This window comes from Botrytis cinerea, chromosome 9 (assembly GCF_000143535.2).
Source record: "Botrytis cinerea B05.10 chromosome 9, complete sequence".
Taxonomy (NCBI): Eukaryota; Fungi; Ascomycota; class Leotiomycetes; order Helotiales; family Sclerotiniaceae; genus Botrytis; species Botrytis cinerea.
The window spans coordinates 2,013,390-2,278,525 of record NC_037318.1 but is presented as its reverse complement, the minus strand read 5'-3'; the positions used below and the strand labels follow the sequence as shown (position 1 = coordinate 2,278,525).

At 39.0% G+C, this 265,136-nt stretch overlaps 69 protein-coding genes across 79 annotated transcripts; 29 read left to right on the top strand and 40 right to left on the bottom strand.

The window, feature by feature from the left end:
- Positions 1–1,522: 1,522 nt before the first annotated feature.
- On the bottom strand, positions 1,523–6,168 carry Bckap95. The gene is made up of 7 exons (XM_001553239.2): positions 5,713–6,168; positions 5,574–5,632; positions 4,684–5,487; positions 3,459–4,631; positions 3,122–3,365; positions 2,964–3,072; positions 1,523–2,907 (listed from the first exon to the last, which is right to left on the bottom strand). The coding sequence occupies exons 1-7, from the start codon at positions 5,750–5,752 to the stop codon at positions 2,721–2,723; spliced, it is 2,616 nt and encodes an 871-aa protein (XP_001553289.1). The 5' UTR covers positions 5,753–6,168; the 3' UTR covers positions 1,523–2,720.
- A 63-nt stretch (positions 6,169–6,231) lies between these two features.
- On the bottom strand, positions 6,232–9,008 carry BCIN_09g06410 (hypothetical protein). The gene is made up of 3 exons (XM_001553240.2): positions 8,621–9,008; positions 6,820–8,542; positions 6,232–6,766 (listed from the first exon to the last, which is right to left on the bottom strand). Exons 1-3 carry the CDS (start codon positions 8,626–8,628, stop codon positions 6,578–6,580), a joined length of 1,920 nt encoding a protein of 639 aa, XP_001553290.1. The 5' UTR covers positions 8,629–9,008; the 3' UTR covers positions 6,232–6,577.
- A 110-nt stretch (positions 9,009–9,118) lies between these two features.
- On the bottom strand, positions 9,119–12,746 carry BcfreB. The gene is made up of 2 exons (XM_024695296.1): positions 11,605–12,746; positions 9,119–11,498 (listed from the first exon to the last, which is right to left on the bottom strand). The coding sequence occupies exon 2, from the start codon at positions 11,382–11,384 to the stop codon at positions 9,543–9,545; it is 1,842 nt and encodes a 613-aa protein (XP_024551090.1). The 5' UTR covers positions 11,385–11,498; positions 11,605–12,746; the 3' UTR covers positions 9,119–9,542.
- A 2,154-nt stretch (positions 12,747–14,900) lies between these two features.
- BCIN_09g06390 (hypothetical protein) lies at positions 14,901–15,773 on the top strand. The gene is made up of 3 exons (XM_001553245.2): positions 14,901–15,064; positions 15,125–15,182; positions 15,241–15,773. Exons 1-3 carry the CDS (start codon positions 15,009–15,011, stop codon positions 15,643–15,645), a joined length of 519 nt encoding a protein of 172 aa, XP_001553295.1. The 5' UTR covers positions 14,901–15,008; the 3' UTR covers positions 15,646–15,773.
- A 38-nt stretch (positions 15,774–15,811) lies between these two features.
- Positions 15,812–16,962, bottom strand: Bctyw3. Its single transcript, XM_024695295.1, has 2 exons — positions 16,412–16,962; positions 15,812–16,357 (listed from the first exon to the last, which is right to left on the bottom strand). The coding sequence occupies exons 1-2, from the start codon at positions 16,919–16,921 to the stop codon at positions 15,836–15,838; spliced, it is 1,032 nt and encodes a 343-aa protein (XP_024551089.1). The 5' UTR covers positions 16,922–16,962; the 3' UTR covers positions 15,812–15,835.
- Positions 16,963–17,104: 142 nt separating this feature from the next.
- On the bottom strand, positions 17,105–21,817 carry BCIN_09g06370 (hypothetical protein). 4 transcript variants are annotated; one of them, XM_001553247.2, is made up of 4 exons: positions 19,111–21,817; positions 18,639–19,061; positions 18,198–18,584; positions 17,105–18,143 (listed from the first exon to the last, which is right to left on the bottom strand). In XM_001553247.2, the coding sequence occupies exons 1-4, from the start codon at positions 21,268–21,270 to the stop codon at positions 17,895–17,897; spliced, it is 3,219 nt and encodes a 1,072-aa protein (XP_001553297.2). In that variant the 5' UTR covers positions 21,271–21,817; the 3' UTR covers positions 17,105–17,894. The 4 variants fall into 4 exon arrangements, with proteins under 4 accessions (XP_001553297.2, XP_024551087.1, XP_024551086.1 ...); XM_024695293.1 differs by having other exon boundaries at positions 18,198–19,061; XM_024695292.1 differs by having other exon boundaries at positions 17,105–18,584.
- Positions 21,818–21,867: 50 nt separating this feature from the next.
- BCIN_09g06360 (hypothetical protein) lies at positions 21,868–22,778 on the bottom strand. The gene has a single exon (XM_024695291.1). It carries the CDS (start codon positions 22,753–22,755, stop codon positions 21,895–21,897), a length of 861 nt encoding a protein of 286 aa, XP_024551085.1. The 5' UTR covers positions 22,756–22,778; the 3' UTR covers positions 21,868–21,894.
- A 1,265-nt stretch (positions 22,779–24,043) lies between these two features.
- Positions 24,044–24,594, bottom strand: BCIN_09g06350 (hypothetical protein). The gene has a single exon (XM_024695290.1). It carries the CDS (start codon positions 24,585–24,587, stop codon positions 24,273–24,275), a length of 315 nt encoding a protein of 104 aa, XP_024551084.1. The 5' UTR covers positions 24,588–24,594; the 3' UTR covers positions 24,044–24,272.
- A 1,952-nt stretch (positions 24,595–26,546) lies between these two features.
- Positions 26,547–27,702, top strand: BCIN_09g06340 (hypothetical protein). Its single transcript, XM_024695289.1, has 2 exons — positions 26,547–27,095; positions 27,182–27,702. The coding sequence occupies exons 1-2, from the start codon at positions 26,800–26,802 to the stop codon at positions 27,675–27,677; spliced, it is 792 nt and encodes a 263-aa protein (XP_024551083.1). The 5' UTR covers positions 26,547–26,799; the 3' UTR covers positions 27,678–27,702.
- Positions 27,703–72,786: 45,084 nt separating this feature from the next.
- Positions 72,787–75,530, bottom strand: BCIN_09g06330 (hypothetical protein). Its single transcript, XM_024695288.1, has 2 exons — positions 74,602–75,530; positions 72,787–74,473 (listed from the first exon to the last, which is right to left on the bottom strand). Exons 1-2 carry the CDS (start codon positions 75,163–75,165, stop codon positions 73,589–73,591), a joined length of 1,449 nt encoding a protein of 482 aa, XP_024551082.1. The 5' UTR covers positions 75,166–75,530; the 3' UTR covers positions 72,787–73,588.
- Positions 75,531–75,788: 258 nt separating this feature from the next.
- Positions 75,789–77,598, top strand: BCIN_09g06320 (hypothetical protein). The gene is made up of 4 exons (XM_024695287.1): positions 75,789–76,931; positions 77,007–77,167; positions 77,226–77,271; positions 77,331–77,598. The coding sequence occupies exons 1-3, from the start codon at positions 76,423–76,425 to the stop codon at positions 77,231–77,233; spliced, it is 678 nt and encodes a 225-aa protein (XP_024551081.1). The 5' UTR covers positions 75,789–76,422; the 3' UTR covers positions 77,234–77,271; positions 77,331–77,598.
- A 1,361-nt stretch (positions 77,599–78,959) lies between these two features.
- On the bottom strand, positions 78,960–81,013 carry BCIN_09g06310 (hypothetical protein). Its single transcript, XM_024695286.1, has 4 exons — positions 80,888–81,013; positions 80,553–80,808; positions 80,257–80,389; positions 78,960–80,182 (listed from the first exon to the last, which is right to left on the bottom strand). The coding sequence occupies exons 1-3, from the start codon at positions 80,911–80,913 to the stop codon at positions 80,360–80,362; spliced, it is 312 nt and encodes a 103-aa protein (XP_024551080.1). The 5' UTR covers positions 80,914–81,013; the 3' UTR covers positions 78,960–80,182; positions 80,257–80,359.
- A 2,183-nt stretch (positions 81,014–83,196) lies between these two features.
- Positions 83,197–87,581, top strand: BCIN_09g06300 (hypothetical protein). The gene is made up of 4 exons (XM_024695285.1): positions 83,197–84,737; positions 84,791–84,811; positions 84,861–84,915; positions 84,960–87,581. Exons 1-4 carry the CDS (start codon positions 84,425–84,427, stop codon positions 87,259–87,261), a joined length of 2,691 nt encoding a protein of 896 aa, XP_024551079.1. The 5' UTR covers positions 83,197–84,424; the 3' UTR covers positions 87,262–87,581.
- A 364-nt stretch (positions 87,582–87,945) lies between these two features.
- Positions 87,946–90,661, top strand: BCIN_09g06290 (hypothetical protein). Its single transcript, XM_024695284.1, has 3 exons — positions 87,946–88,095; positions 88,205–88,514; positions 88,578–90,661. The coding sequence occupies exons 1-3, from the start codon at positions 88,077–88,079 to the stop codon at positions 90,433–90,435; spliced, it is 2,187 nt and encodes a 728-aa protein (XP_024551078.1). The 5' UTR covers positions 87,946–88,076; the 3' UTR covers positions 90,436–90,661.
- Positions 90,662–90,704: 43 nt separating this feature from the next.
- BCIN_09g06280 (hypothetical protein) lies at positions 90,705–92,043 on the bottom strand. Its single transcript, XM_001546322.2, has 2 exons — positions 91,669–92,043; positions 90,705–91,550 (listed from the first exon to the last, which is right to left on the bottom strand). Exons 1-2 carry the CDS (start codon positions 91,856–91,858, stop codon positions 90,949–90,951), a joined length of 792 nt encoding a protein of 263 aa, XP_001546372.1. The 5' UTR covers positions 91,859–92,043; the 3' UTR covers positions 90,705–90,948.
- Positions 92,044–92,149: 106 nt separating this feature from the next.
- On the bottom strand, positions 92,150–93,898 carry Bcchs5. The gene is made up of 2 exons (XM_001546323.2): positions 93,691–93,898; positions 92,150–93,575 (listed from the first exon to the last, which is right to left on the bottom strand). The coding sequence occupies exons 1-2, from the start codon at positions 93,760–93,762 to the stop codon at positions 92,451–92,453; spliced, it is 1,197 nt and encodes a 398-aa protein (XP_001546373.1). The 5' UTR covers positions 93,763–93,898; the 3' UTR covers positions 92,150–92,450.
- Positions 93,899–94,038: 140 nt separating this feature from the next.
- Positions 94,039–94,995, bottom strand: BCIN_09g06260 (hypothetical protein). The gene has a single exon (XM_001546324.2). It carries the CDS (start codon positions 94,828–94,830, stop codon positions 94,093–94,095), a length of 738 nt encoding a protein of 245 aa, XP_001546374.1. The 5' UTR covers positions 94,831–94,995; the 3' UTR covers positions 94,039–94,092.
- A 140-nt stretch (positions 94,996–95,135) lies between these two features.
- Positions 95,136–96,220, top strand: Bctif11. The gene is made up of 3 exons (XM_024695283.1): positions 95,136–95,287; positions 95,367–95,445; positions 95,570–96,220. Exons 1-3 carry the CDS (start codon positions 95,267–95,269, stop codon positions 95,950–95,952), a joined length of 483 nt encoding a protein of 160 aa, XP_024551077.1. The 5' UTR covers positions 95,136–95,266; the 3' UTR covers positions 95,953–96,220.
- A 101-nt stretch (positions 96,221–96,321) lies between these two features.
- Bclas17 lies at positions 96,322–98,990 on the bottom strand. Its single transcript, XM_001546326.2, has 3 exons — positions 98,445–98,990; positions 96,643–98,374; positions 96,322–96,587 (listed from the first exon to the last, which is right to left on the bottom strand). The coding sequence occupies exons 1-3, from the start codon at positions 98,652–98,654 to the stop codon at positions 96,559–96,561; spliced, it is 1,971 nt and encodes a 656-aa protein (XP_001546376.1). The 5' UTR covers positions 98,655–98,990; the 3' UTR covers positions 96,322–96,558.
- A 445-nt stretch (positions 98,991–99,435) lies between these two features.
- Bcpio11 lies at positions 99,436–100,026 on the bottom strand. Its single transcript, XM_024695282.1, has 2 exons — positions 99,668–100,026; positions 99,436–99,613 (listed from the first exon to the last, which is right to left on the bottom strand). Exon 1 carries the CDS (start codon positions 99,928–99,930, stop codon positions 99,676–99,678), a length of 255 nt encoding a protein of 84 aa, XP_024551076.1. The 5' UTR covers positions 99,931–100,026; the 3' UTR covers positions 99,436–99,613; positions 99,668–99,675.
- A 162-nt stretch (positions 100,027–100,188) lies between these two features.
- Bcrad1 lies at positions 100,189–103,367 on the top strand. The gene is made up of 2 exons (XM_001546329.2): positions 100,189–100,418; positions 100,468–103,367. The coding sequence occupies exons 1-2, from the start codon at positions 100,368–100,370 to the stop codon at positions 103,204–103,206; spliced, it is 2,790 nt and encodes a 929-aa protein (XP_001546379.2). The 5' UTR covers positions 100,189–100,367; the 3' UTR covers positions 103,207–103,367.
- A 1,808-nt stretch (positions 103,368–105,175) lies between these two features.
- BCIN_09g06210 (hypothetical protein) lies at positions 105,176–106,230 on the top strand. The gene is made up of 2 exons (XM_001546333.2): positions 105,176–105,557; positions 105,680–106,230. Exons 1-2 carry the CDS (start codon positions 105,537–105,539, stop codon positions 105,857–105,859), a joined length of 201 nt encoding a protein of 66 aa, XP_001546383.1. The 5' UTR covers positions 105,176–105,536; the 3' UTR covers positions 105,860–106,230.
- A 1,634-nt stretch (positions 106,231–107,864) lies between these two features.
- BCIN_09g06200 (hypothetical protein) lies at positions 107,865–110,883 on the bottom strand. The gene is made up of 3 exons (XM_024695281.1): positions 110,628–110,883; positions 110,463–110,515; positions 107,865–110,389 (listed from the first exon to the last, which is right to left on the bottom strand). Exon 3 carries the CDS (start codon positions 110,375–110,377, stop codon positions 107,966–107,968), a length of 2,412 nt encoding a protein of 803 aa, XP_024551075.1. The 5' UTR covers positions 110,378–110,389; positions 110,463–110,515; positions 110,628–110,883; the 3' UTR covers positions 107,865–107,965.
- A 388-nt stretch (positions 110,884–111,271) lies between these two features.
- Positions 111,272–118,502, bottom strand: BCIN_09g06190 (hypothetical protein). Its single transcript, XM_001546336.2, has 5 exons — positions 118,093–118,502; positions 117,723–118,037; positions 114,010–117,675; positions 112,149–113,955; positions 111,272–112,073 (listed from the first exon to the last, which is right to left on the bottom strand). Exons 1-5 carry the CDS (start codon positions 118,137–118,139, stop codon positions 111,849–111,851), a joined length of 6,060 nt encoding a protein of 2,019 aa, XP_001546386.1. The 5' UTR covers positions 118,140–118,502; the 3' UTR covers positions 111,272–111,848.
- A 329-nt stretch (positions 118,503–118,831) lies between these two features.
- On the bottom strand, positions 118,832–124,941 carry BCIN_09g06180 (hypothetical protein). 2 transcript variants are annotated; one of them, XM_024695280.1, is made up of 4 exons: positions 123,318–124,941; positions 120,161–123,267; positions 119,579–120,111; positions 118,832–119,518 (listed from the first exon to the last, which is right to left on the bottom strand). In XM_024695280.1, exons 1-4 carry the CDS (start codon positions 123,789–123,791, stop codon positions 119,241–119,243), a joined length of 4,392 nt encoding a protein of 1,463 aa, XP_024551073.1. In that variant the 5' UTR covers positions 123,792–124,941; the 3' UTR covers positions 118,832–119,240. The 2 variants fall into 2 exon arrangements, with proteins under 2 accessions (XP_024551073.1, XP_024551074.1); XM_024695279.1 differs by having other exon boundaries at positions 118,832–120,111.
- Positions 124,942–126,776: 1,835 nt separating this feature from the next.
- Positions 126,777–129,002, top strand: BCIN_09g06170 (hypothetical protein). Its single transcript, XM_024695278.1, has 2 exons — positions 126,777–128,298; positions 128,374–129,002. The coding sequence occupies exons 1-2, from the start codon at positions 126,949–126,951 to the stop codon at positions 128,968–128,970; spliced, it is 1,947 nt and encodes a 648-aa protein (XP_024551072.1). The 5' UTR covers positions 126,777–126,948; the 3' UTR covers positions 128,971–129,002.
- A 50-nt stretch (positions 129,003–129,052) lies between these two features.
- Bcvma4 lies at positions 129,053–130,270 on the bottom strand. Its single transcript, XM_024695277.1, has 5 exons — positions 130,099–130,270; positions 130,027–130,035; positions 129,882–129,957; positions 129,402–129,825; positions 129,053–129,348 (listed from the first exon to the last, which is right to left on the bottom strand). Exons 1-5 carry the CDS (start codon positions 130,123–130,125, stop codon positions 129,198–129,200), a joined length of 687 nt encoding a protein of 228 aa, XP_024551071.1. The 5' UTR covers positions 130,126–130,270; the 3' UTR covers positions 129,053–129,197.
- A 116-nt stretch (positions 130,271–130,386) lies between these two features.
- On the top strand, positions 130,387–132,933 carry BCIN_09g06150 (hypothetical protein). The gene is made up of 2 exons (XM_024695276.1): positions 130,387–130,751; positions 130,833–132,933. Exons 1-2 carry the CDS (start codon positions 130,710–130,712, stop codon positions 132,405–132,407), a joined length of 1,617 nt encoding a protein of 538 aa, XP_024551070.1. The 5' UTR covers positions 130,387–130,709; the 3' UTR covers positions 132,408–132,933.
- A 796-nt stretch (positions 132,934–133,729) lies between these two features.
- Positions 133,730–137,281, bottom strand: Bcmcm1. Of its 3 annotated transcripts, none has more exons than XM_024695273.1 (5): positions 136,166–137,281; positions 135,729–135,888; positions 135,070–135,445; positions 134,830–134,964; positions 133,730–134,768 (listed from the first exon to the last, which is right to left on the bottom strand). In XM_024695273.1, exons 3-5 carry the CDS (start codon positions 135,322–135,324, stop codon positions 134,475–134,477), a joined length of 684 nt encoding a protein of 227 aa, XP_024551067.1. In that variant the 5' UTR covers positions 135,325–135,445; positions 135,729–135,888; positions 136,166–137,281; the 3' UTR covers positions 133,730–134,474. The 3 variants fall into 3 exon arrangements, with proteins under 3 accessions (XP_024551067.1, XP_024551068.1, XP_024551069.1); XM_024695275.1 differs by having other exon boundaries at positions 135,070–135,888; positions 136,166–136,405; positions 136,666–137,281; XM_024695274.1 differs by having other exon boundaries at positions 135,729–136,405; positions 136,666–137,280.
- A 2,759-nt stretch (positions 137,282–140,040) lies between these two features.
- Positions 140,041–143,033, top strand: Bcpls1. The gene is made up of 2 exons (XM_001551683.2): positions 140,041–141,339; positions 141,421–143,033. The coding sequence occupies exons 1-2, from the start codon at positions 141,174–141,176 to the stop codon at positions 141,930–141,932; spliced, it is 678 nt and encodes a 225-aa protein (XP_001551733.2). The 5' UTR covers positions 140,041–141,173; the 3' UTR covers positions 141,933–143,033.
- A 4,833-nt stretch (positions 143,034–147,866) lies between these two features.
- Positions 147,867–150,798, bottom strand: Bczrt1. The gene is made up of 3 exons (XM_024695272.1): positions 149,468–150,798; positions 149,204–149,362; positions 147,867–149,147 (listed from the first exon to the last, which is right to left on the bottom strand). Exons 1-3 carry the CDS (start codon positions 149,572–149,574, stop codon positions 148,259–148,261), a joined length of 1,155 nt encoding a protein of 384 aa, XP_024551066.1. The 5' UTR covers positions 149,575–150,798; the 3' UTR covers positions 147,867–148,258.
- A 1,710-nt stretch (positions 150,799–152,508) lies between these two features.
- On the bottom strand, positions 152,509–154,830 carry BCIN_09g06110 (hypothetical protein). The gene is made up of 3 exons (XM_001551687.2): positions 154,050–154,830; positions 152,778–153,987; positions 152,509–152,688 (listed from the first exon to the last, which is right to left on the bottom strand). The coding sequence occupies exons 1-3, from the start codon at positions 154,408–154,410 to the stop codon at positions 152,631–152,633; spliced, it is 1,629 nt and encodes a 542-aa protein (XP_001551737.1). The 5' UTR covers positions 154,411–154,830; the 3' UTR covers positions 152,509–152,630.
- Positions 154,831–155,515: 685 nt separating this feature from the next.
- BCIN_09g06100 (hypothetical protein) lies at positions 155,516–157,137 on the bottom strand. The gene is made up of 2 exons (XM_001551689.2): positions 156,195–157,137; positions 155,516–156,115 (listed from the first exon to the last, which is right to left on the bottom strand). The coding sequence occupies exons 1-2, from the start codon at positions 156,615–156,617 to the stop codon at positions 155,903–155,905; spliced, it is 636 nt and encodes a 211-aa protein (XP_001551739.2). The 5' UTR covers positions 156,618–157,137; the 3' UTR covers positions 155,516–155,902.
- Positions 157,138–158,313: 1,176 nt separating this feature from the next.
- BCIN_09g06090 (hypothetical protein) lies at positions 158,314–160,143 on the bottom strand. The gene is made up of 2 exons (XM_001551690.2): positions 158,958–160,143; positions 158,314–158,896 (listed from the first exon to the last, which is right to left on the bottom strand). The coding sequence occupies exons 1-2, from the start codon at positions 159,428–159,430 to the stop codon at positions 158,788–158,790; spliced, it is 582 nt and encodes a 193-aa protein (XP_001551740.1). The 5' UTR covers positions 159,431–160,143; the 3' UTR covers positions 158,314–158,787.
- Positions 160,144–160,419: 276 nt separating this feature from the next.
- On the bottom strand, positions 160,420–163,073 carry BCIN_09g06080 (hypothetical protein). Its single transcript, XM_001551692.2, has one exon. The coding sequence runs from the start codon at positions 162,362–162,364 to the stop codon at positions 161,129–161,131; it is 1,236 nt and encodes a 411-aa protein (XP_001551742.2). The 5' UTR covers positions 162,365–163,073; the 3' UTR covers positions 160,420–161,128.
- Positions 163,074–163,129: 56 nt separating this feature from the next.
- On the top strand, positions 163,130–164,739 carry BCIN_09g06070 (hypothetical protein). Its single transcript, XM_024695271.1, has 4 exons — positions 163,130–163,553; positions 163,609–163,650; positions 163,723–163,856; positions 163,921–164,739. Exons 1-4 carry the CDS (start codon positions 163,319–163,321, stop codon positions 164,479–164,481), a joined length of 972 nt encoding a protein of 323 aa, XP_024551065.1. The 5' UTR covers positions 163,130–163,318; the 3' UTR covers positions 164,482–164,739.
- An 871-nt stretch (positions 164,740–165,610) lies between these two features.
- On the bottom strand, positions 165,611–166,968 carry BCIN_09g06060 (hypothetical protein). Its single transcript, XM_024695270.1, has 3 exons — positions 166,597–166,968; positions 166,284–166,537; positions 165,611–166,172 (listed from the first exon to the last, which is right to left on the bottom strand). The coding sequence occupies exons 1-3, from the start codon at positions 166,886–166,888 to the stop codon at positions 165,771–165,773; spliced, it is 948 nt and encodes a 315-aa protein (XP_024551064.1). The 5' UTR covers positions 166,889–166,968; the 3' UTR covers positions 165,611–165,770.
- A 783-nt stretch (positions 166,969–167,751) lies between these two features.
- On the top strand, positions 167,752–168,909 carry BCIN_09g06050 (hypothetical protein). Its single transcript, XM_001551695.2, has 3 exons — positions 167,752–168,397; positions 168,447–168,547; positions 168,629–168,909. Exons 1-3 carry the CDS (start codon positions 167,920–167,922, stop codon positions 168,776–168,778), a joined length of 729 nt encoding a protein of 242 aa, XP_001551745.2. The 5' UTR covers positions 167,752–167,919; the 3' UTR covers positions 168,779–168,909.
- A 1,539-nt stretch (positions 168,910–170,448) lies between these two features.
- Positions 170,449–171,937, bottom strand: BCIN_09g06040 (hypothetical protein). Its single transcript, XM_024695269.1, has 3 exons — positions 171,523–171,937; positions 170,711–171,459; positions 170,449–170,639 (listed from the first exon to the last, which is right to left on the bottom strand). The coding sequence occupies exons 1-3, from the start codon at positions 171,865–171,867 to the stop codon at positions 170,528–170,530; spliced, it is 1,206 nt and encodes a 401-aa protein (XP_024551063.1). The 5' UTR covers positions 171,868–171,937; the 3' UTR covers positions 170,449–170,527.
- Positions 171,938–171,964: 27 nt separating this feature from the next.
- Positions 171,965–174,414, bottom strand: BCIN_09g06030 (hypothetical protein). The gene has a single exon (XM_001551699.2). It carries the CDS (start codon positions 174,054–174,056, stop codon positions 172,317–172,319), a length of 1,740 nt encoding a protein of 579 aa, XP_001551749.1. The 5' UTR covers positions 174,057–174,414; the 3' UTR covers positions 171,965–172,316.
- Positions 174,415–176,062: 1,648 nt separating this feature from the next.
- Positions 176,063–177,188, bottom strand: BCIN_09g06020 (hypothetical protein). Its single transcript, XM_024695268.1, has 3 exons — positions 177,069–177,188; positions 176,467–176,997; positions 176,063–176,414 (listed from the first exon to the last, which is right to left on the bottom strand). Exon 2 carries the CDS (start codon positions 176,976–176,978, stop codon positions 176,469–176,471), a length of 510 nt encoding a protein of 169 aa, XP_024551062.1. The 5' UTR covers positions 176,979–176,997; positions 177,069–177,188; the 3' UTR covers positions 176,063–176,414; positions 176,467–176,468.
- Positions 177,189–180,213: 3,025 nt separating this feature from the next.
- BCIN_09g06010 (hypothetical protein) lies at positions 180,214–182,575 on the bottom strand. The gene is made up of 6 exons (XM_024695267.1): positions 182,059–182,575; positions 181,954–182,011; positions 181,186–181,903; positions 181,051–181,117; positions 180,621–181,002; positions 180,214–180,575 (listed from the first exon to the last, which is right to left on the bottom strand). Exons 1-6 carry the CDS (start codon positions 182,428–182,430, stop codon positions 180,316–180,318), a joined length of 1,857 nt encoding a protein of 618 aa, XP_024551061.1. The 5' UTR covers positions 182,431–182,575; the 3' UTR covers positions 180,214–180,315.
- Positions 182,576–182,730: 155 nt separating this feature from the next.
- On the top strand, positions 182,731–184,625 carry BCIN_09g06000 (hypothetical protein). The gene is made up of 2 exons (XM_024695266.1): positions 182,731–183,572; positions 183,624–184,625. The coding sequence occupies exons 1-2, from the start codon at positions 182,848–182,850 to the stop codon at positions 184,483–184,485; spliced, it is 1,587 nt and encodes a 528-aa protein (XP_024551060.1). The 5' UTR covers positions 182,731–182,847; the 3' UTR covers positions 184,486–184,625.
- A 621-nt stretch (positions 184,626–185,246) lies between these two features.
- BCIN_09g05990 (hypothetical protein) lies at positions 185,247–185,667 on the top strand. The gene is made up of 2 exons (XM_024695265.1): positions 185,247–185,493; positions 185,543–185,667. The coding sequence occupies exons 1-2, from the start codon at positions 185,290–185,292 to the stop codon at positions 185,609–185,611; spliced, it is 273 nt and encodes a 90-aa protein (XP_024551059.1). The 5' UTR covers positions 185,247–185,289; the 3' UTR covers positions 185,612–185,667.
- Positions 185,668–187,278: 1,611 nt separating this feature from the next.
- Positions 187,279–187,937, bottom strand: BCIN_09g05980 (hypothetical protein). The gene is made up of 2 exons (XM_024695264.1): positions 187,464–187,937; positions 187,279–187,415 (listed from the first exon to the last, which is right to left on the bottom strand). The coding sequence occupies exons 1-2, from the start codon at positions 187,876–187,878 to the stop codon at positions 187,333–187,335; spliced, it is 498 nt and encodes a 165-aa protein (XP_024551058.1). The 5' UTR covers positions 187,879–187,937; the 3' UTR covers positions 187,279–187,332.
- A 2,424-nt stretch (positions 187,938–190,361) lies between these two features.
- On the bottom strand, positions 190,362–191,915 carry BCIN_09g05970 (hypothetical protein). The gene has a single exon (XM_001551708.2). It carries the CDS (start codon positions 191,845–191,847, stop codon positions 190,507–190,509), a length of 1,341 nt encoding a protein of 446 aa, XP_001551758.2. The 5' UTR covers positions 191,848–191,915; the 3' UTR covers positions 190,362–190,506.
- A 198-nt stretch (positions 191,916–192,113) lies between these two features.
- Positions 192,114–194,248, bottom strand: BCIN_09g05960 (hypothetical protein). The gene has a single exon (XM_024695263.1). It carries the CDS (start codon positions 193,893–193,895, stop codon positions 192,306–192,308), a length of 1,590 nt encoding a protein of 529 aa, XP_024551057.1. The 5' UTR covers positions 193,896–194,248; the 3' UTR covers positions 192,114–192,305.
- A 179-nt stretch (positions 194,249–194,427) lies between these two features.
- BCIN_09g05950 (hypothetical protein) lies at positions 194,428–197,037 on the top strand. The gene has a single exon (XM_024695262.1). The coding sequence runs from the start codon at positions 195,037–195,039 to the stop codon at positions 196,630–196,632; it is 1,596 nt and encodes a 531-aa protein (XP_024551056.1). The 5' UTR covers positions 194,428–195,036; the 3' UTR covers positions 196,633–197,037.
- A 1,319-nt stretch (positions 197,038–198,356) lies between these two features.
- BCIN_09g05940 (hypothetical protein) lies at positions 198,357–201,662 on the top strand. Its single transcript, XM_001551711.2, has 3 exons — positions 198,357–199,812; positions 199,878–200,441; positions 200,492–201,662. Exons 1-3 carry the CDS (start codon positions 199,486–199,488, stop codon positions 201,455–201,457), a joined length of 1,857 nt encoding a protein of 618 aa, XP_001551761.1. The 5' UTR covers positions 198,357–199,485; the 3' UTR covers positions 201,458–201,662.
- Positions 201,663–202,588: 926 nt separating this feature from the next.
- On the bottom strand, positions 202,589–208,764 carry BCIN_09g05930 (hypothetical protein). Its single transcript, XM_001551713.2, has 6 exons — positions 208,020–208,764; positions 206,847–207,964; positions 206,325–206,670; positions 204,594–206,182; positions 203,882–204,543; positions 202,589–203,831 (listed from the first exon to the last, which is right to left on the bottom strand). Exons 1-6 carry the CDS (start codon positions 208,338–208,340, stop codon positions 203,089–203,091), a joined length of 4,779 nt encoding a protein of 1,592 aa, XP_001551763.1. The 5' UTR covers positions 208,341–208,764; the 3' UTR covers positions 202,589–203,088.
- Positions 208,765–208,851: 87 nt separating this feature from the next.
- Bcgst10 lies at positions 208,852–210,675 on the top strand. Of its 2 annotated transcripts, XM_024695261.1 has the most exons (4): positions 208,852–209,286; positions 209,344–210,095; positions 210,144–210,306; positions 210,582–210,675. In XM_024695261.1, exons 1-3 carry the CDS (start codon positions 209,175–209,177, stop codon positions 210,267–210,269), a joined length of 990 nt encoding a protein of 329 aa, XP_024551055.1. In that variant the 5' UTR covers positions 208,852–209,174; the 3' UTR covers positions 210,270–210,306; positions 210,582–210,675. The 2 variants fall into 2 exon arrangements, with proteins under 2 accessions (XP_024551055.1, XP_024551054.1); XM_024695260.1 differs by having other exon boundaries at positions 210,144–210,675.
- Positions 210,676–212,560: 1,885 nt separating this feature from the next.
- BCIN_09g05910 (hypothetical protein) lies at positions 212,561–213,589 on the top strand. Its single transcript, XM_001551715.2, has one exon. The coding sequence runs from the start codon at positions 212,823–212,825 to the stop codon at positions 213,348–213,350; it is 528 nt and encodes a 175-aa protein (XP_001551765.1). The 5' UTR covers positions 212,561–212,822; the 3' UTR covers positions 213,351–213,589.
- A 401-nt stretch (positions 213,590–213,990) lies between these two features.
- Positions 213,991–214,988, bottom strand: BCIN_09g05900 (hypothetical protein). Its single transcript, XM_001551716.2, has one exon. The coding sequence runs from the start codon at positions 214,641–214,643 to the stop codon at positions 214,104–214,106; it is 540 nt and encodes a 179-aa protein (XP_001551766.1). The 5' UTR covers positions 214,644–214,988; the 3' UTR covers positions 213,991–214,103.
- A 452-nt stretch (positions 214,989–215,440) lies between these two features.
- BCIN_09g05890 (hypothetical protein) lies at positions 215,441–216,800 on the top strand. The gene has a single exon (XM_024695259.1). It carries the CDS (start codon positions 215,713–215,715, stop codon positions 216,442–216,444), a length of 732 nt encoding a protein of 243 aa, XP_024551053.1. The 5' UTR covers positions 215,441–215,712; the 3' UTR covers positions 216,445–216,800.
- Positions 216,801–217,918: 1,118 nt separating this feature from the next.
- On the bottom strand, positions 217,919–218,595 carry BCIN_09g05880 (hypothetical protein). Its single transcript, XM_001551718.2, has one exon. The coding sequence runs from the start codon at positions 218,559–218,561 to the stop codon at positions 217,938–217,940; it is 624 nt and encodes a 207-aa protein (XP_001551768.2). The 5' UTR covers positions 218,562–218,595; the 3' UTR covers positions 217,919–217,937.
- Positions 218,596–219,476: 881 nt separating this feature from the next.
- BCIN_09g05870 (hypothetical protein) lies at positions 219,477–220,133 on the top strand. The gene is made up of 2 exons (XM_024695258.1): positions 219,477–219,500; positions 219,576–220,133. Exon 2 carries the CDS (start codon positions 219,581–219,583, stop codon positions 220,118–220,120), a length of 540 nt encoding a protein of 179 aa, XP_024551052.1. The 5' UTR covers positions 219,477–219,500; positions 219,576–219,580; the 3' UTR covers positions 220,121–220,133.
- A 777-nt stretch (positions 220,134–220,910) lies between these two features.
- BCIN_09g05860 (hypothetical protein) lies at positions 220,911–221,445 on the top strand. The gene has a single exon (XM_001551720.2). It carries the CDS (start codon positions 220,935–220,937, stop codon positions 221,406–221,408), a length of 474 nt encoding a protein of 157 aa, XP_001551770.1. The 5' UTR covers positions 220,911–220,934; the 3' UTR covers positions 221,409–221,445.
- Positions 221,446–222,190: 745 nt separating this feature from the next.
- BCIN_09g05850 (hypothetical protein) lies at positions 222,191–223,361 on the top strand. The gene is made up of 2 exons (XM_001551721.2): positions 222,191–222,839; positions 222,890–223,361. The coding sequence occupies exons 1-2, from the start codon at positions 222,206–222,208 to the stop codon at positions 223,018–223,020; spliced, it is 765 nt and encodes a 254-aa protein (XP_001551771.2). The 5' UTR covers positions 222,191–222,205; the 3' UTR covers positions 223,021–223,361.
- Positions 223,362–226,689: 3,328 nt separating this feature from the next.
- Positions 226,690–231,158, top strand: BCIN_09g05840 (hypothetical protein). The gene is made up of 3 exons (XM_001551723.2): positions 226,690–227,018; positions 227,141–229,712; positions 229,761–231,158. The coding sequence occupies exons 1-3, from the start codon at positions 226,996–226,998 to the stop codon at positions 230,949–230,951; spliced, it is 3,786 nt and encodes a 1,261-aa protein (XP_001551773.2). The 5' UTR covers positions 226,690–226,995; the 3' UTR covers positions 230,952–231,158.
- Positions 231,159–231,189: 31 nt separating this feature from the next.
- BCIN_09g05830 (hypothetical protein) lies at positions 231,190–232,845 on the bottom strand. Its single transcript, XM_024695257.1, has 8 exons — positions 232,314–232,845; positions 232,089–232,249; positions 231,821–232,037; positions 231,693–231,735; positions 231,566–231,601; positions 231,439–231,484; positions 231,306–231,350; positions 231,190–231,244 (listed from the first exon to the last, which is right to left on the bottom strand). Exons 1-7 carry the CDS (start codon positions 232,640–232,642, stop codon positions 231,340–231,342), a joined length of 843 nt encoding a protein of 280 aa, XP_024551051.1. The 5' UTR covers positions 232,643–232,845; the 3' UTR covers positions 231,190–231,244; positions 231,306–231,339.
- An 887-nt stretch (positions 232,846–233,732) lies between these two features.
- On the bottom strand, positions 233,733–235,192 carry Bcatp12. Its single transcript, XM_001551726.2, has 2 exons — positions 234,783–235,192; positions 233,733–234,716 (listed from the first exon to the last, which is right to left on the bottom strand). The coding sequence occupies exons 1-2, from the start codon at positions 235,114–235,116 to the stop codon at positions 233,923–233,925; spliced, it is 1,128 nt and encodes a 375-aa protein (XP_001551776.2). The 5' UTR covers positions 235,117–235,192; the 3' UTR covers positions 233,733–233,922.
- A 4,699-nt stretch (positions 235,193–239,891) lies between these two features.
- BCIN_09g05810 (hypothetical protein) lies at positions 239,892–241,396 on the top strand. Of its 2 annotated transcripts, XM_024695256.1 has the most exons (5): positions 239,892–240,412; positions 240,632–240,839; positions 240,887–241,194; positions 241,250–241,274; positions 241,352–241,396. In XM_024695256.1, exons 1-4 carry the CDS (start codon positions 240,060–240,062, stop codon positions 241,266–241,268), a joined length of 888 nt encoding a protein of 295 aa, XP_024551049.1. In that variant the 5' UTR covers positions 239,892–240,059; the 3' UTR covers positions 241,269–241,274; positions 241,352–241,396. The 2 variants fall into 2 exon arrangements, with proteins under 2 accessions (XP_024551049.1, XP_024551050.1); XM_024695255.1 differs by having other exon boundaries at positions 240,887–241,274.
- Positions 241,397–241,582: 186 nt separating this feature from the next.
- On the bottom strand, positions 241,583–242,680 carry Bcbna6. Its single transcript, XM_024695254.1, has 2 exons — positions 241,753–242,680; positions 241,583–241,699 (listed from the first exon to the last, which is right to left on the bottom strand). The coding sequence occupies exons 1-2, from the start codon at positions 242,561–242,563 to the stop codon at positions 241,623–241,625; spliced, it is 888 nt and encodes a 295-aa protein (XP_024551048.1). The 5' UTR covers positions 242,564–242,680; the 3' UTR covers positions 241,583–241,622.
- Positions 242,681–242,789: 109 nt separating this feature from the next.
- Positions 242,790–244,901, top strand: BCIN_09g05790 (hypothetical protein). The gene is made up of 4 exons (XM_024695253.1): positions 242,790–243,477; positions 243,524–243,841; positions 243,894–243,992; positions 244,042–244,901. The coding sequence occupies exons 1-4, from the start codon at positions 243,208–243,210 to the stop codon at positions 244,792–244,794; spliced, it is 1,440 nt and encodes a 479-aa protein (XP_024551047.1). The 5' UTR covers positions 242,790–243,207; the 3' UTR covers positions 244,795–244,901.
- An 88-nt stretch (positions 244,902–244,989) lies between these two features.
- BCIN_09g05780 (hypothetical protein) lies at positions 244,990–246,225 on the top strand. Its single transcript, XM_024695252.1, has 4 exons — positions 244,990–245,465; positions 245,523–245,645; positions 245,704–245,807; positions 245,878–246,225. Exons 1-4 carry the CDS (start codon positions 245,316–245,318, stop codon positions 245,936–245,938), a joined length of 438 nt encoding a protein of 145 aa, XP_024551046.1. The 5' UTR covers positions 244,990–245,315; the 3' UTR covers positions 245,939–246,225.
- Positions 246,226–247,264: 1,039 nt separating this feature from the next.
- Positions 247,265–248,451, bottom strand: BCIN_09g05770 (hypothetical protein). Its single transcript, XM_001551731.2, has one exon. It carries the CDS (start codon positions 248,163–248,165, stop codon positions 247,542–247,544), a length of 624 nt encoding a protein of 207 aa, XP_001551781.1. The 5' UTR covers positions 248,166–248,451; the 3' UTR covers positions 247,265–247,541.
- Positions 248,452–256,450: 7,999 nt separating this feature from the next.
- Bcef1a lies at positions 256,451–259,150 on the top strand. 2 transcript variants are annotated; one of them, XM_024695251.1, is made up of 6 exons: positions 256,451–256,646; positions 256,759–256,814; positions 256,911–256,978; positions 257,053–257,111; positions 257,385–257,523; positions 257,577–259,150. In XM_024695251.1, the coding sequence occupies exons 2-6, from the start codon at positions 256,810–256,812 to the stop codon at positions 258,686–258,688; spliced, it is 1,383 nt and encodes a 460-aa protein (XP_024551045.1). In that variant the 5' UTR covers positions 256,451–256,646; positions 256,759–256,809; the 3' UTR covers positions 258,689–259,150. The 2 variants fall into 2 exon arrangements, with proteins under 2 accessions (XP_024551045.1, XP_001551786.1); XM_001551736.2 differs by having other exon boundaries at positions 256,451–256,814.
- Positions 259,151–259,755: 605 nt separating this feature from the next.
- Positions 259,756–261,942, bottom strand: BCIN_09g05750 (hypothetical protein). 2 transcript variants are annotated; one of them, XM_024695249.1, is made up of 4 exons: positions 261,908–261,942; positions 261,684–261,796; positions 260,670–261,587; positions 259,756–260,611 (listed from the first exon to the last, which is right to left on the bottom strand). In XM_024695249.1, exons 3-4 carry the CDS (start codon positions 261,031–261,033, stop codon positions 259,842–259,844), a joined length of 1,134 nt encoding a protein of 377 aa, XP_024551043.1. In that variant the 5' UTR covers positions 261,034–261,587; positions 261,684–261,796; positions 261,908–261,942; the 3' UTR covers positions 259,756–259,841. The 2 variants fall into 2 exon arrangements, with proteins under 2 accessions (XP_024551043.1, XP_024551044.1); XM_024695250.1 differs by having other exon boundaries at positions 260,670–261,542; positions 261,753–261,796.
- Positions 261,943–262,393: 451 nt separating this feature from the next.
- On the top strand, positions 262,394–264,615 carry BCIN_09g05740 (hypothetical protein). The gene has a single exon (XM_024695248.1). It carries the CDS (start codon positions 262,824–262,826, stop codon positions 264,444–264,446), a length of 1,623 nt encoding a protein of 540 aa, XP_024551042.1. The 5' UTR covers positions 262,394–262,823; the 3' UTR covers positions 264,447–264,615.
- Positions 264,616–265,136: the final 521 nt, after the last annotated feature.

Sequence of the window (265,136 nt, the reverse complement as noted above, 5' to 3'; positions counted from 1 at the left end):
TTGCCTCCTATTTTTTCCCTCGCAACTTAACGCTCGCATTGTTTCCAGTCAATTTTCAGCGCAGGATTCACCAGTTTAATAAACAAATAAGCTCTATAGACTCAGTGAAGCCTTTCACTATACTTTAAAACAATGGCAAGAACTTCCTGAACCTTCCGCAAAGAGTTAGTGGCAGAGATACTAGTAGATATCTTCAGGTCTTACCACGACCAAGTAGTCCAGTCTCTCGTCTATCTCAAGTCCCAAATTTTAATGTGGCCCAGTTCGCTCGTTGAAGTAATTGACTCCCTTGTCCTTGAACGAATATGTCGTCCTATGCATCACGTCTACTTGATTCGTATCCGCAGCTCGCCATTACTCTGCTAGTAACTGACCCATGAGCCACCTCCCATATTCTGAGCTAAGAGCAAGCTGGTCGTAGGTAGGAGACTGAGAAGCCAGACCGAGCGCGAAAAAAGCTGGATAGAACAGAAATAGCATAGGCGAATCAGAGGGCAGCTGAGGGGAAGTAGGTTTCTATAGTTTTTTCCCCATGTACTTCATTCAATTGGACACATATAGACGTGTCGCATGGTCAGTGTAGCACTAGCTATATATAGACTGAATCGATCAGGAATTGACTACTACTGCTATTCTGAGCTACCGACCGCAAAGAAAAATACACATTATCGATTCTCTTTTCCAGTCCAGAAAAGTCCAAGAAGAGCCAACTCTATCCTGATGATCCATCTTGATGACATACCTCCCTCAAAAGAGTCAAAGCCAATGATATCACCTTCGTCAGCAAATATATCTCTAATCAGCAACAATGACACACAGCAATTATTAACGAGCTTCATCACCTTCAAACCCAAGATTCCAAGCAAGATAAGAGATAACCGGACTGCAAACTCCAGTATCGTAAGACCTTTTGCCTTAAAGAGGTTATCACGTTTTCGCTATTTCTGCTCGGAAGGTCAAATGTATCGAGACTAGTCCTCTACACTAACATAACATTCTTGCTGAACTAGCCCTTCCGAAGCCACATTTCCAGACCATGGATGCACACACCGAGACCCCAATCACAGCGCGGTTATATCCAGATTTATCAACTCCAACACCATTTCACTACCAATAAGACTTTCCCGTCTGACAGCGTCGAATTCTACAGCCGAGTTCTGAACCTCGCAAGATTCCTGCAGACACATAATTTGACTGCAAATTCTCATTTCTTGCATTTTAAACTCTCGATGTCGCTGTCAAACCTTCAGATTCTTGGGAGTAGGTCCCATATTCTCAGCCATAGCACAATGATCTTACTCCCGTCATATTGAAGTTTTCCTGAACACCCTAGCACCCTCTTGTCACTGATGTTGGGTAAACTCTAGGACGGAAGTCTAGTTATCTAACTCCTATAGGTGATGTTTATATGACCAGAACGACCCTGGTGCACCTCCGTGCTCGAGAGTTTTTCAACCCTTTTACCACAGGTCTCACAAGTATTCCTTGGAGATCATCTTCCTCATTCCAACACTAGCACAACTGTTCTTGTTCACAATTTAACTTCCAAACCAACGGTGATCACTATAACCTTTTATGCTAAACTGCTTCTCATGTACAGCTCATGTTAAACGACATCACGTAATACAATAAACCATCCCTATCACAATCCAATTCACTATAAAATTATGGCAGACAAATCCATTCATGTCAAGTCGGCGACTTCGCCTTTCTGACCTAGGTATCTATCTATCTATTTCTTTCAGTAACGAGTTGTCAATCAATCAAACCAACTTAACTCACTGACGATATAGCCATTGTTCGAATCACTTGATTCCCATCTCTTCCTCCACCATCTCATGTACCCAACCCCGGGCATGCCTTCTGCATTTCCTCTTATGATGATGGTCAAAAGTTCACCGCCAAGACAAAGGACCCAAATCGGTCGATCATTGTCAAAGCTTTACATGTTTATAAAACTCCTCCGTCCTTCCACTCCCCATCCAGCCGTCACATTCGTTACTTGTGTCCGGCATCCACCCATTTCCATTACCCAACAATCCAACCGCCCACCTTCCTACCCGCTGCAATACAAGATTTTTCGGTGAAAGCAATTGATCCATCCCGTGCACATCATATTTCTTCTTATCATCCATTCCATCGTCAATATCGTCATCCATCAGAAACCTTAGAAATAAAGCAAAAACCCGGCATGCATTCTTCGCTCAAAACCAGCAGAAAAGGTGCGACAGAAACGTGATGATGTAAAGGGTATTGGCGCGAGATAAGGGGAAAAAGTTATTCTGTTAGGAATAAGTGGATCTATTTGTACAGAGTAATGTGCTGATAGTGCTGTGGTGGTGATGTTAGTGCTGAACAAATGGGGGTGCAAAAATCAAAAGTTCCTCTTTTATCATATCGAGCGACATAGGATCCCGTTGTCGCTAGGGGTAAATGTGACTATGGCAGAGGAACCATTCGATAATTGATGGATGAGCGAATTGACAGACAGATTCTGTGGATTCCACGCGATGTAAAAAAATATGATGGAACAAACAGATCAACGTAGGCCGAGGACAATACCCCTCTGTAATGACCACACGTCACAAAAAAAAAAAGAGAAATCATAAAAAAAAGAATGGGGAACACATTCGTTGAGCTCTATCAAAAATTCATGCGCCGGCCCTAGGAACGGACATTAAAAGTTGTAAAAGGACGCTTTTGACCGTTCAGAGATTCGATCAAGTTTGAATGGTCCCTGAGCTACCACCTGTTTGGCGCTTGACTTGCTCACGAGCCCAACGTGCGGTATCGATGGTTCTAGTTTGGAATTCTCTGTTTGACTTGGTCTCCTTGATCATTGACATGACCCAGTCAGCACGGTAGTACGAAGCATATTCTCCATTAGGGAAAGCATCGGCAAGATCACTAAGTCCGTTAGTACATGCGAGTTAACCAAAAGGAATGTAGTTTTGGGCACATACCCAATGACACCCATGGCTGATCTCATAAGAGCATCACTTCGGTGTTGATCGACCCAAATAGTGTTGAGAAGGCCAAAGATTGATTCAACATAAGGGCGTAGCTGGTCATCTACATTGTATTAGTCAAGTGATTCCATAGTGTAGACTCTATGGCTTACTCTTGTTATCCATCTTCATGGCACCAATGATGCCACCCCAAGCATCCATGATACCCTCTCTCAAAGAGATGACATAATCGAACATCTCATATGTTCCGTCAGGGCTAGCTTGAACGTTGGCAGCTTGCTGAAGAACTTGAGCAACAACAGACAAGTATGTCTCAAAGTGACCACCAATAGCACCTGCGATATCTCCAAAACATTGAAGGATGGCAGGCTTGAATTGGTTGGCGAGTGCTGTGCTCTGTTTATTTGTTAGATTTGCTATTACAATAAGATGATTGGGGGGTGGACGCCAGTCTACGAAAGGTGAGACTAATGAATTTTCAAAACATACCCTTAAATTGCTCAATAAATAGTTCATAAATGCGTCACAATATGGTTGGCATGGTGGGCCCATTGAGCGAGTAATATCACTAACGAGACCAATAGCCATGGAGCACAAACTTGGTTCTTCCTGGTTACCAAGAGCATTGTAAAGGAAGGGAGCAAAGTGTTCCATGTAATTGGCAAAACCTTCTTCGAGTGCATTGGCCAAACTGCTGACAGTGGCGAAAACTGCATCAGGCACAATCGATTTAGGTGTGGCTGCAGTGAGGATTTGAAGCAAGACAGTCATGATTCTGTCAGCTTGAGGACTGACCTCCTTCTCGAGACGTTGAATGATGGCCAACAAGACAGTGCACAAGCTGACTTGCATCTCCTCAAGAGTGATTCTATCTTCAACACTGACCACTTGAGATTGAAGAGGAAGAGTGTTTTCCAATCTCTTGATGATGACCTCGGAGAGTTGGCCAACAGATGGAAGACTGTCATTTGCAGCATTCATAACGAAGGTGTTGAGAACTTCATATGCAGCGGTTCTCAAACCGTTGTCGGCGTCAGATCTCTCGGTAACTTGAAGAAGTCTGGAAATGCTCTCGTTGAAGTGAGGAGAGATAGGGTTCTCCTGGCATCCAATATCCCCGGAGAAGCGCTCAGCAAGGTTCATCAATGCCCAACAGCACGAACCTGCCATCTTAGGACTGCTGATAAGACCTTCGAACAAGGATGCAATCAATTTTGGTAAGTGGTTGGTTGGATCAATAGCCTCTGAGCAAGCTTCAGTGATACGACCGAGAGCATAAGCTGCTGAGTCTTTGACGTGAATAGATTTATCCTCCATCATGCTGATAATGACTGGAAGTGCTTGCTTGACGATTGGCTCCAGTGTCTTCTCATCCGGTCCTTCCATAATGGCACCAAAGGCAGAGACAGCAGCATCACGATCATGCCAATCCTCTCCACGAAGCTTTTGTTCAACGAAGCTCAGCACGGGTTGAATGATCAACCCACCAACGGCTTGTGCATAAAGTTGTAAACATTGGTATGCGGCACGGGAGATGTTGTATTCATCATCAGCGGCATCCTCGTCTTGCTTAGTCAAAAGCATCAAGAGAACAGGTACAACCTCATTAGTTGCAACTTTACTGAAATTGTAGAATGGACGCATCATAGAAACCTCTTCGACCTGTTTGTTTGTCAGTAACGCTCTTTACTAAATTTTAGGGTTGAAGTCTTACCTGAGCATTGTCGTCCTCAATGGCGATTTCCTCCTCGCACACTGTGCTCCAGAATTCAACGGCAAGCTTAGCTACATCTTCCTCTTCGCTCTTCATTCCCATGATTGTAAGTCCGAAGAGTGCCTTCTCCATGTAGAAGCGCATCAAGTCATAATACAATGACATAATTCTGTTCAGACATCCAAAAGCTCCTTGTTGTATCCTGGAGTCGGTTGCTTGTGTGGCCTCGCAGATAACCTGCATAATGTAATTTCGCTCGCCTTCATTCTTGAAGTTGCTATCCACAAACTCCAATGAATTGCCAAGAGCATCGATAGCTGCTAGTCGTACTTCCAAATTTGGTTCTTCCTTTCGGGCACCTTGGACGACTGCTGTTAAGATAGCATTGGAGTGTTGTACAAGACTCTGTCTCAATTCTGCATCTTGAGTTTCGCAAATGAATCCGAGAGTAGTCAAAGAAGCTTGCTTAAGATGATCGGTACCCTCTCCCACATTTCGCACTAAGGCGGGCATAAGCTCTGGCCATTGATCTCTAGGCAGTTCGATGGTTGCTATCGAGGATATAACTTGCGCAGCTGTTTGACCGGCTTGGTTGTTGTTTGAGGATAAAGCTTGAAGGGTCAAGTCCTTCACACGCTTCCTAGTATCTGGATCAACCTGAAGCCATTTATCTTGTAGTTCTCGCTGCAGAGCATATTCGCGGGCTGTGAAGGCGTTCTTGAGGGCGATACCAGCAGCAGCTCGAATGGAACCCTGCGATTCTTCATTTGCCAGCTGTTCTACGAGTGTGACAAGATATCCTGACTACATTGACGGAAGAAAAAGTCAGTAAAAAAGAATGTCATGGAAGCTCGTCGACAGTGCGGTCAAGGCTGTGTGGGGGAACTCACAAAGTTGGCTTCAGAAGCTTGGGTAAGCTGTTGTTCCGCAGCAATACGGGTAGCATTGTCTATTGATAGTTAATACCACAGGAGTAAAGGGTCTGTTCGCCTTTGAGACAAATCTGGTGAATAGAGGGGAAGTACTGACCTGCTGCCAAGGAATTGAGCAAGACAGAACCGACGTCCATCTTTGCGATATTCCCGAGTTTTAAAGGGGATTTGTAGATGTTCGTATTATTGTAGAAGAAGTGTCTCTATCTCTCTACAATACACCTGGTTATTTGATGTGCGACAAGGCGTTTGAAGAAATTCAACTGGGGGGGTTGTTGATCGCCGGTGGAATTTGCGGTTGCTGAAGAAAGTGATGTTTGACTTGGGTGTAATATTGGCAAGGCCGATTCTTTGCTAGATACCTAGACTCCAGAACTGTAGTCGCTGGAGCTCTCTAAAGAAGAAAGATTATAAATTTTGAAAGAGCTTAATAGCCTCTCGTTGGTCTTGTTTGTATTATTGAGTAAATGAATGTAAAGAATCAATAGTTCTTGTCAATAGAGAGAATTTTTTAAATGGTCTCTGGATTGTTTAGAAATTGATGTCCAAAGTCAACAAAGTCAAATTTCGTACTTGATCATTAATGGAGCGGTGTCCCCGCCATGAGAAGTATCATTGGCTCGTTTAGGTCTTTACTCAGCAACTCACGTGATTTGGTCAATCTCACATGGAAATCTCCGTGCGTGGATGAGAAACTCGCTGTTCAGTACAAATGCCACTGTACAAAACGTGGAACTCGCTCTACGCATTGAGATGGACATCTTTGATGTTAATCATCATTTTATCTATCAATTTCTTATCATTTCAAATTTCAAATGCACTTTTGGATCGCTTTTCCACATGATATATCCCCTCCATGAACCCCATCCAAAAGAAGGCGCGCTAAAAGCTACCCCTCATTTTTTACTACGAAAGCAGCTTTTAAGAGACCAAGAACAACGAAAAAGAATGCAATACCCAATTTATGCTTCGTTAACCTTGGCCTCCAAGACGCTCACTGCATCCGGTCCGCTCTTGGCTGCGGTGGTAGGTTTGGGAATTGCAAGGCCGCCGTTCTCTTGTTGTGAGTCATCAAAATCAACGTCACGGCTGGTGCTGACACCATTCTTACCCTTGAGGAGTAATGGTGTTGCGGGTCTGCTTGCCATGAACTGTAATGATGTTAGATATGTTGGAATCAAGTAAATAATGCTAGGTGACTCACGTTTGAAGCTGCACTCAAAAGAGCGATCAAAGACGATTGAACAACATCCTCATGAACTCCAACACCCCACACTTTCTGCCTAGAACCTGTAGCTGTACATTCAATATAAGACGCAGCCTTGACATTTGTACCAGCACCAACTGCATGCTCCTTGTAATCTGCTACCTCGAGATCAATACCCAAGCTCTTTAAAGCATTGGCCAAACTAGAAATGGGCCCATTTCCCAATCCTTTCAATTCGTGTTCCTTTCCGTCAATCGAAATGACACCTTCGAATCGACGCTTCAAATTCGTCGTGTCTTGTGTCTTACCTGGAGCGGGTGGCGCGGGTGAGGCACTTCTGTCGGTACTGATAGAGTAATCGACAAGGCTGAATTTTGGGTTGTGCTTGAGGTAGTAAGTTTGCTCGAACAAGTCTTGGATTTCGCGTGAAAGAAGCTCGCGACTAAGTTCGTCCGCGCGCTTTTGAACTACTTTGCTGAAAGCAACTTGTAATCCTCTTGGAAGATCAAGTTCAAGATTTCTTAAGATAATCCAAGCCGCTCCACCCTTACCACTCTGCGAATTGACACGAATGACAGCTTCGTAAGTACGTCCAATATCCTGAGGGTCGAGAGGAAGATATGGTACTTCCCAGCGGTTCTCGTCTCCGTGGTTTCCCTGCTTTCGGAGTTGGAAACCCTTCTTGATTGCGTCCTGGTGGGAGCCACTGAACGCACATACAACCAAGGAACCACCGTAAGGTGCTCTTGGGTGAACTGGAATCTTGTTGCTAATTTCCACGACATCAATGACCCGTTCAAGATCCGAGAAATCAATGCCAGGGTTAATGCCTTGAGTGTAGAGGTTCAAAGCCAAAGTAACCAAATCCACATTTCCTGTTCTCTCTCCGTTTCCGAATAAACATCCCTCAACTCTGTCAGCACCAGCCATTTGTGCCAACTCTGCAGCTGCAACAGCACATCCTCGGTCATTGTGTGGATGTAAGCTGACGCAAATCTTTTCTCTCTCTGTAATATTTCTGCAGAAGTATTCGATCTGGTCCGCGTAGACATTTGGAGTTGACATTTCAACTGTGGCGGGGAGATTGAAAATGATTGGATTTTCTACTGTAGGACCCCATGCCTCCTTGACCGCCTCACACACCCGGATCGCATAGTCTGGGTTGGTATCCGAAAAGGTTTCCGGACTGAATTCGAAAGCCCACTCAGTACCGGCGTGTTCGGGATCATCCTTTGTAATGGATCGAGCATATTTTGCGCACTTGACTGCCAATGCCAAACCTTCTTCCTCGTTCAAGCCAAACACAATTCTCTGGAAGCATTCGCTGGTAGCAAGGTAAATATGTAAAATAGCTTTCTTGGCGCCCTTGAGGGAGTCCACGGTTCGCTTCATAAATTCTTCACGACATGGTGAGAGAACTTGGAGCCAGACGTCATCTGGTACGACACCGGGGGTTTCAACAAGGCGTCTGGTGAAATCGAAATCTGTTTGCGACGCCGATGGGAATGAAACTTCAATCTCCTTGTAACCAAGCTCTATCAACATCTTGAAGTATTTCCATTTTTGTTCACCATCCATAGGGTCGACTAAACTTTGGTTGCCATCTCGTAAATCTGTGCTGAGCCATCTTGGAGGTTTATCGATGGTTTTGGAAGGCCATTGTCTGTCCGCCAATTGAATGGGAGGAAATCTCTTGTATTTCGTTGAGGGATCTTGAAGCCTGTGAAGAATCCAAAAATCAGAATTGCATTCCGGACATTGAAGAGTTCACTGTAACTTGTCGGAAAGAATAACTTACATGGGCATTTTGACGAAATCGCGGGGCTATACTGATGGAGTAACCTTTACTTTCAAGAAGTTTCCGCTTTGCGATTGAAATTTGGTTTAATCCTGCAGATTTGAGAAGACAATGAGAGAGGCAATGTTGTGGAGATGGTTTGATACAGCGAATAAATTCAAAAAAGATAAATGGGTTTTTATAGAATTGTCAAAGTTAATGATTGAGTCACCAATCATAGAAATTATCAAGGCCAATTGAAAGTGACGCTATTTCGAATCAATTTTGTTAAGCCGATTGCGGGGAGGGGAACTTCTGAGAGTCAGCCAATCAATTCTAGGCCCAAAATTATACCTAGATTTAGCCGTTGCTCTTTGTTATTTTCAGACCCAGTGTTGCACGGAAAGTCGCGGTTCTTGATTCGGCATCTTCATTATATTGTAACGTAATTTATAATTTATTATGTTATACTATAGTAGTCAGCACGCAGCAGGTAAATACCGCTCTAGATGTAAATATTAAACAGTTTAAATAATTCAATTAATTCAAAAAGACAACTATCTCTAACCGACTACCTTTCTTATCCTATGGACGAGTAGTCCATTCCCTTAATATCAATTCTGGATATCCCAATGCAACGAACTCCCCGCTAATAGCGAATCCAGTCTTCCGTCTACCATCTCTCTCCTTTCTCTCATGCAATCATGATGTGATCTATATACAAAGTGCAGTCGTGGCCTGGTCCGGTAGTATAATACAAAGCTCTCTCCCATAAAAGTATTAATTATGTCCGAGAATCGAAGAAGAAAATAATTTTGACCATCCACTCATTCTGCACCACTCGATTTGCCATCTCTTGGGTTCTGTAATCCCTTCCTGGATTGCTCTTATTGGCATCTTTGAAACGTATGTGGGAATGCGACCCTAAGTATCATTCTCCGAATTACCAAGTGAAACTTTCCTCGATAAAATCCACAACCCCATGCTCTTGAACTTCTCTCACTGCTTCTCTGATGCTGTCTTGCAATGCTCCTGGTCCACAAACGGTGACGCACATGGCACCCACTTGTTCCCTAACCTCAGTCTGTAACAACAGATTGATATTAGGTCTACCAGGCAACATTTGGACGGTCGCACTCGGAGAATGAATCTCCTTTGGGTTCTTAGGTTTCGTGACAAACAACTTGATGGTGAGGATGTCGCGACGACCCTGCATGCGTAGGATTTCGTCCATCCAAGGTCGTACCCATTCAAGATGTTCGACATCACGGATGATCCAAACGAGTAGGACCTTTTTGGTGGCGATGGTACCATCGTTGTATCCTTGGATAAGGTGTTGAACGTAAGGAATCTGATGGGTGATTCCGGATGATCCGGCGAAGAGGACCGCGTGGCCATAAGAATCGAGAGAGTGGTGTCCGGCATAGGGTCCTTCGAATGCAGCTTTGAGTCTCAGAACACGTGGACTGGCGACTTTAGCAGCATCGAAGAGACGACGGGTCAAACCAGTTTGCGCGTGGATGACAAAACTGATATCGGTTGTTTGTTCTTCGGAAACCATTCTCTTTTCGTTGAGTGGGAGTTCGGGAGAGAACTTCGGGCGGTGGGCAACCCAAGCGATCGAGAAGGGATGCGACTCCCAGAAGTTGAGTTTGGCGAAACGAAGATAGGCGTGAGATCCAGGCTTGACATCGAGCTTCTTAGGTAGGTGCATGGTGACACGGCAAGCATCTCCGGGCATGGCTTCGATGGAGGCGGTAGTCCAGCCTTTGGTGCTGTAGTTGCACCAGATAAGACGAGCCATTCTGAATACGCGATCAGCAACCCAGAGGAAGGCGACGGCGCGGATGTAAGGTTTCTGGGGAAGACCCGGGATGTCGCAATGAATCCAAACACCGGCGATGGCTACGGCAGCGAAGATGATGTGAAGATTGAGGAAGGTTTCGTAAAAGGCGTGACGAATTGGAGATGGGGATGTGAGGAGAATGAGGACAAAGGAAGCAGTCCCCATCATTCCATAAGAACAGAATGGATCGTGCATAAGCTTATCCCAAACACCAGAGAACCCGCTGTCTGCGTGTTGCACATATGCCCAACATGACGTATGTACAAGAGCCTCCAAGACAACTATCCTTCCCATCCATCGATGCAATAAGTTGTAGGTATCAAAACTGATTTGAAGCCATCCGATGAGGGGGTTGTTGCGTCCGGCAAGAATGATGAGCGCGATCATGTTACACACAGCGAGAACACCAGATCTTCCTCGTAGCTCAGCTACGATAGAGAACTGGTTCTCTCTGCTGTAATCGAGAACAAGGGTATAAGCGACGTTCATTGAAAGGTACAGGATCAAAAGTAGTGCATGCCATCTTGATGGGAGGGTTCCCATGTTGACAGCCGACGACAACTTGAATTCTCTGTTGTGACGCTTATTCCATAGCGGCGCATACAACAAATGCTTCTTGACCTTCCACCAACTCGATCGATTTTCCTGGAAATATCGTTGCTGATTCGCGTTGCTATTCATCCCTGTCATGTGTCGCAAATGTGACGTTGCTCGATGCATCATTCTAAAGACAAGGATGATCAAAGCCATTATTCCCAGACACCACCACAAAACGTCTCGTAACAGGTTATTGACGTCTTGGTTTACTCCATTCAGATCGGTGGCGTACATTCCTATAGTGTTACTTGGTGTTGCAGCTGCTTCTGTTGTGGTTGCATGTTGTAAACTCGTGGTGGTCGCTTCAGCTGCGGCTCTGCGCAAAAGATCGAGGGACTCCATCTCGATATACTTTATTTTTTTTTTGTTTTGGTGTATGTGAAACGAATGTAAAAGATGTCTTTATTGCTGGATTGAAACAATGCAGAAGCCCTTCTATGTAAGTCTATATGGAGGCTGTTGGTTGGTAAGTAAATCGGGTTGGTATATGGTCGTTGGGTCTATGGGATTCGAGATTTCGATGTTTGAAGACCACATCGAGGTGGGAGAGGTCCTTACTTACGATAAAATTCGAGGTTTATTGTCCGACTGTTCTTCTGTTGTTGTATCGCTAATCTTGATTCTATTGTTCTTGGTCTGGGAACAAAGCAATGCGATTTTCAATAAGGGACATGCTGCGAGGGTCAAAATGTCGCTTTGTTCTCGCATATAAAAAAAGAGTGATTCAGGATCCAAAATAGATATGACAGAAAGAATGAATGGCGGGATCTGGTCAATTGACTGATGGTGTGGAAGAATGAATGTGGATGGAGAATGATTGGCAAATCGAAGAATTAGTCTCCAGGACTTATGAAAGCAATGTCTCGAGATCAAAGCGAGCGTGAAAGAGTGAATAAAAATACGAATAAGAATAAAAGAGAACTTTGTTCAGGAAACGAAGATCTCTCTCGAGAAGGTAATAAGAATAAGACCAAGACGATCAAGACAAACAAAAGACTGCGGCGACACAGAGCTGATGTACGAACATTACTATTATGTATGTCAGAATGCGTGTGTGTATGTAGGTGCCAGGTATATTTTGGGCTTGGAGTCTTGGTATGCGCTGCGGGGATCCCTTTTTTCGAATGCGCTGGGTGGGTCGACCATAACCAGTCTAGGTCGAGACAGGAGGCCAATTTGAGATGTTGGTACCGATGGTGGAATTTCTACCGTGGAAGGGTGGATGGGAGGGTGGAGACTGTCTGTCTATTGAGCGCGAAAGTTATGAAGAATGAATCAGATAAATTGCAGCCAATATAAACTTCCGTCCAAATAGGAAACGAAGCCTCGCCGTAAGTCATATGGAGTCAGTGTCGCGGCAGGGTTCATCAGCATGTGTGTGTGAATAGCTTCGAGTTTCGAAACGAGCAGCCCTGCTGTCGTCGTGTGGAGCGGAACGATAAGGAAGAGCAGAGATGGAATTCAACCCTCTCCGTCAACGAAGACGGGGGGAGTGGCGAGTGGTGAGTGGTGAGTGGTGAGTGGTGAGTGTCTGAAGAGGAGTGTGAATGAAGAATGTGCTGGTACGTGAAAGGGAGGGAAGGGATCACGACGAGAGACCGAGAATAAAAAAGTAACATAAACGGTGGATACGGATGCGGATGCGGATGCGGCTATACGAATATGCGAATGCACAACACCAATACCAATACCAATGCCAATGCCAATATCAATCTCAATCTCAATCTCAATCTCAATATTACCATTACTATTACCAAGATCTTCCTTCTCCTGGCATCGTGTCGTATCGATCTTCCTATATTACTCTGTGTAAAAATTCTACCGATTAATCTCGTTCCTCAGTCCTTGACACGCCAAAACTGCCAAAGGAATGGGAAAAGAGTGGTCCATTCACAGCCAATCCCTGGCCCACCATCCACCTGCCATCGTCGCTTTCAGCCATCGCACAGCATTTGCGATACGAAATGAGATAGCCGCAGCGTGTCATGCCAGTGGAATCCATCATGGCGTTGAAAATAGTCTTGGGCAGTTCGGAATGGGACCGAATCTGGGCCTGTCATTTAATGAATATAAGCATTATCTCTCTCGTGGTTTGAGAGTGGAGACTGATAAAGTTGCTCGGATATGCAGATGGACAAGGAGGAGGAAGAAAACGAGAAAAAGAAGAACGTTTGGATGCTTGGATCTCCGGTTGATTGTGGCTGATGACAAAGTCCAGGAACCATTGGATAACAGAACAGCACGGCGCGAGGATGCGAAGTGACTAAGGTAGAGAACGGTGCCATAACCGACAGCACAGCCAGTTACGACGGTCCAATGTTTTGAAACCAAGATGCACCATTGTCCGTGATCCACTCAGGGGTTTCTGTCAGGGGTAAAGCAGGAGAAAGGATGCATGGAGATGGGATGGTCTGGTCAGATTTACATCGTTTATATCATTTGTATCATCCATATCACGATAGCCCAGTCGCTGAGAGAGCCCCCCACGGAGATTTCGCCGTTGTCAGAGAACACCAGGAAGAGACGAAATATAAGATGAAAGTCCAAGACGAAACACTTCCAGGGGGGCAGATTGAAAGACGTCAAAGCTTGAAGTAGATGTATACCACCGATAGGATGGCCGCTGGTTATCATCGATGCATGCTTGAACGCCCTCTCCCTTGTTCCGTGGGACCAACCAGTCTCTACGTCTGTGAGTCCTTTCGTCCGTGGCGAGCTATTAGCAGCCGTTGGACAAAGTGTTCGAAGCTTCCATGATGAAATTCGCAATTCGGTTCGTAGTCGAGGCAGGATGCTTTGAATACGCCATCCACTTTAGTTAACGCTCGCTCGGGTGTTCGTCAAATGTCGTTCTGCATAGCATAGAGCGTTCAGGTCGTCATGGCTGTCATCAACTGGAAACTAGTTCATGCACCATCGAATCATCACAGTCAAAACGATCATGTCAGTCAGATCAAGCCTTCCGAGAACAGTGAAGTGGCCGAGCCTGCATTGAATCACTCCTTGCTGGCGACGGAGCACGGCAAGAATCCTTGACTACATATATTCTATTGGATCTTCCTTTTGAATTGAAGCTCGGTGCATGTAAGGGTAGAGTAGTATCGCAGTAAGATCCTTAACTTTTATTTTTTTCCGATGGATCCCCCAAGGAGATGCTTGATGGAACCCTCGCGCAAACGACCGTGAGAACTGTAAAAGAAACCCTTTGTATCTATCATTCAACATGCAATATGATATAAAACCACCACTTCCCAATTCCGCAGCCGCCGACCGAAACCCGAGCACCCGAGTATCTCCAAGTATCTCAAAGTAGACACCAGGATGCGCCAAGCCTATCAACCAGAAACGTCCGTTAGTTTCGAAACCGCCCAAAGGAGCAAAGTGGAAATACAAGAATCAACGACCCATGAAATCTCACGGAATCTGGGTACTGCTTGATTAGAAGAGATGAAAAGGCGACCTGGGTACGAAACGCCGGGATTGATATCTCATGATTTTGGTGTTGAAAAATGTGAAAAAATCAGTACAGTTGCTTTTTGGTCAGATCATGATTCACCACATCATATACATAGACCTGAATCTTAACCTTTTCTGTTCCATTCATCAAGAAACGATGATGTACATGTAGGTGAAGCTTAATTTGGCTGATCGTTGAGTTTATTGGAATTGATCGTCCTCGTCTCGTGTGAACAATGAACATCCATCCTGTCGTGCCTGTCCCAAATCCATTTTTATTTTTTAAAGTTGAGATCTCACGTGTGCTTGCCTCTTGCTTAACTTCAGCCACTGATGACTGCACCTCCGCCTCATTTGTGGCTCGGGCTCATGGATAAACTCAGCTCCGATGTAAGGCCACAAGGCTCAAAACATTCCGATTTTCAGCGAGCCTTGAGAAATTCCAAGCTCGTGAGGTCACAATTGTAACTTATACCTTTCAAGCAATTGATTCTTCCTATACCAGTCAACATGGGATCTGGAGCTTCGAAACCTGAGGAACCTCCCAAGGCACAAGTATGGTCTAGGTAATTCTTCCCCATAATGTGCACATCTTCCATCCAGCAAGCTCTAATAGGACCCGACAGTGAAACACCGGTAAGGTTCTCGGAACAACTCATAGATTCTTTGCAATCAAGTTCTGAGGTAAGGCTCTCCCCCAGATCGGTAGATTGTAGAACGCCAATCTGACACACTTCAAAAGTCCGACTCTACTCGTGCCAAAACTCTCGAACTCCACATCCAAGCCCGCGTCGCCAGCGAGCTCAAGAAACTCCAAGAGCGCGCCAGCAAAGACTTCGAAGAATTAACCGCCAAACTCTCCACCGAGGAATCTGCGCCCCCATCTGAGGAGAAATCTGCAGGTGATAGCTTAAGAAAATTGGGCAGAGATGCGGTTCAGAAAGATGTGGAGGGCTTGAGGAAGAAGTTGGAACAGAGGAAGAAGGTACAGGAGTTAGATGAGGGGGTTGAGAATGCAAAGAGTGCAGTGGTAAATTGTTTGAGAGATAACGATAGGAGGCCGTTGGATTGCTACAAAGAGGTAGAGACTTTCAGACAAGAGGTTAGGAGGTTAGAGGGTAAATGGGTCGAGGGTATTGTTAGATAAGGGAAGTATGATCATATGGGGGGAGATGGGAAGGATGACGGATGGCAAATGTCGAATGAAGGGCGAGATGACGAAAAGATGTCAACGAAGGTGTCCAAGGGCCCACCGTGTATAGAATATGTGTAACAGAAATAATGCATGGCGTGGAAGTTTGGGTACACTATTATAGACGATGTGAAGTATTAATGCATCAGATTCTAGTTTCAATATAATCTACAGGTGCTGAGTCTATCGAAAGCTCATCCGAGTCCTGGTTCTCAGATATCTCACTCCTCGCTTTTGCTTCTTTCAGTTCCTGGGCTCTCCTCAACCCTTCCGCACGCTTCCGCTCCTTTCTAGCTTGAGGATCTTCCCAATTCTCGCCATTCTCTCCTACCCTTTTCTTCTCCACAGGATTCATTGCCTCATTCAATAATACTCTAAATCTCTCAATCCTTTTCGTATTCTCTTCAAATCTCTCATTGGAAATTCTCATCAACGTACTTAACTGCCCATTATCGACAAGGCAAACTCCTTGATCGAAAGCCTCGTGATATACACCAACTAATGACTCGAGCGTCAGACCCATACATCTTATTCCTACCATTGGAGTTGCCGGCTCAGACGTAGTGGATATTAGGTTCAATGCACCACTTTCTCGAAAACCCGCCTGTAACGCAGCTGATAGCACTTTTTGTGCTTGTTCCAAAGATGCGGTAAGGACATGGAGGATCTAATTAAATCTCAGCAATTAGAACTGAAGATCAGAGAAGTCAAAGTAACATACCATGGGCTCAAATTTAAAATGAATATGCCGTAAATCTCTGTTCTTCGGGGGAGAGATCTTAGAGTCACCATCATCGGCCCGCATTCCCAGCAATTCACAAAGAGTTCCATCATTCTCTCGTCTGGTCAGTGCCTCGTCTTGAATTGCGTCGTGAGAAACATATAACCATTTTCCGCCCCCTCCTTTTCCACCAAATCCGGCAGTCTTCTCAGCTCTCACATCCGGAATGCCATCCATACTGACCTCATCTTGAACAAGGTTTTTAACTCCATCATCAGAATTCTTCTTCCCTTCCAAAAATACACTCACTCGCCCAGCACAACTACTAGTCGTGACACAGCCTTCAAGAGAATTTATTTCATCTATTAATTCTCGGATGCCTTCATCCACAGACCCTTTAGGAGATAGGTCATCATATTCGTCTGTGGGAACGGCAAGCTTGCTTAATATTAGCTTCTTCTTGCTGATAAAAGATTGAGGTAGAGACATTTTATTATTCTTGTCTCTCATGTGATGGAGGGGTGAAGAATTGGTGGGGGAATGTATGGATCATGAAATCATTGGGTAGTGAAGCGAAGGGCTTGGATGATTAATGGCCGAAGATATTCCGAGACATCTCAATGAACTTGCACATATTCCTTTTCCTTCCCTTTCTCTCATTTCATGAAGATGATGATACTCATCCAATGTCTTTCAACCACCAGATATCTGGATTTATTTCCTACTTGCATTTACTATCATCCAACAAGCTCTTCATTCACATTTTCTTCACATAGAGACATGATATTCACGATTGGTAATTGCACAGTATTGAAAACTTATGGTATTGGATTTGTACTATCTGAGTGGACAACTACAAAGCTGCAAATATCAAGATGTCATTAAAGTGACCTCAAGAATCGAAGCAACCAAAGAAGAAACTTGACCCAAATCATCATAATCTCAAATCGAGTATCCCAATCAATCAAATAACTTTAATAACTCAAATCCCTTCAATTGATTTCGCAAATCACCAGAGCATCGAAAGCTGTCGTGAGGAAAGTATGCAAGAACAGGTCATGCAAAATTTGACGACTTAGGTGAGACCAAACATGCCGGACTTCTCTCGATAGTAAGACCCTTCAGGGTGTGAATAGAAGGATACCAACAATGCTGTTCCTTCAGTGACATGACGGTATTTCGATGGTTTGGAGAATGGCTTCACGGATCACCATACGGGTGGTGGACAGATGTAATATGAGGAAAGTAGAAAATAAGAGCAATCGAGGACAATTGAGAATTCCAAGATAATTCGAATCCAGCTGCTATAATTTTTGGAAAGATTCGAAGAACGAGCCTATCCAAATATCAAAGTTGCTTAACGAGAATGCCGTGGAATGCCTGAAAGGGTCGACAAATTTTGTCCGAGAAATAAAAACAAATGAAAAGTGGTATCGAAAATTAGAGACTAGGACGTATCCACTGCTTGGTAGGTATGGTTCTATCAGTTAGATGAACCGGCCTCCAAAGCTGGAGTAAGTGCTCGTCGAATCGCTGTCTCGAATGCAGCCCACTCCTTCACGGCAAGTTCAGCAAGAGTCAAGTCAAGGCAATTGGTGTAATCAACGAGCGTGTCAAGATTTCCAAATAGGCTTGGAAGGCGAGGAACCTCTTCAGCTCTGGCTGCAGCCTTCTCGGCCAAGGTGAGTTGCTTCTTCTCAGTAGTTGCGTCATGAATAAGCGTGACATAGTACTATTGTTGATTAGCCTCTGCTCTCGATCAATCAAGATTTCTCGTGGGACTTACCTGAACGAGATCATACGCAACATCCTTTCTTGGTCCAATGGTCCAGACATTGCTCCAGAGATCTGCTTGTGGTGGAACGCCACACTCGAAGGCGGTTGTGGAATCAATCTTCAACTTATAAACAATGTTGTCTTTCATACAAGGACTAAAACCTTCGCATTTAAGAGCAGTACGCCAAACTCGCTTCAACAATTGGGCATTGAGATTGACTGGATCATCATTGTTGTCGACACGTTCAACGAGCAACCCAAGCAATTGCATTGTGGCTTTGTACAATAACTCGCGATCTTGGCAAGTAATGTGGTTGACCATTGCCCAAGGAAACTTGATCAAGGTGCTGACAAGGCATTCGAATGGTCGCTGGGGACAATCCTTAGAGAATGGGGACTGAAAAATATCAGTATGATTTCGAATCACTCGGACAGACTTATAATTACTTACACGTTGTGGAGACTCAACATGCTTAACCAGCATAACCAACTCTTCACGGCTGACGAAACCCTGGAAACCAGAGTTATACTTGTCATTCTCATCACGATCAATAATCGTGGGTTTATTGCCGTGCCACTCAACGTTCTTGGCCTTCGGGAAAAGCTGCTTCATCAACTCTTCCTGGGAAGACAACTCGACTTCAACATGGCGCTGCCCAAGACGGCCACCTCTGCCACCCATGCGATTCATATCGAATCGTGTGATTGCATTTGAAGCCTCAGTGAAGCTGACAAACTCAACATAAGCGTCGAGTGTCTTGCTAGTTACACGCTCCATAATGATATGAATGGGCTCGTGATCATTCGAGGCGGCGATTTTTGCATTGCGGCCGAGGAATGCAAGAATCTCTTGTCTTGTTACACCATATGGAATCTATAAATGAATTAGTAATTGGTTGTTAACATCTGCGACAAGAGCTTACGTTTTTGATTCGCATAACACCATATTGCGCAGGCTTAGCTTGGCGGCAGTACTCCTCGAAGGGCATGAATCGCATGTCAAGAGCTTCTTCTGCAGTTGGCCTGACGGTTCCATTTCTGGTCAACTCGCGAAGCAAGGGGCTCATACCACCAGCATCTCCATAACGAGAATTTGGGCTGAAAGGAGCAAGCGTGGTGACAGGATTGAACGGATTAACGCTAAGGGCGCGTGGGGTAAAACCGCCTGGGATGCCGTCATGGGAGCTATTGATTGGGCGAGGATCTCTACCAGCTTCACAGTTCGGCATTGTAGGAGTATTGTCAACTTCAGCAAAACTCTCAATTGTGACAGAGTTTTGGCGTGAAACACTGCCACGAGTCGGTGTATTTTGAACCCAATCGTTAACGTGCTGAGCACGATCTACAGATGCGGTGATAGATGTGCCGCGATTAGATCGAAGCAAGGGTGTGAAGTTAGGTCTCGGCTCGGAAGCAGGAATGGCAGCAGATAGCGAGCGACCGTTGGATGATACAGGTGATTGAATGCCGTTGCTGCTCTTTTGACTTTGCTCAGTTTCCTCACTTTGAAGGCTTCGCTTTTGCTGTTGAGGAGTATGAACAACAGATCGAGGATTGCTGTTAGTGGTTGTGTAAGGATGGCTGCCAGTATTTTGTTTGGAAATATGGGCGTTTTGCGCTTGAAATTGTGGCTTTGGAGGAAGTGGATGATGAATATTACCGACAGATGTAAGCGAGGAATACTGTGCGTTGCGAGCATTGGCAGCCATATTGTTATTGTTGCCTACAGCCGAGAAGCTTCCATTAGAACGACTCTGCTCTAAACCATTGTGGCCAATACCACTGATGTTGCTGATATTACCAACGCCGCTGCCATGGCCATAACCATTGTTCTGACTGCCGTTCAGGCCAGCACCATTTGGACTCATGCCGCCAAGGCTGAGATTGCTGAATTTCAAGTTGGACACCATACGCGAGGCTGAACTTGGTGTAGAATTTGGACCACGATAATTGCTATCGCCACCATTGTTGTAAAATTGTGCTGGATTCATTCCGATTGGTGGAGCAGAGTAGGTCTGGTTGTATTGAGCACCGTAGGGATTTGTAGGAAATTGAGTAGCGATTTGTGGCAATTGTGGTCGCATGCCCATGTTCTGCTGTTGGAAGTTGGGTTGCGTTGGAGGTCCACCATGCCCATTGAAGCTGAATTGATTTTGGTGCTGATGCTGAAAATTTCCAGTGTGACCGGCGCCCATCTGAGGGTTTGTAGGTCCTCCAATTTGCCCATTGTAAGGTGGCGATTGATATGCGTTGTTAGCACCATTGAATGAATTCATGCCATGCATGCCGTTCATACCATTCATACCCATACCATGGTTTTCTTGCTGATAAGCTTGCTGTTGTTGCATATGGTATCCATTTTCATGATCATAAGCTTCAGCAGGAGCACCATTTATCGTGGAATTCTGATTAGCAAATGGTTGAAACTGAGCGCGTCCATTGCTGAAGTCAGATGTGACAAAGGGTGGAGGCTCAGCAAAAGGACTTGGATCGCACATCTCAACTCCATTATTATCCTCATAATCGGATGGCAGGTTCCATGGGAGTGGTACTTGTGTTCGGAAGGAATCGTTTGAATTTGCTGAATCCTGACTTGTATTTTGGAGGTTTGCTAGAGGTGGTGGGAAGCCATGTGGGTTGTTATTGTATTGGAATGCATTTGGAGCTGGCTGACCAGTGGGCAAACTAAAGGATGCCATGGTCTCAGTGAAAGGCGCGTTCCAATTGTTTATTGAAATAAGGATTTGCTGCTGTCGATCTATGATCTGTTGTTGATAAAGAAAAGGTGATATATCAACAAAGGCAGGTGGAGAAGGAAGTAAGCAAGAAGAAGGTAGACGAGGCGGGTGGAAAAATGATGGAGTTTCTGCAAATTCAAAGGATGTTGCAAGAGGATTTAAAGAGAGCAAGTTACTTTGTTTGATTGTTGGATACAAAGGATTGACTGTGGGAAAAGAGGATGATGGTGGTGAATAAGTATTTGAATCATTGTACCGTTCACTTTTTGCACAGCTCAAGCGTAAGTCGTCGCTAGGGAGATCAATTTCGCCATGAGGGTCGCCGCTTTGAGAGCTTGATGACATGTTTAGAATTCTCGAGTTCAGACGGTAGTAACAAGTGCAGCGTTAGGAACATGTACTGGTCGAAAGTGAAGGTTGGGAGAGAACAGTTAAAGTATCGATGTCAGATCTAACTTTGACAATGGTTGATGGTGGAATCCAATATCTGCGCTTCAAATATTTTGGTGATATGAAGAGCAATAGGAAAATCAAGAGAAAATGTATGACAGTCAGTGGTAAAAAGTACGTATATATGAATACACACAAATCATATGATTGGCTTAAGAGCCATTTCTATGAATAGGACTGTACATATGGTGCAGCAAGATCATCAATAGTGGGTGATGGATTCTTTCACCAGAAGCATCTAGGCTACACATGAAAGGGGTTTCTCGTGTACAGAATTCTAGAAGATACTGAATATCTTGAGGATTGTGAAAGACTAATATCTCACTTATTGCAAGTGGTCTATCGATACATTGTATATAGCAATGGAATTTTACTGAGGGTAACATCAAACACGGATGTACACCTCCTCCCTCGAGCCTCAAACTCGTGGGGGCTTGCACACATTTTTTAAAAGATATGAACCAGCAGATCAAGACCATGCAGGTGCAGTAATGTTCTCTTAGCTTCCCATATCATCAATCAATCTTCTTTTCCATAGCCCCAAACTGTCCACCTATCATGTTTAATCGAAGTCCTTCCAGTCACCAACCTACTCAATGTTTCTAATGTTGATACACCATGTGTCTCAAATACAGCTATTCCAGCCATAAATTCTTTAACAATCCAATTCCTCAGTTCCATAGCTAGTAATGAGTCTACACCATACACTTGTAATGGCTTGTTCCTATCGATTGAAGTATTGTCTTGCATGATTGAAAAAGATTTGGCCAATTTATTGTCTACTGCTTGGGCAGCAATCCCACCGGCTTCGTCAAGTGATGCTGAAGTCATTATCATGTCGCGGTAATTAGCCTGATCTGTACCACCCATTGGCTCTGCTTGTCTGTTGTTCTGTAAAATAAGAGGGTATAGCACAGGAGACCGAGAATAGTCGATAGTCTCCGGTCCGCTGCCACCTCCAGCTCGAATGCCTATAGCAGCTTGACTTTGCGTTAGTGAGAGAAGTGGCAACGATAGGTTACAGTAGTAGTCAAGAATAGCAAGATATGTCTCGCAGTTTATGGGCTCCAAAGAGCCATATGTAAGGACACGATCCAGAAGCCAAGTATTCTCAGATAGAACACCATCGTCGACCATTGCACCAAGGTCGAGAGGTACAGCTTTCTCGCCTTTAGATAGGCGGTATTTGGCTAAAGTATCTTCATAAGTATTTCCAGCATTGTAGTTAGCCTGTCCTCGTAGTCCTACCAAGCTAGATGCAGATGCGAGCATGATAAAAAAATCCATTTGGGAAGGTAGAGCAGAATGTAAGTTCCAAAAACCAATGGCTTTACAATCCACAGAGTCTTTCCAATTATCGTAGTCCATATCCCCAAACATATCGTCCTATAATAATAAAAATCGGTCAGCACATGTCTTAACAATCGGAGTCTCGTTGGAGCCACCCTTTGTATTAAGCGAGGTCTAAAGATATCCTTGATAAATAACATAATTAACAACAAAGATTCGATTTTTTTACACATCCACTCGATTTTTTTATATAACAAATTAAAATTTCGATTCTAATACTTTAACTTCAAAATTCTTTAAATAATTTATAAACTATATCTATTTATAAACCAAATCTTAAAAATATAATTAAACTTTGAATATCTCAAATACTCATATATCTCACAATCTTACAACTAATTTATTTACTAACTTTACCTACAAACTTAAATTATAATCTAAAATAATACAAATAATCATTTTATTTAATATATAAAAACCTTTCTTAATTAAACAATTCATTTAAATAACTATAATCTCCTTCAATACAAATAATCTCAATTATATATATATATATTTTATATCTATTAATAAATTAAAAATCTTATTATTTATAAAAATTTCATTATTTATATTAACTTTATATAACTTATAATATATTATTCAATTTATTAATTTAAACATTTTCCTTACTTATTTAAAAAAAGATTTATTTAAAAACAACTTCAATAAAACTATAATAACATTATAATATCCCAATTCTAATTCCTATCAAAATAAAAACTCTTCATTCAAATAATTGAAAATCAAATATACAAAACTTTTGAAATCCTTTTTAACCTTATCCAAAACAAACTAAAAAATTAATACAAAATAATAAAAACCATATCTAATATATACTTATTATTCTTTATTATTCTTTATTATTAAATATTTAAAAAACTTCCAAAATTTCATAATTTGATCTTACTATTTTGATATCTATTTAAAATATTCAAATTCAAATTCTTATATTCCAATATATCAATATAATAATTAAAAGATATTTGAATAACAATATTATCAAATATCCATATCATTCAAAAATTTCAATTATAATAAAAACTCAAAATTATAAAATTCCTATTAAAATTTAAAATTATTAAATCTCTTAAAAAAAATTTAATATTTATTAATTTAAAAAGTTTTTAAAATATTTTAGAATTTTATTCCTTAATAAATTAAAAATAGATTTATTAAAAAGAATTACAAAATTTTGCTTTTTGATTTAATATATACATTATTGTATATTGCTATCCTTGAAGAATTAGAGTCCCTGTTTTGAGACTTGTAAACTTTGAAAAAAAAGTTGGAACCATAGTGAGTATGCCTCTTGTACCACCTTCACAATGGCCCGCTATCGCTAGATGGAAGATTGCATCCAAGCAGGTGGAGTGAATGACACGAGCATGAGGATTTTCTTTCTTGGGCTATTTAAATAACCTAGTAGCCTCTTGGGCTTGCTTTTGGTTCCCGCAAAGCCCACCAGTTACACGATTAAATGAAGGGCCAAATCCAAACCTGCTCTGGCCTAACATCCCATAAAAAATGGGGTCCAATGGGGTCTCGCAGCCCTGCTCTATTGAGTTTTACAATTCAACGTGATCTGTGAGCTCATCAGCAGCTTCTCGTACCATACCGACTTGATTTATGTCCGATTCACACTCAACTAAGATAAAACTATGGCAACATTCTTGCCACAAATCTTGACCATAAGTGAATAACCTGAACTCTGTCCATGAAGATAGCGGCTTCGATGCGCCTTGTATCATCAGAAATGAAAATTGAGTCTCAACGCCAGCAGAACCATCGGAGATATTGAGAGGCTTGATGAATGAAATCTCTTTAAGCTGGAATTCTGCGACGTTACCGTCAGATAATTGATCTGCTGCTTCAATCGCCATGACAACCATACCTACTTCTGGATAAATTGGAGTTTTATTGATGGAAGATCATTCCATCAAAAGCATTTCGAGATTACGCAATACATTGTGCCGTTTTGGTTTCACGGGGTTCCAATCCGGCACTGGCTTGCCCAGAAGGTCTACGTTTCCTTGGTGATGGAGACGATATCTGGCACTGAGTCTGGACTCAAATCAGTAGTTCTTAGAGCAGTCAAACACATATTCGGGCAAGTTTTGCAATAAAATTGGCTGCCTTCATTGTTTGGGATCCGAGTGATCGATTTGTCACATAATCAACAGACCAACCCAGACATTTTATTTGGCCTGTTGCATTCAGCAACAAGGTTGTTGCTGAGTTCTTCCTTGTTGAAACTAAGGTATAACCCATTTCGTCGTTTCTTGTGCATCATTGAAGATATCGTTGATCGGTCCGTGGAGTGCAGAGTGAAATTCGATCTCTACTAACATACTGACATAGAAGTAGTTGCGGTGGCTTAGATCAAGGCTTCTGTCGACTTTTTTCCTGATCTAGATAGAAGATTTTTCAATGCAACAACAAATCTAAGTAAGAATATCGGATTTAAATTCCAATAACCAGGAGTCGACAAAGTCTTGTTAGACACGATTCCCCCTGTCACGGACGTTATCATAGTCACCTGCCTCAAGGGTACATACCAATGTTCGACTTCCTTGATGTAGTCGTGCTCCTTCTGGGGGCTTCTTTCCAGATCATCAACATTCCTATTCAATCAATTATACCATTACATACTGGCACTAGAGAATACTGCTTTGGGGTCTTGACGAATATTGGTCTCTTTACTAGTATGAAGGTTCTAGTCCAGATTACACGACAACCCATTCGAGGAAAAGATCAAGGCGTGTGAAAAGTTTGCGAGTTAATGACAGGGCACTGATATGATTACAGCAGGATAATGGGATCCATCACTCAATTTCGTGCCCTCTGTAGCGTTGTTGGGCTAGCAATTGCCACGAACGTATATTCAACGACTATGTTCGATTTCACCTGTTTAAACAAATTACTCTATAGGAATTGACAAATCTTTTTCAGTCTGTGACGTTAGACATAAAGGTGCTTCCACCAGATGTGAAGGCTATTGTGAGGTCTACATTTGGCGCTGCACATGAATTACAAGCAAAGGTGATGATTGTCTTTGCCGTTGCACAGGTGCTTGCAGTTTGCATCATGTGGGAGAGGAAGCTCGGAAGGTTGATCTAAGGATTCAAACTGGTGAGACCACAACCGGAATAGTGCCATAATAGGATTGACAGGGCTGGTGGGTACAGGCAATATTTTGGTGCATCTACACATATGCGTTGTAAATATGTGCCTCTCACCAAAATATGGAGATTCGCGTGGCAATGAATCACTTTCGCTTGCAACAGAACGTTAGTTCTCTGACAATACCGACACTTCGGGTATTATTGGTATATCTATATTGCCATTGACTGGGGCATTTTACTGCCCAACCCACCTTCCATTTTCTCCTGGGATCAAAGCCTAATCTCATTAGCGTGTGAGCAGCGTTAGATCTCAACCTCTTGGATTTCAATACTAATTCCCATTAGAGCGATAATGGGCGTATTCAAAAGTGTCGCAGAACATACCGTGCACATTTCTGTAGGCGCCCAAGTGACACTGCTTTCGCGAACAGGTCGTGAGTCCCCGCCACGTGCCCGCGCAACTTCACACAGAGCACCATATTAGTCGGGTTAATGGTGGGTAAGGCGTCATAGCCGAACCTTGTAGAAAATGCATTCAAGTTAGATGCATAGTTATAGCACGGTCAATATATAAAGGCAGTGAGGCACAATCGAGTGATGTATTGAAAGAATTGGACGCAACAGTTTGTCTTCAGCTGATAGGTGATGCCAGACACAACTCCATACATAATACAGCCTCTCATGCAGATTCATCCAAATTGTATCATTTTGATTGGGGACGCTTGCCCATAGGAGGCAATACGTCCAGATCATTGAAGACAGTGGCCATTAAATTTCTGGTCATTTAGGAAGGGATCTGGGGATATGCTTAATGCCCACTAAATTCTCTTGGGCCTTGTCTCTTCACTATTGCTTTCTCCTGTTCACATTTGTCCTCTCATCTCTCTCGTCTCTTCTGCTCTACTTTTCCTTCCCACTCAATATAACATCATCTCAGAAATCACCCTTGAATCTGTTCCAGTAATCAACAATGCCTACTTCGAAATACTTCAAAGAATGCCCCGAGTTTCCTTCCGATATATCCATCGCTGGCATACCTACAATATCATACCTTGATCTCTTGGGTAATTCTGCTGGGGAGTCTAAGAATCTCTACGAAGCATGTAGGGAACAATGGTTCTTTTTCCTTGATTTTCACAACTCAAAGGAAGGCAAAAGAATTTTGAAAGATGCAGAGATAATGTATGACGTTAGTGTTGATATAATCAACCTTGGTCCCGAGGTCTTGATGGATTACAAATTGAATATGCCAAAAGATCTGAACGGGTGTGTTTCATCTTAAAGTTTCAATGTCTCACTCGTGCCAAGATCTTAACAGCAAAATTTCAAGCCAATTTGTTCGAATTATGTAGGCTAACTTGCGATCGCTATTCTCGTCATTCCTGTTACAAGCCCGCTGGCGTACTCAAGATAGACGACGGCAAGATGGATTCCATGGAGCTATATACAATCAGTCGTGATGAGGTACTTGGGGCAAATTCAACACGCCGAGACCCAAAGGAATGTCAAAGGCATCGCGAAGACTGCAAGCAGTTTTTCCTCTGCTCGCACGCAGTACTTTCCGAAGTAATGACACACCTTGATAAACAATTGGGCTTGGCCCCTGGTACATTGTCTGCTCTTTCTTCTCTAGAAAAGCCATCGGCCACATCTCTATGCCTTCTTATGGCACGTTCACAATCCATAGATGACAAAATCATCAGTCTAGGCGGCCACACAGATATTGGTACTATTACAATTTTGTTTCATGTAGTTGGAGATTTCCAAGTCCACCCAGCCGGCTGTGAGAATATAAATTCCAACTGCTTTGTGTACATGTTAGTACAGTACCTGGATGTGCACTTATAAAGATTGGTGACTCGCTCGTAGAATAGACTGGCGGCTTGTTGCCTAGCAACCTTCATCGTCCCTGTAATGGCAGAATTCGCGATTGACGAAATGGCCGCTTTATCAATGCAAGAAAATATTCAATAATTTTATAATGTATTGAAAAAAGCGTTTTTAAAATATTAATTAAACGAATAATTTCTTTATAAATAATTAGAAAATTTTATTCTAAAAGAATTTAATGAAATTCTCGAACTCTAGTTTAAAATAATCAATACTTTATTTCTATTAAATTCAATTAATAATTAAATTTAATACAAATATATAAATTAAAATTAAATAAATAATATATATAAATAATACAATCTGTATAGTATAATATAATAATAAAGCTTTTAATTGAAAAATAAATTGAAAATGAAATAAATAAATAATCTATCCTTCACTTCCTTTTCCTTTAAATTTTCGATTAATACTTTTCATTTATATTCTAGCTTTTACACTCGTTCCCCTCCTCCTCCTAGTTTTTATACTCACTCCTTCTCTCCTTTTAGCTTTTACACTTACTCCCCTTTCATTTACCTTTTCTATAATTCTAATATCAATCCTGAAATCTCTAAAACCTTTCAAACCCCTCATTTTCTTTTTTTTCTATTAAAAATCGATATTAAATAAATCTCAAACTATATCGATTTTATTTATTATTAATAAATTGATTATATCACTAATAACGAATTGAATATATTATAAATATAATATATATATATAAATTTGTATAGGGATTTATATTAAATTTCTTTTCGTTGAAAGTATTAACTTTATTACCACAGGGATTTTACATGTGTTATAAAGCATACTATAATACAAACAATCCGCGATAAGCTAAGCTTATTATATAATAATTTTAGCTTATTGCGGAATATTTATATTATAGTATTCCTCATAACATATATTAGATATATATATATAAATAGATATACATACATACGATTAAGTGGAATGAAGAATGACGTGCTGATTACTTGTCGGCTAATCGAAGTCTATTATAAAAATATGATTCTAAAAGGAAATCACTTTAAGACACTAGTTAACATATAAATTTATTGGAAATCACGTGATATAACACGTGCACACCAATATAAAACTCTTTCTTTCAATTATCTCATCCTCAGACTACACAGTGATTACATAATTTTCGGCCTTGATTTCGAAACAGAAACCTCCCGAAGGTTTATCATTGTAGAATCTGAAACTATTTGATTCCAGCTTTAATATAAAAACCAATAATTCATTATTTTTCGATTTTTCAATTAATAATATCAAATTATACAATTATTATAGAATTCTATTATAGATTTATATTATACAAATAGCTTTTCTTATTATTTTAATATATTTTTTATCATAATAATTTTATTCAATTATATATATTTTTGAAAACCAACATTTTACAACAATAATTATCTACCCCCTTCAATCTATTATTTCTATCTATTGAATTATACAATTATATATATTCTAATAATCTCTTTGATTTTAATAACCCTATTATATCATTTATATTTCTATTAATATTGTTTTTATTGAGAAGTAAAAGGTTGGATATTTTTAAGCCTAAAAATCTAAAGCTATATATTTTAAACTTAAGGTATATAATTTCAAAATTTGAAAGACAATTGAATCTTTATTGATAATATAGTTTTAATATTATTAGAATTATTGAAAGAATTAATAATATATTTAACTCAATAAAACAATTCGAATAATATTATTTTTAATATTAATATTGATAAAATAAAATTATCAAAAATAACTTATTTAATTTCCAAAAAATTCTTTCAAATCATTTTATATTATTATTACAATTTCAATCAAGTTGAAGCTGATTTATTTAATAATATCAACTAAGCTTTTTCAAATATTCTAATTAATTTTTCAATAAATAATAATCGAAAAAATGAAATATATTATTGAAATACTATAAAAGAGTAGAAGGTGGTAATGGTTACATAAGAAAAGCCTTCGCATATATTAAGCATAGAGTAAGTGGTTATATATAGTAAAAATAAAGTGAATTGCTATATTGTAATAATAAGGTAAGGGAGATAATAAGAGTTGGATATTCAATTCTTTAGGAAATAACTTTTGAAAATGGAAAATTCGATAATATTTTTAGATTTATAAAAGTGAGATTATAAATACTAAATATTGATAATATATAATTTTAAAGTTATATATTTTTATTTTTACATTCCTTTTTATTTTGATTAATTAATTTCTTAATTAATTAAAGTCAATAATATATATAACTTTTTAAAAATATAAATAAGGAAAATTAAAAAGAATAAAGGAAATTATAATGTATCAATTGCTTTTTTTAAAAAGAAATAATATTTTTAAATGAATATTCTTTTTATTGTAATTATAATTTTGTAAAAAGTTTGTAAAGTTATAAAATATATTTATTATTATTTTTTATAATTTTAATTGAGAATTTTAATTAGTGAGTTTTTTATTATATCTTTTTTTAAAAATAATTTTATATATTTTTTTTAAACCTTTTAATTATTTAAGGAAATCTCAATTATTAAAAAAGCTATTTTTTATTATATTTATAACTCCTTTATTTTTATTTCTTTTATTATTTAATATTCTATTTTGTTTTGTGAATTCGTATTTCCTTTATTTTATATATTTGATTTCTAAAAGAAAAGGGATACGACTTAGGGACTAAAGTAATTAAAAAGGAATAGCATCTTTATTATTAATATCTATAAAGAATTCCAATATTCCTTTTTCTTTATTAATTAAAGTATATTTCCATTTCTATTTAATTATTGATTTTTTAAAGATTATATAATAATATGATTTTTTATTATAAATTGATTCTTTAAAAATAATATTAATAAAAGTATATTGATATTAATATCAAATTTCTTTTTGATATTATCAATATCAATTATAAAATTCATTATCAATTATTTCAAATAAATATAAAGCTTTAATAAAAACAAAATAATTATTTTATAACAATCTTTTAATAAAAACTTATTTAATAAGATTTTTAATAATCAAATAATATTTAATAATAAATTCTGGAATTTCATATTATTCATTTTATATAATTATTTTATTAAAGATTAACTTCAAATTATTATAAATATTCTTTAAATCTTAATATTTTATATCATTTTTAAAAATTGGATTTAAAATTCCATTATTTCTTTTCTTTACAATCATATATAAAACAATTATAATTACAAACGATTTATTCCTATATATATCTATATATAATCAAATAAAAATAGAATTTCCTTTAATTACAAATATTTACAAATTATTTTGTTTATTTATATATTAATTAGATTTTATTAAATTAATATAACTTTAATATTATTTTTTAATTGTAATATTATAAAAGAATTCATAATCAAAAATCATCTTACTTTTATTAAATATATTTTCAATTAAGATTCTTCAATCTATATTATTCAAAACAAAAGATTTAATCCTTTTATATATAATTTCGATTTGTAATATATTCTTATCATTTTTGTTATAGGAATATATAATATATACTATAATATAATCCGCTATTTTATAATCGAATATAATATACAAATCCCTAATATTTCTATATACAAAGATATAATCAAAATCTTCTTTTATTTGAATAATAAATATAAGAAATAATATCATTATTAAATAATATTTCTAATTTATATATTATTTAATTATTTCTTTCCAAAATATTAGATCTTATTTATAATTTTATTATTAAAAAGTATAATAATAATAATAAGCAAAATCAAATCTTTGCTTTTTATATCAATTATGATAACAATATATTTTTATTAATATAAATATAAAATTCGAATATCGATTTATTAATATAATAAAGATTAGATTAATAATTAACAATTTTTATTTATTTATTTTATAAACTTTTATAAAAATAATAAATAATTCTAATTCGAATATTGATTTATTAATTGAAGAATTTAAAAATCGAAATTTCAAAACTTTAAGAATTCTCTTTTTTCTTTTTTTATTTATATCTTTATTAAATTTAAATTAAATAAAATATTTATTATATATTTATATATTATTAATATGATTTCTATATTTATATATAATTTTGAAATAGTGAATAAAATACTCACTTTTTATTTGAATAGTTTTAAAATCTAATATATTTATTAGATAATGGAAATGGAAATTGTAAAGTCTTTTAGGTTTATATAAAATTAATTTGGTTATAGTTATTTAATTGATTTATTTAATTATGAATTTTTCTTTTAAAATTAAATATCAATTTTTTAATATTAAAACCTTTAATAAATATTTATATAATTCAAACTATTCCACATTTTCTATTTCCTTTTTATTTTTCAATAATACAATTTGTTTTACAATCTATTTATTCATTAAATAATTTTATTATAATTCTTTATCTTTTTTAGTTATTATAATTTTCAATTTTAATTATTTCTTTAGATTTATAATTATTTTCTTATTAGAAAATGAAAATAGTATGGTATTGAATTCAATATATAAATCTTTTATTAATAGAATATTTTTTGAATAATTAAAACTTTCCTTTTTAAATATTTCAATTATATTATATTTAAAATCAAATTGTTTTCGATTCTTATTATTTTATTCAAAAACTTTAAATTCTTATTTAGAATTGAGAATTTTGAAAGCTATTTTAAATTCAAAAGGTATTAAATATCTATTAACTTGTATTTCAGATTTGAAGGGATTTATTAATCAATATATAAACTTTTCATTAATTATTTTTAATAATATATTGGGATTAATCAATTTAATTATTTTAATTAATTCATATTGAAATCTAGTTTTATATATTATAATAAAAATTATAATAAAGATAATACTTTTATAAGAATAATATTATAACAAATTGAGTTTATTAATAATCTTTTATTATATATATTGAATCTTTTCTATTCTTATAAGAATTTTTTTATTATTAATTTTTATTTGCTTTATTAATATATTAACTTTAATATAAAGATTATTTCGAATAATAATAATTATAAACATTTCTTTTAAATTATTTCTATAATCTTTTTAAATATTAATTTAATTATTGAATTCTAAGTATTTAATATATTATTCTTTTTTCGAAAATATTTGAATAACTTTATAAATCCTTATTATTATTAATATAATTTTATTCTTTATAATTATTATTATATTATATTATATATATTGAAATTATATATCTAATATATTAATTATTATAATCTAATCTTATTTTTTTTTATTATTATTAGAAATTGAAAATTAATTATTTAATAAATAATAATCTAAATCTATATTATTATTTTTATTTAATATTATAAAAAGTTTATAAAATTATATTTTATAGAAAAAATGAAAATATTTTTAAGAAAAAATATAAAAAAAAGGAATTAATAAAAAATAGAATTTAAAAAAGGTAAAAAAGATATTTTTGAAATAAGAAATTGCTAAATAAAAGATTATAATATTTTGAATTTTAAATAAAAAAAGAAAATAAAAACTTTGTTTATTTTTATAAAACTTTTCTAACTTTTTTGAATTTAAATATAATTTTTTAAATAATTTAATTATAAAGATAATAAAAGAGTATAATATAAAAAGATATATTTTTAATTCGAATAAAGAAATTCTTGATTTTTAATAAAAATAAATAAAGTTTATTATTTTATTTTATTTTAATATATAATTAATACTTTATTAATTATTTTAATATTATTGAAAAAGTATATTATATTGATAAGTTAATAATTGGGATTTTCATTATAATACAAATATTAATATTTATTAATAATATAATATTTTGATTTTTTTATATATAATCTATTATATCCTTTATTATTATAAAGCATTAAGTAATTCGCTTATTCCTTTTTAAATTTAATAATACTTTCAAAGAATTTTCAAATTTATTTTCAATAATATCTTCTATATCTTCTTCTTCTTTTCCAATTGAAATATATTCTTCTTCTTTTTTAATAAACTTTTTAAAATGAATTCCTAAATAAATTCTATCAATTAAAATTCTATTTATTTCTTTTAGAATATATATATTCTTATTTAATAAAACTTTATTTATATAATATAAATCAAATCATTAATATACAAATTTCCTTTTTTTAAATATATCGATTTTTAATTACAAATCAAATTAAAGAATTATATCCTTTATAATGATTTTCTTATTAATTATATTATTATCTTTATTAAAATATACCTTTCTATTTAAACAATATCATTTTTTATATATTATCATTTTTTTTATATCTAAATTATATATTTCTAATTAACAAAAATATAACACCAAAAAATCTTTATAAAAAGTAATCTTTTTTTAATTTAAAATTCTTTATATATTATATTATATTTCTATAAATAATATTAAATAATATTTATAAATTATATAAAATGAAATCAGATTAATTAATCAATATATAATTATTCTATTAATAAATAATATTATATTCAAATAATATAATTATTCGTTTTTATTATTTATTATCTTTACCAATCTATTAGTTATAAATCTATATCCTTATTTAATTTAATTATTTATTTTCAAATTGTAAATGAAAATCTATATCCATTTGATTCTATATTTTCTTAAGAAATATTCAATATATACTTTATTTTCAAATCCTTTGTTTATAAAAACCTTATTAAAAATTGAATATTTATAAATAATATTTCAAATAAAAACAATAATAGTTTGTAATATTATATTTCTTAATAGTTTGGTTTCGATTTAATCTAATAAATCATTTTATAAAGAAATAAGATATTTATAATTATTATTTGAAAATATATATATAATATTTAAATTGTATTTTTATTAATAAATATTTATTTATATAAAATATAGAAATTCTTTTTAAATATTAAATTATTATTTCTAATAATTAAAATAGGATTTAATAAATCGTTTAATATCTTTATATATTTTATTTCAATAATAGAATTTATATATTTTATTAAATATATTTTTAATTTCTTTATAATTATATACTTTATATAAATTATTAATTAATAATATCCTTTATTATTATTTATTAATAATCTTATAATATAATATATTACAAATTCTATTTTTATATAAATATTTCTTATATATAAAAAATCCTAAAATATACTTTTTGAATTTCGAAAATTCTTAATTTATTATATCTTCAAAATATTATAGGCTAATTAGATATTGAATAATCTTTCAACTTTTAATATTATAATTCTTATTTAATTTGTAATTTTGTAAAAAGTTTACAAAATTATATATAATAGAAATATCTTTTATATTATTAAATTGATTTATAATCTATTTATTAATATCTTTTTTTTTATTTTTTTTAAATATATTAAAGAATATAATTAATCTTTTTGAAAATCTATTAGCAATAATATAAATTATATTTTTAATATATTATATTTTAAAATTGAATAATTTAATTTATATAATTTATTGAATAATTAAAATTCCAGAAAAGTTTATTATTATTTAATTCAATTAAACAATTAAGATTTTAATATTTGTTTTTAAAACAAAATATATTTTATATAAATCGAATCTATATTTTCAAAAAGCTTTTAATATTTTTTTATATTTCTTTTTTATTATATTATAATTTTTTTCAATATTATTTTATAATTTATTTTCAAAGTGTATAATAATACATTTTTCTTTAGATTCTTATTTTAAATATATTTTTTATTTATTAAAATTTGTATTTATTTTAAAAGCAATTTATTCTATAATTATTATATTTTTATAATTTAAAAATATTAGAATTAAAAATTTAATTAAATTCTCCTTTAATAATTTCATTATTTATTTTTATTCAATTATTTATAAGAATTTAATATCCTTTTTAAATAAATAATATAATAGTTTTACTTTTTATATAAACTTTTCAATCTATATTTAATAATATATATAAATACTTAGGAATATTCGAATTTCTATTATTGATTTGAATTCTAATTAATTAAAAATCTTTTTGATTTTGGCTTTTACAAACTTTTATCTTTTTAATTCAATTATATAACTTATTATTTTCATTTCATTATAATATTATTTAAACTTTATATTAATAATATAATCTATATATTCAAAATATTTAAGAGTTTTATTAATTATTTAAATATATTCTAAAATGAATTTTTATATATTTAATATTATTTCTTTATTATTATATATCATTTTCAATTTTTTAATATTAATATTATTTAAAAAGGATATTACTATTAATAAAATCAAATCATTAAGAATTTTTATAATAATATAATAGAATTGAATTATTGAATTAATTATTCCTTAAAAAAGTATAATATATTGAAAAAGATTAAATGGAATTTGAAATATTATTAAATTTTTATTTTTAAAAATTAAAAATATTTAATTATAATTAGAAAAGAAATTGATTAATAAAACTATTATATAGTTTATAAAATTTTCTGTAAAAGTATTTATATTAGAAGGTAGATTTGTATCTCAAATTGTATATCGATTTAATTCTATTATAGTATTAATAATTTAATAAATGCCTAAGGTTTTCTTTTTTATTAAAAACTATAGATTATAATAAAACCCATTATATAATTCGAAAACTCCTTATTTTATTTTATTTTTAAATATAATAGAAACCATTTTTATTAAGGCTTTTGAAATTGGGAAATTAGAAATTTATTAAACCTTATAGAAAATAGTTCGAATTCTTTATAATAGGGCTATATTCTTTTATATTTATTTAATATATATTTAATTAAATACTAAAGCTTTTTTTCGATTGAGAAAATAGATTATTAATATATCTCTTTTTAAATTTATTAAAAGATCTCTATAATCAATTATCTTTATTCTTTTTAACATAAATCGATATTTTTTAAATTCTTTATTGAAATAGAATATAAGAAATTCTTTTTATTTTCTGGATAGCTTTTAATATAGATTTCTTAATTAATTATATTTAAATTAATTATTTTTTTTATTAAAAGGTTTTTCAATAATATTATTTAATTAATTTGAGGGGTGGATTTTTATAACTTTATTTTTATATATTATATTTATTTATTTTATATTATTATTTATAATATAAATATTGAATAATTCTTTAAAAATTTAAAAGAATATAATATGTTTTTTTTTATTTAATCTTTTTAATATATTGAAATAGAATTTTTGAAATTCAATATTAAAAAAAGTATATATTTTTATAAAATACTTTGTTTTATTATTATTATAATTTTATAAAAAGTTTATAAAATTATAAGAATTAAAAAAATTAAGAAAATTATTGATATATTATTCCTTTAATATATTAATATTTAATTTTTCGATTGTATTATTATTTAAAACTTCTACCTAGTATTTTAAATATTAGTTTGAGTTTTTCTATTATTATTTATAATTATAAAGTATTGTATATTATTCTTATATATAAAACTAATCTTTTCTATAATAAACTATAATATATTTAGTAATAGTTTATTACAAATGTTTTCTATAATATAAATATTAATTATATTTAAGATTTCTTTTAATATAATATAAATATTTTTATAAATTCCTTTTAGATTTAAAAAGTTTATATTAATGTTTATAATGATTATTTGGATTGGGTTGATGGGTAGATTAAGTTTTTTAGTTAAAATAGAATCGATTAGATTGATTATAGATTCTAAATTTGGGATTATATTGATTAAACCTAAACCGTTAATATTAATTTTAATCTTCGAAAGACTTTTTCTATTTTCATTTATAATATATATTAAATTGATATGGTTTATTTGTTTTGAAGCTTCAAATCGAAGATTAATAAGAAGTTGATTGATGGTATTAATTAAATGATTATTCAATTTTGAAGGTATAATAGAATTGCCTATTTTGATTATCTATTTTTTCTAAATTGTTAAATATTCTTTGAATATCAATTCTAAAGATATATTAATAATTAATAAGAGAATATTCTTATCAAGCTTTTTTATATTATTGAAGGTATTTGTTATAAATTTAAATATTATTTTCTTTCTTAATTTTTTTATTTTATTAATAATTCTTTTATAAATAATCTTTAGTTTATTAAGGTTTTGGATATCTATAAGTTCAATATCTAATTCAACTTTATTATAATTAAAAATATTTTTTTTAAAAGATATTAAATAAATATATTTAAGAATTTTTAAAATAAAAATAGAATTCTAATTCTTTATATTTTTGATAAATGATTTATAAACCTTATTAGAATTATATAAAAGTTAATTATATTTTCTAAATTCAAAGCTAACTATATTAATATATTCTTTTATAATAAAATTTTCTAAACTATCGATATTGAGAACTTTTATAATATATATATTTTCAATTAATTATATTTGTTTTATTTCTTTTTATAATTAATTCTATTTATTTAATTTAGTTTTCAAATTTACTATTTTAGTAAAGGAATTTTAAGTTTTATAATTATAAATAATAAATAAGGGATTCTCCTTTATATTCTTTAATTCTCAAAATAGCTTGTTATATTGATTATAATATATATATTTATAATCAATATATTTTTTGAAAATAGAATAGTTCTTTTTGAAATTGTAATTTTCTTTTCTAAAATATTAATTTTAACAAAAGTAATAATATCTCTTCTAAATAATATTAATATATTCTATATTATTATTTATATTATTTTATATATTGTTTAAGTTTAGAAAGGAATAGTATATTGATATTTGGGATTATATAATAAAAGGGATTTTATAATTCAAATAGGAATTAAATATTTATACTTTTTCTTTTATTCTTTTAAAAGCTTTCTTTTATTAAATTATTATAAAAAAGCTTTCAAATATTTTTGTGATTTATTTAATATTGTTTATTCTTGAGATGATAGAATTCTTAATTTATATTTTGATTTTCTTAAATGAAATAATAATATTGATTAAGTCTTTCAAATCTGAATCTTTTTTAAAATTGCTCACTTTAAGGATTCTAAATTAGAATTTATTATTTATATATTATATTATTTATTAAAAGACTTTATTTTATTTTATTATATCAGATTTTTTAGATTTATTTTGAATTTAGTAATATATTTATAAATAGCTTTTTTAGGGATATTTTTTAAAAAGGTTTCAAAAACCTTGTTTTTAATTAAAGCTTTATTTCTAATTAAATATTAAATAATTTAATTATATTAATATATAAAGTATATAAGTATATTAGTATTATCTTCTCTTTCCTATTTATATTTCTTAATAAAATAATAAATATAATCTTTTGAATATATTTTTTAATAAATATCATTTGTTAAGTACTTTTTGAAAAATATAGATTTGAATTTATATTTTCAATTCTAATCTTTTTATTATTATTCTTTTATAATCTTAATATTCTTTTAAAGAATTCTTTTTATTTGTAATGGAATTCGAAAACGAAAGTCTTTTTTGTTTATTTTATAATTATATTAAAATTGTTTTATATCTTTATATCATTCTATAATATTGAAATCTTAGAATTACAGCATTCCTTTTTGTCCAAGGAAAAACAATAATGAAACATTTGCTTTATTCAATTATTCCAAAATAATAATAAGTTGTATAATACTAATATATCCATTTTATAGAAACATATTAGCACTTTGCTTTTATTTAATAAACTCAGTTTTTTATTACTTCTTTATTTATTAAAAGAATAATCCTTCTTCTAAAGCTTTAAAGATATCTTTTTATTTCCAAAAATTGAATATAATAATTGGAATTGATATATTGGAAATTAAATCAAAAATTGAATTTCTTTCTTTTATTTAATTAATCTTTTTTTTTGAATTTAATGGATTCCATTTTATTTGAAATAATTTTTTTTTTCTTTTTCTAATATTTTATTTTTAATCAATTATTATAGGTTGTAATTTTAAAAAGATAATAAGATTTTATATTATTGTTTTTATATAACTTTGGAGTTTTTTATTCTTCTTTATAATTTTATAAAAAGTTTATAAAATTATAAAGAGATTTATTATATTTATAATAATCAATATTTCATTACTTTTTCAATATATTGATATTAGATTTTCTCTAATTTGTAATTTCCTACTTTTCTAAATTTTTGGAATAGTTTTTAATTAAGGAAGTATCTTTGCTTTTTATTTTCCTTTTATTATTGAATAAGAGAGAATTCATTTTTATATTATTAGTAAATATTTATTAAATAATTACTAATCCATTTTTATTCTAATTATATATAATCAAAATTCTATAAGAATTTTTTAGCTTTATAGATTTTTGAATTTTTATCTTGTTTATTCTAGTATTTTTTTATCTATATAATTTATAAATTGAAAAAGCAAAAATTCTCCTTTGATTTTCAAATAATATTAATATTTTCATAGGAGATTATTTCGTTTAAGATAATTATAATATATTCTTTTAATATTATGATAAATATGAATATAATAATAAAGTTTTTCTATTTCTTTTTATTTTTATATTAAAAAGTTATATATCGATTTTGAGTTTTTAAGAAAATAATATTTCCTTTATTATAATAATTACAAATTATAATACTATATTATTTATAAATATTCCAATACTTTTATTATCTCAATTTATTTATTGCATTTAATAATCACTTGCTTTTTAAAAACAATTCAAAAGTTTAAATTTATATATAGCTATTTGACTTTTCAACATTTTCTTTTCTATATAAATTACTAATATAAAAAAATAAAAGATAATAATAATTATATAAGAAAAGCTTTTGTATATATTAAATATAAAGCAAATAATTATATATAATAAAAATAAAATGAATTGCTATATTGTAATAGTGAAATAAGAAAGACAATAAGAGTTAAGTATTCAATTCTTTAGGAGATAATTTTTGAAAATGGAAAATTCGATAATATTTTTAGATTTATAGAAGTGAGGTTATAAATATTAAATGTTGGTAATACGTGATCCTAAAGTCACGTGTTTTCACTCTCACAATACTTCCATTTAACAAATTCAATTTCTTATCAAAAACATAATGAAAAAATTTTAGATTTTCGAAAAAATAAACATCCCCCCAATCCTTAATTAACTAAAAAAAATTCGATCATTAATAAACAACCAACAATATCAAAAAGATCAAAATAAAGAACTTGATATAAATCTAATTAAAAATATTTTATCAATAAAGAGAGTTTGAAAGTGAGATAACCTTTCAAGCTCTCTTATTATATAAAACTAATCACTTATATATATATATAACAACTTGATACTTTAATACATATTATATTATATTATGTATCTAAAAAAAATCATTTATTAAATTTTTAATAAAAGAACTAGAATATTCTTAGTAAAATTCAAAGAAAATTTTATAATATAGATGAAATTGTTTTGAAAAAAAAAAGTATTAATTTTAAATAGAAAGTACTAAAAAACAATGTATATAAAAGTATTAAAAATGTATTATTTATTTATACAATAACAATAAGTATTTCCATAATTATTATAGAACATAGTACAATATTATAAAAATACTTAAAATCCTAATAATCTAATTAATCACAAGAATTCCTGTTAAACAATGAAACCTTTTTTGGCTGTCCAGGTGATAGAATCTATTATAGAAATTTAAAAAAACAAAGAAACTAATTACTTTACAATTTTATAATACAAAAATAATTCAATGAAATTTGAGAGATATGAGAGTAATTTAGTGTTTAATTTAATAGTTATTACTTTATAATTTTAAATAAGTAGGAAAAAAATTGGTTTCTTTAATCACTTTTTTTGTAATTCAAAATCTACTTCCTATACACAACTGGCTAGCTTTTGAAATAGAATACCATTAAATATATAGAATCTATTATTATAAACAGATTCAATAATAAACAGTACCTAGCAAAAGGTAAATTTTATAATGAGTGGTGAGAGGATAGATTTAGATCTCATGATAAGTGATGGAAAAGTAGAATCTAACTTTAAAAAAATGGAATTTATTTACTTAAATATTGATCCTATTAGGCATAGAATTTATAATCATAAATCTTATTCTAAAAACTAAAAAATACAAGAGCAAATTCTTTTTCACTTTTAGAGTATACCTAAATAAGAATGATTTACTGAAAATAATAATAAGATATTAATAATATATTAACGTAGTTTGTCATCGAATAAACCATACCTATCATCAAGTATACCATTTTAAATATATGCAAAATTTGTTTATACATATATAAATATGCACTTTCTTTATTTTTTGATATGAGATAATTTTGAATAATAAATATTTAATTTTTTATGATAAATTTGATTTAATATAATAGTTATTATCAAAATAGTTTTTTTCATAACAAAAATGGTAACAATTTCGACTTTTTTTGAATATCATAGAAATATTTATGTAGAAACTAGATTCAAAAGAAGTGTTATTGTTATTATTATTTAATATTCTTTTTATTTGAAGAAATAATGATTAATTGTCAAAATGTAAATACTAGAAAAGACTAATTTTAATATATTTTGAAGTGCTCCGCTCAATGATAAGGTCCACTCGATGTTAAATCACGTTATAACTACCTAGGTAATAGTAAATTACTCTCATGCCCCCCGGATTACTAGAATATTTTTTACTCCAAAATCGAAAAATAGTGTGTTTTTATGTCTTATAGATTCTATACCAAATTTTGTTTTTAAAAACTGAATTCCGTTCTTTCATCACAAAATCTATTCTCCTATTATTATGAATTCTATCTTTGAACTATCATTCATTATAGAACTTATCTTTTCGTTGTTTACCATGAAATTTGTCTTTTTATTGTTGTTTAATGTAAATTCTGTCTATTCTATCATTGAAATAATTTACAGTGATAGATTTTAAAAATTGAGTTCTGATCTATTTAAAGAGCTAGCTAATTATACACAAAATGTAGTAAATATTCAATAAGAATTGTGAAAAGGGGAAATCTTTTTTACTATTTGCTTAGAATTACCATACCTATAATAGTTAGTGAATTGAATTTATATATTATAGTCACTCACTTTCCTATTATCGAATTTACACATTCTATCATGAATTCTGACATAAAATCTATACAGAATCTGTTATAAAACCTAAAGAACCTTGGAACATAAAAGCAAATCAAGCATCAGTTATTAGGGCATAAAAGCAATTAAATTGTATTTGAGAAGCACAAGAGTAATTTGTCGTATAATCAAATAACGGTTACATAGTTAAATAGTTGAATTTATTCTGTTTTTCTGATTGTGATTTTTGTTTGGATTCTTTTTCCAATTTAACTTCAATTTAACTTCCCAACTCAGAAAACGCTTGAATCAGATATGCCTCATATTCTAATATGGCCAACTTCAATTATCTTTTGGAATATATCTTAGGGTTACCTAGGTAACTTCTTTCATGCATTGATCAAAATATTATACTTATAGAAATAAATGATTATATAACGTCATGATTCAGTTCAACTTCGCTTAATCGAATAAATTTATGAGAATTTAGTAGTTTGAATTTCAAAATCTACCACGTTATTTTTTAAAGATTTTTATATTATAAACAATTTTTTCATATTTACTATAATATAATACAATAATGACTTCGTATGCCATTATTCCATGTGTTAATATCCTAATTAGTATATAATAAGACCGAATAGTATTATTTCATTATATCACTACTAAATTCGTAAACTGGCAGATTTTTAATTTAACATACAGTTCTAAAACAATCCTTGAAATTAACAAAAACGAATATAATAATTATTTATTAAAATTTGAGAAATTGAATTATATAGATTTTGAGATGAATTTTAAAATATGTTTTAATTTCATATTGAATTTATTCAGGCTTTGATTATGGAAAATAAATAGAAAAGATCCATTGTAATTAAGTTACACAAATTTCTATTTCAATAAATAAAATCTCAATTTTTATTTTAAATTTTTGAAACTTATATTGATTGATCTCTTAACTTTCAATTATTGTTTATTTAATTTTTTTCTAGTTAAATTTATTAAAATTACATATCAGGTTGAGAGACTTCTCATTATTATAATTACTATTTCAATCTAAAAATATTGATTCATATAATAGGTTGAGTAGTAATATATAGAATAATAATGTCTGAGGTTATTATTGAAAATAACATTGATTCTATTGTTTATTAAATCAAATCTGAATATTAATCTTTTATTTAAATTGATATCTATGGTTCCTAACCCTAAGTATTTAATAAACATATTTTACTTATATAATCAGAAAATTTTCTGAGACTTAAAAATCTACATTAAAAGATTTAGAAGCAGATGAAGTAGTAGTAGGTAGTAGTAGTAGTAGTAGTAGTAGTATTAATTTTTGTCTAGCAGATATAGGTTTGAAACCTATATCCCAAAATATTTTGAGAGATACCTAGGTATGGAGAAACACTACCTAGGTAAATTATAGGATTTAAATTAAAATAACTAAATGATTGCAAAAATCTTTTTTAATATAGAGTAAATTCTAAAAAGTATTTTGAACACAACTCTTCTATTCTTTTCGAGGTAGATATATATAAAATCAAAGTAATATTTGCTTTTATCATGAAAAAAAAATCAAGTAATATATTCTAGTATTACTAAAAAACCAAAAATGTAAAGGAATAACTATTCTCGACCAGAAAATATAAAAAGTAAATGGAAAATGAAAACTACCTAGGTATTTAATTTAATTATTACCAATACAAAGATCAAAAAAAAATGAAATAATAGGAAACATGAAAACAAATATAGTATCTAAATAATCAATATATCAACATAATATAGTGCCTTATCAAAAACAAATACTGATATGAAAGTCAATAAGAATAAGCAATTTTATCAACTCAAATAGTTTCTATAATAATAATAAAATACCTTTGACTTTTTTTTTTAAAATTGTAATTAAAGGAACAAATAATTAAAGAAACATTTTATTTTGAACACAATTAGTTCGATATAGTATATAATAAAAAAACAATTTTATCCCATTTATAAAAGTGTTTGAAATTGATACTTATATAATGAAACTTCTTATAACACCTAGGTAGATCTTTACAACAAGGTCTGATAATTAATAAACTATGTGATCAATATTATGAAAAATTTGAATTTAAAAAGAACCCAGATTTTACACACAAGATTTTATTTATAATAATTACCTAGGTATTAAAAGTTTCAAATTATGTTTGAGCTATCAGGTTTATTAAACATTATAATAAAGCTTTTTTAGCTTATTATCAATATCACTAATTATAAATTATAGATTAAATTCAAAATCAAGAGCTTCACATAATACACCGATATCAACAAATACATCAATAACCTTATTACTCTTAATATTTAAATAGTTTGATGATTATTTGATATAGATATTATATATCTATATAAAAATTGTGAAAAGAATTCCATTACATCATTCACGATATATCAAATCATTAATATACCATTTATATATAATCAAATTTAGTATAATTTAATAATTACTAATGTTCTAATTATATACTGAAAGCCTTACTATACACGAACAGCTTTATTATTGAATATACAAGAAATTTTATTAATAAACTTTAGATTACAAATTATGTATCATTTATTTTAATACATAATTTAATTATATCTGATATATTAGTTTCTATTTGAAAAAATTACAATTTTTCTATTTAAAAAAATCACCTATTACTTTTTAAATTCCTCTATGACAATTTCTTAATTAAGTCTTAGAGTAAAATCGATATAATATTTATTGATAAAACATATTAATCGGAGTTCCGACTTAAGAATCATAAGAAGCCAAAGCAACCAAATTATTAGATTTCAAGTTGAAGAATCCATTTCCCTTCTTATTATACTGTTCAATCATTATTAAGAAGAAATAGTTTAATTAATGAATAAAATATGAATCACAATTTAATTTCTCTCAAAATAACCCCCCCGGAAGAGTAAATGTATATTTCCAAAAAAATTCAACGAAATTAAAATAGTTGTTTAGATTAATAGCACTCCTTATATTATAATAATAAACCTAACATATCTTTCAATACTGATATTTATTACTATATCTACCTAGGTACCTAGCCTACCTGTCTTATACAATTCAATCTGAAAATCTTAGGTTTTATATATACTATATTTCAATATTGTTAAAAAAATAGAGAGAAATATATAACCAGATAATAACAATCTTATACGATAAAAAAACTAGTGAATCATTAAAGATTTTTAATTAAGCTTCAAATATAAAATATAATATTTTAAACATTTAAGATTTATAACTCTTTCTGTAATGTTTTTATAAACTATTGGCTTCCTATTGAATTATCTCTACCTAGACAATTGTTATACAATTAATTATGAATCAATCTCATTTACTATAGTGATAGAAATAATAATAAGATTATGAATCAATCTCATTTACTATAGTGATAGAAATAATAATAAGATCCTTATTAATAAATAATACATTCGAAATTAAAATTACTTTCTTTCTTGAACAAATGATCTACTTCTACCTAGGTAATTTCTCTAATACAAAAAAGATTTGATTTTTGTATTTTCATTTATAACACTTTTGACTTCTACAATGAAGGTGGTGATATTATTTATAGATAAATCGAAAGCTCTTTATATGTAAATATTATTAACATAATTGAATATTCTATATATTTTTTTTAATTGGATATCATATACCAAAAACCATTAAAAGGAAAACCGTTAAAATATATCATACCTATATTATTTTGTACTTAAATTTTGTATAGTTTTCGAGGTGCATTTTAATTAATCTATTAATGAAAAATGAACTTTTAAATTTGAACAAAAATAAAGCCTATTTTTATTATAATTGTAAGTATTTATAATAACGAAACCTACAATCATTTTGCAAGAGAAAGCATCATTGTATTGAAAGCTACCTAGGTAAGAATATTCCAACTAAATATTATTGATTATACTCTTCAAATAATAATATATTCCAATCCTTTAGATGTAATAAAAAAATATAATAGATCTTTAGGAACAAACAAAGAATCTATCTTTCTTATTTTTTTTATAGAAATACCTATAATCATTCTTAAAAACTTGTAACTTTTTTAAAAATAAAGAAGAATAGTGATTATTATATTGCTTCTACGGAATTTTTATTATTGATTTTTAAGATATTTTAAAAAGTTATATAATATAATTTATCATTGAGCGGACTATATTATCAAACGGATAACTTTCACTTCAATTTATATTTTCGATTTTAATATACAGTTTATTGATTATTTAATATAAAACTTATTAAAAACAATAAAACTAAATCTTCAAAAGGCTTTTCAAGTATATAATATTTTTTATATGACTTTTGTTTATAAAACAAATAATTCGATTTTATATTCTGAAATTCAAACAAATTAATATAAATTTATAAAATTAAAAGAAAAGATTATTGTTGAATGTATTTTAATGTAAATTTGAAAATCTTTTTATTTAAATATAAAAGAATATACAATACTTCAGTAACTATTTACAGTATTATAATCAATTCCTTCATTTTTATTACCTAGGTACAGCAATAATTAAGAGAAAAGTTTATTCGGAAAAAGAGGATTTTGAAACTTGTTATATTGAATGTGAATGTTAATCTTCTATTAAAATAAGATTTGTTTCAATTTGATAAACATCTTTTAAATATAATCAAGTTACTATAATTGCCCATGTGAAATATTTTTCTATTCACATAATTACATACGTAGGTACGTAGTAAGTTCTATTAATATCTCTTTTATTATATTTATCTTTAATCAATATAAACATCAGATATATCTTGTTATTGATATCTTCATTCAAATTCAACCTTCATTATTATTTATAGTCTTGAATAAAAGATTTCGAATATATTATACTATATCTGTAGTTTTATACGTGATACGTAATACATAATATAAATATAAATATTTATTCCTGAAACGTTCTTGAAATGTTTGAGAATTATTCAATTTTGTTTTTAATTGGAAATCATCATATATCTTATACATCTTATTCCAAATTCTTATATAAACCTTACTTGTCAAACTTTCTACTATTAAATATAATGTTTGAATTATACAAAATCTACTAAAAGTTTTTACAGCCTAGATTGAACTTGAGTAACTCTTATGCATCAAGGGACGTATTAGTTTAATAAAAATTAATTCAACATGTTTTCAATATCACATTTAATGTTAATCTTAAATTTTAAGAAAAGATATTAGCGATAGAAATGATACGTGAATTACGGTACCTAGGTGATTGGTTAGATGTTTTTTAAACGGGCGGCAAATGAAGATTGGAGCTCTTAACTACCTAGATACCTAGGTAGGTATGTTATAATACTGTGGATTCGTAGAAACAAACAAAAGTAAGTTGAAATATTTTACATAATTATATAGATATCTATAAAAGCAGGCTATTTCTATAATCAACTATTCATAAAATTTCTTCTGATTGATTATAAATAACTTATTAATGCTAGACCAGGATTGTTTTAACCAAGAAAGAGGGTAGTTGAAAGAAAACCCTACAAAAATCTTTCAGTTTAATATCTAGGTATTTATACAAAAAAAAATGATTCGGTTAATTTGAAGCCTGATTCAAATAATATAGTTACCTACCTAGGTAGTCTAAATCTTTATATAATATCCTTGATGTTATAATATACTACATATATTTTTCAATAAAAGTATTTGAACTACCCTATCAAGTTAGTTTGAATTAAAAGGAATTTTTTATTTATTTATATAATAAACTAAACACTTTCTAACAATATAACTTTGCAATATAAATTTCAAAATTAGAAGTTATATAGAGAATTGAAATTCTATTTTATTATTAATTCTAAGATTTATATGATTAGATTAACAAAGTATGTATCAAATATAGTGGGACTTTTATCAATAGAATTGTTTTAGTATTCAAAGCTTTCATGATAAAATAATATAATTGATGATTTAAAACATGAGTATAACTCACTTGATTATATTATGCTACATGAATTAAAAAACATAAAATAATGAAAATCACAAATTATAACTTTACTATTAATTCATATAACATATTATGAAAAATCTAAAAATCAGATAATGAGAAGAACGAATGAATCGACTTTGTCTATGAGCTTCTATTGAACTTCTTCTTAAATCTCTATAATAATAATCATATTATACTCTCGCAAAAGGCAAGGGATCTAAAGTCTGGTAAGTTCCCGGTATATAAAAGCTAGATCAAAATCTGAATTGAAATCTGAATTAGAATCAAAATGTATATATAAAGCTTTATTGATAGAAAGTTAAATAAGAATATAAAGAAGGTATTACTGTATTAGCTTTAATGAATTTAGTGAATCTATCAAACTCAATAAATCTATTAAATACATTAGGAAAGAAAAAGATACTAAGAATAACAAGAATTTACCTACTTACACAAAAATTTTGGAGGGTAAAGATTCAATATTTGTATATAATGAATGCCCTTTATGAATCTACACTCCCTTTATTAGAATCTATTAATCGAGAATTAAATTATCGATATTCCTAAAAGTCTGAAAGTTATATCAATTCTTCTTGTCGAATTTTTATTTTTCGAAGGTTTGATTACCTTTTTGTTAATCTCTTCAGAATTTTCATATATTATAAGATTGATCTTAGTAGTTGAGAAATGAGTAATATATAATAAAAACAAAGAAGTAATAAAAAAGAGACAAAAAGAAATCTCTAAATACAAAAGAAGAATTTTTACAATTTTTAGAATTTAGAATTTATCTTAAAACAAGATTTATACTACCTATTGAAATCCCTTTGTTACTCTAGCCATCGTGTATTTACACTAAATAAAATGAAAGGATTATATACATAAGAGCGGTGATTATGAATGAATAATGTTTTTAAAACATATAATAAAACTACCTATCTAGGTATCTAGGTGTATCATTGTAAGATCAAGGATTTAGAATTATTGATAAAAGAAATCCTTTTTTTCTTTATATTTTTTTGAGTTCTTTGATGAACAATGTAATATTGCAATTTCTTAACTCAGCACATTTTTATATTCTTTCGGAGATTTCCCCAAACTTAAAGTAACATTACGACTGTTACTACTACTTGGGTACTATATAAAAACTTAATTTATTTACTATTTTAAACACAAATATAAGTAAGAATACTACCAAGTAAAACAATCATTTTTCAATTTTTATTTCTTTTCAATTTTTCAATACTTCTAATTTAATAGATCTAATGGGTCTGAGAAATATGTATAAAACTAAAATTTAAATTCAAGCATAACGAGGATCGGGGGCTTGGGGGCTGACCTTCATGAATTAAAATTGGATTTGGATTTAGAATCACAATATACATATGTTATTCGTACTACTCGTCAGGAAAAAAAGAATTTGAAGTCTACGTATTCTTAGGATCTCAAAATCATTATAATCATCTATAAGAAAAGTTTTTCTCGAATTCACACTCTGAAAATTCTTTTTCCACAGTAGCTAATATTATAAACAAATTACTTTGCTGTATTTGTTCATCTAAATAATATTAAAGAGAAATATCTCGGAAAATTCTCTATGTCGTATAACTTATACAAATATCATGTTTATCAAGTACAACAACTAATCTAGTAGATGTATTTATCCTTACTTGATTCTGGAGTAATAGAGCTCTATTTAATTAATAAATTATATCCTCTAGATTACAATCTCATAATACTATCATTTCATTAATTAATATTAGCTTAACGAAAGTCTTAAGAATTAATCTAAAAATTAGTAGAATCTTAAGAAACCATATTATTTCAACATTTTTTATAGTCGTTATTTAACATTTATTATTTTGAGAAAAATGAATGTCTAGGTAAAACATTTTTAATTCTCTGTATAGTTTTTCACACGTTCTTCTCCTCCTTGATAAATATTCAGTTTTTGATCTAATATATGTTCTTTAAATACAAACTATATAGAATTTGTTATAAATAACTTTCGTTTTTAAGTATGAAATATAGTAATATTCACAAAAAATCATTCAAACATTATTTTATAATTGAAAAGTTGTAAATTTATATATTTGATATATTCACTATCATCTTCTGTATAAATATCAATCCCGAGGTGTTTACAAAATAATTTGATAATTTTGATACATAATATTAATAGTAAAGTTTTTAATATTCTTATACAACGCATAGACTGCTCTGATGCTATGAGTCAATAAACTAGGGGACAGTTTATAAGAACATCATTGTTATTTCATTGAGTCACTTTATTTTATTATCTAGTTATATAAGAACTGACTATTTTAATTAACTTATAAGTTACCTAGGTAATATAACATGTTGCCATCAATTCGTATTATTCCACAATCAAAGTAATCAAACAATGTAGCTATTCTCCGTAACAGGAGATAAGTTAAGATCCTTTCAAGAAATAAGTGTATCTAGATAGATATAATTAGTTCTTAAAAGTAAATGAAAGATTCGTTTTTCTTATTGGTCTTCGATAGTATAGTAAGTAGTCTTAGCAAACTTCTAGATTTATAGGCAAAGACTAAGAACAAGGCATCTATTATATAGATTATGAGAGTGTATTTTATTATTGTTCGACACATTTCGATATAATGCGCTATAAATGAAGTATTAAAATCTTCAAAACCATTTGATTTAAAAATCTCAAGTGACTACCTATGTAATTAAACTTCATCTTTAATTGAATTTTGTATAGTATTGTTAGATTAATACTCTCAAAATTATAACTATTAAAATAAAATAGATCGAAAAATATGTATGATAGCTATAGATGATAGATAAAATGAAATTAAAATACATTTATTTATTAAATTATTTAATAATTTGATTTTTTTTGATTTTTTTTATATAATTTCTATCATGAATGATTTCGACAATTGTAATAATATTTGAAAAACTTTGAATCAAATAATCAACATTTCTGAAATTTTGAACGGATTCATGACTTTATGATGTTATTCAAATTGAAAACAAAAGTAAAAAAGAAGTTTTATTATTGTGCTATACCTATAAACTCTAAATCAGGTTTTGATACAGACTCAAAATTTTGTCATAGCTTTCAAATTCAATATAAAGAATGATTTTTTAACTCAAAATATACATACCTAGATATACAGTGTTTTATTTCATTTTGAAGTGAGTATTTAAGTGAGCCGTATAAAGTTTTATTTAGATTTTTATTTGCGGTCTGTATTAGATTCTCGATTGAAGTTTCTCTCTATTTTCGTTCTAAGTATGATTTAGCTTTTTACTTCGTTTTTGATTTAGATTCTGATTTTATTTTTATTTTTAAATAGCTTTGAATTTTCTAGTATTCAGGATTTATAATGTTTCCAATATTCTTATTCAAGTCTAAAACAAAATATAAGCAACTCCCTAGGTAATAAAGATTTGTAGCAATTTAAATTTAGAGTTCAAAATGTTATAAAACTTACCATATTTGAATAGACATATAGATTAATTTATTAAGGAATCTTGGATTTTTAGATAACTTTATAAACAATTCTTCTTTCAAATTTTAATACAAATACAAATACATTTATGAAACTGAAGGAATAGTAGAAATAACTACAAAAGTCATTAAAGAACATATGATATGTATTGAAAAACAAATCTTTGAGATTTTCTTGTATAAAAATTTGAATTAAAATTCTAAATAATAGAAGCTATTCCACATAATTTTGATACAGAGAGATAAATTTGTTGAATAAAATAAACAATTTTTATTTCAAATTTAAATTTGCGAAGAATTCATCTAAATTTTTTGACATAGATTTTCTGAAATTGAAATGCAATATTAATTGTTTCATTCAGAAATATTCATACTAAAAAAGAATTGCTTAACATGAATGACGTTTTCTGTTTAATGGAATAACATTTTTAATGCATTTTCCATGACATTTTAACAAAGATAGCATTTTATCAACAAAAAGATTACCTAGATACGATTTATATTGGACTTCACAATAAACTCATATTGAATTTCGTAATTAATTTCGATTTTCACGGCTATAACCCTATATATCACTATTTAATATATTGATATGCTGATTAATCCCTAGCATGTAGGATTTAAAACACGATTCACAACTAAAAGCTGATTGACCGAGAAAAATTATGGATGCTCTATATGGGAACCTTGGAATACAAAAAAAGAAATAAGGAATTTTTTATTTTTAGACTTAATAGAAGAGAATAAGAGAAGAAATTTGAAAGATAATCAGAAACGAGATTTAGGAAAAAGAATTAGAGAAATATTTGTAAGAAGATTTACAAAATTTATTAGATTTATTAGATTTGATCGCGCCTTCGGCGCCTTTATACGAGGCGAGAGGCTAGCGAAGCTTATAGAATATTATTATTATCATCATTATTAAAAGTTCAGGGTTGGATATACCTCACTTACCTAGGTAAGCTTGTATACAGACTATTACTTCAAAAAGCTTATACTAGGTAATCTCCGAATAGTTTCAAAAATCATATTCTAATAAAACATAAAAATACCTATAAATCTTATTTATTTATAGAATATTAAAAGTTATACAACATAAATGTAAATGTAGATTATAAACGATGTTAAAAGCGATGCAAAGACTGCTAAGAAAGCTGTTATTATTTTTAACTACGAAGAGCTGAGAAAAAGCTTGTATATAATGAAATAAAATAGTATTGTTTCGTAATATTGTTACTAGGCTTAAAGGTTAGTAGTTTTTTAACCTAACATATAACTTGAACTAAAATTGGAAAAATAAAAGAAGAGTAATATAATCATCAACTAGAGGTTAAGAAATTGAATACCTAGGTAATTTTTGTTTTTAGAATTTCAAATGAATATTAAAATTCATATCAATTTAATTTAAATCCCAATTGCACGAAATTAATCTTAAAAAGAAAATCTTGTAATTAAATCAATTAGGTTTCTAATCTACCTAGGTAATATATGAAAGTTTCAATCTGAAATTGAAAATTTTCAGTGGCATATTAACAAATTTTTTGGGTTTTAATCGATAATTATATAACTTTCGTTTTTGACTTCCAAGGTTTTTAGTTTTCTTGAAGTTGAACTTTAGATCAAAAACTTGCTTAGCAATACGATCTTTAATTCAGATTGAGAAAATTGATTCAAGTGATAGATTAGATAATGTAGTTTATCAGTGGGTCGGCCATATCAGTGGATCGGCCACTTTTACCTCGAATTATTATTCTATATTCAATATGCGTTTTCTTTATAATTAATTGTAGAAAATCATTTTAAAGAAGTATATATAATTTTAATTATTCAAGTTATTAAATTAAATAAAAAATTATTAATTTAAAAAGTAGTTCAGCTTTATTATATATTTTGAATTATATTGAATAATAGAATTCAAAGTAAATCTAATATAATTGAAATTCGATCAAAAAGTTATAATTTGATTGAATTAGAAGAGAAGGTATTTATTCAATATATTTTTGATATAAACTTGAAAGGTTTTTTATTTAAATTTAAAAATATAAAAGATATAGTAAATTATATTTTTAAATTAAAGAATATAAAATGTATTGGAAAGTTTTGAATATATTGATTTATAAAATATTGAATTGAATTAAAGATATATTTTAATTATATTTATGATTTTCAAAAAGCTTTTTGTAAGGATTTTAAGTTTATTGAAAAATGATTTCGATTAATTATAAATATGTAAATGAAATATAATATTTTAAATAAAGATTTTTATAATTTTAATAAAATAGATTTTATAATAGAAATTATATATATAATAATAATTATTATTAATATTAAAAAATATAATAGAAATAAATTTATTTAATTAGATAATTGAGAATAAATTATAGTAATAATATATAAGAATAGAAAGAATGAAATTATTTTTTTATTTCTAATAATTTAAAAATAAATTTATTTTTTTAATTAATATATTGAAATCAATCTTTTTATAGAATAGATTATTAAATTTATATTTAATAAATAAATAAATAATGAAATAGATTTAGAATAATTGAAATATTTTAATAAATATATTAAAAATTGAAGAAAGAATAAATATTAAATATTAATATTGAACAAATATAAAAATTATAAATCAATAGCTTTTTAAATATATTGTAAAAAAAATGATATTATATATTTATATTTATTATTATATTGAAATTATTTAATTTAATTATTTGATATTGATTATTTTAATAATTTAAAATATTTATATAATAATTAAATTAATAAATTTATTAAGATATATATCAATTATATTTTGAAAATTAAATTTTTTATGATTTTTAAAATTATATATAAAAAATCAATTACTTTTTAAAATATAAAATTAGAATTTTGAAAAATAAATTTAATTTTATTTAATTTTAAAATTATACTTTCGAAATTAGATATTCGAATTTGTATATTTATCTCCCCCTTTTTCAATTTAAATTAATAAATCTCTCAAACTTTTTGTAATTCAATTAAAGTTTTTTTTTAATTAATATTAATTAAATCTTGAATAATTTATTATTAATTAAATTTTTTTATATTTATATTTAAAATTATATTAATTTTAATTAAAAATATAAAAAGATTAATTTATAAAAATATATTTTTAAATATAGAGAATTATATATTTTGAATAATAAATAAAATATTAAATAAATATTAATATATAAAAAAAATTTAATTATATTAAGGAGAAATATTTATTAAATAAAAGACTTTTGATATATTATTTTAATAAAAGATTGATATTTAGATTTAATATAATAAATATTAAAAAAGAAGAAATTTTAATAAGAAAGTATTTTTTAATTGATATTATAATAAATATAGAAAAACAAATTATAATATAAGAATCTATTAAAATAATATAATAGATTTTAAATTATTAAATTCTTAATAGTTTTAATCAATTGATTTAATTATTATTAAATAATATAATTTTAAAATAATAATTCGAAATAAAAGTAATTGATTTATTGATATAACTGATTTATTAATAAACTATATTATTAATATATTATAATATAATATATTAAATAATTATTATTAATATTAATATTAGATTTATTTAATTGAATATAAATTAAATAGTTTTTGATATTGCTTTTTTAATTATAAAAAAATATAAATATAAATAAAAAATGTAAAGCTTTAGAATTCTAAGTTTTTATTTATTAATTCAATATCGAAATAGCTTATTTTATTCAATTTAATTTTAGTTATGATAAAATTATTTCTGTTGATTCATAATAGATCAGCAAATATCTCAAATTCCAAATAAATACATTTCTCATGAAAATAAATGTTCTTTCTGTGATTATTTTAATAAATAATAATTTGTTTTTATATTATTAGAAGCTATTCTTTTAATTTTTTTATTAAAAAAAATTGATGTAAATTTGCTGTCATATCATTTGAATTTGGATTATATTAGACTCTATGATGGATTTTGAATTTTCTACTTTTTAAATGCTTGATTGGAGTTCTCAATTGCTAATTTCATTTAGAAAACCTAAAAACATTTTTTACAGGATTTAAATAATATTTTCTCGAAGAAAGTCTAAATTGTAATTTTATACTTACAATCCTATATGTTAATCTCAAGTAATAGACTTGAAGTATACTAGATTTTAAATAGTACGAAAGTAAATTCAAGTCTGTTCTGGCACTTTAAGAATAATTCAATTTACTTTTAGTGACGCGAGAGTAATTTATCGTATAATTCCTGATAATCTGTTATGTAGAGTGAAGAGCAATCTATAAGCGACTTGACTGAAAAAATTTACTTGCAATATGAAGAAATTATTTTAATTGTTAGATAAAACTGAATATTTGGCATACAACAGATTAGTAAATTCTACGAACACAAGTTACTATATGAGACAGATATAAACACAAATACAAAAATACATAGATTAATATAATACTCATTATATCGATTCATTTTTACACTATAACTAAATTAGTTGAATTACTCTGACATTACGAAAATCAATTTGTAATTATTTTCATATTATTAAGGTTCTGAAAGAGCTTGAATATACAGTTTTTTAACTATAATATATAACATTCAATTAAGTGTATTTGATTTTGAAATTCAAAGTGTATGATTTAAAATCAGAATTATAGGTTAAGTATATAGAATTTGTAATTGAGCGCTGGAACTTATACCTAGGTAATGAGAAACTAGAATATAGAATTGAATTTAGCCTATTGAACTTAATGTCTATTTATAAGAACTAAAATATATATAAACCTCAGTAATTCACGAGTAATATTTGGATTTTCAGTGGTATATGGTGAATTCCTGTTTATTTTAATATCAATAATATTTTTCAATGATATCATTGCTTATAGTTAATACTTATAAATGAGTTCTCAAAAAAGGATTTGATAATTGAAAAATAAAATTTTATAAAAAACAAAGAAAGAAAGCTATTTAATCAAATGATCACATTTTTTCATTATATTTAAATAAAACAAAATAAAAATTCCTGGAATATTTATTAAATGTAATAATGTATGATTTCCTTTCAAATAATATTGCTTAATTGATTTATACTTTCTCATTTAAATTATCTATTATGTTATATTTATTAATAAGATCTCTAAAATATAGATTAATAGGCTTTGTGGAAGATTTTTTCTTATAAGAAATCTGATACACTTTAAATATTACCAAGAATGGTCCATTTTGATAATTAATAATAAGAAGTTGGAATGATAATAATCGACTCTTGAAGAGGTTAATTAGTTCCTGATAGAGGAAAGCAAATATTAATGGGAAACAAATTGTCACAATGAGAGTTTCACAGCATTTTTCTCTAAAATCAATAGAATAAACAATTTGTTTTTAAAACTTCAATTCTTAATTAACAATCATAAGATTTTAGATTATTATAAGAATAAAGTATAAATCGTAGTATCAAGACTCTTATCATTCAAGTATACGAATTTTAATAATATTCAGTATATTTTTCGTTTCAATAGATATAAGAATGTTAAGAAATGAGCTGGTTTCTGAAAACATTTACTTTCTCTAACAAGGAAATAATCATCGGCCACTTGATGACCCGGTTATGAATTTATGATTTTTTTGTTTAAAAAAATACAAAAACATGCATACGTAATTATAATCTATCGGATATTTGAACATATACGTTCTGCTTTTGATGGTATATTCAAAATATGTTAATGTTGATATTTTACCGTTACTAATTTGAGGGAACTTATTATCAAAAGGTATGAAAAACTTAGAAGCTTTGAAATAATCAAGGAATATAGAACGTTACGTACACAAGAGAATACTGCTCTATATAATGAATAGATTTTATAAAAACTACTTGAAATATCATTCTAATATTATATGCGAGTTTATGGACGGATTTCTAGAATATTAATGGATTACAAATAAAGAGGAGAAAAACATTTTAAAACGAAGGGAATATTACCTATAATTTAATGAAATTGTATAATTTAAATACTTTTTAGCTACCTATCTATGTACAGATACATTATAGATACTTAAAGTTGAACTACTATTCGATGTGAAGAGTCTAAAAATAAGAATAAAATTTTATGTCATCTTTCAAATGTTTTCATTACCTAGGTGCCTAGACACAGCAACTTCAGGAAAATTCGCGCAAAATTGATTCTTCAAATAAACTCAATAACTTTCATAAATGATTTTAAATGTTTATTTCAATATATCTCTTTCAAAGCTTATTATTCTTATAAACAATTAATTATATTAGATAACAAAAAAGGATTTATAATATGAAAAGAATTATTACTAATTGAATTATCAAATAAAGGAATCAATCTTTATATATTGAATATTATTAGTAAGTTTTATATTTATGAAATCAAAATCAATCGAATTTAATTATAAAATTATCTTATAGTTTTATTTTTTTAAATTAATATTATATATAGAATTGAAATTGAATATTTTTTTAAATCAATTTCTATATCAAATTAAACGAATATTGTAACTTTTAATTTTTTGATTTCAAAATCTCTTTCTATTGAATTAAAAATAAATAAAAATAATATATATATATATTTTTTTTGATATTTTAATCAATTTTTCTTAATTTTGAAGTCCTCTAGTTATATTTTAAATAAGATGAGTTTTGATGTAAAAAGGCCATTCGCGTAAACTTAATGTATAGTATTGTATGTAGGGTTCGTTCGAACCGATTTTTATATTTTGAGAAATATTTCAAAGGGCAAGTGTATTGATATCTACTCTTATAAATAAAGCTAAAACATTCGAAATAATATTGGAATATCTTTAGAAAAATATGAAACATATTAATTTAGCTGTAATTCAGGATAAAGGGTTTACAAATATATTCATTGGCTTATTAGTATGAAATAGTTACTATTGCTAATCATATAGTAATATCCCAAGTATGCGCCGTTTTAATATATTAGACTTAATGCACCACACCCAACACACCTATCAAAATATGTTAGATTCAACACTGCATTCGTTAAGTACAATATTAAATCTATCATGTCTAGTATATTGGCTCTAATATGAAAAGAGATCTACACAGGTAGTCTATCTAGCATAAGTATGTGACCCTTGACGCTCATGTAATAGAAATATACTATGTTCATTGGGTGTAGATAGTTTTTTTTCCAAACATAATATCAGGTACTTACTTTTAAAAAAATTTAAAAGATCAAACACAAATAAACCATTCTATTATATAACACGTATACATTTAAAATGACACATTAAATAGATTTATTAATACTTCATGTATCAATATTTGAAAAAGAATTTGAATACCCGGATTGCTAAATTTTAATGAGATTTAGTTAATAACATTGATATAACACTATCACAACATCAAACCTGGTGGGCGAAGATTCTATATCTATATATGATACCATTTACGAATCTATAATTCTTTTATTGGTATCTATAAAGCTAGTATTAGTTTATTAATTTTTCTAATAACTCATACCTAGATAGTTTATATAATCTTTTTTTGAACTATTATTTTGTAAAGGTTTGCTAGGTATTTTTTTGAATCTCTTTCATATTCTTATATAATATAAGATTTATTTTATCAGCTGAGAATGAATAATGTATAATAGAAAGAAAGATTAAGAAGAGGATAGAAAGGAATCTTTTGAATATGTAAGAATGAATTTTTTGAATATTCAGAATCTATCATTTATAGAAATACTGGGCTAGAGATTTAGGATTTATTGAAGAAAGGTTCAGATTATTTAAAACCTTTTGTTATCCAAATTATTATATTTATTGTGAATAGGGAAAAATAATTATATAGATAATAATTGTGGTTATGTATGTAAAATAATGATAAATTTATATATAATAAAGCTTAAAATACTTTCTAAAATGTATAATAGAATCATAATATTAACTAGATATAAAATTAGGTATTTAGGCTTACCTCTTAAAGAATCCTTTATTCCTATTTAAATTTTAAATTCTTTAATAAATCGTATATTATTAGATATAATTCTTTAGCTTAATATATCTTTATACCTGCCTTTTAAAAGGTCTCCCACAAATGTAAATTAATACTATTACTACTACTACTATTATTATTACAAAATCAAATCTTTAATTTAAAATAAATCCAAAAGCGTCCGCTTTTATATCATTATATAATTCGTAATGAATTATATTTCAGATATAATTTATTGATTCTATTATTAAATAAACTATAGAAAATAATAAAAGTTACAAAAATGTATATAAATTTGGAAAATCTATAGAACAAGATATTAAATCTTTATTGGATTTTTAAAAGCATGCAAATAGATTTGTAAAAGCTTTTCAATCTTTTCCTTTTAAATCAACTAATAAATCTTTAATGTTCTAGGATATAAGAAAGTTAATACATATATTAAATTTTGAGTAGATATATTATTGATTATTTAAAGATTCGCTGTTTAAATCTTTCAATAAGCTCTCGAGCATTTACTTGGTCAAAAAAGGTTGAGAGGTGGGTCTAAGTAAATACTAAATTAAAAAAAATTTATTCGATTGTATTTTAATTAGGAATTGAGTTTTGAGATAACAATCAATCAAATTTAATTAAAAAAATATAAGTATTGTAATAATAATGACATATATGATAATAATTAGCATAATCAAATAATCAAAGTTGAATTTGTTAGTTTGAAGAATTAAACTTTAATTCATTATTATATAAACAATCTAAATCCTATTTTGAAGACCTTTCAAGAAAAAAAACTAATAATCTATTTTTTAGAGTTTAATAATGATAATTTAAGTGTTAGAATTAATCTATGTTTGTAACGCTTAAATAAAAATGAAATACGATATTACAATTAATTGATTTCTTCAAATTCATGGAATTAAAGGATTTATATTCAAGTTAATCTATTGATTATTTTATAATTATAATATTGTTAATAATTCAAATCATTTAGTTAAAAAAATTTCTATGGTATTTATGCAGTAGTTGTTTATTCATTGACAGGAAGATATTAATGAATAGAAATGATTCTTTTCTTTCGAAAAAAAGTCGCTGATATTTTTAAATCAATTTGTGAAGAAAAGTTGTACTAGTATAAAGCTGAAATAATATCTGTTGAACCAGAAATTTTTGAACAATAATAACAATTAAAAAATAGGTTTTCTGGCTTTGTTATAGAAACTATGAATACCTAGGTGTGAATTCAATAGTTGTAACTATATCGTATTTTCTTTATAACTACCTACCTAGGTAACTTTGACTCTAAGTTCAATTAGGTCATTATTCAAACAATCGAAATGATCCACTTTTAAAAAGTGGACACATTTCTTGTTAAAATATTTTAAAATGATACATTTTAAAAGAGTTATTATCTGTCAAAACAATATAAATGTAGAAATATCATTGAACTCATGAATTGATTGTTTAAAAGTATTTGAAAAACACATCAGCGCTACTGAATCATTGCGATTTAAATTTGATATTGAAAATATTATAAATTTCAAAATCGTGAATTGAAATGAGACATACGTAACGAATTAAAATGTAAGATTGTTAGTGATAATAATAACAGTTTATCAAAAAAATGCTGGTTAATGAGATGAAACTCTTATATGACTTATTTATGTCATTTATATGTTAATATAGATATGAATAATTCTTGTATAGTAAATATAAATAAGTAATTGATTTATGTTGTTGTTGATTTTTAAAATTAAAATATGAGTAATCAATTGGTCTTTTTCTGAAAATATGTAGAGTTTGTAATTGATAATAGGTACCCAGGTAGCTATAATGATAATAACATCTTATGATATTCTATAAATCTTCATTAATAATATATCTAAAAATTATATTACAAAACCTTTCTCAAAGTTGATATAAAGTAATGGATTAATAAAAGAGATTTATATTTCAATGCTTTCTTGATGTTGTATTAAAAAAGAAACTAAATAAAAAACTAGTTATGAAACTAAATAAGAAACTAAATAGGAAATTACTATTCTATTGTTCTACTATAAATCTAATAAGTCTAATAGTAATGATAAAATTAAAACTCGAGCATAGCGAGGACCGGGGGTTTGGAGGCTGGCTCTTAAACATATATTATATTAGTTAGATACTAGAATTAAAAATAGAATTAAAATTAAAATTGAAATTAAAAGTAAATATTATATATAAGATCTCATATTAGAATAAAACTAGCCATTGGAGAAAAAGAATTTGAAGTCTACGAATTCGTAAGGTTTCAAAACTATTATCATGATTAAAAAGAAAAAAGAAAAAAAAAACTTCTACGGATACGTAGTCTGAAAATTCTTTTTTCCCGGCGGCTAGTATACATAATCTGCTATCTATATCTAATAATTATAATATCTTCAAGATTGATTATGTTATTCTCAAAAATGTTTATATTATATAGATTTTAATCTTTTACAAAGATATTGGGTTTCAAATTAGTATTACAAATAACATAGTATTTGAAAGCTTTTAATTTATTTTATATAGTATCACTTTTTTTTTCAATTTAATCAATATAGTTTCGTTAGAAAAATGACTAATATTTCTTCAATATTATGTTATATTATAATATTAACAGAGTCAAAATTCATTGTGATTAAGAAATTCATTTGGATTAGATTTCATTAGATGACAATGTTATTTATATATATATTCTACGGTCCTTGTGAATAACAAAATCATTAAGAGGATAAATCTCTAATAAGAAAATCATTGTTATCTAAGTAATTTCGTAATCCATTTTAGATACATATATAAAAACTACTTTTTCTGATTAACTCTTAAGCTGATCTGATATATTACTATTTACTCTTATTATTTATTATTAAAATAATTTTGAATGACTTAGTTATTGTTGTAACTAACAAAGTCAAAATTCATCATATTGAACTTGAAATTCTGAATATGTTAATAATATTATTTTAAGATAAAAAATTACAAATTAGGTTTACATTTTTTTTCATTAATATATTAATATATTTATTTATATAGAAAGTTTAAACTTTCAAACTTTGTTATATATGTATTATTATAATAATTTCGAAGTTTAGAAAAGAGCTTTTTTCTGGTTTTTCTAATTCGAAGAAAATTAACTGAGAAATCTTAAATTGAATAAAACAATTCTCAATATTTTAATACATGAATTGGTATTTATTTTAATTACTTTTGAAATATATATAATCATTTAATATAAAATTTCTTATTCTTTTATTGTTTTAGTAATTACAATAAACTATAATACTAATTCTGTATTCTATAATAGATTTTTATATACAGATTTTTATTTCGAATAATAATTTTATAACTAGGTAAAAAAGTCTTCGTTTAATTATTATTAAGTATTGTTTTTCTTGATTTATTATATTTTGTTTCTTTTTGTTTATAATTAAATCAAGTAATTATGATTTGAAATTAAAATTGGAGTTATATTACAATTTTTTTAACAGATATAAATAAGCTGAGAATATTTCAAATTAGTTTGAAAATTGTGATTTAATTTGTTATCATTATCACTTTTTAGACTAATCTATATACATCTATTAAATTTTATAGGAAAAAGATTTTAATTAGTAAATTGAATATTTTTTAAAATTTTTAGATATGAATAATATTCATTCTATACTTTAGTTTTACACTTCAAAATCCTTTCTTTTTATCAATAAAATATAAAAGATAATAAAGAATTTTGTTAATGATAAATTTAATATGTAAATAATATAAAAGTCTTATAAAAGAGAATAAATTGAAATAAATAAATTCAATAAAATCAGGAAAAAAAAGAAAAAAAAGGAACTTAAGACAATCAATTTGAGAAAGATTTTATAATAAAATCAATATTATTTACAAGAATGTTAAAAATATTCTTATTAATTTACTAGTCATTATCAATTAGTTGAATTTAATAAAATTAAATGAAATACTCACAGACTTTAATACCTATATAAGAAGACAAAGAGAAATTATACACATAAATTCAGTTTTACTTAGGAACTAATATATGAATAAAATAATTTCCTTCAGATTTATAATTTTTAATTTTTAATTATATATAAGTATATAAATTCCTAAATATAAGTTTAAGTTAAAGATATTATTAAAGAAAACCAATCAAAAATGCTAGAAAAACTAATCATAAGTTTTATCTTTGTGATTTTTTAAATCAACAATAAATCGAAAGTCTTATTTTTAAATAAAAAGTACTTAATATCATATAATAAAAGCGTTAAATATAAAGAATTCTCCTTTTTTTAAAAAAAATTCTGTTATTACAAATTTGTTACTTTTTTTTCTTTTAATTTTTCACTTTTTTATAGAATTTTGTAATCACCTGTGTATATTTATACAGGAATCATGAAATATACTTATTATGCGCCTATAACCCATGTAACAGAATCTCTACAAAAACTAGATGTTCTGATATGAATCTTAATATTAGATATTTGATTCAATTAAGTTAATAAATTTCTTTTACATAAATAATAATATTATTCTTCTAGTCTTCTATAATAAAAAGTAATCTTAATTATTTTAAATCATTTTTATTGAGTAATTATATAATATTAAAATTGAAATTTCTCAAAAATTCTAACTTATAAAATTTTTCCTATACAAAATAAACAATTCTTTATAAGACAAACTAAATTTCAATTTTAACTTCTTACATGAGAAATTATTTGATTTTTCATATTATATTATGATATAACAGGGTTATGAAAAATTGAATAAATGGCGATTTTAGTTGAAAAAGTGTTTTATGTATGATAAGTAAGGATCAGAACTCTTTTAATCAAGTTATAAATTGTAATAGTTGTGGCCATAGCTCGTGGCACCCTTAGCAAAAACATGTTACGAAACATCTATGTCGGACCGACATCAGGCCGACTATTTATTCGATACAGAGTTTTCATATCATATATAACTTCACTTTCGAAAGGATTGAAAGGGTTTAATGAAAAGTCTTATACTATCCTATACCCTATTATACGCTAGTTATTATTTTACATTGATTCTAACAATTCTTTTCATTCAACCCTTTTAGAGTAAACCGTCGATTAGTTTTCGAGAATAACTTCAAAAGCTTTAAAAACTTCAAATCTTATTTAAATTGTGATATGTTTATAATATATCTATGATATATTATCAATACATAATTGATCTTATTTAGATTATCGAACTAATCTCTATTTTCATAAAATTGAATTAAAAAAATGTTAAGACAAGAAACTTTTTATATATTGAACTTTTTAGAGTATTTACACAGTATTTTTGTAATATATTATCAATATCCTTTCGAAAATTGAATAAAAGTTAAAAAAGGATTAAAAAGGATACTGAGAAAAAGAATTTCTTTTTTTTTTGAAAAGCGAATCCTATTTTAGACAATGTTTGTAAAATATTAGTAATGTTTTTTCTTATAAATTCTATTAAGAAAATAGAAATAATACTTTGGGCTTTTTATATACAGAAAAGCTTAATTAGTTATTATATAGTTGATCAAATCTACTAATTGAGATTGATTACAAATAATCGATACTGTATCGAATAACTTATGTTTAGTGAAAAACAAAAATAGTGTTCATATTGAAATTGTTTATCTATAAATATAAATAAACTATTTTTAAAAATTTTAAGTTTCTTTAGACTTTTTCTAATCTTTCGGATTTCAGATTTCTTTTCAGATTTCAAGGATTCAATGGAAAGCTAATGAAGCTTTATATTTTATAGGATTTTATAGGATTTTACGGGATTTTTAGAATTTCGTATCTAGCTAGTTCAATGCTAGTGGAGTGCTATCGATTTCTAATTTTTTATCATTTACAGAATTTCAAGCTTTCAGGATTTCCAAACTTTTTTATAGCTTTTACAACTTTCGAAAACGAAAGCCCAAAAAAGGGAAAGCAATCTTATCGATTTATTTTTCAATTTTCGAATCTTCGAATTAAGTATTTTCAATTATGTCAAATACAATTCATTGTTTTATCAATATTTGAATAATATTAATGAAATAAGAGAAAGGGATTGATTTTATTAAATTTTAGAAATTGAGAATAGAATTTTAACTTTTAATATTCTTATACTATAATATAACTCCTTTAAAGCTATAAAAGAATTGAGCATTATAAAATGAAAATGTAGATATTATAATAGATTTATTGTCATAAGATTTAATAAAACTTCAAACGTATATCGATATAATAAAGAGAATCTATCAAACAAGTTTTGAAGCTTTCGATTTTTTAAAATTTTCAAATTCTTTTGCAATTCTTATAATTTTCGAAAACGAAAACTTTAAAAAAAGGGTTCTATCATAGGATACCAATATAGAATCGATATAAAATCGATTATTTATTCGATACAAAGTCTTCGTATTATATATAACTTTATTTTCAAAAGTATTGAAAGGATTTAATAAAAAGTCTTATACTTTCCTATACTCTATTATATTCTAATCATTACCTTGCATTGATTCTAACAAAATATATTAAAAACCATCATTTATTCAACTTTTCAACCACTTGCAAATTTGATATAATATCAATCAATTTTTAGAAATTTTAGTGAAAATGAATCAAAGTTATCTAAAAATTAAAATCACTTTAAAAAATGAATGAAATATTTTTTTAAAAATTTTCGATTGAGATATAAAGATTTTAAATTGAAAATTTCAAAACTTTTAGAAATATTGATTATTCTGTATGGTAAAAGTATTATATATCAAAATTTTCTGAAATTTTCAGTTTTGAGGTTTTGTATAATTTATTTTTTCTAAATTATTATTTAGTAAATTAAATTATATCAAATTTTGAAATTTATGATATAATAGTTCAAAAAATCATCTAATATTTAATTTTGTACAATAAAACATCATTTTTGTAGGGATTTAATTACGAATTAATAAAGGGTGCTACGAGTTATGGCTACAACTCTTATTAATATTTTTTATTTATTGATAGTAAGTTTATTATAAAACACTGTAAATTCAATATTAAAATTGAATACACAAAAAATATAAGAAAAATATTTTATAGAATCTTTATAATTAGTTATTAATATATAAAAAGTTTAACAATGTTACAATAAAAGAAAAAGAAAAACATTTTGAAAAAAAAAGAATATTAAAGATATATAATATATGATTGTTGAATCGTCATTAGTGGCTTTTAAAAAAATCTTTATTTTATATTTGAAGAGATTATATAGTAATAAAACTATTCATCAATGTAAATAAAATTAATTCTTTTTAATAACTAAAATATGTTTTAATATGAAAAACAAAAGGCATAAATATAAATAAGAAAAAAGAAAAAGAAAATCAACGAAAAAATATGTATTATTCAACATTCAATGAATAATATATATTTCAAGAGCTTAATTATAATGTTAATAAATATAAATTAGGTATTGTTCTATTTTTATAATAAAGTAACGTGTAAAAGAAATTCAAAAATTCAATTTCTAATATTAAAATCTTAAAAATAATGAGAACACTGTAAAATAATACTTGAAATTGAGTATCATATTAAAAGAAACATAATAATCGAATTAGAAATAATAATTGAATAATATAAGTATCAATAAAGAGATACTAGAATTAAATGAAACATATTTTGATATTATTAATATTAAAGTTATAATACTTCTACTATCAAATAAAACTTATATCACAATTCTATAATGCATGTATTATTTGTATTCCCCATTTGGAATATCAACATGGTAAATATACTTTAATTCATTTTCATTGTCGTATATTGATTAATAATTAATATAAATCTTATATCAAAATTAATGAGACACCTAGGTAGGTATCATGAATATTCAAATGGTTTTTTCTATTCGAATAAAAAAGACAGTAAATTAATTGATTAGATTTTTCTCGAATAGATTTAAATAATGATATTATAATTAGGCCTATTTCTCGAAGCCTTATTCATAATCAATTTCCATAGAGACAATTTTAAAACCAACGAGAAAACCCAAATGCTCTTCAATTCAAAATCACAATCTAAATTTGTATATTATAATAATAATTAATATAACAATTAATATAACAATTAATATGACAGTCAAACTTATGAATATTACATATGATATTTAACCTTATTCAAAAAATTATAAACTTGAACTTTGAAACTTTTTATTTCATTACACATGTTATAGTTATTGTAATATTCTTCACTGCCTTAAATAGTAAGTGATTGTTTATTATATATCTCATATTTAGAACATATTTTACAAGAAAGTTCAGAATAGATATGAACACTATTAATATTAATATCTGCTAAGGTGTCAACATTGGAATTCTCTGCTTAATGAGCAGTTGTTGATGAAGTAGATCATTTGGATTTCTTAAATTTTATTTTACATTCACATTTATTCTTTAATATAAAATCCAATTAATCTCATTTCTATGTCATAATTCACACTGATTTTATGTCTTCGCCCTTTTTTTAGATTGTAAAAAATCGAAGTTTGAAACTACAATTTCTTGATAGGTGAAAAACAACTTTAATTGGGTAATATATGTACACATGTATTGATACGATACTAATCAAATAATAACATCTATTTTCAACCAATGAAATAAGAATATAACTTTCTCAATAAATGTTATAATTGGGAATATAACGATTGAGCGATTTAACGAAATTTACTATATAACATAATAAAAATTATGAATTCAATCATCAGAAGTTTGATATATTTATATTTGTATTTATATGAATTTCTTTGATTGTAATATATTTCATCTGGAAATATACCTAGGTACAAATGTTATAACTGTAAACAAATTCATTAACTCGTCTGTAAACTTTTTGATTTTTGTGAAATTTTCTTTTTAAATTAGTTCAGGATGAATATTCGATTTCAAGATTACATTTTCCAGAAAAAAACTTAGATTTGTTTATCAAAACTAAAAGTTGAATGATACTGACAAAACATTTCAAATTCCGACATTATAAGAATATTTTTATTGGATTTAGGTATATAACATTCTTAAATATGCTAATAATCAAAATATTATAAGAAAGCTCTTCTCAATATCTTATAGCTCAAAAGAACTACAAATTCACTAATACTTTCTACAATGACTTTTATATCTCTTAGGATCTATAATTATATTCATACTATATACCTTTTGAGATTCTAGAAATTTGAAGGACTTAGTATGATATTATTTTTTAATTCAAAAGTTGAAATCTTTTAGAAATCTTATAGATTATCTATGACATATTGAAATGAGTTTAAGATTTTTGAAAAATAATTTATATATAAAAGCTGTCAACAACTTAATAATAGATAGACTATTTGAAATGTTTTTGAAATTGAAATCAATATTTCTTAATAAGATCAAAATAACACTCTTTTAAAAAGAAATTCATTACTTAGGTATACATAAAACTAAATTATTTTTTATTTATAAACATTGATAAGTTGAAAGTTTATTACACATATTATTGTCTATAATTCAAAGCAACTTATTATACCAAATTAATACTAATATATAACCTTTCTTGTTTTATTATCTTAATATATTATAATAAGTTATTTTCATACTACGAGAAGTTCAAACCATTATTCTTATAGTATTGAAACTGATATATCTTTATATTTAGAATACATAGATTCTAGCTTTAACAAATCAAATTCTATTGTAGGTAGTCATTTTACTAAACTATATTTTATTTTAGATCCTAATTTCATAATATAGATTTCGACTTTTAATTATATCTAATCTTAGATTCTATTGATATCTAAAATTGACAAGTTGTATTAAAAACTAAATTTGGTTATTATTCATTTTCGAAAAGATTTATATGATACTTTGAATCCCAACTCTCAATTATAAGATTCATAATTATAATTCTAGATTCAAATTTTTATTTCAAATCCTCATTTAGAATTTATAGAATCTATGTTAGTGTTTGAATAACGTAAAACAAGCTCAGATCAGTTGTACTAGTATAAAAGTAATTAAATTTATTTATAATGTATATTAAGAAATCTTCGATTTATTGTATGAAAATAGGTATTCATGATATCATAAGAAGTCTTATATTAAAAAGATATCATTCTTCAAATAAGATTTCTTATATAGTAAAAGCCCCGAATATCATTATTTCATATATTGAAATCTCAAATATCAGATTTATAACTAGAATGATTTCAATTAGTATTTTGTAATGTTCAGTAATCTTTTAATATAATATTAAATCTTTTAGGAATTACTGAAACCAAAAAAAAGAGATATGATCATTAATTAGAAATCAAATAATTCAATAACCTCATTTGTTTTCGAATATTTCAGAAATTAAAATTAAAATTTAATATAATAATGTTCTGTTTTACTGTATACTAATTGGGATATCAATATATAGAATGATAATATTCAGAGGTTTTATCGTCGTTTATATTATTACAATAATTATTAGATATTTATAATGAAAACTCAAATCTTGAAGGTTATATTTTGATTCAAATCAAATTCAGACATTATATTTTTTATTTCACTATAATCTAACTAAATCACTACTTTTTATTTTTATTCTGCTCTTTAATTCTATTCAAATTTACTAGTCAGATTCTGATTTACAAAAATATCTAAATCAGATATATCTCAAACATTAATATTCGTACCTCCAATTATATTTTTCTAAATTTATCTCAAACATTAATATTCGTACCTCCAATTATATTTTTCTAAATTTATCTCAATTGATCTTTTCGAATTTCAATCGATTTATTCTATCATTGTTCTAGGATTCAATCTAAATTTAAATATAGATCTTGAAATTCCTCAATTAATTTAATTTAATTATAAAATCTTTAACTATTTCATTAATTCATTTAACGTTGTGCACTCCATTTAATTATAATGTTAATTATGCTAATCTATCTGAAGTAGAAAAATTTTGTTTTAATATTGATATATTATTTATAATTAATTGGAAGGAGTTATATACATGTATACATATATTTGACAAAAAATGACCTGATTACAGAGAGTTTTGATTATGTAAAACTATGTTCTAATTTACTTTCTTTCGCTCGCTTCTGCGAATTCATTAATATATTAAAAACAAATTATAAGATATCACAAAGATTTCTCGTATATTCTATCCAAAAACACATTAGAAATTTAAATGAATCCTTAAATAACATAAGTATCTAAAAAGACACTTTATTATATATAATTTTGTAATGTAATATAATATTATTATATGTACAATTAAAACATTTTTGTAAAATAAAGCAAGTTCTAATGTATATTGTATAAATCCTAGTACTAAAATTCAATAAGTATTTAAGGTTATAATTGACAAATTTTAAAACATGAGGCAAAATAATATAATAAATATCTTTTTATATAAGATATTTGAATATAAAAATACCTAAATAGGAATATATAAAAATAATAAGATTCAGATATTATTTTAGTTTTGATTAGTGTTTAAGTTTCAAAAATAATTAATAAAAGCGGAAGAGCAATTTTGAAAAGACAGGAGATTTTTTCTCGACAAGAAATAAATAATTGTGAAGATATAAAATAAGAGATTATTGTTGACTTACAGGCTCAAGGTTATTAGAGCTTCAGTATAAGATTCTTAAAACCTTCGCTCACCGTTTCATATTCAGCTTAAATCCAGCTGAGATTTACGTTCTTTTCTATAGCTCATTGGTCAGCTCAGTAGTTTTAGGAATCAATCAATTTATGCTTTTTGAACACCACAGAACCTAATGACAACTTATCTAAACGCTCTGTCAGCAAATCCAACAAGTAATAATTAGACGATTGCCAACTGGCTTCACAACGAACCTCTTTTGAACAACTCGTAGCCTTTTATTAATTCCGGGTACCGGCTGTATTATTACTTGCAGGACAATTATTCAAACCTTGGAAAAGGCTTTGAAGCGATTAGTTGTCTTTTAGCGATTACATAGATTTCCTTCGACATTAATTTTGGGCCAAAAAATATTCCGGCAAGAAGGAATATTTTTGGAGATGGCGAATTAAGAATCCCTTCATAAAACTGGGGATTATATTACATATTATGCGAACAAACCTCGAATCAAAAAGTTTTTCTGGAAATTAATGCATTTGACGGAGCGCTGAGAGGACTTCTGTTAATGGTAATCATATTTATATGGTGACTTTTTTCCTTTTGTTAGGTTTTGCTTGCGGTAAAATTTTGGTGAAATCTTTTTGTCGAGATTTCGATGAGCAACCCACTTACCGGTACTGTATTGCGAATCAAGCACAATTGACGAATTGGATACATGTAAATATCATTCCTGGCGCTGGAGTATGCCCATTCTTTTGTGGGGGATACTCATTGGGTGGGGTGTTGCATTAAGAAACATTAGATGGAGTGGATGGGCGGGAGAGGGATGGAAAGATTATTATGGGGCTCATGTTTTTTCGTGTTTTTAGAAGGGGATGTGGGTCAAAACGTTCGGAATTGGTGTTTGAAAAGGAGGAAATGGAGGGGATAAAAGGAGAGGAAGAAAGAGGTTTTCTTGAGTTATGCAACATGCCATGCCATGACATCCCTGCCATTCACGAATTTTCTCCTTTTGCTTTTTTATCGCTTACTTGTTTCTTTTGACCTTCTCCATAAACGTCTCTTTTGGGTTACACACATATATATTGTTATTATTATGAAAGAGAAAAGAAGGTTTCGGCGTTTTGCATAGTACTTGGCTGTTCCTCAGAAAATCTAGCTACCTACCCCTGACGTTCTCGCTGAGTTCAGATTCGTCTTTCATGACTTATTCAGACTTACATATATATACAGTCTTCTTCTCGGTCATCGATTGAATTTGCTCACTGAAAACAGCAAAATGAAATAGAAAGTGTAGGCAGAGTTGCTTGGAGGATCGAGGCGTGTAAAAAGGCCCTGGAGGGCTGGAGAATCCGGAAAGGAATATAGGATTCTACAGTTTCTTATATATACCTCTTTTATGATGGAATTCAGTATTCTCATGTCTATACTGTTTGTCTAAGTAGATGAGGAGTGGGGAGGGGAGAGTCACTAGAGTGAGAGGAGTTTTATTCGGCGGCTTAATCTCCCAAGGTGGTCTATATAAAGAGTGGCGGCGACGATGATACTCCTATGGCTATTTGGCATGTTTGGATACAGAGGTTTCCGCATTCCGAAGTTTTCTTGTCGCTGCGCTCCTGCCTTCTATGAGCGGTGATTAGATTAAGAATGAGGTTTCCGGGCTTTCTGGTAGCTAAATTTGTATATACTTAGTTTCGAAGAGCTCCCACAATCTTCAACTACCCCACGTCGTTGAATAATAGTTAAACAAATTTTCGGCCGAAAGAGGACAAGCAGATGATATTACCTACTATCCCTTGGATCACTCCACCTATCCGACTTACGCTCCTCCCACAGCCGTGCTAATATTTCTTTGCCACCTGTCTCCCCGAGTCGCACCGCATCCCACATAATATATCCCCAGTGGCGGATCCCGTCTTCCAGATAACCTCCATATCTATTGCTATATGTTCCTTGCCATAATATTGTCCAGGCCAGCGGCGGACATAGCTCCTTATCTCCTTCGAAGGGGAGCGGGTCACGCCGAAGCTCTTTTTGGTCCCGATATGAAGGATGCTTTCGGCGCCGGTCCTGTTGTGTCCACTCATCAAGGACATCAGTGCCTTCACTCTCCAGAAATTCACCGAGTGGCAAACATATGTGCTCTTGCATCGCCCACACGCGTTGATCGTGATCTCGGGTTATCAACACACGATGTAATATCTTGAGACCAAGAGAGATGGTACCCATCAGATAAGCATCGTCGTCTAAATCGAATGCCCCAGTGGGAGTTGGCGGCCTCCCTTGATCATCAAACTTTGGGTTATTGGCATCCAGATCCCAATGAATTTCCTTGAATATTTGTGTATACATCTCCTTGCTGAAGGTGTAAAGACAGAGTATCTCCTCGATCTCCCAAGGCTCAAACAAACAGAGGAACATTGTCAGGATATCAACAGATTTGAAATTTAATCCTTGGAAGAACCACTGCGAGCTATCTGCATTTTTGCCAAAGAGATTACAGCAGAGCTGGAAGCGATACAGGGCGCGCTGGAGTCGCATTTCTTCTGTCTTGCTCAGCGGCGTGATGCTTCGTGTGTTTTTGGTCTCATCAGCGAGGTTGGTCAGCGCCCAGTCAGTATATTGCCGTGCGAGTGGCTTGATAATAGTAGAGTGGAACGCAGCAATCTGTGAAATATTGGAAAGTCAGTAGTTATCTAAATGAGCGTATCTCAGAACACCAAAAGAGTAACTAAGAGTGAGAATACGCCAGCCGACACGTGAGAGTAACGGTTAAATGGCTGAAAGTTACTTACCTCCACGATCTCGCTCTCAATAAGGCCTTCACTGAAGATTGAATACTCGGTTGAAGAGCGTCGATCCTGGTAGAATTGGAGGAAGTGAATGACTTTATCATGTGTTCGCGCGTCAGAAAAGTCAATTAAGCCAGTGCGATAAACTGCGCAAGCGTCAATGATGCTGCTGCTGCTGCTGTGCAACGATATCTCCACACATGTACAAAGCAGAAACCTGCGATCAAGTAGGTACTGCTGGTGGAAGACGGGAGATGCGTGAACCAAAGCGCTTAGGTCTTCAAGTTGTAATCTAGATAGAAGATTACGCCGGACTTCACTTGGGAGCTTTTCTAGAGGCGCATTGACCTGAGTATTGCTGACTGGTTCTGGTTCTGGTAGCACTGGTGATAGTAATGGTGATGAAAATGAGGTTGTAGGCGTTGTCTTTGTATTCTTGGGAAGCAGTATATCGCTAGCCGTCATTGCTTTTGATGCTTCCGCTGCTGATTTGGGTGTGGGCTTGGATGTGGATGTATCGGCTTGTAGTGAAAGAGTTGGGTTTGTAATTTGTTTCATTTTAGACATTCTACGTTACTTTTCCTCCCAGAAATTGGCCCTGTATAAGAAAATTAAAAATAAAGAAAGAACTGTGTGTAAGTTTTGGCAGGAAGGTAAGAAGACATCGAATGGTAAATGGTGAATGTGGGTGAAGTTAGCCGGCCGTTGGTCGTGGATTGTTGGCTTTGATTGTTGGATGATATGTGGGGCTACTCTAGCAAACCCACGTGATTAGTTTGATATCATGTGATAACCTTATTGTGATCTACCAGAAGAGTTCGCTTAAATATACGACATACTACCAAAAAGCAGCCAGAAGGAGAAAAAGAGAGCGTGTAATTGATGCAAGCGCATCGGCCGATGTTGCTTTGAGTTTGTATTGCTTCTACTCCTTGTATTGTACGAAGTTGTACTTATCACGTAAAGACTGACACGTAAAGATTATCACGCAAATACTAGCGCGTAAAGCCTATCACGTGCAGACTAACACGTAAAGACCTAGGACTAACACGTAAAGACCTAGGACTATCACGTAAAGACCTAGGACTATCACGTAAAGACCTAGGACTATCACGTAAAGACCTAGGACTATCACGTACGGAGTTTCCAAACTCCCATCCTAATTCTTTCTCGTCATCATTCTATTCTTCGAATATATGCATTTATTCTATTCCATTTCTCTTGGATTTTGACTAGGGGGCGACGGTGAGGTCAAATTTGTAGTAGGAATAGTTCCAAAGTTTAATAAATTTATAGCTTTGCCCTATCCTCCCCCTTTTATCCTATCCTCTCCTATTTTCCCAGTTAAAGAATTCCGTCCTATTCTCAAGTCGAATTGAAGATAGGATTGGAGTTTTGAAGCGCTGAGATTCACGTAACTTTAGAGACCAAACGAGGCTATTCGAGGCCGCGGTCTCAATCCTGAAGTGTCAAATAACCTCACTTCTTCTCTAACAGGTGTAAATCATGCCATTGACTTGGAGGCTTTCTCGGCCTCGTCCTTTTGAAGGAGCCATCAGGAGTTGTCGTCTGAAAATGGAAGTGTCTATGAGCCTGCTATTGACCTGAAGGCTCTATTGGGTTGACTTTGTTGGATCGAATTTTTGGTATAAATGATTCAGATTTACCAAGATGTCTTTCTATCTTCAGTCTCTCATCAACCTCAATAACAACTACTACACAATTGTATTTTATCACAAATCTTGCTTATCCTCTTTCTGATTACCAAATACCTCTTCTGCTCATTTTATACCCCCTCAGTTTTTTACCTCAATTCTTTTCAGTATGTGCAAAAAGTGTGGACATACTAATTGCCGACTTGTCTCAAGCAGCAAGGCCTCCTCATCCAAGAGAAGTAGCTCCGGAAATAGATCGGATGGATCAGAAAAATCAGACAAATCAAAAAGTTCGGAAAAGTCAGGAACTTCGGGAAAGTCAGCAAATTCGAAATCTTCAGTCAAGACAGCTAGCTCTGGACTATCGCAATTAACGACTTTAGCCCAAACAATCAGTGAGGACCTTAGACAAGCATCCGAAGCCTTAGAAACTCTTGTTAATAACTGGAAGATTGATAACGAGAACTTAACGAAATACACACCGGACTATGACTCTTCCAAATGGACCAAACAAATGCGTCAAAAGCACAATGATTACCACAAATATGATGATAACCGAAAGAAAAGTATGGGGGATTTCAAGAATCATTACAAAAACCATTGCAAAAATGATCCTACTTCCGATGACTTTAAAACGCTCCGAGCGCTGGCTATCAAATGGGCCGACGATGCGTTAACGTATGCTATCCACATGCTCTCGTGCAACTAACAATCAATTACGTGGAAAATATGCTGATAAGTTTTCTTCTTTAGTGTGGCCGAGGCACGATTGCAATTCTCAATGGAAAATAAAGCCGCATACAAAGATCACAAAGCAATGAAAGGACATCTTGATCAAATAGAAAATATGATCAATAGTGCTAAGAACGCTCTGTCACGTCAAAAGCAAACCAAGGCTACTATTTTAAAAATGAGTATGAATATGCTGGCATCTTAAAACTGTATAAGTATCGCTAACTAATTCAAATGTAGCTGCATAAGCGAGTGATAGCCGTCAAGTTAAAGATAGCGGTAAATGGTATGAGTATTCTCTCTTCTTGAGGCTGCATGAGCATAGCTAATGAAATTCAAACATAGAGTTTTCCAGGAACAAGAGAGAAAACGATCACATTTTCGCAACAACAATCACCAGAGTGTAGCTGAAGAGGATCTAACTCCTCATTGTTATTGGGATAGTATGCTTTGATAGTATGGTGTTTTGGTTATCAGGGTTTGTTTGTTATATTTGATTTTATCGGGTTTTGATTTATTGGATTTGTTTAGACTGCATTGGATTTATCGGGGCTTGCATTATATATAAATGAAGAAATGAATCATATACATTCTTTACTTAAACGTTTGCTTATCAACCAGATTCTTTTTATCTTGAAATATCTAGAATAAATGCATTGAGAATCACTAATCTATAAATATTATCTCAGTGATGAGGCTATAAGATATAGATGCCTATCTAGGCAGATGTATTTGTAACCTATATACCTGGGGATAGTATAACAGCAGATTCTCTTCTCAATTCCTATTTGTTCTACAATTTTTTCGTTTTCCACCTCTATTACCTCATTACTAGTAATTCACATACCTACAGCAATCAACATCGACTTTTTAACTCCGTAACAACCAATCGGCTTACAATAAAAGCAATTGCCCCTCATCCCACTGTCAGCTACCCAAGTACCGTATTAATTGGATTAGAGTGAAATATTTGATTATTAGTCATACTTAATTAGTGGATCATATTCTAGGTTATCAAAAGTTGTTTTTCTTATGTTATAAGAGAATATTTATACAAAATTTATAATCTATTAATATAGGTAATAAAATCTAATTATGTACTTTATAAAGTTTATATTATTAATATAAGATTTAATTATTAATCTGAACCGTAAGATATTATCTGGTTTATAAGATCATGTTCGACCTTAGTATAAGATAGATTTCTTGACTATAAGATATTATCACCTAATTCAGTTAATACGGTAAATCAGATCTATCTAAAGCATTAATATTCCTACTTTCAAATACATCTTCAGATACATTTTCAAATACACCTTTCGAAATTTAATCAATTAATTTCACTACTATATAAATTTGATTATAAATTCTAAAAGCCCTTAATCAATTTGATCTAATTATTATTTTTTAGATTATTTTATTAGTTCATTTAAAACTATGTACTAAATTAAAAACTTTTCTTAATGTATTTAGTATAATTAAAACAGAATGAACCTATTCTAATACTAATATATCATTTTTAAATAATCAAAAAATATTATATATATATATTTAATAAAAATAACCTAATTGTAAAGATGTTTGATTATATAATACTATGATTCAATTCATACTCATTAGATTCTATAAATCTATAATTGTATTATACTATAATTTAGTTTATTTTCTCTTAATTCTATGAACCTATTAATTAAATTTATTCAAATCAAGAAACCTAATATTTATCAAAAAACTATTAATTGAAAATTATAAAATTGATCTAAATGAATAATGTCTCGAATTAATCTTTAAAAATATCAAGATATAGGGCTTTTTATAGATCATTAATATAAATATAATTACAAATGGTTTTTCTCTTCATAATAAAGAAAGCTTGTTCGAAAAACAAATACTTTAAAAGATATTCTGCATAAGGCATTATAGATTGGAAGAGCTTGATTAGTATTTTTTTATTAATTTTCTTTTTAGTAAAGTTGCGCTGCCTACGGTATAAAATTGACTGAGATAAGTAGATTGACAGGAAGAAGCATAGGTTTATACCTAGCTAAAAGACTGGGAGGTGTTACGGTGCAGACTGTTATACTCTGAGGCCACTAAGGAACACGAAAAATGATCGAAAAGCATGTAGTGACTTTACTTGCCAGCAGCAATGAATTATCCTGTTGAGGTGAACTGGATCCTTAGAATTGTCCCTGCGCGAAGAGTACACCCAGAGGATATTGCTGATCTCGAGATTAAAAATGATATGCTCATGCCTAACAGAATCAATATAGCTGTTAAAATAATAAAGTACTAAAGGTACTGTAATTTGAATTTGGCAATATAAGACAAGACGCAGGACTTATTCACCCCCCAAATACCGCGTGACCTTTGAATATCATGTCGAATCTCAAGTAGTTGTTTGTGATGCTGACCCAGAGGGAAGGGATTTTATCCAATCTCAACATTGTGGATTTTGGGGTTAAAGAATCATTCGGAATGCCATTGAAACAAACAGTACTAAAGTCTCTCCAACAAGCCCATTAGTTTACATATCCCGAAATTCATTGTATCGCTTCATCAGTACTGCCGTATTTCTTCAGCATGAGGAACATAGCAAGAGAGTCCGATACCATTTAGTACGACAGGTGAATCATTGTAAGGTAACTCCTTTCGGGACACCATAAAATGTAACCTGTTCAGTCATCTACCCAAAATGCCACAATAGATCCAACAAAACACAACGTTCATTAAGATCCCGCAAACTTTGAGGCTACCATTTCAGAAAACCTTGAAGATATTATACGGAAAATTCAAGAAGGCAACAGGAATGGAAGAAAAGCCATCCGAATTGAAACCCGACGAGTCTCCGCTGGCAGCCCTGATTGTCCTATACAAACGATGGGATGAAATCAAAGCCCGAGATGGTATACCTCCCATCGACGTTGATAGAAGCAACTCATACCACGGTCAATATATCAAGACGACAACAGATCTCGACATAGTCTGGAAGGAAATAGTTGCACTAAGAAAGACTATGGGATTGGAATCAGATAAAGGCAAAGGAAGGGAGAGAAGATGCAGATGGTGTGCTGAGGGTGAAGGGAAGGAATTCGAGCACTGGTGTTAAACAAGGATTGGTTGGATGCGAATAATCCTGAACTTCTTTGGGTTACTTTACAATAATTTTGGGAAGCAGGCTGGTAGAATGTATCGATCTGGGATAATTGTAAATATCAGAATGATTGATAAGGGCTTTCATAACTTGGGATCTCGGAACAATCATAAATACCATTGGTTATTAAATTTGCAAAGAACATGTGATTGCAATACACAGGTACAGGTAAAGTGGTTTGAATCTTCTGAATCACAGATGTAATTTTCTTCTCATCGTTCTATAGTAGGTTCGAGTCCAGCCCCCTTTCCTATTCTTCATTCAGCGGCCGAACAATAAAACTATTGAGTGCTCCCAATACCACATCGAACAAGACTAAAGACTCAACTGAATATCGAATACAGCTTAATAACCAGCAGATACCAGGTACAGACAAAAGAAGCAATGGACAACTTAAAGAAGTTACAGCTTACCGAATTGGAAAACTTGGTCGAGGAGGCAGCAAGGATATTTGCTAGGGATGGAAACTGCGCACAGTGGCGATATCTGATGAAGGAAGTAGAGAAGATGAAAGATGCCATGGGCTGGAACAGATAGAGGAGCACCGCGTTGTCAATACGCATGGAAGGCTTGGACAGAGGGCATCGTTTGGAGGAAAATGAAGCTTCATCATTTGAAGTTGCAAGGAAATGATGCTTGATCGATTGAAGGATGGGAGGAAAGAAGAGCCTAGTAGCAATATAAACCAAGGTTACATCAAACTACTTATATGCTGAACACAATTTGATGTTACATTACTTTCCCTTACATCATGCCTGGCTTGCTCTCAAGCATAACCGTTATTGTAAGATGTCGACAGTATCGATAGTCTAAATTGCGACGCTGTGAATAGTCACTAGACCTGCGAACGAAGAAAAAGATAAGAGTCGTGACCTGCAGTATAGTAGTATAGTGACAGGATACTATTTCAATATAACCACCCACAGGGTGAAGTCTAAGCTTCTGCTTTGACCCAATTCTTGATTAACAGTATTGATTTTAGAGCAATATGATGCACTCACTCCACCTGCCTGCACGAACCGAATCCTGATGTGTATTTTTTCTTAATTTCAGCTATGACGATCTCCCGCATTAATTGCCATGGAACTTGGAAGTATTATGCATGTCCCAAAATTCTTTTCAGTAGTATAATTGGGAGTTTTTCTATTTGATATTCGGTTGGTCGCGTGATATGTAGCCTGTCGCCAACTCACAGTTCATCCATCCTACAAGAAGCCGAGTTTAGACAAATCTGAGCACGCGTGTTACGTTAGGCAGGCCAGAATTATAATGTTAGTAGGTTGTGGGGGAGAGAAGGAGGTCTGTCACGAACGACATAAATGTAAACAGCTAATGTTTGAAGCGTGGGGAGTCGTTTGGAGGTATGACAGCTCGTGCTTGAAAACCTCTGTACTTAGAGAAGGGCCCTCTCTCTCTCTCTCTCTCTCTCTCTGATTGTGCTCTTGCCTTTGGACCGATCACTGGTGAAAGGTCTGAAAATTGTAGATGCCGTCGATAGATGTCTGGTAAGCTTACACGTAGCATTTGCAAGATTTTGTGGAATCGAGGCCAAGTTACTCAAATCACATATTATGTGGATCGCGATCTCCATACTGTATCGAGCGAAGATCAAGATGTGGAAAGAAATCGTATTTCGTAGCGCGCGGGCCATGTCGTGACCTTTCTCTGAAGGTCTGTTGGAGGCGTGCAATCGTTCGTCATTGTGGCTTTGTAGTTGACAATCGGGGCGACGACAATGCACGAATTGCCGGACCCCTCGAAGTTTGGCTGTTGATTGCTAGCTGGGAATGATATGTCGTGTCGCGTCGTGTCATGTTGTGTGGTGTAGTATTTGTGGTGTTGTGTAGTATTTGTGGTGTTGTGGCTGGTGTTGGGATCGTTGTGGGCTGGTCGAACACGAACACTTCTAGGCCAAGAAGAAGAGGCTGGAAATATTGGTTCACTGGGGATGGCTGTGCAAACTAGACTGGACCTGCATGCACCATCACACGTGCACCAGGACCGTCAAGGGACACTAAATCCTTCCCCAGGTTATTGCGAAAACTCAATCAAATTACAATTGCCTTCAACGCAGCCCCGTTGAACGGCGACAAGATTGAGGTGAGGGTACATCTCCATCGCGTCGTCGTAATCAACATGCTTGAATTCCTTCCGCCAAGTTGTGAAGATGGATTCTCAGACCCATCATTGTGCACCATTCACGAGCCTAGTGCTCGGACGTGCATGCCTAGCAACGAGGTGTATTGGTAGCTCGATTTCAGCATTCGTATTCAGAATCATTTGCGATGGAGATGTCGATGTAAGATTGCAAGAGTCAAGATTCACAATCCAGACGCAGGAACACATGTGGAATTTTCGAAAATCCAGGAATGGACCAAGGGATGATAGACAATGCAAATCAGTCAGATTAACATTCTTCCCGACGCATCTTATTGGATGTACTGAAATTCAACGTCGTATTGTGTTTCCCGAAGAAGCCGGATTTCCATGGCATCACACCACCAAGAATGCAGATAAATTTAATTGCCGCTGCGGATGGCAGATGGTGCAACTATCCGAAATGTGTGCTATTGACTGAATTCCTTCCTTGGTGAGGTTTTGTTTTGGCATGCATGCACTGAAATTCGCGGATGAATCTGTCGGGAGAATGTAATTGACGGATATCTCAGGCGAACGGTGATTTGTCTCTCTCGTGCAGCCAATCACCACGGAGAAGGGAAAGCAGAAGGGGGCATCTCCCAAGACTGAATGGTTGGTAGATAGCTGATAGTTGATAGTTGATAGTTGATAGTTCACCCATGTCCGGCGCAAGCATTATCAAATCGTTGGACAAGATGGGCCAGTGATAGCACCTTAGCACCTAGCCCGAAGCATCGAATTCCCATGCACGCCCGGAAATCGTATCGTTGACACTGCCGCCCGATGGTGCAAGCTTGAAAGTTGGCGCTGGAGCGTCTCAGAGTCCCATCATAGTCTCAGATATGTTTTTTGCGCGGGTGGGAATTCCTTGGTAACATGAACACAGACAGTATGATGTAAACAATAAATATATCAACAGCAATTCAATTCAATTCAATTCAATTCAATTCAATTCTTCTTCCATTTCTCGACTATCGGCTCCCCAAAGTTAAAGTAGAGATACGAGCTCGCGGTCGTACCCCTGGCTCTGCTTTACGGCATCACCATCACCCTTGCCATTCTTTCCACAGACAGACCCAAGTTGAACCCAGAGAGTCCTCATCGCCCGAAACCCCCCCAAGCACTTGCGTTGCGTGCTCTGCTACCTAGGTACTTGTCAGTTTGCCGCTCTGTGTATTGCCTCAAATATCGACCGACTGCCACCTGCCACCTGCCACTGCCACCTACTACCTCGTGCCTCATACCTACTACTAACCTTCATCGTGCCCATCTCAATCTCAACATCGCTGCGCAATTGATTGATTGGCAGGAAAGCGACGCAAAACTCAACATTCAGAGGTGTAAACGTCAAGAGAACAAGACAAGGAACAAGCAGAAGTACCCAAGTCAACCCTAATCCACTGCTTCCGACTTTCCGATCCAAGACTATCGAAAAAAAGACCAATACCCAGAACCATCCAAATCCAAGGATTCTCCATTATTCCAGTTATACCCACTTTGTTACAGTTTCTGAGCTTGTCTCCACCAAGATTGCCTTCCTCTCTGTTTCCACCAACCTAAATTCTAACACCTTTAACACCGCCGTATCTCTACCTCTCTAGAGAAATACCACCCCCTCTGTCGTTCTTATCCACGGATAGAAGCCGTGTGTGTATCCTACTCGATTTGCCACTGTCGCTCGCTGCTTAACGCTATGATGAACAACTGTTAGGGAATCATTGAACATGATACCTGGTTATCTTGACTCCAATCCTCTGAGTCGTGGTTGATTTATAAATTGACATTGCTGGCGACACCGCGCGGATTCACATCTCTGGGCGAAATACCTCTCACCACAAATTCATTATCTTTTCGCAACATCTTTACGATATCCTCTACTGCTACGAGCGCGGCCATTGATCTACGTCATAAAGCGCATATTCGAGAGCGTTGATCTCTCGATCCATTGGGTTGGAGGCTAGGTGAGCTACGTCTTTACATTGAGGGGTTCCCAGAGACAGTCGATCACAGTACCTCCCTCAACCACAAATACCAAACGTACTCGTTCTCGACCAATATTCGAAAACACCCTTTGATACGGGAGTTTCTCATACGCCTGTTTACCTGCGAAAGTTTCCATATATCAATTAATCCAGCCGTCTTGACGATGGCGCGAAAACCTTCCCTCATGGCCTCATGGTCCACCGCGCTACTATCTTCCCTCGCCATTCTTAATACCATTTCTCCAGTCTCTGCGGATTCAGGTGACACATATGTTATAGGGAAAGACTCTTCAGGAGCGAAAGTTGAATTACTTAGCAGTCGAACACCGGCGTTGTTCACAGGGAATTTTGGAGATTGCATGGGTGGACAGAGTTTAATTAATGTTACGACATTCGACGCGGCTTACTACGCCGATAATATGACCGTTTTATTTCATCTCGCTGGTAACACGAATTTACAAAATGAGTCGGTAATGAGTAGGTTGCCCTCGGTGGTTGAATGATTGGAACCTGGCTAATCTGGAGTTTAGTACATATTGGTGTGCAAGCTTGTAGGTAGAATGACCTTTCATGAAGATGTGATGCTAATGTTTGACTCAGATGGAGAGGACAGGTTCGATTTGACCTTCAATCCATGTAGCGCAAATTTTGCTAGGTGAGTACGGGTTTCTTGTACCCTGACTTGACTAACCAGTACAGTCTATGTCCCATGAATAGCAGCAAGCCAATCAGCGGCGAGGCCATTATTCCAGTATCTGCATCTGAAGTATCCGGAATTCCTGCTATTGCGCTGGTAATCCCAGATTTTGAAGGATCTGCTACTTTGCGGGTATTTTCGAATAGTACACAAACTGAGATTGCTTGTTTCCAAGCTGTCATGAGGAATGGAGCATCGTTTTCCCACCCAGCTGCTGTCAGCTCAGTCCTGGGCATCTTCACGGCAATCGCTGTGTTTTCTTCGTTTGCCACGGCCATATATGGAGTCAGCATACCGCATATTCGAACTCACTATGCCCATTCCCTGTCAGTACTGGTGGTATTTGAAGTTTTCCAATCGATCTTCCTATCTGGGGCTTTGTCAGTGGCTTGGCCAAGTGTTTTACCGGCATTTTGGAGTAATTTTGCTTGGTCGGCAGGTTTGATTTACACCCCATCCATCATCAAGTCAGTTAATAGCTTCACTGGAATATCTGGAAATTCAAGTCAGGTCGGTGGTGCCGGGTCTTCTACTATCAACAACAACGGCGGATTGCAACAGCAAATCTATGGACGTTCTTTGACAAAGCTGCAAGAGTATAGTCATTCGTCCAAGATGGCCAGGGGAAATGAGATGGTGAAGAGAATGGGAACGCTGGCCAAACGTGCTACTAGCGACAATGCTACTAAAGGGTATGATTGGAATGGAGTCCCCGTTGGAGTAGGGCTGCCACCCCCTGGAACCTGGTCCAATTTTACCGGAACACTCGCCAACGTTGATATTCCGGCACAGGATGCTTTCTTAGTTAGTTTCCTATGGTACCTAATCTTGATTGTTATTCTTGTTGCCTCTGCAGTTGCCTTCAAGTTTATCTTGGAAGCATTTAGCAAGATGAAATGGATAAAGGAAGATCGGCTTGCATTGTTTAGGAACAACTGGATCAAAATTAGTGGATTAATTGTTCTGCGATCAATGCTTATTGCATTCTTCATGATAATGACTTTGTCGCTCTACCAATTTTCTTATGGGGGCACAACAGGCATAATCGCAATTGCGGCCATCATCTTCATAATATTCTTCTTCGGAATTTTGGCACTTGCCTTTTACGCTTGCTACTTCAGGCTTAGATTCGGCAATTATGCCTCGGCTCCTGACCGAATACATTTTCAACGAAAGAAAGTGATGAAGTTTCTCCCATGGTATGGAGCTGTAAGAGAGAGTAGCATGGGGGAGAGCGAGACAGCAAAAACCTCTGGCTCTATATCTTTCTTCCGCTTGCACTACGTTGACCTAGACAAGGAGAGACAGAGTGTACACCAGGACGAGGAATACACGAAGCGATTTGGTTGGCTCTCAGCTCGATATAGAAGAACCCGTTGGTGGTTCTTCGCATTCTGGGTTGTATATCAATTCGTCAGAGCCTGTTTCGTTGGAGGTGCTCGTTCTAATCCCGCAGCCCAAGTATTTGGAAATCTCGTGGTCGAGGTCATTGCCTTCATTGCTATTATTTGCCTCAACCCCTTCGAGGGTGCCCGCAATACAGCCTTGGCGGTTTACATGCTTGGTATCAGTAAGGTTGCTACTGCAGGTCTATCGGTCGCATTCCTCCCACGATACAATGTTGCACGCATTCCAACCACAGTCATTGGGGTCATTATAATTGTTATTCAAGGTTTCTTAACCATTGGCTTGCTAATACTCATCGTTCTCGGAGCCATCTCAAGCTACATGTCGATCATGCGTAATCGTGAGGAGTTCAGGCCACGCAATCTACAAAATATTCGCACAAAGTATTTCGATCACCTGGAACTGAAAGCTGTCGATCTTCCACCTCCACCCCCACCGGTCCCCGAGGAGCCCAAGGAACCATACTTCAGCGTTACCCAAGTTCGTCGAGCCCCTAAGATCGAAGATGAGGATACTGTGCCAGAGATGCCGGAGATGAGAGGAAATAGAGATCCAAATCCATCACAACCCTCATTACCTACAGCTTCTCGAAGCAGAGCCACTAGTATGCGCAGTCAGCATTCAGGATATGGTAGTGTGCCATATGGAGCGCGTGTCCATAGAGCAAGCTGGAGTTCCAGAGAATTTCAAAACTGGCAGCAGGATGAGATTGCTAGAGGTGACTCCCCCTTCAATGCGCCATCGAGACAAGCGAGTATGCATCACACTATTAACAACTCAACTTCTACGGCCCCACTTGTACACCCTAAGGTGTCGCAAACGAGCTTAAGGTCAAATACACCGAAAAGGGAGAAAACGGCTCAATACGCCGATCAGAGAGTGGGCAATGCCAGTTAGACACAGGGTTGATCTGCAACGAATTTATGACGGGTGGATAGGGAAAATAAACAACTACACCGGGTGTAGTTTGGGCGTTAGGCGTGTAGCCTTCATCGAAATATGCAAAGATGAAGGCATACTATTGAAATTAATGGGTTTTGCATTTTAGCTAGCATCACCGAAGGATCATAGATCTTATATTTGTTGAAACATAAAGGCATAGTTATAGCATGGTATGAAGGGAGTTATAAGGACCATAGCGCATACATACCAATCCTTGTGAGTTACTGCTCCGAGCGAGTAAATTCATTAACAAAAATAACAAGCAACTTTCTACAATTCGTGATTACTTTTGTTGATGCGCGTGCTTCTCTGATGGATGATGTGCTGGTGGATATATCTATGCTACCACGCATTGCCCCAAAAGTCTTACGAAGATTTTAATATTTTCACCTTTTGCGAAGGGTTTGTATCTTCACTTTTCAGGCGGGTGATCAGGCCGCACGCGAGCCCTTCCTTTGCTGGAAAACCACTTCAAGTTCGGAAAATCTCAAAATACTGCTGTCACATCACAAACTTTGGTTTCTCCTCTCCATTTCTTTACTTACTTCTTTACTTAATACAACTTCAGTCACTTTGTCTTCTGTTTTATTCAACCCGTCTTGTAGTTGTACTTTCTTCATACTTCTCCACACCACTTCAGACGAGTCCTCAATTCGACCGAAACAATCGAGATATCGAAGGCCACTGAAGTTCTTGGTGCGCGTGCGCATTCACAATCAGTAGTGAACCCACGCATTGTGAAGTGATTGAATTGAATTAAATTAGGAAAAATGTTCTACAGCCATGAAAGTATGTATCTCCTCTGCGCTTAACTCTTCACTGCATATCTCACCATTCTTCTACGTATTTGCTTCTCTCTCATCTCAACTGCCTTTTCATAATCTAACACCACTACTAGTTCTCACCTCTCGAAAACATGGTATCGCAACGGTATGGCTTGTTGCAACCCTAGGCAGTAAATCGTCGACTAAGAAAATCACCCGAAAAGCCATCCTCGATGTTGACGTCAAGAAAGCCTGTAATACAATACTCGAGCCTGAAGCTCCTATGGCATTGCGTCTACAGAGCAATCTATTGTATGGCGTTTCTAGAGTCTATGGTCAACAGGTTGGGTATGTCTTAAGTGATACTATTCATGTTGAGCAGAATTTGAGGGGACTTGGAAAAATGTTAATAGGAAGCTTGGATTTGGAAATTGTTAAGGTCGAGTGAGTGTTGTGCACTGTGATCCCAATTTATGACGGGCCAAGCTAACTTTTTATGAAATTAAGACCAGCCCAATTGATGCTGATGGATGATCCTGCATTTGATCCAAATCTTCCACTTCCAGAATTAATTTTAGATCACAATTTTGATATTGATGCCCATCAATCGCAAAATCGGGATTCGCAAGTTTCATTATCGATTCACTCACAACACGGACGAAGTAGCTCTATCTCCTCTTCTCAAGGTGCTTCTATTATGGGCTTGAATATTTCTTCGAGTCTCAGTGCGGACGGCTACCAGCTTCCTTTCCATGATCCATTTATGAAGTCTTCCGCGCTGAAATCGGGCACTCAGAGAGATGGATTTGATGACGAAGCTATCTTGTTCGAAGACAATGATCTGTTTGAGATTGATCAGAACGGAGAAATCAGAGACTTGACAGCTCAAGATATTGCCGCTCGAAGGGCAGCGAATACAAGTGTAGCTCCGAGATTTGGTAGTGACTCGGCGGCTAGTGCAAGAGTTCGCAAAGAAAATGACGATGCTAGGCTTCAAGCTGGAGACAACGGTCGTATATACGATGAAGATGGAGATTTGAACATTGTGTTTGGGGACGATGATGGCAGAAGTATGTTACCTGATGCGGAGCCCTTCGAAGCCTTTATGAGTGGTGCTTTACCTGTTCCTTTGCCGGGCCGCGAACAATCGCTCTCGCAGCCTGAAGATTCGGCATCTGAAAGCGCAACCGCACCTTCGCGTCCCAGGAAATCTAAGACCAAGAAACAACTTCCTATCGACCAAACCCAAGAACTGATGAATTCAGTTCTCTCAATCTGGCAAAGAGAGTATGTCGATACTCAAGACAGTCTTCGTGCAGCAAAGTTGGCAGCGAAGGGCAACACCTTAGCCAAGCAAAATGCTCTCATGTTCGTCATTGGAAATGGTCTCAATGGTGCTGGAATTGGAATTGGTTCAACAAAGCTTCCGGGCCCTTTGAGCATGTTTTCGGGTGATGTACTTCTTGCAAAGATTACAGGGCGAGTGTCGAGTTCTGCTAAACGTCAAGCAGAATTCGAAGGTGAAGACAATATTCCTAATAAGAGACTTCGCCATTTTTCCGACGAAGAAATTCCTCGCGATTTCAGAGGTGACGATGATTTTGTCATTCAAGTTGATGACGAGCCATTCGGCACTCCGATTGAGGTGGAAATGGGTAGAGATGCAGCGGAGGGGTTAGCCGAATATCCAAGCAGTGCGATGATGCCATGGAACTTGTCTGCCAGTCAGAGAGCTCGCTCTTCAAGTTTGCGCCACGCTTCTTCGCTTAGACTTGGTAGTAGGGGCGTTTCCGCCAGTCCATTGGTGGGAAGAGGTAGCATTTTGCCTGGCGGAGGCGAGTTGGAAAAGTTCTCTTCACAGCAAGATGTAATTATGTATGGAAGAAGTGACGATGTCAGCACCAATCTTGATGGGGAAAGCATCGATGGAACACATTTGGAAGCTTTTGAACGAGCAGTCAGAGAGTCAACTAGGGAGTCAACTAGGGAGTCAACTAGGGAGTTTGAAATGTTCGGGCCCGCTGCGAATGTGGATACACAGACAGCAGGACAAAGCCAGTGGGCTAGAGACGTCATGGATACAGGAAGTGAGAATTTCCTCGAATTTGTCCGACTATCCATTGCAGAGAAATATGATGACGAGGAAGATCTCTTTTATGAGAATGGACAATTGAGAGATAAGAAAGTGGGATTCGAGGATTTGTTCAACCCGGCAACGAATAGTGAGGTTGTAGCAGCTCAGGCATTCCTACACATATTATCTTTGGCTACCAAGGGAAAAATCTGGGTTGATCAAGATGATGGTGAGAGTGTGGATGTAGGTGGAAATGGATTGGGCGGGGAGATTTGGTTGACGTGCTTGTAGTACTGTTTTGAAGGGATTCAAAGTCGTGGCGACCGCTAGCTCGAGACCTGAGCATATATGTCATGATCAGGTAAATGAGAGAGTTATTAATGACATTTGCTATGTTCTAGAAAGGGTTTATAGAGGGGTTGAAAGGTTATCGAAGGCCTTGACAGGGAACCGGAATCTTTTTATGGTTGCTACATTTTGCTATATTGATGGAGATTTTAAATGTACTTGGGGTGGATGATTTTACGATTCTCGAATCATATGAGAATAAAGAGAGAATGTGTAACGTTAGCTTATATTAATATTTGCTCGAAAAATCCACGAAACGTAGATATAAATACATCAATGAAAAACAAAGGTGCTTGCGCTTCAAAGTGACAATCAATGCTAAAGTGACGTAAGTCATACAATGGAGGAAGTATTAATAGTACAAGTGTGAGAAAATATCATATACCGGCATCAAGAAATGGGACTAGCTTCACAATAACAGTTAGACAACCTCCTATACTGCCACTCACGCTCTTCTCAAGGTGAAATCTCCACTCCTCTCCAATCCCAACATCGCCCTCTACTCTCAATCCCCTTCGCCATCGCAACATCCCACAGCTTCTCCACCGCAAACTCGGGACTGAACAATTTCCCCTCCTTAACACCTCCCCAAAACTCCTTTGACAAACCCGTCTTCACCGTCCCCGGATGATACGAAATAGCGAGCGCGTTATCCCCATGTCTCGTTTTCAAAAAAAGATCAAAAGTCTTCGTTAGAGAATTAACCGCTGCTTTCGAAGCGCGATAACTATACCACCCCCCGAGTGCATTATCCGAGGTGGAACCCACACGAGCTGACATGTTGAGCCAGAGGGCGTGAGGCGGTAAATTCTTTGTGTGGGGAGAGGAAGAGAGATCTAGACGTTTTGGGGGGAGGAAGGGGGAAAAGTGTTTGGTGAGAAGGAGGGGGCCGATGGTGTTGACGGCGAAGGTGTGTTGGATCTGGGATTGGTCTAATTGGGCGGGTGATTTTTCAGGGTAGAGAATCCCGGGGATGGAAAAGGCGAGACGCAGATGGTGGGTTGAGGAGGGGAAGAGAGATGAACATTTTTCCGCGGCCGAGGAGATGGTGGATTCATCTGGACTGTGTTAGAATTTTGAGATTTTATATTTGGGTGATATTAATATTAGAATTTATAAATTTCCAATACATGAAAATCAGTTTTGAGTGATTGAGTGAGACAATGAATCACTTACTCGTAACATCGACTTCCAATACAGTCAATCTCTTGGGATCAACATCTAAGTCTGCCAGAATAGATTTCTTTGCTCCTTCAATATCTTTCCTTGAAGTTGCCACGACGGGAAGTTGTGTGTTTTGAAGGAGATGTCGAGTCAGGTAGAAACCAATTCCTCGGTTTGCGGGACAAACTAGTGACCATGCCATTTCTTTTTTCTCAATTTGTTATACTGCGGTGTAGTATTTTGGGGATTTGCATGAGTATGAAGAAAGATCATGTAGAGGGGAGGAGCATGGCCTTTTGCTTGACATCAATGGCAATGACAATGACAGCATCATTGATATATTTTAGAAGAGCAATCCTTACAAGTGGCGGGTGTGGCTTGACGATCCATTGACATCGGGCGGTCGATCTTTCCATGCATCTATGTTGCATTTTAGATCGGGTGTGTGGGGTGTAGCTAGGCTAACCAGAGATTAACTCTAAGTTTGAAAGTTTGAAAGTTTGAATAGGAATTAGTCATTGGATGAGTTCACGATGTCAAAAAAGGGGGATCTTGATGTTCTAGCGAGATCAAATGAACACTGCGAATCTATACTCACAAGGATGGCGAGAGCTCATTACATATTCATATCTTCAAGCTATTGTAGAAAACATTTTTAAGAAACGCTGAAGCAATGCAATAAATCTCTCTTCCCATCCCAACACCATGCCTGCCAACAATTGTTGTTGCTAGCCATTCCAAAACATTGATTATAATATAATAGTAACAAAGATGAAATATCCCTCGATCGTCGATCACAAAGCGACATCTTGAAAGCTAGCATTTCCTGGTGTCTGATTCCCGGATGCGTTTTCCTCCCCCGGTTTGGTCAAGTCATCTGCCGATACTCCAAATGGTGCTGCAGGTCGGAGTGCAAGTTTCTGTTGTTCTACATCTGAAGCTCGGGACTTTTGCTCTTCGGATACTGCTGTCTTTTCTGTCTCTCGCTTTTCTTGTCCTTCTCCCGAGTCGCTACTAGCATCTCCATCTTCTTGTTCCTTCTCCCTCTCCTCCTTCTCTGGTTTAGGTGTATCTTTTGCGGGTGGAGTAGGAGGAACAGTTTGACCATTCGTACCATTTGTGTTCGTGGGTGGTGGTGAAGTAGTTGGAGTTGTAACTTGTTCTCTGGGTGGCTCAGCCTGTGCTGGCTGAGCTGGAGGTGCGTTTGAAACTATTTGTCTCTGTTTTGGATCCGCATCAAGATAATATTGCCTAACGCCTACGATTCTTCCACCTCTCTCACAGCCCTCAACCCATTCCGGCCTTACAACTGGAATATTCATCTCGACGGCCTTTTCCCAAGCTATACCTCTTCCTTCTGTTGTGACAAAGTGTGTTGTGTCGATTCTCACACTATCTGCCATCTTCGCCCCAATCCTCTCAACTGCTTTGACAAGACTATCCCTCAATGAAGCGGGCAGAATACCAGGCGTAACAGTAATACCACTTAGATCCGTCATTTTGTGTGTCTTTACGACCACCTTCTCACTACTAAAAGTTCCAGCACTTGTTCTTAATACCAGGTGGAACGTGTATTCCGTATCAACAGCTAAACCGCTGATCTTTGTGCTCAGCATTTGACTCGGCCTTGGTATGTTTCCAGCCTTTTGTCCATTGCGGAAGAGGGAGAGTGAGATAACATCTGCGGTTGCTAACTCAATGTGATCCCATTCTAAAACGACAGAAGTCTGAGTTGCATTGCGACAGCGAAGGACTGGTGCAGACGGTTCTGATGCACCAAATGAATTGAAGATAGAATCTTGGAGAGCGACGAATGACTTTTGGGATTTTTCTTCCGAGACGAGGTTTCGTGCAACGGTGATATCGACGATGCTACCGGAGGTGATATTGGGTGGAAGGAGAATAGATGGGAATTCAATCTGTGAGGGGTATTGTCAGCTCTGGAGGTCGGGGGAAGTAACATGTGCAATGACCAAGTTGTACATATGTAGTCAATGTACAATTGATTGAAGCATTGTTGAGAGCATAACTTACGAGTCGTTTATCTTGAGTTAATAAGACTGCCACTCCGGCATCGACTTTACCCACGGTGAGTGAAATCAACATGGCGAATACTCTCTTTAATGTGACAAAAGGGAATGAAATTCTTCAAGATACGTTGCGACAGCTTCGCGATTGCGATCGTCCCAGATTAGCTTGGAGAGCTCCAGCGTGTGTTCAGGCGGCGCTAATTGGTTGGATCTGACACAGCCGCAAATTGATGAAACATTTTTGATGTGAACTTTCTCATGATACTGTGGTATGTGTGATGGCAAATGCAATATATATATATTATATCTTTTGAATAATTTGTGAAGGTTACATAGTCTGGTTATCAAAACGTGGTAGCTTCTAACTTGAGATTTTTGTCTATTTATTATTTTGCATTATTTTCCATCACTTTTGATAGACTGTTCCACCAAATACCTTATTCTTGGTGTTTTTCTTCTTCTTTGGAGAGTTCACTGTTGTATCGCCCCCCTTTTCCCTCGCCCTATTTTTCATTTGGACCCTTTTCACTTCCACGGGCGTGCCCTTGTTTTGTTTGCTGGCATTCTGATTTGAACTGTTATGTCGAGCTTCACGCTCCAGCTTGAACTTTCGTATCAATGCGGTCACAGCCATCTCCGCTTGATCTTGTAAAACATCCATCTTTGCAGTCAAGGCCTTGTCTTTGGCAGATATTATCATCGTACCAACTAGGTCCTCGCCCTTGCTACCCCTCCCTATACTGTTGGATATCCTTTTCCCAGACAAGTCATAATCATGGTTCTTCAAGGCTTCTCTAATTGCAGTTCTGATCCTTCGTACCATGTGGGTTCGTATAACTTTCTTGTTTCCTCCATTAACTTTCGCACAAAAAACAGAGAGCCATAAAGGCGAGGATTTGTTGACTAAAAGGTGCTGAATGTTATAGTGGTCTGGGTTGTAGGTTTTTGATACCGCTGGTGCTTGATGAGAGCCATAGGCGTGGAAGGCGGAAAGCTTATAAGAAAAACACTGATCGTCCCCTGTGATACCTTTGAATGATCCATAAGCTAGAGCATCTATTGACTTCAGTTGACCGGAACGTATCAGCTGCGAGAACTTCGATTCCACAGCAACTGCAGCTGTTCCAGTCGCTCTAGCAGCCATCTCCAGTGGAGGAGGATTGGAAGAGTCTTGAGGTGGGAATAGTGTGCGTCAGAATCATTGGCTACTAATTCCTATTGTTCTTTGTTCTTGTAGCAGTAGACAATGACTTTGAAGACGGGCGGATGTGTTGGACATTGTTGTTTTTTGGGTATAAAGGTCTCGATCAATAGCAATGGAGCCGTAACAAAGCGAATTCATCAATTTGGTCGGACCGGATATCTTTAGCGTGCGCCAAGACCCCACCACTAGTGAACCACAATTTATGACACTACTCCAGCCCAGAAATAAATTATTGTCTGCTACTTGGTCGCCTTCTTCTTCCTTCTTCCTCTTCATTAATCTTACTCCTACACCACAACCAAAACAATAATCCAAACCACAAACACCCTCCAAACCGAAATCCAAAAAATCGACAGTAGAGTAAACAACAGCAAATATGCCTAAGAATAAGGGAAAGGTAAGACATTGTCGCATTTTTTATTGGAAATATTCCACCCCACTGTCTTGATCCAGGCTGACACAGTTGCGAAAAATAGGGAGGAAAGAACAGGCGTCGTGGAAAGAACGAGAACGATAATGAGAAGCGTGAATTAACCTTCAAGGAAGAAGGTCAAGGTACATACTCCCTATTTCCTGTAGCTACCATTTGCAGCTGCCGTCTACCTTCGCCTCTTCTTTACCGCTCCTTGTCTTTCAAGTCATCTTGCTCCGCAGACGACAAACTAACGACTTCCTGCAGAATATGCCCAAGTTATCAAGATGCTCGGAAACGGTCGTTTAGAAGCTCTCTGCTTTGATGGTACCAGACGTCTTGCACATATCCGTGGAAAGCTCAGAAAGAAGGTCTGGATCAACCAAGGAGATATCATTCTCCTTTCTCTCCGTGATTACCAAGATGAGAAGGGAGACGTCATCCTCAAGTACAGCGCCGACGAGGCCAGAAGTTTGAAGGCCTATGGAGAACTCCCCGAGAGCGCAAAGATCAACGAAACCGATACTTACGGACAAGGCGAAGACGGAGACTGCAACTTCGAGTTCGATGACGACAGAGATAGTGGTAGTGATTCTGAAGATGCTGCTGAAGGAGGAAAGGGCAAGGAGATTGATATTGATGATATCTAAAATGTTCTGGGGATCAGTGGCTCCCCTCCACGATTGACAGTGGTGGTTAGGGGGATGGAAAGAAAGACTGTCTTCTCTCTCAATCTCGTTGGATCTGGTCATTGTTTCACTCGCTGGATCTCGAGAACCTCGACAGGCATTTTTCCTTCTAGTGCTTCATTCGACTGGCGATACTTGTATAGTGGGAGAGACGTTATGCATGTATTGACCAGGACTCTTAATTCCAATCTACGTAGCATAGACTGAAGGCTATTCGAATAATGAAACAGTCCTTTTATTTTGAATGTATCACCTGTGATTTGCGCTGGATTGAATGCAATAACTTCAAAGTTTGACCATGTTGCACACACAATCTTTACATGCACGTCTTGAAATTTCCAATTTTTAATGTTCTCGATTGATTTAACTACTAAAACTCCTCGCACTTGAGTTACCCGTATCTCTTAAGCCAATCACGTAACTTTACAGCAGCCAATTCTGATTAACAAGGCTTTGACTGAACGTCTCCTTTCTGCTTGACTTCATAATCGCTCAATATACTACAAACTTCGCCCCCCTTTGACTTCATTCCTCTACCAGACTAAACAACTAATCACATCATCGCATCTACCAATCATCATCTTCCGCTTCGTCATCTGATCAAAATGTTAGCCAAGGACACAAACTCGAAGATTATAAAATGAAACTTACCACTAGCACTAACTTTCTGCTTTCTCTTATTCAAAGCAGCTGCTAATGCATCCGCCAATCCACCTCCGCCCCCTGAAGATGCACCAGCTGGAGGAAGTCCACTACCCGCAGGTCCAGTATCTGCACCGGGAACGGCAGCACCACTTCTGTCTCTAATTTGTGATCGGTCAACTTTCTTGAGAGCCCCAATACCACCGGCTTTTTGAATGTTTGCCATTAGATCTGCACGATCACCAGTAGGTTTAGGTGGCGGCGGAGCACCCGAAGCATGACCAGAATCGCGATTTGGAGGTGGTGGAGGTGGAGGAGGAGCTGGAGGTCCATTTCCTGGAGGAGGCGGAGGAGGTGGAGGACCGCCAAATGATGGCATAGGTGGAGGGGGAGGGGGAGGTGGTCCTCCAAATGCTGGGGGAGGTCCAGGTGGTGGGGGAGGTGGAGGAGCAGCAGATGATGGGATAGGTGGAGCTGCGGATTGCGGTAAAGGTGGTGGAGGTGGGGCACTCATTTGAGGCAAAGGAGGTGGAGGCGGTGCACTCATTTGAGGCAAAGGAGGTGGAGGTGGTGCAGTATCTCTCGGGGGTAAAGGTACAGGACGAGTAGAAGCAGGTGGTAAGGGGGGAGCACTTGGAGATGCTGGAGTTTTGGGCGGTAAAGGCGGAGGAGGAATGTGCGCAGGCGGTATAGCATGACTACTGTGTGATTGATGAATATCTCTAGGAGGCGGAGGTGGAACAGGACCTCGTTGTGGAGTGGGTGGTGCCGTAATTCTTGTCCCCGCGAAAGGAGGAGGAACTCCAAATCTCGAACCTGATTCTCCTGGTTCGTAATCTTCGATAGGCGTTTTCGCAGGCCTAGGTGGTGGGGGTGGCCCTGGATTAGAAGAAGCATGTGCTCGAGAAGGTGCTCTATCATTGGTATGCGCAAATTTTCCAGCATCTGGGAATGGCGGTGGGGCTGCAAACCTGGGGGGAGGGGGGCCCCTGGGTGGTGAAGGCTCTCTTGGTGGTGTTGGCTCTCGAGCAATATCTGCTTTGGATCGCCGTGGCGCAGGAGGTGGAGGTGGTGCACCTCGTCCATGACCAGCAGCAGAACTTTGAGGACTATCAGAACGCGTTCGAGGTGCTGCTGGAGGTGGAGGTGGAGGAGGGGCTTTGTTTCTTTGATTTTCGATACCACTAGGCGTAGGTGTTATGACTTGTTGAGCTTGCTTTTCTCGAATATAGTCTGCAATGAAATCCTGATTATCCCTGATTATGTCGTCTGTAATACCCATTTCTCTCAAGTCCTCGCCCCATGTCTCTCGCCAGTGAGGATCGATCGCTTCCAAAGCTGCATATTCGGCCTGCCCTGTCCTGAAGCTTCCACCCGAGTTCCTGTGGTTCTGTGCTGGATGCGCCGGTTGTGAAGGTGGGAGTACGTAGCTAGGAGAATCGGGGGGAGTAGGTTGTATCGATGGAGCAGAAGAATGTCTGTGTCCACCAAAAAATCCACCAAGAAGACTATGTTTATGAGCCGGAGCAGCGCCTCCAAAAGGATTGGCCTTTGTAGCTTTACTAGCATTCTTTTCTCGATCATTCATCTTTTTCATGAAGGTTTTGGCCTCCTTCTCGTCCACAAAAGACAATCCAGCCAGACATTCTTCTGTTTCGAAGGTATGAAAAAATGTTCTATCTTGGTTATATGACCAAGTATCGTATACCTCTTGGTCCCATATGACGCCTTTGTTCGTAGACTATAACATAAAAGTTAGCTGTGATGATTGATGAAGTACTGCCGGGCTAGTATAGAGGTGAACCACTGACTGAGATATCGACAAGTTTTATCCAGTAGGTATTTCCGACGAGATCATTCGCAAGAACTGCCGCACCTTGTAGACCAGTGTATGTCCATTTATGACGATCGGGATAAGCAATGTATAGACGGGCGACTGCTACTGCCTGGATTTTGTTCGAGGCCTTTGGTACCATGCGTTTGACCGTCTCTTTATCATCATCTGACAGTATGGACGGCATTTTGTAGGCTTGTTGAATATCTATCGGCCCCAATAGACTATTCGACTTTATATCGTATCGGACTTTCTCCTGTAATATGAATCCTCGTGGGGTTTTTGGAAATAGGGTTCGGTCGTGTGGGAGATTGCTCTCGTGTTGGTCGCACTTCTCACACTTCTTAGAAGCATTGGAAAGTAGCGATAATTGTGCGATGAATTCTTTCCTATCGCAATGATTCGAAGTAGAGACTTGGACCAAAAAGTAAAGCGAATGATACTAGTCCTTTAGGAAGCCAAATTCCGCAACGAATATGTGCTTATTCACAATGATTGAAACGGTCAATGTCAAGTTGGGCACAGATGTAGATTGTCGTACTCCGTATGTTTGTATGGGTAATGCTGCTACGACAAAAACGCCAAGTAATTCAGCCACTGGTCGGGGCAAAGCCACAGAATGTTCCGAATCTCAAAGAAACGAATGGGCATCTCACAATTCCACATCTTGATACCTCTTACGAAAGTCCGAATGCGAACATCTTTCACATTACTGTTGCAACGCGCGTACCGATGGCAGGCATCTCTATTCTTTCAAGCATTTCACGAAACGAGGGTAACTGGATGCTAGATTGATATTTTGACCGGCCACATCTTAGTCTCATACAAATACCGACCACTCATCGGTACATCTGTACTACGCAGGTACTGCAGGATAGACTTGCAATGAACGGGGGCTTGATCACTCTTGTATGAGTATATGGAGATATCAGCATGCACAACACGCCACCAACATCAACACGTATGTTTGGGAAAGACGGAAGTTTTATTTCGTACTCGACGTCTTTGCTAATCAGATATGTACCACATTATGCCCGCTATCATCCGTTTCCTTGACCATTCCACCCTTCCCAACGCCAGCCATCCATGAGTTCTTGCTTCATTAACGTTTCGTTCGGAATGATCGTGCGATTCCGGTAAGGTTTCCTTAAAATCGATCGAATCAGTTTAGGCTATCGGTTAGGTGAATGGTATGCATACCGAAGAGCTTAGTTGTTTAAAGAAGCGGTCTTTGCTTCACGGTCCGCCTTTGATCCCTCCTGCTCCGGCATACTTTGAGGGACAACAGGTCCTGGGTTTGCCTCGTGATGACGGAATTGGACTTTCTCTCCCTTTACTTCGCCTTGGTTATGGAGGGGATGGTCGCTAGCATTGTTGTCGGTCTTAGAGGACGAGTTCTTCATAACGTGCTCAGTTGCTTCACCAGCTTTGTGGTGGTGGGTTTCGTCTGGACCGGCAGGCATGATGTAGGATTGTTGTTTGATTAAATTATTTGACTTTGAGAAGATTCGTGTATTTGTAATTTGTAGAGTTAGATGGTATGGAGATGAGAGCTTTTCATCCACAGGAGTCTTTCATTCTCTCCTCTATATAAGCCATATTTCCCCTCATGACGTAGATGGGTGTAACTCGAAGACCACGGGATGAAGCTCTCTAGCTTTGTCGCTAGCTGCAGCTACCAATAACTATCATTCCTCGAACAATGTTCGTGATAAGATCAAGATTTTGAGTATACGAATGAGCCATTAAGATCAGATCAACCAAGTCTTGGCCTAAAATAGGCCATCTGAGACATTTGACGTGGGTAGATGCGAATATACTGCGTACTGAAAGCTACTTCTGACATCGTGTGTGGTTCGCGTTAATCTTCAAATGGTCAACGCGTCATGATACCTCCAAGATGTCTTCATCAAACGGCGAACAACAACCCGTGAAGCTGTCACTGCCATTGGTAAATTCAATATTCCTTTTTGTGAATGATATCTTAATGAGGACTGCAGAAATATCAACAAGAGATATTCCAAGAGCTTCGACAAAAAGATGAGCTTGTCGTTCTTGCTCGCGGCCTTGGCCTCTTGAGACTTGTCACGAACCTCCTCCATTCATATGATGCAGCTGGAAATAACCTAATAATACTGGTTGGTGCAGATGATCGAGAGAATGGATGGATCGGAGAAGCACTGGCAGAGCACGCTGCTATCAGCATGGCCCCCAGAGCGCGAGGTCTTTCTGTTGTCAATACAGATCTCATGAGTGTTGGCACAAGAGAAAAGATGTATGCACAAGGAGGGATATTTAGCATTACATCTAGGATTCTTGTTGTCGATCTTTTGACCAGTCTATTAAACACAGAGACAATCACTGGCGTGGTAGTACTACATGCAGATAAGGTTGTAGCTACATCACTGGAGGCCTTTATACTTCGGATATACAGACAAAAAAATAAGGTTGGATTTCTCAAAGCCTTTTCGGACAATCCAGAACCATTTGCGACTGGATTTTCGCCATTGTCCACTATGATGCGAAATCTGTTCCTACGCAACGTCTCAATATGGCCAAGATTCCATATCAACGTTGCTCAAGCTTTGGAAGGCAAAAAAAAAGCTGAGGTTATTGAACTTGAGGTTTCGATGTCTGACTCCATGCGAGATATCCAAAATGCCATAATGGAATGTGTAGAGGTTAGTATTGGTGAATTGAAGAAGTCGAACTCTGGGTTAGAGATGGACGACTGGAATGTTGATAGCGCTCTGCACAAGCAATTTGATATGGTCATTCGCAGGCAGCTTGATCCAGTATGGCATCGAGTCAGCTGGAAGACGAAACAGATTGTCAACGACCTGACTGTCCTAAGAGGGATGCTACATTCTCTACTGACATATGATGCGGTCTCATTCAATCGTCATTTAGATATGATTCTTGCGGCGCATCAGCCTCCTGCTGGATCTACAAGGCAAAATCAATCTCCTTGGCTATTTCTTGATGCTGCACATACCGTGTTTGATACAGCTAAGAGACGGGTATACACAGGCAAGGCTACAAGACCGGATGATGTCGATTCTTTGAAGCCTGTGCTAGAAGAACAGCCAAAATGGTCAGTGCTTGCTGAAGTGCTAGATGAAATTGATAGAGATCTTTACTTTAATCCCGTGCCAATGGACGACTCGAATGGCACGATTTTAATAATGTGTACAGATTCGGCTCAATGCTGGCAGTTGCGAGAGTATCTTCAAAGCATGCATGCTCGTCCAGAAACAACCGAGAATGATGAGGACGAAGAACAAGAGCCATCGGCGGAGATCATGATGAGGCGAAAACTGCGCAGCTACTTAGAGTGGAAGAAGAAGTTTGCGAAAATTAGCGCGGCTCTTTTCAATGAGAACCAAAACGCTCTAAACGGCATTAGCAACGCCAACAGTGTTACGAATAGCTCCCGAGGCAAAGCTCCAGCAAATAAAAGGAGGAGAGTGAGAGGAGGCGCCTCGAGCTCGGGATCCACGCGTGCCACCAATGGTAGTCTACAGGCTGCTGAAGATAAACCCCTCGAGGTTGCTGAATTAATGTCAGAGATAAAACCTACGGAAGTGGAGGCATTGCAAAAAGAAGAAGTCATTGCAGATCCTTTGGATGACATGGAAGATTACTATCAGCTTTATGAGATGAAGGATCTTGTGGTAGTTCACGCGTATGACGGAGATATGGATGAGCATATCCTCGAAGAAGTCAAACCGCGGTATATCATCATGTATGAACCCGACACCTCTTTTGTTCGTAGAGTAGAGGTTTATCGATCTTCGCATAACGATCGCAATGTCCGAGTATACTTCCTTTATTATGGTGGTTCAGTGGAAGAACAACGCTACCTGTCATCCACTCGCCGAGAAAAGGATGCCTTCACCAAACTTATAAAGGAAAAGGCTAATATGTCTGTTGTACTGACTCTTGACGCACATGGCATCGAAGATCCCCAAGAAGTTTTCCTCCGTACCATAAATACACGTATCGCTGGTGGAGGACGCTTAGCGGCTACAGCCCAACCCCCACGGGTGGTAGTCGATGTTCGAGAATTTCGCTCCTCACTTCCATCTTTACTTCACGGTCGAAGCATGGTCGTGGTACCCTGTATGCTTACTGTCGGAGACTATGTCCTTTCTCCCAACATATGTGTGGAGCGTAAATCAATCAAAGATTTGATCTCATCATTCAAAGATGGACGCTTATACAATCAAGCCGAAACTATGCTCGAACACTACAAGTCACCAATGTTACTCATTGAGTTCGACCAAGGCAAATCTTTCACCCTTGAACCGTTTGCTGATCTCTCAGGCTCTTTATCATCCGTATCAGCCGCAAATGCATCATCCGATCTCCAATCCAAACTGGTGCTCCTCACTCTCGCGTTCCCTAGACTCCGGATAATCTGGAGTTCTAGTCCATATCAAACTGCCGAGATATTCGAAAGTCTTAAAACACAAGAACCCGAACCAGACCCTATCCAAGCTGTGAAGATTGGACTTGAAGGTGGTGCGAGTGCCGAGGATCAAGTGTTTAATCGGGAACCCCAGGATATGTTAAGAGTGGTGCCTGGGGTTACAGGGAAGAATCTGGGCAATCTGATTATGGAGTTGGGAAGTATTAAGGAGGTTGCTAATGCTGATTTGGAGGAATTAGAGCCGGTGGTTGGGAAGGAGGCTGGAAGACAAATCCATCGATTTTTCAATAAAAGTGTACTTGAATGATGTGGCATTGGGTATATTCAGTTAAACCATCTCTTCAATGTATTTAAAAAATAACATAGTTTTGCGCGCGATCATCTCGCCCGTTGCACGAGTGGCTATGAGGTTTGGAGTAACATAAAGACGCTAGCCAATTAGATACCATCATCAACGAACGTTTCCCATACCACAGTTTAGATTTTAAATATATATCCTTGAACAGTATCCAAGCCATCATAAATATCAGGCCACCGCCGCTTCGAAAACCAAGCTTTGTACAAGTGGGTTCCAAACATTAGACCACACCGACCATGTCTCAATTCGAATCGAAGCACCAACACGATGAACTAGACGTTATCTTTTGATCCAAGCCCACGTTCGTTCGGTTCTCCACCTGTCATAACGTTTTTCTCCATTAAAAAGATTGTGGACTGTCACTGTTACAAGTATGTGCAAATGAATGTATGTAGTATGACATTTATATCCCAAAACATCGTACATGCATGGGTTTTGGCGTCAAGGATCGGGAGTTGGGTTATGCTATCGTGGGTTTGAGCGGGTGAGACGAGGGAAAATGGATGGATTTGGATTCATGTACATATAGCATGCATGCATTCGTGATAGAAGAAGTCTGCGCACAATAGATGTGTGTAGTTTTGGGCAGGAATGGATATGTGCAGACAGTACTGTATGTGTTTGCCAAAGAGTTGGATATCATGGAGCTGGTGATGGAATGTATTCTGCCCCGGTCTATTTGTTTCTTCCAACGGTATGAGGAAATCTAGGTTGCAAAAACGAGATTGCTCACCCGGAAGAATGCAATGCCTTGGATCTGTATAGATGACCACATACATGTAAGATGACATTTCCTTCTCGCCTACTGGGAACAGCATATACATATGAAGTACGAATTACAATGGAATCAAATCACCGGAGAAATGTGCCGCTTCCTAAGCTGCCAGCCATGCGATGAGATAACCTCGCACATCACGCGTGGGGTGGATCAGTGAAATTTTCAATCTCCATCTTTGACGATATCTTTTTCTTGACCTTTTTCTCATTGGATCAGAGGATGTAATTGCTGCACCGATCACGAAGGAGTCGGGGATGGCCTTGGTGGCCATGATGGGTTCCTCTGGTCAATTCTCTCAATTTGCAGGGAGAAGGATGTGCGAGAGCCAGTGAGTGATACAAGTAATGTGTCTGGTCTGGTCTGGTCTGGTCGGGTCGGGTCTGGGGAACTACGTCATCACAGGCCAGTGAATCAACAAACAAACAGTCAGAGAGAGCCAGGACCATCAACGATTAATCTCGACAATGTTCATCCATCCATGATTCATCCCATCCTTCCTTTGTTCGAATTTCAATGCAGCATCACCGCATGAGTCCGAGTCAGATAAGAAAAATGCCATCTCAAAGCTCCATATCAGATCTACAATCTCCTCTTATTCCCCTCCAGTAACATCACCCTCAAACGTCAAAGTGCATCCGCCCATGTGGCTAGTGACATCGAGAAAGCAAATGCCACAGTGGCTGACATCACTAGTGTCATCATACGCGCCACACCTACCGCTCTAGGCCCTATCACGGGAACTAATCCCCGTAATCAGCGCCATGGCATGCCTAAAACGGACGCTTGTCCAAACGCCATGCCTTGTTTTTGATTTAAGTCTAAAAAGGAGCAAAAATGCGAGACGTTGGTGTATGATTCCTTCCGACCCATCGTGTCCAATGAGCGCGAGAGGAGGAAATGGGTTATTCTTCTTATGGCAAGACGAAGGGAATCCAGGAAGCAAGGGATGGGAAAGAGAACCAGGTGGGTATCGGTACTTGTGAGCGAAAGGGCGAAGAAAGAAAATCTGATGCAACAAAATTTATGGTGGTGACGTCACTCCGATCTCATTTTTTTTGGCCAATTTTAATTCCCGGGCAGGGCAAGGCAGGGCAAGGCAGGGCAAGGCAGGGCATAGGGCAAAAGGGCAAAAGGGCAAAAGGGCAAAAGGGTACAACCTATTGTTGACAAGTGCTGGACCGGATCATCGCTATGACCAGGTAGGGCAAGTCCTGCTATTAAGGTATGACGCTACTATGGGATCATTTGATTGGAAAGGATGGGACAGCAGGTTTTGAGGATGTGGTGAGGGAATCGAATATATAGAGTGGCATGTTTCTCGTTCACTTGGACTTTTTCCTCTTCTCTCTATATCATACAAACACACAATACCATCCAATCCATCGATTCTACTCTATCAACAAACAAACAACCAACCAACCAACCAACCAATTCAAACATCAATCTCGAGATACTCTTTGAGTTTTAATCAACAACAACACACACACACAAATCATTCAAAATGGGAGCCGTTGTTTCTTGTGTATGTCTCTCTCTCCACGGTCTTGCATTTCGTTGAGTTTAGATCTATCCGATCTCACTCCCAACAAATCAATGCCAACCCTCCTTCCAACACAAAAGAATACAAACTAACGTCCTCTCCAGATCACAGGCATGTTCCGCGCCATCGGTGCTGGTCTCATGGCCGTCGTCAACGGAATCGGAGCCATCCTCACCGGTATCATCAACGCCATCGTCGCCTTCTTCGATGTCCTCATCTCCTGCTTGACTTGCGGAAGCTGCGGCGGTAGGAGAAGAGGTAGACATACGAGAAGTGCTGTTTAGAAGGGTCCCTTGCCTTGGCGCGAGGGGTGCTTGTTCTAATATTCACAATCTCTCAACATGACCTATGTACTGTTGGAGAGATGAGATGGAGGAAGGAGTAGCGCATGCGAGTTTGCTTTATGATACCTGAAATGCTGGAAGGACGGTGGGCGGATGGGTGGGAGAGAGAGAGAGGAGAGCTATTTTTGTTTTTTTCCGATTCGACTCGATACCCGGTTTCTTTTCTCTTAATTATGGATGGTGGATGGTGGATGAGGGGAAGGTGGAGATGAGTTCATGCATGGTTTTTGCTTGCGTACGCGCTTGCATATACTGGAGATGAGAGGAAGAAGTGTGGAGGTTTAATGATTATGATACACTATTTTACTACACTATGTCTTACTTTTTGATTGCGATCTGTGAAATTGTGAGTTTCAATATGAATGCGAATATCTGTCACGATCTTGATATGGCACTTCTGGACGTGAGCATTTTATTTACTACTATTCACTTATGGCTTCCTTCGTGGAGAACCATCTTTACCATCTCACAGCCAGACATGGAAGTATACGGGGAAGGAATGGATTTACTTCAATCATACACCACGCGTACCGCAAACACACACCTTGTTAATAAACATTCTTCTCGCCTCCATTACCTTTTGCAAAACATCATACAGTCCATACACTTAATATAATCGTCTCAGCATTTACCTCTTCACTTAACTTCACTCCTCAATCCCCTCTCAAGACAAAGCTCTATACAGAAACATAATAATAATAATAATAATAATAAACCCTCTACTCTGTATTTTCCATCCTTCATTTTCTATTTTGTACGCCAAGTTCTACCTTGTGTCCCCCTTTTTTTTTTCTTTTCTTCCTTCCTGAATATCTTTCTTAATCATATCATATCATATCATATCATGTAATTTTCAATATTCACAACTAAGAAAACGCGTGCAAGCAGGAAAATAAACCCTACAATGAATAAAAAAATCTGTAGGTAGGTAGGTAGGTAGTACAACAAAGACACCCAAACTTCCGAGGAACGGTTTCGCTTCTGTGAGATTTTGGTTTTTTGGTAGAAGTGAGAGAGAGAGAGAGAGAGATTGTGTATGTGTGGGTGTATGCTGTAGATATTAGATCTATCTTTATGCTTCGATTTGTATATTTCAAAAAGGAGAAGAAAAGAGAAGAGAAGAGAAGAGAAGAGAAGAGACATGATGAACAAAACGGGAAATCAACATCAAACAAAGGAGGAAATCAGAAAAACACGCACGCACACAGAGAGAGAGAGAGAGAGAGAGAGAGAGAGAGAGAGAGAGAGAGAGAGAGAGAGAGAGAGAGAGAGAGATAGCGAGAAGACAATTTAACGGAACGGTGGGGGCGGTTTATTGTGATTTCGATTTCGATTTTGAGGGAGAATGATGACGTGATGTGTTTATCGGGATTATATGATTCGGGAATCGTAAGTGTCGGAGTAGGAGTTGAGTCATATTTTGTATATTGTATATTGTATATTGTATATTGTATATTGTATATTGTATATTGTATATTGTATATTGTATATTGTATATTGTATATTGTATATTGTATATTGTATATTGTATATTGTATATTGTATATTGTATATTGTATATTGTATGCTATATAGACATGATAAACAAATATGGCATGCATGGTATGCGAGAAATATGCTCATTTGTTCAGAGTAGGTATATAGTTAGTTGTGCAGGGTAGGTACACGTATTGAGTGAGGATGATGCGCGTGTAGAGAGCACGATGTTGGGATGTTTGTGGATGTTACTATCTATGACTTTTCTCGCGGTGTTTGTAAGTTCTCGATTTTGTCAAGGATGGGGATGGGGATGGGGATGAGGAAAGGGAGAGAAAGTATAGAAGTGAAGAATTGACAAGTTGGTTGTAAGAGGGAAGAGATTGGGTCCAGGTCCAGGTATCTGTCAAATTAATTTCAAAGGGTTTGTTGTGCAAAGGTAAAAGGGATGAGTGAAGCAATTGGTTCATGCAATGTCTCTATTATCTATCAAGCGTAATGTAATTCGATTAATACTATAACATCTTCCCCTTCCATTTTCCTCTCAAAGAAATACTCCAACCCTATCACTCACTCACTCAACTTGTCCCTCGAGCTCTCCTCGCTAACCCTCGGAGCCGCCATCCGAATCTCCCTCATCACTGAATCTATATTCATATCCCCTCGTCTATCCGCCATCCCCATTCCCGTCGTATTAGCTCTCCTCCTAGTTCCCTTCACCTCACCTCCCATCCTAATGCCTCTCTCCCCATCACACCCCGCCATCCCAATAACACTCGACCTCGACCCCACCCCCATATTACTCGCACCCACCCCACCCCTCCCACGAACCTCCTCCCACCTCAATCTCCCCACCGCTCCCAACCCATCAAAACTCTTCGCAATCCCTTCCAACGTCCGTAATAGCACATCCGTATGCCTCTCCACAATCCTCATTCGCACATCTAATTCTTTTTCCTTCAAGCTTCTCGATCGTAGACTTGTTCCGATGTCCCCCGTGCTTCGTCTATCCATGTTCATACTCATATCGCTATCAATTTTCCCGTGTCCATCTCCATTCAAACAATTTGAATCTTCATCGGAAAAGAGATCCATGCGTTCATAGCCAAACCCATCACTACTCTGTCTCCCATCCCTTTCCTTCCCTAACCGCATCGTTGACGCCAAAGGTGTAGTGTGACTTAAGATAGTCTGAGTAGACTGATGTGCAGAAGCCGATTCCACACCGTCAACTCGATGAAAAGAGTTCGTCGAGTCAAACGTAGGTCTTGGAAGTCTCGAAGGCGACTTCATCGTCAGAGCAGGCGAGATGGGACGTGCTCCAAAATCAGACTGTCTCAACTCTTCAACGTAAGGCGGGAAGTTAGCCACGAGCATGATACGAGTTGTAGACAGTTCACTCGCGTTTTGAGTGAGGCGTTTTAGGGAGCGGGTTGGTGGTTCGAAGGTTGAATTTGGAGATAGGGGAGATAAAAGTTCGACTTTGGTGAGAGAAGGTCCTGGAATAGGTTGAGCAGATGCTTTATTTGTGTCCGTATTTGTATTTATATTTGTTTGGTTCACACTCGAGTTTCTTGGGCGAACAGAGGCCAAGTCTTTTTCCTTCTTTGCTCGTACTTTCTCGCGACGGCTCTGCTGTGTTGGCTGATCTATTTGTTTCTCATTACTACCAAATCGTGGACTTATTGGTGATGAAACTTCGGCGAAAGTAGTCGCTTGGTTCCTAGATAGATCTTCTGTCTCCACTGCACTAGCTGTAGGAAACTGGACAATATTCTCACTTCCCGGTGAAGCAATCGAAGGCCTTGGGGTCCCTCTGAAACTCTGTAAATCAACCGTCTCAGCTGTCCCAAGCACTGCTTGCGCCGAGGAGTTCGTATTAAGGCTATCTGGTGTAGACTTCAGCGAGTGTCTGATATTGGTTCCTGTAGTTGCGATGCTATGAATGGTTGATATTGATTTGATTACTTTGTGAGATCGATAACTCGGGTTGATATCGGGAGATGGTGTTCTGTTTATCACTCGCAAGGGGCCGTCGGATCTATTGCTCCAGAATACTGGACGGTACGCAGAATTGAGGGAATTTGCTCGAGGATTATCTGTTGGGGCTATTGTGAATGAGCCACCGGGCGAGGAAATTGCTTTTGATGAATGCGGTCGAGTTCGGGTTTCTGGAGCGTCGTAATAAATACTTCCGGTGGGGGCATACACTTGACTAGTTCGATGGATGTATCCATTTTGCAGCATTACCTCTTCTGACCCTGGTTTTGTAACTACTTTCGTTAAAGTACCTGGTCCCCAAGTATTTCTATTGGCTGTTGGAGTGGTCCTATTAAGCACAGGAAGTTCCGGTGAAGGTGTGATAGAATTTCCAACATTGTGGCCTGGCTTGGGGATAATAACAGGGCTTCGATCCGGTGTTGGAACCCGTGCTAATTTTGAAGTCGTCTCGGGAGGTGTTGGATATTTCCCCAGATAATCATGTTCTAGCGGTATTGAAATTGCGATATACTGCACGCCCTGACGGGTTTTGGCAGCAATAGCCGTATCGGGGAGTTTCAAGAACTGATTAGACTGCAATTCTTTCTTTTGTTTCCTACGGAGAAGGCCAAACTTTTTTCTCGGAGTGTTTTGTGGGAGAGCAACTAGATTATGCCCCGGGGGATCATAAGACATGAGGAATTCGGATAAATCTTTCATGGTTTCTCTTTCACGTCGAGGTGATGTTGTATCCAAGGATCCATAGCTTTGACTAGTCGTTTGACGAGGTCTCGTTCTTACACTTGACTTGGTACCTGAACTGTTAAATCTTCTCAATTCTGGTACGGTATCGATTGTGCCATGATTATGAGATCTACTCGTTCGGCGGCGCGATAACAGTGTAGGATTGATGGATGATGGTGTTTCAATGGACTGAGGTCTTAGGGATTTGATTTCTACCAAACGTGGTGGCGGAGTTTTACTGCTAGTCACTGAATTCATTCTGATTTTTTTCTGTGGTACGCAACATGTTAGACAAATATGTGAGTTCCTGTAATCGGGAAAGCTTCTCTCGAAGAAGACATACCGACAATTTGTCATACTCACATGGCTTTTCGTTAAAGCTTTAATTGAATCGAGCTACTCCAAGCAGCATTAGCTTACAAAACAGTCCCTGAAGATGAACATGACGATATTCCCGAACAGTGAAAAATGATGCAAAACTTAGTTGAAGGTTATGGAAGGTCGTTACCATTATTATAACTCTGCCAACTTGAAGATCCACGCCGGTGGCCCAGATTCGTCCTAGCAACGCAATGCAAGGAGAAGCTAATCACCTGCATCTCGTAGTTGTGTGGACACTGGCTAAACAATCAACAAACTAAAGATTCCCAACCCGTGGTAAAACATATCTGCTTTGAACAATTCAAGGTTAGTGGTGGCTTAATGGCGTTTTATTGCATCAATGGCAGGTGCAGTGTACGCCGACTAACGCGGCACTAAAAGTCGATCTTAGAGATTTGCAGGTCATGGGTAGATGGACTTTGACTTGATGATAACGGGGCGTTGCATGCATAGCCATCATATCATGTTGTATCATTGTGGACATTCGGTTGTGATCCGAATCTGAAGTAGCAATGAGCCAAGACAGACATCTACAGAGAAATTACCTCTCTTCACGACTTACCATACCAATACAATCGATCAATGTCATTCCAAATTCCCACAAGAATTGAACTATCACTCAATAGTTTCTCCGAATCTCAATTTCAAATCTTCCTAGACTAGAAGTCCACCTCTCCCACTAAACTCTTAGCGGGTCAGGGAGCAAAAATATCCGATAAGGCAAGGAAAGATCTACAGTCCCAAAAGCCCTAGTAAATATTTATATGTCCGTGCTAATTATTTTTTGATTTATGATTGAGAAAGTAAAGTAATCATGAACCTTTCAATTACAAAATCCGAATTCAGAAGTCTCAATTTAGTACCAATACACACAGTGTTTCCGGATACGCATATATGAAATGATAATGCAAATGAGATAGATATCGAAAGTTGTAAGACACGCGGATGAGCCGGGCAGTTACCAGTAGTAGTCGCGAGCAGTTCTAAAGTGGCTTTTAAAGGAAACTATTGAGTAAACCATTCGGCTCAATTGTTGATATCTACAGGAAGATTTACCTCCGAGTTGACTCACTGAATTCTGTAGGATTAATTGATCTATATCAATTAAAACTTCTCGCCATTCTGGCTGTCTTTGAATTTGTATTAAAGCTGTCACAGGTCAAGTCACCAAGATGCAACTATTTTCTACCCGCTAAGATCTATCAGATGTACTAGTTAAATGATAATTCCCACCAACATAGATCCTGTCTCACACATGCGCCATTCGCCATGCTAATATTTTGTTGCGCCAAACTATGCAGTGTCCTAACCTTTAAAAAACTATATCAATAAATAAATCCATGCTGCTTTACTTTCTTTTTGGTGGTTTACGTTGAATAAACGGGTCTGCTGGTGCCTTTCTACGCGGTGGAGGCGGTAAATTAGATTTCGGTATACGCGCCGCGGCAGCAGCAGCTTTATTTGCCTGCTGTGCTTGAAGTGCAGCTTCCAGATCTAATTTTTGAGGTTCAACAGGTCCTCGATTTAGCATGGCAGAAGCTGGTGGTGCAGGATCTGCTTCTGCCGTTGGAGTCTATGAGAGTTAATAAGTATAAATATGTTGGCATAAACCACGACTAGTACTAAACCAGTCTTTCGGTCGACTTACCTTCTTCTTCTTTTTGGTTGTAATATTATCTGGGTGAAGTTCTTGCTCCCTAGGTCTCTTCCTCTGCTCACCCGTCTCAACGTTGTTTGGTGTATTCCTACCATCGACCGATGTGGTGCTACTACTACCTGATACCGATTCTCGAGAACTTCGATTTTGCGGCGCATCTGTCATGTCGATATCGCTGTCGCTTTTTTCAGACGGAAACCTAGAAATATTGCTGTTTATTTCTGAGGATATTTTCGAATAGTCTATCACTGGTGCATCCTTTGATGTCGGCCTCGATAACAATCCCATGATATCACCACTTGTGTATCTCTCACGACTTTTGGCATCCTGAATAAGCCTATTCCAGAATTCACCTTGTTCCAATGCCCTAGAGTCTCCCAGAACCCACAAGGAAGATTTGGCTCTAGTAAGACCTACATTCATACGTCTGATATCGTTCAAAAACCCAATACCTCCTGCAGCCTTAGCACGAACACAGGAAAATATGATGATCTCTCGCTCTCGACCTTGGAACGCATCGGTCGTATTAAATTCAATTTCTTCAAAGATTTCGTCTCCAAATTTTGCACCGAAACGTCGTTTGAGCTCATTTAATTGAGCTTTATAGGTAGTTATGATACCGATTTTACCTCTGAAATCATAGGACCTGTAATCTGTTTTCAGTCGTTGATAAAGCTGAATAGCAGCATTCAACTCAGGAACGTTGATGAGGGAATGGCCTCTAGCTTCTTTGCTCTGAACACCCACGACATCAAAGAACCGATAAGGTCCAAGAATCGAACTTGCATGCCATGGCTGAACCCGTAATTGTGCCATTCCATCACCATCAATGAGACGACTGTTATAAAATTGTTGACTTGGGAATCGACTGATCTCAGGATGCATACGATATTGGGTATCGAGCAAATGGACATCATCCGGATGATTTCGCTGCATCCGGACGAAGAGACTCTGTTCGTAGCCATAACTCTTTGCCAGACGTGAGAGAACTGTTGGAGGCAATTGTTCAGGATCTCCGACTAAGATACATTTCGTGGCACCGTATTTAAGAGGTATCAGTGCGCTGAGTTCGATACATTGAGCGGCTTCATCAATAATAACTGTTTCGAACTCGACGTTTACATTTCTTAGAAAATCGTGTCCAGATCCACTGAGCGTAGCACAAAGAACATGGGCGCCATCGATAATTTCCTGCGTGAAATGGCGTCTACTGATCTCATTTTGTCGCACCTTGTTGTCGCTTTCTTTATCTTCATCGATTTTGTTGCCTATGTGGGCTTGCTTTCGCTTAAGCTCATCGAATTCCCTTTGCAGTTTGAGTTCCGAAGTCTTGTCGCCTGTAGCACGACATTTTTCCATCTCAGGTCTTAGAACACTGAGCCTCTCTTTGATAAGCCCTGCATCTCTGTGAAGCACCTCCCGATCATTCAATTGACCCTTCTTAGATTCTTGGTCCCCCTCGAGCTTGATCCTCACCAATTCGTCCAGTGTCACATCTTTGACACTAGAATTGATCGCATCACTTCGCCCGACACGAATCACGTTAATCTTTTGATGCGAGCCACTGAGAGGCAAAATTCCCTCCTTTAACCGAAGGACCAATTCATCAACAGCAGCGTTACTGGGAGCGCAGATAAGTAACTTTTTCTTTGGCGCTTGTGCTTGTGCTTGAGCGCCCGCACTGCGATTTTGGCCTTGCGGTCTGAAGCCCACTTGCTGTGCTTGCTGCTGAAGCACCTGAGATAGCAAGGCGCCTACCATGGCGATAATCGTTTTCGTCTTTCCAGAGCCCGGAGGACTAGTACTGTTAGAGAGAAAGATCATTTAAAGTAGAACAAAACTCAATACGTACCCTTGAATCAGTGTAAACCCGTCATTGTCGTTGGCGGACAGAATCGCTTTAGCTTGCCCATTATTAAGTTTATACCTGTTCGACATCGAAGCGACCTTTTCATCGGAATATTTTTGTAGTGGAGAGGGCTTCGCCTCCAGAATCTCAGTGCACAAATCATAGTATTCAAGACTGCTCAAGGCTGCAAACTCTCGCAAAGTTGTCGTCATATCGGTGATTTTGAGAGTATACAACTTACCGTTGGGTACGAAACAATTCAAGAGCTCAGGGCTAATGTCTCTACTGACTCTGTAGGTGACTTCCACTGCATCACGCTTGCGGGTTGTTCTAAAAACGCGGGCTAGACAATGTGGCGCTTGTTTGTCTTGAAGTGGATTCGAGCTTTTGGAAAGGAGTACAATATCTTGTTGGTACACCATGAGGTCTCTTTGATTGGAAATTGACATAGTCGTACTAACTTCCATAAATTTATCAACAGACAGACGATTCAAAACCTTTATTTCAATGGGTTTGAATTGGTTCTCTTCTTTGGCTGTTAGTAAAGAACGCCATACTTCCGATATGAGCAAGGGCTTGAATGTCTCTTTATAGAGACCGAGGTCGAGGAAGCTACTTGCAATCTTTTTGCAAACATTATTGCTTGGGGGATCTTCGCCCTCATGAAAGATATCCCAATTGAGAAGCTCGAGATATATAATGTCCATATTTGGCTCCAAACGAGCACGAAGATCTTTCTTTGAGTAAACCTTCTTGGTCTTTCGTACTGGACCAGTGGCTTGTAGGAGTGCCTTTTTTCTACTTTCCTCGTACTCCCTGACTTTGTTTGAAGCCTCTCGACTTTTAGTGAAAAGAAACTTCGTGTCGGAACCATCATCTTCATCATCATCATCCGAATCTTCGTCTGAAGATCCCACCATTATCTCACTTCGAACAGGCGCATGATCTTTACCTGCGACACCGCTTAAGTTTTTTAGACCAGATCCCTCACCCTTGACTAAGGCTGCTGGAGCACGAAGGGCTTTCGCTTGAGCAATAGCTGCTGCATTACGCCTCTTTTTCTCTTCTTCATCTCTACGGCGTTTGTCCTTCCAATCTTCAGTAGCTTTGGCGGTCTTTAGCGGTGGTTGCGCTCTCATTTTTTCTATAATACTCTTATTATGCTCAGAAAGCGTAAAGGGTGACTGAGAAGCTTTATTGGATTGAGTAATGACTGGCTCATATGTTTTGCCATCTCCAGCCTTCGACCAAGTATCGAGCGAGGTTTGAGTTTGCCGTCCCTTGACACTGAACGTTGGCTCATGTTTTACGCCTCCTGCTGACTTAGACCACGAATCGATTCTTGATTGTTGTTTCTGAGCCGTTGTAGAATAACTCTCTATAATTTCCACACCTTTATGTTCGTCAAGGGCAGCGCGCAACTCAGCTTTTTGTTGATTAGTAAGATTTGTCTTTCTATATCCCTTCTCACCCTCATTTAAGCACGCATCTTGAATAAAACTAAGCGAATACTCATGCACCTCAACATCAAACTCTGCCAATGATCGAAGAAGTTTTCCCAAGAGACTAGTGATCACACTGACCAAATAGATATCTCTCAGCCTCAGCATCATTGTTAGGCCGTTCACGTTCAAGCAAACGACTTGCAATACTTTCTTTAGTGCAGTTTTTGTCGATGTATAGCCTGATGACAGGGCATGAGATGAGTGAGAAGACTCGCATAGGGCCGAAGCAATGACACTGTTCTTATCAAACAAGGATTCTGCATATTCCATGCCATCCCGACAAAAGTCTTGCAGAGTTTCCTTAGGAAGTTGAACACGACCTCCCCAAGCTTCCGTGTTGGCAAATGCCGCATCAAGGGCACGCCACTGATTGACCCACCAAGACATTACGGCGCCTCGCTCTGTAGAATCTAAAGACGGATGAGTTCTTAAAAATCCCGTGTTTCCACAGAGAGCATCCAGCGTGTCTCGCCCAACCTTGAATAGATATGGAACAGGGGAGAAATTTTTGGCCTTTGTAATCCGGACAACAGCAAATGTCAACGAGTTCAACATCGGCACAAATGCCTGCTCTAACAAGCTCGACATTGCTTCACGCTTGCTTATTTGATCTGTTGCAGCTTTGACAACCTCAACAGCAGCCTCAAAGATCTGTTGGTCAGCAGACATCAGGGCTGCAAACAGTGGCCGAGAGGTCTGAGTATCTCGATACATCTCGATTAAATGAGATGCATTAAAATCGCTGAGTCGCTCAAAGATTCTTGACACGTTCTCAGTGAGTTGACGGAAATCCTTATTGTATTGTAGATGGGAGGAAGGAAGCGGCAGTTTCTTTGATTTTGGTGTGAGTTCATCTAATCCGGTAAGGTGTGTCGTTGCCGCCAGAATACTTTTGGCTAAATCTACATTTCCTGGTCGAAATATGTCAAGAACACCTTGCCAAATTGGCTGGGAATGACTTCGGAGACCCTGTTGTATCGGAATGTCCCCTGCAAGAGCTTGGAACTCTGCGCTCAAAGCTTTGCAGTCGAGGGCCAAAGCATCTCTTATGACTAGCATACCAAGTCTTCTCATTTCTTGGTGTGTAGTGTTTTCCACCTTTAAATCAGCAGACTCTGTGATCGTCTCCTTGTAGTCGTCAACAAGTCCCATAATGTTGTTGATGAATATGAGAGACGTTGACGGATTGATGATGTACTCAGAATCGACAAAGGTGCTCAAGGTCGCACGGAGAGTATCGAGCGCAGCACAACGACAAGCGAGCTGGGTATTCTCTGGGTGTTCTGAGGTCTGATAACCTCCCAGAAATCTGAGAACGAAACTGCAGACATCGTATTGACGATCAGAAGGAAGTGACTCCACGAGTTCAGGTAACCATGCCAAAATAAAAGAAGTTTCAGGGTCTTCAAATTTTATTGTTTGCAGTTTTTCTTTAACGCCCCAAGATCTGAGTATGTTCTCTGCAACGACAGCTGGTGATATTGTAGCAAATGCGGCCCAGAAGTTCTTCGGTGACTTCTTGAGCAAACCTCTAAGCGCTTCGATGACTAACTTATTGATTCTTTCCGATTTACAGCTTAAGTGATTGAGTGCAAGTATGTACACACTTGGTTGAACTTCCATTGCCCGGAGAGAGTGTGTTATCAAATGTTCATCAAGCTTTTCTAAAATCAAAAGAAATCCCTCCCAAAATCGTATGATATCCTCGTAATCGTAGTTTCCCTGCGTCACAGAAGCTATTGCGTCCGACAATGCGTCATGTACGACCCAGTCGAATGATGTGGATGTGAGCATTGTAGTAGCTTTCTGCCAGGCACATCTCGCGAAACGCTGTCTGATGGGGTTTTTGTCGAATAGGAAACGGCCTGTAGCTGGCAGTATGTCACTTATTCTCAGAACTTTCTTTGCTTGTATCTCTTCAAAGACGAAATCGAAGTGTTTCGAAAGGTTATCTGCGGATTTGTGGTAGTCGACGCAACAAAGCGATTCGTAAAGGGACAGTAGAAGGGAGGAGTCGTAGCCAGCTAGCAGTTTCTGCGTCCTCATGGGAGATTCCACTTCGGATATAACTTTCTTGCTTCTTTCTAACCCATTATCTATACGCTGAAAGTCGAGGACATTAAGGCGACTTGAGAGCGCTGCAACCGTTTCATCGTCGAAATTCCTGAGACATGTTAGTATCAAGATCAAGTGCATATCGTGAGGTATTACTCTGCTAGTTCCTTGAGATATGCCTTACGACCTATATGCCAATTATGCACACATTTATCACAGCACATCAGAAGCTTATTCAAACGTTCCAGGTAGCCTTCTACCATCGTCCCCCCAGCATCACGATCTAATCCTATAGTGAGAGAGAACTTATATGCAATATTCTGTCTCCGCTGAGCATCCTGTATGAGCTCCTTCTTGGTTTCGGCGCTCATATCCTCCTCGGCGTCGTCTGGATGCGAATAGTCGACATAGTCTTCGTCATTCCGCTTGGGGCAAAACCAATGGGCATCGGCAGGAAAGCTCTTCAGTTCCCTATCAACAATTTTTAGTATTGATCATAAACATAAGAGCAACTCGTAGTACAAACCCGTGGAGCCCGTGGAGCTCGTCCATGATATCTGCTTCATCAGGCATAGTTGCGGATGTTTCATAAGCTGAGCATACGATTCAAACGTGAGTATTTAGAAAATCAAGATTGATATGGATAAATATAGTTTACAGAAAGTATTAGAAATGAATTTATGGAAAGTTAAATGCTGGGAGGTACTGCAAGTCTTAGCACCCGAAGAAAGTGGTCGCCTTTTGAAGTTTTGAAATCGTTAAAGAAAGTGAATACGAAGCGCAAGTTTTGGCAAATTGACAATCAAACTTGTGGAGTTGATATACCGTATACTATTGCAATCAAATTCAGAGAACATTTACACAATTGATGTATCTCATGTACGAAAAGTAGAAAAATTGAGGTAAGGGCTGGTACTGAAAGTGTTAACGCGCATCGCGTAGAACTAAAGCCATTTCACGTGGATTTTACTTAGATTGATTTTATCAGTAGCCTCGCATACAAGGCTGTGAATTTGTTATCTGAGGTCAATCGGTTTACAGGGGACTAATAGTAAAGACTGCTTGACATCCTTCGAACGCCGATAGTATGTTAATCCTATTATTACTCCATTTCTAAACTCTGAAACAAAACCGTCACGTATTACCATCACTGGGTACTTCAGTCAGAAGTCCAATGAAGCTCATGTCAAATCACAAAACTCTAATCATTCTACAATCTACAATTTTCGTGGCTCAGGGCAAGTCACAGCAATCATCAAAGTAAATAAATGATAAGTTAGATTATACTGCTCTCTATATTGAAGCTCTGTGCACTTGTTTGTTTTGCAATCGCTATATACAAATGGACCACGGATCCTACTATCACTGCTGAGTATACACCATCAGAAGTGAAGATCTAAAACTATCTCCCAAAACCAACATGCCCTCACCAGCAAAAAGAACTTCGAAAGCAAAAACAAAACAAGATAAGATGGCCTAGTGCCTTTTCATGTCATTTAAAACGCCTATAACACCAATGCAAAAGAAAACCAAATGTAGAACACAAAGGTCGTAGATCGCTCCTGCAGATCATTATGCTTAATATCTCCTGTATCAACAAAAGAAAAGGAAAGTGTATGGTACAGTTCGTCGCAGTCTCCCAGTTTGGAAAAGAGTGAATATGATATTCGGGTATCATTGTGAAATGTCTTCGTTCCTCCTACTTTTTAGTGGCCCAAATGATTGACTTGATTCTAAGCGTGTCAAAAGGGCTGCCGAAGTAAAGTCGTTACTAGCCTCAAAACTTTGTCTAACTCGATCGCACGACGTTCGCAATCTATCGAAGGAGGGTCGTGGCTTGTCAACGGAGACCCGAGGACCAAGCTGGTCCATCGAACCTCTATGTCTTGTAAAGTCGGTTCCGTCGCTACCGTTTTGACTTCGAGGATTGTGTGTGGTGTTCGTCGGAGCAACTGAAGGAGGGTAAATGGGTCGTTGGTCTTCATCAATGCTCGGATAGTGGATGTGCTTACTCGGCTTCGTGATCTCAGAGGAAGATGCCGATGAACCATCCTTGGACATTGCGTCCATGCGCTCATCGGACTTATCAAGATAATCAAACTTGCCTTGACGAACTTGTTCGCGGATGATGTCGACATCGTATGGGAAGTAAACTTTTTGCACAGCTTTGATAGCAAACCGTGGTAAAAGGGCGATGACTACAGAAAGACATGTGACTGCCCAGAAGGTGGCTTGTGCGAAAACTTCGGCGGCGGCTTTGTAAAAAAATTCCGACGAGGTGAAAGATGAATAAACGCCAGTCCAGAACCATACCAAGAGAATACTTATGGTGACCAAAAGGACCATGAGCCAATCCCATCGGTAGGTGTTGATTAGGATGTATACGTTGATGGCGACGACGGCTGCAGGTGCTACGTAAACTCCAAATCGCTCCCGGTCATCAATATTTTGGCCGCTTGAACTAACAAAAGTGCCAGAGTCAAACAAGCAATATGCCATGAAAAAAATCATGACAGATTGGTACAAACCATCGATCATGTAAAGCCTACACTGTGTTAGTTGTTTATATCAGAGTGGGATTCATTTATACTCACCAGAACTTCTTTTGGGTCCATTCCTTTCGCTCAATGCCTCGTCTATAGAGCTGAGGAACCGCAAGAGAGACCTTGTCTGAAACGTCTTGATCCAAAACACCCATGAAGATGACAGGCACAGATGTAAAAGCCAAGTTGAATAAGAGAATGTACGTGTAATCGTAAAGATATGTCATATCGAAATTTGCGAAGATCTGGTACCAGAAAATTGTAAAAGTCCATACGACGTTCTTGTAAAAGAAGTTGGCAATGGTTTCTCCTAATCTGCGATATGACCATCGTCCATGGACTAACACGAGTCGTTGCAAGAAACGGAATTGACCAATAGCATAATCGGAAGACATCACAGCTTGTCTACCTTCTTCACCAGCAATACCAACTCCAACGTCTGCCTCTTGAATCATAGCAACATCATTTGCGCCATCACCAATAGACAAAGTCATAACGTCCAAGCCACCTTTGACCATTGCCACAACAGCAGCTTTTTGAGCAGGGCTGACTCGACAACACAGAACTGACTTGCATTCTTTACACAGGAGAAGGAATTTTTGTCGCAGTGAGTCGTCTAATACAAGCTTGAGAGAGTCGCCATCAATGACAATAGCATGAGTTGGCGCTGGTGGCTCGTGATTCTTCTTGGCGGCTTTGAGCTCCGCGTCAGAACCGGTGAGTTTGAAAGCTGCCAAGTGCTTGTCAAGTTCTGCTTCGGCGGTAGAAATCTGTTCATCTTCGATCTTGAAAACAATAAGTTCCATGTCATTATTGAGTAAGTTGCATGAAAATCCGATGTTGATGGCCGTCTCGACTTTGTCACCAGTGAGAACCCAGAGCTTAATACCGGCTTCGGCGAGAAGTGCAATAGTATCAGGCACGCCCTCTTGTAGTCGATCCTCGATAGCTGTACCTCCAAGAAGGGTAAGGTCACGTTCAATAGCGTCTGATACTGCTTCCAGCTTATCTTCACGGTCCTGGATGGCAGCGGCCGCGATCTCGTGCTCGCGGTTCCAATCTTGATATTCCTGCTCACCAAGCTCTCTTTGCGCGATACAAAGAGTACGTAAACCTTCTCTTGCAAACATCTCCAGATGTTCCGCTGTCGTACGACGCAACTCTGGTTGCTCTCCTCGCTTTAAGCGAGAATATATTATACTATCTGCCCCTTTACAGAACAGTATGATTCTATTGTCTGGCATACGGATAATGGCACTCATTCTCTTTCTGGTCGAGTTGAATTCGAGTTGATTTAGAACCCTATATTCTCTATCCTCGCCTTGAATGTTCAATAAAATACCATTTGGCGAGTTTCCGAGAACAGTGAAACCAACATCACGGGCTGTAGCAACCAAGGCTGCTTCATCAGGCGACTGAGCTCTGAATTCAATCTTGGGAGGATCTCCTGGTGTGGTTTCCGAAATAACCGAGTGACAGAGAGCGAGAGCTAACATGAATTGATAATTGGCGTCTTGTTGTTCCTTACCACTTTCACCAGCGAGATCGGTAACGAAATCAGGAGCAATGAAAGTCAAGTCATCATCGTGCAGGTACGGATTGTCATGCAGTTTTCTGACATCGACTAGCATTTTAGCACGCGCTGCAGCAATCTGCTGTCTAGCTCTTGCGCCTTCTTTTTCAACATCGATACCTTGACGCTTTTGCATACCAGCCTGAGCTTCAGTGTATGCTTCTCCGTAGGGAACTCCGTTTATGCTGGCCTTTTTGAATTCCATGACGTTCTGGGTTAGAGTTCCAGTTTTGTCGGAAAAGATATACTCGATCTGTCCCAAATCATCAGAGATATTCCACGATTTAGGCGTGCAAGGATAATCGAGTTTCTCGTAATACATTTCGCTGTCGCTGTAGATGAAGAACGCTTGACAAGTCTTGATGATTTCAATCGTGATGTACAATGAAATTGGTACCAAATTCTGGAACAGAATAAGAGCAGCCCAAAAGGTGATGAAACCATCAAGTGCCGGGGTGCCACCAATAGAACCAAATTCAAAAAATTCAATGGTATTATTGCCTTGTCCCCAAATGATACCTTGGACAAGACCAGAAGCGAAACAAATGGTGAACAGAAGAATGAAATTGTAAACGACATTCCAATTGAGTTCCCGGGCGATACGTGAGCGTTTACTTGGAGTAATTCCAGAGTTCAACATGATCTTGGTGTCAAAACCTGTGAATACGACAACTCCGAGAATCCAATCCGTATTTCTGAGATTGCATCCACGAAGAAGCAAGTTGTTAATTGAGATCGGCTCAACCATCTCCTCGCCTGGTCCATCCTTTCCATTGTATTGCGTCCAACGAGCCACACCACTGTATTGATAAAGATTGGGGTGGGGTGCTTCGCTGTCAATAATGAACTCCGTTCGTTCACAATCGCGAGCGTGTTTAATGCTTCGACCACTGCGAAGAGCATGTCGTACCTTTAAGTTCGTCTCTCCATCCAAATTTTTCGTTTCAACGTAGCAAGCTCCATCGGGGTCAGAGGTAGATAAAATCACAATATCTGCTGGGATCTGGTCGTCGTTGTAGATACGAACGAAATCTCCAACTTGCACGTTCTTCCAATAATCTTGATGAAATCTGGGTTGTCCAGTTACTGGATTGTTGCGGTTGATCAAACTTCCGAAATTCTTCTCCGCAGGGGCTTTTCCGCTAGCATCGTAAGAGAAAGCCGTCATTGGGCGATCCGGAACATCAAGCTCGCCATCTCGTGGAAGGGGCGAAGGCACAGGTGTCATTTGAATGTCGTCTCGCGCAGCCCTTGACTCGAAAGAGGGCCGAGGCTCATCCACGTCCATAGCACGTTGGGCATACACCTCGCCAGGCAGCTTTTTGTCTTTCTTCATTTTCTTAAGTGTTCTTACAATCCAGCGTGAAGTAGCCTTTTTGATTCTCCTCCATAGTGAAATATCATCGTCGCTGACGTTTACATTGTTCCAGTCAACAAGGCGATGAACGGGCGAATTGTTCAATTCATTGTCGAGAATGGTTCTGCGATAATCTTCAATTCCATCTTTGATGGCTGTAATCGCGACAATAACAATCAAGGGAACAGCGTTGAGACCTGGATTAGATGCACCAAAAATACTAAAGATCTATACGAATCATCAGCCTCACATATGCAGTCTAAAAACCCTGAACTTACGGTGAGAATGATCAAAAACAAGAAATACACGTTCGCGATGTTGTGGAATTGAAACCAAATATTCTTCGGTATGAAACTCAAAGGGGTGTATTTTGCAGTTCTGATTTTGTTTCGTTTATAATGCACCAAGGGGTGACCCGACTCGTCGATCGCGTCCCGTGGCAACGAAAGATTAAAGAAAACCTTTCTAGGTCCTTGACCGTCATTATCGTCATCCTCCGCCTGTTCATCCTCCGCCTGTTCATTTGGTTGTTCTTCTTGTATCCTGCCAAGATCCGTTCCCATTGAACTTGCGCCGGCAGAGTCTCTCTTCTCACTACTTTGCGATTTACGCGGATGCAATCGATCCATTATCGATATCCTCTTTTTATCACTACCTTTGGCGGGCACTCTTTGTGTGGCCCATCTCATTCGCCTCGTCACTGGCTCAGGTGCATCCTCCTCGGGTTCTGCGTACATGTCGACGTCCGGCATGATTGCGATCGTTTGTGATTGGGGCGGAAGCCCAGTTTGAGGCAAGAGCCCGCAGGCAAGGCGAATATGTCCGCCAGTGTTTGAGTCAATTCAGACGTTGAAAGGTATTTCGTGAAAGAGACGAGACGATTGAAACGATTGAGACACGACTAGAACTTTCGACAGAGACGAAATTAATATCGACGAGCAACGGTAAGAAGTATCGTTATAACAAAGGTCCACACAGGACTCGTAGAAGGTCTGGTACTTTTAGAATGGTCGCTTATGACAACTTAATTTGGTACCGGAAGAGTCGGCCAGGAGATCGCGAATAGGCGGTAGTTTTTTTTTGAATATTTGACCCTTGCAAGGTTGTATGGGGCAATTGAAAGATTGTGTACGACGAGATTCCCTACACGGACGAGCGATGGGATTGAAGATCTGGTGAAGTTTCGAGAAAGGGTGGTGGTTTGTTGATGTTGAGAGGAAAGAAAGGAAGAGGGACGGAGTTTACGGGTTGGTTTGAGTTGGGTTTGAGAGCAGGTGAATGAAATGTTCAGGAAGTCCCGGGGGTAGGAGGAGTTCGTAAAATGCTTATTGAGCAACAGCTAAAAGAGCAGCAAACGCCACATGAAACCGACGAAATTCGGAGAGCGGAGAGCGGATAATGGATAATGGATAATGGAGAATGGATAATAATAATGTATAATAGATAATAGATAATAGCAGCATGTGAGTGATGTGAGACTAGAGCCGTTCGTACATCATATCACGCATTTTCCATGCTTCACCAAAGTCAAAAGTCGGTCGCTAGGTACAATGAAGAAAGGCTGGCTGGGGTGGGTGGAAGAGAATACGGAGGAGAGAAAGCCATAACAGAAAGGATGCGCGCAAAACAAATGGTTGATTTGTCCTCTTGGGTGGTTGCGAATCAGCGAGAGCAAGGGAGTGTCCGAACGCTGCAAGTACATAGGGAGAGGGAGGGGGAGAGAGAGAGGGAGAGGTCTATCAGATCGTACTGGCCAAGTGCCGCAACATACGGAATCCAGAACAAACAGTCAAACTCCGTACATGCCTAGGCAAAACACACCTGAATGTAAACTAAGCCTCGTAGGATTGCATTGGACGGAGAGGCGGAAAAGATCCAAAATGTTGATACTCACGTTCATTCCCGCTCACTCACTCGCCCAGTGTACATCCACTGTGCCTGGATCGTACCGCCTTGCAATTTCTGAAGAGGGCTGAAATGTCCAGATGTTCTTGCGAGGCACATTGGCTGACTGGGGAGGGTGCGAGGGTGCTCCAGAAACCCAGGATTCACATTTGCGCCAATCATCTTTTGGAAACAAAGTTCAGGGGTTAACCTTCAATATCAACAAACAGCTGTTCTCGAAAGGAGGAATTGTCCATGCTGTCCATGTCGGATCTGACCTTGTTACTGTGCTGAGCTTTGTCATGACATTGTGGGAGGGGAGCGAGGGGACTTTTCGATGTATCACTGCATGTCGATATCCAGGAAGCTTTTATCTAGATGGGTAGGTATTTTGGATGAGTGTGTTACAAGATTAGATGCGGAGTTTCGATTGCCCGACTTGATATTTCTTTTGGATGCGAAAAATTGGATAGATACGAAGACCAAGAGAAAAAGTAGAAATTGACATATGTAGGCGTATGGTAGGTACACCAGTATCACTTAGATAATAATTTACCAGTCTATCTCAGCATGTCCCTCGTAAACATTTCATAAAATGGCTGGGGCTGGAGTCGATTGGAAAACTCGGCCGAACAAAGGGTGTAAATTCTTGCAGGAAGAAAGGAGATTCGGAGAAAGGGCCTCGGATATCATATCTGACCGTGAGCAGTGGGAGACGTCTCATTCTCATTGTCATTGTCATTGCCATTGTGTACGCACGCAAGTGAGGTGGGTGCACTTTGCTGTTTGCATCAAGAAGAAATGGGAAAAGATATATATAATTTGCACCCGACCGAGGGGCCATTTGATCCATCTGCTCCATCAACCAAACACAACACAACACCAAACAATTTATTTCATTATTGGTGGCTGGACCTTTCAGCATAACTCCGTACTCCGTAGATCTCTCTTTCCTCTCTCCTCTCTCCTCTCTCCTCTCTCCTAGCCGACTGGATAAAGCCTTGCATTTACACTGATCACCCACCTCACCTCACTCATCCCTTTTTATATATAGCCATCCGAAACCAGCTATCGATACTAGGCAGGTACCACTCGGGGTTTAGACAGAGCGAGATGCATGCATGCATCGTGTGGATGGTGAAGAAAGCACAATATGCATGATACAGAAAGATGTACGGCCAAGGGATCGTTAATTAATCTTTTTAATCTTTTTAATCTTAAGAGAGGGGTAGTGTGTGTCGTCAACCGACATCCACAACGATCAACGCCCTCTGCAAAACTCTCTCATTTCATTTCTCAAGCACCTTGGAGGCGAAGGTAGTTGCTGCTCCGTCCAGATAAAATTAGCATGCATAAGAAGATTGTTCCTCACAAATCCAACGCGAAGCTTAGACTCCCTCTTGGCAGGATGGCTAACATCCGATCCGGACCATCGAAAAGTTGTACATATGGACGTTTGACATCTGCATCAAATTGGAAGTAAAACGGAAGCGCAGGGACTTGTTAGATCCGTGGTGGAGCAGGGGACGGATCTAAACCATGGAGACATGGCAGTCGATCTGTTGTTGATGGTGGACTCGTGGAGTATGCAGAACGGTACTGCACTCTCGAGATTGACACATACTCATCAAATAAATCTCAAAAACCCAACCTTTTAATGAAGATCTCTACAAACCGTCCTCTTGTCGTCCAGCATGTAATCACAAGTAGAATTTAAGTGCAAGTAGTCGTAAAAAAGTTTCATCTAAATTGGATGGCTGTCGATCGCAACGTAAATGCCGCCCCCAGCGCTTACCTAATACCCAAAATAGAAACAACCAAAATGGAAGAGCGTTCAAAAATCGTCATCCCGTGATGTTCGTGTCTGCAAGCATTATCAGTGACGCGACGCAGACGCGACTTTCAACTTGTCGAAATCTGAAAGAACGGCCTGCACCGCTGACAAGGAGATTGGTCATGAGTTGAATAAAGCACGACGTGTGTGTATCCATATCTGCTATAATACTAGAGCATGCTAGTTAAGTCATGTCTTCAACCAAGGGTAAATCTAATGGAAACATCCGCCAATTTTTCAAGCCGACACAACAGGCTTCCACATCGTCATCTACCCCTCTATCCACAACTTCGCGCAACAATGATCAGATAATATCCGGATCTTCACTTTCCACAACCCCTCGGCCAACAGGCTTAGTCTCAAGTGCTGCTATGGAATCTATGTCTTCTCCACAATCATCTTCTTCGCCATCTTCTCCACAATCTACCTCCTCGTTATCAACACCACCGATAACCATTCCGCAATCCTCTTCTAATATCTCGAATGGCGTTGTTCCATGCTCAGACGACGAAGGCGATTCTGATAGTTCTTTGGAAGATCTTGACGTGATCTTCAAGACAAATCGCACAGCGCCAATTGCGACATCTTCCGCGCTAGCTCCGGTATCTCCCAGGGCCTCCAGATTTAGAAATGGCCCAATCTCAAGTGCCAAGCGCTCTCCCATGGCTCTTAAAACAACACAATATAAATTCGATCTGAAACATCTCATGGGAACTGCGGTGGCCGATAGAGCGCTCGAGGAAAAAGAAAAAAGGTTGGAAGAAATAGCCCAGGAAGATACGGAGATGGGAGATGATGAACCTACCGCATTCAACGATGATATTCATGGCGGCATTCTACGAAAATTAAACGAGGAGAAAGAAGATGGCGGCGGAAAGGACATTCAGAAAGTCCTAAAGGCTGTCAGGAGAACAGAAGCTGGAAATGTTGGCAGTCGATGGTACTTTTTCGAAACTGGAGAAACTCCTACGATTAAGAGGAGACCATTCCCAACATCTTCATTGCCGAAAAGTTGGAAGAATGATCTCGCTGAGCCTCAGATCAGACATCAAACATTTGTATCGGGGTTCGCGGAGAATATGATTGCGTATCGAAAGAAATTGCCCGATGAGATCATTCAATGGATTCTAGATGACTTCTGTTGGGAAGAACAGACTGATCTTCGAAATGCCTATTCTACCGTTTTGGCTATATCACGGAAACAGGTTCATCGACTGGTTACTCCTGTGATCATTAGGAAGATGTTCAAATCTGTTGGTGCTACGAATACGGCAGTCACTCTATCTGAAAAAGTAAAGCCACGTCTAGACATATCAGATGCATATTCAGATCATCCTTGGTCGAAAGTCCGGGCTTTAATCGGTCTCTTAAATCTAATAGCCAAGTATCTCCAACAGGAAACTAGACTGGAAGTTATATGCATACTTTTGAGACTGGGCATAGATCCAGTCTTATTAGAAAGAGTAGATCTCTTATCGCAGGTACAGACAACACTGCACAATCTATGTCTTTGGATCGATCCAGATGTATGGGAAGAATCCGTAAGTTCTCCTCTCCAGCCCTCCAGCCCTCAAACTCCAGTCCTAAACATAAACCAACTTCCCGCCCCCCAATAGTCCCAAATAATCTGCGCCACCCTCTTCAACGCCGTCGAACTCGCCTCTCTCCGTCTCGGCATAGTAAATTCCATCCCCCCCACTCGCTCCTCCAAGCTCCACGAACTCCGTCGGCGCCTAGCCCTAACATTCTTCTTTTCCTCTCTTCCCGTATCCCTCTCACCGCCCCGAAAATCCCTCTCCATCCCCTCCATCATCCAGCGTCTCAACGATCCCCCCTTTCAGATAACTCGTACTACCGATTATCCCGAACTCTCGGCCCTAGTTCTCCTCCTAGACATTGGGATCGACGACGGACGAGCCGAAGATCTAGACCTAACAGATGAAGATACAGAGATACAGTTTAATAAAGACGTGGATGAGTTGACGGATCGATTTGCTAATTTCGGCATCATGGCTTCGGGTGCCGCTCACATCTCAAAGGTGGAAACAAGTGGGATATTAAATTTAGTGGAGAGGAGAATAGAACATACGGTGAGGACTAGGCGGAAACCAAAGAACATGTTTTATGAAGAGACGAAAAGATATTATGAACGGGGAGAATCTCTGGAGGGGATGCAAAAGGGCATGTCTAATTTTGTGAAGCAGGCAAAATAGATTGGCGCTGCGCTCAAGATGTGGGAGTAACACCTAAAGTAGGTCCTATTGATCTGTGTATTTCAAGACCAAGCATTCTGTATGCAATTTAATGATATTGATGTTCATGTATCATACACGCTCTACCGACAAAACCTGCAATATTGTATAATTGGAATGTGCAAAGCTCCTTCATACCTCCTTCCATCCTTGAGACTCTCAAAACACGACGCTCATCCACCAAACAACTAATCGTAGAATTTCCGGTTGACGTTAGGACCAAATAATGTGGTTCGAACAGAGGGTAATGCGTTATCCTGGAGCAACTTCAGACGCTCCTCAAAAGTATTGTTGATATCAATCTTTCCTCCTCCACCAACAATAGACAAACCACCAGCACTATCCAAATGTTAGCTTCCCACTTTATCCCACTTAAAACTCGAGAAACCTACGATTCTTCCGGCAAAGGATTCTTCTCATCTATGCTCACCGTCACGTCCTTCTTCATCTTCTCCTTGTACACCTTCTGCGCCTCCTCAATTGCCTTCTTGATGAGGTCATAATCCTGTTTTCTCCCTCTAACCTGCAATTTCCCCTCGTCCAAAGCATACATTCCCTCCAACAAAAGATTCTTCAAGATCTCCGTATATTTACCCTTATCATTCGTAGCTTCCTTGAGTTTTCCCTGCGCCTGTTCGAAGATCCCATCGAGGAGTTCCTGACGAGCAGATAGAACCTTGAGACGAGTCTTATTTGCGACGGTCGATTGAGTGATTTGTTGGGACATACGGGCGGTCTTGAATTTCTTCTCATATTGCGTGTCGATGGAGGACGTTTCCTGGCGGACGAGCTTGGATTTTTCAATGGCGAATTCCTGTTTGGGTATGTTAGGGGGGAGGCAGGTGGAAAATGGGTTGTTGGTGGAGACGTATCATTTGCCTTGAGTTCGATTTCGCGACCCTTTTCCATGGCTTCTTGTTTGATGAATGCCGTCATCTTCTTCAACTCCTATTTTCACATTGCGTTAATGCCGGTTCTGGGGAGAGGAAGCCTTGGGGAGAGGATGGGGAGCTGTACCTGCGACACCTAAATATAACATTAGCATAGGATTTTGAGGCTGGAGTGATTGTTGGAATTAGCTCTACTTACCTGGTCGTCCGAAAGAGCGTGCGACATGATGGGCGATCGATAAATGTGAAAGTACTGGGGAAGATTGTGTGGAATCGAGAGATGTAGAGAGGTTGATATTCGTTGGAAACGTTGGAGCTTCAATAGCAACAACAAGGTTGGGGATTAACAACCTGGGATAGCTCCAAGGTCCAGAAGCGATAAGGGAAGCGACGTCCCGATTAATGATCATGTGATACTGTGGCGTGTACGTATTCTCGAGGTATATTTGTTTGAACGGTGAGGAATGTTCCTTGACTCGTGGGAAATGAATAATTCATGCCAAAATTCTTTCTCTTTCATCTGAAACTCGTTGTTCGCACTGTCATATTTGCAGAATTCTATTTGTTGTGATTCATTGAGAGCGATTCTTGGAGTAATTTGCATCGCGACTCAGGATATCGAACTTGCGATTGTTATACATACGCCCGAGATCTGGTGGACATCGCATATGACTTAATGTTGACCGCGTGTTGAAACAATCACCTTACGCAACGAGTTTCTCTCAGACTTAATTATTACACCATATAATCTCTTTCTCGAACAGAGGACGGTACTTTACCGCACCAAATGAAGCTTTGCAATACATCGTAATGGGACAGCTCGGCGACTTATCGCCTGGGGGAAGTGTGGCTGTAAGTCAAAGTCTCTCGTCCTGGAAATAGTTCAAATATTCGTTGCACAGCTATCTAACTACCATTTTTACGTATTGGCAGATTGGGATATTAGTAGGACTCATATCCACGAGTGTCCAAAGTCTCGGTTTAACCCTCCAACGCAAATCACATATTCTAGAAGACGAGAAAGGGGCACATCATGTTCGAAGACCGCCGTATAGAAGGAGGAGATGGCAGTTGGGTATGGGCATGTTTATCATATCGAATCTTGTGGGCAGTACGATCCAAATAACAACTTTACCTTTACCTGTATTGTCGACTTTACAAGCTTCGGGTCTGGTCTTCAATTCTATTTGCGCAACTTTGATACTGGGCGAACCATTTACAAAATGGTCTTTGGGGGGGACATTATTGGTTTCGACAGGTGCGATCCTGATTGCTATATTTGGGGCTATTCCTGAGCCTGCTCATACGCTGGATCAACTACTATTACTTCTCGGGCGACGAACCTTTGTTATTTGGATGATAATGCAGACTTTATTGGTTGCAGGAATAGTCACTCTTGCTTGGTTTCTGGGGAGAGTTCCAAGAATCTCTGCAAGTCCTCGAATCCGACTCCTTAGAGGATTGGCATATGGATGTATTAGTGGAGTATTGTCAGCCCACTCTTTATTGGTAGCCAAATCAGCAGTCGAACTGTTGGTCCGAACAATTATTGATCGACACAACCAATTTGATCGATGGCAATCATGGGCTATTCTCTTCGGTCTCATCTTCCTGGCTCTCACGCAGCTATACTTCCTGCATCGCGGTCTCAAATTAGTATCCACCAGTGTACTATATCCACTGGTATTTTGCATCTATAACATCATAGCCATTCTCGATGGCCTCATATATTTCAAACAGACTGACAGACTATCCGCCCTACATGCAGGGCTGATTGCTCTCGGGACAGCCATTCTACTATCCGGCGTCCTAGCTCTCTCTTGGCGTCTCAACGAAGAACAGACTCAACCAGCTGTAGCTCAAAGTGCGCTTGCCCCCGGGCTCGGCCTGGTCGAAGATACTGACAACGACTCTTCAGAGTCCTGTAACGCAGATGAAGAAGCCGCCATCACATCTGAACATCAAGCTCTCCTAAGCGACGAACCCATGACTCCAACCACTAAACTCGATACGATTATTGGAGCAACAAGACATGTGAGAAAAGCAGTTCGTCTTTCAGAAGTAGATGAGATTTGGGGTGAATTAGAAGATGATGATGCAAAATCGACACCTACAAGACCAAAAGCAAAGAGACCAAATTCTGCATCGACATTCCCTAGACCCTCGAATTATGATGAGGAAGCGGGAATGGACTCACCTATTCCAGATGAAAATACCTCACTTCTTCAGCGGCAGGTATCTTCTTCTCGTAGAAGAAGAAGACGTTCAACGGGCTTCCCGGGCTTTACAGCTCGTCCTACACCGAGGAAACGTCGATCTATGAGATCAGAAAGTCAAGATGCGACAGGTGGGTGGTGGAAGATGAAATGGTGGAGAGATAGAGATGGGTGGAATGACAAAGGTTCTGGTCCTCCTTCTAGTGGTGATGGGGGTGCGGGTACGGGACTGGGAATCGCGGGGGTAGGTGGGTCGGACGCTGGTCCTTCGGAAACTGGAACGGGTAGTTAGGGATACATATACCTTATATATGAATACTGCTTTTTTATTTTTCTAGTCTTGTTTTTTTAAATTTGAAAATTGAAGGTTTCCTACCTAGCCTATTAGGGATGAGTTGATGAATATGAAAGATTGGGTGTTGGTCGTTATTGTACATTGATTGGTTGTTTATTTCTATGATACTTTTCCTTTCTACTCTTGTCTGGCTCTTCTTTTACCTTTTTTTTTCCCCCCTTGCCCTTCTCGTTATTTTCTCTTTCTATTACAGTAGAACGAATGAAAGAATGGACCGATGGCGTTTGGAGGAATTACAAGCATGCTAGGTATATATATGGGAGCGCTGGCATTGATATTGAAGTTTGCTGAGGCACAAGGAATAAGGAATAAGGAATAAGGAATGAGGAATGAGGAATAGGTATAGGCAGAAGGAGCAAAAGAGAGATTGGGGAGTGGAGTGGTAGTGTGAAGCAATACAGAAGGGAGCGGGGAGAGAGTAGTTAATTATTACATAGTTTAACATGATATATCATGGACTTCAAATATAAATATGAATATAAATATAAATATAAATATGAATATGAATGTGAGATGGGATAATCTTCTTCTTCTTCTTCTTCTTCTTCTTCTTTACCACCCACGCACCAACTCAGCACTGCTGAAATCCATGAATAGATACCTAGGTATACATACATATATTATGAATACAGGGATAAAAGATCGGATATAAGAATGCAGAAGAAGCCCTTCCCTCTTCCCTCTTCCCTCTTCCCTCTTCCCTCTTCCCTCTTCCCTCTTCCCTCTTCCCTCTTCCCTCTTCCCTCTCCTCCTCCCCCCTTTCCTTTCCTTTCCTTTCCTTTCATACTCTCCCCCATCATTCAAGCTAAGCTCTCTCTCTCTCTCTCTCTCCATTATACCTATACCTATACCCATACCCATACCTATCCATCCATCCATCCATCCATCCATCCATCCATCCATCCATCCATCCATCCATCCATCCATCCATCCATCCATCCATCCATCCATCCAAGTAACCCAATAAACAAACAACCCCCCTCTCCTCGCTTCCTCTCCCTCCAAAAGTATATCCCCAATCCTATCTACGTTCGCAAGATAATGTATATACACATATATATATACATATACACATATAACCCATCAAATCCGATATCATATCAACTCCTAACGGCTAACGGATCTGCACCTGCAACTGCAAGCCGAAGGCAAAACGAAGTAAAGCTAGACCAGGTCGAACATGCGACATCAAGGTATAGCAAAAGCAAAAGCAAAATATATCTATCAGATATGCACAAGAAAACGGAACACTACCAGGTTCATCAGAAGCAAATTCATCTCATCTATTTCATACTTAACATTCTTTCATTCCGATAAAGTCCCTCTTGCAAAATCGTCAGGAAAATCACTGCGCACTTTAGAAACTTTCTGAACAGACCAATTATTTCATTTAGTTCTCATCCCCAAATGATTTTACTGTACAAGAGAGAGCTGCTACAACGACCTGACCTCGAGCTAGAAATTTGCCTGATTACCTGCACCCACTTCCCACGAACCATCCTTTTGATATCATCCCATCATGAATGAACTATGTTATCTTTCAATGCATCATCCACCATCACCGTCACCATGCATGCATCACCATGCAAAAACCCAACCGTTCAGACGAGAGAAACAGAAGAAAAAGGAGGAATTCGCAGAACCAAACATTGGCCGCCCACCTTGCCTGCCAAAGCCCCCGCACCAACCAACCGCCTTGCACGCCCCCTTCCCTTTTACCATATTCAGAATTCCAAATGGTGGCAAGGTTTATTAATCTCATTATCGCAAATTGTGTCTGTTTTGGTGATGTGGAAAATACGTCTGTGCAGACCAAATGAAAGAGAGCCCCCATATAATAGAAAGAAAAAAAAAAAAAGACACCTTAACACCTTCGGAAACAACATTAGAGAATCGAACCCCGCAAGACACGATTGGTGCAGAACACTCTTGCATTATGTGCCGGGTATCAAAGTTTCAAAGACTTATTTGACCCGTCTCGTGTACTGGGACTTCGCGATTGTATTATGATTGATGTGTCTGCGGTTGTGGCATGCCAGCTTGTGGAGGCATATAACCTCCTCGTTGTTGATGAGCCATATAATTTTGATAAGCAATAGCTTGTTGCTGTTCCTGCGATAGCCCTTGTACGCCAACGCCATAACCTTGATGCATTTGTGGTGCCTGTTGAGGCATTCCAGGACGACCTTGTTGTTGTGGAGGTAAATGTTGTGGAGTTGGCTCCTCGGGTGATTCGACAGTGTTCTCATCAACTCCGTTCTCACCATTCCCAGAAGGCTCGGGCGCATTCAAGCAAGCCTAATATAGGTGTTAGCATCGTGTCCTTGTTAAGCCGAGTGAGGCTGAATCATTTGCATACCTGAATCAAATTCTTTCCTTCCGCCTTTGTGACCAAAGGTTGTAACTTTGGTGTTGTGAAAGTGTATACAAGACCAGTCTCGGACACGACTAAGAGCAAAACTTGAGTCCCAGTCAAGACTGACAATTCGTATGCCTAAAATGCAATCATATATAGTCAGCTACCATTTCGCACACGATAGGCGCGTCGTATTGCATTGACGCGTATCATTGTTGACAGAAATAACGAGTGAGAACTGACCTTCTTCATGATACCGGCCTTTCTTTTCGAGAAGGTGATGTGGCGACGCGATTTATCTGTAATGAATTTGATCTCGATTTTTCTTCTTTCGCGACCGGGTTTATCATCATCGTCATCGTCGTCATCGGCGGTGGCAGGTCTTGCGCGTTTAATACCACGAGCATCGGATCCAGCAATTGGGTTTCCATTGCCGACAGCATGTTCATCGAGAGCTGTTGGGGAATTTTGGTCGTGTTGATCCGTGATGTCGGCCATTTTGATAAGATTTATTATAAGATAACTTAATTGAGGTAAGGTATGACGAGAATGACTGTTTTGAGGTGGTTGCCGACGACCTTACTGCTTATGGGGAAGTGGTGGAGAGGCTGTTGTCCTGCTTTGTCGCAGAAACCTGGTTAACGAAGACTTGATTAAGAATGGTGGGAATTTTTGGGTTGAGCCGAGTTTATTATCTCAGCCTACGAAAGAAAAAAAAGATGGGCTGAAATTTAACTGGAAGAGCAAAGGCCGTCCGCGCGCCTTGTTTTTCTTGGTTGCCGAGCACCGAGAAAAGCGGTAAAGAGGGAGAGAGGGCGAATGGGTGGGTGGCTTGGACAGGATGGAATTGATCTGGATGGGACTGGATTGGATTGATTGAATGAATCGAGGAATGAATTTACCTGATGCGGGTGGATGTAATTGTATGTAATATGATTGTAAATGGAAATGCAACGGTGATGGATCGAGGAGTACTCCTTAAAGGCAAATGTGGTGGATGATGTAAGCGTGGATGGTATTGGTTGTTAGATGGGCAACGGGACTGGAATGGTAAAATGGTAACTGATAAAAGGATCGCAATTAGTACCGTCCAGCGAAATTATTTACTCGATTCGATCACTTTCCAGAGCATCGCGGAATCTGATTCGACCAAAACTGTGCGTGAAGGGGGCGAGTCTTGGGAGAATGTTCCAGGTTAAGATGGGGGATGGTGGTATGGTACGGTACGGTTATGATACAGCACGCGGTACATACGGGTTGACGGTTGCGGAAGTTGGGGGTGGTGCTTGGATGCGGAATTGCAAGTGGTGCCTGGTTGCTTTTTCTTTTGGGTACGTACCTGTTTTTGGAGGAGGGGGCTCTTGCGCGTTGATGTTTCGTGCCGCAGTAGCAATAATACAGTCGCAGTGGTGGGCGTGGGCGTGGCGGCGGTGGTGGTTGCCGTGGTGGTGGTGGTGGTGGTGGTCGTCGTCGTCGTCGTCGTGGTAATAGCAATGGCAATAGTACCGGTTGGAGCGTCTGGACTCTGGACCTATTTCTTGTGCTTCGTTCCTGAGAAGGAGACTTCTTGTGAAAGTAACTGTAAGAAGAAGACGGGGGAATTAATAGATTGATCAGGCAAAATCGCTGCAGCGTGAATGCAGGCAGCGTGAATGCGGGATGGGTGAAAAGAGGATAGATTGATTCAAGAAAGCACAGGCGAATTAAACAATTAAACAATTTGTTCGGTACGGTCCTGTGCGGATGCTGGGACTGGCACTGGCAATCTGGCACTGGGCTGCGATGTACGATTCGATGTATCTGTATGTAGACTTCTTTGGGTAAGGAGGAGATACACACTTGCACACAGATGCTTCCGTAGACACAAGCGACAAGTTAGAAAGTAGAAAAAAAGATGGGACACCGGGGGAGGCTGGGGTTGTGGTTGTATGAGGTGAAGTCAAGACGGATGCATCGAGTAAAGTCAGAAAAATGTGCTCGGTCGGGAAAGTGTGCAGTGCAGCCAGTAGTTCCGTTGTAGCCAAAGTGGTTGGTCGAAGGGTCCCCTGGGTGCGGAAAAGTGGGCCGCAATGTCTTGTACTGCAAACTATTGTATGCGGGAAGGAACGGTGGGGGGGGATTTGTGAACTTTGTGTAAGACTTGCAATAATAAGTGGGAGAGGGAGGGTGGAGAGGGGAGAGGGGAGAGTGCAGTGCAGAGTGGAGAGTGGCTAATCTGTGGTGTGATGGACATAGGAATTGTTGGAGAGATGGGCCAATCAAGTGCTGGCGCCGTGGGCAGTGGAATGGGTCGTCCATGAAAGTATCTGTGCATGCCGATTCGATTCAATCGCATGCTAGCATATAACTGGTGAAGATGGGTTAGTCGCGTTCCATATATTCCTCCATTAAACTTTTTCCCAAAATTGCACAGACGATGAGATTGGAAAAAATGGTTCCAAAGGAATCCACGGCGATGTCGAATTCGATAGTATGCTCCCATCCAATTAAATGAAATGATTGAAATTGAGATAATATCGAAAACTCAAAATTATTTATGGGTAATGGTCATCAACCACTTTGGTGAGGGACAATCTCAAGGGACAATCCCAAGGGACAATCCCAAGGGACAACCTCCAAAAGTTCGCGCGTTCATTAACTCAGTCCCCAATCTTTTACTCGGCTCTAGGTAAGCTTTTAGTGATGGGATCTATTGAAAAGCACTTGCAGGCATCGTGGCGCATCGGCCATTCACAATCCCTACGCTGCTCGAAGGAAACGAGACGGGCAAGGGACCTTTCAATGAGCAAAGTAGCGTGCACCGGTATCCAGCCCGGAAGTTTCTGCATCCCTGAAATTCAAATTTGAAGGTGGTGGTGGGTGTGGATGGGTGTGCTGTACGTGCTCGAATGAAGTGGATGATAGATGATGGGGGGTGATTGATGGAGTGACAGTCAGGGACTCGACTCATTTGAGGGAGTACTCAGACGCGAAGACAATCTGTACCATTTGAGATAACGGTCGTAATTTCAATCTTGCACTGTACTTGGAAGCAACTTTCTTCCAAGCACCCGTCCCAACAATGAACTGTGGTAAATGTGGCTCATGGCCATTCATTTCGATTGATCAGATTTCCATTCGGTGCACACACACACACACAGTACACTCGAGGGCGAGTTTCAATCGTCACCTCCAACTCCAAGTAGTTTGACTCGAGAAGGATTGGGAATATCTTGGCAAATGGGGTAAGTCTGCGACAAGCATGAATCCTGCCCTTGTCTAGAATGGTTTGAGATAAGGTAATTCGGCCTATTGGCCAAATTTCTCCCTGATCGTTCAATCATTGACTCAACCATAACTTGTGTGGGATGGCCATGGAAATGTCTCGACTTGTGTGCTCTCTCCTGAACAAATGCAGAAATGGATGCAGTAGTGTGGGAAACAGATAAATTGTGACCCGTAATCATTTCCCGAGCTGTTGGTAGTGTGCACTGTGCAGTGTGCAGTTGTATAAGAAAACATGGTAGTGTGGGGGGGAGGGTTGAAGATCAGTGCGACAGTGTGTTGAAAGTTGGTAATTGGTAAAGTGTGAAGTGTGAGGGTTTGAAACTTGGAAACGTGAAACTTTGACGACAGAGACGACGAGGAGGATTGAGATTGTGGACATGACGTTGGAGGACAAGGAGTAGGAGAGGGTGGGCAAGGCAAGGCAAAGGCAGTGAGTGGTGAGTATGAATGTGAGCGTGAATGCGAGTGCGGATGTGAATGCGAATGTGAATGTGAGTGTGAGTGAGTGTGTGAGTGTGGTGTGAGTAGTGGATAGGAGAAGGAGGATGCTCATATGGGCAAACAAGAAGCATTTCGTCTAGAGTTCATAAATTTTATATTCCAACATACCTTACCGAAAGAGTATCTCCTGATGCAGAATAGAAAGAAGAGGCAAAGAGGTTACCGTCGATGCTTGAGGCGTTGCGACTTGTGTGCTTTGGGCTAGTGCAGGTATTTGAGGACTTGGGCCAGGAATCCAGGAATCCGTCTCTCTGCTCTGGGGAACAATAGAATAATGGACAGGAACAAGTAGAGAATAAAACCGTTTGGGGGCAAGCGTTGATGGACAATTCTGAAAAGGGGAAGGAAGCGCAACCCTTTTTCCAGCCTTAACGAGTATAAGGGGACGCTGTTCGTCTCTGGCATCAGGAGTCCGTAGTATGGATGTGCTGTTTGTGTGCGTGTATACACAATATGTGTGTCACTGACGAGTAAGATAGGTAAGCTATCTTCCTGGCCATCCTTGAAGTGAAGAGAAAAGGAGGGGGAATGCCATTTTCATTGGATGATGAATCTATCTAGGAGGCATAGGCTACTTCGCTCTAGAAGCGTTCACTCAATTGGCAACTCGAGCACACTACCGATGTATAGATTCAACAAATGTAACTACCGGTATCAGACATGTATCTGAGAAGCTCCGAAGATCCTTTCCACCTGGAGTCGATAATGTATTGAAAAAGGGTTCAGAACAGAATCAGAAGGCATCACCTATGTATCCATCATACCATTCTAGATGTCCTGGATGTGTGAGCATACGACATGTATATCGGAAATGGACAGAGATGAAATGAGAACTCCGATTCTCTTCCCATCAACCAACTAACTGCTTGCACTTTTCTCCTGGCCTTTGAACGTTCCAAATGTTTGTATCTCCCACGGGCAACTCGCTCAAGACCGAATTTGAAGTCTGCGTCTACCCAGCAGCAGCCAGCCCATGTGCTACAGTAATACAACTACCTGCCGGTAACAACTCTCAGCCAGTTCCGTTGACGTTTACTTTACCCAGAACAACGGCCATTCCCAGATCTCAGATGTCTGCACATACCCGTGCATTGGATCTCCCTGTATGATCTATGATCTATGATCTATGATCTATGATCTATGATCTATGATCTACCCGCACGTGTAACCATCTGTCGTCACATGACAAGCTTGCGGTTGAAAAGCAATTCCAGGTCTACATTGATTGTCACTTAAAGGGCCTTCTATGTATCCTTTCGTACCAAGAAAAAGGGTCAACATGAAGTCTTTGGAATTAAATCTTAAAACAATCAAGCTTCCTGAACCTTTCTACCGTTGGACAGACTGTCAGTTCGATTGTGAATAGATGGGGCATTTTCAAGCCTCAGCCGTTATCAATAATAATAATAAACCCCCTTTCAGCTCAGTCGGAGTTACACTCAGCCTGGACCTGTTGAACCAAACTTGAAGCGGATGATACTCCGTTGGACGAGCTCTCAAGCTTTCCTGTTCCTGCCTTAAGTTTCTTGGGTTGTATTTTTAACCTCCGAACCCTTGGAGAAGATCATGAATAACCGCCTTCTCTGTCTTTTGCTCGTGCTCATGCTGGTGAGTCGTCATTCACCACCAAGATGGCAACGGTATCTATCATATCATATCATATCATCATATCTCCATCCATGCATGACATAATCAACGCCTCTTGCGATACCGACAAACACATACATCGAACTCAAGGACATCATTGACCTCTCTCAAGATTTTGTTCCACCAATAGGTGACCATCAAATGTACCTAGGTAGGTGGTTACAAAATTCGCCATCCGCGATCTTCATTGGTCGGATATGGAACATGTTACTTCTAAGCCCATCATGAGGCAAAATTCGAAACGCCAATTGTAGAGAAGAGAAACCAAGAAATCCTTGAACCCCTCGTTTTCAAGCACCGCCATCACAACAACACTCACGATTTTACCACGCCATCCTTTGACCGCAGTCACACAGTCGCAATGTTGTTACAATCTTCTGGAATCACACGAATGCCATCTATTGCACGGCCCATTTCACCAGGTATGAAGCAATGTGTGCAAATTCCTCACGATATGAATGGGCATTGCTGGTAAGGGAAGTGTTTCTGTTTCTGTTCTATGCTGGGACGGTAAGATCACACCACCATTGAGGCAATACTTACGATTACATTCCGTTTTACCTCTCCCCATTGTGGTTTTCGGTGGTAGGGCGGTCTTCTTTTCTTTCCTGTCGCAAGAACGGTTCTCAAACTCTTGTGGCTTATTCTTCTCTTTCCACTTGATTGTCTGTCTTTTTCTTCATTTCATCTCTTTCTTTTTCAACGTCTGCCAAGCAAAGCTCAGTGCATTGATTGCTTGATTTCTCTTCATTATTGGATTTGTTCTTTCATTGCCATACGAAGGTAGCCCAATCAGTGGCCGATTTACACAAATTTAGACGCCGGACGTCCTCTTACTAAGACAACCTTCTCTTCTTCCTTTCATTTATACTTCGTTCATATCGAAGTTTGACGTCGAGTTGAGTATAGCTGGTACTATTCAACAGGACAAGATGGCGGATAAAATTCTTTTGACATATGTTATTCTGGACATACTCTTTGTAGGTTCAGGTGCATTATTGCTTGGGTTTGCCTTGACGACGAAGACTGGTACTTCGCAGGCTCCTACTATTGCCAGTGTAGCTACCGATTTGTTGTTGATGGGTACACCTTTGAATGGTTGGTTTTCCCGTCTATTCATTATATTGTTGGTCTGGGAAGAAAGTATAGCAATGAGCTAACATCACTCGCACCCTATAGCCGCCATTGGAAATGCAATCTTGATCTTCTTCGCCTTCCTCATCTCCATTCCCGCCATGCTCCTCAGTACCACTCGCGGCTGGCTCAAACTTCATGGCTTCTTCGTCGTTGTCTGTGGTCTCTTCACTCTCGTTATCGGTCTTGATATTTGGTTCGGTACACTAGAATCTAAACAATCTCTTCTCGATACATGGATTGCCCAATCTGCGACCACGCAAAGTTTGTTGCAGGAACAATTAAGCTGTTGTGGATATTTCAATAGTACGAGTGCGCCAGCTTTCGTAATCGATAGTACTTGTCCTAATGCTATTATTGCGGCCACAATGCCGGGATGTTCAGCGGCATTTGTTAAGTTGGATGGATTGTTCTTGGATGTCATCTTTACAGCGGCTTTTGGAATCGTGGGCTTGGATGTTGCGCTTATTTTTGGTATTGCAATGCTTAACAAGGATCGTAAGGAGAGGGAAAGATATAGATTTATTGATGAGAAGAATGGAACGGGGTCTTTTTAGGTTATAAGCGAGGGTGGGTGATGGAAATGGGTGGCTAGATGGATGGATGGTTTTCAGTTTTTGGGATGGGGATGGTCTAAGGTGTTGGAGCACTAGGGGTTTGTAGTGGAGTTTGGGGAATGGGGGATGAAGGAGGGTATGCTGTGTTGCAGGGAAATGCTGTTAAGGGAAGGAGAACGGAAGAGATTGTGGGTGGGATAGTGGAGAGGGGGTTTCTTAAGATATGGCAAACAGGTTTCAATGGAGGGACACGATTCTATGAAAATGAAAAGGGGCCAGAGCAGGAGCAGCATAAAACAAGTGAAGCTGAATGGAACAGAGGAATGCAATTACTCATCTGGAGAACTCCTACATCTCACTAAGATTAATCCAATGTAACCACAACGCTTCATTTTCTACTTCAATGTCTTTTTTTTGTTTCTTCTGAGTTCTTTTTATAAGTTATATTTTATGTGTTTAATGTTTCTAGATTGTTTGAATAGATAGATAGGTTTTGCTTTGTTTTGTTTTGTTTTGTTTTGTTTTTGAGGGGAGAGGAAGGGCTAGATTAGCGAGGTAGATGAATAGATAGGTAGTTATATTGTATTGTGTTGCATGTATTATAGACAGTTGCTAGTTTCAATGTACTATGGATATGAAGGTGAATGTAAATATGAATGTGAAGTTATTCGGGTGTGAATATTTGGGATTAGAAGGATAGTATAGTGTGGTGTGATATGGCGTGGTGTAGGATATGGGAGATGGGAGATGAGAGATAAATTTAAAAGTTGTTTATAGGGGGTGTGGTATAGGAAGAGAGGGTTTGGATGGAGGGGTTTGTATAGAGGGGGTTGAGATTTGAGGTGAATGCTGGATTCTGGATACTGGTTGATGGTTGATGGTTGATAAATTCTGGTTGGTGTTTAGTGTTTAATGTTTAGTGAGATGTAGGAGATGTAAAGATAAATAGAATGAGGAATTAACGTGACAAGATCTCTAAGATATAAATAGGATAATGAAGTGGTACATTGAAAAGGGGAGTGAGAAGAGGATTGTGAAGATGTGGAGATAGAGGGTTAGTGAAAGGGTGAGAATTTATATTTTAAGTTGGGGGGGCTTTGATGTTTTGAGAGGCTTGGGTTTGAGGGTTGGGGGTTGTGGAGATGGGAAGAGGGATGGGGATAGAAATGAAGTTGTAAAATAGAATAGAGTTGAATACTAGAAAGAAAGCTATATAAGGCTTGGAAATAAGGGCTTCTCATGGAAAATAGTGTGGAAGTAGGTAAGTAGGTGTATGATAAACGAAGGTGGAAAGATCGGGGATAGTTATTTTCTAGAAAAGGAAAAAAAAAGGGGAATTAGAAGGGCTTTGGATTCAAGAGTATAAAATGGATTTTGGTGGTTAAGGGTGTATATAAGTAAGCGAGTGTTTGTTAGAAGTAGATGGATAGAAATGAGGAATCGAATTGAGGGGAATTGTGAGGGGAGGGATGAGGGGTAGGGGGAATGTGTAAAAGGGTTGGTTGGGTAATTGAGTTTTTGAGGAAGTAATGGAGATGTGAGAGGAGAAGAGAGGAGAGGAGAGGAAAGGACAGGAGGAGATATTAGATGTTAGATGTTAGATAGAATAATTGAGAATTTGAGAGAGGGGGTGAAAGGAATGGGAAATGGGAAATGGGAATGGGAATGGGAATGGATGTTGGTTGAGATGGGTTTTGGGAAGTAAGATGAGGGGGGTTTGGGGATTGGTTTGGGAATTGGTTTGATGTTCTTATTTAATATTTGTCTTGTTCGTAAAATAAGTATACAAAGATAAGAGGGAAGTGATACGTTTATTACAATAGAAATAGAGATGGATATATATATATATACAAGTGAGATTGTAATTCCAGCGGGATGGGATTGGGAATAGAGAGGGGAATAGGAGAGGAGGGAGGTGATGATATTGAGGAAATTTGATGGAAGATGAAGGTGTAGGAGGATGGTGGAGGTGGGATATAGTAGGGGGGTGGGTGAGAGAGGAAAGGGGTGAGATGTTAGATATTGATAGATGGGTGGATGAATAGATTGAATAGATTGGACTAGGAACACGAGAAGAGAAAAAGGAAAACGAATGTGAGAAAGCGGAGATCTGGACGAGAGAGCGAGAGGGATCGGTAGATTGAGATCTGTAGAAAAAAGTTCGAAGAATAGAGATTGTATGTGTCATAGAAGTTGTGTTTGGAAATTCTTGTTATAACTTGCAGGCTGGAAGTGAGACGGGAGGTAGTTAGATTGTGGGTTTGCATTTATATATTTATACATGCGTATATGGAAAAAGCATACGATTTCGATTCATTTGATTTGTAATTAGATCTTAGAATCTGATTAGTTTATTTTTGTGGTATTTATATCTCTAATGAAAAGATCTAGAGATACTAGGCTAGAATGAGGAAATGAAAGGGGCGGGGGGGAGCGGTAGAAAAGAGGCGAGGTGGAAAGAAAATATACAGAGTGAGAGATAATTATAATAGAGGGAAATATATATTGGTACAAGAAGGATACGGAAGACGTAGCACCCACGAATTGCATAGATCCTGCATATCTAATTGTATTCTATCTAAAGAGCTAGCTATATACAGAAAGTAATAGGTCTTATATAGACCTACTAAAATAGCTAGTCTCTTTCACATTTGCTTAGGGTTTTACTATAGTAGCTATTGAATTAAAGTCATTCACTACACTCACACGATATAGTATATAGATTATTTTGAGAATGATTATAATAAAATAAAAGAGAATAGTATTGAATAAAGTAAAATATAATAGAATATAATGTAATAGATTTACAATAATATTGATATCAACAAATAAATAAATTATTATACATATTTAGTTATATCCCAGAATTTCTACAACTAATAGAATATAAAGAAATTACAAGAGCTCACAAGAGCATGAAATAGAAATATGATAATAAAGGAAAAGATCTCCAAATTTCAATAAATGACACGATAGGAAATGAAAAATGTGAAAAAGAATAGAAATAGAAATAAAAACAAAGATATTAACTAAATCACTTTAAAAGAAACAAGACAAAACATACGCGAAATAAGTATGTAAGCGGCGAGCGAGGAATAAGAAATAAGGGATAAAAGGATAAAGAAATATTATATATATATATACATTAGTTGTATTCAACTCGCTTATTTCCCAACTATCTATTACATATAGATATATTGTTATATTATTGAAGACTTAGCGAGCGAGCGAGTTTAAATGTTAAGCTTAAGAGCGTTTGTAAAGAGGAAAGGAAAGGAAAGGAAAGGAGGAGATAGATGAAGAGAGAAATAATCGAATTCGAAGGGAGTGTGTATGGTTTAGAGTATATAGGATATAGGATATAATATGTAGAGCGAAATTAATACAAAATAGAATGTGGAAAGCGGGTGGGTGGTTGTGCATGTGGATGTGAATTTGAATGTAATATTTGAATGAAAAGAAGATTATAATGATGATGATGATGAAGAAGAAGAAGAAGAAGAAGAAGAAGAAGAAGAAGAAGAAGAAGAAGAAGAAGAAGAAGAAGAAGAAGAAGAAAACAATAAATTACAAGCACATATCAATATATATATACAAATCCAAACATCCACATATCCACAATCCATTCCAATTCCAATTCCCTTCCCTCTCATCATCCAACTCCTAACCACTAACCTCCTCCCTCATATTCTCCTCCATCTCACCCCGTCCTGTCCCGTCCTGCCCCACGCCAACATCACTTCTAGATCTCTCTCTCTCCTCCTCCTCCTCCTCCTCTCCTTCTTCCTCTTCTCATTCTCTAATACCAATACCAATACCAATACCAATACCAATACCAATACAAAAACCCACCCTCCTTCCCACCAAATAACCCCATAATCCCATCCCCCACCCCCCGCACAAAAAAGTCAAGAGAGGAGAGAAAATCCATACCGATATCCCCAAACCCATCCCTCCCTCCCTCCCAATATTAAATAGACAATATGCATACATACTCTACTCTACTCTACTCTACACACATTCCCACACCCTCAGCTTAAGTTGAATCCAGAAACACAATCCCATTTATTTTACTATCTATGAGAAATTTTTATATTATGCCGTATACTATAATATAAAGCGTAGTTTGAAAAAATAAATAAATAAAGAATGAATAAAAACTAGCTGTCGGGGAAAAAGATTTTTTCAGACTGTGGATTCACAGTAGCTTTTTTTTCTTTTTTTCTTATTTTTGAGATATATACAATTTTAATTTTATTTCTTGAGTCTTTATGGGGGCCAGCCCCCAAACCCCCGATCCTCGCTACGCTCGAGATTTAAATAATAATAATAATAATAATTTATAAACTTCGTTAACCTCTCGCTTCTAGCTCGTATAAAGGCGCCGGAGACGCAATGCAATTAAGCTTTACAACCTGAAAACCTCAAAACCTCAAAACCTCAAAATCTCACAAATCTCTTTCCAATTCTCTAATTATTCAACTTTTTTATCAACCGAAACAATTCTACCCTAACATCAGCTCAGCATATTATTTATGATTAATCAAAAGAGGGTTTTGTAAATCTGCAAATACAAAAATGGCCTGCTATATATAGAGATAGATATATAATTTATATCATATATGAAGTACATTCATTTCATTTCCACTTTGTTTACTTTTACGAATCTATTAAAAAAAAAAAAAAAAAAAAAAAAAAAAAAATAGCAAGAATCGTCAAGGAGATTGATTGATGCATTATATATCCCATCTCCAACTCAAAATTCCCTTTCCAAAACCCCAGATTTCCAAGATTTGTTTTTCCACTTCTGTATAATTAAAAATTTCTATTTCTCGCCTCCCTATTTCCTGACTTATATATATTTCGAACAATACATATCGAGATACTTTTTTTTCCCCCCACAATCACACCCCCGATTTTCTCTCTTCTCTCTTCCATATATTTCGCCATTCGATTTGTATTCTCATCATCTCCATCCCTCATACTCATATCTCTTGTCACTCATACTCTACAAAATTAAAGCTAGAATTCCATCCCAGCCCATCCCATCCCATTTCAAATCTCCTCCCCCCCTTTTTTTTCTCTTTTTTTCTCTTTAACTTCATATCTCCTCACTTACTCCTCAAATACTTGTATATCTCCTTATTTACTCTTCAGATATCTATATCTATATATATATATAACACATTACAGCCACTACAAATATCCATCTATCTAGCCAACCCTTCCCCTTTTCTCTTTCCTTTCCCCTTTCCAATCCCCTTCTCTTTCTAACAATATATATCATCACTATAATATCCACTATACACATCAACATCCACACCCACACCCACACCCACATCCTCTCCTTCTTCTTCTTCTTCTTCTCCTCCTCCTATCTCCACCAATTAATACCCACCTCCCTCTCTCCCCAGATAACCCAATCCTAATCCTTCCCCTTTCCCCCTTCCCATCCTCATTCTTTAAAGATATCTACCTATCTATCTACCTATCCACCCACCCACCTTCCCACCTACCCACCTACTTTCAAATACATCTTTCTATACCTATATCTAAACCCATAATCAAATAAACATAAACCTCACACTCACACTCCCACTCACACCACTCACACTACCCAAATCGAAATCAAAATCGAATCTACACTTATCACTCTCGATCCTTATAACCTCCCTTTCCCCCTCCCCCCTTCCTACAAATTCCCTCTCATCAAACCTCTCTTCTATTACTACACCTATTTATATCCATATTCATATAAACAGCATTATCAGTATCAATATCAGTATCAGCATCAATCCTAGTACTTGTACCAGTACCTATACCAGTACCTATACCAGTACTTATACCAGTACTTATACCAGTACTATATCAGTCAACAACTTAACATCACATTCAAATTCAAATCCACAACATCACAGCCAACACAAAACACAATAAAAGCAAGCAAAATATCAGCTCTATTAATCTATTAAAATTCCTTTCATCCATCCTGCATTCGACTACATTTCATGAGTCATAACTCATATGATCATCATCAAACCATTCAGTAAACCAAGGTAAAGAAAGTCCTATGCTATGTCGAAAAAGGAAAAAAAGTAGAAATGTGCAAGTTCAAGAATATGCAACCTCACTTTTATTTTCATCCATCAAATCATCCATTCCACCCCTCCTAAATACAAGTTACACATGTGTAACTTCATTTTTCGCATGAGAAAATAAAATCCTGGGTATATGAAAACCATCCATCAACTAGAAAACCATCCGCCGATATAAGAAACCAACCAACGTCCACCAGAGGAAATGTTCAACAAATCCAGAAGATTAAGTTAAGCCCACTTACCAAGAAGAGCCATGATAAATGTTCCGAGTAAAACGCAACAGATCATGAATGTAAGTCTCTTCTTATCATGAGTCAAGTCTGGGTTGAACAAGAAATCACGAGCCAATAACTCAACCAAACCAGTGTAGATGAGGATACCAGCAGAGATGGAATCGAGAACACCAGAAACGACATTGGCAGTGAATGAACCAGAGTTATAAGTTGTGCGAAGACCAAGACCGATGGCGATAGCGATGGGTGTGGTGAGACCATAACCTGCGCAAAGAACCCATGGAAGCCAAGAGAAACGCTTGGGGAAGGGAATGGCAGACATACGAGCACCGATACCAAGACCCTCAAAGGATTGATGAAAGACTAGGACAGGGTAGAGAGTTGAAAACTCATCACCAGCAGTACCGAGGTTGAGACCGATGATGACAGAGTGAAAGATGACACCAAACTCGAGAATCAAGAAAGCAGAAATTTGTTGACGGAACGAACGTTCTTCTGCCATCTCCGAGGAAATGGTAATCTTCTCAACATCCTTTTCATTTGAGAAAGAGTTGGATGCAGGGCTGTGATCCTTTGATTCTTGAGCTTGTGCGATGTTGTCGAAGAGGTTTGGATCTTGATCACCAGAATGAAGTTGATTGTGTGTAAGGGTGGCGCGACGAGTAGTGTTATTGCCAGGTTGATTGGTGACAACATCTTCGATCGATGGACCATGTGCAAAGCCATACTTGCGGTCAACATATTGTTCAGCAGCGAAATCCATCATGAAGATGGACAAGACTGAAAGCAAAACAATAGCAGGTACGAAAGAATAATCGGCCCAGCCACCAGTCATTCCAACACAAGTGTCGGGACCAATTTCTCCATAGGCGGGATCAAGCAAACTGAAAATATGTTAGATCTCTCAAAAAAAGATTTGTTGGGAAGGAAAATGACTTACTGGATGAAGGCAGTTGCGATGATAACACCAGCACCAAAGTAACGAGCGAAGAGGTAGACATAGATGTTGATCTTAACCCAGCTGACTCTTGCAGCAACAACAGGGAAGAAGGTAGCAGCCGAGGAGACGATCAAGATAACGAAGAGAGCAGAGACACGACTGTGATGATTGATTAGTAGTTGATTGAGAAGGATGGAAGGCAAAAGTTGAAGGATGATAAGCAGGAAGAAAGAAGGAGGGAGAGAAAGCAAAGAAACAACTTACGCTCCCAATTTTCCATTGTACTCATTTTCACCCAGACCAAGATAACAAATGATATCTCTTGGATCAGCGGTGTCTAGATCGACGACGTTTGGATTGAAGTCAGTCATCTTGAAGACTTGAATGAAAGACCGAGGTAGAGGTAGAGGTTGAAGGTCGATGGATAGTTCAAGAGGAAGTTCAAGAAGATTGTCGTATCACGGTCGGTCGAAGAACAGTAGTCGGAGAAACAAAGGAGGATCAACTATCAAACACTTGGTACCAAAGTATAAGAAGTGTATAACGTGTGTGTGCGAATGAAGAATGACGAATGAAGATCCAAGATCGACACTTCCAAGAGATGCTTCGATGTGCTGTGACAGAAAACGGGTTTGATGTGCGTGTGAAAAGGATGTAAGTGTGAAAGAGTGAAGGAATTAAGAAGAAAGTCTCTTTCCCCCCAAAGGCTTATTTAACGTCTGCAGATGAACGGGGACCCTTGAATTTTGCGAACCTTGAGAGGTAGCTCCTCTATATACCACCGCCCTCTTTTTCTCTTTTGTCTTTTCTCGTCTTGTTCGCCTTTTGATTTTCACGTGCACGGGACGGGATGGATGACCACGCAGGTATTGTCTTGTCTGCGAGAAATGTCGGATCTCGGATCGCGGGTCTCTGCTGTTCTGTTGGATATGGAGGTGTGAGATGCGTGCAGATAAAAATGGTTCCAGGACGAAAGGATGGAGAGGCATGCAAATAAAAACACCTTGTTGGATACCCCCCGCCCTTCCACTTCCACTTCCACTCCCACTTCCAACTCCCACTTCTCAGCCAAATCTGAATGGAGGATAGTGACTATGAAAAAGAGATGATTGATCTTCCTTGGATGGATTGGAATTGTGGGAATGGTGATTGGATTGGATTTATTGATTGAGTAATCCGGTGTGGATGATGATGATGATGGCGCAGGGGAGAAAAGTTAAATGTGAAAAAAGCTAAATGATAAGGGTTGGAAGATTAAAGAGTGAAGAGTGAAAAGCGACGAGTGAAAAAAGCGATGCTTGTATGGTGTAATGCCGTACGGTAGGTATATCGACGATGATGATTGCAGACGGGATGAGAATCAAACATGTGTCGAGATATGGGAATATAAGTATGAGATGGAGAGATCCCACTTCTTCCCATCCAGCATCTACCTCTCTACCCCCTCTCTTATACATGCATTCCTGTATATACGTAGTACGCACCCAGCACTTCTCCTCCACCACCAGCAACAGTCACACCACGCAAACCATCCACTCATCCTCAAATCTCACGAACCGTTCACGACACACACATCATGCCGGATCCCGCATGCCGCACACAAGATGACCAGAAGGAACGCCAGGGAAAGAGAAACTCCCGAAGTGTGTGAGAGGGGAGGATGCGGAGGAGGTAGGAAGAGTAGTCACTTGAGATACATATGTGCATACCTACCTCCATACTTCTCGTCTCTTCACGTCTCGCACTCCCTCCTCTCGTATACCGCGAACAACGAAATGAACACTTGCTAGTGAAGATGGATGGATGGATGGATGGATGGACATATAAGTAAGCCAGCCAGTGATTCTCCTCTCCCCTCTCTCTTCTCTATCATCGGCATCGCATCCTCATCCTCATCCTCATGACGATTCTTCAACATGAGAAAAATAACCCACATACACATCTAAATCACTCTCCCTCCATACATAAAATTTTCATCTCTGTAACAATGTACGCATGTGGGGCTCCAACATAAATAAACAAAAACTAATATTTGCAAGGCATGCAATGCATCACTGCCAAGAAGACGGATGAGCGTACATGTGCATACGATAGTAGTAGTACTAGGCTAGAGGTATCCATTATCCATTATCCATTATCCACCACTTCATCCACTCCGTTCATTTGATCCATCCGAGAGCAACACAAATCTGACGACATCTTTCTGATTCGTTTCGGTAGGGGGGTCTTGTAAGATTCCATCCATGCCAGTCGTGATATATATAATACGTTGTTCATATGATGATGACCCGACAGCCATGTTTTTCCCATGGGTAAGATGAGGCTGAAGATGGTCATGTGCGAGGTAGGACTCGAGTACACGGTGTCGAGGATTTGTTTTCGTAGAGGCGTACGCTAGGGGGGAGGGGATGGGAGGGATATAAGGGGAGAATAGATGGATGTGAAGTGATTGATTGAATAAATCAACAAATAAATAAATAGATAAATATAATATCTATATACCTCCCTATCAAGAAACCTGAACTCGAAAACTCTATTGAAAGATTCTGATATAATAGATACTCGAATTCAACATGGAAAAGTGACACAAACGATAGAGACCAAGAAAAAACCAAAGGACTTGATACTTGATATCTATTTGTATTTATATATATATATATATATTGCAAATAATAATACAAAACTCATATCACATCAAATCATATCAAACCACTCCTCAAACCTCCCCCTCACTCACCATATACCTCACCTCACCCCATCTCCACTCTTCACTCTTCACTCTTCACTCTTCACTCTTCACTCTTCACTCTTCACTCTTCACTCTTCACTCTTCACTCTTCACTCTTCACTCTTCACTCTTCACTCTTCACTCTTCACTCTTCACTCTTCCATCACCAAACCATCTATCCATCCATCCATCCATCCATCCATCCATCCATCCATCCATTTACATATCTCAACCCACCAATCAATAATATAATATGATCCAAAAATACTTAATACTATATATCTACACATGAATTTCTTCAATGGCGGGGTAAAAGTTTGTGCTATTTCTATTATTACTTTTCGTCCTCAGTCTTCAATCCTCAGTTCTCCGTTCGAGCATGGAAGAGTGGATGTTCTAGTAAGGAAGAAGTAATCCAGAGTAATCCAAAAACAAAAACAAACATCTTGAGGTTAAAACCTCGATAAAAACCATCACAAATTACCTAGGTAGGTAATCACACCATACCCGTATAAAATCAATCACTTATCCACACACACACACACACACACACACACAGAAACACCAAAGAAAATCATACTTCATACTTCATTTTACAATTTCATGTATTATTAAATCCCTCATGAATAATAAATAGACAAATCCCAAAATCACAAACAATCCAGATATCATGATATCATACCCATCCACACCACACCTCTACAATTTAGAAGCAGGCGATGATTGTCCCACCGCGGTAATTTCATTATATAGAAGTCTGTTTATCATGTGTTAGTACTTGATCTTTCTCGAAAAGGATATCAAACAAAAGATGAAAAGGATGAGACATAAGAAAAAAAAACTCACGTAGTCAAGAAATCCGCATAATCCTCTCCAGTAACCTGACTCGAGAAATATTGAGCAGCCAATTGATACTTGTTTCCCTTGGCCCCCTTACTCGCCAATTGATCCGCCTGTTCCTTGAGTAATCTCAACGCATACGCCTTATCGACTTTCTTTCCCTCCGCAGTGCTAACACCGTGTTTAACCCATTGCCACAATTGCGAACGACTCACTTCTGCCGTCGCAGCATCTTCCATGAGATAATTAATCGGCACGCATCCAACGCCTCGGAGCCAGCCTTCCATGTATCCCAATCCGATGTTGAGATTCTTGCGAATTCCCTCTTCGGTAACGGCACCCGGGACATTCATGTTCAAGAGGTCATTTTGTCCAATCTTCACATCGGCACGACGGACAAACATTTGGTTGGGCGTGGGCATGTGCTTGTTGAATACTTCAGAGGCGATCGATGCGAGGGCTGGATGCGCTACCCATGTACCATCGTGTCCGGCTTTGGCTTCACGGATTTTATCCGCATACACACCTTCCATGGCTTTGTCATTAGCCGCTTTATCATCCTTGATGGGGATTTGAGCGGCCATTCCTCCCATGGCGTGCACTTGTCTTCGATGACAGGTTTGGATCAAAAGCTTTACGTATGCGTCCATGAATGGAACGGTCATGGTCACAGCCGATCGATCGGGGAGAACGAAATTGGAATTGTTACGGAATTTCTTGATGACGCTGAAGATGTAATCCCATCGTCCACAGTTGAGTCCGGAGCTGTGATCACGGAGTTCGTAGATAATCTCGTCCATTTCGAACGCGGCAAGAATGGTTTCGATCAAAACTGTCCCTCGGATGGTTCCGCGGGGAATAGCTAGCGTGTCTTGAGAAAGATTGAATACATCATTCCATAGACGAGCTTCGAGATGAGATTCCAATTTGGGGAGATAGAAGTAAGGTCCCAATCCACTGGCGATGAGTTCTTTGGCATTGTGGAAAAAGTATAGACCGAAATCGAAAAGACTACCAGAGATAGGCTCGCCGTCTACGGTGAAATGCTTCTCTTCGAGATGCCACCCTCTGGGTCGCACGATAAGTGTGGGGAGCGTACGATCGGTACGGAGCTTGTATTCTTTCTCGCCTATTTTGAAATCGACTTGTCTTCGGACTGCATCGTATAGATTGACTTGTCCATTAATCATGTTATCCCATGTTGGAGCACTGGAATCTATGAGAATGTTAGTATTTGATTTGAAATACAAATGCAATATTGGAACACATGAATCATACCTTCGAGATCGGCCATATATGTCCAAACATTTGAATTCAAAGCATTGACAATCATTTTCCTGTCTGTAGGACCAGTGATTTCCACTCTGCGATCAATCAACCCTGGGGCAGGTGGTGCTCCCCTCCACGCATCATTCTCTCGGATGTGTTTTGTTTCGGGGAGGAAATCTGGTAGAGAACCTTTATCCAGTTCTGCTTGTCTGATTACTCTGCGTTGAAGCAATTCCTTCCTGGTTCCATTGAAGGATCTGTGGAGGAGAGCAAGGAATGCAACCGCATCTTTACTGAGAATCTTTTTGTTTAAATCGGTGATGGATCCGGAAATGTTCACGCCCTGTAACTGAGCTTCGACTTGAGACATCTTGGACAACTGTTGTGATGGGTATATGGATAGAAATGAGATTTGATATTGCAGATATATATTCGACGTGAGGAGGGTATCAGAAAGATGACGGGATTGATGTCAAGGTGGAAAGTCTGGAGAAAGGTAGAAGATATGAAGGAGAGTTAAAACTTCCAAGATGTATGAGGGGAACAAGAGGAAGGATAGCTATGACTATATTAGGAGCTTGGTCGCGGCAATGAGGAGCCACTCGGCATGCAAGCTCCTCAGCCCAAGAGCAGCATGCCATTCGGGTGGAGGGGAACGATAGCTTTTGGTTAGAAGCTTTGAGGGTTACGCTTGTGAATGTGGGGAAATCCCTTTCGTCGGTTGTCGCCGCCTTACGTTTTTCTTTCATCAGAAGGGATTTGTTTGTGTGTGTGTGTGTGTGTGTGTGTCTAGCTAGTCCTTCATTCCTGGTGACGATAAAGATTTGATCATGCCCACGTACTATCGTCGAGTTTTTAGTCAATGGCATTGTTCACTATCTAGCAGACTCCATCACATATATATTATGTGTGTATATATATACAAATTGTTGAGGAACAGACATCTTGCTATCGTCCTCAACAATCGAACATCCATTTTGATATGCTGAGCTTCGTTCCTTTGCCCTTTTCACTTTTTGACATGTGGAGAGAGCTTCTTCCAGATCTTCTTCTGCTTCTGATACCAATTCCAGCCCTGCACGCCCTGTCAACGTGCTGGGTTGCTGGGGCGCTGGGTAAAGATGGAACCCAGGTTATCCTCGGGCGATAACCCGTCTAAAAGTCCGGTTATCTGTTATCGCCTAGACGTTGATAAGCCGAGGTATGCAGATGTATGGCATTACTCGATCCAGTCGAGTAACAATTGTCCGCTGCACACTGTATGCAGACAACGTTTCCGGTTTTCACTCCGGCTCTGTCCGATTATCGGATTTGTTTTGCATTGCCAATAATTGGCCATGGACGCTTCCGGGTAACAGGAAAGCTGGGACCGAGGTCGGTTTGTGTGTCTCAAGTCATATTCCGATATACGCATGGTTTCATGTTGTGGCTCCGATCACCTGGTGAGGGGAGGGAAGAGGGGAAGGAACAGGAGGTGATCGGATCGAGGGATGCTATTGGCGTGGTTTGAGTATTTGGATGCTACCATCGGAGTATGCATTCATGGCTACTTACAAGAGCACGAGAGAACCTCCAAAGTCTCTTTCTACACCCAAGCGAACACTGCAGCCATCGAGTGTAGGCAAAAGATTATTCCGTGTGTGAAGACGTGTTCCGATTCCAAGACGTCAGTAATGTTTTGGTATGGTTTCATACAATGTTCTGCGGTTCATGACGCCTATCAACAGGATTTCTGGCTTCTCCTAATTATTCATCATTTTTGAGAAGGAAGTCTTTTGTATTACTGCTGATGTGCGCCAGCAAAAATATTATATTACTTTATATACTATGTATGATGTAATGTACACATGATATATCCAACATCACCACAGAGAAGCAACTACAACTCCAGCAGTTACCAATCCCACCGATATATAATTTCCTCCAAACGTAGCTGCACCAGAACTAGACTTTGTCGAAGTCGACGTAGTATTCGGATTGCCTGTAGTTGCCGCCACAGTAGTTTTCACATCCGTTGCATTCGAACAACTTCCCACAGACGTCGACACATTTTTCGAGAAAGTAATATCCGCACACTGTAGAGAAATCTCATTAGCAACTCAACTCATCTCATCCCATCTCATCACAACCTCCACACAAATGTATCAAACTCACATTATACAATCCCCCACTCGTCCCCATCTCCCCAGTCACAACCTGAATCGTAGCATTCATCCCCTCAGTCACATTCCACTTCGCCCCATCCACCACCAAATCCTCCATGCAAAAACTTCCCTTCCCCGTCTCGGCAAAAGTCTGTCGCAGAACCGTATTAAACGCACTCCCGACATTATTCCCAAAACCAATCAAGACCTCGATATTCGCAGACGCATCTTCCATATCTAGAGCGATGGAACCTCCGGATAGAGGCCAGAGAGTTCGATTGCTCGATACCGTATCTTGTCCTCCGCACGGAAATTGGGACAGTGTATCTTCGTCGAAACCGCGGGAGGCGGGGTAGGAGAGGAGGAAATGAGCGGTGCTTAGGAGGGGGAGGGAGAAGGCGACCAGCGCGGAGAGAAGAGTAATGGTGTACATTATTGATGTGAAGAATAAATGGTGATTTCGGTATTGTTCGATTGAGATCCAAGAAATGATTCGATGTATTAAATGCTACTGCCACGAAATATACTTCCAACATGGCGTGTTAGGATATTTATATCCTCACCACAAAAGTCTACAATAGCAATCCAACAAGCAACCACCCCGAATACCTTCAAATGTACATTCTCCCCAAACACCCGAGAAGGTGAGCACATTCAACAAACATGCTCGCCATCCATTCCCATATCTCCTCTCTCAAAAATCCCCTCAAATCTAGCATAAAACTATGCCATTGCCTTGATCAAACATCCCCCACACAGCACCACATCCCCAAAATCTCCCTCGTCAAAATCTCCATCTAAATTCAAACTCACACTCTCAAGGTACAATACAATATAATACAATACAACCAAATAAAACAAACAAGATACAATGAAATAAAAGCACACCCACCATACGAAACCGAGCCAAACAGAGAGAATATGAGCACAATATTTCTTCTCCTATTGATCCCAACCATTCAATCATCTCGCAATCATGTTCAAAACGTATTCGGTTTCGTCTCGTCTGTTCTGGGTAGGGTTGGTTTCTTACGAGTTCTAAGGTGTGAGAGCTAGGGCTAGAGATGAAAAGCTTGATGGTTTGAAGGTTGAGATAGTGAGTAGTCAAACGCGTTGGTTGGCCGGGGTGAGAAAATGAGATGTTGGATGCTGGGTGGTGAGGGAGTTGTCTGGGAGTGAGGTGGATGGGCCGAGACGAGACTGCTGCATGTGGATATAGATATAGATATGGGTTTTGATATAACAAAGTAGTACACTTCCCGAGAAATCCAAACTCACTCACTCACGAGCGAGCGAGATAAAACATGGAAAGATGAATGGATGGTGGGAATTTTTTTTTTTAGAACTAAGTGAGTGGTTCTGACGGCTTGTGTATTTGTCTGGATTTCCTGGGCTTCATTTTTCGGTTTGGGGGTTTCGATTCTTTCTTCTATATCTCTCTGTAAGTTATGCGTGTATAGTATATCCTCTTTTACTTGTCCCCTTTCTCCCATCTCCCATCTCCCATCTCCCATCATCAACCGTCAACTTCACCATCACAGCAGCTCTTCCCTCCAACCACTCCCCTCATCTCCCAATCTCTATATACATACTATACCGCCTTCCTACTCCCACATCCCCACTTCTCTCTCCTCTCCTCTTCTCGTACCACCCCATACAATAGGTACCATACCATAAACCAACACCATACACAACACCAACACCACATCTCCACCTGCATCTGTATCCCATCTCCCCATCCCCATCCCCAATCCTGATCCCCATCCCCACCCCCGGCTAACCACATAAATCACAAACACAACAGTACACATAAGATCCAGGGTCTTCCCATCCTATCCTGTCCTACTCCATGAGAAAATGTGACGCGAACCCAAGCGGTGTAGGCTTGTGATGGTTTGTGAGAGGGGAAGTGGTACATGATGCGGTTGGAAGGGCGGTCGCAGGAACCGTTTAGTATTGTGGTATGATGATATGATTTGATATTATATGGTTGTGCTTGAGATGTGGAATCGGAGGGTGAAGTGGCTATTTGAAGTTTGAAGTTTGAATGGGTTTCCTAGATGGCGAGTTTCATTGGATTGGATTGGAATGGACTGAGAATATTCATGTTTGTTGTCATGACCGCGAGATGGAAATAGAACTTATTTTGAAGTGTTTTTCTTCTTCTTGATATAGATATAATGTGTATGAATCTACACGAGCTCTCTTCTCTTCTTTATCTTCCCATCGTACCCCTTCCATGCTTATGCTCATGCTTATGCTGATGCTAATGCTCATGCTAACAAGCAATATTTATACCATCTTTTTAATCCCCAACTCCCATCTCAAAAATCCCAAATCCAGACAAAGAATTATCACATCGTAATCGATCGATCAGGTAATTTAACAATCATGCTTCATTAACGAGTCATAATACCCAATTCCTCCCCCAGAAGTCAAAACATCAACCATCTCTATAATTGAAATGATGTGCGCTTTGTCACCGTAAACTCCTCTCCAATTCTCCATCCCTATCCTATGATCATAATCATTAAATTAAATCCTATAAAGCTGCTTGCCTGCCGCAGTACATCTATAGGTTGTTTGCTTGTTATTTGATATGTCTAGTGCTCAAAAGCAATGACATAACGACCTAATGCCAAACTTCCAAGGAATGTACCGCCCAAGACAGATAGGAAATATCCGAGATTCATAGTCATAATTGCGAGCATACTATTTCTTAATTAGTCCACATTCAATAAAAATCAAAGAGAGTGTGAGAAGAAAAACTTACAGTAACCATCCAACACCAGCAATAATAGTATCCATAACCGCTCTTACAGGGTCGACACTCAATCTCCATGGTCTAACACCCATAGTACGTGTCTTAACAACCATTACATTCTCCTCGACACCATTCTCACTAAGTGTCATATTCTTCGAATCGCTATCTATGCTAATACGCTCGGATTTGGGACCCTTTCCAGCAACGGTGACGTAGCGACGATTGGTTTCTTCGGCAAGCCATGCGCTTTCTTTCCAGGCTTTGACGGCGAGGAGGCCGCGGAAGAGTGTAGCGAGGAGAACGAGGAAGATACAGGTTCCTGCATAGCCGGCATCGGTTGTTGGTGTCCACATGGTAGAGTAGAGGGCGGTGGTCTTAGAGATGAAGAAGGTCATTGACATCATAGACATATCCATTGTGGTTGTGTTGGACATGGTGGACATGGTGGAGGACATATCCATGTCTGAAGTTGTCATATCCATTTTGGCTGAAGGTTGATTGGCTGATAGTAGAAGTTTGATTGAGAAAGTAGATGTATGGATATTGAGTGATGTTGTATGAACCGCCGGCGGATCGTTTGATGCAAATAAGTATTAATGGATTATTGTAGTAGAAACTTGAGTTGACTGGATGCTGATTTTGTTTGAGGAAGAGAGGACAGAAACTCTTTAATATAGTGGAAGTAAGAACGATGAGAAGTTATGAGGTAGATATTTGCAAACAAGTGGATCTGAGGCAGTTGGAAGGTGTGTTTCTAGATTCTTTTGCATGAAAATCCGGGGGAGAAGGTATGAGGCTCTGAATACCTAGTACTACCTAGGGATATATTCCGAATTGGCGATTTCGTTGCGAAGGTTTCAGTATGCCCAGTCTGATGGATATTGGGAGATCAGACGAGGACGAGAAAGAAGCAATTGGTGCTTTGGGAGAGTGAGGGCGTCAAGGTTGAGTTTGATACTGAGGCTGTGGCTGAAGCTGTTGTTTGATGTGAATAGGTGTGGTATTCAGGTGAGTGTCAAACAATCATTGAGCATGTATCGAGAGATGCCAAAACTTTCAAAGGTTATTCTAAAAGAACCATGGCCCGCAATTGAGAAGATTCCGTGGCCCTTTGCATATCTACCTCGTTTCTCTACCTCTTTTTTCCTCTTTTTGCTCTATCTTGCTCAAATCATTATTCATCGTTGTTTTAACCAGTCCAGAAGGTGGTGTTGAAAAGCTGCCAAGGTGGATAAATAAAGTGCTCAAACACGCTCAGACTAACTCGATTAAGTTTAAAAGTTACCAAAACTCACTCAGTCTTTTGCCGCTTTTAACACTTTGAATGCCTTCTTATCTCATCGCTCACCGATATCTTCGTCTTTGGCCTCAAGGTTTATTCCTAGACAGCTGAAGTATCCAAAAGCGGCATTGAGCACCCATGAAATGTGCTCAGGATCTGCATCATTGACTGTCCACAGCTCCATCATCATGCGAACCGTGATTCTGCGCCATGTGCCGATGTCGACCAAAGGGAGAATGGCAATAAATCTACTCGAGCACCTGTCAGTCAGTTTACGGAATACTGATGGCCCGTTCAATATGCTCAGTGCGGCTTCGTGGAGGCACCTATGTGTAGATATCCTTTCTGAATGCATTCAAGGTGACTACGACACCCTTCGTTAAGACCGAGACACCAGAGATTCTTCAAGCAGCTTTCAGAGAGCTGGACTTCACGATGCGAACATGGAATGTAGTAGTTCCATCAATGAGACTTTTCTTGAACGGAAAATCCCATCGCCTGTTCTAGACTCGACGCTTTGTTGTGTGAGAGACTGCTCCATCAGGAAGTCCAAGTCTCCGAGATATTGTTCTGATACACGAAATAGCAATATCTGGTCTGATCTACTTATGGAAATTGTACTCACCAGTCTCTATTGAGAGATATCGAACATACTTAACAGGCCATATCAGAGGAGTGAATGAAGATCATGAAACTCCATCTGGCACCCGATTAACCACTCGGGACTACCATCAACCAACTCTAAATTAACACCATCGGACAAGGAGATCAATCAAATACGATGAACACACTTTAAAATTAGAAAATACGATATGTGTTAAGTACAAATTTCCTGTCGATCTCAAATCACCAATGCACACTTCGAATGCTTCCAAAGCTCATCCTGGACGATTCTTATTCATGGATAATATTCTGTCATGGAAAGACATTCTATACCTGCCATACCTTCAACGCTATCCCAAAACCCCCAGTTTTTTGGAGTGCTCATAGCATTCCCTCGATCAACTTTCTCTTGATATTCCTCTCGACTTTTCAGCGCATAGTGATGTAGTGCTATTCGATCTCTCGTGGGCGAATATCGTCTCAAAGGTGCCTGTATCCCATTTTCATCGACAATTATCGCTCCGTCTTTACATCGGACCTGATGGACAGTGTTTGGACCAGCATAAAGTGACAACTTTGCAATGGTTTTACCTAGCACATTGTGTCCCTCCCCGTCCCATATACAGTCGATGTAGGCCTGGCGCACAGACTTGGGTCTTTTGAGTAGGCCAGCAGAGGAATGTGTCATCCAAGACACATATACTGCCCCAACGTGTTGATCTTCCTCATAAGATTCTAGAAACTCGTTTAAAATTTCTTTTCCAGTCATCTCCAGATATTCATCAGCGTCTATGAAAGCCATCCAAGTGTGATTGCTCCTGTACTTCTCGACACAGAGTTTGTAGACGTGTTCTTGCATGTAGTAGGTATGTTCTGATTTATTGAAGTATTGGAAAGTTACATGCTCTCGAGGTATACCCAAATCTTCCATTTCCGATAGAGGTGGATCAGAACCATCGTCCATGATATAGAATCTTTTTATCCCAAGATGATAGTAGTGGTGGATGAAGAATTCGCGTAAGTCGTGTTGCTGATCTTTAACTGCCATGCACACAGAAACATATTCATCATCTCGAGTATCCTGCTTAGATCCAAGAAATGGTTTCTTCATCTTATGACCAGGCCCCAAGGTTCCTAAACTCGTCGTATCCTCTGAAAGACTCGCGTCTTCTGAATTCGATGTCTCCGTTCCACCAAATATACCGAGCATTGCTTTAAACTCATCAAAAGTTCCTGCGGAACCTGCATGCTTTGAAGGCGTCGGACTTGGAATCATATCTATTGCTTCAACTATCTCTGTTGTCTCTGGTATGGGCTCATCGTTAGGCTGAATATCCACCAACATGTAATGAATCATGACCAACGCCGAGACGCATAGAAATATAGATTTCCACGGTATGCCGTGTGCTCCCGACAGAAAATTGAAGAGCATCTTCGAGAGATGATGAGGAAAGATTGCAAACCGTAATGGTGATTTTATGCGGACTGAGGATTTGAAATGGTTTATCTGGCTCCTTCCTATCTTTGTCATTTTGCTTTTGTGCTATTGTCTCAGTTAATTATGCAGGGAGAATATTGAGGAATTGAGGTGGCGTTTTTTGAATCATTCTTAAAATAGTCTCGCTTGAGATTTGTTTTCCTCCTGATATTTGGTTCCCTCGGTATTTTATGTCAAGCTGTGCGGATATTTTTTGATTGGAAGAAATCACCACAGCAGTCCCGTGAGTTTGCGAGTCTACAAGTGATCTCCATAATAGACAGTACTATGGTGTATACTTTTATTTCAAATTATATTGAAGAGTTCGAAATGAAGTTTTCCTCCATGAAACACTGCATCCGTTGATACGAAATCACATCCGTTAAATCAAAACGGTCCGTATCCTACCCCCAGTCTCCCAGGTGTCATAATCTTCATCCTCATAATTCTTTGAGGTTGCAGTAAGGAATATGTCGAATGAACTCGGCGAATAATCAATCGAGCACATCTGGATTTTGCAGGTTCTACTGCTTGTTGATGCTGAGATACATTTCGTTAACGCATATGATTTGAGTTGGCATGGAATGCATTCAAAGTAAACGCGTTCGTTATGGTGGGATGGGCTCCTGCAGAGTTGACTGTGCTGAATGAGTAAGAGAAGTCGATGAATTGCCATGATAGTTAAAATTATTATAATTCATGGTTAAAAAGATATAAGCTTATGACTTTCTCTATACTTGAGCGACACATGTTTGTGTATTTCCCGTGACTCGCACATAGTGAAGAGTCAGAGCTGGTAAAATAAAATCGACTTCAAGTGACTAAACATTACTCATCGAAGTCAAGTAAATGTATTATGACTCTTGGATTCCACACTTGATCACACAAAAGTCGAGGATATTCATTTGTAACTTCTCAACTTCTCGACTATTACAATTCAAGATACCCAAATCTCAAAGATAAAATACTACGGCAAGCTAACAAACCATCTGTCAAATATTTATCACAATGGGAATTCATAGGAAATTTACGGAGAAGGTCAAGACACATCCAAAGTACTTTCAAATATTCCTCGTCGCTCTGGTTGTGACGTTCATTATAACTATTCTCGTTGTAGGATCTCTATCTGAGCCCAACCGGCTCCTGCAGTTATACGCTCCTTCTGAGAAGTATGATTTATATAAAGTTTATTTCTTTCAAGTTTGCCGGTCTAAGATTGATGGAATCAATGATGGCTGTCATGGTAAGCTTGGTATACTCGATCTGTTTACATGTAAACTGCTAACACTACTAATTAGGGTATTTACCGGCGGTTCTTTCTAATGATGCTTCCATTGCTGGTAACACCCATTATTGGAGTTGATCATTGGTGTTTTCATGTTGATCCTTCACTAAAATATAATCACCCGCAGGATTTCCAAACCTCAGAATTATCTTCGCCTTATTTTTTCTGAGTGGCCTCGCCCATCTCGTCCACGGCTATTTCGGTATAAGAGTTCATTTGAATCATCTACATCACCCCAAAATCGAGAATGCCATGGCTTTTGTATGTATTTCTTTCTTTCTCCCTGTCACTTTTTTGAAAGACATGTTCTTATAAATGCATTTAGATATCCTTCTTCACCTCGCTCGCAGCTGCAATCGCCTGTCCATGGATTTTGATCGATTACCGGTGCCGCATTCAGTCTATCAGTAACGACGAAATCACTGTAGATGTCAGTACTAGTATTATTGGACTGGGATTCACGGCTGTGCTCTTCAGTCTCGTGAGTAGAGAGATCCTGATTGTGGGGACACTCAAGAATGAGAGAGCGATTCTAGCATTTTCGAGCAGTGCAGAAGATGGTGAGGGCCCACTTCAACCCTCTCAAGATTACGGGGATGAGGAGGGAGATGAGGAGGAGAATGGATCGCCAAAGGTCCCGGTCCGAACTACTAAGGAAGAGTATGCCAGGCCTGCTGTGGGAGGGTACCAGGGCAAGCCGGAAGAGTATGCCAGGCCTGCTGTGGGAGGGTACCAGGGCAAGCCGGAAGAGTATGTCAGGCCTGCTGTGGGAGGGTACCAGGGCAAGCCGGAAGTGGTATCGCCTTCATCTGGATACGTATCGCGACCTCAAGGACCTGCATACCAATCGCGACCTCAAGGACCTGCATTTCCACCGGGCATATGATTCCGCCCGCGACTCAGTTTGGAATTTATGATTAAAGAGTTAGTAAAGCAATGTAAAATACGTGGTTTCGACACCAACCCCACGTGGGAAGATGGACGGATATCCAGTGGGCATCAGTTGAAGTTTATGGCTGTGGGGATTTATAGTAAATAGCAACGCGCAGTGTATTTAACCGTTTGCAAGTAGTCAGACTCGAGACTCGTTAAGCTTGGGAGCGTTCAGGGTGTTGGGGAAAATAGTAATCTCGTTGTTTTTCTATTGCCTTTGATTCATGTTCATGTCCTAATGTTCATACTTTTCAGACGTTGCATGAAAATATGAGGCTTTCGTATATAATCTTCTGACTTTGAACACTGTATTCACTAATCTATCTATAGAGGTGTGGTGAGAACTTGTGCTTCGCTATCCTTTCCTACGTTCTTACAGGGCTTGCAATTTTTCCTTTCCTTTCCTTTCCTTTCCCACGCAGAAGGGGGAGAAGGCTATATCCTGTTAGAGAATTAGATAGGTTAGGAGAAGCGCCTTCGCGTCGCTCAGCACCATGATACTTAACAACGAACTTAATAGTCGTTTAATTTGTTCCGTTGCAATTTTCAAGGTGTGTTTAGCAAGCATACTATTCTGAGCGAATCAGCATGTGAATAATCCAAATAACAATATCCTGTCCAAGACTTCTCATCGCCCGCACCAAAGTTAGTCTCTTGTCTACGAGTTTAAGGGCCACATTTTGAGAGGGAGAATGATGGATATTGAATAAAGAGATGACTTGTGGCAAGGCTGAGACTTGATATGAATTGAAATGCTGGGGTTACAGCTCTTGACTTGAGTGTGAAGGGGTGGCTGCATAATCAACAGATAGAGGTACGCGAGCATTCTGGGGAATTGAGATGTATTTTGAAAGTTCAATATTATGTTTATTGTTAAGATTGCCGTTATATGACTTTGAGGTTAAGAATAAATTGTGAGTATCTATGTGCATCAACAAATTGATCGAGCGATACGCGAGTAATAGTGAAGTGAGGTCTCGACGTGACATTGAACAACCATTATTTCTGACGTCGGGCAGGACGAAGGTTTCAAATCAAGTCGAAGGGAGCATCATGACTTTTATCAAGCCATTTTTGATATTTAAGAGATATCCGTGTATTAAATATGTTTCCTGGACGGCATGAATGATAATGCTTCGCAGTTATTTTACTATGAGATCCCTTTACCTATCTCTGGCTTATATCGAGATACTGCCCTGAAAAGATGTATGTGTGTTTCCCGCTAGACATCAAAACCCCAACTTATAGAGCAAGCCCAATCTGACTCTCTCTAACATAATCAATCCCATGCTCCATGCTTATTCCTCCGTCATGTAACCTTACCACTTTCCCTCCTCTCATAGCCAGCATCACTGGTTGGCCAATTCCAACTCTCGCCGGATCTTTATTGCAATTCATGTAGACGCCGCCATCATCCGAAGTCTCACTGCTGTCATCGGGCCTTCTGATCATCCATGCACCCCAACCCCAAGCAGCCGAGGCAACAGAAGCTACTCCAAAGGTAAACCAAATAAATACCAGCAACCCCGTTCCACGATACCCCGAAATCCCAACATCTTTGCCATATTGATTGATAGCCGTAACTGCCTGGTATTGGAACGCCGTGATTATGCTATGTCCGATCAAGATTAAGATTGCCGTCAGCTATCGTATCGGTTAGTGTCAATTCTCTGTGTATAATAATGCGACACAACGCGAATTCTGGCCCAAGGCTGGTGACTCGAGCCGAGAAAACGAAGAAGGCATAACACATACAACAGAGAACCCTCCGAAAACCCAAGCAACATCGGTTCCCAGGAATGATATAAAAGCTATAATCAACACAATGCCTTCTAGACAGATTGCGGTGGCATATATGGTAAGTGCTGCGTGAAGTTCTGCGTGATATGATTTTTTGAACGCATTCTGGATTTCGCCAAGTTGATGCCCAAAGTTGTTATCTGGAAGTCGTATATGAACTGTAGAGTTCATGAGTTGGAGATGGATAATTTGGGCGGGGAGAAACTTGACTTGACAGTGTTAAAGACTTTCTTCATTCATTGGTATTTTGTAAATGAATGGAACATACCATCAGATGAAGGTTCGGAGCAGGACACATTCTTCAACCTAGGGCTTATATTACGTGTGGAAACATAATTTCCCTCACAATGAGTTCGAAAATATAGGTTCAATACATCGGTGATGGGTAGAATATAGTTATTGCTCTGAAAGATATCATCTTTCAACTTGGTGGTACCAAGAGAAATTATGGGGAAATCGAAGAGAAAGCTCTCCTCCTTACCTACGTCGATGAACATTGCTGTAAGTAAAAGGAGAAGTACTGTTAATGCTGCTGGTAAAACGATATACTTGCGAGGCATATTGACACCTCTGGTATCCAAGATTTTTGACAAAAAGGAAGTTATAGATATGTTAGGTAGATTATTATATATTGACAATCGAAGAAAGAAAGAAGATCTGAGCCGCTAGCTGCTTTTTTCTTCTTCAATTCACTCATTTAACTTGTTGGGTGTGAATGTGGCTTAAGTCCACGGGCACTGGCAGCATTCTCCATTCCCCGATTTATCAATATCAGGCAAGAATTATTCACTGGAGATAACGACTGAGCAGGACAAGTTTCACCTCAGAATATCAACAAAGGATTATTTACAAAAACCGAGACTCTCAACGGAAAAATTCAGTAACGCTTTCATCTCACTTCTGTTTCTGTCAAAGCAACGACGCGCATGTCTTGAATGATCTAGTATCCCAACATATGATGCTTTCACCGCATTTGATGTGTCTCAAACTCCGCAAGTGACTCGAGATACGCAGTTTGTATAAGATCGCATAGCTGTATGCATTCGAAATTTGGGGTTGATATCCCTTGTCGTCTGCTTGGTAGGAGACCATCAAGCCTTTCCCTGACGAACTTAGAGAAACGCCGCAAAGACGGGCAGATCAACGAAAATCAAAGAGAAATGCAGTAACGAATCAAAGCAGAGAAATCAACTAAAGTCTACAACCGAAGCAGATATGTTGATGAGAATTTCATAGCAACGGCAAAAGGCCCAAAACGCGAACTGAGTGTGTCTTTATAGCTAGCGAGAGCTGTCCTTTTGAGGAGATATCGCTGAGGAATGGATTGACTCTGCCCTAACAGAGACTGTTTTTTGTTTGCAGGTATGCCTCAAAAGAAGAGCTCAGTCACTTCGAGCCGGAATAAAACAGGACATACCTGCTAGGTAGTTTGCTCGGTTAAACATTCTATTGCTGTCATGGTGGGGATAAATCACTACGCATATGGATGTGCGTAAGCCCGTATTGAAATTATATCCGATTCCGATATCCGACGGACTGATATGCCCCTCCACTCTTGATACGCTTTGTCATCTTATCAATCTTGGCATATATGAGTCGAAATCCAAGAGGAAACGTGTGCAAGTTAACCATATATCTTCCGAACCAGACATCAATAGAATTTCTTCATAGCATCACAATGGTTCTCAAAGTTGAGGAATGTAATGATGATGATATGCATCGGGTCTTTGAGATCTTTTGCCAGGCGTTCGGAACCAGACACCCCATGATTGAGGCAATCTATCCAAATCATGATACTGAGGCTGGCCGAATCAGTGGTGGCAACCGTATGCGGGATACGAAAAATGACGATCCTCACACAACATTTCTTAAAGTCGTGGATACCGATACAGGCGCTATGATTGCGAAAGCCAAATGGAACATTTGGAAAGGTGTGATCCCACCCGAAAAAGATTTAGATGGAGATTATTGGGAAACTGCGGAGGAGAAGGAATGGGCTCAGTATTTGAACCGAGACTTCTTGGTCACTCGTCGAGCGGCCATTAAAGAACATGAAGGCCATTTAGTTTGTAAGAGACTTCAGTTGCTGTTTGTGTTTTAGCTGACCCATCCTTATAGCATTGGATATCCTTGCCGTTGACCCCGCTTATCAACGCCGGGGAGCAGGTCGCCTTTTGGTCAAATGGGGAACTGCAATTGCTGATGAACTTGGATACACGGTACGTCGAAACTGCCGATCTGAGCATTTGATTGGATCCCCGCTCTCATTGATAACTGTAGCTAATGTGTGTTCAAATTAGGCCGTAGTAGAAGCATCTGTCGCTGGTCGACCACTGTATGAGTCCGAGGGATTTGAATATGTCAAACATTGTGAAACAAAAATACCAGAAAGATTTGGTGATCGGAAAGGAGAGGGGTTCATATGGATGGTGAGACCAGCAAAGAAGTAGATTTGAGGAAGCGGAAAATAGACATTTTGACCTCTCTCTCAACGACCTGGGTATGCACATATATACATACATAAGCATAATCGATTAACGTTATATGTTGATGTCTAATGGAGTGAGTTTAGTCGAGAACACACATTTTGTGTAACTGTGGCGAGTGTGCATTTGTATCACGTGTTTAACCAGCCACTTTGAAAGACAAACCAAAAAAACAAGTCATTAAAACTCACTACGAAGAGGAAGGCCAAACAGGTGTTAGAATTAGCATCGTCAAAGACACAAGAAAGCACACTTTCAAATGGAATGAATTTAGTGAGTGCCTCTCTGTTAACTTCAAGAGAAGGTTTACGAAAGAACGTAAAACGGGAGTCAAAAAGCCGATTTGTGTCATAAGTTTGACTGAGTCTTCTTTGAATGTTACAGCACTTTTATTGCCATCTACATTATGTCGGCTACATAAGATCTCAGGGCGCGTGTTTCTAGCTCTGTGGTGATGCGTCTGCCTCCGGTTGAGTGATGCACGAAGACGGCGATGTCCCACAAAAGTCTTCAACGAGCATTAAGCCGTTGACTTGAAGGGTCTTTTCAATAAGATTAACGCGTACCATTTTTCTCAGAACGTCTCATCTCGCTCGTTTGCTTTCGCTGGTAGTGATCAATATCTATGGTTTATTTCTTTTCACAGTTCTTAGTTTGCTAGATGGCAGGTTATATATGGATGACGCCGCCTCCAATGTTCTTGGCTCCGCATTTACTTTTAACAGACCATTGAGCTTTAGGACAAAAAAAAAACATCCTACATCATTCGAATAGTCATCATAGTATTAATATGCATCGCATCCATACCCTGCGGATTACTTTTGCGAAGGTATGCATGAAATGGCTATTTCTTCAGACCTTAGAGAAACCGGAACGAAAAGCAATCGATGCACATCCTGGGATTGCAGAGCTGCCACAAGGTGAATACGACGAGAAAATGGAATTAGTGGCGGAGGGTTCACCGGGGGAAAGGGGATTGGATGGCCATCATGAGACGGTTGAAATGGAGGGTTCTCTTTCACAGCCGAAAGAAATGGCGGCGACCGGATCGACGAGTATGAAATGGAGCACCACGAGCTTGGAGATTCACGGATTTGAGAAGAACAGGAGAAGTATGGAGATTCCACCTTTTTGATTTCCTTGGATATTTGCTGTTTGCGTTGGGAAAGAGCGGGACGACAGTCTTGCGGACGTAGGATGACATGAGATTGAATTTGAGAGCGAACCGGATGGCTCTTCGTATGATTGAATGAATGGAAATACCCAGGATGGAGAGAAAGGCTTGGAATTAGATATGGCGTATGAAAAGATCTCTGTTTATAAATAATTAGCAATTTCTATTATCTCTCAGACAAACTTAACTTATCGGGAACTTTTGAGGTAATATTGCCCTGGTGATATCTCATGTTGAAGCGTCAGGAAGTATAGCTATCTTTTTTTTCATTTGCTATATTCCACTTAATAAGTTTCTGAATTCTGAGAAGAGCATCATTCATCTCTCGTCTGATTCTGACTGACCAGTCACATCGCTCTTCAGAAGTTTTGTTGCATATCTGAGAGAATCTCGCGAAATATCAATACTGCATTCGGTAGGGAAGAGGCAACCTCGCCTGGCGAGGTTGCCTCCGCATCCATGTTACTTATGCCCAAAATTTTAACACAATGGCATGGGAATTGATTACAAAAGGCAGTATAAATTTCGATCTAAATCTCTCATACATTCCCCATGATACCTGGTTCTACCTTCTCCAATTCCTGCGATAATTCCATCCAAATGTCTTTTTGGGTTGCTATCCCATCGAGTGATGTTGTCCATGGTGATACTCTAATTTCTCGTTAGTCCAAAATCCACAATATCCGTATCGAATAAACAAAACACGTAGAGGGGGTACTAACTTCCCAATCTTACAATCATCCAAATACATTCCATTCGTTTCCTCCTCTCCTCCAGCAGCATGCACTAAAGTCCTACTCCCCTCCTCAACACTTCTCGCCATCAATTTCATCGCTCCCCTCACCAAATGTTTCGTAGCTCCCGTCGCATGTCTCATAATCTCCGTATCCACCAACCCGGGATTAACAATATTCGCAACAACATGTCCCTCCCTCCCGCGCCTCTCAGATTCGCGAAGAGCAAACGCGAGTTCTCGGGAAAATAGCAGAGAGATGAGTTTACTCACATTATATCGATCTTTCATATCTGCTCTTTCCTCCACTCGCAATTCTTCAAATACGTTCCCGGCTCGCCGTTCCGGGAACGTAGTAAGATGATGCACGAAACTTCCCGTGAATGTCATTACCCCCCTCGTATCATATTCTATACTAGTTTCCCTCAGTTTAGGCAACAAAAGCAAAGCCAACAAAAACGTATTAATTACATTTACACAAATCGTCTCTTCATTTTCCTCTGCTACTTCGAAATCAAAAACATAGATTCCAGCATTCGATACCAAAACATCAAGTCTCGGGAGCGCATTTGCTCGATGCGCGAATTCTCTGACAGAAGATTGAGAGCAAAGATCGAGATTCCATACTTCGAGGGTGTCTGGAGAGCAGGAGGTACTGCTTATGATGGATTGACGTGCAGCTTCACCTTTTGAGAGGGAGCGGACGGCAAGGATGACTTTTTGGGCATCGAGACGGACCTTTTATTTCATTAATACTCAGAGAATCCACATGTCCACATAGAAGTTGAAACAAATACATACAAACCACCTCGCGGCCTCTAGTCCCAATCCACTATTACTCCCTGTGACAATGATTGTTTTCCCCGTAAACTTCTTTTCAGGAATGGGTAAGGTAACTAGGGTGTGTGATTTCAAATGATTTAAGAAGAATGACATTGTGGAAATAGGTCTTGAAAGAGATATTCTGAGCACTGGAGTTAATAGCATGGAGAAGTTCGAGGGGAGACTTGATATTGATAGCGCATTGATTGGAATCCGTCTGAAACACACTTGCTCGAGCCCATCCCTCCACCATTTTGTACGGTAGAAGAGAGGTATAGACAAAAGAAGGATAAGAATAGAGGTGAGGAGAACGAAGAAAGACATGATGAAATCGGATTTTTGGAAAGCTCCATAGCATTTGGTGAAATTCGAATTAATTTCATCATCACGTTTCGTGAGATGGACTGGATTGGATGTAAGGTGGATGGATGCTTTTGGTATTGTGTAAATTGGCCCGTGCGCTAAGCTTCCGATGGGGTCGATATTATGATCATAGAAATGCTTGGTGAGATAAATTGTATTAGCTACAAAAGCTTCTAAATCCACAGTATTTGTATGCACGCTGCTCATGTATGTTCTACTTCCCCGTGTAAAAGTCTAATCTCGCTATCATCCCTTCTTCTCTCTATGCGCCGAGACTCCTGTACCGCCCAATGAATACCCTATACCAATATGAAAAACATACATCCCATTCCCATCAAGAACAACGCAAAATGTAAAGTATTTGTTACAATATAATACCGGGGATCCGATCGATGAACCTCTCAAACTTATCACGATGATTGCCCAGCCTCTAAATCCTCACCACTTTCACTATCGCTCTCCTCATCACTACTCTCATCACTCCAGTCCCCACTCTCCAAATCTTTCCCTCGGATTCCCCAGCTGAACACAAATCCCACCAAAGCGATCCCACTAAAAACGCCCCAGGTGAGGAATCCCCCATTATGAATCTTTGTTCCCAAAGTAAACAATCCTCCACTCAAGAAAGGGCCTGCTGCTCTTCCCGCTGCACTTAAAGTTTGTGCCAGGCCATTCAATGTGCCAAGCACACCATGATTAGGCGCAGAATTTGTGATAAGTAAAAGAGCACTTGTGAGTCCTCCCACAGCGGCTACTGTTTTCAATAACAGGACGAAGCCAAGTTCAACCCACAGCCATAATTTTCCATTTCCGATGCCGAAAGGTGGAGGAGAGTCCTTGTATCCGATCCATGGCATAAGCATCATGGAAATGAAGAAGAGGAACAATCCTGACCTATACGTTGCTTTGTTTCCCATCTTTTCTTTGAGTTTACCAAAAATGCCAATTTGGAAGACAATTGTAACTATTCCTGCAAAAGAGAGAGAAAGACCGATTTCAGAAGGAGAAAGTGCTCGTCCAGAGCGCTCGGGAGCCGATGCAAAGATAGGATAAAGAGAGTTGAAGGAAATGTTCGAGAGTTGAAAGATAAGATAAGTACCAAGAAGGATTACAGTGTCGCGATTTAGGACTTCCTTGTAGGATAAGTGAGCTTCATTTGATGACTGGAAGAAGTCGCCCGTTGAGAGGAGTGATTCGGTCTCAGAATCTTCTTCGTCCGATGCATCAGAGTCATGAAGGAGTGCACGCTGAGAGGGGGTTCTTGTATAGGTTGGATGTCGAGCTCCTCCTGTGAATTGCCACATCCACGTGAAGAGGCTCTTCATTCGATGCTTCAAAGGAGGAAGATTTTTTGCCTCTTCCAGACTTTCTTCCAGGAAAAAGCCCGTCAATACCAAGTCGAGGATTAATATTGATGCCGCAAACAAATTCGGTAGTAGATATGGATAAGGATTTGGATGCCCCTTGTTGAAGGGATTCTCTTCGAAAATTAACAACCCACCCAAAGCTGGTCCTGTTATGCCACCAATTCCATAGATGACTGGCAGATAGACAAATGCCTTACTCTGGTTACTGCGGTCCGTGATCTCCCCTAAACATGTACTTATTACACCCTGATTTCCGTTGACCATACCCATGAGCGCTTGTACCAACACTGCCTGCCATAATGTTCTGCAGAATCCAAAAGCAACAAAACATGCTGATGTCAAAAGAGTCCCAAGCATTACCACCGGCTTCCTCCCTATCCTATCAGATAACCAGCCCCAGAAAAAGTTCGTTGTAAATTGCGCGAACGCGAAACTCGACGCTATAGTTCCGACGTATAAACCTATTTGACTTGGATCAACTTCTGGAAATTTCGACGTCATTTCGGGAAGGTATGGAGATATCGAATTCAACGCGGTTTGTTCGGCGAGCGCGATGATTGCTAATACAGCGAGTTGTTTTATTGGAAGAGGAGATTGATTTTGTTCATCTTCGGGCTCCCCTTCATTCGAATTCGAGTGCGCAGATCCATCGCCACCAGATGACAAAGTTGATGTGACTTGAGGTCTGCCGCGAGACTTGGGTGGTGGGGTGGGGAAGGTGTGGTAGTGAGGAGTAGAGGACTTTCGACGCTCCATCCCGCTGGGAAATTTCGCCCTTCCCATGATGATTGATGTCTCAGATGGTTATCGTGTTGGTGTATTCGAGGATAGAACAAAGATGGTTTGATTCTTATCAATCTTGTTGGTCGAGGGGCCTTGTAGGAGGTCGTGTGCTCAGGTTGAGTTATGAGCCAAGGTCTAGAACGAGCTGGTACTTGGAGGATGGAGATTAGGTAGGTACCTTGACATCAAGAATAATGGAAATGAACCAGTGAAATTGAGTTTTTAAATATATATCATGGAATTATAACATCGTCTTCAAAGCCAATGAATGAATGAATCGACTGGTTTTTGGTAGTATTTCTAGCAGAAGAGAACAGAAGCAAATTTTGTCATTGGAAAGCCGAGGGAAGCTCTAGCCGCAACTACATCATCACCAGTTTCTCTCCAATTTCTCACCCCAACTCGCTTAGATTAATTCTAGCCACTTCGGTCATTTCAGCCACACTTCAGCCTCGCAAAAACCAGCCGAAATTGATGCGTGTATTAATCAATTCTCTCCGTGATTGATATAATAACGAGGGGGTTCTTTTCCAAAAACTAAAAATTAAACATCCAAACATGTGTTAAGAGCACTGAAACTCAAGGCAACTTCTGCTTATCCACAGAGGAAGAGAATGTATGCTATCTCGTGTATCGACTCTCGAGTGAACAACGTGCCGGAAACGTGAGTTAATCTAGAACAGCTCTGGTGGAGTAGCTAGATAAAGCTTGCACATCAGCGAGCAACAGCCAGCCATTCACTCCACTTTGTCAAGAATGTCAGTGTCTATAGTGGAGCTCTATCTGATTATTACATGGACATTGGAAGATAGGTATTGAAGTGGGAAGTATTACATTTGTCAATTTAACTACGGTAGGTTCAAGAGAGTTGGAAGCTCTGATATGGTCCATCTCACGACTGTCAGAAATGCCGAAAAATCCTATGTCAAAATCAAGATCCAATGTTAATAAATCGAGGTTCAACTGTTGGTTTCTTCAGTGCACATTCTCATTACTTGCTACTCCCCAGAATCATGGACCGGAAGAACCTCGGGGAGTATATGGATGTACTTGCCATTTCTGGCTGATCGTTGATATCGGTAAAATTATTCCGAACGCTCAACGTCTGTCAAGTGTTTGTAGAAACAACTCCACTACAGTCTTCAGCCAATACCAAACATATCCCATTATTCCGCTTCTTGATAGTACATGATAATACATCTGTTGTATACATATTCAACCATCTTGATATCAAGATCATCGAACGCCAGAAGATATGAGGCAGGGGGAAAAGGTAGTAAGAAGAAACATTGGCAAGAAGGGGAAAGCATTTTTTTATTTCTCTGATAACATCCGACATTGTTAGTGTTGTTGTATCCAAGAGTCTAGAGCCACCACGGAACTCGTGGAAGTAGAGACTCCTCCGGCCAACGTAGCGTTGGCGTGTAGACGATATAACCAAGATGAATTTGTTTGACCGCGAGGAAGGTAGCGAACCTACGAGGTTGAATACGATCAAGGCAAAAATTGAGATTCAAGGGAGGCAACACGAACGTGGATGAGTATTAAGTATATGTGAATTTTTTTTTTAGATATACTGGGACACAAGTGAGATCCAAACGTTGTGAACTTTGGCATATAGTAGTACGAGTCATAGCTGAAGCAAAGCAAAAACAAAAACATCGCAGACGTCAACTGGTATCTTTGGGAGTCCATTCAAAAGATTTCGACTCCGAGAGGAGAGAGCATCAAGTACAGCAGTAATTGGACCGAGAACAAAAATGAAAGTTACATCATGGTTTTTAGGAAAGGTTGAAGTACTGATATCATATTATGTCTTCCATTTGCACTCATTCGTGGACCCTCTGCGTTGTAGCCGAGAGCATCCAGAAGGTAGACTTAGGATGCGGCCACCATTTTTGACCGTGTGCTCTGGTGGTCCATCAAGAACAAAGGAACCAAAATTTCCTGTTTCTCAAGATGGAAGTTGAAGTATATGGGCTTGTCCGTTTTGTATTCGTACTTTTTGACTAATCATTCTGCCACTTTTCATTTCTTATGTATGTTTGATGTGTGATAATATTTCTTCTGCATGTGCATCTTTACTAGGCAGCACATTTTTATATCATACATGTTCGAAATTATCCACGAGATAACCCAACAAATTCCAAGACCACCGTCGAACTTCGTTTAGATCAGATCCCAGGGTATATTCTCGAGCTTTGAAACCCCCAGACTCTTGCCCTTTCACACCGAAGGAATCGCCTGACATGGAAGTATGCTTTCGATTTACCGAAAATGGCGATCTAAGGATGCCGAGACTGAAGGCAAGCCGAAACGAAAACGCCCGCGAACGCCATCAGATATTCAATTGGAAGCCTACAATAAGTAAGTGAGGAGTTCAAGACATGAGAATCAGCTAGGAACTTACTCTTAGTATTTGGTACCAATCTCAACAACCATATCAGTTTGTTCAGTGACCCTTGTTTGCACGTCGTCACTCTTGAGATAGGCAGTATCGCAAGGATAAACGGTGCATCCACTTCGTGCGCTGTGGACATTGCCCTGGCCAGCTGGGTAAACAAAACGGATACCAGAGTTATCGGTATTGTTGGTGATGGCGCTGGCATCGTAGTAGGTTTTGCCTTCGAACTTTTGCCATTGAATCTCGGCTTGAACACGGAAGACAGGGACAACCGAATCATACTGCTTAGCCATAACAGTACCTCCCCAGCCATAAGGCATTTCCATAACGAAGCTCTCTCCACCTTTGTGGTGAATGTCCGCAATGTCCTCACACTCAGGGTGGGATGTAAAGGAGAGGATTCTGTCTATGTTATCCATAGAGATGAAGTGGATTGTGTTGCGGGGAATGACGCTGGCAAGCGCAGCTGATGAGCTGAGGCCCACGGCCATCACGGCTATCTTGCTAAGTAAAACCATGGTTCAGGCTTGAGAGCGACTTGATCCAAAAAATCACAAAGGTTAGCTTCATGGGGAGCAAGTGAGTGATCGAACGTGAAAATTACTTACATTTATCCGAGCTTGCTTAATAGCTGTGTGAGGTGGGAGAGGAGAGGAAAGAGGATGAAGGAGAGACTTGGTAAATTTGAAGTTAAGAGGAAAAGAGGGGAAAACAATGCTTTTATAGTCTTGTACATTAGACAACGAACTAATGACTTAGGATTATAATAAGCAGAACCAACGTGATCACAGCCTATGACGATTGCCATGAATCGAAGCAAAAGTTCTGTTTTTTCTAGCCAAAGCAGCGTCATCAACTCGATACGCCTCAAGACGTATGCGCTACAATTGTATCTCAAGATTAGTCTGAGTCTAGACTGGAGAATTCCAAATTGGCAATAATGCTAATTGTAGGTCACCTAGCTTGAACACCTGTAGTCTACATCATAGAATGTGTCGACTTCAAACATCACTATTAGTAACAGATAGAGCATGATAAAGACATCTCATGGAAATAAAATTCGAGGCCATGTTTAAGCAAGGAATTTCAGGGAACAAAGTTGGATATAGCAAAGAGGCTTCAATGGATGTCAATCGGAACTCGAAATTTGAGCCTAACCCTTTAAGATGATACGTGGGGCACGAAAAAAGGAGAGAGTAGCGAATTTATCCACTTCGTCAACTCATCCAATTAGATTGTTTATACAAGATGTTGAGATGTATCAGCGGATTGACTTAGATGGCTCAGAACCATCTGTACTGTCTTCTACTTCTTGAGCACAAATTGTATGCATGCGTTATATATGGAAGTGAGACTTGAATCCGAATTCTTCGAAGCCCCTATTTAGATATCCTATGTAAGATGCAGTGAAAAACCAGCACAAAATTAGACAATCTGATCATCAATTTCTTGGAAGACGAATAGGTTAACGCAAATCATTCGGAACGTCTGTACTCCATAGTTGCTTTCCTCCATCAACGCTCTAACTTCTATCGCCTTTGATCTTGAAATCATAGCATCATGAAATCCCATCTCAACAACACCATGAATAATAGTTTCCTCAAGTTGCGTCCGAAATTTCCAAATCCGAGTGATTTACATACTGCTTAGATAGATACAAGGTTTCCAAAGATCTTGATTCTACACTCTAGGTACTCTTGACTGTTGATCACTATTATCTAGTCTGTAAGAAAGGGGCAGGTTTCGTGGGAAGTCAGCGACGGCGGCGTCATGATGGAGACGGCGTCATGATGAACCTCGAAGTCTGCAAACTTTTACTAACATCTACTGCCTTCCTTCCGGCGTATCTTGGTAATGAGGAGACGTAAGTCGCTGTGCTACGCAATTAGTGCTCATGCTCCTATACCAAAACCATCATTCTCATTTCCTATAATCTGTTTAGTGGCCCTCAATGCTCTCTAGCCATCGGTGCCTTTACCCTTTCTTCATCATGCTATTCAGACCCACCTAACTCCAAACAAGTTTTCATAGAGTTAGTAGCTTCTTTGCAACAAAGGCACCATAAATTCATCATCAAATCGAGGCATCCGATCCGAGGAACTCCAGACCTGGTCCAAAAAAAAAAGAAAAAAAAGTCTCTTAAGCGACTAGGATGATTCTCTACCAGCTACGAAGATGCAAGTGACGTTTCTTCGGAAGATTTCACAGAGGAACATGGCAAGTGCAACCCTAATGTATATAGCTATCGAAACAAACCAGACATGAAGCCGGATATAGTGCAATTTGCTACAGGTTCCTTGGTCGTCAGGCTGTCAGTCGTTAGTTTATTCTAGCTCGATTTCAATTCTAGCCTTTTGACGCGCAGACGCCGATCCGCTAAATCTCAGACCCCAAGCCGCTAAGAATCCTAAACCACCATGATAGAAATAGAACAGCTTCGGTTTCAAGAGGCGAAAGTAGTAGATCCTATGATGACTAATTACGCGAAAAAAAAAAAGAATTCCCCTTTTGACTTGCAAGTTGGCACGTGTTTAGATATTACCATATCTTACTGTGTGAGTGGTCTCGGGAATACTAGCCATGCAAACTTATCTCTGTCGGTAGAATTTCAAGCCCTAAGAACATTGTGTAGCTAGTAGCGCAAGGCTGCAAGGCATGAAATACATGTATAGTTACAGCTTTCAAAATACCCATCTTCATTGTAGAATATTGCAACTTATTGCGCAACACACTCTTAATGAGTTTGCAAAAGAGCTTAAATTTGAGGTTCTAGGGTTGTAGTAAAATCTGCAATTTTCATCTCGGTTGAAAGGGTCTCTAGGCGAGTAACAGCAGACTAGTGTTGGTACCTACGGAGGACAACTCCACTCAATATGCAACCTGGATCGACTTGACCAGTCCCAAACGAACAGCCCAAAAGCCCACGATAGTTTTCGAAGTCTGCAAACCTTGATTTTCAACAATTTAAAACTCTCAGTGCCTAGGCCCAGGCCTACATCAGAAGCTCTAACGCCTTTTCAAAGAATCGCTGATCCCAGACCTGTAACCAAATACAGGATTCTTGTATTCTTTTCAAAAATTTAGATTGAAAGGACGCCAAGCGACACGCCTACCAGTCGGCAAAACTGACTTGAAAAACATGAAGTCTCTGGCTACGGCAGACTTTCAGTTTTCTAGACTGATTATCTCAAAAGGTAGTCCTAAATTATTCATGGAAAATTATTAATACATCCATTTCAATATCGCAATATGAGCAAGTTAATCTCATGCCAAAAAGTCTAATCCCCTGCACAAGTAACATGAATTCTAGCTATTCTAAGCCAAACCCGATACTAGTACTTTTAATAATCACAGCTTCCATCTTTCCACGGCGCTCATATATTCTACCCTCGTATTTCCGTTGGTGTACTAGAATCTACAGAAGGGCATGCGATCTTTCCTGAAGTTCAAATGTTAGAAAGGTAAGTCAGTTTTTATTGGGGTGGTACGCCAGTATTTCATTTCACTCTTGTTGGAATGAAAGTTATCATGAACATGCAACTTTTATAATGTCGAATGAATTTAATACTTATTCCCAAATAATCCAATGATGGAGGGCTCTCTTATGTATATGCTACAGTAATCACCATACTATTGACCTCGGTAGGCATAGATCGTTGGTCGTGAACAGTCCAGTCTTCTTCGCCGAAACCTCAAGCTCAAGTTCTGTATCACTTCAAATCTTTACATAAGTAAACGTCTCTAGTTCTCCAATGAACGGTAATTATATTCATTGCAAAACTAATTACGAGATAGAGATTAGGTATCGATGACAATTTTCAAAGCTCTTCATTTTTCATATCTTCATCATTGCATTCATTTGACTTGAAGTTTTCCTTCATCCTCCGGGGAGACCCAGAATAGCTTTTTCAGTCTTCTCTCTTTCTCATCCCTCATGTATTCATCGAAATGAATCGCGACCGGATCCAAATTACCGCCTTGATATGCCTCTGGTGCTAAAAACGCACATTTATCGGCTTCTTGTGCAAGATACCCACAGACATGCATATGCAGCAAGATCGCAACGCGTTGGCTCCCCCGCTCTGTAAGGCGCCATTCTTTCCGTGGACTTCCCTCTACTCATTATTAATAGTGAATTAGGCAGTGAAAGCTGTTCTTACCATCTAGGAAAAAGTCTTGATCTTCTGATCGTCCCTCAAAATTAATATCAGTGTTAAGCCAGCCTGAAGTATCAAGCCAGAACACCGATTTATCCCCCTCAAATTGTAATCGATCCACCACAGAATGCGTCGCTTGTTCGAGTTGACCGCGAAAAGGCCTCATTACAAATATCGGGATATCAACTGCTCGGTGTTGTGGATAATCGTATTGTGAAACTTCTGCCATTGTTCCAGAGTATTTGGGATATGCCAATGTTCTGATTGCTTTGATTAACGAAACGTAGGTCTTCTCGAAAAGTACACTCAGTTCCCATGTCGTCATATTGTATTCTTCATTGTAAATTCGGAACGACTCCCAGTCAGCATTGCCAATGTTGAGAATCTGAACAAGTTAGCTACTTGAACATGAAGTGGAAATCGAAACAGTTACCATTACATCTGGAATATAGGATTGGAAGAGCCATGGTTGCGCGTATTGTCCAGAGCCAAGTGGTCCACTGCATGCATTAGAAGGTTCAAAACGAAACAGGACAACCAAGGAACTCAAGAAGACTTCCAGACGTACCTTTGGAAGAAGACGTCTGCTAATCCTGCTGGACTGCCCCTACCACCGATACAATCTTGTAGTAGGCACATCCCATCCATTCCAATAGTTACATGATCGCTACCAAGCATTTCACCAGTCAAATACTCCCACCCCATAACTCCTCCTAATATTCCATTTGCGACATTAGATGCTATTTGGTGCTTTCTTCTGTCAAGGCCTGTCATAGAACCAGGTAGATCAGTCAAGATCTCCAACATCTTGCGCCGAGAAGCATTTTCTGGGAAGCCACTATCCACAGCATTTATAGATATTCCTAACTCCCCATTCTCTACATTTCTTTCAGAAAATGGTAGAGTTGAGACTGACATTGGATTCTGAACTGGAATCAGTTGTCCATTCTCATCTATCCACACCCCAGTAAATTGAAAAGTCTCTATTGCATCCCTGCCGATCATTGGTGCAATGATTCGAATAATGTGAGGAGAATGAGGATCAAGATCGTTCGATCGTACAACCACAAGCGATGTTGCGTTTGGAAGTATAACATATTCTTCGTCATCAACTTGGGCAAGCAGAGAGATAGGTTCCGCGCTTTTATCGTCTAATAATGCGGGAAATGCAGATGTTGCTGTTTTGTTTCGAGCATCTGTCCTCTTAAAATATGCTTGTTGATCTTTGTTATGGAGTGATATTAGGATAGTGCTACTTCCGTTGAAGGCGATATCGAGATAAATGCCTAAGAAAACTTCGTCGGAGAACCACAGATGATGTCGCGAGGGAGCATACCTGGAAATGACCCATCTTTTCTCGTACCATCTAATGTCGAAGACCAACGACCCACATACTATGTTACGTTAGCATTCGTCCTTGTGAATCTACATGATGGCATACGCGTATGTAAGGATGGCTGGCGTCAATGAAGCGAAGTCCTTCTAGTGGTGGCTCTGTTGTGGAAAGTTTTGTGTCATATTGATAGAAATGTATTTGCTGCCGTTGTTGACTCAGCCAGAACCAGAAACAAACAACAATTATTACGGTGAGCCATATAGCCTTGTGAAGTTGCTCCAGGTTGGCTTTGTAAAGTCGGCGGGGTGTCTCTGACTGCTCCTCTTCGTCATAAGCTGGTGGCGGACTCCTGAAATCCACGCCATTCCGCCAATTTTCCATCGATATCTCTGACCATGGTGTTGTATTGTTGGTTGGTGGTCGAAGAGGCGTCTCACTTGTTGCGGTTGGAGTTGATAAAGGAGAGATGTAAACCATTATGAGCAAAAATCGGTCAAAATCGGTCAAAACTGAGCAAAGGAGCAAAGGAGCAAGATTGTAGCAAGAAAAGGCCAAAGAAATCTACAGTGATCAAAATGTGAAGATTGTGTTCATGCTCAACTCTATCACGACGATAGATTTCTGAATATAGCAAAAACTTCAAAGCTGGCAGGAACCTTTCCCGCGACCTTGGTGGCATCTTTCCCAGACTTGCACCTTCCGTATTTCGCCATCACGGCCAACCGCAATACTACGAAGCAAATGAAAAGGAAGCTCAAGAAATTTAATAGCTGGTTTGATTCCTCGTCTCCTGTTCTATTGTTTCGATCGGGGTGAAGTTCTAGAATTTGCCAGTTGCGAGCTACAGCATCCTCCTTTTCGTCATTTCTCTTCCTGCTCTGCAATTCATATGCAATGGCAAGAAGATTTGCGAAACGCCTCATTCTACCGCTTGCAATCCTTTTCTGGGCTGCCCTTCTTATCTCGAACCTCTCCCCTTCCCAACACGGACATCGAGCCCATAGCCGCGAGAAACACAACACCCCCATGCGAATTCCAATATCTCGTCCATTCAAGAATTATTCAAAGAACAGGATTCAGTCATGGACATATTCAGGTAGTGGGAATTCGAAAGTTACGGTCCCGCATGCTTTACTACAACTCACAACGCATTGCTCCGACCCGGTTAACAAATTCACGAACCATCTCAGACTTCCTAATGTGCTCTACAATATTTCCATGAAACCCAGGCTTGGGTCCCCCGAGTCAAGAACTTTCTGGAACCCAACAATCTTCTCTCTGCCATATTGGGCAAAGAATCAGTATTTGATCGTGAGCATGGTGTACTTGAAGGACCGTGGCTACCGAGTCAATGTTTTGTGTGAAGCAAATATTTGTCACCCACAAACTGACAATCGTGGACATCTGCAAGAGAGAATTTGTACAGATGATGATATTGAAGTTCTCGGTGGCAATGGAGGAATGAGATGCGAAAATACACCTATTGAAGTGACTGTTCCTCCAACTCCAGCAGAAAGTTGCCAGGAAAACCAGGAAGGATTGGCTGATATTCCTGGCTTTCATGATCCTAGAATCTTCTATTCCGGAAGAGGGGAGCCTATACTGATGATATCTTCTCAGTAAGATTCTCTTTCTATCTTCCCAAATACATCCCACTAAATAATTTCTAGGTCGCGATATGCTTGCATTGGGCTGTGGTCTATTGATCTTCGTTCTGTATACCCTGGCTTGGAAGAAATCTTCTCATCTTCACCCAAAAGCTTCGGAGGACCACTCAAGTCTTATCCTGTTCTGACCGAGTTGACACGCAATCCACGAGAGACCCGAAGATCATACGAGAAGAACTGGTTTATATTTTCACCAACTCCATCCTCATCATACGTTCATTATGAGCTGACTTCTTCACAACGCACCTTCGCAAAACTCATTGGTAATGGCTTCACAACAACCAATTTGACCTATCAGAACGAGATCCCTTGTCTTATTGACGCAACGCCAGAGGAAATAACTCTTAATAGATACATGGCAAATGCTACTTGGCACCAGGCCACACCTGCTTTAAAACTGATTCTTTGCACTCGATCCAATAACACTTGTATTCTCGAGACCCCAGATATTGTTTTTATTGCAGCTATTCATCGCAAACACAAAAATGTCTTAGACCTACCAATCCGCTATGAAAGATATTTTGTGATGTGGGCAGCAACACCTCCCTTTAGTATGTTAGCTATAAGCCAACATCCAATTCTCTTTGCAAATGAAACGACAACTGGCTGGACATCCGACGAAAGTTGGGATGATGTTCCAGAGGCTTTGTCCGAAGGCCGTGGGCTATGGGCAAAACTCACTTACACCACAACCATTGCGTATGCTTGGAACAGGGAAGATGGGGATATAAAAGATAAGAGTGTAGGATATCTAGATGATGAGATACTTCTTAGTGTGGGAGTGGATGATCATGATCAGGTTTATGGAAGAGTTCTTGTGTCTGAGTTGCTACAGTGCTTGAGGATTTGTCCTGGTTTGATGTGAGCGCAATTGGAATGAAACTTTGGAGGATTAGGAGCAATGGTTATTTCAATGATTGAAATTTGAAGAAATAGATAGTTTCGAATGTGTGCATTTATGGAGACTAATTGATTTATGCTAGATGGAGATAAGACGCAAGATTAATTTCAACAACTACAAGTTGCCTTAATTACCATTCTGCGAGGTTATGATACTTAAAGGCCACAGTGATTCTCTTGAAATTGTTTGCTTAAATACAGCACCTACGTTTCCTCCTCGTCTTATCAAATAAATTTGGATGACTGAAAGTTGCACCCCTCGTTCCACAGAGTGAAGGCCATTTTGTAGAATCCTCCGGTCGAAATTTCGGCGAAGTCGCTGTTGAAATGATCTAGAATTAGTACAAATTTGATGTCAGTAATTTGACCCGAAATGCACGAGATTATTAGTGACCCCAGAAAAGTCGTCTGTATAAGATGAGGCCTTTTGATGACTTAGTGTTGGCCTCAGAAGTTGGTGGGTTTATGGCCATCACAAATGGAGAAGAGTATCTTCCGGTCGAATATGAGATGTACGGCCACGCTAAGCTAACCTTTTTCTGCTCCTTGGAATGGCCGAATACTATTGATGTTGCTGAACGGCATGTGTTAGTGCGAGTCGGGCATGCGTCTACTTCGTCAACGAGGTCCGAAATGTGTGGCCGCCAACAGATACTGGTAGGATTTTCCCCCAAAAATAGATCTGGCCATACTTGCTCGATGCTATAAGTATGAAGTGAACATTTTGACAACGATAGATATATTTGATTTTTGGCAAGCAAGAACAATCATGTCTGCGGTTGATGGAATTGTTAGCTTTTTCGTCTGCATGGATGAAGAGTGTGAGAGGATGCGCGAGATAGAGGCGGAAGGATACACAACCTGCGCGGAGAAAGAAGAACAGGGGAAGGAGAAGACTAAAGATAAATGCGGACATGAAGAGTGGGAGGTTATTATGAGTGTGGATATTCCCAACAGAGAAAATATTTTATTGGTATGATTTTTCAAGCGAGTTGGATGTTTTGATTTAACACGGTGACTAGGTACCAAGCTCCTGTAGCTCTGAGTTCATGAAGTTTACTCACGATAGTTCGCTTCTTCACGCGGCTTAGATCACTTTCAGATTCATGGAGTTTACGAACGACTTTTTGGGAGTGAAGTGGATACACCCACGATATCTTTTTGAGTGGTTCATGTGTATCGGGAGATTTGAACACACTCATACCTTTTCTTTAATTCTGACTCCCCTCCTCGAAATTGCTATCCAGTTGTCTTTTGTTGAATGTACTGTATTCGTCTGTCATGTAGATGAAGAAACTGATAGCGAAACAATGGCATGGATCCAGCTCATGGGCCACTGAAGTAGAGGAAACTTTCATGCTGCTTCTGATGTAGCTCATATCGACGTAATGTTCTTTGTAACAATCAAATTCGCTTGAAAATGAAGAGATTACGTATATATCTGTCTTAAGACTACTCTCAAGATGACTAATTGACCACTGAAAACCTTTCATATTCGAGCCGATGTGGTCGCGTGAGTTGTGGACATCAGTGTGTACGTGTAAGTACCAAGTTTCTAACAATGCAATTTGACTTCCTGTGAATTCTCCCCGAGCTTAAATTTCTTATCTAGTCAAGTTAAGCTTGACTATGGAGTTATCAACACGATGCCTAGTCATAACTCGCCATGACTAATGTCGAAACGCTTTACACTGATTCATGAAATATCGAGATTCGGATGGTCGTTTGGCTTGTCAATTAGTTGTTGAGTTTTAATGGTATTTCTACAACACACTTCTTTGTTTCCTGATGTATGAAGTTCCTAAGCCTACCTGGATATTCCTTTACGAATATGAGGCCCTTGTAGATTACTTGACAGAAGGTATGGTGAAGATATAGCATATTGGAGGCAGAATCCAAAGCTAAGTAATGCGGCTACACAAAATGGTTTCGGGACATTTCAAGCTCAGCTGAGATAAACCCATTCCATGATACCATGAAACGAGTATCACCTTTCGACTTGAAGTAAAATCTCGTTTAACTATTAACTTGACAACTGAGAAAAAAAAAAGATATATCAATAAACCTTCCCGAAATCCTCTCACACCACGATACCCCCATTATCCACATCACCATATTTTACAACTCAAAGAAGCATAACCTGGCTTCAACTAATCAAAGCATCAATTAAGAAAAAATGAAACTCAAGGAAATCAAAGAAAGCCAAAGGAAAGACGAAGGCAATAAGTTCTGGGTCCAAAATGCCCACTCTATCAACCCGCCTTATGAAATCCCTTTAGTATGTTGTCTCTGATACTGCGATCTGCAATTGTGTGGGGGAGTTAGAGGGGGGTTGTAATCTGGATGTTTTCGATGCACACTTCTTAGAAGCTTTGGTGCTCGTGTCGGAGTTCTTATAAGTGGAGATACCGGTCCAGTTGATTTGAGCTTTGCGGATTCCGAATAGGATGAGAACTTCTTTCCCCTAGATACAAACTTAGTAGGTCTTGTTGTTGAACGCGGACGTGAAAGACCTACTGCTCACCCGGCAATTCCACTCATACAATATGGGGAACTTTTGTCTTCTACTGGAATAGCGCCATCTTCCATACTTGCATCTCCTCCAGATATAATTTTGATGTACAGAATGTTGGGCTTCAGGGGCTTTGTGCATTCGAGATTATGGGTTCGGTTTCCACAAGAGCCGTGGGCTGGAATGAGGAGTATGACGAAAGGTGACCTGTACTGGGGACTGGAACAGAGGACGGTGTGTTTGCAATGGATGTGGATACTGATTCATGGACTTTAGAACATCTATACTGATCTGATCTACCTAGGTAGTTATTTGACCGCTCAATTCTGTGATGGCAAAATCGTTCACAATCTGTATTCTATTTGATCTCGAGATTTTGATACCTGTAACTGTAAGATTTCGGTTGTAAATAGGGGTAAAAGTAATCTTACTACTATCTTTCAAGTCATCTAGACTGTTATTAACATTATTATCGATATCTTTTGATTCAGGGGCTTGTGATGAGCGTTTCTGTAAAGTTTTTGCCGGTATGGAATTTGTTTTTGCGGCTTGGATAGCTCTTTCTGATGGGAAGGAGCTGAATCTAGACATGGGAGGTTGGAGATCTGCTATAGAATTATCCTTCAACTCAGTCTGTGAATTTGTCTCGTCCTTGATATGCCGTTCCTTGCCTCGAAAATATTGGTTGGTATTAGCCCCGGGCGGAGGTATCATGTGTGTTATTTTCAGTGCCGTCGGCTCTGGATATCTGCAATCAAGGTCCCAAAATGAAGGCTCAGGACCCTCAAACACGTTGAAGTTTGGGAAACTGCTTTCAGTATATTGCCACCGGCAATTATAGCCCATGGAGAAAGTAAGTGCAAATCGTTCGCCTCCTATGATTGTAAATACTGTTTGAGAGTTTCTTGAATTGATATCGCCATCGTGAGACGGACATGTGTTGCATTTTTTCGTGTCCACATTCTGAATTTGAACATTTAGTTTTCGGTCTGTAGCATATACCGCACGATGTGCAGCCACAACTTAATTTTGGACACATCCAACCCCCCGAAATGGCTTTGTTCTCTGCATCGAGAGATTTGCAAAAGTAAAGGGGCAGGGATTCAGGAGCTGCTTCGCAGCGGCAGCATTTCCATAGCATGGAGATCTTTCGAGCACGCATCTTATTTTTGAGTATGGTATCGAGAGTCATTGTAAAGCCTGATAACCGAAGTCGATTCTTGTTGTCTTTGTAAATGTTGCGTGCTCTCCTTCAGAACTGCCGACAGCAAAAACCATATCGAATTTGAAAGCAAGATTTCTGACTCAATTTCCGGGAAAATTCATGTTAAGACTCATTTCCTGCTTAATATCCACAGAATTCCTCGCAGTAAATACGTTGAGTAATGGGGCTTTGGGGAATTCATGATTACACCTTAGCATATTGATGCCCAGTCATATGACACAAACTTAAAATGCGTCATAATCAAGGGGCAATTTCTCATGTGTTGAAGACAGTACATGTTATGTGAGCACTCAAAGCCCTTGGACTAAGATCTTTATGATCTACCGTCAATCAAGTAGAGACTCTCTTGATGAGACTTCTCTGGATGGACATCCTGTGATACGTGTGCGTCCATACCCTGACATCAGTCATATACAACCTATCTCACATACTCCTGACATTTACCAGATACGATGTGATGGAATGAAATGAAGATTATATTTTGACCTTTGCACTAACCTGGAGTACGAAAATCAGTAATTTGATGCAAAATGAAGAATGAAATGAGAGCCTGAGGGCCATATCCAGAATTCACTCGCAAAACTATTTTTGAGTAAACATCTACTTGACATTAAATCATCTAATTTCACTTTTTCAGTGTAGGCTAGAATGTTCTTTTATGAGAACTACGAGTAAACAGAACCTGATTCTATCTAGATTCGCAATTTCCTGTACTACTGTTGGATTCTTATTTTATACGGCGTTATTCTGGAACAATGTTGGTGAATCTTTACAGCACAGCTGTTCTGCAATTGTGAATGATATGTTGTCGTATTGCAAAAATTTCAGCTACTTAATAGACATTCTTCTCATCCTCTATCCCTCTTTCATCTTACAACAGTTCAAGTCCAAAATCAAGTTCTTCAATAACACACAACTCTAATATTGACCATTGATCAACCCAAGTCACCCTATATCAGCAAGCTCTCAATCGTCTCAATCAACTTCATCCTCCACCAAAACAAAGAGTTGACATCATCAACAGAAAATCTCACCATGTGCTATCAGAAGCCCAATAGCATCGTTTCCCAAGACCAAATCACTCCAATCCTTGCCGGAGATGTCATCATGAATGGCCCAACCAGCCTCGGCGAGTTCGGTGGCCCAGCTGTCGATGCCGCAACAATCATGAACTGTTGCAGATGTGGTCAGAATACCTATCTCATTGCAGGTGCACCGGGAGCTACTTCTTGCAACAGCTGTGGTCATTATGAATGCAACGACTGCGATTTCTCTTAAATCACCATCATCATTGATCAATATTTCGAACCATCAAACTCGATTAGTGCAGAGGTCCGGAAGATATTTTGGTTATGGATGGTTTGAAAGTTGGTATTTCGTCTGATCAACTTCGCTCTCAGGTGCAATACGGAAGAAACTTTAGAATATATGTTGATGTGCGTTTCTGCGGGAGTCGGGTTTTCTTGCTAGGTGGAGTTTGGTAGGAAAAGTGCAAGTTGGTGGGAATTCAGTTGTCATAGTTATCATAGGACTTAACATGCACGGGAAAGATACGGTCCCTCCAGTTGCCTAGATCAGTGTATCAGTTAGTATCGGGTTGCTCTTCGAGCACCTAATACTGAACGATACTAAACACATCAAAAGTCCTTTTGATAATGCTATGTCCGTTAGAGCAGAAATAGATTTCCATCACAATTACTTTATATTAATAAAGCTTCTTCAATAACTAGTCTGGCGTGATTCATTACCAATCGTGAAATAGGTAGCACAACAGAAAGCAAGGATTCGCTTATTTGGACGCACCATTCGTCTGTAGCCATTCTGATGAGAATGAAGGGGTGAATCTCGGCAAATTGTTGCGAGTACGGAATAACTATTTCTTCGAAAGGATTAGGTTGGCAACAACAAGAAGTAAGGTTATATGTTATATCCATTTGACTTTAAGTGATGCTGTTCGAATCGCTTGAGATTAAGGTAAGATTATAGATGTGAAACACGGCATGAGAGATGCTTCGGCGTCGATTTGACATTTGAGCTAGAACGATCAGAGGACATGTCGGGTCATTTACAAAATACAACGGATATTGCAGTAGACAGATTTTTTTATTTAAAAAAAAAATACATTACTATTCCATTTTGGCTGCTTCTAGGGGTATAAATAATCAACAAACCAACTAAACAACAAACGCGCCTTCTCTGAGCGACTCCAAACGTGTCTTTGCTCTTGCTTCGTTTGAAAAGGAACCTTGTTACAGACAACAAGGATAATAATTTGACTCTCCATCATTGAAAAGATGAGTTCTTGCACCTCCATCATCAGAGACCGAGAAAGAACTTCCTCGATATCTTCCCGTGGAATCACGAGCGTTCGCAACAGAGGATGAGAACGCGCTCCCAGTGATCCCCAAGAAAAAGTGGCTGTTAAGCATCACTCCCATATCAATAGCACCTTGAAAATCAAAACTTAGTTTGTTGATGGTCTTCAAAGTATTGGCATCTTTCTCCGCCAGTTTCCACTTATGTGTAACCTCCCAGCCTCTGGCTTTTCCGGCCTCGACGAATTTCAACACTTGATTTTGATCTCCGCAAGCCAAATAGACCAAAGGTTTTTCCTCGCTAGGGCTACCATATTTCTGCCATGCGCGGTCCAACGCATCTAGATCTTTCTGAAGCTGGCTATCAAGGGAGCTCCATATTTGATCAGATTCTACTCTGAAATGCACTCCATAGAAAGGTCGATCTATTTGAGTCAAAAGTCGATCGACGACCCGCCGAGGAGGTTCTTTAAACCGGATGAGATATCCCAGGTCATTCCATAACTTAAGATCTTGTCCAGTCGCATCGTCAGTGACTCTAAAGATTAGGAACTGGGGGTTAATCTCTATGGCAATTATACCGGCACCATGATCAAGCTTGTTGCCAGGATTCAACAAAAAGAGTTGTTCTAATTGAGTGTATTGAGCGTCAAAGAAATCTTTGAAGCCCCTTCCTTTCCAGAAATATCCCTTGAATAGCGCAAGCCCCGGAGCAGTTTTGTCCGAGAGTTCAATTGGCCAGCGATGCTGCACAGTAACTTCACCCGACTCGATTTCACGAGGCTTGATAATTCGCATCTGTGGACAAGCTTTCTTCATTTGCTCTAGTAAATGAGCTTCTTCAAACCATTCGCCATAAGCCATGGATGCCTTTTCATTGAACCGGTTGAGTTCTTTCAAGTTATCTTTGTCGCGAGAGTGAATCGATGGCAAAATTATTCCGTGGCCAGACTCTAAGGCCATCTTCAAGCAAACCTTTACTTGAGACACGATTGTAGTCAACCCCGCAAATATGCCACTACAATCCAAGTACACCTCGTTTTTCTGCCATTCCGTCTCCTCGCACTGTTGTTTTAGAGCTGGAAAATCATAATCTGCCGGCTTATCTACCGAAATTACTTGTTCAAAATACCTTCCAGCTTGAGAATGTGCTATATATGCGGAGGAATATATGCTTTGAGTAGGTCGCACTGAATTCCAACTATGATACAAGATAACACAAGATATCACAATTAATGGCAAGAATCGGAGCAGAGCTCCAGGACGAACAGTCATAGTGGGTGTATGGCCGGCATTGAGGAGGAAATGAAGTTGGGGTAAGGTTATGGAGGTGTGGGAAAGTCAAATTTTGGGCTATTTTGAAATATTCTGGTGGCTAGTAATCTTATCTCCCACTTGATCAAAGATTGTGAAGTTACATGTGCAAAAGCCCGTTCCCTGTAGATGCATTTTGCCTATTGACCTCGGACGGACTCCGCGGGGTAAACTTGCGAATTTTGATAAGGTGGCTTCAGGGGTACATTAACAAAAGCGGCACGATCTGTGTTAACGAACCAATTGTCGTTATTCATTTTAAAAGCACCGCATTAAGGGCTGCAGTCAGACAATTTTTGAGGTAACTGGCCGAGCCGGTTTTTGCCATAACAAGGCACGATCCATGACGTCTAATCTAATTACACAACGCCCAAACGAGCTGACAAGTACATCGATACCCAATGTTCGGCTCCATAATTCTACAAACGAGGTGATGGTGCAAGAGTTCTTCTGTATAGCCATTGCGCAAACCTCACACTAGGTTCATCGATCAATCTCGTAACAATCTCCGCAATCCAAAGTGTAACAGGGAAGAGGATCAGATGGGGAACAAAGAAGCTCAGCTCCATCCCGAACAGCCCGGTTTTCGAAATTGGGAATATATTGGTCCACGGTAACATTTCATCCGATATCTCTTGTGACCAGCCGACCGCCGAGTATAGTCTATCGCCTAGAAGTGTCATGATGGGCCCATGCACAAGATAGAAGGCGAAAGATACATGGCCCATATATTGGCAAAATCGAGTTTCAAAGAAGCTCTTTAGCCATGGAATTCGAGGAATAGATGCCACGAGAAATGTCGCTGCAAAGAAAAGGTAGAACCATTTGTAATCAAACACGGCTTGTGGCTTCAAATAGGATAGATAATACCACCCAGGAGTGTTTCTCAATACCTTCTCATCCAAATTGAAAGAGGGCACACCTCCAAGATACATAGCGGCAACGAAGAGGTTAGAGAAAATGAGCTCTTTCCAAGAATCGAATCTGGAAAAGAAATGGGGCAAGTCATCATTTTCGGCGAGCAGATCTAGATCGCAGAGAAACATGCCAGCCATAAACATTGAATTTTGGGCGCCATCTGCGATATACATGAAGTAGTAAATTAATCCGAGCTCGAGGTATAGTCTCGCATTTCGTGAGCATCTTGAAAATGCCATAAGAGCCGCATAAATGGTAATGGAACCTTTCATTTCAACTGGTATTGACCACACATGGACATTATAAGAGAGCCAAGGATCTCCGCCAGTCCTGAAGATGTAGCTGAAGTTCTTCATCTCCAAGTACCATTTCCATACCTCACTGGCCCAATTCTTTTCATGTTCAGACCTCGGCAGTGGATAGAGATTGAACTTGTGCCATATGGTGAGATATATCAACGTCGTGGCGATTACTGGAAGCCATAATCTTATCCAACGTCTGAATAATGCTGATGCCAGATTATCTCCAAGCTTTGCCAAATCTCCAGATTGAATGAGCATCAATGGCTTTCTGGAGAGAACATATCCTGAAATCACGAAAAACGTGGTCACGGCGAGATGGCCACCTGTGAAGAATGTTCGAACGAAAGGTAATTGAACCGCATAGTACATCTTCTCATAGCCAAACCCCATCTCCAAGATCCAATTGCCGTTCGCTGCGGTGTGGGCCCATAGCTCATGATGTAGAACATATACCAAGAATGCTGCATAACCTCTCAATCCATCAAGCCAGGCAGTTGCATGGAGTGGTTTTGCTGGCGCTCTCGTTCTACTTAGAAATGAAGGCTTTATGAAATCCGGGCACAGCTTTTTAGGTTTCCAGTATTTCGTAGGTGATTTGGTGACGGTCGGAGACAACAATGGGTGATCTGTTTTGATCTCCTCCATGAACCCATTGTCGAGGATACCTTGATATCCGCGAGGCATTTTCAAAACACCTTCATTCACAGGCTTGAAGATTGCGAAATGATGCTGAGAATCAGATGGGATAAGAAAATTAAAGTTGTAAATGAGTCTTGAAGAGAGTGTCATTCATGCCAGCATGCTGTGCGAAGCCATGAGCATTCAGAGTCATGCATGTCTCAATTGATCGGCTTTCCACACGCAGACACGGTTGGTGCTGCTATTGAGTCGTGAAATACAATCACAAGCAATAATTGACAACGTTTAGCTTTTCTTCGTGAAATTCTTCCCCGAGGTTCGTGCACGTCCAATAATGCGGGGTGTACGGGGTGCAATCCATATCAAAAGTGGATTATATTGGAGAAATATTGGAAGATCAGCGGGAAGTTCTCACGGCCTTTTCATCATCTTCATGGGTACCCTCGTACCCCAATATATTGCGTTGTTCGTGTTCATTCACCCCTCAAGTCTGTGTGTTGATCGTGATGTGGTTTGTTGTGAGCTAATCACGGAGGTAACATGGAATATAGGGTTTAGCTTCGGCAAAACCAACCGTTAGAGCGATCTGATTGGCGAACGACCGGCAAAGACACCATCCACGTAAATTTTTCACCAGCCATTAAATCAAGCTTCTTAGTTGGAACCTTCACATGTGTACCGCGGCCGCTACTCTAACATTGCATTGTTACATTGTTTTTGCGGGATATTGCACAAGTAACCCGCAGCTGCAGCTGCATTTGCATCTGCGTGGACATCGACTGGCACTTCCCACCTTATCTCTCCGTCTGGCCTCGAGCAGGTCTACCGAGTAATGGTATTGATCGACAATTCAAATTCTTTTAGCGGACGGCACTTGATCCTATCTCAACAATCTTCGCATATTATCGCATTAGTGTGCGTGTAATCAGGTATTATTGAGCAGGCACATTGAGAACCCCCCCGAGAACCCCCTGCCAAGTGCAGCCATCAACTTTTATTTCTTCAATCACAAGCTTGTGAAGCCTGTTGTTTTTATGATACTCACCAATAAGTTTAACCCCCATGCTTGACGTCAGATTAATCTGAATACCACCCTGCACGCACCTCAATCAGTCAACCAACTGGAAGTCCGTCCCGTTTTTCGCACAAGTCATTTTTCCAGATCTGATTTGTCGATCTATCCAAATTTCGGAGAAAAAAAACCTCGGAGTAGCACTTTCTTCTTTCATCTGATTTATCTCTTGGTATAGTTGTTCAGAGTTAACATGCGACTCTTCCTCACACATGCAGAATGAGTTTAGATTCCAGTGATACAACGATGGAAAAGCTACGAAGAACTAGATCACGAAGTATGCAAACGACCTCTCAATTCAGCGGTCGGCTACCAAAGCAGATACAGAGAGCTTTACCGGTTTATGCCATTCTCGTCCTGTTTATTCTGATCATCTCAAATGTCGATACTCTGAAATCATCTACAGTATCACATGCAAAACGGTCGACGCAAAAAATTCTGAAAGGCAGCACAACCGCAGACTTTCCAAGGAAAATATGGCAGACATGGAAAGTCGATCCATTGGGTTTCGCAGAAAGAGATCTTTTAAGTGCCAGGACTTGGACTCAGTTAAACCCAGGACACCGATACGAGGTTTTAACAGACAATAATGACATGTATTATGTCGAAACACACTTTGGACCAGACGAGTTGGACAGGCCGGATATAGTCGAAATGTATCGATCACTGAAAGTCCAAATCATTAAAGCAGATCTTCTGCGATACTTGATAATGTACGTTGAAGGCGGAGTCTATACAGACATTGATGTCGAAGCACTCAAGGCAGTCAATGCCTGGATCCCTGATAGATATTCTGTGGGAGATGTAGATATGGTTGTCAGCGTGGAAATCGACCAACCTGAATTCAAAGACCATCCAATTCTTGGTCAAAAGTCGCAATCATTCTGTCAATGGACATTCATGTGCAAGCCTCGACTTCCAGTCATGCTGGCATTGGTTGATAACATCCTACTGTGGTTAAATGATGTTGCCGCAAAACAGAATGTTCCAATATCAGAGATCAAGCTCGATTTTGATGAAGTCATCTCGGGGACAGGACCTTCCGCATTTACCGGTGCGATTTTGAAGGAAATGACCATTAAGACTGGAGATCAAGTTGATTGGAGTACCTTCCACGCCATGCGCGAATCAAAGCTGGTGGGAGGGTTCCTCGTTCTCACCGTTGAAGCATTTGCTGCTGGACAAGGACATTCGGATTCTGGGAATCATAATGCGAGAGGAGCTTTGGTCAAACATCATTACCATGCCTCGGAGTGGCCTCTACTACATCCTCGTTTCAGTCATCCAATATATGGCGAGGTGGAGAAATGCAATTGGGAACCTGAGTGTGTTAGGATATGGGATGAAAATATGGCTGCATATGAAAAGCTGTCACCGGAAGAAAAAGAACAGCAAATCGCAATAAAGAAGGCCTTGGACGAACATGATGCACTTCATGCGAAGATGGGTGCTCAGAAACTTGATCTTAATGCATTGAACATGCCCCAACAGAACTTAAATCCGATACCTCAAGCCGCAATTCCAATGCCACAGCCTGGATTCCATCCAGATGGTTCGCCGGTAAGAAATTTGGACGGTTCTATTATGAGGAACCTGGATGGCTCACTACCCATAAATCCAAACGCCCCACCTCCGGCGCAGAAACTTGAGATAAAAGACTTGCCCGCTCCCAAGGCTGACCCGGCTCCTCCAAACCAACCTCAAATTCAACCAGCACCAGAAGTCAAAGCGAAAGATATGAAAACAGAAGAAAAGAATACCCCTAAAGATTCTCAGACCGAACCGAAAGGCGAAATTTTTCTTGGCGCTGTATGATTCTTCGTGAGTCATGTGCTGTTATAGATGAGAACACTGAGGCAACAATGATCATGCTCTAGATTTAGGAATTTTGCTTTGTCTTAGAGCTTACCCTAATAGATTTCAGAATATCGAGGGTGGGTATAATGAGAGTGATAGAAGACACCACTTAAAAAGGGTCTCGAATGTATGAGGCTTCAAGTTATCTTTTTTAAGTTGGAATTGAAGCTGGGAAATGGTTTCGATCGCTTCTAGAAAGTGATGGCACGTCAGTGCAATCGAAGCCGGAGTTTAATGATTGAAGGATTTTCATATGGAAGAATATCTCTACGAATTTTGGATGTCGCTTACGAAGTCATCTGCCACCTACGAAGTATATAGTACATGTCCCATTTCATAAAATCGAATACCACATTATCTTCACTGTGAGCCAGCTAAAGCAATTGACGTCACCGTTTTCGTGATTGAAGATCGTCGCGTGTTTCTAAAGTAGGAAATCCGACCCATCACTAGACACTACTCGATATGCTTTCGTGAATAATTGTCTAATCCATAGCTGAGAAGTTGAGTTTAAGGCCTAGAATATACTGTCGACGTTGATCATTTGACTTCGACCAATTAACGTGTGGAATAATTTTGAAACGGCACAGATCACGACCGTGCTGTTGCATAGAAACAAATTCAAAGAACTTTGAACTCGCCAATCGATTTGGAATACTCATTAGTCTCTACAGATCGGGTCTTCCTTAGCCCCCGTCAAGCCATTCACGGTTTGTAGAACAGCATTGACTTTCTCAATCTATTTCAGGGTCTTTAGTAAAAAAGCTTTCTCGGAACCCTCTAGGTCACGTGTCTCTTGAGGACAGTAAACCCCAAGACGTAGCCCCATGGTACAACATCTTCGAAAATACTTTACTTAATGATCAACTATTGCAGGTGTAAGTAAGGAAAATAACAGTTTGGCTCGGAAAATCTGGTCAGGGTCATTTTGGGGTCTCTGGAGGCGTTGCAGAATGAGAAATACACATTGCGGGGTAGCTATCTAGCCTTTAGTTGGTGCTGGTGGTGTCATGTAGTTCTCTATAACGCCAAGACATCTTCAGACCAATAACCCGGCAATGCATCCATCTCTTTTACAGTACCAGCGCTAGGTGAGCGGAAGTTGTCTTTGATCAGGCGCTACGATCGAAGCTAGATCCTCCATGAACCGCTTGGATAATGAACCAACAAAACTTCACAATTTCTATCCAAGTGTTCTTCAGGTAATAATCAGCCCATGGTTTCTATAGGAATGATATGAAGTTATTCTCGTATCTCCCCGTGCTCCCTTCAACAAACGAAATGCCACAATGCTACGATAGGTTACTCCGTGGTTCGCTTCAAATGCTCTAGGTCGTTCAAAAATAACACAATGCTAAGACTTCATCCGATTAATAATCCATCAAGAATCCTATCCAGAAATCCTAAGAGGAAGGTGATGACCTTTTGAACTATCAAATGCTCAAATCTTTATGGCAATACCATCTAATCAAGGCTGAATCCCATCATCTGACGACGTGTACATCAATATATGTAAGTGCGTAGAATAACCATATGCACTGGAACACACCAAATCATATCATCAGCCAACGTTATTGGTGCCCAAAAATAAATTTTATATGGTGCAATTGAAGAATAACTCCTATAGGGCTGTCAGCACGATGAGGCTCGAAATTGGGGGCTGTGCAAAGCCTATCAGTGTTGATTAACGATTTACGTGCAGTAGCGGGGCAACATTGGGGCTCGTGGATATGCTGAAGATATCTATCCTTAGGACGTCAATGTAACCTCAACAATGCCGACCGTGGATATTCTATCCCGCATCATTATTGCAACCAAAAGATCAAGAAAGGGAATCCGCAATAGCATTCCCGGAAATAGATTTATGGTTATCGCACGAATCTCGGAGGGAAGGAAACTTCCCACGGTAGTGCGATTCCAATACTACGTGGGGGATGAAATTGTTTGTACTCGGCCTCCCATCATTATTGTATCAGTCAGTACTCACTCAAGGTACATCATCGTATCGCCATCGAATCGCTCACATCTGCGAGCTGTTTCGAATGAACAAAATTCTAGAACAACTGACTAAAAGTTGGTATCTGAAACCACCCATTTTGCCCCTCCATGTTACGTCCAACATCTCCACTATCTGACTGCCAACACCACGTTTTAACCACGAAAGCTAATCTCTGTGTCACTATCCCATCACGATATGGATCCTTTATCGCGCCAATAGTCATTGCTTCTAGAAATGTAATTTTTGCCTATGATCGCGAGTGTGTCTGTTGGGTCTTATTTTGAGGCGTGGCGCAGCCGCAGCGTTTGCAGCTCATCCATCCAGTGATGATGACTCGCTTCAACATCCGACAGGATTAACCGGATTTGATGACCTCTCGCATCAGCTTCGTACAGGAGCCACATTTACAACCATAGAATCTGACTTGCATCTTGCATGATGCCATTTTCTTTCTGAGCAATACGTCCCCGGGAGGCTCCTCTGTATCTTCGTCAGAAAAGAAAATCCTTCAAGATGGTGTGGTGCAGTGGGGGTGAAGATACATAGCCATACCAGAAGCTATTTGAGGATCCACACATCGTAGGATAAATAACATGGTGGCTTTCAGTGAAGAAACCTTGGATCCGATCAGATACTAATGATGAAGTTAAATACTCAATAAGTCAGCGTCGATATTTAGATGTTCGATAGCTTGTCTACATCTGTTCTTGTTGTACCCAGTTCGCATTCCATAATCTCTCTTACTCTATCAAAATACTGTGTCTTTCGAAATCCACAGATCTTGCACCTTTTGGTATTCAGCCGCAGCAAATATGTACACATCGTTGCCTGGAAGTAGAAATTCCAAGACAAATCTACCGCCTAATATTTCGGCTCCGGAAGAATATACGTCACAGTATGGACGCACAACCTCGCCAGAACGATCACTTATTGAAAATGAAGAATCGACGACTACTTTAAGTCCCTCGCCAGGGATTTTGTCTCCCGACTCAGGAAGCATCGACTTGGAAAAATCTGATTTGCCAATTGAGCCCGAATCGAAGAACAGAGGATGGAGATTCTACGGAAGTTTTGCTTGTTTGGCAATCCTCAACCTCGTTTGTGCTATTGATGCCACAATTCTTTCTGTGGCTTTACCTGTAAGATGGTTCATACTTTTTCTCCTTTATTATTCATTGATGAAAACTAATACTCGTAAATTCAGACGATTGCAACAAGCTTACACGCCACTGCAATGCAAGCTTTCTGGTGCGGTACATCATTCCTTCTATGCTCTACAGTCTTTCAGCCTACATGGGCAGCTTTCTCGCACATCATCGGCCGGAAATCAGTACTTCTGACTGCTCTATTTCTCTTCTCGGTTGGCACAATTCTTTGCTCCGTCGCCAAGAACATTGAGCTCCTCTTGGTAGGTAGATGCATTCAAGGTATTGGAGGAGGAGGCCTTGTAGGTTTGACTTATGTCCTTCTTGCTGATATGGTTACCCTCCGTGAGCGCGGTAAATGGATGTCGATAATATCTCTTCAATGGGCCATTGGTTCCGTTATTGCCCCAGTTATCGGTGGTGCTTTTGCAGAAAAGGTCACATGGAGATGGATCTTTTGGCTGAACATCCCCTTTTGCGTTGTCAGTGCTATTGGTATCCCCATATGTCTGAAACTGAACATTAAGCAAGGTTCTATGTGGACTAAGCTTAAGGCCTTTGATTGGTTTGGATCGTTCTTGTTTGTGGCCTCTGTCACCAGTTTTTTGATTCCTCTTACCTGGGTAAGTTACTAGGGTGCCATTTTGATTTTGAGGATACTAATTCCATCCAGGGAGGTGTAATGTATACCTGGAGCTCTGTCCGCACACTCGTACCACTACTAGTCGGTGTTGGTGGCCTGATCGCTTTTCTCGTCTACTCCATCTTTCAAAAAGGCGACCCGTTAATTCGACGATCATTGTTCAACTCCCCCACAGCAATAGTCGCTTACTTCGGCACATTCGTTCATGGAATCTGCGTATGGTCCATTCTTTTTTACATGCCTCTATACTTTGAAGTCGCCAAAAATTATACTCCCATCCAATCTGGCATTGGTCTTTTCCCAATGACCTTCACTACCGCTCCAGCTGCCGTGGTAGTCGGTCTCATTATTGCCAAAACCGGTCGTTATCGTCCTTCAATCTGGGCAGGATGGGCTATCTCTACATTAGGGCTTGGTCTTCTCATTCTTCTCAAAGAATCCACTTCAACAGTATCCTGGATCTTTCTCAACCTCGTTCCAGGTATTGGTCTAGGCACTCTATTTTCAGCTCAAGGATTTGCAGCCCAAGCTTCAGTTACCAATGCTGACCTTCCCTTTGCCGGAGCTATGTACTCTTTCTTCCGAGCCTTTGGCCAAACAATCGGCGTGGCAATATCTGGAGTCATCTTCCAAAACACATTCCAAAACAAGATTCTCAAAACATCCTATGCCGTCTACGCAAACGAATGGTCAAAAGATGCATCTGCATTTGTGCAGATTGTGAAAGCATGGGCAAATACCGGAACCGAAGGAGAAATGAAACAAGTGGTCATTGGAGCTTATGTCGAGAGCTTAAGAATGGTATGGATCGTCATGTGTGCATTAGCTGGACTGGCTTTCGTTACTAGCTTGATCTTCACTAAAGAGATTGCTATGAGTAAAGAGCTGGAAACGGATCAAGGATTCGATTATGGGTATGATGGTAGGAAGGGGAGGGAAAGCAGTAGAACTATCGTTCCTATTACCCCGCAACATAATGGGGATACGATAGTTTGATGTTTGGATCTAATGACGTAATGATATATGATACATGATATATGACATGCTTGGGATTGGGATGCAACGTTGGGGAAAGTAGGAAACATGTCTGATATACGTAGACGTGGTAATGTAATGGGACGACCAAAGAAGATATCCTCGTCCATATCTGCCTCGCAGGTTATATTATAATAATAGTTTTTTATTTTTTTCGATCTAGCCACAAACAACGAACAAGGGACTGAATTTGCGCACGTAAATAATCCCACAGTTCTCGTCTCCATCAGACGATTTCGTTTCTTGCTACTGTTTTTCGATAATAGCACTGGATAAGAAGATAGACTTCATACAAACGAGAATCTTTGACTAATAATTAATAGCTCTGTAGCACCCGATAACGAATAAATCACCAGTAGATATGTCTAGTTCAGAGGAAACCGCTTCAGATACTAGTCGTCAAGGTAAGTTATTAAAAAACCTACTTGCATTGCATCATTACCACTCACTAACACTGTCAATCACAGAAGTGTTACTCCTTCTTCCGCTAGTAGAAGTTGATAGGAGATTTCGACAGGCATTATCTAAATTGATAAAATCACGGGCTGTAGATGTTGTCGCTAAAATTCGACTCGAAGCTATATGTGTACATTCAAGCGTACCCGAAATCTTATATGGGGCCGACTTATCTTAAACAAAGAACTTTGCAGGAAAGATCGTTAAGGTGGGGCGTGAGGGGAGCGAGAAGGTAATGGTACTCACAAATGACATAATACCACATGATGCGCAGATACCTATTAGAAATGAGCGTGCCGAAATAGCTAAAGTACGAGTATTTTCCCCCACTTTGGGGCCAAACAACAGGTTAGTGAAGTGCTTTATTTTATTTTACAAAAGTACATGAGCCACGCTAACAATAGCAAAGCAAGTAACCATTCATCTTACCGCTCTTAGTGTCTAGCAAGAGCACGGTACTTACTAGCCAAGTGACGCTCAATAACAAAACCGAATTTTCCGATTCTCACTTGAGCATTCATCATTTATACATACTCTCGACAGAAAATCCTTCCCGTTGCAGAAACTTTCTTCTTTCGAAATGTGAATGCTTCCGCATTCCACATAGCTGTGTGACTAAAATAAATCAGACCAAAATGACGATGTTCATCTGTAATTTGGATTATATATTCGAGACAAAGTATTTTGATATTGGTTAAAGTAAAGTAATGATAAGTATGTTTAGCATCTAGTATTTTTCAGCTTTTTTTTATTACTAGGCATTTGTGTAATCTCTTACTTCTCATTCCCTATCAAAATACTTCTTATTGTTGGTCCTCTTGTTGTTGTAGGAAAATGGCTTGGTGTGAGATATGCAATAGCAATAGCTATGCAACATAATCAATATCCACAGCCAATTTCCACTAGAAAAGGACTATGATTCTTATCCTTCGAGGAAGCGGGGTACGTCGTGGATCAGAAAACACGAAAACAAACAACGCAAACCATGCATGAATATTTAAAATGAAAAAAACTAATAAGGTCTATCTATCTAATAAAAACAACAGTGTCGAAAAGTCTACTTTCCATTTATTCAGTTTCCACCATCGAAACAATGTTTTTCTCCTTTCTTCGCCCATCTCAACCCTTTGAAAGAATTACATGCCTCCTCTAATCGATCTCTCCAACTCCCTGCTCTCCCCACTCTGCTCAACCATCCCTTTGAAAACCCCATCTTCAATCTCTAGCAACTCCCTCGGACTACCGAACTCCGCTGCAACCCCATCTCGCATAACTAATATACGATCGAAATCAGCCACTGTGCTCAATCTATGCGCTACAACCAACAATGTCGTGTTTGCAAATTCTTCACGAATACTACGTTGGATAAGCGTATCGGTCGACATATCAACGGCAGAAGTCGCTTCATCTAGAAGAAGGACTTTCGGTCTAGAGAGAATAGCGCGGGCTAGGCAAAGAAGTTGCTTTTGGCCTTGAGACAAATTGGCACCTGCCGAGGAGATAGGAGATGTGAGGTTGAGGAATACGTTTGTATTTTCTTTGTTGAGGGGTTCAGTGATAGTGGCGGTTATAGAACTGCTTGATGCGGCGGTGGAGGATTCAGCGGGAGTTTCGAGTTCGGGGGCGGGACTGCTGTTAGCAGAGGGAATGAGGTGAACGCGTTGAAGTGCCTCTTTTAGTTGTTGATCGGAGAATTCATCAAAGGGATCGAGGTTGGAGCGGATAGTACCGGAGAAGAGGACAGGATCTTGGGGAATGATCGAGAGTCTAGTTCGGAGATCGTGTAATTTAAGGGTGGAGATGTCGATTCCGTCGATCATAATGGTACCAGCTCTAGCTTCTAGGAAACGGAAGAGAGCTAGAGAAAGTGTTGATTTGCCTAAGAAATAATCAGTAATGTGCATGCTATATCGTAAGAGTTCTACTTACCAGCACCTGTTCTTCCAACGATTCCAACTCGTTGATTTTTGTCCACAGAGAAAGATAATCCCTTCAAAATTGCTGGCAATCCTTCGGCATACCCAACTTCTAAGTCCGTCACTTCTAATTTACCTTCTTCTGGCCAAGAGGCGCGAATGTTATCTGTTCCGCCCTGTGGTTCCATATCTAATTGTGTGTATTCAAATATACGCTCAGCGGCGTTCATGTCTAACTCTGCCGAGGCAAGCAATCTAATGGTATGAATAACGGCTCGTCTATAACTCAATGCAAATGAGAGAGCAAATCCGGCTAATGAAGCATCAACACCATGAGTGGAGACAATAAACGCGGCCACAGACGATGAGAAGAATGATCCCACTAATGCCATACGTAGTCCGAACCATCGATTAAAGAGCCAATTGTGCCAAGTGGCGGCAGAAAACGAATCGACCAGTTCATGCATCTTGGCTTCGAAGACTGGTGCGTTTGAAAATGCACGGATGGTGCCGAGACCAGCAAGAGCTGATCCAAAGTGTGAAATCATAGGTGACTTTTGGATTGATTCAAGACGCTTAAGAGAGCGTGCACCTTTTATATACAGGAGTGCAATATAAGTGCAGATACCCAATAGGACCAATGCGATAATGATTATGTATGGCGAGACAAAAAACCTAGAGAAATGTTAGCGCTACTATCATTGAGCCGTGAACAAACAACTTACGCAGAGACCATAATTCCCACAATCTCCAAAAATGCAGAGGCGGTTTGGGCGAAATTTGTAGAGAGTTGGGAATCCATGGCAGAGAAGTCTGCAGTGAAACGATTCAAGATTCGTCCTGTAGGAACAGTATCCAACCATCTCAAGGGAGTACGAAGAACAATATTGGTCATCTCCTTGAAAACGTTTCTTGAGGCCGATAGAGATCCTCGATAAATAAAGTAATATCTAGCAGTGGCAACGAAAACGGAAACAGTCGAGATGAGGACATAACCTAACAAATAGTAGCCCAGTGTGTGGTCTCTTGAAAACGGATTATTGATCTTCGAGACAAACACTGATGGCGAAAGCTGTTGTTGCATGCTGGTAATGTAGGGCAGATGGGTGGAATTGAAACTGGACAGGTTCATCTCAGAATGCTCATAGGAAGATGTCCATATCTTGATCCACCAAGACCTTCCAATTACCAAAGCTTCGGCGACCAGATAGAAAATGAGAACCAAGCCCCAGAATGGTATGCCACCAGTTGCCATGAGATACTTGGTATATACGCTTGCCTTGACACTTCCTGTTTCCCGTTTCTCATCTTCAATCAACTTCTTGGGCTTGGTGGCTGGTTTATCGGATGGCTTATCACCATTTGCTTGGGAGGCATCCACCTCCTCAACTGCTGCTTCCTCATCGTGCTCCGCTTTTATAATGTCATCAAAGTTACCAGTCTTTCTGAGCTCATCAATTGAACCTGCATGCTCTAGGACTCCATTCTTCGATAATTGAACGGCATAACTTGCCCGTGGAAGACAAAGTGAGACGTGGTGCGTTACTAAGATTCTCGTCCTACCAATCGACAACTCTCCCATGAGTGCGTTATCGTAAATTTCTTTTCCAACGTGTGCGTCGAGTGCCGAGAAGACATCATCAAGTATCAATATTCCGGCTCGGGAGTAGAAAGCTCTTGCTAGAGTCAAACGCCACTTTTGACCACCACTTAAGCTTATACCTTGGGCACCAACTTCAGTCAAATCACCATCATCGAACATGTGTAGATCTTTCGTGAGAGCGCATGCATCGAGCACTTTTTGATATCGTATAGGGTCGAAGGGTAGGCCGAAAAGAATATTGTCTTTGATGCTAGCATTTTCTATCCATGGAGTTTGGGAAACAAATGCTATAGCGGAAGGTAAGACCCAATCTGCAGCTGTGGCTTTGCTATCGTGTCGCTCAGATGCCTGAGGTGGTCGGGGTACAGTGATATTACCAGACAGGACCTCAACCTCCCCTAATATAGCGGAGAGAAGAAGAGATTTTCCGGAGCCTGTGGGTCCCGAAATGACACTCAAAGCATTATTGGGGAACTGAAGATTGAGATCTCTAAGTACAAATCGATCTTCTTCCTCTGAAATCTTGGATTTCGATGGAAAGCTGACTGACACATTCTCGAAAGTAATGGAATCTCCGGGGTAGGTATTCTCTGGCTTTTCTGGGGATCGGAGAAAAGAATCGATTCGATCGCAACTGACTTTGGCGTTCGCTCCCATCATGAAGAGAAAAGGGACCATTCCTAGAACACCTTCAAGTTGCATAAACACACCCTATTTCTTAAGTTAGCCTAATCATTCCACATACTCATACGAGACAATCAATCATACGATAAGGTAGCATCAAATATGCTATGCCTCTAGGTATGTGAAGAACTCGAGGGAGGCGAACTGCAGAAGAAAATATATAACATACCAACGCTGTGAATGCAACAGATGGGAGTAAATCTCCGTGGATATAAGAGTATGTAGCCAGAGCCAAGACTGTTAGGAGCACAGGGGCAACATTTGACCCAACCATCATATACAAATTATTGATCTTGGTTTTCCAGAGTTTAACAATTTCTTCTTCACGAGCTTCGAATATCTTCTCGCCCCATTGAGTTTCATTGGCCGAAAATTTAATCTGTCGAATACCATTGAGGGCCTCAGTGACTATAGTAGTCTTCTTGTCTCGAGCCTTCATCAATTCTCTTTGAAAGCCTCCGTAACGTTTTGCAAGAGCTTGATTGATTGGTGCCATACCTATGATTGCTAGCATACTGTTGTAGATGAGAAAATCAGTAACTGTCTACAAGGGATTGAACTCAAAGGAAAGCAAGTTGAGGGGGCAAGTTGAGGGGGCAAGAACCATAATTTGAAAAGAGAGGTTGAAGATGGAGAACGTAGAGTATGAGAACGAGGAATAAGGCAATATGTAAAAGGAAGCAGAACTTACCCAGCAGCCATCGACTCCCAACCAACCAAGAGCCACAGGAAAACAACTGAAACAACAAATTTGCAGAAGAACAAGATGTAGAATTGATTGACAGCGCCAAAGTTACCAACTTGATTTGCATCCACGGCAAACATGTTGACAATGTCTTTGTCGGTTTCGAGCTTTTTCTTCGTGTCCGCGTCTTTTCCTTTCTTCGCTGCTGGCGCATGAGGCCCATGGCCGTTAGATGCATCTGGCTTTGGAGTGCCGTTAGAGTTAGCATTTCCATTGGCCTTTGAAGCGTCATCAATTTTGGGGGAGGTTTTTCCCTTGTCCTTTGCCTCATCGTTCTCCTCCGGCTTGGGAGGTTCCTTGCAGTCTTTCATCTTCATCATCTTCTCAAAGATAAGGGATGTGAGAGTTGATCTAATGGGAATTGCAAGATCGGACCACATCAACCAATTGATTCGATTGTCCATCAACGTTTCAGCAATTGTAGCGGCGAAAAGACCAAAAACCCAGACCCATGCTTGAGGATCGATTACATCAAATCCCTGACGAGCTTCAAGGTATTGTAGTAATTTCAAAACAGCAAACTGTGGCGCGGCGTCAATGACGGATGAGATCATGACCAACCCCCATTGAGTAAGTATGGGTTTACGATACGCCCAGAATATTTGGAGCCACAATGGAACAGTTGGCTTCAATATTATGGATTTGAAGTACTCTCTGACATCTTTGGAACGAACATGTCCATCCATAGCAGGGAGATCTGATATTTCAATCAATTTTTCCGATGCAATATCAAGGAGCTCGGAACTCCAATCGAAGGCGTATCTATTCCATAGCGATTTCTTGAATTGTCTCTCCACAACCTTTCCATCGGGTGTGAAAACATCAGGACGGCGCTCGACGAAAAAGAATGTCACAGTACTGAATATAGCAGCAACGACTTGGATGGCTGTGAGAATGAACGATACGAGGCGGACATGGCCAGGAGTTGGAGGGTGGAATGATAGCACGAGACATGTGAGAACAGCTACCAAAGCACACGATACAGAATTAAATATTCCTTTCTGGAATTTTAATACAGGGTGAGTCTCTCTTGAAGTTTCCAAGATCTGAACGAATACAAAAACCTACCATCTATTAGTAAAAGGCTGCGATGTGATCCTACAACAGTTTTCGGCTTACCCAAGATACGAACAATAGCCAAATATGCGTCAAAGACCAATGCGAGAACTCATCCTTCACGACTGTCGCAAAAACAGCCAATCCAAACGAAGCCAAAAGTCCCACAATGAGAGAAGTGAAGATGATCACGAATTGGGGTTTGGTGGAATACTTTGCCATGGATTCTTCCGTAGCCACCCCATCTTTGTCTTCGTAGAGAGCCTCATGATTGGCCACTCTTGGTGATTTGAAGTTCCTAATGAATCGCCATGCAGTTGGGATCGTGAAGAGTCCAATGAGTATAGGAGCCGCATTGGACAGCTCATTAATATAAGAAACCATCCGTCGGACCACCTAGATTTGATGAGAGAATCCGATCTTCATCAGGGAGTGTTTATTGTTTACAGATGTGTGAGATGTGAGATTTCCGATTTGAAGTTTGAAGTTTGAAGACTGAGGCTTTGGGTGTGCTTTTATATGGAGGCGGTGTGAAGTTAGGCACCCGTGATGATGACCACACTCTGCCGCAGGTGAGATTTACGAAAGAAAAGGAGACGGCGGGATGAATGATGATTTGATGAGTATAGTGCGAGGTGGATAGCGAGTTTACTTAATGGTCAGTATTGATTACTTGATAAGTAGTAAGATTGCGTTTGGTTGAAAATAGATAAATAGATATAATATGAAAGCTTCCATCGTGCCCACGGAGTTCGTGGAAACTGTCTTCCGACTTTCCGACTTTCCGGCGGATTGCTTACTATCGTCCAGTCCGCCCCATAAATCCCGCGGACGAACCAATGAGAAGCGCAGTACCTTGGGAGTTGCACGGCTGTCAATGACTGATATCGACGTTGACATTGGACGCTGGACATTGGACAGGACGTGCGATCTATCGTGGGAGACGAACCAATACCCACATCGTACCGGAAAGCTGACCAAACGTTGGCAGCTCTTTGGTTGTCTAGTCTTTGGGCGATAAGAAGGTAAGAAAGGGATAGATTCATGCTCCCGGCAACCCCGCAGTGGTGAGATACCCAGGTAGGTATCCTGTCGCCAGGTCACTCTATGTGAAAGGACGGCATATCAGCCCACTTTGAATTCACATTGGAGATATCAGTAGCAATTCCGCGCGACGTTTTACATAGTATTAACAAACAGTCTCTTGTTGATTGCAAAATGTCTTCAACTGCGAGACAGCAATCAGTACCAAAAGATGGCAATTGGCATGGCCGAATTGAAGTGGGAGGGGAGTTCCCGCCCGAAATGGATAGATACCATTTGTACATTGGTACTCATTCCTCAAACCCTCTTCATCTGCGGATTTATCTGACAGGCTCTTGAATAGGACTTTTCTGTCCGTTTGCCCACCGAGTAAACCTCATTCGACATCTCAAAGGTCTGACTTCCATTCTCCCTATATCCATCGTCAAACCTTATCCAAAGGGTGACGATAAAGGATGGCCTGGTTGGAAATTCGCAACAGAAAGCGACCCGTACCCTGGCGCAACTGGTGATCATCTCTTCAATTCCAAATATCTTCACCAAGTATACTTCCGATCCCAAAGAGATTACAAGGGGAGATTCTCCGTGCCTGTTCTGTGGGACAAGAAGACAAAACAAATCGTTTGCAACGAAAGCTTGGAGATTCTGCGGAACTTAAATACTGGATTCGATAGCATACTGGATGATGAATACAAAAATTTGAATTTCTATCCTGACAATTTGGCCGCCGAAATCGATGAAATGGGAGAGTGGATACAAAGCGATATCAATACCGGAGTATATAAGGCTGGATTTGCGCCAAACCAAGAAACTTATGACAAGAATGTCGTGCCATTATTCAAAGCCCTGAATCGAATTGAGGAAGTCATTCAAAAGAATGGAGGTCCATATGTTTTGGGGTCAGAAATGACAGAATTAGATTTGAGGTTGTATCCAACAATTTGTCGCTTCGATGCCGTGTATGTGCAACATTTCAAGTGTAACCTTGGAACGATTCGTCATGATTACCCGGTACTAAATGCTTGGTTGAAACATTTGTATTGGGAAGTAAAAGGGTTTAAGGAATCGACGGATTTTAAACATATCAAAGAAAATGTGAGAATCTCGTATATTTTTTGATGGATGGATATTGACAATGATTAGTACACGAAGAGCCATGCGGACATCAATCCAAAGGCTATCACACCGATGGGCCCTATCCCTAACATTGAGCGTGGAGTAGATCATGATTGGAGTAAGTTGGTGGCAGGTAAAGTCGATTTGGACTAAGAAATGAAACATTTAGTGCTTGGGTATTGCTAGTTATGTACGTCGTCCCCAAAACATCGCCTTCCTCAGAAACTTGTCTCCCAGATCAATGATATTATCTTTTCAGAAGTTTGAAGAGCCCCTCCAGTAATATAAATGAAGTCCGGTGCATTCTTGGTAGTCATGTTTATGATTCTCTCGCTTTTGATAACGCTTCCTTTGCTGCTTTGTCGGCTTGACCTCATAGTTGGGACGTTCGATGGCAGTAACAAAACTCTAAAGATTGGTTGAAACAAGTGCATATCAGTAAAACCTATCTAATATTCCTAAAAGCTTTTGGTCAGTTGTACCAAACGTTCGAATGCCCCCATTTAGGGCCAATATATGAGTGGCATATATCGAGGTCAATTTAAGCAGTAAGGCTTCATGATTTGATAACAGCACAATTCTCATAAAAGTGTTACCTTCTTATTAGTATGTACGTGAATGCTTGAGCTGAGCCCTCATATATCTCAACGACTAAATCAACTCCACCACAATACCAACGGCAAGGTCCTCACTCTAGTAAGAAATGCAATACCTTCAGAGCTTGATGTTTTATTCAACTAGACAGTCGCAGTTTAGTGGAGTGGTCTGAATACCTACATGTACTCTCAGGCCCCACATCTCTGCTTAATATTCCCTTCTGATGCTTTAGCCCCCATCAAATCATCAACAGGTGAGATGGCCGAGTTGGTCTAAGGCGCCAGGTTAAGGTTATAGCTTAACATAAGATTATTACAATCTCCTGGTCTAGTAATAGGCGTGGGTTCGAATCCCACTCTCATCAATAACTTTTTGCATTTTTGGGAGAATTGGGTTTCTCTGATGCACTTTCATTCTTGACGTTTTGGTAGGATGGATGGTTCTCAAATCTCAGAAATTGAGGGATAAGAAGGAAATTTTCTTATGTGTGGAGCTGCAAATTTTTGAGTAGCGCTAGGGAAATTGGAATTGGTGGGGGTTTTTTGGTGCTAGGGGGGAAAGGGCGGAAGCGGAGTGGAGTGGGGTGGAGTAGAGGAACGTCAACTCTTGATTCAGAATTTGAGGATAAGTTGCTTGTTAAATACGTGTTTACAATTATTATCATATACACTTAAGCATAATGAGATCTCAGGTTATCGTATTTCGGCGATGACTCTTGACCGATTCAAATTTGCTCGGAAATATTTTAAGCATGAATTCTTAATGCGAAATGTGAAACCCGCATTTGGAGGGCCTCCCAATTTTTTTCTACACGGATCTAGATCTGCAACTTTTGATGGGGATGAAAGGGGTCTATCTCTGTGTGTGAGTTGTAGCGGAAATGAAGTAGTGAGGGATTTGATATTTTGGAAGGGATTTAATTGGTGTGTTGAAGAGGGGGTGGAAGTAATTGAGATTTTGTGTTTCTTGGAATTTGTAAGGCTGTAGTGTATACATTGTTTTAGGCTAGGAAGTTAGGATGGGATGGGATGGGATGAATTATTTATATCAGCTCTATTATCGTAGATCTTATGGTTGGATGGGAAGGATTTCTGGGGTGGGGATTCGGATGGCGATGGATTTTGCTTGTTGCATTTTGATTCTTTTTGAGGGAGGGGAAGCTCTTGTGTATTCAAGGTGAGGAATGGATCAAATCAGGATACAATGGAACAGTGAGGTGTATGAGCTCACAGAATAACCAATAAGTTTGATTGAACAAGGCGTTTTCAGTAATTCTTAGAACATTTTGAGATTTATATAATAACTTGCGGTAGATCAACAATGCGATGCTTCACTTTGAAGAGATTTGAATGGAATTGGAATTCATGATGATTTTTATAGGGTTGAGAGGCAATTTATTTGGCTAGAAATCTATGATTGGTAGGATGAATTCTGCAAATTGAGTTTCGAACGCAGGCTATCAATCAATCTTGAACATCTCTTAATGATCCTCAAGCTGGATATAGACTACATGACTCCCATTATAATAAAATAGATGTAGGGAAAGAATAATCTAACAAGGAATCAAGATCCTGAGGCCCTCCGCCAATATGGCTAGCAGAGCCTAGCAATTGTCTTAGGCCACGAATATTGAACATCATATACAAGCATCGATTTCAATGACCATGCACTTAAGATTATGCAAGGATTGAGTACGGTCTGATTAGTAAGTAAGTATCCTACGAAGCTGGGGGCCTCGTTCTTAGTGAATTCATGTGTGTAAATACCTAGTGTACGGCTACGGCTACCGCTACACTTGGAGTACGTCGTTAGCTACGGTAATATCGCTCAAGGGGGTTGCTGAATTGGAAAATCTTTCGTTCCATTGTGTATATAAGAGACTTTGAGCACCGCTCTCCTCTGCTTCTTCTATTCTCGTTACTTTATCTTCTTCACTTAAAGATTGCAATCTCAAGAACGGATCACATTCTCGACAAGTCAAGTTATCGAAAACTCTATGTTGGATCTTTGAAAATTCAGAGTTGTCTTCTATACTCCAATCAAAGAAATATACATTCAACACACACTTCTTTACCAATACACCAAATCAAACCAAGCCCTTAAGTAACCATGGGTTCAAAGAATAGACGTGTTGCCCAGGCCGCAACCAGCGAATTCATCCCCAAACACCCTTCTGAAATCAAGGCTCACCCGAACATCGTCCTCACAGGCAACATTCTAACTCTCACCATCGACTACTGCGCTCCGGGTAGCCCAATCGAAAAATCCACCTCGATGAAATCTCTCCTCGCCATCCTCCCCGACTACACACCTTACGCCAAGATCCTGCAACTCAGCATCCATGCCGGCATTCCACACATGGAGCCCCAAAGCGTCCATACCGCACATATCCAAGATATGAAATCGATTGTTGGAGAAGTCAACAAGTTCAAGAAGTTGGAGGTGGTTAGAGTGAGAATGTTGATTGATCATTGCAGTTTCCCGCAGATGAAACTCGCGGCTGCGATGTTTGGTTTGAGAAAGGAGGTTCAGCGTAATTTGCAGTATGTGATTAAGGGGGAGGAACCGGTTAGGATTGAGCAGGAGGATGATATGATGAAAAGATTGTTTGGGGTTTGGAGAAAGGAGTTTTTGTGAGAGGTTAGATGGGGCGAGGTGGAGGTTTGATGGTGGGGGGAGATACTGTTCTAGGGTGTGGTTGTTAAAAGATGCGATTTTCGATCTTTGGTGTTGGTTATTGGGGGGAAACTGGGTTACGGGGAAGCTAGCGCATATTCATTTGTGTATGGCGATACTTCATGGCTTTGTGCCATTGAAATATGGATGTGACTTCTGGTATGGTGTTCAGGGACATACTCTCAATGATTGTATTTACATAGCGATATAATAAGATTATATCAATCCTCATTGTTCTTGACTATCTACAAGTGAAAATTTAAGACGAATCTTAAGTATTTCGGGACCATGTACTCCGAGATTATCCGATCAGAGGGCTAAGATATAAAAACATGAACCAATTCTGTCTGATTATTAGGTATATGTATTTTTTACGTGAATATATCTTCTCTCTGTGACTCCTTTGTGAATTATGTAGATACTTGTGAAGGGCAAATGGAATAGATAGATGTACTAACTAATTGAAGTGGTGATAACACAGCATATGCACAAGAAAGTGGATATCACAAATATATAGAAAAACTGTGAGACGTAGTATTGATTTATCGTAGCCATGGATTCACCGAAAGATGTTTCTAGTCCAATCCTTCCTCGCAATGTCTGATACAACTCCCACAAAGAAAGACATTTCAGAGCCAAAAAGCAAACATACTCATTCTTTCTACTCCTCAATACTTCAATCTATTAACTATCCCCCAAACTCATTACTTATTATTACTCAACAATCTTCTCCAACCCTCCCGACCCCGAAAATCGTCTCGAATAAACCCCCAGCAACTCACTCATGAAGCAACAGCTAGCATCAATCTCCCACTTCCCATGCCCCTCAACCGCAAACGCCAAACTCCATTTAATTCTCTCCAACCCAAACAATCCAGCCAAAAAATACAAATCCTCGGTTTTCGATTCCTGGGATTTAAGTAGAATAGTCATGTGAAGTTCCTTTACTTTATCGAATTTGTTCAAAATACCGATGATAGTTTTGAAATCGGAGATGTGCGAATGAGAAGATTTGATTGGGCGTGAGGAGGGATTTTTGAGGAGGGGAGGAGCTAGAATAGAGATTTTGATATGGTGAGTCCAGGGCGCATAGTCGGGGAGAATGTTGGCGAGATTCCTCATGAGAGACGGGATTTGGAGGGGCGTGGGGTGCAGATCTATGGAGAGGGCTAGGATGCCGCCCCAGTATATTATATGAGGATGTTGTTGGATTTTGTCAAGGGGCTTTAGAGGGCGTGAATTTTCGTGGTTCATTTTTGAAGATTTTGGGGTTCGATGGGGTGAGATTTTGACGGAGGGGTCTTGTGCGTGTTGATGATTGACTGATTATGTGCTGAAGTTTTGATTGGGGATTCGTTCAGTATCGAATGTTGGGGGGGAGAGGGTGGTTCTTTATATATACGAGAGAACAGGATAGATTTGTATCCAATGGTTCTCTAAAAGAGGCATAAGAACACGAATGATACCGTCGGTCCGATGACCGTATCGAATCTTCCCTAATATGGCTTCTAGTCTAGCTGTGGCACCAGAAATGCTGTCTGACATCGACAGATAGGTGCCGTAGCTTGTATGTATACACCCATCTCGCAGTACCAAATCTAGAAATTGAAACAGCATAGCAGCCGTATACCATTACATCTGGACTTAGTGTAGGAAGAATCACCACACTACGATTTGATATTGTAACCCCAGAAGTTGATAGCGAAATCAGTATCATTAGTGTTGAAACAGAAGGCCAAGTCAATTCGAATGTTTGCATCATCGTTGGTAGTATAATAAACATTAATAGTGCGGTATATTTCCTGATCATCGGCTTCTGTACGGCTGACTAAGGAAATAATCTTCGTGGCGCTGTTAGCGTGTATGCTATTCACTTTCTGTGATGAAATCTCGCTAGCGTGTTTTTGTGGCGGAGTTTTGCAGCAATACGCACGGGTTTGACCCTTCAATCTCTAATAAGTTCTAACCAAATTCATCTCTGCGCTACTTTTCCTAATCAAAAATTCACTTCTCGTCGTAATCCACAGACATGAAATTTATTGTGGGAGTTTGGTAAAAGTACCGTCCCATCTGTAAAATATAGAGCCGTATGAAGTACATTCTGCTCCAATCTTAATTTTCTAGCAGTATTAAAAATAGCCGTATGGGAGGAAGATTTGCGCCAGTATTTATATGACCAGGTCTTCGTATCCTCATCTACCTCTCACATCCATGTTCAACTTTTTGACAACAAATAAGTCGAATTCCAATCACCTCTATCAAATCAGAGAATAGAACAGATTTCCACGAGACTATCCACGCTTCCAATCATCTCGTCAACAACATGAATAACTTCCTCCAATCCCTCCACGATAACCTCACCAGAATGCCTCGATTCATTCGTCTTCCTGTAGACTGGTCTACACGCAACAAGGTTAATGTCCCGTCTTCAAAACGAAATGTTCACAGCAGATACGAAGCACCGGAAGGATGCGCCTGCGAATTTTGCAAAAGCGATGGGAATCATCACGTCGGACTGAGAGATAAAATCGGTAGCACTAACCCTAATGAAGCCACACGAGAGCGTTTCGTTCCAATATCTCCACTCCCTGGATCAATCTCGAACAAGAAACGTCACCCCAAATCCAATAAGGTCTTGAGTCTCTCCATCGATTATTCCGGAGATCAACAAACGAATATGTCTATTATTCTTCGACAGCTTCAGAGCCCAACCTACACTTCATGGACTGGCATTCTGGAACTCATCATCTACCCTGGAATTTCCCGCAAAGACGCGCCTCGGGCTTACATCAATCACGTCCAAGGAATAAAAGATCTGGTCCACCAAATCAATATTTCTCTCACTCAAGTTCGGCAGATTCGCTGTCAATTCGTCATCGATCATTTTAGCTTTTCGCAGTTGAGACTAGCGGCTGGATTCATCAATCTCGATAACGATAGTTGGACTTTGGCGTATGTTGAAAGAAGTGACAATAATAAGATTAATGAGATTCATAAGAGGGGCTCGGTGTTCAGGAGAATCGAATGTGCTTATAGGGAGGATTTCGCAAACTAGATGGATAGTCAGGAGTGACTTGGGTGGTAATATTTGTGCACGACATGAAGAGCGTCAGGGCCAACGTATGAGCAGCTTTGGATTAAGGGTATTGGTTGATGGTAGCTTTTTGTGAGGTGTTTGTTGGATATTGAGGAGTTGGTATTTTTGAGTTGTTGGACAGTCTAGCACTAAATGCCGCTTAGGCGAGGCATGAAGTAAGGGAGATAGAGCAGGCCGATGGGACTTGGGTTTCCAAAGTCTACCGAGTCCACCTATAATGAGTAATTTGAGTTGTTGCAACTATAGCTTTTTTATGAAATTTTGACAATCGATCACAATGCTTGACTTAGTTTTCTGTTCGTGTTTCCGTACCACTTTCTTGTACTCCGCTCTTTCTCCAATCTCGCTATTGCTCCACACAACTTAAAATTTTAAAGCCTCTATCCGTGGCATTCTTGTGCATATTTTATAATCAGCGATTTTCTGTTGACGGGAAAAAGAATTTTGTGGTGTCATTTTGACACGAGCTGAGAGAATTCAGTATCTTATCTTGTGCCCTCGAAGTAATTTTGGCGGTAGAATCTCCATTAGTATTCGGGGCCCATTGATTGAGTATTCGTCGACATACTTCTACCTAAAACTACTTGTGCTCTCTCTGGGCTTCTGTAAAATTCATGACTCAGAATATATATATGAAACTGACAAAGTAAAGCCAATGCTGTTCGTGCTGATTAGGTGTTTCCTCTAGGCTTTAGAGCTTGAACGTGCTCAGTTGTGTTATTCACTATATCACTCCCTTTAATTCATCATTATATAGTCTATTATAAGGGTTCCATATGAAGTTGACGCCCTTTGATTTTCTAGTTCGAGAATCTCTTTGTGTAGAAACATGCTTTGTTGCCTGCGTCTCTTTGTTTTGCTGAAGATCCCTTTGTATACTAGGTAATTAGATGATGAATACTTTACTTTCATTGTTCGAAATCATCATAGACAAGGAATGGGGTCCAGAATAAGATAGAAACCCGTCAATAACGATAGTCTAAGGGCCTTTCTGTTTTGTAGTGGTTCTCAAGAGTGTTTTCAAGATATGCTTGTAAATATTGATCCGACAAAATTCTCTCTGGGTACTAGATGGGTTAACTTTGATTCAATAATACCGTCTGGACAGTGTTTCTCTCGGAATATGTGCTAATGATCAATTAGTTTTCAAGTATCCTACGTTCACGGAGGGGAGAGGGAAGGGGAGGGGATTATTCACTCACTTATTGTTAGTCACTTCGAATTACTCGTATTGTATGTTGTATGTTGAATGAACCTGCATTCATCGATTTTATTAGGCATAGCAGCCTGATGATCTGGGTTGAACAGAACATCTTCTACTAATCTGTCTTCGACAGTGTTGAATGATCCCAAGCTTTCAGAATGCCTCCATTCTAAGAAACTTGAATGATCCTGTCATTGTCAGCAAAAAGAAAAACTCACACACTCGCCTTGGGTCTTCGATTTCGGACTCACTCGCTATCGGAAGAAATATAGCTGTAGGGACCAAGCTTTTTGTACTGGGTTCGAGATGACTCCTCCTTGGGATCCCAATGCCCCCCGAGAGGCATGGTGGGACGCTTCTGGATGCCAGTACGACGTCCTTCGAGGGTAGCGAGTGCGTCATCTCGATCTTGAACCTGTTGACCAGCTTCGCGACGCTGGGTTTCTTTGTGGATGGCCTCGCGACGCCAATCATCGATGGTCTCCAAAGGCGCGAGTTGCTCTTGCGAGATGATTTCCTCCCTGAGGATCTCATCGCTGTTGCGCTCTTGGAGATTGGGTCTGTCGGGTTGGAAGCTGTCTGGGGTTGGAGATGGGAGCTCGTCGACCCATCCTGCGTATCTGTCAGATGTGAAGTTAGCGGTGACCTCAAGCTCACAAGCTGGGCATTTCATCCTGGAGTAGCGTATGGTAGATTTGCCGGCGTTCAAGGTGAGAGCGCGCTTCAATCCTTTCTTGACTTTCCCAGTCAAAGTGCGTGTCAATGACTTCTTGGGCTCTTGCGAAGGGTCTTCGCTTGCTTGTCGGGTTGGTGTTTGTTTTTCCGTCATATGTCCGCATGTATACTGGGTCTTGGTATATGAAGTAGACATGATGATGAAGAGCTGTGTGTTGGAAGCTGGAGTCTTTCTTGTTGTTGTTGTTGTTGTGTGTGTGTGTGTGTTTGTGTGAGAGAGAGAAGCTGAGGATTTATAGAACAATCAGTACATCCAAGGGGTATATATACTTGGTCTGGGACGCATGTTGTGATCTTATTCAGGTGCTGTTCAGAAGTTTTGCGTTTTGGAGATGGTAGAATAGACTAGTCAGAACTACTTGCTCTCAAAAAAAAACGTGGAGAACAACGCCACTCATGCAAAGATGCCCCTTTCCGAGGAGGAACATAACGTATTTGAATACCTTATGTTGTTGCCGAATTTTTAGACGCAGAATTAGTGTTTTTAATGGCATATGCACTTTTAAAATCGTTGGCGTCAAGGATTGCTATGTAGCATCATGTTTTATTCTAATTTAGAGTAGAAGATATCTTTTAGAAGTATATTTGTCGTTTAGAGCAAAATTTCGGGGCATCTCATGTCTATGATTCAAGACTTTAGTGGATTCATGATCTTGTTTCATCTTTATGTGCCTCTTTATTACGGACCCGAATGTCATTCTACAGCCTACACTATGAAATATTCCATTGGCTGAAGCTATTTTCAGCGGGAGAATTTTTTTTTTTGATAGGATCTAGCTACTTCTGAATCATCTACCGAAGTTTCTAGAATTTGAAGTTGACGCAATTGTCTTTTAATGAAGTTACTTCACATTGGCTTTTTTGATGGGCTATTGATAGAAGTCATAGCCGGAGGTCAAATGGCTCAACTGCTACGGCATCAATGTGTTGCTGTAATTTAACGAACTCTAGATCTATCTTCACCACTTTAATGTGGTTTTTGCTGGCGACTATAAAAGTTTCTCTTTTGTGCAAGTGAAATAAATCTTTCATCACTGCTTTTCTATCTTCAGTGTCTAATCGGTATTTAACTTAGGTAAATCTACTGGCAAGTCAAATTCCCTCGTAGAATAGATATCACTTAGTCTCATTATGCTAAAGATTCTCTCAGAAGTCATGGCCAACAAAAAGACTCAAGCTAAGAAGACCAATCTTCCTCCAATCCTTCCCAAGCCACCTTCATTAGTTGAAGAACACGATTCGCTCTATTGGTTAGAAGGCACACAGTCCCTACAAATAACCATCGCATACAACGAAGACAAAACACAGGAAGAGACTGCTGCTTATATGGCTACCATGATTGACCGTGTAGGTGAATATGGTCCATGGGCGGTTAAAATTGATCTTCTCATTCACCCACGAATTATTCGCCGCTGGGAAAGTCTCAGCATCTACACCCAGCATGTTTCTGAGATGATGGCTTTGGTCGAAACAATCAACAACTCCTTCACCAATCTTACTCATATCAATGTTCGACTCGAGATAGACTTTTCCAACTTCCAGCAAATTAAATTAGCGGCTTGCTTCTTAGCTTTTAAGGCACATTGGAGTTTGAGCTATTACATTGAAGACAATCCTATTCTCTTTGAAATTAGCACGCAAGGCTATCTTATGAGACGCCTTCGTGGTGTCTACCATAGAGATTGCAAGTCATAGATAGTCACTGTCAGGTCTGAGTATTCGAGGAGGGTTGCCATCAAATTGGAAGCAAGATGTCGTTTGCCTCGGCTCATTTTATTTTGGGAATCGCCAAGATGGCGGGATAGAGTGACAGTTCTTTACGAATGTAGGAAGAATTTTGACAATTTGTCACTTAGCTTAGGATGTTTTCTTTGGCGCAATTTCGTTTATACCCAGCATATATCATGTAGCATTATATTAGCACATCTGCAACCCCACCTTCAATCTTAGACAACGGGTGCATATCTGATAGTTTATGGTTATTAAGCGATGAATTGTTTGACGGTGAACTTCAATACTTTCTACGCAGCTCTTCGATCACTCAAGTTTCCAAGTCATGTGTTCGTTCTAAAAGCCTCCATGATCTAACAAGCAGTGTTTAGAGTCTCTCATAAACGGAGACCTTGATAACGGAGGCTCAAGGATACGGAAGCCACTTTCTCAAATAGAATCAGAGATACTCCTACGGATGAATCTATCTGTTAAGTTCCTAACAAAGACTTGTAAATTGACAAAGAATGCTCCACGAAAACAACGGGAAGAGTTGGGATGGGTTGAAAGAAGCAGTGAGCATAATCGAAACAACGGATTATTCTTTGAGCAGCCATCAACAAAGACCAGGAGTAACAAGCTAGTAACACTTTTTGAACAATTCTATTGTTCGGGTGAACTCTGGTACAAATACCGTTGTGATCAACATGAACTCTCTGATTATCAAACAGCACTACTCCTCAGTATCAAGTATCATCAACTATAAGTTCAGTTAGCACTTCCAATTAAAATTTACAATATGCCTTCCAACAAGGATTGGTCGATGTTCAAGATGAGTTGGTCTTTCCAGATTGGCTCTACTAGAGGAAACATCGAGCCTATCGACCCGCTTCAGACAACACCAGAATCTCAGCAGAAAGCTAGTAACCAGATCAGCAAGGAGAAGATACAGCAGATCAAGAGAGATCAGATGAGCAACTATCGAGCAACACTCCCTCGTCATCCAGCAGTCAAGCTCTTTGGCCAAATGTTGATGGTTAATGTCGATTTCCATCCCAGAATCGGTCAGCATCCCACGGATGTTCCAACTCTCCTTGAACTACTCCCAGAGTATGACTTCTTCACACGTTTTATTCATGTCACATTCCACGACGAGCTTTCAGAACTAGACACTGACGAGAGTTATCAACGTAGAGAGACCATCCAGAGTATTATGTCTATGTTAAACAGTTTCCAGGACATCAAGCGATTCACTGCCGTGAGAACGATTTGACGAGCATGTTTTTACTCGGATGAAATCAGTTCTTGCACGTAAGATCTTGAGTATTCTTGAATAGAATCGCTAGCTTGGCTTCACTGCCGTTTCAGAGATCGGACGCCTGCTCTTAACCCTCAATAATATTGCATTTTTTTTACATATAACAATTTCAACCCTAAGCATTACCGTGATGTACCTTACTTACTGTGATCATCAATTCTGTGAAATTAATCTACATTAGCTCTTCAGATAGAACGCTCCATGAGGCCGGACTCTTGTAGATTAGCCTCCAAGTCTTGATTTTCCAACATTTTCGAGCCACAAGTTGACTTCTCTTTTGATCTTCGTCACCTAATCACATAATCTCAATAGTGATGAACTGCAGTACTGAGTCGTTATCAGCTCGCCTGTAGGCTAGTCTAGTGACATTCCCTTGAAACTCGCTGCTGTACTGTAAATCATTTTCAATTAAGCGACCTAATTATTTATCATATTGCATTTGATCCGTTCAGTTATAGTGGGGAAACCTACCGTATAACATCATGTTTTGACCGTAATAATTTATCTGCAGATGCACTAGACACTAGTCGCAGTCGACTGTTTTGGAGAAAGGCTACTTAAGGCTTCTTCTGTCCTGGAGAAACGATTTCTTCTTCCTTACAACATCTTCCTTTAACCTACATCAAGCTGAGTCCCTCAAAAAACAAAAGAATATTCCTTTTGGGCTCATTACTCGATCATCTACTTCAAACATCTTCACTACTATTCAATCCATATTTACAACCAACTATCTGCAAGTTCCCTAATTAAAAATGCAATCTCAGAACTCCAACGGTAACTCATCTTCAGCCATGAGTCAAACAAGCACTGCACCACTCCAGGAGGAGAAAACTCTCGATAACGCAGCCCCAGCCATGCGCCCTTCAACTGCTGCATTCTTCAAGAAGGAGAAGGCTGTTAAGTCTTTGACTGCGACTACCTCTGTGCCTACTCAGGCCATGCGCCCTTCCGCGGCAGCTTTTTTCTATTCGAACAAGACTGATGGCTCTATGAGCATCACTGCGCCCAAGCACAAGTACAAGCCTAAGCCACTTGTTGATCTGAGTGCATTGACGCAGCACCCCTCTATCACAATTATCGACAACAAGGAGATCTCAATTTTCATTGAGCTATGTCCCTTCACGGATGATAAGCCAACTGATATGTTGGCTCTTCGTGCCGCATTGCCAGAATACAAGTCCGTCAAGAAGTTGACGATCAAGATCCATGCACCATGGCCCCGTACAGAGCCTAAGGAGTGGTACAACAATCGTGTTAGCTGCACAAAGAAGCTGTTCGCAATCATCGACACATTCGACCTGTATAAACTCAAGGTCACAATGTCTATTGATGGATGTAACTTCCCTCAGATGAAGTTAGCGGCTGCAATCCACACGTTAAAATTCAGTAAGTTCCATTACTCCTCTATTGATAGAATGTTTCTAACACAAATTCAGAGAAGTGGCAGCTATACTACCAGGTCTATGATGAAGCCAACAAGTCTGAGGGAGATGAGATCAAGATATTTCGCGGTAGCGAATATGACCTCAGACTTCGGGGAGTCTGGAAAAAAGAGTTTCTGACCTAAGTTCAAATGGAAGCTAGGTAGTACATCAATAACTGGGGGAGGGAAGTTACTCAACGTCAACAATTGCGGTTGGCAATGAGAAGAGATGACCATAGACATGTTTACGGGATGATGAAGTGGTGTTTACGATATGATTCTTGCGGGGTCCTTTTTCTTCTTTTTGTTTGCTGTGCATCTGGAGACAGTAGCTATGCTGTATGCCCTTTCATACAGGGAATAATGGTCAACAGGGATCAATTTTCTGTAGACAGAAAATGAATTCGCCTATTCTAAGCGTAACCACAACAACTGGATATATGTGTGAGAAGTGAATTTTGAAACCTATTACATAAGTATGACCACCAAGAAATCATCGCTGACAAGGTTTGCCAAGGGGAAGATGTGCACTGTAGAATGAAGCAACGCCGACGCACGCAGGCAGCTGGACTATCGATTACGGCGATAGTGAATTTTTGCATGAATGCTTGCTGAGACCCTCAAGCTGGGTACTACTGAGAGCAATTTTGACGTGCGAAGGGTCCTGGTCTGTGTTAGTAAGAGTCCAAAATCATAGATCATTACATGATAACCTACCAAAGTCCCCGGCCTTCCCGCAGAAGAATTATCTCATTGGACATTTTGACGGTTTGTGAGTTGTTAAGTTTTGCTGGTGTTGATCGTGGTATGTCGATCTTTTCACTTAGAACTTCGATGGCAGGGATATCTTGGGCGGTGCTTTCCTGGTCTTTGAACTCGATTGTACTTGCTGGTGTTGATTTTGGTATGAAGTAGTTCTGTAGAACACCAAGATACGAATGCCAACATTCGAAAGTTTGATATCGCTATCGATGGCAGATCAGCGATGCCCTTTTTACCTGTTCATGGATCAGTATTACAGTCCTCTAAGCCCACCAGTATTAATGACTCACCTCTAACATAATAGCTTCAAGCTATTTAGATGTAGACAGCTTTGAATATTTATGTGCAGCAAGTAAGTATCATTCATAAAGACTTACAAATACCGAACGCATCTTCATCAATGAGCCAGTCAGCATTTTTTTACTTAACACAAGATCTAGCATAATCCTTCAGACCCATGCAACCATTGAGGGGTAGTGCATCGTTTGCACGAAGCAATTAATATGCACGCAAACTTCACGGTCTAACATGAAAGAAAGCAACACCATCTGAGGCATAGTCCAAGTATTGAGCACCGACAGCAGTGAGAAGTAGTAAATAACAGATCCTTCATCGTGGAATCAATAGTACCTGCGTGCCACATTGGACATGTATGCTTCACCAACATATGATCACCCGGATACATGATCATGATCTTTAAGTCAAAGTTTTGGAAAGAGTTTGATATTAGTTCTTGTATTCGATTCTGCTTTCCTCGAATTATAACATCCTTGCCTCCATAGGCTAAAGTTTTTCTGGTGGCAGAGGCAATTTTGAAGGTTGTGGAGATATTACTAGCTTCATCCACAGATTCGAGGTAAGGTACTGTAGGTAGGTAGGTGGTCAGCAGCTACTCAAATCAGTGGTTAAGGAGATCGAGAACTGGTACTTGATAAATTGCTCTTGTATAAAGACTAGGAAGAGAGATAACTTACACAAAGATCTTCCATTAGATATAGTGCTTGTATCTTGCCAATGGAGCAAGCTTATCGATTTCATTGATATGAAAGAAGAAATTTCCTCAAGAATTATTGCAGATCTTCATATATTATCTAATACGATTAGTTGAGCGCATGGTTAAGGGGTATTGCATATATCCACCTGACAACAACAATCACTTAAGAATTTGTGATTCGCTGGTAGCCTAGTCTGCCGTTATACCAGCCGCTCCATATGACTACCATAGTCCACAAGAAGATGAGGATGATCAAGGCGCGCAAAAGCAGAAGAATGTCTAATGCATATTCTGGTGGTTGTACTCTTCGCATTATCGCAATCGACTCCATGTTGAAAATAAAAGGATTCTAAAAGAGTTTTTAAGTATGGAAGGTAGGTAGGTAGGTAGATAGTTAGACAAGAGTGATTCGACTATACAGGTCTCCAGGTTGTCCTCAGAATCATGTAAAGAAAAGGAGAACTTGATAATAAAACAAAAAAGCGATTGGCAGAAGGACACAAACTTCAGGGCTAGTGCACAAGAAGAAGAAGATTAAAATCTTCAAAATTATCCGAGGCTGAGACAGCATAGCCTTATTTTATTTATTAGTGACTACCTAGGTATTAACTTAAATTTTAAATCGAGGATCAGAGACCTGGGTTTGAGTCATAAAATCAACTTATTACATTCACCTTGATGCCAATTCTAAAGCTTCAAACATCACTCCAAAGAATCCTCAGTTACTTGAAAGTGCATGTCTCTCTCTCTCTCTCTCTCTCTCTCTCTCTCTCTCTCTCTCTCTTGTCCTTTCAATAAACGGATGAGACCAAATTTCACTGGTTCCAAAGTTAAACAAAAGAACTAAAGAGTCTATGGCATACTCAGGTAGTCTGGGGTAGATACGATGGGATAATATCAACCTTGAAAACCAATAGGATAGAAAAGTAGCATTATACAGGTAATTCACATTGAATTCAAATTTGATAGTAGCTTTTTCAAGATTAGAATTAGAAGCTGAAAGATGAAGGAATTAGGTAACGTCAGTTAAAATTAACATCTTTGAGATTCACTTCAAAACAACAGGGAACAAGCAAGAGATGGAAGGCTGTCTGGAGAGTCAACAGGTGTGTAAGTGAGGTCAGAAAAGCCCTCAAAAACTCTAGGTCCTCTCGTCCTATTGAAATATTGGTTCTTTTCTAGATATTGCCAGGCTGCAGAAGCTTCTACTGGTATTGGATGAATGGATGAGAAAAATATAAGAACACTTCCTGCTCTAACTTACGATACCTACCTAATAATGCCTGGTTTTACTCTTGGTAAGAATGTATAGAGTTTAAAGGCCCTTGACTGGAATACCAATCAAATCACTAATGTGGTAACAGTTGAATCAAGCTGTAAAAATACATTAGTCCATCATCAACTAACTCATTGGTAGAAGTCAAACAGATGTCAATGATGTTAACAAAAGGTCCCAGGAGTTACGATGTGTTCTACATATTAATATTTTAGACAAAACAACAAACCCCATATAACAAAGGTCAAACCATCATTTTGAGAACTATATCTTTCTAGTTTACATCAACTTCTTAGGATCAAAATATGAAGGAATAAATTGATTTGATATTATGAAGAGAAACGATATGTAAGTTAGCTCTTAGGCTAGCTAGCAACCAGTGTGTGTCCCCCTCTGAATGACTCTTGCAGTAATCTTTGTACTTTCCCCAGAATGCAAGCATGAATATCAGTCTTTCGACATTCTTGGAATCTTTGGTGAGGCAGTTAAGCTGTTAAAGCAAGCACGTTCAATGAAGTTTACCGCTATTTGAGAACATACAAAAGCAAATCCGAGAATTTTGCGAAACTAAGCTTAATATTCCTGAGGAGTTGAGAAATTTAACCTTTCACCTCTAGAGATCCTCCAACTAATGTGTTCATGAAGGGTTCATGCTAGAAATGAACATTCACATGAAAATAAGCTCTGCTCGTTAAATTGTTTCTCCGAGCCCCGACCACATACACACGTGATATTTTTCTCCACATTCGCTACATCATTGTTAAATCTATTGCTTTATTCAGAAAAGCTACATAATTTAATTGATAATTGCTTCCTCGAGATATTTAGGGAGTAATTGTACCTTTTCCTGAGGATTTAAATTTTCAACATCAGATTCTCAACTTTTCTTTCGCTCTCTCACCACTCTAAGCCTCATCTCTTCCCAACCAAAGTTCTTCAAACTTGGGCGGGAAGGTACTGACGAGCATTTGAGCTTAGCCACAAAGTTGGCATTTACCCCCCGAATAACTTGCTCGTTGGCACACAACTCGACACTGTGACCGACGCAGCAGAAAATTGAGCTGGAGATAGAAGAAAAGTGTCGATAATGACAGACCCCGTTGAGTCAACGTAAGTAAGAACTATTAAATTTGATCATGCCGCGGGAAGCGCTACCCCCTCTTTCTTCAGGTCTCAAATTATCTTGGGCGTTACTGTGGACAGTGACAACCTGCTAATCCTTATTTTCTTAGTCACAAACGCAGTAAATCATCTGCCTTATCTCTGCTGCGCAGCAGGAGAGAGGGGAAGGATGACGAGAATGTAGAATATCAAGCCCCGACGTCGCCTGCGACCACGGCACACTCACCCACGTTTCCAGCTGCACCGTTTCAGCCCACTGTCGGACATTCTTCGAAGAAATCGACCAGTGCAACAGGACTCATGAGATCAGTTTCTAGCGTCCATCCGCGGACCACGGCTACTTTATCACCCGACAAGACGATGTCCATCGAGCAGACTGTTCGAAAGTTCAAGATATTTGAGGCATTGAAGAACGGAGATACAGCAGCAATCTCAAAGGCAATCCGTGAGTCTGATGGTAGTCGCATGAGCATCTCTAGCTTCGCAACCGTTTCAACCAATTTGGAAGATACCACCATCCTGCACTTAGCTATTCAATGTGCTGAACAACAAGTAATCGAGTATGTGTTATCTGATGGAGCGGGAACAATCGATGTCAATGCAAAAGATCGTGATGGGAATACAGCTCTTCACCTTGCTGCAAGCTTAGGTCGTGGTCCTATTGTACGCTTGCTTCTTGGGCAGCCCGGTATCAATGATTCTTTACCAAATTATGCGGGCCGCCTACCTCTCGACCTTGCTCGAACACCCGATATTTTCCAGCAACTACAGCTCTCTCGTTCCATGTTTGTGGATGCTAAGATAAAGCAAATACATGAACTGGTTGCGTACGGAGACTATAAAACATTGGGCGAAATTTTGGAGGAACCTCGAGTCAAAACAGTCTTGGATATCAATGGCGGAGAGTTCACTTCAGACCCAATCACGGTACAAGCTGGTGGCACTTTACTCCATGAAGCTTCCAGAAAAAAGAATATTGAACTCATACAAGTGTTGCTGTTACATGGTGCTGATCCGTTCCGTCGCGACCGAAAAGGAAAACTACCGCAAGATTATACAAAAGATGATGCGACCAAAGCTATGTTAAAGAAGTCTCCTGCTGCAGTTGCCGCTCAACGAGGAATCCAAGAGAAAGCTGTTCTCGGGAATGTATCTCAACAAGGAGCAGTCAATGCCAACCCGTCAGATGCACTAGCTGGAAAGGAGGGCCGAGAAATGCAAGGTTATCTAAAAAAGTGGACAAATTATCGCAAAGGTTATCAATTACGTTGGTTCACCTTGGAAGACGGCATCCTAAGTTATTCCAAACACCAGGACGATGCCGGATCTGCTTGTCGAGGTGCAATTAATATGCGTATCGCAAAACTCAACATGGATCCCACAGAAAAGACCAAGTTCGAAATTATTGGAAAATCATCCGTTAAATACCATCTCAAAGCGAACCATGAAGTTGAAGCTAAAAGGTGGTTTTGGGCGCTGAATAATTCTATTCAATGGACTAAGGATCAAGCCAAGGAAGAGGAAAAACAAGAGGCCAAGAGATTAGAACTGTTACAGCAAGCAAAAGAGCAATCTGGTAGTGGATCCAAGGAAACATTTGACAGCAATGGTCTCAACGAGCCATCTCTTGCCTATACGGAATCGCGCCGTGAGAGCATTCAAGGTAGCAGGCTTATGCCACAGAATAGCCTAAGCAGGATTGCAAGTCCAAGAGTCGCATTTACCAGCACTGCTGGTAGTATTGGCGATGAAGAAGAAACTAACTATGGATCATACAACGCAAGCTTCATTGGCGAAGGAAGCAGAATACCAAGTCATATTGGAACTGGACCTGTGAATGGAGATGATGATGATGATGAATATGGAGATGGCTCTAGTGAACACGAAATGCCGGCAGGTAAGGATGCTTTTGAAATAACGGCTCAATCTGCTCGACTACAACTCGAACTCATGGGACAAGTCAACGCCGCTTTACAAGTAGAGCAATCCAGAAATCCAAATCTCGTCATTTCTGACCCAGTTGCGAACCAAGCAACCGCCACATATGATTCGGCCATTCGTAATCTCAAGGGTCTTGTTGGCGATCTTTTGAAAATTTCCAAAGATAGAGATGCATATTGGCAACACCGTCTTGATCGGGAAGAGCATATGCGAAGGATGTGGGAAGAAAGCATGGCTCAAGTAGCTCGTGAACAGGATGAATTAATGGCTCGTATGGGCGAATCGGAGGAGAAGAGAAAGATTACAAAACGAGCACTTCGTGAAGTCACTCGGTCGGCATCTAGACCGGCTAGTAGAGGTGAATTGGCAGCAAAAGCTGAGATAGTTGAGGCTCTTGATGATGTTTCTCTCAATGATGACGGGACCGCTCCTTTGAGACACGTACCGACTAGCAAAAGCTCATTGCGACAGAAATCGAATGCTGAAGATATCCCTGATATGTCTGATTCAGACTCAGACGAAGATGACGAATTCTTCGACGCCGTTGATGCCGGACAAGTCGAAATAGTCAAAGCTTTACCACTTTCGAGCCCTGTCGTAGGTGTAACTGAAGAGGTAGAGGAGGATGAACATGTGAAAGTTGATGGGCTAGACATCAGTTCTGCCTTTAAGGGATACGAAAATGGCATAAGAACTCGTCTAAAGATGGATGCTGATGATCGTCCAAAGATTTCTCTATGGGTATGTACTTGAGCTCGTTTTATTCCAACTTCACTAATACTTTTCAAGGGTATTCTTAAATCTATGATTGGCAAGGACATGACTAAAATGACACTTCCTGTGTCTTTCAACGAACCGACGTCATTACTGTATCGATGTGGTGAAGATATGGAATATGCAGATCTTTTAGATATTGCAGCAGACCGAGCAGACTCAATCGAGCGCATGGTGTATGTTGCAGCTTTCGCCTCGAGTGAGTATGCATCGACGATTGACAGAGTTGCAAAACCTTTCAATCCCCTTCTTGGCGAAACTTTTGAATATGTTCGTCCTGATAAGAACTATCGCTTCTTCATCGAGCAAGTCAGTCATCATCCACCAGTTGGTGCTGCTTGGGCTGAGTCTCCTAAATGGACCTATTATGGGGAATCAGCTGTGAAGTCTAAATTTTATGGAAAGTCTTTCGATATTAACCCCCTCGGTACTTGGTTTCTTAAACTTCGTCCCACACCTGGAGGACCAGAAGAGTTGTACACCTGGAAAAAGGTCACATCTTCCGTCGTTGGAATCATCACTGGTAACCCTGTGGTCGACAATTATGGGCCAATGGAAATCAAGAATTGGACAACAGGTGAAGTTTGCAAAGTCGAGTTTAAGGCTCGAGGTTGGTCAGCTTCTAGTGCTTATCATATTACTGGGAGAGTCAACGATGCAAACGGACAGACTCGTTTCAGTCTTGGTGGCCGCTGGAACAGTAAAATTTATGCTCGTTTCACGCCTGGTTACGAGGCAACTGTCGAGGAGCCTAAGTCCGGTTCTTCTCACCGTAGAGGCAGTGTCAATGACCCAAGCCAAGCATTTTTAGTCTGGGAAGCTAATCCACGCCCAGCTGGTATCCCATTCAATCTGACTCCTTTCGTCCTCACATTCAATGACATCAACGACAACCTTCGCCCTTGGTTGCCACCAACAGATTCTCGATTGAGACCTGATCAGCGTGCCATGGAAGATGGCGAGTACGATTTAGCTGCTACTGAGAAGAATCGCCTTGAACAAAAACAACGTGCTAGACGACGTGAACGTGAACAGCTTGGTGAAGAGTTTGTTCCTAAATGGTTCGAGAAATCGAAATGCCCAATCACTGGAGAGGAATACTGGGCTTTTAACGACAAATATTGGAACGAACGAGAGAAGGCTGCCACTGGAGAGGCATGGACAGGTGTCGAAGATATTTTTAATGATGTAACTGAGGACGAGTGAACATGCTTAGATGAGGAGATAGAGAAGGGTGTAGGATATCTAAATGTAAAGTATAAATCTTTTTTCATAGCTTTTGTTTTTGGCGATGAACTGGGCGGTTTACCATGAGACGCAACGATACACAAGAAAACACGTACATAAATACCTAGCAGTTAGCGGGCTGTCAGCCAATCAGTTAGTCATACATAATACATATCATTCAAATCAGGTCAAGAAGTCTTGGCACGTGTGAACATAATGTGAGAGCGGAGAATTGGTTTAATTTGAGCCTGTAGCAGCTCGCGGAAGTCGGTCTAGAGTATATTCTTAGCTTTCCATTGTCTAGGTGGATTTAGGATATTAATACGCACTTACCAAACAAGTCCAGATATTGCGCCCTTCGGCAGCTTTACAAAGAGCCTGAGTTTCATCACGTTAGCTTGATTTCTCGAAAGGGTAACTTTGATTGTCCGTCTAAATCGGGGTAGTCGAGGAGAATTGTACTTACCCGAAGGCAAAGGAGCGGCGAAAAACACGACAGCAGATGGAACAAGCTAAATCGGAGGTCAGCGTTGCTCCGTGTATTCTGTCCATTGTCTTATCGAAGTAGAGCCACTGGGGGGTATCGTACTAACCAGAAGGCACGACAACACGGAGGCAGCAGCGGCAGTCTAAACTCCCTGTATAAGTGGTTAACTTTCAACTTTCTAGGCCTGTTGATTGCTCAAACGCGTCGGGGTAATTTGAGGGTACTAAACTGACCCAAGGAAAACATAGCGGAGCAGGGTGGCACCAGAGATCTAAACTTTTCAGATCGGAAGTTAGCGTTGCTCTATACACCTAGTCCATTGTTCAAATCAATTAGGGGTATTGAGGTGTAAAGTACTTACTCTAAGAAAGCGGGGTACCGAAGAAGACGACGCCATCCTAAACGCGCTTTATCGAGAGTTAGTTCTGAGCGCTGTATACCCGCTGATTTTCCAGGTAGAGGCGAGAGTTTGATACGTACTTGGCGAGGGATGGAACGGCTCATATACTGCTTGGTATACTCCCCGTTGGGGTCGTCTTCGTCGTCGTCCTCGTCTTCCCGACGATGTTCCTTAACACCTGTACTTGTTAGTACCATTGTTCCATAGTATACCGAACATTCGCACATACCCGGCTCGTCGTCAGGGCCGGCTCCCGCATCCTCTTCCTCTGCCTCTTCGTCTCCTCCTTCCGCTTCTACATTCTCCCCCTTTCCCATTTCTCTCCATTTTCCAAATCTCAAGCCCATCTTCATGCCGATGGCGGCACCAATAGCACGAGCATCCGGCTTACTATATAAAGAACGACATTAGTTCTCAGATCGAAGCTAACCAATCAAAGCGGGTCCTAACTTACTCCTTCATGACCGCATTGGCCGCGGCGATCAACATTCTCTCTTTCTCCTTCGGATTCGCATTCTTCCATGCTGAGGTGGTCTTTACCTTTTTCTTGGCACGGAAACGATCTTGGGTGGCGTTGTTTGTAGCCTTTCCGATGTCATCGGGAACTCCCCGAGCCTCGCGGTAGCGGGCCCGCGCAGAGGAGCTATTGGCAGCAGTGGTGGTGGCGATGGCGCTGGAGGTGGAGGTAGGGAAGGTGGTGTTGCTGCTGGCGGCGGCGGCGGCAAGGCGAGCAGAACTCTTTTTGCCCTTGGCAGAGGCTTTCACAACCTTCTTTGGTGGCATGATGGCTTTGTTGATGAGGGTGTCTTTCTTTTATAGTAGAGTACTCGTTCGATGCTACTGATTGCAGAAAATATTTCTGCTGTTGATCCTCTTGACAAAGAGAAAAGAAGCGAACAGAACGCACAAAGTTTTGACGAGATATAATTTACCTATATTTGAGCCAGCAAGGCTGCATTTACGTCTATCTAAAGAGCCACCATTCCTGAACGTAGAAAGATAGTTGATTGTGGAGGCTCCAAATCAAGAAGTGAATACTTGAGAACGGATTTTCAACAATTCGCAATTTTCGGTTTTCATCTATCGTGCAATGAAAAAAGAAAAACGTTTGGCTACATCTACGATCATATATTTCTACCTATCCTAACCTTCAAATTTCGAGGTACCTGAGCTCTACTACCTCGAATTTGAAACTAATAAGATGGAGGAGCTACATTCTAAGGGTACAAAGATAGTCCGAAGTTCAAACCTCGACGGCAGACTGCTGTTATGTTATGCACATGTGTCATATATATCTCGAGTCTATTCGCAAATGATGTGTGGGCTATCCACTGGCTGGCGTGTCGATTACAAGGACGAAAGCTGCGGCGCTCCAGTATTTCATTCAAACGACATTAAAGGATGAGAAGCGCTTCACTGTGGACATGTATAACAACAACAAGGAATTATTCTTTTACCTGTTACTACAATACTCTCGGGGGTATCGAGGTCGCTCAATAAACACAAGAAGGCTGCAAAAACGGAACAAGGAAGTGGGAGAGAAATCCGAGGAAGGGGCCTACAGACTCCAACGTACAGCGATATTGAATACGCAGTTAGTAGGGCGCCAAAGACACTATAAGAGGAAATCAAGCTTTGCGACTGATGGCTGCTAGAGTTAGAGTGGTACTGGAAGTATTTTATCTATAATGGGTATGTGGTAGTCTGGTGGTAGCATTTTGAGGGGAAGATGCAGTTGTAATCAGCTAGCGGTGGAATAGAACAATAAAGAAGGTTGGAGTATAAGATGGCATGGTTCAATATTTAGATGAGCACAGAAGCAAGAAAGTGTGGCAACGGATTACGAAGATACATCTATTCAAAGTTTGTGCTATGGACATGGATGCTTTATTGACAGGAGCTGAGTTTATGAGCGTCAAAGGCGCCATGAGAGAATGTACATGTTTTCTTTTGGTCTATCAGACAATATAAGTATGAGATTGAGACTTCCAACCTTTAACTACTCTTAAGTTCATCATTAACATAGTGTATGCATTCTCTGAAGATGTCATAATACACATAGCCTAATTTCTTTCCCCAGATACAAGTAATACTACACTTCCCAATTGCCTTCTGATGTCTTCCCTCTCAACATCATGTGTATCTTCAACAGCTCCCCACATCCCGGTTTGCCAATCTACCTCTAAACTTGCAGCTTTGGCTGCCTCCTCTACACCAAATTTCTTCTCGGCAGCTTCATCCCGCAAATGTGCTAACTCAGTACTCCATTCAACCACCAATCGTGCAGCTCCAAGTAAACTCTTTCCAGCTAGTACGCCTCTCTCCAATCCTGCAAGCTCGAAGGGAGGTAATCCAGACACCCATCCTCTTATTATATCTTTAGTCATTTGAGGTTGACTCTTAGGTACGATACTATCCGCATCTAAAACTGGTATAAGTTCTACCCCGGGCCATACCTTCTCGGACAAGAATTGAATGATAGGCTCCGCAGACTTCCTCTGAATGCTTCGCAGACTTTCTACTCTGTCAACGTGTGTTTCATATCCTGGTGGATCTTCAGGTGCTTCAGGTGCCCAGCACAAGAGTGAATCAGTATCGAGATATCGCATTACGGTTGTGACAATATGATTCCTAATTGTATCCCTGCCCTCATTTTCTTCATCTATGATATCAAGAGCGCGGTTCACGAGTGAGGTCATTGGTATAAGGTGAGTTTTCAAAGCTTGCTGTGCAGATACAAGGAGATCCCATTCAAGAGCGATGGCAGATGCCAAGTGTGGTTTATGATGTGGTACTGTGAGGATATCTTTGGAAGGTCTTCGAAGAGCTCGTTTGTCAAGGAAAATCTGTAAACCCTCTGCGTTCTCAACACTGATTAGCGGATTTGTTGTTTAATATAAAATAAGGAATTGATAGATGTTACCTTCCGTATCCTGTACATTAACATCCTTCCAGAACCTCTTGAGTTTCGCAGTTCCACCGCCTTTCCCATCAGCTACAGCTCTCATATCTTGACCCTTTTTGAGTAGCTCTGCTTGCTTCCTCTTCCTTGCGACCCGAATATCGACATGCTCGGCACTGGGAGTTGGCGCGGCTGGTGGCGGGCCAGATGCTGTGAATGCTGCAGGTGCAACTGTTGCGGGCGAAGGTTGTGTTGTGTGGATACATCGTTGGCTCAATGGAGCTAAACTTTGACCACGAGAGATTCGTAGGCCTTTCAAGCCATTCACCACCGGTAGTTGACTAATGCGCTTCATTTTTACAAAGTGTTTATAGAGAGTGAGGATTGCTCAGAAAATAAGTCAACATTGAGGTTGATGCGGTTATGCGGCCGCTTGCTGCATTTTTGCCGCGTCACGTGCCAATATCAGTATCTTCCACTCATGACATCTCGGCACCAAGATCAATTGTTACCTCAATCGAGATTCACACGATACACATCCCCTCGGAGTACCATAAGTAGATCAAGCTGTCTAACTGACAAAACTAGAAGCGTGCTGATCGAGATTATAATGACACTTGCGAGTTTTTTAACTCTACTGTTTCCACAAATTGGGTGGTGGTTATCATTCACCCTTTTCTCAGACTTGAGTAGTTTCGAGTCCATCTATGGGGCAACCGATGCCAAGTTTCATGGATTCATCGCTGTAAGACTGGTAGAACTGGCTTGATGGGTGATCTATTTCAGATACTCTTTGCCAGAAGCAAGTGCTGTCTCATCAATATGGCTTCGTACCTACGACAACTTCTCGCCATTGATTTCGATGCTCTCAATCTCACAATGACCTACATCCTGCAATCTTTTATCATTTTCAATCACTTGTCTACATACGTAATGATGTTGACAGTAAGCTATCAAAGTCTAATTCCGACTATGATGGGAAATAGAACTTAAATCCTCGACTATTGAACTTTAAAGTTCATTTTCTCGTGTCTTCCGGTATCGAAGGCTTTTGTTGCAAGTCTGTTCCAGTGTGCAGGGGTAAGCCCATTTTCCTGTTTACCACTGATCAAATCCAGCTTGCTTCCAGATTCTGTTAATGGTTGCGAGCCGTATGCTACCTGGAGATTAAGAAAATATTACACAACCTCTTGGGCCAAAATCCCAAATCAAATAAGTTCTAGCTATATTCCACGAATATTATGGCAACTCTCCCTCTGCAATTCCATGCTGAAATAAATATAGCAGATGTACTTTAAGGTTCGGTCATGTTAAAACTATAATTTCCGTTAGGTGAATTAAATACTTTGAAGAAACTCTGCCTTGGCCATGAGTTATCAAATCCTGTCGATTACCCCAATACATCTTTTCACTCCCTGATTTTCCGATAATTAGGTACTTGGAGTCCATAGACCAATAACAATGGTTTCATTATTTTGATGAAGTATGTTACTCCACGGTATTTCACACTTTCTTATTCCAATTATCTGCTACTCCAAACCAATCCAACGGACATGGGGAAACTCTTACTGCTGTTGAACTGTAGCCCTCACCCATATAAGTCCTATAATTAATAATTCTTTGATGCTTTCAAACTCCTCCCATCAAGTACAATATCTACGTGTAAACTAAGTGAATAACTTCAATTTAATGGCTACTGTATTATGACCCTAAGCGAATGCGAAAGAGACTAGCTCTTTAGACAGAATAAAATTTGACATTTAAGAACCTACCATTGTAGGTGCTCCGCGATCCGTATCCTTCTCATACAAGCACTAAGCAATTTACACCAGTCTAAATTTAGAAAAGTATTCATGATTCATCTGAATTTGAACTCGATCTGCGGGCGTGAAACTACTGGAATGTGTATTTTAACCAAGCATCGAACGAATAATATCTGATAATACAGTGAGTGTATACTTGTGATGATGCCCTCAACGCTCAGTTTTCCATCCAGCATGTTTCAATATCCCCGGCTTCAAGGCCGACAAGAAAACAATTTCGATTTTTGAATTTCTCCAAAACATTAAATGACTCTTGAAAATCAGGTAGACCATGCACTGAATCCGCTGAAAATTATTCATTTTGAAGATTCAGATGTCTCTCGATATTCACATCTTGAAACCGTCAAAACTATGCTCAACTGTTCGACACTCTGCGATCACCACATCCTTCCTATCTGCGTTTGAATTTTTGTGAACCGTCAAGTTATATTATTGTGACGGTTTTACCTTAGCACTTTCATACCGTCTAAGATGATTAATGCAAACCGGCTCATCAACCGTGTTCATGCAGTCGCATGAAATGGATTTTTCTGAGAGCCTCTGCCACTGTATTGATGTCTTTGTCAAAATAAACTTCAGATCCAGAGAGGATTGAGATGAGCCTGCTGCGGCTGAGACAGAAGCTTCATTGCAATTCACAGTTTCTGATTCAATATTTGATATTCAACATTCAGTCCGCGCGAATAATCTGGTATATACCTAAGACTCTCACTAGAGAAGCACACTACTAGTTAGGTACTAATAATGGCCACTGGCACTGAATTACTCTCAGAAATCATGATGCGAAGCCGAATTTTAGGCCTTGATCAAAAACATAGGAATCTCAATGGGGCTGGAATTGCTCTGTTGAGATTCAAATGAATGGATGGACAGGTGCTCGGAATGTTCATCACCTGTAGAATTGTTCTCTTGATTTCTTGGAGAACAATTTGTATCATTTTATGAGCTTGTCACTCTTTTGGTGTCTTGCGTACTGTGATTATATGGGATGTTGGATCCCTTGAATTTGATGACTTTATTATGTGCGGTGATATCTGGTTCCTCCAGGCTTAATGAGATGATCGGTGTTCCCAATCAAATTCCCCAGCCCTCTTGTCTACAAGGGGACCTACCTACAAATATGATTTGTTATTAGGAACTGTGCCTAATTCCCTTGACAATCATCATATTCCAAACGTCTTTGAGTTAGTTATGTGTGAACTAGGCCCATGACATAACGGTTGAGGTTATGCATTTTATCATGGAGATTATAGAGTGTTAAGTCATGGTGAGTTTAGTGTAGAAGTAATAACAATGGAACTATTGGATAAAGAATAAAATTTGATTTTGGGTTACATGATGAAATTGCGGTATATAAATACTTTTTGAATTTTGAGTTCTTTGGATGAATCTCAGAACACTTCGAGACACAGAACCAATTTTGGGATACGAATGATAGTTCGATACAGTGTTCACATGTTCGTGTTATTGATTGGATTTCCTCGAATTTGCGGAACCAAGAGTCGAGCAGAAGCAGAATGAGCTACCAAAATCCGGACCATGACAGCTTCTACAGTGTGATTTAGGGGGGGTATTAATCTACTTGTACCTCCCTCAGCTGATCCAAAATTCCAATATGATTTAATACATTACCTCGCCTCCCAAGATTTGCAGGTCCAGATGTCTGCTGGACACCTTGTTTGGATTCACATCTACTGAAAATCGTCAGAAAAATGAACTCGAGGAGATGGGCCGTATAATTGTTTTATAAATTATGTCAAAGATTTGCTTGCACGCGAGTAATGAATGCATTTTAGCATTAAAGCTCACTACTTTTCAGGAGCAAAACCCGTGTACGGGCTGAGGTACGAAGCCTATGATTACTTTAACAGTGAAATGAATACTTGACGTCTAGTTCTACTTTGCTGCCACTATGTAATTCCTGAAGCCGAGGTATGAAGTTCTTCGATAGACGTGGAGCGGGGAGCGTGAATTTTTGTGGAAACCCCACCTCAAAGCCCCACGACAATCACACAATTGTATATATATTCTAGATTCAAGAACGAGAACAACAAACACAACAAACTGTGACCATTCAAGCCTACTTGAAAACACTCTCGGTCGTCTAGTTGGTTTATGACGTCAGACTGTAAATGTATATTGTAATCTGGATGTCGCGCGTTCGACTCGCGCCTGAGAGACTCATCTTTTTGATTTTTTTTGCATCGATGCCGATCGATTTAAAACGTTCGCACGAATTTTGTGCTTTTGAATAGTTAGAATTTTGAAAAGAGCGGGGAGGCCCGCTAGGACCGCCGAATATCAAACAAAGCAAACACCAGCCTGGTTTGCACAATTGGTTGGGCGCGGGTTTTTTAAGCAGCCAGGAGGGAGAGCTACTCACTCTGTTTGTCTATAACTCTCTAGGCGGACTGAACCAAAATAAAAATTTGTCGACATTGTACGATTCCAATTCCTCCCTCCTTGAACATACATAGTTTTTGAGTTTTAATGAATAGGTCAACGAAAAATAAATTACAAAAAAAAATGGACAAAAAATATTTTCTATTGAAGGGAATTGAGCCCAACGGGGGGGTCGAACCCCCAACCTTGTGATTTCAGAAGAACTCATAGATATTGAATCATAAGAGTCACACGCTCTACCGATTGAGCTAGCCGGGCAGGCTTTAATCTTGTTGATGGAGGGGCGCTGGTACTTTGAATATTTAAAGCGTTGACAATTGTCCCAGGGAAAGCTTTGCAAAAAGAATTTAATTTTTTTTATGATTAGCGAGGATTTGGTTTTAGCTGGTGGAGGTTCTTTGTGGGACATATCTCGATAAATTTCCGAAGAACAAAAGACTTTTGTGGAGAAGTACCTTTGTACCCATAACAACCGAATGAGTGTAGAGAGTACAGAGTCAGCCGCAAGGAAAAAGACTTGATGAGTGTCACGTGTAGCCGAGAATGAAGGGGGAAAGATTTAAATAAAAAAAATAAAAAAAATTAAAAGATCAAAAAATTGACAAAAAGATGTAGCAAACGCCCGATGAGAGGCTCGAACTCTCAACCTTGGGCTTTCATATGACAGAATATGTCTTAAAAGGCCCACGCGCTAACCAATTGTGCCAACCGGGCTGGTGTTTGCTTTGTTTGATGACAGTACAGCTTTTTTTAAAACTATAATGGGCATTGTGGCAGGCGAAAGGATTTTCAAGCCGGACTATCTTCTACGCAAACACTTGGCCCGCTTATGTCAGCCCCCACCAAGCACTCACAACATTGCCTCGGACAAGTTGGAACTTGGTGAATTGATATTGTTGAATTTGAATAAATGTAAAATTTCAGGCCGACGTTGTAAGTGCAGCATCAACTCTGGGACTTTTTGGCCAGGTGTACGACGCTAGCTGTCTATCTAACTACACTGAAATACTTTGTTCATACGAGGAAGGCACGATAAAGTACACTCCTGCATCAATTTATATTTACCCCTCAAATGGAATCCGAGGACCTCAACCAAGCATATCTCTCCTTCACCTATATTCAAGATCGTATCCAACCACTGCCACCTATACCAGATACGACACAAGTACGTCAACGGGAAGTTAATCATTTGAGAGTTCAATCTGAAATGGATTCTTCAACTCCACGAAGCGGTTGGTCTGTCCATGGACTTCAAAGTGCATGGGGAAACATCGGGGCTAGTAGTGATCCAAGTGATTCTCCAACGAGTGTTGAATGGCGAGAGAGTTCTACTCCTGCTGCTAGAATACAAGATTCGACGACTCAGAGATGGACTTCTACAGTGGATGATCGAACCTTTATGGGGGATTGGAACTTTGCTACTCAGTATGTTATCAGTGTTTCACGAGATATGTTTAGAATTTGTTATGTTTTACTCCGAATTACTCAGTTACATTATTAGCTACCAAGTAACATCTAATTGATCTAATCCCTTGGAAAATTTTCATATGGCTTTACTCTCTTAAAATTCTAGGAATTTAGGCTCTATTTTCAAATGAGTGTATGAAAAGGTCGTAAAAATGCGTAAATGCTAATTATTAGCAGAGGTGACCAAACCGAAACCAATACCAACACATCTTCATACCCTCATCCAGATTTATCACTACCCCATCCAAACCTAAATCTCGATTTCCGTATGTCGGTTTCCCTGAACCCTCGTATTTCGGTTGGCCAAACACCATTTGGACATCGAAATTGGATATCATTCACAGGGGGTGTGTGGTCTGGATCATGGGGGTCAGGAATCGTATTAGTACATCGGCCCTTTTCCCTCTGACTTTCTATACTAATGTTCCACAGCCCGGAGGCCAAGATAGCCAACTGATAATACCCGACGGATCAGCCCGGCTCGAAACTAATTATTTACTCCAAACTCATGATGATCCTCCAGCACATATTGCCATCAAAACGCATGGTTGGAGAACGGGTACTCCTGAAGTATTAGCTCGGCTAGCGGACCCTGCATTAGCTGATCAAGTTGACCCGAATAGTTATAGATTTAGGCTGTTTATTGAGATGGAGACAGGTGATGAAAGATATTGTTCAAAGGTCAATTGTGGAATGTGGGTGGGTAGTGGAATGAGAAAGGGGGCAGAGGTAATCTATGAGTAAGTGGTCATTATTCAAACTTGGCCCTCGATGCAACTGACAATGTTGATGTAGTGCATATCGAGTATTATAAGACTAGGTCCGCAACCCTCTCAATCTCGTGAAAAGCAACGCCTTTCAAAGACAAGGAAAGTGTGCTATGCTAACCTGTAAAAGGTCGCAGAGCTCATAGAAGAGGAAGTAGTGGTTGGTGAAAACACAGGCCTGGGAGTTCTACTTCTTCCATTGACTTCGAGCGGATCATTATGAGGCATACAGGCTAGTTTCAGCGCTGTCATTCTGTCCATCTTAGTACTCTAGCTGAAATTGTTGGTATTTCTGCTTGTGTACCTGACCGACTGATCATGATTAAAACTTGTGAATGAGACAACAACATGTTGTGCATCCTGCAAAGTAGTTTATTTTATGTTCCTCCTTATGCTATTCACTAATGATCAATTTTCAAAGAGAAATCGACATGAGGTACGCCTTGATGTATCGCACTCGTGGAGATGATATCTATATCTGTATGTATGAATTAGAAATGATCAGCGAGAGGGGAAATGTGTTAAGCCTACCATTATTGATATAAGTCTCCACATTCTCAGACGTAAGCCCTCCACTACACTCCAGTAAAAACTCCCTCTTCCCAGCCCACCTTTGCCTCAAGCTCTTCGCAGCAACCTTCAATCCATCTCCCGAAAAGTTATCCAACATGATGATGTCAGCACCGGCTTCAATAGCTTCATCAGCACCCTCCTCGCTATCAACCTCCACCTCTATCTTTAATGCGAACCCACCAGCCGCCTTCGCAGCCTTAACGGCATCAGTAATACTACCTCTAGCCCAAATGTGATTATCCTTTAACATAGTCATACTAGACAAATCATGTCTATGCCCATCAACCCCTCCAACAATCATTCCATATTTCTCCACCAACCTGAAGCCTGGAGTAGTTTTCCTCGTTCCAGCAAGAATTCCCTTGTACCCCGCCTTCCTAACCAAAACCTCCATGTCCCTCGATTTCGTGGCAATCCCAGAACAACGACTCAATGTATTAAGTGCAACTCTCTCTCCTAGTAAAAGTTTTCGTACTGGTCCAGTAACAGTAGCTACGGCTACTTTTCCGGATGCGCCAGGATCGACTAATGTTCCTTCCTTCGTATGCCATTTCACCGAACATCCAGCTTGTGCGAATACCTCGTCGAAAAATGGCACACCTGCTAGTATTCCTCGCGATTTTCCATACAGAGTTGCAGTCCGTTCGCTATCACCAACGACAAATCCGCCGTAATCAAAGGAGGGGGTATCTTCTGCAAACCAGGCTGTGATTTGAGATTTCCAGTGGACAGGAAGGAGATCGGCGGGGTTTCCATGTTCGAGAGCCATGGTTTTCGAGGGTTTAGAATACTATTTAGAGAGCTTGGGAAAGAAATCGTACAGAATTGGGGCAAATAATTTTGCTGCTTCAGAAGTTGTGGTCATAGACTGAATGTTTGAAGGCTCGGAGGGGTCGGTCCACCGGTATCCGCGGTAGGCTTTGGAACTAGGGGGCGCTTGGGCCTAGATTCTCCATACCCCTCAGGAAAGATAAATCTTGGGTTTGTAAGTTCTCGGAACAACATTGCTTTGGCTCATTTCCATCTTGTAAAACATTTCCTATCATATTCTCTGTCCCATCTTTTATTCTTATCTCTATTCATATTGTAATTGTCTTTGTAACCCATTAATATAATATGCTTCATGCCAAGCTCTGGTGCCTGGGTAAGGCAGATTTCCATACGAAAGACAACTTGACCGAGGGCTGTGTTTCTGCATTCCTACTTCGAAGATCTATAGGACATGAGAGCTGCACAATCCATTCGACATCTTGTTTACTTTCAGGGTTGGCAACTATATGAAAATCAACTCTTGGTCGAGTGATAATCACGCCGAAAAGACAACCAGAAGATCAACATAAGAAAGAGACCTCCTCTCTAGGTCCTCTATATTCTGTCTTCTCGATCACGTCAGTGGATTGATTGGATCTAAAGATGGCTTATAGCGAGAATGTTTGTCAAATATGTGCTGTATCATTCAATCTAGCAAGGTGCCGCACAAAATATGAACCACCAGAGGCTGCCTGGGGCGTTTCGACTAGTATGTATTATGCCAGAGGAACGACCACCTGCTATGATTTGTCAGAAGAAAGCGGCTGCGAGAAAAAAGCCAGATATGGACCATTAACTGAGCATATTGCTGGTCCAAATTGCGTTTTCGGTGGGGGCTACAGCGGACATCGTATTTCAGTGGCACAAATGAAGGTGAGTGTAAATTTCTCGGACAATCCCCCATTACTCACGGTTGTAGGATATGAGGCTATCTCGCTACATCATTAAGAAACCAGAAAATATTTCTGAAGAGGAAGATGCACCAGATTATGAAAAGTGCAGTGATTACTTTATCACTGATCAGTCAATCACCACCCAAGATCATTGGCAGCCGGGTGACTTACCCCGTTACCGTTACGGTGTCAATACGTTCTTGGCTATGAATTATGAAGTGGTAAATGAACATGGATTTCCTCGTGGCGTCCCAGTTCACGATTCATGCTGGAAAATCTTCGAACGTGTTTCAAAACTTCGACTGGGGAGGGTTGACCTCCAAGGATTCATGGCCCTTTGGCATGTAAGTGGCATCGATTATAGTACTTTACAATGTTGACTTATTACTTCTCTAGAGGTCTGCATGTTCAAATTGCGGTTTCCAGAGTATTAAACAGGAATCAATAATAAATGAGTGTAAACAGCAGTGGTGGAATCATATTCCTGGCTCGGAAGTGCGTTTTCACTCCCCAAAATATGTTGATAAATATTAATATTTGCTAGTATCTTGCGGCCAATCCTCATGATATCCCGGGATTTTCTCTTATAGTATTAGATGCATATAAACACCAGAATCCTTATGATAAGGATATGGGGGCTGTTTGGCGCAGGAGACAATTCAAAGGAGATTCATTGCAGCCATATGTGAACTCAACAGATCTTTTCGAAAAACTTCCAATCGAACTTAAGCAAATAATTTTATGCGAACTTGGATCTAAGGATATCGCAAACCTCCGCCTGGTAAGTCGCGCATTTCGTCAACTTCCCCAGCAGCTGTTCAGGGATCTCCTTGTGAAGGAGCTTCCGTGGTTCTGGGAGATCGATCAGATTCAACAGCGCAAAATGGAAATTTTTCGAAAAATGCTCCTCGAACGACATGGAGAAGATCTCGCAGGACTGAACGAAAGAAATGACTCTGAGTATGTACAATTTTTTAAAGATTGTATCGCTATGAAACCACCAAGTTTTGTTTGGAAGCGAGTTTATGATCAGGTCAAACGCTTACAGAAAGGGAATCTGGGAGTGAGGAATAGGGTGAGGGTCTGGGGATTAGCGGAGAGAATAGTGGAACGCATTGGCCGTTTGAGAGGTATGGAAAGTGCTGGGAAAAGACATGATCTAAAGGGCGATGAGGATAATTTGCAGGTCGAACCTACGCAGGATGAAGTTGATAGCGGCGCTGTTAATCATGGGTACGAATGTAGTGAATGTAATCATTACCAGATTGAGAGAATGGAAATATCGAGCGAACGCTAGATGTATAGGATATTCTCTATCTCATCAATTGCTTTATATTCAACATTAACTTAGCATTTCAAGTCGTTTAATAATCTTATTGAAATCTAGGAATTGCATTCATCTCACTGGCGGAATACAGGCAAAGCTATTGCAAGCCCTTGAAGAACCTTCTAGGATTTGATCCCAGATCAAGAATCTTGCATTTTTCTTCTGGGACATTGATCAAAAGTTTGATCCGGTACTTTTCCCTTGATTTTCTCTGGCGGGAACTTAAGCGCTGACAACAAGCTTTTGGGTCGCCAACCTGCCAACGCGATGCTGGGGCAATGGAAAACAGAGCTTGGGACAGGTGTCCGCCTACCTTTATCTGCAAGATTGAACAGAACGGTTATCGACATGATGGTAACCAAGCGCGAACAATTTGAACAATCCTACAAAACCCGCGATAGATACACTTAAATCATCGAAAACTCATTATTCTACCATAATTTCTGTGGCCGAACCTTCGGCCGGTAATCCGATAGTTGGAAGCACTGCCGATGTGCCCAGCGGCTATCGATGGTTGGCACTCACCACGCTTTCATTTAAGATACCAAGAAACTCATGTGTCTCTTGGATTCAATTGTGGATTCTCCTTTTTAGACGTTTATTTTCCATCATACCAAATAATTTGCAGTCGTTGTGGCTTTGTAAGTATATTGCCAAACTACTTCCCCGTACCCATTTAACTTAAGATATCTGAATAGTTTTCCAAAACTCTAACGTTCGCTATGGCATCACGATCTGATTCAAAACAACCGCCATGTCCTCACCCACCTGCATCAATGACAGTGCCACAAATTCCGTCTCCTATCCACACTGAACAACCCGTTCGTCTACACCGCTCATCTCATAATGTCTGGGGGGCACTAACTTTTTCTTTCCCAGAAATTAATCGAGGAGATGACTCTATCGCCAGCATCTGAATCTCCAGTAGGCTTAAGAGGAGGTGGACATCACAATCGTCATCATCATTCTCATACAAAAAGAAAGTACGTTCTTGCAATTTTCTGCTAATTGGTAAACAAGAGAACGGTTCATACTAAAGTTTTGTGATGACAGTACTGCAATTGTGGGTGGTGTGTGTTGCTGTGAGTGTTGTGAATGCTGTTGTTGCATATGACGAAAAGGATGAAAAGGGTAGTACGGTTATGAGAATTTCGCGATAAATTCCACTTTTTAAATAAAAGCATGGAACTTTGGGGACGGAAATATCTTATAAGTTAGCGGAATGAATTTAAATATTCCACTTGGAAGATCAGCATGCTAAAATTGAGCAAGATGCAGGCGTGATTTAAAGTGAGGTTTAGATGTCAAAGTCTGAGTGCCTCCACATATTTTGAAGGACGAAGAGAATGTTAGTCGAGCCACTTGCCATACCTTAAGTACTGAAGTAATAAGAAAGCTTCAATAGCTTGAAATGTCAAAAATTGCAAAATGATCATTGTAAAAACTACATCGCAGCTTTCAGAAGGGGCTACTAGATCCAAGTTCACGTGATTTTACCAAAATACTCTCCCCACCGCGCCTCAAACCTCACACGAGAAACAATCTTCAGCGCGACAAGTGGATTCAACGCAACAGACTTACTGCTTTGAAAGTTATAAAATAGCGTGCTTGCAAGACGTGTTTGAGTAAGTATGCCTCCAGACTTCCGTCTTTGGAGTAACTTCAGTCCACTCGAATTTGGGGCATGGCGAGGCTTTCTCTCTGGCGATGAAGGTGAGGTTGAGTTCAAAGAAAGCAATTCATATCTGTATACATGATATCTGGATAATCTTATTGGACGCTAGAACTTGATGGAATTCTTACAGGGCCAATTATTGTATTGCAACCTGCAATTAAAATTAGAGATCGTGGTTGACAAAGGCTGTGAATTAGAACAAACATATCACGTGGATTAGTTTCTACTTGGTTCAGTAACCATTATGCCACGTCTGACTTGTTTTTTGGTAAAAAATATTCTTCATTTGTTAATTAAAGCCAGGGTATCAATGGCTCAGAGCGGGCTGGGCGTAAGAATTCAATTATTCAATCATAGTCATGTAGTTTTCGTGAGATGACTCCTTTCATCCATCTAGTTCATGGAGAAGGAGGCAGCAAGGAGGCCAAGGAACATTGAAATTGGTGATTAAATCTTGCATGCTTTCATATTCCAAAGAAATCACGGCAAAACTGTCATAGTATGCGGTTTTTGACAACAGGCTTTGTTAAATAGCTGCGTCAATATCTCTTTTTTTTAAGAATCCCTCCAAGCCTGCTAGTCGCAGGATCAAGCGAGAGCTCACAATATAATGCTTGAATTTTTAAAAATCTATCACAAATCCTATAATTCTTTGATTCAGTGTCTCACAGTGCACGGCGAACTTCAATTTCGTAAGTGAATTGTGGGGAAACGTCATATGTGAGAGAGTTTTTATTAATTTTTTTGGTGTAATTGCAGAGAATTTGAGACCATTCTGCAAGCTACATTTTATTATGTGACCTGAAAGCCAATCAAGCAAAGAAAGGAAATAAAAAGATGAACCGTGCCAACATTCCTGCCACGCGCTTGCAACCTGTAACCCCTCAAAAGTACCCCGGAATTCATCTTTGTAAGAAACTTTCCCAGGATTGTCCCTAAACTGTCTGCAATCTTAGCCGTCGCCGTCCCTTCCTCCCGAAAAATATACCCGAACCTTTTCGAACAAGGCCGAGTTACTAGAGTTCATCCGCAGATATGAAATCTATTCCTCTGGGGTTTTGGCCTCTTTTGGTTCTTTGGGTTCGTTCAAGAACTCCTTCTTATAGACGCCCGATAACCTACGACCGAACTCAGAGCCATCAGTTACCTTCACGTAGTCGCCTTCAAATCCATGAATCTCATAGGTTAACTTCCAGCTCTTGCGGTTCAAGCCCCAAAGGCCAGCCGCCAATTTCATCTGCGGGAAGTTGTAAGTATCGAGGAATACATTTGCATCGAGGTGAATCCATTTGAATCCATTGATGACATCATAGAATGATTTCATCGATTCAAGTCTGCTCGTAACCTTTTCACGAGCCTCCCTATGTGGGGCAGGAGTGTGGATTTCGATGGCCATGTTCTTGACATGAGGTTGGTACTGTGGCAGGACCTCGAGGAGTGTCTTCATGTCCGTATTCTTGTCGATTCGAATGCCAATATCATTAACACCAAAGACCACGATAGCAGGGTGGGAAGCAAGTGTGCTCAAATCAAAAGGCTGAGCTGCAAGAACTTTGGCAGCTTGGGCAATGTCGGATGCAACTTGTTGCTTTCTAGCAATCTCAGCAAACATAGCTGCGGATGGGCGTACATTGGCAGCGGTGCCACGAGCATTTTTGGCTCCCATTTTGATATTTGGAAAGGTTTTGGTATTGGGTAAGTGTTTGATAAAGGTGTTGAAATGTAACTGTTTTGTTGGAAGTATTATGATAAAGTGTGATGTAGGTGGATCGAATACTTTCGTTTTGAGTGTGATGAAGTCAAGTAGTAGTCAACCAGAAGAAGATGTTGTAAGTAAAAAGAGATTTTGGGAGGGGAAATCCAGTTGCTTAAGTACTAAAATTTCTTCTGTACGGTCAGAAACCAGAGCCTAGTGACCGTCTGTAGCTGTAGTGTAGTAAATTTAGCGAACCCACGCTGATGCGATTGATTGATAGTCTATAGTAGGAGGTACGGCCAGAAAATTGGATATTGGACCCCATGGGGTTCGCCTCCGGCTATATTCACTCTGTTCTACAGAATATGGATGTATCATAAATGTCGACAGGATCTGGTCATTCACTTGGCCGTAATTTAGTGGCTGTACATTCTTTGCATCTTCACACGATTACATGAGTGACGGTAATCAATTGACCTGCCTGGCTAACAGAGCATGTCAGATTGCAACAACATTGTCCAATGTTGATAGAAGATTATATGTACCCTCTCTCAATAATATCTCTATACACGTGCTTATTTAAGTATTTTGTTGGGCTCGCAACGTCACTGTCTCCCGTTCGAGTGATTTTTGCACAGGCTTCTTAGTAATTTGACCTGATATCAACTGCCTAACCCAAAGATCTTCTCAAGCCCTGAAGAGCAGTTTACTGAATGTAGAGACAAACTATAGGCTTTGATTTGTATAAAGTGATAATATCCAACAGATATTCCGGTAACATAAAAAGAATTGCGAAAATCCCGGTTCACGATCAAAGGGCGAGGAGAAGGTAATTGAGGAAGCAGCTAGAGTGGTCAGGTATAACGATAGAGGAAAATTTCCGGAGCTGATCATTGAAGAAGAATTTTCAAAGAGGAATTAAACTGCGTAGCAACATACAACAAGATTCGTGTGACAACTAACCGATGCAGAGATGTAGTAGGGTGAGATATGGGTAGACGCCGAGGGCACGCCCGCTTCCACCACCCTCACCAGCTCTTTCTACAATGAGAAGTTTCATGACCAATGCCACGATCAACACCAACAAATTCACCCTTTACGCCGAGGGATATTGATAAATGGTAGCAACTGTAAGCTTAAAATATCCAAAACCGATAGACAGGTACTAACAGAGTATCAGTTTTATATCACTCCGCCACCGAACCAATCACCGGCTTGCTAGGGTCACCATAAGTGAGCTTGTTAAAAGATGAAAGAATAGGAGGCTTCTACATCTCACACGCTCATAAACATCATTCAGGGTGTTATTATCACGACCAACAGGAAGTTGGTAGAGAATTTGGCGTGGTGGCGTATTCTGTCACTCTGGATGACTTCTTTAAGGTATGTTCTATCTACATCTATACTATCCAAGTCTCCAAATCATCTAGCTAACATTTGAAAAGCTAATTCCAGGCTTGAGAACCATTGTAGTTTCCGAAACACTCGGGCTCGCATCTTTTCGAAGCAGATACATCTACCACATTGCCTCTCATCCAAAACCGCACCTCCAAACCCACAACTAAGCACACAAAGTCATCTCGAAAATGCCAACTCTCACTCAACCACTCTCTGAAGCCCAGTCTTAATCTTTTCTTAAGAAAAAAGACAAAATGTCTTGATGATTATGCATCTTAAATAATCCTCCGTTGCTTCCCCTTTAACACTACATTGCATTCAAAATTTTAGTTTTCCCGCAGATGGAGAAATAGTAATGATCCTCAAGCGACCTATCACGTATTATCTCATTAAGCCACAATGCACCAGCATATATAACAACAATAACCCATTCATCCAACCATCCAGCCAAGACCCCCAATCACCAGCCAGAGCGATTCCCACACATCACCCCCGTGCATCAACGAAGTGTCTTCTTTACTTCCTGATCAGTAAAACTGAACTAGCGAAACAGATTCCCCATCAAAATCAATAACACCGATCTCTATCAATCACTTCTCTGGTAAGATGTCTTGTGCTAGGCACTACTCTATGGGCTATCCATACTATGGAGATGATTTTGGATTGTTATGTTATGAGAAACTGTATTATATATTATGTATGTATGTATGTATGTATGTATGTATGTATGTATGTATGTATGTATGTATGCGGGAGTAGAATAATGTGAGGGTTGCAAACAGGGAGGGAGGGAAGAATATTGGTGGAGAGAATGTGTGGTAGCTGTGCGGATGTATTTAATAAAGGAGAAAGAGAGTGTGTTGGTATAAGAAAGGGGGAAACGAAGTATAAATCGCGCGCATTTAGGAATTAGCAGATCACCGAATCCTGTTATGCATTGAGAATGTATGGAAGTAAAATAAAACACTCCTAGTAACTTGTGTAGATATTTCTAGATGTGATGAAATGATTTCAGTCTCATTTAATTCGTTATTCGCAATCAGAAATATACATCAATTTGCATTTCGATGTCATATCAACCAAGCGCGGGTAATGTATAATATTAATCAAAGAGTAAATATACATGAACATATTATCAATTCTTCAAATTCCAGAATATCCGTAACATAAAAAAGTAGAATAACCAAGTGAGGTAGGATGGGTTATGATTTATTCGTGCTATGTATGAATAGTGTTACTGGAGCTTAAACAGCAGTCTAGTCAATCTCAACTTCAAACCCCTTTATCTCTATTTAGATCTCTATCTCCAACTCTCCCACGCGCATTCCTGAGGATGAAAACAAAATCATCGTATCGCATCTCTACAGTTTCGAACCCAACTAAAACTACTCATCCCACACACACATCAAGTACTCAAAATCCTCAAGCAATCTGCATCCAACAAACCCATCGAAAAAAATTGCAACCTCTACAAATTCCATGCCCCTAACCTCCAACCCCAAGCACCCCACCCCCAAAATCCAACTAATCCATCCTCCCCGCCCCCCAAAAATCCCCATCATCATATCATTTCCCCACCAACCCCTCTCTCACTCTCTCACTCACACAAGCTTCTTCTCCGTCCATTCCAAAAAATTTCCGCATATCCTAGAATACCATACATATACATAACACTCAATTTTATTCTTCATTCTGAAAACATATAAGATGATATATGATAGATAGACGCTCAGAACAATGTGTCATATTGAAAATGTCGGACAGAGAACCCGATATATTCAACCGGGGAAAGGCGAGGAAGATATTGATGAAGGAATCGAACGTGGTGGTGGTGGCGGTGGCGGTTGTGGTATAGCATCATACATATTCTATGTGTTAACTTTCGTGGCCGTAGAAGATATTAGGGATTTGTACGAGGTTGGTATTAGAGATGCGTTCTGATGTGTGGGGCTCGTTTGAGGCGCATGTTTTCTAGTGGTTGAAAGATGAATTTTGATGGATACAACTTGTTTTTGACGCGTCGAGTGATATCTAGAAAACTTCCCGTTATTCCAAGTCCCGGTGGGTTTCTTGAATCTTGGAGCTGGGCTGTAAGTGATTTTAGATAGGGGAGGATGGATGAGGTGCTGTAACAATATTGTCCACACATAGACCACTCGACCAAGGTAAATTATTGATTCTCGTAGTGATCAAACGTAATCTGCCTGGCAGAATTAGAAGGGCGTGGCGTTAAATTTCCTTTTCAGATTCCAATATTCGAGGATATTCGTCTGAATAAGCGGTCCAGCGCAAGGGTTACTTTTGCGTAAGGTACAGTATGACCCTACGAGAATTGGCGAGTGTCAGTTAGCAGGTGGATGCACACACTGAACCTAATAGGAAGCAATTGAGAAGAGTTTTACGTTCTTTGTTTGTAGGGACTTGTGAAAGTTATGCTGGGTTTCTGGCTCCTTTTAGATTATATGCTAGCATGTCAGCTGCATCTTGCGACGGTAGCTTGTTGAAGTTGAGATAAGTACATTGCGATAGATAACTATGAGGTAAATTAGAATCGAACTTTCGGAATCGATAAATTGGTCACTGGAAGTCGAATATCTTAGAGTTGATTTTTACATGAATACATAGTAAGTGATATTGGCAGTTTTGACATACCAAATATTATACACCAGGACTACCACAAAAAAAAAATCTCCATTCCTAATCCCTTCAACAAAAACTTCCTCGCCAAAGCTACTTCCTGCCTCCTTGATTAGGAATTTCTATTGTATAAAATCGTTGGAAGCTACCATCATAAAAGCTACCCAGAGAAAAGATCATTTTTGACGAAGACGGCGAGATATCATAACTAGCGGTATGCTGATAGCAGAGAGATTCCCCACAAAGCCATAGCGAAATCGAACTAGAAATAACTCTGCATTTTTCTCGCTAGGTTTAAGACTCAAAGTAATGGGGAATTGAACAGTGAAGCTACCCGGTGATATTGTACTTGGAGGGATGTTCATGTATAAGTCAAAATGAACAGTGACCACTTGAAGAAGTCCACAAAAACCAATAATTCAAATCTGCAAACCGGAAACCGGAAATAAAAGTCGAAGAGATAGAAGAAGAAAAAACCAGTAAGAATACCTAGCTAAAGAGTATCAGATCGGCTTTGCTTCCACATGTTTCATACTCTACGTATGACAAAACCGACTGACAATGAATTGGAAAAGCAGATTTGATCGGAGACGTACTTATTCCGTACTCCGCGCTGGTTCTGTCAAGAGATGACTAGGTACTCTCAGATGAACTTTTTAGGTATCTATATCTATACCTATACCATACCAGTATTAAAAGGCGCAGGACAGGATCTACAACTAAATACAATACAACCAAAAAATAGTTGCACTTGTTCCAATGGGTTCGCAATTAAATTATTAACTTAGTGGAGGAGTATGCCTGTCTTCAGACTGCCCTGTATATTTTTCTAGGGTCTCGGAAATCTCGTGTTACGACGATTGAACCCCCTCAGCTATGAGCTGGAGATAACCGTATAGCCATGCTCATGAATGTAATTGTTGGTTTGATACGTGAAAGACTGTGTACATGATTCTGGCATTTACGAAGTCAAAACTTGTGACAATTCAATCCACATCCACATCCAGACATATGAACTTCATGGTGGCATTCCCCATGCAGCCAAAACTCCTAGCAAAGAAGCGGTTTGGATCAGATCAATGCATAACACTGTGTAGGCAAGATCATATACCCAAAATTCATTCTCAGACCCACCACACTGTGATTCCTCATACACCCTTAAAGACTATAGCGGAAACTCTCGAATGCCGCTTTCTCCTTCCATTCGTAAGTCTATCCTTCAGCGGTCTTCAGGCTTGAAACACAGAAGTGGATATACAAGGAAATATTTGAGCTTAAGGAACGGTTCGAATATGGCACGAAATAGAGGTCCAAGGATGAGTAGAGTGATGAGTGAAAAGTGGTGACAAATTTGGATCGATGAGTTGAGAAACCGAGGCTAGTGAGATTAGTATGAAGAAGTGAAGAAATCACCTAGCTTAGGTGCTTGAACGGTATTGCATATATCAGCCAGCTGACTTGATATCTCAAGGTACTGACTGTTGCCTTGAGTAGTTGGGTTTTATCCTACCCACTGTTGCTGGTGTTGCTGCTCGTTCTTCACCGAATGCAAGCTATGGGAACCGCAATCCTCTCTTCCTCCTCATTCAGACTGAACAGTTGATAAACTAGTATGAAAGATCAAAATCTTTGCTTGGCACTCGGTAAAAGTAAGGATGAAAGGGGGATGGCCAAAATGCGTACATAGTGTAGAAACCTGATGTATCAATGCTGCGTTTGAGACAATGCTCGTATAAAGGATGTGGAGTTCGCATTCCCAGGGCTCATTGCACTAGCCCAGCATATGGGAATTCCGTTATCCCCATTGATACCTATATTGCACCTACATTGTTGAATCCACTTCTCTCTCAACTGCGAGATATGCTTCCTGGTCCAGTTTCTTATATTCTTTGTTTTTTTGACATTAAAAATGTATTTTTGAGTTGCGGATGGCATCGTGAGCTCTGCTTTGTGCCAGCAGGACTTGACATCCGGAGACTCGAGAATCTTTCGGCATGGACTCGTTTTTAGCTGCCAACTCGTTTCGAAACTCGTCATGTTCGCAGCTGTCGGGGCTTCGCATCGGAATCGTAAATTCGTATTCGTTTTAATAATAGGAGTGTATCGAATGAACTACTTGTTAATTTCTCCAAACCCCTGGTATTAAGATTTGGAAGAGACAAGTTGTCAAAGACTCATCTGCCGGATCTTCCTGATACTGCATGAACTGCCAGTCCAAGCTTGACATGATAATGAATTAACCGGATTTCACCTACCGAAACTTCCAAGGTTTGGCATTTCCATGAGCTCGAATTCGCTCACCTCATGGCTCGTTGCGGGTTCTTTGTGTCCGGGCCGTCGAGGTTAAAATCGAAGGCTCAACCCATAAGAAGTAAATCACTGGACTGTCATTTGCGAACTTGGGCATCTCCCCAGCCTTGCGCCTTCCCACATGTTGATTGTTCCAAATTCCATTTGTTGAAAGATCACTTGTCGAGTGCTGTGGAAATTTGTACATCTGCAGTCCCAAATTTACTTACATTTGCCCAATCCAACCCAAAGCCACGATGTCGAGTTTGCAGACTCGTGATGAGTACAAACAATTTCTAGCTCGGTTCAGATGTATTGAAATCATGAAAATTTCATCGGGCGAACCTATCAAGGTGTTGTATTCCGAAACTTTCTGACGGATGTCAAGGTTGTAGCTTCATTTTCGTCTCAGTCATATGTAAATCCGTCAAATTGCTGTCTGCCGGCTCATTCCAATATTGAGCATTTCTTTAGCCTTGAACTCTCTCACCCATCGACTTACTCCAGAGTCATTGCGTCGTGAGATTTAAATCGCGAGGAAAACATCACCACACTATATCTGCCGAGTACCTTCCAGAGCTTTGGCTTTCCCACCTTTGATCCCATCTGTCAAAAAGGAATACCCCGCTCACCTAAGCAAAAGAGTTGAGTGGATGGGTTCGGTTCGTTTTCGTCCATTAATAAAACGTCGAATTGTCGTCGTTCTGCTCATCCTAAAACTGGGTATTCTTCCAGCCTCACGTTTTCTTCCCCCGTTCTTTTCGTAAATGTATCGTGATAACAATTGAGGAGGTTGAGGGGTAGGGAGTTTGTCTCCTGCCCCACCACCAACCAGCATTTATTGTTGTTTCATCTTGTCTCGAGCTTGCTGTGAGATAATGCAGATTGCACACACACCACTGAAGAGTGAATAAGCTTACCGTCGACTTGACTGCGTTTGGATGACACTCGAATTCCAAAAACGATCCCGACTGTTCATCTCAAGCCAGATGAAACATCCATAACCGCATCAAGTATGGAATATGTACTTCCATTCAATAATCTGACGCCAGCCTCGTTGTGCAGGAAATGTCAAGAGATATAAAACTGATTGGCGATAAGTGGGGGGTGAATGAATACTTTTTTTTCTTTTCTTTCGAAACTCGCATCATAATCTTGGGTTTCAATTCCCATTTATCCACTGATATTCGTTACTTCTCCTCACGTACCATGAAAATTTGCAAGTGAATGGATGCAGGTGATGCAACGAGAACCCACTTGTCGTGAGAACACGGTGACACTTCATCAAAATTGATCAAATCTTGAAGCCATGGAGGCCGTTCTTGCATCCAGTTGCATGATATCAGAATTGCCCCTCACTAAATTTGCTTGCCCCTCCACCAAAGATCCCAAAATGAATGAAAATTTGAGTCAAGGATTCTATCAAGATAGGAATTCACTAACCGCTTGTACAGATGGTTGCCGCTGGGGAATCCACATTGATTTCATCGATTCCACTTGGGTGCATGAAGGAGCAAAATTGAATGGGAGTGATTGGCTTTCGTATAATCAAGATAAAACCTAATGTACGATGTCCTCGAGCAACGAAATAGTCTTGTAACTTGTGAGCCTGAGCCATCCTGGGAGCCCAATGGTCCCAATCGCCACATTTATCTCATTGTCTTCTTTTTCCCGGGCAAAACCTTCATTTTGTGGCCCATTTTTGAACCATTTTTCACTTTTTTTTTTCGCTTTTTCTCTGCTGGGAACCTTTCCCTTAGACGTTCAAGGTTGTCTTATTTTGTTTTGGGGATTTTCATGAGTTATGACCACAAAATAGCTAGTCTCAGCTAGTCCACCATACAGCAGCTAGCCATACGCTAGATGTGAAAGAAAAGAGTGAATGTAGCAAATGAGAATGAATCCACTTCCAATATTCACCGGACCAGTCAGACCGTCGTAAATGACTGGAAAGTAAGCGTTTTGGTTGGAGTCACATGATATACCCCACCAACTAGCGTTCAAATTCTATCGCTTAGCGTACCGCACACATCAACTTTTTTTTTTATAAACCCCGCCATCCTCTCGAAACTCTTCTTCTTCCTTCTTCGTCGCACATACCTGGATTCAAGTAATCATACCTGTGCAGTAAGTTTAAATTCCATCCATTCTTCCATCCATCGGTCTCTTCCTCTTCTTCTTTTTCTTCTTCATCAACCTTCTTGAAGATCGATCAACTAATATCATCTTCTTTCGATAGATCTATTTACGAAGACAAAACTTCCACAAATAAACAAACACAACCATCAAAATGGGGTAAGTCTCGAAGTCCATCAGAGTTTTCCATCAGCATTATCTCTCACCCGTCGATCTACATCGTGGACTTCTTACTGATTTGTTTCTTCTTTGCAGAAAGGAAAAGACACATATCAACGTCGTTGTCATCGGACACGTCGACTCCGGAAAGTCCACCACCACCGGTAAGCAATCCCACCCGCATATCTGCAACCTCGATATTTGCATCTCTAAGAACAACCACTTACATTACATACAGGTCACTTGATCTACAAGTGCGGAGGAATTGACAAGCGTACCATCGAGAAGTTCGAGAAGGTGAGCAGTTTTTTCTCTTCAACACATTCTTTGTTCGTGTACAGGTTGGGTGCTCAATGCCCAACCTTATCGCACTGTGCCCCTCGGTGGGGTAAAGATATTTTCTTGTACCACTTGCAGAATTTTACTTGTGCGCTCGGACTTTTTTGTTCGACACAATAGAATTCTGTGCAAGTGGATGTACTTTGCAGTACATCGAACAAATTATGTCATCGTTGAACCACATCGGTGTCTTCAACATGCTTCTGCAGCGTTAGCTAACAACCATCATAGGAAGCTGCCGAACTCGGAAAGGGTTCCTTCAAGTACGCATGGGTTTTGGACAAGCTAAAGGCTGAGCGTGAACGTGGTATCACCATCGACATTGCTCTCTGGAAGTTCGAGACTCCTAAGTACTATGTTACCGTCATTGGTAAGTTGGTTCCCTGCCACCCTCATCTTTCAATTTTCTAACATCACTACCAGATGCCCCTGGTCATCGTGATTTCATCAAGAACATGATTACTGGTACTTCCCAAGCTGATTGTGCCGTTCTCATCATTGCCGCTGGTACTGGTGAGTTCGAGGCTGGTATCTCCAAGGATGGCCAAACTCGTGAGCACGCTCTTCTTGCCTACACCCTTGGTGTCAAGCAACTCATTGTTGCCATCAACAAGATGGACACCACCAAGTGGTCCGAGGATCGTTACCAAGAAATTATCAAGGAGACCTCCAACTTCATCAAGAAGGTCGGATACAACCCAAAGACCGTTCCTTTCGTTCCTATCTCCGGTTTCAACGGTGATAACATGATCGACAACTCCACCAACTGCCCATGGTACAAGGGTTGGGAGAAGGAAGCCAAGGGAGGAGCCAAGTCCACCGGAAAGACTCTCCTCGAGGCCATCGATGCTATCGACCCTCCTTCCCGCCCAACTGACAAGCCCCTCCGTCTCCCACTCCAAGATGTTTACAAGATTGGTGGTATTGGAACGGTGCCAGTCGGTCGTGTTGAGACCGGTATCATCAAGGCCGGTATGGTCGTTACCTTCGCCCCAGCTGGTGTCACCACTGAAGTCAAGTCCGTCGAGATGCACCACGAACAACTCGTTGAGGGTGTTCCAGGTGACAACGTCGGTTTCAACGTCAAGAACGTTTCCGTTAAGGAAATTAGACGTGGTAACGTTGCTGGTGACTCCAAGCAAGACCCCCCCAAGGGTGCCGAGTCCTTCAACGCTCAAGTCATTGTTCTTAACCACCCTGGTCAAGTCGGTGCTGGTTACGCTCCAGTTTTGGATTGCCACACTGCCCACATTGCTTGCAAGTTCTCTGAGCTCCTCCAAAAGATTGATCGTCGTACCGGTAAATCCATGGAAGACTCTCCAAAATTCATCAAGTCTGGTGATGCTGCCATCGTCAAGATGGTTCCATCCAAGCCTATGTGTGTTGAGGCCTTCACTGAGTACCCACCTCTTGGACGTTTCGCTGTCCGTGACATGAGACAAACTGTCGCTGTTGGCGTAATTAAATCTGTTGAGAAGCAAGACAAGGCCGGTAAGGTTACCAAGGCTGCCGTCAAGGCTGGTGCCAAGAAATAAATTCATTCATGATGCGATGACATTTGCTTTTCGGGTGTGGAACATGGACATGAGGATATCATAAATGTTAGGTAGCTTCATAGATTTTCACGCACATTAATGAATCAATTTCAAAGTAAAAAAATCATCTATTGTGCCTTGACTTCCTGTGACTGTTTTATGTATCTTTGGCTATGAGTGAGGAAGTTTATTGCAGTATCACAAGCCTACTTCATCTTTGATTTACACATGCCCAGTATCTTCACACTTGTAATCATTCTCTACAGACCTACAAGAGATAATCCCCAATTCGACGTTTACCGCTCTCCGATATAAATCTATTATAGCCTATATTTAGTGATTTTATAGCCTATTACTAATTCGTTATAACAACTGTCAGAATTATTATGATAATTAAAAAGAAAAAAGAAACTTCTACGAATTCTGTGACGATGAAAGTGTGAAAGAAGGACGAAGTTCTCATTGTACTATGTAGAAGCTATTTATAGGTACCTGGGGTACTCTGGTGCGCTAGTGTTCGCGTATCAAATTCGTAGTCTGAAAATCCTTTTTCCCCAATGGCTAGTTTATTATTGAATTTTAATAGAAAATAAGAAAATAAGGGTTTTAAAGGATCTTAAAGATTTTAAGATCTTTGAATATTAAAGTAATAGGAAATGTGAATGGAAGAGTATGTATATAGGAAATAGGAGAAGATTAAAGAGATAGATAGAAGTTAAAGAGAAAAGAAATAAAAACAAATATAGAATTAAAGAGTGAATAAAAAGTTTTAATTAAAAGTTTAAAGAGGGATTTGTTTATCTCGCTTTCGATTTACTCTTTAATTAAAAATTTTATCATTATATTATATAATACAGAATGTATCAAATAAATATAAAAATCATTTGATTCTAATATAAGTAAACTTTTTTATTTGAAATTAAATGCCTAAAACTGAAACTTAATAACTTTTCAAATTCAAAAAATTCATTGAGATTTTATTGATTAGAATAAACTTCATTGAATATGAAAACAAGTTTAATTATATTAATTTATTAAAAACGTTTTTTTCTTCAGTACAGAATTAATGCCCTTAGATTATATTATAATTGACAAAGCAATCACTTCGTTTACCACGGATTCTGCCGCCATAGGAACAGCCTAGGTTGTTTACTCAAGGATCTGGAAATCTAATCACTACCTTAGTCTCCAGATGATCGTTAAACCGAGCGAAGTATTCGGGCGCCTCTTCGATACCGATCGTAGAGCTGACGATGAAGCTTGGGCGTGCACGACCACTCGATATCAGCTGAATAAGACCAGGGGCAAGTGACTCAAGTGCAACCGGCCCACTTCTCATAGTGAGAGACTTGCCGAAGAAGTCTGCCATAGGGAAATTGATACTGTGTGACAAAGTGTCTGCGAGAGGTGTTCCAGTTGAGTTGGTCGCCGATCCGAATATTCCAATTTGTCCCAAGCCACCGCCCGCAGCTGTGACAGCGATCATGTTTCGAATAACTTCGTTCTCACGCGGCTGTCCTTGAATATCGACTGCCTCGTAACCAACGCAGTCGAGACTGCGCATCACACCACCTGGCTCTTGCGCTATGATCTGCTGAACGGGGTCCGAATTGTTGAAGTTGATCGGAACTGCTCCAATGGATTCTGCAATAGCAAGTCGCTCTGGAACGTGATCTACAGAGTAAACTCGGGATGCACCGCGGAGTATGGCAGAGTATGCAGCGAGAAGCCCCACAGGCCCAGCGCCAAACACTGCTACAGAGTCACCTGGCTGGAAACCAGAATAGTCAATTGCACCCCAAGCGGTGCCCCAGATATCTCCCACAAGGAGATAATCATTATCATATTCAGCGGTGTTAGTACCATTTGTTGATGGAATAGCCATGAGGTTGGCGTCCGAATATGGAACGCGGGCATACTCCGCTGCAGGTCTATATCAGAAAACGTGACAACATCGGCAATTGGGACCAGGAAATATTACCTTGAAGACCGCCCGCATCGCCGTACTCACTACCCAGGCCATATGATACTCGGTTTACTTCCAAAAGGCCCTTATCATCCACACTGTCTGGAATGATCACTCTGTCACCCACTTGGAAATTGGAGACAGCACTGCCAACTTCAACAACTACCCCAACACCTTCATGGCCAATGGTATATGGTACGTCGGCGCTACCATATACTCCATGATACACATGAAGATCGGTGCCACAAATGCCTGCCGTGGTGATTTTGACGATTGTGTCGGTAGGGCTTTGAATGGTTGGCATAGGAATACTCGTGACGTTCATCTGAAAGGGAATGCCCGCCCAGAGAATAGCACGCATTGTCGCGTTGAGGGCCATTTTGATAAGCAAATACTGTTGATTGTGATGTGCAAAAAGAAAGTCAGAAGACTTTTCATCCTCTTTATACCTCACAACGTCATGTTAGAAGTCTCCTTGAATATATCTGCCGTTATCAAGTCCCGAAATTGCTTGTATAGCCTGGTTTGTCTGATCTTTGAGTATATATTTCTGATAAGATACACGTCATTATTGAACCTTATAATAGAGCCGAAATGGGGACAATTCTGCAAGCTCCAGCCACGGACTTCAAACCGGCAAGTGTGGAGATGTCTGCTCGGATCTAATATGGTATAAAGCTGCGTAGGGGGGTTTTCCATCTGTTGAAAGCCGTCCTTCTCGAAAAGTCTTGAAGAGGTGTCAGGTATGTCAACCATCATTTTTGGCTAATGGCATCGTCATTCGGGACGGGGTACACATGACATTTTTAATTGCTGAATTGATAAAGGTTAAATATTGAAATCTGATGTCAGTAGTAAAGTTGGTAATGCCGGCTTGGCTAAGCTGCCCTTAGAGGCCAAGAGCAAGTTAGCTGATTATTAAAGTTTATGTTCCTTACGCACTTATTAGCCTAGCGAATTTTCCTCGATTCCCGAACAACGTTTTTGCGATCGCATAACGTTGAATGCAAACCCTGGAAACATACTAACCACTTGCCCCATGTAATTACAGTGACTTGAGCTTAACGTGATTAGGCGTCCGTTCCAGCTTTTACTTACAGGTTCGTTGAGTTCAAAAGGCTAAAGCTAAACCTTATAAACATCTGTAGTCTCAAATATGAACCTGAAAGATAAGAATATGATTTAAGAATACAACCAGGAATCAATAAATAAGGGGAGCGTCTGAAACGATCGTAGAAATCCAAGGCGCTTACTCAATCAGGCTAGTCTCAATATAGGTACCCCTATCAGATTCGAGGGTTTAGAACTTCTTATGCTCTTTTCCAATATAGCTGAAATAAATCAGTGTTATGATCAATAAGTTGTGATTCTAAGATTGTACCATTTGCTCAATGTCATCAGTCCCACCCAGAAATCTGAATAGAACTCCCTGATTTAAAAGTGCGAGAACGTCAACAAGACTCTGTTTGTAGGACATGAGTTAAGAATAGAATATGGACATGAATTAACTATGTTGTCGAAGATAAGATCTGGATCGCTATCAAGCTCCTGGCATAGCTTGTGTCGCTTATTGCAATCATGTAATATGCAGTCTGCTTACGCTCTTTACTTACCTGATCCTGGTTTGGTATAGCTTGTGTCGCTTATTGCACACATGTAAATCCTCGAGTCTTAGTTGCCAAGCTTCAAGTGACACATACAACTGCCGCGACTAGTGAATATCACTAATTTTCTAGATTGACGTCTTTGTGGGGGCTGGGTTTGATCGCGAAATTAATGCGGACGCATTTCCCAAGCCCTCTACGTCCATAAATAAATGCGGCTGTGGGCCAAACTTTGCCGTCTACCACTCTGCCTGGCCAAAATCCTTGGTTAAGTGATCGCATTGGCTATAGTCAGGCCTTTGTTTTCTTATAATTTTTAAAAATCAATTCAATTTGTTATAACCCTGAAAGCAACGTTGATAAATTTCCAAAAATTTCACGGTAAATCCACGGTAATCTTATTTTGGGTTTGGGAATGCGCGGGCGGTGTGATATTATCCAACAAGATATCGGCAATTGGGTAGCCACAGAATGAGGCAGACCAAGATCTACTCATATAAAAGCATTACGCAAAAAGTGTCAAGCGATCAATCATCGTAGTTACTGAGGGCAAACAATCAACACTATGGCGCCGAATCTATATCTTTTCTTTATGTTAGCCCTCATCGCCTTCTCTGGATCTCCTGCAGCGGCATCAAATTCCAAGTTATGCTCGATTGCCGTGCTCTCTAAAGCGCTTCCTGAGAACGCAACTATTTTGTCCACCGACTTCATCTTACCCGGTCAATCACACGGCGAGGGCGCGGCTAATCCTGCATTTCCAACCAACCCTACTGATCTGCCAGCCACCTGTGCTGTACTGGTAAATGTGACCACCTCAGAGACGTCCTCCTATCGATTCGGACTGTTCTTACCCATTACCACTTGGAACGAACGCTATCTGACAGTCGGCAACGGCGGATTTTCGGGCGGCATCAACTGGCTTGACATGGGTGCTGGTGTACGCTACGGCTTTGCAGTCGCATCCACTGACATGGGACATAACTCAACCATGACTGATATTACCTGGGCGCTGGGACAGCCTGAGAAACAGCTCGACTTTGGCTTCCGTGCAACCCACGGCACCACTGTCATCGCCAAGCGACTTACTGAGACTTTTTATGCATCTAAGATCAATTATTCTTACTACTCCGGTTGTTCGACAGGAGGACGTCAGGGCCTCAAAGATGCGCAGCTCTTCCCAGATGATTTTGACGGCCTGCTCATCGGAGCTCCGGCATGGTGGACGACACACCTTCAGACGTGGACCGCCAAAGTGGGATTGTACAATTTGCCTCAAGAGGCTTCCAATCACATCGATGCCTCCCTATATTCCTCCATCGCTGCTGATATTGTTGCTCAGTGCGATGCATCAGACGGTGTCACTGATGGTATCATTAGCGCTCCCCACGAGTGTAGGCTCGATGTAGATCGTTTGCTTTGCAACACTACCAACACTTGTATCAGCCCAGAACAGGCGCAGACTGTACAGAACATACATTCGAACTACACCATAAACGGTCAATTTACGTTCCCAGGCTTGGAAATTGGATCTGAAGGCGAATGGAATGTTCTGTTATCTGGTCCGGAGCCCGCACCACTGGGTGTCCAGTACATCCAGAACATGTTGCTTGATGATCCTCAGTGGCCGTGGCAGGATTACACAGACTCCCTTGTTGCCTTGGCCGATGATGAAAACCCTGGAGATGTCACTGCCGACGACTTCGCCGCCATGTCGCAGTATTTGTCAAACGGGGGTAAAGTGCTCATGTACCACGGAATGGCCGACGGGTTGATTCCAACTGGTAGCTCGACATACTTTTACGAATCAGTCGCTCGTGAAATTGCAGGTCACAGCAACATCTCTGATTCGTTCCGATTATTCCTAGTACCGGGCCTCCATCATTGTGTTGGTACTTCAGTTGACGCACCTTGGTATTTCGCGGGCGCTAATCAAGCTGGTATTCTTGGAACCTCTATCCTCTCGGTGCCAGGGTTTGAAGATTCGAAACATGATGCTTTGATGGCTCTCATGGAATGGGTAGAGAATGGCAGAACTGTTGAGACTATTGTGGCCACCACATGGATCAATGCTACCGATTCGACGTCGGATGTACTACGCCAGCGTCCACTCTGCCCATATCCCGCACGTGCGAGTTTGAAGAATAGCGATATCATGAACTCCGCGGATGCATGGGTTTGCGAGTAGTTTTTAGGTTCCTCATTTGTATCTGGCACATATTGCTTCTATTGGTATACCGAAGGTCACGTCTCCGGATGCCCGTCCGACACTATGCCATTGGTCCAAGCTCCCTACATATATATAACTTCTTTTCTCTCTTGGCTCTCTTAGATAATTAGATTTTAAAAATACAACACTTTTTGATTGATTAGCTGCATATACCCCTTGAATCAGTTCTAGGGACGAAGACTCTCGTGTAGGCACCTTTTTATACTTCATGACCTACGCCTACGAAACATAAACCCCAGCAACAGTCAGTATGTATGCAATATTAAAACCGAGCTTGATGCTATGAGCGATCCCGTCTCACATGAGCTTACAAATTCTATATTAATAGCCTAATTATTGAATTGAGTTCTTTCCAAACGGCGATTCTTGGGAAGACAAATGTTAATTCCCTATAGTAGTAAAGTTAATTTAAAACGAAAACAAATTCAGTATAAATCTCTATATCGATTTCTATTCTATATATTACTAGACATCGAGGAAAAATAATTTTTCAGATCGTAGATTCATAGAAGTCTTTTTTCTTATGAATTCGTAAAAGCAAACGAAGTGGAAAAGTACTTTATATATATATTATATAATTATTTATCTATATAACAGATCATTTTTATATTTATAGATTTATAAAACCCTTTTTGATTAATTATAAGT

Excerpts from the sequence above, each read along its gene's own strand:
- Bcpls1 (XM_001551683.2), top strand. The coding sequence starts at position 141,174 with ATGGCGGATAAAATTCTTTTGACATATGTTATTCTGGACATACTCTTT. Across the intron at positions 141,340-141,420 it reads GATGGGTACACCTTTGAATG|CCGCCATTGGAAATGCAATC; the intron begins GTTGGTTTTCCC and ends CGCACCCTATAG.
- BCIN_09g05840 (XM_001551723.2), top strand. The coding sequence starts at position 226,996 with ATGACAGACCCCGTTGAGTCAAC. Across the intron at positions 227,019-227,140 it reads ACAGACCCCGTTGAGTCAAC|TCACAAACGCAGTAAATCAT; the intron begins GTAAGTAAGAAC and ends TTATTTTCTTAG. Across the intron at positions 229,713-229,760 it reads GTCCAAAGATTTCTCTATGG|GGTATTCTTAAATCTATGAT; the intron begins GTATGTACTTGA and ends ATACTTTTCAAG.
- BCIN_09g05790 (XM_024695253.1), top strand. The coding sequence starts at position 243,208 with ATGGCTTATAGCGAGAATGTTTGTCAAATATGTGCTGTATCATTCAAT. Across the intron at positions 243,478-243,523 it reads TTTCAGTGGCACAAATGAAG|GATATGAGGCTATCTCGCTA; the intron begins GTGAGTGTAAAT and ends TCACGGTTGTAG. Across the intron at positions 243,842-243,893 it reads GATTCATGGCCCTTTGGCAT|AGGTCTGCATGTTCAAATTG; the intron begins GTAAGTGGCATC and ends TTACTTCTCTAG.
- BCIN_09g06110 (XM_001551687.2), bottom strand. The coding sequence starts at position 154,410 with ATGTCTCAAGTCGAAGCTCAGTTACAGGGCGTGAACATTTCCGGATCC. Across the intron at positions 153,988-154,049 it reads ATATATGGCCGATCTCGAAG|ATTCCAGTGCTCCAACATGG; the intron begins GTATGATTCATG and ends ACATTCTCATAG. Across the intron at positions 152,689-152,777 it reads TATGCGGATTTCTTGACTAC|ACTTCTATATAATGAAATTA; the intron begins GTGAGTTTTTTT and ends CATGATAAACAG.
- BCIN_09g06290 (XM_024695284.1), top strand. Across the intron at positions 88,515-88,577 it reads TTGGAAATTGTTAAGGTCGA|ACCAGCCCAATTGATGCTGA; the intron begins GTGAGTGTTGTG and ends TATGAAATTAAG.
- Bcvma4 (XM_024695277.1), bottom strand. The coding sequence starts at position 130,125 with ATGTCGCACGCTCTTTCGGACGACCAG. Across the intron at positions 129,826-129,881 it reads AATCGAACTCAAGGCAAATG|AGGAATTCGCCATTGAAAAA; the intron begins ATACGTCTCCAC and ends ACATACCCAAAC. Across the intron at positions 129,349-129,401 it reads AATCCTTTGCCGGAAGAATC|TGCTGGTGGTTTGTCTATTG; the intron begins GTAGGTTTCTCG and ends ACATTTGGATAG.
- BCIN_09g05960 (XM_024695263.1), bottom strand. The coding sequence starts at position 193,895 with ATGACACTCTCTTCAAGACTCATTTACAACTTTAATTTTCTTATCCCA.
- BCIN_09g06080 (XM_001551692.2), bottom strand. The coding sequence starts at position 162,364 with ATGACAAAGATAGGAAGGAGCCAGATAAACCATTTCAAATCCTCAGTC.
- Bcgst10 (XM_024695261.1), top strand. The coding sequence starts at position 209,175 with ATGTCTTCAACTGCGAGACAGCAATCAGTACCAAAAGATGGCAATTGG. Across the intron at positions 209,287-209,343 it reads TAGATACCATTTGTACATTG|GACTTTTCTGTCCGTTTGCC; the intron begins GTACTCATTCCT and ends GCTCTTGAATAG. Across the intron at positions 210,096-210,143 it reads TTAAACATATCAAAGAAAAT|TACACGAAGAGCCATGCGGA; the intron begins GTGAGAATCTCG and ends GACAATGATTAG.
- BCIN_09g06260 (XM_001546324.2), bottom strand. The coding sequence starts at position 94,830 with ATGGCTGCTAGAGCGACTGGAACAGCTGCAGTTGCTGTGGAATCGAAG.
- BCIN_09g05890 (XM_024695259.1), top strand. The coding sequence starts at position 215,713 with ATGAATAACTTCCTCCAATCCCTCCACGATAACCTCACCAGAATGCCT.
- Bctyw3 (XM_024695295.1), bottom strand. The coding sequence starts at position 16,921 with ATGAGAGACAAGAATAATAAAATGTCTCTACCTCAATCTTTTATCAGC. Across the intron at positions 16,358-16,411 it reads ATTTTAAATTTGAGCCCATG|ATCCTCCATGTCCTTACCGC; the intron begins GTATGTTACTTT and ends AGATTTAATTAG.
- BCIN_09g06060 (XM_024695270.1), bottom strand. The coding sequence starts at position 166,888 with ATGCCTCGCAAGTATATCGTTTTACCAGCAGCATTAACAGTACTTCTC. Across the intron at positions 166,538-166,596 it reads CTCCGAACCTTCATCTGATG|TCAAGTTTCTCCCCGCCCAA; the intron begins GTATGTTCCATT and ends AACACTGTCAAG. Across the intron at positions 166,173-166,283 it reads TTTTCGGAGGGTTCTCTGTT|CTGACGGCAATCTTAATCTT; the intron begins GTATGTGTTATG and ends CCGATACGATAG.
- Bcpio11 (XM_024695282.1), bottom strand. The coding sequence starts at position 99,930 with ATGCCTGCCGGTCCAGACGAAACCCACCACCACAAAGCTGGTGAAGCA.
- BCIN_09g06280 (XM_001546322.2), bottom strand. The coding sequence starts at position 91,858 with ATGGCATGGTCACTAGTTTGTCCCGCAAACCGAGGAATTGGTTTCTAC. Across the intron at positions 91,551-91,668 it reads ATTGGAAGTCGATGTTACGA|ATGAATCCACCATCTCCTCG; the intron begins GTAAGTGATTCA and ends AACACAGTCCAG.
- BCIN_09g06330 (XM_024695288.1), bottom strand. The coding sequence starts at position 75,165 with ATGTCTAAAATGAAACAAATTACAAACCCAACTCTTTCACTACAAGCC. Across the intron at positions 74,474-74,601 it reads TTGAGAGCGAGATCGTGGAG|ATTGCTGCGTTCCACTCTAC; the intron begins GTAAGTAACTTT and ends AATATTTCACAG.
- Bcchs5 (XM_001546323.2), bottom strand. The coding sequence starts at position 93,762 with ATGTTGATTTCACTCACCGTGGGTAAAGTCGATGCCGGAGTGGCAGTC. Across the intron at positions 93,576-93,690 it reads TAACTCAAGATAAACGACTC|ATTGAATTCCCATCTATTCT; the intron begins GTAAGTTATGCT and ends TACCCCTCACAG.
- BCIN_09g05910 (XM_001551715.2), top strand. The coding sequence starts at position 212,823 with ATGGGTTCAAAGAATAGACGTGTTGCCCAGGCCGCAACCAGCGAATTC.
- BCIN_09g06300 (XM_024695285.1), top strand. The coding sequence starts at position 84,425 with ATGGCGCGAAAACCTTCCCTCATGGCCTCATGGTCCACCGCGCTACTA. Across the intron at positions 84,738-84,790 it reads ACAAAATGAGTCGGTAATGA|TACATATTGGTGTGCAAGCT; the intron begins GTAGGTTGCCCT and ends TCTGGAGTTTAG. Across the intron at positions 84,812-84,860 it reads ACATATTGGTGTGCAAGCTT|ATGGAGAGGACAGGTTCGAT; the intron begins GTAGGTAGAATG and ends TGTTTGACTCAG.
- BCIN_09g06090 (XM_001551690.2), bottom strand. The coding sequence starts at position 159,430 with ATGGATATGACAACTTCAGACATGGATATGTCCTCCACCATGTCCACC. Across the intron at positions 158,897-158,957 it reads GCTGGTGTTGGATGGTTACT|TATGCTCGCAATTATGACTA; the intron begins GTAAGTTTTTCT and ends ATTAAGAAATAG.
- BCIN_09g06370 (XM_024695293.1), bottom strand. The coding sequence starts at position 21,270 with ATGTCATCAAGCTCTCAAAGCGGCGACCCTCATGGCGAAATTGATCTC. Across the intron at positions 19,062-19,110 it reads GTGTTATGCGAATCAAAAAC|ATTCCATATGGTGTAACAAG; the intron begins GTAAGCTCTTGT and ends ATTCATTTATAG. Across the intron at positions 18,144-18,197 it reads TTGCGTATGATCTCGTTCAG|TACTATGTCACGCTTATTCA; the intron begins GTAAGTCCCACG and ends AATCAACAATAG.
- BCIN_09g06180 (XM_024695279.1), bottom strand. The coding sequence starts at position 123,791 with ATGCCGGACGTCGACATGTACGCAGAACCCGAGGAGGATGCACCTGAG. Across the intron at positions 123,268-123,317 it reads TGTTTTTGATCATTCTCACC|ATCTTTAGTATTTTTGGTGC; the intron begins GTAAGTTCAGGG and ends TGATTCGTATAG. Across the intron at positions 120,112-120,160 it reads TGGACCCAAAAGAAGTTCTG|GCTTTACATGATCGATGGTT; the intron begins GTGAGTATAAAT and ends AACACAGTGTAG.
- BCIN_09g06100 (XM_001551689.2), bottom strand. The coding sequence starts at position 156,617 with ATGTACACCATTACTCTTCTCTCCGCGCTGGTCGCCTTCTCCCTCCCC. Across the intron at positions 156,116-156,194 it reads CGAGTGGGGGATTGTATAAT|TGTGCGGATATTACTTTCTC; the intron begins GTGAGTTTGATA and ends ATTTCTCTACAG.
- BCIN_09g06030 (XM_001551699.2), bottom strand. The coding sequence starts at position 174,056 with ATGGGAAGGGCGAAATTTCCCAGCGGGATGGAGCGTCGAAAGTCCTCT.
- BCIN_09g06150 (XM_024695276.1), top strand. The coding sequence starts at position 130,710 with ATGGGACAGCTCGGCGACTTATCGCCTGGGGGAAGTGTGGCT. Across the intron at positions 130,752-130,832 it reads CGCCTGGGGGAAGTGTGGCT|ATTGGGATATTAGTAGGACT; the intron begins GTAAGTCAAAGT and ends ACGTATTGGCAG.
- BCIN_09g05940 (XM_001551711.2), top strand. The coding sequence starts at position 199,486 with ATGTACACATCGTTGCCTGGAAGTAGAAATTCCAAGACAAATCTACCG. Across the intron at positions 199,813-199,877 it reads TTCTTTCTGTGGCTTTACCT|ACGATTGCAACAAGCTTACA; the intron begins GTAAGATGGTTC and ends TCGTAAATTCAG. Across the intron at positions 200,442-200,491 it reads TTTTGATTCCTCTTACCTGG|GGAGGTGTAATGTATACCTG; the intron begins GTAAGTTACTAG and ends AATTCCATCCAG.
- BCIN_09g06200 (XM_024695281.1), bottom strand. The coding sequence starts at position 110,377 with ATGAATTCAGTGACTAGCAGTAAAACTCCGCCACCACGTTTGGTAGAA.
- BCIN_09g06360 (XM_024695291.1), bottom strand. The coding sequence starts at position 22,755 with ATGTTTGGGGATATGGACTACGATAATTGGAAAGACTCTGTGGATTGT.
- BCIN_09g06070 (XM_024695271.1), top strand. The coding sequence starts at position 163,319 with ATGGGAATTCATAGGAAATTTACGGAGAAGGTCAAGACACATCCAAAG. Across the intron at positions 163,651-163,722 it reads TAATGATGCTTCCATTGCTG|GATTTCCAAACCTCAGAATT; the intron begins GTAACACCCATT and ends AATCACCCGCAG. Across the intron at positions 163,857-163,920 it reads TCGAGAATGCCATGGCTTTT|ATATCCTTCTTCACCTCGCT; the intron begins GTATGTATTTCT and ends AAATGCATTTAG.
- BCIN_09g06000 (XM_024695266.1), top strand. The coding sequence starts at position 182,848 with ATGGCAAGAAGATTTGCGAAACGCCTCATTCTACCGCTTGCAATCCTT. Across the intron at positions 183,573-183,623 it reads ATACTGATGATATCTTCTCA|GTCGCGATATGCTTGCATTG; the intron begins GTAAGATTCTCT and ends AATAATTTCTAG.
- Bcef1a (XM_024695251.1), top strand. Across the intron at positions 256,979-257,052 it reads CGGAAAGTCCACCACCACCG|GTCACTTGATCTACAAGTGC; the intron begins GTAAGCAATCCC and ends CATTACATACAG. Across the intron at positions 257,112-257,384 it reads CCATCGAGAAGTTCGAGAAG|GAAGCTGCCGAACTCGGAAA; the intron begins GTGAGCAGTTTT and ends CAACCATCATAG.
- Bctif11 (XM_024695283.1), top strand. The coding sequence starts at position 95,267 with ATGCCTAAGAATAAGGGAAAG. Across the intron at positions 95,288-95,366 it reads TGCCTAAGAATAAGGGAAAG|GGAGGAAAGAACAGGCGTCG; the intron begins GTAAGACATTGT and ends TGCGAAAAATAG. Across the intron at positions 95,446-95,569 it reads CTTCAAGGAAGAAGGTCAAG|AATATGCCCAAGTTATCAAG; the intron begins GTACATACTCCC and ends GACTTCCTGCAG.
- BCIN_09g05810 (XM_024695256.1), top strand. The coding sequence starts at position 240,060 with ATGGAATCCGAGGACCTCAACCAAGCATATCTCTCCTTCACCTATATT. Across the intron at positions 240,413-240,631 it reads GATTGGAACTTTGCTACTCA|AGGTGACCAAACCGAAACCA; the intron begins GTATGTTATCAG and ends AATTATTAGCAG. Across the intron at positions 240,840-240,886 it reads GGGGGTCAGGAATCGTATTA|CCCGGAGGCCAAGATAGCCA; the intron begins GTACATCGGCCC and ends AATGTTCCACAG.
- BCIN_09g05850 (XM_001551721.2), top strand. The coding sequence starts at position 222,206 with ATGCAATCTCAGAACTCCAACGGTAACTCATCTTCAGCCATGAGTCAA. Across the intron at positions 222,840-222,889 it reads AATCCACACGTTAAAATTCA|AGAAGTGGCAGCTATACTAC; the intron begins GTAAGTTCCATT and ends ACACAAATTCAG.
- BCIN_09g06410 (XM_001553240.2), bottom strand. Across the intron at positions 6,767-6,819 it reads TTTTGAGTGCAGCTTCAAAC|TTCATGGCAAGCAGACCCGC; the intron begins GTGAGTCACCTA and ends ACATCATTACAG.
- Bcmcm1 (XM_024695273.1), bottom strand. The coding sequence starts at position 135,324 with ATGGCCGACATCACGGATCAACACGACCAAAATTCCCCAACAGCTCTC. Across the intron at positions 134,965-135,069 it reads AGGCCGGTATCATGAAGAAG|GCATACGAATTGTCAGTCTT; the intron begins GTCAGTTCTCAC and ends ATTGCATTTTAG. Across the intron at positions 134,769-134,829 it reads AAGGAAAGAATTTGATTCAG|GCTTGCTTGAATGCGCCCGA; the intron begins GTATGCAAATGA and ends CACCTATATTAG.
- BCIN_09g06020 (XM_024695268.1), bottom strand. The coding sequence starts at position 176,978 with ATGGTTTTACTTAGCAAGATAGCCGTGATGGCCGTGGGCCTCAGCTCA.
- BCIN_09g06190 (XM_001546336.2), bottom strand. The coding sequence starts at position 118,139 with ATGCCTGATGAAGCAGATATCATGGACGAGCTCCACGGGCTCCACGG. Across the intron at positions 118,038-118,092 it reads GAGCTCCACGGGCTCCACGG|GGAACTGAAGAGCTTTCCTG; the intron begins GTTTGTACTACG and ends AATTGTTGATAG. Across the intron at positions 112,074-112,148 it reads CAACCAAAAAGAAGAAGAAG|ACTCCAACGGCAGAAGCAGA; the intron begins GTAAGTCGACCG and ends TAACTCTCATAG.
- BCIN_09g05870 (XM_024695258.1), top strand. The coding sequence starts at position 219,581 with ATGGCCAACAAAAAGACTCAAGCTAAGAAGACCAATCTTCCTCCAATC.
- BCIN_09g06390 (XM_001553245.2), top strand. The coding sequence starts at position 15,009 with ATGGGATCTGGAGCTTCGAAACCTGAGGAACCTCCCAAGGCACAAGTA. Across the intron at positions 15,065-15,124 it reads AAGGCACAAGTATGGTCTAG|TGAAACACCGGTAAGGTTCT; the intron begins GTAATTCTTCCC and ends AGGACCCGACAG. Across the intron at positions 15,183-15,240 it reads CTTTGCAATCAAGTTCTGAG|TCCGACTCTACTCGTGCCAA; the intron begins GTAAGGCTCTCC and ends ACACTTCAAAAG.
- BCIN_09g05780 (XM_024695252.1), top strand. The coding sequence starts at position 245,316 with ATGTGCCCAGCGGCTATCGATGGTTGGCACTCACCACGCTTTCATTTA. Across the intron at positions 245,466-245,522 it reads TTTGCAGTCGTTGTGGCTTT|TTTTCCAAAACTCTAACGTT; the intron begins GTAAGTATATTG and ends ATATCTGAATAG. Across the intron at positions 245,646-245,703 it reads CTATCCACACTGAACAACCC|AAATTAATCGAGGAGATGAC; the intron begins GTTCGTCTACAC and ends TTTCTTTCCCAG.
- Bclas17 (XM_001546326.2), bottom strand. The coding sequence starts at position 98,654 with ATGCCGTCCATACTGTCAGATGATGATAAAGAGACGGTCAAACGCATG. Across the intron at positions 98,375-98,444 it reads TAAAACTTGTCGATATCTCA|TCTACGAACAAAGGCGTCAT; the intron begins GTCAGTGGTTCA and ends TTTATGTTATAG. Across the intron at positions 96,588-96,642 it reads GCAGAAAGTTAGTGCTAGTG|ATGACGAAGCGGAAGATGAT; the intron begins GTAAGTTTCATT and ends CATTTTGATCAG.
- BCIN_09g05750 (XM_024695249.1), bottom strand. The coding sequence starts at position 261,033 with ATGGCCCTCAACGCGACAATGCGTGCTATTCTCTGGGCGGGCATTCCC. Across the intron at positions 260,612-260,669 it reads CGATGCGGGCGGTCTTCAAG|CGGAGTATGCCCGCGTTCCA; the intron begins GTAATATTTCCT and ends ATAGACCTGCAG.
- BCIN_09g05970 (XM_001551708.2), bottom strand. The coding sequence starts at position 191,847 with ATGACTGTTCGTCCTGGAGCTCTGCTCCGATTCTTGCCATTAATTGTG.
- BCIN_09g05900 (XM_001551716.2), bottom strand. The coding sequence starts at position 214,643 with ATGAACCACGAAAATTCACGCCCTCTAAAGCCCCTTGACAAAATCCAA.
- BCIN_09g06210 (XM_001546333.2), top strand. The coding sequence starts at position 105,537 with ATGGGAGCCGTTGTTTCTTGT. Across the intron at positions 105,558-105,679 it reads TGGGAGCCGTTGTTTCTTGT|ATCACAGGCATGTTCCGCGC; the intron begins GTATGTCTCTCT and ends CGTCCTCTCCAG.
- BCIN_09g06050 (XM_001551695.2), top strand. The coding sequence starts at position 167,920 with ATGAGTCGAAATCCAAGAGGAAACGTGTGCAAGTTAACCATATATCTT. Across the intron at positions 168,398-168,446 it reads ACATGAAGGCCATTTAGTTT|CATTGGATATCCTTGCCGTT; the intron begins GTAAGAGACTTC and ends CCATCCTTATAG. Across the intron at positions 168,548-168,628 it reads CTGATGAACTTGGATACACG|GCCGTAGTAGAAGCATCTGT; the intron begins GTACGTCGAAAC and ends TGTTCAAATTAG.
- BCIN_09g06010 (XM_024695267.1), bottom strand. The coding sequence starts at position 182,430 with ATGGTTTACATCTCTCCTTTATCAACTCCAACCGCAACAAGTGAGACG. Across the intron at positions 182,012-182,058 it reads CCAGCCATCCTTACATACGC|TATGTGGGTCGTTGGTCTTC; the intron begins GTATGCCATCAT and ends AACGTAACATAG. Across the intron at positions 181,118-181,185 it reads GCAGACGTCTTCTTCCAAAG|TGGACCACTTGGCTCTGGAC; the intron begins GTACGTCTGGAA and ends TAATGCATGCAG.
- Bczrt1 (XM_024695272.1), bottom strand. The coding sequence starts at position 149,574 with ATGACTGACTTCAATCCAAACGTCGTCGATCTAGACACCGCTGATCCA. Across the intron at positions 149,363-149,467 it reads TACAATGGAAAATTGGGAGC|TCGTGTCTCTGCTCTCTTCG; the intron begins GTAAGTTGTTTC and ends CAATCATCACAG. Across the intron at positions 149,148-149,203 it reads ATCGCAACTGCCTTCATCCA|TTTGCTTGATCCCGCCTATG; the intron begins GTAAGTCATTTT and ends ACATATTTTCAG.
- BCIN_09g06350 (XM_024695290.1), bottom strand. The coding sequence starts at position 24,587 with ATGGCGATTGAAGCAGCAGATCAATTATCTGACGGTAACGTCGCAGAA.
- BCIN_09g05930 (XM_001551713.2), bottom strand. The coding sequence starts at position 208,340 with ATGGTTTCTTATATTAATGAGCTGTCCAATGCGGCTCCTATACTCATT. Across the intron at positions 206,183-206,324 it reads CTGTTGCATTCACAGCGTTG|GGTGTGTTTATGCAACTTGA; the intron begins GTATGTTATATA and ends CTTAAGAAATAG. Across the intron at positions 204,544-204,593 it reads GTGGGAATTATGGTCTCTGC|GTTTTTTGTCTCGCCATACA; the intron begins GTAAGTTGTTTG and ends ACATTTCTCTAG.
- BCIN_09g06340 (XM_024695289.1), top strand. The coding sequence starts at position 26,800 with ATGCCTACTTCGAAATACTTCAAAGAATGCCCCGAGTTTCCTTCCGAT. Across the intron at positions 27,096-27,181 it reads ATGCCAAAAGATCTGAACGG|GCTAACTTGCGATCGCTATT; the intron begins GTGTGTTTCATC and ends CGAATTATGTAG.
- BCIN_09g05860 (XM_001551720.2), top strand. The coding sequence starts at position 220,935 with ATGCCTTCCAACAAGGATTGGTCGATGTTCAAGATGAGTTGGTCTTTC.
- BCIN_09g05950 (XM_024695262.1), top strand. The coding sequence starts at position 195,037 with ATGAGTTTAGATTCCAGTGATACAACGATGGAAAAGCTACGAAGAACT.
- BCIN_09g06040 (XM_024695269.1), bottom strand. The coding sequence starts at position 171,867 with ATGTCTTTCTTCGTTCTCCTCACCTCTATTCTTATCCTTCTTTTGTCT. Across the intron at positions 171,460-171,522 it reads TAGAGGCCGCGAGGTGGTTT|GTCCGTCTCGATGCCCAAAA; the intron begins GTATGTATTTGT and ends ATGAAATAAAAG. Across the intron at positions 170,640-170,710 it reads GATGATTGTAAGATTGGGAA|AGTATCACCATGGACAACAT; the intron begins GTTAGTACCCCC and ends ACGAGAAATTAG.
- BCIN_09g05990 (XM_024695265.1), top strand. The coding sequence starts at position 185,290 with ATGTCTGCGGTTGATGGAATTGTTAGCTTTTTCGTCTGCATGGATGAA. Across the intron at positions 185,494-185,542 it reads ACAGAGAAAATATTTTATTG|GTACCAAGCTCCTGTAGCTC; the intron begins GTATGATTTTTC and ends CACGGTGACTAG.
- BCIN_09g05770 (XM_001551731.2), bottom strand. The coding sequence starts at position 248,165 with ATGGGAGCCAAAAATGCTCGTGGCACCGCTGCCAATGTACGCCCATCC.
- BCIN_09g06170 (XM_024695278.1), top strand. The coding sequence starts at position 126,949 with ATGTCTTCAACCAAGGGTAAATCTAATGGAAACATCCGCCAATTTTTC. Across the intron at positions 128,299-128,373 it reads CAGATGTATGGGAAGAATCC|TCCCAAATAATCTGCGCCAC; the intron begins GTAAGTTCTCCT and ends GCCCCCCAATAG.
- Bcrad1 (XM_001546329.2), top strand. The coding sequence starts at position 100,368 with ATGTCTTCATCAAACGGCGAACAACAACCCGTGAAGCTGTCACTGCCA. Across the intron at positions 100,419-100,467 it reads TGAAGCTGTCACTGCCATTG|AAATATCAACAAGAGATATT; the intron begins GTAAATTCAATA and ends TGAGGACTGCAG.
- BcfreB (XM_024695296.1), bottom strand. The coding sequence starts at position 11,384 with ATGGAGTCCCTCGATCTTTTGCGCAGAGCCGCAGCTGAAGCGACCACC.
- Bcbna6 (XM_024695254.1), bottom strand. The coding sequence starts at position 242,563 with ATGGCTCTCGAACATGGAAACCCCGCCGATCTCCTTCCTGTCCACTGG. Across the intron at positions 241,700-241,752 it reads GGAGACTTATATCAATAATG|ATATAGATATCATCTCCACG; the intron begins GTAGGCTTAACA and ends TCATACATACAG.
- BCIN_09g05830 (XM_024695257.1), bottom strand. The coding sequence starts at position 232,642 with ATGCCACCAAAGAAGGTTGTGAAAGCCTCTGCCAAGGGCAAAAAGAGT. Across the intron at positions 232,250-232,313 it reads GCCAATGCGGTCATGAAGGA|TAAGCCGGATGCTCGTGCTA; the intron begins GTAAGTTAGGAC and ends TTCTTTATATAG. Across the intron at positions 231,485-231,565 it reads CCGTGTTGTCGTGCCTTCTG|CTTGTTCCATCTGCTGTCGT; the intron begins GTTAGTACGATA and ends CCTCCGATTTAG.
- BCIN_09g06310 (XM_024695286.1), bottom strand. The coding sequence starts at position 80,913 with ATGCTTGAGAGCAAGCCAGGCATGAT. Across the intron at positions 80,809-80,887 it reads GAGAGCAAGCCAGGCATGAT|GCTCTTCTTTCCTCCCATCC; the intron begins GTAAGGGAAAGT and ends TATTGCTACTAG. Across the intron at positions 80,390-80,552 it reads CGACCAAGTTTTCCAATTCG|GAAAGGGGGCTGGACTCGAA; the intron begins GTAAGCTGTAAC and ends AATGAAGAATAG.
- BCIN_09g05740 (XM_024695248.1), top strand. The coding sequence starts at position 262,824 with ATGGCGCCGAATCTATATCTTTTCTTTATGTTAGCCCTCATCGCCTTC.
- BCIN_09g05880 (XM_001551718.2), bottom strand. The coding sequence starts at position 218,561 with ATGTCTACTTCATATACCAAGACCCAGTATACATGCGGACATATGACG.
- BCIN_09g06320 (XM_024695287.1), top strand. The coding sequence starts at position 76,423 with ATGTGCAAAAAGTGTGGACATACTAATTGCCGACTTGTCTCAAGCAGC. Across the intron at positions 76,932-77,006 it reads TGGGCCGACGATGCGTTAAC|TGTGGCCGAGGCACGATTGC; the intron begins GTATGCTATCCA and ends TTTCTTCTTTAG.
- Bcatp12 (XM_001551726.2), bottom strand. The coding sequence starts at position 235,116 with ATGAAGCGCATTAGTCAACTACCGGTGGTGAATGGCTTGAAAGGCCTA. Across the intron at positions 234,717-234,782 it reads TAATGTACAGGATACGGAAG|AGGGTTTACAGATTTTCCTT; the intron begins GTAACATCTATC and ends TTGAGAACGCAG.
- BCIN_09g05980 (XM_024695264.1), bottom strand. The coding sequence starts at position 187,878 with ATGGGCTATAATTGCCGGTGGCAATATACTGAAAGCAGTTTCCCAAAC. Across the intron at positions 187,416-187,463 it reads AGATGACTTGAAAGATAGTA|GTATCAAAATCTCGAGATCA; the intron begins GTAAGATTACTT and ends TTACAGTTACAG.
- Bckap95 (XM_001553239.2), bottom strand. The coding sequence starts at position 5,752 with ATGGACGTCGGTTCTGTCTTGCTCAATTCCTTGGCAGCAG. Across the intron at positions 5,633-5,712 it reads GCTCAATTCCTTGGCAGCAG|ACAATGCTACCCGTATTGCT; the intron begins GTCAGTACTTCC and ends AACTATCAATAG. Across the intron at positions 5,488-5,573 it reads AAGCTTCTGAAGCCAACTTT|TCAGGATATCTTGTCACACT; the intron begins GTGAGTTCCCCC and ends CCGTCAATGTAG.